Below are 288358 nucleotides of genomic sequence, written 5' to 3' on the forward strand. Positions count from 1 at the left end.
GTAGTATTTTTCAACTTTCCCTCTTCTGCAAGGTAGGCTTCCTTTTGCAGTCGTGTTCTGACTCAGATCTTACCTGGCTCCAGGCTCAAAACCTATTTCTACTCCCTAGCATTTGAGGCTCATTGAGGAGGCGCTGTGAACTGTTTGCGTGCTACTGTATGTTTCATTTTTTTTCCATTGGAACCTAATCAGATGTACAGCACTTTGGTCAATGTGGGTTGTTTTTAAATGTGCTATACAAATAAAATTGAATTGACTTGACTTGACTTGACTTACCCTACAGCTGACTTAGTTCAGATCTCCAGCCATGGTATAAGGGCAGGCAGAAGTTGGGAACACCAATATTTGGAGGACAAGACGGGCACTTTAAACTCCTCCAGCTGATGTTCACTGAAAGTAGCTCTCGATAGGAATTCAGTTTTACAAAGAACCTCTGAACAAGAAAATATTTTTGCATTGTAGTTCTATATATTTTCAATAACATAATCGATGAAGAATATGTTCTGATTTAGGATGGATGCAGATTGGTTTCAAGGGAAAGCATACATTTAACATATATTATTCAAAAATACATTTACCATTTCACAACATTTAAGTAAGTGTAGTACTGAGCAATGAATTACATTTTTTTGCCAGACAAATTTAAAAAAAATCATACATAACTACAAAGAAGAAATTATTATTTTATTCACAATGCAGAAATATTTTGCCCCTTTGACTATTTTACTGCTTAGCAACATTACCCCAGATCTTCTTTCCGTTGCACCCGAATGAAGTCCCCAGCAGAGCTAGAAAGATCCTAGTGAAAAGTAGCCAAGATTGCATAATTCTAATGTAAAATCCAAAGAGAAAGAATATCTAGATGATGTTCTCCAAACTGGGGAAATCCACTTTCAGGTCACTTGGCTTTTCATGCACAGTGTAATTATTTGAAGAAACTTTGTTTGCTGCATTGGTAAGCAAAATATTTTATTTTAGATTGATTAAGACTTTACTTTAGACTTTAGACTTTAGAGATACAGCGCGGAAACAGGGCCTTTCAGCCCGCCGAGTCCGTACAGACCAGCGATCGCCATGTACATTCTCACCATCCTACACAATAGGGACAATTTACAATTTTTTACCAAAGACAATTAACCTTCAAACCAGTACATATTTGGAGTGTGGGAGGAAATTGGAGCACCGGGAGAAAACCCACGCAGTCACAGGAAGAATGTACAAGCTCCGTACAGACAGCACCTGTAGTCAGGATCAAACCCACTGTAAGGCAACATCTCTACCACTGTGCCACTGTGCTGCCTGTTAAAGGACGCCAAAGTAAATAAATATTTTTGTAACACATGTAATGAGACAATTTTACAGCTGTGGAATGACAACACCTTTGACAGTTTTTTAAAATTTGTGCCACAGTGAGTAAAATGTACAGATAACCAGACAATGGATAAATGTCAAGGGCGTATTGTTGTGTGATACTAAAGAAACAATGAATGCTGTAACCAGAAAACCAAACAAACACTAGAAAAAACTCCGTGAGTCCAGCAGCATCTGTGGAGGTTAAAAAGTATGTTGACGTTATGGGTCGAGACCTTGCTTCAGGACTGAGAGAACACAGGAATGATTGCCAATGTGTAGCAGAATTGGGACAGAGGCTGGTAGGTGAATGATGCATTCAAATGGGGAGGGGATGATGGGCTGAAGGAACCATATGGGGTTGGGATGGAAGAGGAGAAGAAAGGGAGAAGAAAATTTGCTGGACTGCATGGAAGGAAGGCACTAGGAGTGTGGGTTACCTGAAATTGGAGAAGTCAATGTTCAAGTTGTAAGCTACACGAGAGGTATATGGGATGTTGTTCTTCCAATTTGCGTGAGTTCACTTTATAGCAATGGAGATGGCTGTGAACAGACAGTTCGGTGTGGGAGTGGGAAGGAAAGTTAAAATGACATGAAACTGGAACCTCGAGATGACCGCTGCGGACAGAGTGCTGGTGTTCTGCAAAATGTTGCCTAGTCTAGGCTTGGTTTCACCACTGCAGAGAAGACAGAACACCAAATGCAGTGGACCAGTAATTGGAAGAGGTACAAGTGAACAGGGCTATTTAGGTCCCTGGATGGTGGTGAGAGGGAAGGCAAAGGAATAGGTGTTACATCACCTTCAGTAGCAAAGGATGGGGAGGGGTTGGCAGAGAGGGATTAATTGACCTGTGTACATATTGTGGCAGTTTTCATGTTGATGGCTGAATATGAAAGTGCAATTATTTTATTGGAGTCCATGCAGTACCTGACTGACTAGTTCCCAGGAGACAAATGGAGGGATTTGTAATAAATATCATCTTTAAGTGCTGAAATCAGCATTTATCTGCAGAACAAGTTAAAATTTATAACACCCCATAGCACACTTGATGCCAACCATAAAATGTATTGCAGAGGAAATTTACCATTAACTTGTCAACCAAAAAAAAGAACTTTTGTGACTGGAAATTATTGCTGGTCTTTTTGTTTCATATTAATAATATGTAGGATGACGAATATTCTGCAGAGTATATATCAGTCTCGAGAAATTCGTTTCTGAAGCTGTAAATATATTTTTCTGGTCTCAACTCTCCAGTAATCAATATTTTCCTTTACTCTCAACTTTTTCAAAGGGAAATTGGGATTTTCTGTCAAAACATTCCAAGAATGCCATTCAGTCAGAATTTCACACTTGTCTCTGCATTGAAAGTAATGTGGAGTCATTGTAATTTTACTGCTGTCCTTGATAGCATTTTACTTTGCAAAAAAATCCCACAACAGATAATATATTAACAGGAAGCAAGCACTGAAAACGTTCAACAATTTTCTTGGATTGAAAACAAAAAGATACTAATTGAGAAAAAACGCTTTTTATCGTGTGTCAGATCTGAAAGCAATCTTCATAGATTTGCTGCATCGTCAAGGACTACTCTCACCCCAACTACAGATTGTTTACCCTCCTCCCATCTGGGAGGCGCTACAGGTCTCTCCGTTCCCGGACCTGCAGGTTCAGGAACAGCTTCTTTCCTGCAGTCGTTACCTTACTTAACTCTGCGCTTCAGTGATTGCTGCCATCCCCATCCCCCCCCCACCCCCCCTCGGGCACTCCTCCCATCAGTGACTGATCTCGCTCACCGGAAATTCCACTACCGCTACTGTGCATATATGTATATATTATATGTTTTACTATTCCATCACATGTACTCTGGTTAAGATGCTAACTGCATTTCGTTGTCTCTGTACTTGTACACTGCACAATGACAATAAAGTTTGTATTGTATTGTATGTATATTAGTTATCATTTGGAACAACTTAGGCATTGATTATGCTAAATGTGCTTCAATATTTCAGTATTATGTGGACAATATAAATATATGGCAAAAGGATGAATAGGGTCGCATCAAGGATAACGTGGTCTGTTCCCACCCTCTATGCTAGCATGTGTAATTGGTTCCTCCCTCCCTCCCTTACTTATATCGTGTGAACACTAAAGATGGACAGAGACAACAAAGTCTGAAGAAGGGTCTAGACCCAAAACGTCACCCATTCCTTCTCTCCCGAGATGCTACCTGACCTGCTGAGTTACTCCAGCATTTTGTGTCTACCTAAAGACATTAATACCCTGTACTTGAGGAAATCTACAACTTATAGTCCTCTCTTGTATGTTGTCTGTTGAGAACTTAATGAATCAATAGCTCAGGCCATTATTGTATCAATCAATTACTTAATACATCTGTGCAGATCAAATGAGTCTACTGATACTCCCTGTGCACTGGAAGGGAACATAGAACAGCACAGCACAGGAACGGATCAGCAAGAGAGATGAATGGGACCAAGCAGTCACAAATTAATCGAGGATTACTTGAGAATTTTGGAAACTACCCAATTTACCTCCCAGGTTTCCTACAGAATTATAGGCTGCAGGGTAAGGAAGGGACAAGCCTGAGAAGAAATTTAAACACAAAAGTGTGTATTTGTTGGTGAGGTGCAACTAAATTTGGAGCCAGCGTGCCCAACAATCATTTAAAAAACAAGAATACCATTTGTACTCACGCTGAACTGTTGTTGCTGCTTTATCTATTTCCTTGCTGCTGCATAACATCCAGTTCAGGAATTCAAGATGCATTTTGAAGTGCAACTGATTGTGAATGGTTGCTTTAATTTACTAAATGCCCACATTTATTTCATGTAGGATAAATACCTACCATTTTTTCTGATTTTTAAAAATTATTTTTCTTTATAATAACAGATGAAACTGATATGTTGTTCCATTTCTTGTTGCTAAAAATATTTCTGATCAAAATGCCCCAAAACTCACATGCCTTTTAAAACTAAACCCTGTTTGAAATCTTTGTATCAATGCATTACATAAATAACAGTTTGAAGAATATAAACCATAAAGAAATCACCTCAATAATGTTTTCTTCTTACATTTTATGTCTTTGCAATAACCATGGTAATTTTACAGGAATGAAATGAAAATTGTTACTGGGAATTGTTTTGTTTTACAATATGATAAACAAGTCAAATAGAAAAGGATTGAATTAGACTGGGTAGCCTGGTGAATTGGATGATTTTCATTTCAAGTGTCCAATGTGAAATAGGCTATTTTAAAATCAAATTCTTCCAGACCGTTGATTAAACAAGTCATACATTTTGCTAAGGCTATTTTATGTATTCAATTGTACCAGCAAATATTTCAAAATATTGATTATAGAGTCACAGAGTCAGACACTATAGAAATGAGCCCTTCGGCCCACTATATTAATGCCAACCATTTTGACCATTCCATATGCCTGTATTCTTCTACATCTTGCCGATGCCCTAAGTGCCTGTCCAAATCCCTCTTAAACATAGTTGTTTAGGTTTAGGTTTATTAATGGCACATGTACTAAGGTACAGTGAAAAGCTTTGCTTTGCATGCTATCCAATCAAATCAAGTAATCCTAAACATAAATATAATTAAGCCAAACTCAGATACAATAGGTAAAGGGAAAGATACAAAGTGCAAATGTAGTTCTCAGCATTGTAGCGCACCAATCCCAGAGACAAAGTTCTATGACTACAATGGGGTAGAGGTGAATCGAACAGTTCTCTAGTGTATGGAAGGTCCGTTCAGAAGCCCGATAACAGAGTAATTGTGTTTGATTCTGCTACCATTTCTGGCCTAGAAGATATAAACGACTTTCTGTGTAAAAAAAGTTATCGTCAGATCACCTTCCCTCTCACCTTAAACCCAGGCCTCTTGTTTTTTGATACCATGTGAAAAAGATTCTGACTACCCTGAGAGATTCTATCCTAACTATAATATTATTACCCTCGCAGGTTACCCCTCAGCCTCTTTCATTCCAGGAAAAATAGGGGACTTATTTTTGAAGCAGGATAGGGAGAACTGCACCTCAATAGGCTACAACCCAATGGCATGAACATTGAATCCTTCATTTACAACCAAATTCCCGATCTCCCCTTCTCATTCATCCCATTTTGGTGCACCCCCCACCTGTTCCCTCACTCCATGCACTCACTTTTCTCCCACTACTCCTGTCACTCTATTTCTTTCTCCACTTTCCACTCATCTCTCACCTCCCAATATTGTGTTCACCATTTTCATCTTATTCCCCCTTTCACCTACCTCTATCCTCTTCCATCATTATCCCTCTCCACAACTTTACAGCTCAGTTTTACTCTTCCTTCCTTATCTGGCACCCCTTTGTCACCATTTTGTTACTATCTCCACCATCTTTCAACTACCCCTCCTCACTTGCATCCATCTATCACTTGCCAGTGTTTGGCCCATGCCTTACCCTTAGCTCTCTTTACCAGCTTCCTCCCCTCCATTTCAGCAGGTTGAAGAAAGATCCCAACCTAGAGTGTCATCTGTTTATTTAGCTTCACAAATGCTGCCTGACCTGCTGAATTCCTCCAGCACTTTTTACTTGGGTAAAGAGGTAGTTCAATGAAAAATTGTTGCGAGTTGGAAGAGCTCAGGATGCTATGTAGCTCCATGTACTTGAGAACAATGAATGGTACTGAGGTTCAAACAATAAATTTCACACCGTCTGGAACTGTTTGGACTCCTTTTGGACCTATCATCTCTGACCCTATGCATTTCATTGTACCTTGTGACTGTTAGCTCCTGTCTATTTTGACATCACGAGAGCCATTAAAATCAAGTGACATATTTTTGGTATATTTTTTTTAATATGTCTTGCCACTAAGAATAAATACAATTATCCAGATAGTTAAATGCTAATAATCTACACATTTATTTATTATTAGATCTTTTAAACATATATTACCCATACTTCTACCAAAGTTTTCTTTACGTTTACAATTCTAAATCTTTATCTCCCCATAATGCTTAATCTATTCTTGCTTCAGCAGTGCAATGCTGTAGTAACTCCGATTTAAACCTTATAAATTATAACACTGTCTTCTGATCAGCTTACTTTTAGTACCACAATTCTACATCAGTGCTATTAATCTGTTCTGCGATGTCAATTAACTAAAAAAAATTGGTGCCTTGTGGTCGATATTGCCAAGTTTTTAGTTGTTGTACTCATGCAGGCAGTGAGAGGGTATTCCATCATGCCCTTGACTTGTAGATGGTGAGAGCGCTTTGTGGCGTTAGGAGCAGAGCCACTCACTACCGTTAATATTTAACCTGCTCTTGTAGTGACGATATTTATGTGGTCAGTTCTGTTGAGGTTCTGGTGTCCTACAGGATGTTAGTAATGAGGTGTCAGCAATAATAGTGCTAGAGAATGGTCGATTTGACTCCTTCTTGTTGAAGGTGGTCGTTTCCTGGCATGTTTGTGACACTATTGTAACTTGTGTAGGAAAGAAACTGCAGATGCTGGTTAAAATTGAAGGTAGACACAAAATGCTGGAGTAACTCAGCGGGTCTGGCAGCATCTCAGGAGAGATGAAGAAGTATCTCGACCCGAAGCGTCACCCATTCCTTCTCTCCCGAGATGCTGCCTGACCCGTTAAGTTACTCCAGCATTTTATGTCTACTATTGTAACTTGTCCCTGATTAGCCCACCCCCGTTGATTAGGTTTTGTTGCACGCTGGCATGGACTGGCTCACTTTCTGTGGACTTCCTGATGATATCAAATATTAAGCAAACATCACTGAACTTCCCCACCTCTGCCCCTAGCATGGAAGGAGGTTCAATTATAAGCAAAGCCTCAGTGATGTACCATTAATGTGAAATAAGGTTAGTGAAATAATAAGTCTTCGCAAAACCAGGGCAATTCAAAATAAGTAATTTCAAGACAGATGATCCAAAGACTTGGAATAATGTTCCAAATATCATAGATTCATATCCTAGTTTGAGATTTTGAATTCAGTTTAAACATCTGGCAATAAAAAGCTGATATCGACAAGCGGCTTCAAACCACTGTAGGATTGTCATAATAAACCCATTTGGTAGACCAAAGTTCTTTAGTAGTTGGGGGAGCTTAACATTTTAATCCATTCAGTCTATATGCGAGCAGAAAAACCTCTAAACAATCAGAGGCTCAGGCACCATCTGTGGAAAGAGACCCCATTTCAGGTTGCTACCCTGTACCAGTGTTACTGCACACGTTAGATTCAGAGGAATATAATGTTGATCATTTCCTATCTTTATAAATTACATAATCTCCCCTCACGCAAACCAACCTCCCTTCCATTGATTCCATCTACACTTAATGATGCCTTGATAAGGGCACCAGCATAATCAAGGACCAGTCTCACTCCAATCACTCCCTCTTAATCCCTCTTCCATCAGGCAAGAGGTACAGAAGTATACCTCCTGAAAAAGCACACCTCCAGATTCACGGACCGTTTCTTCCCAGCTGTAATCAGGCAACTGAATGGTCCTTTCACCAGCTGGATCTCCCATCCATCTCATTGGAGACATTCAAACTATCTCTAATCGGACTTTGTTGGAATTCATCTTGCACTAAACATTGTACCATTTATCCTGTACCGGTACACTGTGAACAGCTTAATTGTAATCGTGTGTAGTCTTTTTACTGACTGAATAGCACACAACAAAAGCCTTTCACTGTAGCTAAACTAAACTAAACTATCTACATTACAATAATCTCAATTATTGTAACAGAAATAAATTTTAATTTTGGATGCCTAAGGCTTCATAGTTGACCCAAAAATTATACAGCAATCTTAATTCCAGCAAAGATAGGTAAAATACATATTTATTGACCTAAATATTCTTCATTTCATTAAAACGCATATTGAGGAGGTGTTCTATGTGCAAACCTAACCAGTATGATGCAAATATTTCACCATGCACCAAGCCCAAGGCATCATGCTCTTCTTTGCAGAGCCTCCTGATCAGGGTTCATCTCTTGGTTATCATATGCTCCGAACACTGTAAATTTGTCTTAGTGGAAACTTTTAAACATATTTAACATTTTATGAGTATTTTGACATTGGGTCAACTTTGTTAAAGTGATTGTAGGATTTGCTTCAGCTGAGAAGGAACTCATTCTACTTGCCCAGTCCAATAGGACTGGTATTTCTCTAGATTGGTGGGAGGACAAGTGTAACATGCACACACCAAGTAATAAAAACATTATATAAGCTACTGTTAAGCCTTGGCTAGGATGCCAAGTGTGACCATTAAGCCTGTTATGTGATCTTGCTTGATAAGAAGAACATAAAAGCATAGTTTTTCTGATACAATGTACAAGAGGAGAAAAGTAAGCGAAAAAACCTAAAATTCAGGATAGAAACCAAGGCCTTTCTTCATGTCAGTTCATTGTAGATTGTTCATAGCCTTTACCAATTGGACAGGAACAACAATATCGTTTGACTCTTTTGCTTGTCGCAATCAGCATTACAGCATTCTGTAAATCAATGCTTACTATTCAGGCAGCTGTCACACCACATTCATTTTTTTTGGCACAATCCACATTGCCACCAATGTTTGACTTACAAGGCACGTCCCGGGTTGCCTCTTGATTAATCAAGGCTTTCCTCTGCAGCCATGAGAGCGATGAGAGCAATCATCTAGATCTTAGGCTGGAGAATGTCTCCTGATATGAAAAGCTGCAGACCATTCATGATCATATCCTTAGCACCACTACTCCCTTCTACTAATCTCACTTTCCCTGGAGTGCCTTAATTTACTTATTCAATTCTTGGAATAAACAAGACTTTCAGCGACTGGACTGTGATTTTACACTTCACAAAGAGCATTCCTGTACAAAGTCTGACTACACTGCAAATAGTTTTATTATCTTATAATTCTTATTTGTTCTCCAAAAATTGCCCTTACCAATACTAAGTTTTGTATTATTTCTTGAAGTTACTTTGGAGATAGGATGGCGCTGGTAGTTCTGCTATACTGTCTTCCTGAGAACTAGCTCTAACTCAATGACTAATGAAACATGGCCAATAATTGGCTTCAATAAGATAGCAACAATGATGCAATGTTTCCATGCTTCATTCATGACGAACAACAGGACTATTTTTTAAACTGTAGTCACAGATAGGGTTGAGAACCAATGTTAGAAGAAAGAGGAAAGGGAAGCTAGGATAAAATTAAAGGACAGGAAGTGAGAAGCAAATGGGGGAGAGAGGAACCAAGAACAGGAAACAAAGATGGGGCCTAATCCAAAATAATGCTCAGGAAGCTAAAAATATATAATAGTCAAAACCAAAGACTTAATGCATGAAACATTTGCAATAGGTGGATGGATTAACAACACAAATAGATGTAAAGCGTATGGTCTAAGTGGATTACAGAGGCATGGCTGAAGGGGGAACCAAAGGTGGGAACTGTGTTTCCAGGGAGCATTCGATTTTTAAGAAGAACTTTCAACTTTCTGAGTTACTCCAGCATTTTGTGAATAAATACCTTCGATCTGTACCAGCATCTGCAGTTATTTTCTTATATTTCAAGATAGGAAGATGAGATCGGATAGCATTACTTTTAAAGGGGAGGCCAACATAATAATAAAGGATATTAGCTCAGACTATTGTTTGTTTTCATATGTATAAATCTATCTATCTATCTATCTATCTATCTATCTATCTATCTATCTATCTATCTATCTATCTATCTATCTATCTATCTATCTATCTATCTATCTATCTATCTATCTATCTATCTATCTATCTATCTATCTATCTATCTATCTATCTATCTATCTATCTATCTATCTATCTATCTATCTATCTATCTATCTATCTATCTATCTATCTATCTATCTATCTATCTATCTATCTATCTATCTATCTATCTATCTATCTATCTATCTATCTATCTATCTATCTATCTATCTATCTATCTATCTATCTATCTATCTATCTATCTATCTATCTATCTATCTATCTATCTATCTATCTATCTATCTATCTATCTATCTATCTATCTATCTATCTATCTATCTATCTATCTATCTATCTATCTATCTATCTATCTATCTATCTATCTATCTATCTATCTATCTATCTATCTATCTATCTATCTATCTATCTATCTATCTATCTATCTATCTATCTATCTATCTATCTATCTATCTATCTATCTATCTATCTATCTATCTATCTATCTATCTATCTATCTATCTATCTATCTATCTATCTATCTATCTATCTATCTATCTATCTATCTATCTATCTATCTATCTATCTATCTATCTATCTATCTATCTATCTATCTATCTATCTATCTATCTATCTATCTATCTATCTATCTATCTATCTATCTATCTATCTATCTATCTATCTATCTATCTATCTATCTATCTATCTATCTATCTATCTATCTATCTATCTATCTATCTATCTATCTATCTATCTATCTATCTATCTATCTATCTATCTATCTATCTATCTATCTATCTATCTATCTATCTATCTATCTATCTATCTATCTATCTATCTATCTATCTATCTATCTATCTATCTATCTATCTATCTATCTATCTATCTATCTATCTATCTATCTATCTATCTATCTATCTATCTATCTATCTATCTATCTATCTATCTATCTATCTATCTATCTATCTATCTATCTATCTATCTATCTATCTATCTATCTATCTATCTATCTATCTATCTATCTATCTATCTATCTATCTATCTATCTATCTATCTATCTATCTATCTATCTATCTATCTATCTATCTATCTATCTATCTATCTATCTATCTATCTATCTATCTATCTATCTATCTATCTATCTATCTATCTATCTATCTATCTATCTATCTATCTATCTATCTATCTATCTATCTATCTATCTATCTATCTATCTATCTATCTATCTATCTATCTATCTATCTATCTATCTATCTATCTATCTATCTATCTATCTATCTATCTATCTATCTATCTATCTATCTATCTATCTATCTATCTATCTATCTATCTATCTATCTATCTATCTATCTATCTATCTATCTATCTATCTATCTATCTATCTATCTATCTATCTATCTATCTATCTATCTATCTATCTATCTATCTATCTATCTATCTATCTATCTATCTATCTATCTATCTATCTATCTATCTATCTATCTATCTATCTATCTATCTATCTATCTATCTATCTATCTATCTATCTATCTATCTATCTATCTATCTATCTATCTATCTATCTATCTATCTATCTATCTATCTATCTATCTATCTATCTATCTATCTATCTATCTATCTATCTATCTATCTATCTATCTATCTATCTATCTATCTATCTATCTATCTATCTATCTATCTATCTATCTATCTATCTATCTATCTATCTATCTATCTATCTATCTATCTATCTATCTATCTATCTATCTATCTATCTATCTATCTATCTATCTATCTATCTATCTATCTATCTATCTATCTATCTATCTATCTATCTATCTATCTATCTATCTATCTATCTATCTATCTATCTATCTATCTATCTATCTATCTATCTATCTATCTATCTATCTATCTATCTATCTATCTATCTATCTATCTATCTATCTATCTATCTATCTATCTATCTATCTATCTATCTATCTATCTATCTATCTATCTATCTATCTATCTATCTATCTATCTATCTATCTATCTATCTATCTATCTATCTATCTATCTATCTATCTATCTATCTATCTATCTATCTATCTATCTATCTATCTATCTATCTATCTATCTATCTATCTATCTATCTATCTATCTATCTATCTATCTATCTATCTATCTATCTATCTATCTATCTATCTATCTATCTATCTATCTATCTATCTATCTATCTATCTATCTATCTATCTATCTATCTATCTATCTATCTATCTATCTATCTATCTATCTATCTATCTATCTATCTATCTATCTATCTATCTATCTATCTATCTATCTATCTATCTATCTATCTATCTATCTATCTATCTATCTATCTATCTATCTATCTATCTATCTATCTATCTATCTATCTATCTATCTATCTATCTATCTATCTATCTATCTATCTATCTATCTATCTATCTATCTATCTATCTATCTATCTATCTATCTATCTATCTATCTATCTATCTATCTATCTATCTATCTATCTATCTATCTATCTATCTATCTATCTATCTATCTATCTATCTATCTATCTATCTATCTATCTATCTATCTATCTATCTATCTATCTATCTATCTATCTATCTATCTATCTATCTATCTATCTATCTATCTATCTATCTATCTATCTATCTATCTATCTATCTATCTATCTATCTATCTATCTATCTATCTATCTATCTATCTATCTATCTATCTATCTATCTATCTATCTATCTATCTATCTATCTATCTATCTATCTATCTATCTATCTATCTATCTATCTATCTATCTATCTATCTATCTATCTATCTATCTATCTATCTATCTATCTATCTATCTATCTATCTATCTATCTATCTATCTATCTATCTATCTATCTATCTATCTATCTATCTATCTATCTATCTATCTATCTATCTATCTATCTATCTATCTATCTATCTATCTATCTATCTATCTATCTATCTATCTATCTATCTATCTATCTATCTATCTATCTATCTATCTATCTATCTATCTATCTATCTATCTATCTATCTATCTATCTATCTATCTATCTATCTATCTATCTATCTATCTATCTATCTATCTATCTATCTATCTATCTATCTATCTATCTATCTATCTATCTATCTATCTATCTATCTATCTATCTATCTATCTATCTATCTATCTATCTATCTATCTATCTATCTATCTATCTATCTATCTATCTATCTATCTATCTATCTATCTATCTATCTATCTATCTATCTATCTATCTATCTATCTATCTATCTATCTATCTATCTATCTATCTATCTATCTATCTATCTATCTATCTATCTATCTATCTATCTATCTATCTATCTATCTATCTATCTATCTATCTATCTATCTATCTATCTATCTATCTATCTATCTATCTATCTATCTATCTATCTATCTATCTATCTATCTATCTATCTATCTATCTATCTATCTATCTATCTATCTATCTATCTATCTATCTATCTATCTATCTATCTATCTATCTATCTATCTATCTATCTATCTATCTATCTATCTAATCTATCTATCTATCTATCTATCTATCTATCTATCTATCTATCTATCTATCTATCTATCTATCTATCTATCTATCTATCTATCTATCTATCTATCTATCTATCTATCTATCTATCTATCTATCTATCTATCTATCTATCTATCTATCTATCTATCTATCTATCTATCTATCTATCTATCTATCTATCTATCTATCTATCTATCTATCTATCTATCTATCTATCTATCTATCTATCTATCTATCTATCTATCTATCTATCTATCTATCTACTATCTATCTATCTATCTATCTATCTATCTATCTATCTATCTATCTATCTATCTATCTATCTATCTATCTATCTATCTATCTATCTATCTATCTATCTATCTATCTATCTATCTATCTATCTATCTATCTATCTATCTATCTATCTATCTATCTATCTATCTATCTATCTATCTATCTATCTATCTATCTATCTATCTATCTATCTATCTATCTATCTATCTATCTATCTATCTATCTATCTATCTATCTATCTATCTATCTATCTATCTATCTATCTATCTATCTATCTATCTATCTATCTATCTATCTATCTATCTATCTATCTATCTATCTATCTATCTATCTATCTATCTATCTATCTATCTATCTATCTATCTATCTATCTATCTATCTATCTATCTATCTATCTATCTATCTATCTATCTATCTATCTATCTATCTATCTATCTATCTATCTATCTATCTATCTATCTATCTATCTATCTATCTATCTATCTATCTATCTATCTATCTATCTATCTATCTATCTATCTATCTATCTATCTATCTATCTATCTATCTATCTATCTATCTATCTATCTATCTATCTATCTATCTATCTATCTATCTATCTATCTATCTATCTATCTATCTATCTATCTATCTATCTATCTATCTAATCTATCTATCTATCTATCTATCTATCTATCTATCTATCTATCTATCTATCTATCTATCTATCTATCTATCTATCTATCTATCTATCTATCTATCTATCTATCTATCTATCTATCTATCTATCTATCTATCTATCTATCTATCTATCTATCTATCTATCTATCTATCTATCTATCTATCTATCTATCTATCTATCTATCTATCTATCTATCTATCTATCTATCTATCTATCTATCTATCTATCTATCTATCTATCTATCTATCTATCTATCTATCTATCTATCTATCTATCTATCTATCTATCTATCTATCTATCTATCTATCTATCTATCTATCTATCTATCTATCTATCTATCTATCTATCTATCTATCTATCTATCTATCTATCTATCTATCTATCTATCTATCTATCTATCTATCTATCTATCTATCTATCTATCTATCTATCTATCTATCTATCTATCTATCTATCTATCTATCTATCTATCTATCTATCTATCTATCTATCTATCTATCTATCTATCTATCTATCTATCTATCTATCTATCTATCTATCTATCTATCTATCTATCTATCTATCTATCTATCTATCTATCTATCTATCTATCTAATCTATCTATCTATCTATCTATCTATCTATCTATCTATCTATCTATCTATCTATCTATCTATCTATCTATCTATCTATCTATCTATCTATCTATCTATCTATCTATCTATCTATCTATCTATCTATCTATCTATCTATCTATCTATCTATCTATCTATCTATCTATCTATCTATCTATCTATCTATCTATCTATCTATCTATCTATCTATCTATCTATCTATCTATCTATCTATCTATCTATCTATCTATCTATCTATCTATCTATCTATCTATCTATCTATCTATCTATCTATCTATCTATCTATCTATCTATCTATCTATCTATCTATCTATCTATCTATCTATCTATCTATCTATCTATCTATCTATCTATCTATCTATCTATCTATCTATCTATCTATCTATCTATCTATCTATCTATCTATCTATCTATCTATCTATCTATCTATCTATCTATCTATCTATCTATCTATCTATCTATCTATCTATCTATCTATCTATCTATCTATCTATCTATCTATCTATCTATCTATCTATCTATCTATCTATCTATCTATCTATCTATCTATCTATCTATCTATCTATCTATCTATCTATCTATCTATCTATCTATCTATCTATCTATCTATCTATCTATCTATCTATCTATCTATCTATCTATCTATCTATCTATCTATCTATCTATCTATCTATCTATCTATCTATCTATCTATCTATCTATCTATCTATCTATCTATCTATCTATCTATCTATCTATCTATCTATCTATCTATCTATCTATCTATCTATCTATCTATCTATCTATCTATCTATCTATCTATCTATCTATCTATCTATCTATCTATCTATCTATCTATCTATCTATCTATCTATCTATCTATCTATCTATCTATCTATCTATCTATCTATCTATCTATCTATCTATCTATCTATCTATCTATCTATCTATCTATCTATCTATCTATCTATCTATCTATCTATCTATCTATCTATCTATCTATCTATCTATCTATCTATCTATCTATCTATCTATCTATCTATCTATCTATCTATCTATCTATCTATCTATCTATCTATCTATCTATCTATCTATCTATCTATCTATCTATCTATCTATCTATCTATCTATCTATCTATCTATCTATCTATCTATCTATCTATCTATCTATCTATCTATCTATCTATCTATCTATCTATCTATCTATCTATCTATCTATCTATCTATCTATCTATCTATCTATCTATCTATCTATCTATCTATCTATCTATCTATCTATCTATCTATCTATCTATCTATCTATCTATCTATCTATCTATCTATCTATCTTTAAAATTCACTTCTTGTTTATAAATATGCCTCCCCCTCCCCTCCCCCCTCCCTCCTCCCTTCCCTCCCCCCCACTCCCCTCCCGGTTACAATGGAAACCCTACGAGGGCGGGCCCAACGGGGAAAGAGGGGTACTGGGAAAAGGGGAGGTCCCCCTCCCTCCCCCCTCCCTACCTCCCTCCATCCTCTCTCCCTCCCCCTCCCCTCCCCTCCTCCCTCCCCCCTCCCTCCCCCTCCCCCCTCCCTCCCCCTCCCCTCCCCTCCACTCCTCCCTCCCTCCCCCTCCCCCTCCCCTCCCCCCTCCCCTCCCCTCCTCCCTCCCTCCCCTCCCCCTCCCCCCCTCCCTTCCTCCCTCCCTCCCCCTTCCCTCCCCCCACTCCCCTCCCGGTTACAATGGAAACCCTACGAGGACGGGCCCAACGGGCACACTTGTGCTAGTATACTATTAAAATTCACTTCTTGTTTATAAATATGTTTGTATCCTGGGTTTGTGTATATATCAGTGATTGCGGCAAAACTGTAAACCGTCGCGTCACGGTTTTTGCACCGCCTTGATCACCAACCTCCCGTCTGACCGGCCGCGATATTTTCATTTAATTTGGTCGCATGTTTTTTAAGTTACATAGGTTTTAAAGCGCTGCCCCCCTGATTTATCGAAGGTTTTACAGAAGGGGGGCGCTGCGGTGCGGATTTAGTCTTCAGCTTGTGACGGCTACATTGTTTCGAAAAGTTTCCAGAAAAGCACAGATTGTTTTAAAGTCACTTGACATACACAGATCAAAAGTTTCCAGAAAAGCACAGATTGTTTTAAAGTCACTTGACATACACAGATCAGGAGGACGAAAATGGGGGGTGTGGGGACGGGCCCAATGGGCCCGCTTTGAACGGGCACACTTGTTCTAGTCTATCTATCTATCTATCTATCTATATACTACTAAAACTCAGATCTTGTAGCGTTGTATATATATTCCACTGATGTCGGCTGAATACGGCAAAACGGTGAACCGTAGCGCCACGATTTTTGTACCGCCTTAATCACCACGCGGCCAATGCTGGAAAATGATTTTTTTATTTAATTCTGTCGCATATTTTTTAAGTTACACAGGTTTTAATGCAATGCCCCCCCCCTTATTGAGGTTTCGATAGAGGGCGCTGCGGTGAGGCAGTGCTCAGTACGCATGCGCGGAATCTCCTCACTCTGTGCTCAGCACGCATGCGCGGAATCTCCTCACTCGCAACAAAAAAATGGACGCCGTTAGCGGCGCCAGCCCGCGATCACCGGCTCACCTCTCCTCTCCCCCCCTGCTTCTCTCCTCTCTCCCACACCCGGGAGAACATCTCCCCGCTATCCCCCACCCCCGGGTCCATCCTCAACACCTCCCTCCCTCCACCACTACCTCACTGCCCAAGGGGAGGGTGTGGGGAGAGTAAGAGTGGGGCTGGGGGAGGAGAAAATGGGAGGTGTGGGGACGGGCCCAAAGGGCCCGCTTTGAACGGGCACACTTGTTCTAGTCTATCTATCTATCTATCTATCTATCTATCTATCTATCTATCTATCTATATACTACTAAAACTCAGATCTTGTGTTATATATATATATAACACTGATGTCGGCTGAATACGGCAATTCCGGCAAAACGGTGAACCGTAGCGCCACGATTTTTGTACCGCCTTAATCAGCATGCGGTTCGCTGCTGGAAAATGATATTTTTATTTAATTCGGACGCATATTTTTTAAGTTACAGAGGTTTAAAAGTGCTGCCCCCCCTGATTTATCGAAGTTTTGACAGAAGGGGGGCGCTGCGGTGCGGATTGTGATGTCACAATGCCCCTGTGAGATGGACTCGAGCTGACCCCCCTTCCCCCCCCCAGCGGTATTCAGCGTGTGACGTCACAATGCCCCTGTGCTACATTGTTGCGAAGAGCTGTCAAGTCAAGTCCATTTTATTTGTATAGCACATTTAAAAACAACCCACGTTGACCAAAGTGCTGTACATCTGATTAGGTACTAAGGAAAAAATGAAACATACAGTGGCACGCAAACAGTTCACAGCGCCTCCTCAATGAGCCTCAAACGCTAGGGAGTAGAAATAGGTTTTGAGCCTGGACTTAAAGGAGTCGATGGAGGGGGCAGTTCTGATGGGGAGAGGGATGCTCTTTCCACCCTCCCCCTCTCTCCCTCCCCCCTCCCCCCTTTCCCCCCCTCCCCCCCTTTCCGCCCTCCCCTTCCACCCTCCCCTCCCCCCTCCCTCCCCCTTCCCTCCCCCCACTCCCCTTCCCCCTTCCCCCTCCCTCCTCCCTCCACACCTCCCTCCTCCCCCCCTCCCCCTTCCCTCCCTCCCCTTCTCCCGGTTACAATGTAAACCCTACGAGGACGGGCACAATGGGGAAAGAGGGGTACTGGGAAAAGGGGAGGTCCCCCTCCCTCCGCCCTTCCCCTCCCCCCTCCCTCCCCCTCCCCCTCTCTCCCTCCCCCTCCCCCCTCTCTCCCTCCCCCCTTCCCCCCCTCCCCTTCCCCCCCTCCCCTCCCCTACCCCCTCCCTCCCCCTCCCCTCCTCCCTCCACACCTCTCTCTCTCCCCCTTCCCTCCCTCCCCTCCTCCCGGTTACAATGGAAACCCTACGAGGACGGGCCCAACGGGCACACTTGAGATGGGTGCTACAGTGAGAAGCACTATGTGACCGCGAATGTTTCAAAACAAGCACTTAAAAGCACTTATCTCTTTTTAAAGTATATTTTTTTATTGCAAGTCACTTAACATACACAGATCAGCATTGGGCCCATATGCTCGTGGGCCACCGGGGCAAGTGTTTCGAAAAAAGCACTGAGAGTGTGTATGGGGAGAGAGAGAATGGGGGGGGGGGTCTGTGAATGGGGACTGGGGACAACAGGGGTCGTTGCGGAGGGGGCTTGGTGGTGGGGGAAAGAGGGGTACTGGGAAAAGGGGAGGTCCCACTTCCCCCATCAACCCCTTCCTCCCCCTCCTTCCCACCTCCATCCCCACTCCCTCCCCCCCTCCCTCCCCCTCAATCCCAACCTCCATCACCACTCAGCCCCTAACTCCCCCCTCCCTCCTTCCCTCCATCCCACCCTCCCCCACTCCCTCCCCCCTCCCTCCACCATTCCATCCCTCTCCCCCTCCCCCCTCCTTCCACCATCCCTCCACCCCTCCCGGTTACAATGGAAACCCTACAGGGACGGGCCCAACGGGGAAAGAGGGGTACTGGGAAAAGGGGAGATCCCCCTCCCTCCCCCCTTCCCCCTCCCTCCCCCCTACCCCCCCTCCCCTCTCCCCCTCCCTCCCCCTACCCCTTCACTCCCCCCTTCCCCCCTCCCCTCCCTCCCCCCTCCTCCCTCCCTCCCCCTTCCCTCCCTCCCCTCCTCCCGGTTACAATGGAAACCCTACGAGGACGGGCCCAACGGGGAAAGAGGGGTACTGGGAAAAGGGGAGATCCCCCTCCCTCCCTCCCCCCTCACTCCCCCTTACCTCCCCCCTACCCCCCTCCCTCCCCTCTCCCTCCCTCCTCCCCCCTTCCCCCCCCTCCCTCCCCCTCCCCTCCCCTCCTCCCTCCACACCTCCCTCCTCCCTCCTCCCCCTCCCCTCCCTCCCCTCCTCCCGGTTACAATGGAAACCCTACGAGCACGGGCCCAATGGGGAAAGAGGGGTACTGGGAAAAGGGAAGGTCCCCCTCCCTCCCCCCTCACTCCCTTCTCCCTCCCCCCTCCCTCCCCCTCCCCTTCCCCCCTCCCTCCCCTTCCCCCCTCCCCTCCCTCCCCCTCCCCCCTACCCCCTTCCCTCCCCTCTCCCTCCCTCCCTTCCCCCCTCCCCTCCCCCCCTCCCTCCCCCTCCCCTCCCCCCTCCACACCTCCCTACTCCCTCCCTCCCCCTTCCCTACCCCCACTCCCCTCCCGGTTACAATGGAAACCCTACGAGGACGGGCCCAACGGGCCCACTCGGTCTAGTATACTATTAAAACTCAGATCTTGTGTTATGTAGATATATTAATATATATTTTTGGGAATGACCTGAACCGTACGTAACATCGATTGCGGAAAAAAGGCGAACCGTAGCGCCACGGTTTTTGCACCGCATCAATTGCCAATCTCGCGCTCGCTCGGCCGTGATATTTTCACTTAATTTGGTCGCGTATTTTTTAAGTTACAGAGGTTTTAAAGCGCTGCCCCCCCCCCTTTTCAGGGGGGCGCTGCGGTGCGGATTTAGTCTTCAGCGTGTGATGTCACAATGCCCCTGTGAGATGAGCTCGAGCTGACCCCCCTTCCCCCCCCTTCAGCGTGTGATGTCACAATGGACAAGCAGCTGCTATTGGGTGTCTACTCTTTACAAATTTACATCTTTTTATTTTTAACCTTTTTTTTCAAGGTCTTCAGCTTGTGACGTCTCACAATGCTTGTGTGAGATGGGTTCAACATTGTTGCGAAAAGCAGCTGATTGTTTTTTAAAGTTGTGTTTTTTATTGCAAGTCACTTAACATGGGGCCCCTATGCTCGTGGGCCACCGGGGCAAGTGTTTCGAAAAAAGAAAGGGGAGGTCCCCCTTCCCCCCTCAACCCCTTCCTCCCCACTCCATCCCCACTCCCTCCCCCCCTCCTCCCCAACTCCCTCCCCATCCCTCCCCACCTCCCTCACCCCTCGGGGACGGGCCCAACGGGGAAAGAGGGGTACTGGGAAAAGGGGAGGTACCCCTCCCTCCCCCCTTCCCCCCTCCCTCCCCCCTCCATCCCCGCCTCCCGGTTACAATGGAAACCCTACGAGGACGGGCCCAACGGGGAAAGAGGGGTACTGGGAAAATGGGAGGTCCCCCCCCTCCCCCTTCCCTCCCCCTCCCTCCCCCCTCCCTCCACCTCCCCCCCTTCCCCCCTTCACCCCTCCCCTCCCCCCCTTCCCTCCCCTCCTCCCTCCACACCTCCCTCCCTCCCCCCACCCTCCCCGCCTCCCGGTTACAATGGAAACCCTACGAGGACGGGCCCAACGGGGAAAGAGGGGTACTGGGAAAACGGGTGGTCCCCCTCCCTACCCCCCTCACTACCCCCTCCCTCCCCTCTCCCTCCCCCCCTTCCCCCCTCCCCCCTCCCCTCCCCCCTCCACACCTCCCTGCTCCCTTCCCTCCCCCCCACTCCCCTCCCGGTTACAATGGAAACCCTACGAGGACGGGCACAACGGGGAAAGAGGGGTACTGGGAAAAGGGGAGGTCCCCCTCCCTCCCCCTTCCCCATCCCCTCCCCCCTCCCTCCCCCCTCCCTCCCCCCCCTACTCCCCTCCCTCCCCTCTCCCTCCCCCCTTCCCCCCTCCCCCCCTCCCCCTCCCCCTCCCCTCCTCCCTCCACACCTCCCTCCTCCCCCTTCCCTCCCCCTTCCCTCCCTCCCCTCCTCCCGGTTACAATGTAAACCCTACGAGGACGGGCCCAACGGAGAAAGAGGGGTACTGGGAAAAGGGGAGGTCCCCCTCCCTCCGCCCTTCCCCTCCCCCTCCCTCCCCCCTCCCTCCCCCTCCCCCCTCTCCCTCCCCCCTCCCCCCCTTCCCCCCCCCCCTCCCCTCCCTCCCCCTCCGCTCCTCCCTCCACACCTCCCTCCCCCCTCCCTCCCCCTTCCCTCCCTCCCCTCCCGGTTACAATGGAAACCCTACGAGGACGTGCCCAACGGGGAAAGAGGGGTACTGGGAAAAGGGGAGGTCCCCCTCCCTCCCCCTTCCACCCTCCCTCCCTCCCCCCTTCCCCCACCCCTCCCCCTCTCCCCCCCCCCCGTGTGTGTGTGTGTATATATTAAATATACATACACTGAACAATTTTGTGTGTGAGTACATATATATATATACACACACATAAAAAATTGTTCAGTGTGTGCATATATAATATACAACATACACACATATATACACACACACACATATATATATATAATTATATAGATATGCACGCACACACTGAACATTTTTTGAAAAAAATAAATAAATAAAAATATATATATACACACACCCACACTGAACATTTTTTACTTATTCGTTATATTGTTTACAGAGCACATATTCTGTTGTGCTGCTGCAAGTAAGAATTTCATTGTTCTGTCCGGGACATATGACAATAAAACACTCTTGACTCTTCACACTAGAGAGCATACTGACAGGTTGCATCATGGTCTGGTTCAATAACTCAAAAGCCCAGGAACGAAGCAGGCTGCAGAAAGTGGTAGGAATTGCCCAATCCATCACGGCTGCTGACCTCCCCAAAATCGATGGGATCTACAAGAAGCGCTGCCTTAAAAAAAATCAGCCATTATCATCAAAGATCCACACTGCCCTGGCATGCTGTCATCTTGCTCCAACAATCGAGAAATAACGGTTCAGGAGTCTGGCAATTGTGACTTCCGGGTTCAAGAATAGCTTTTTTCCAGAAACTATCAGGCGCTTAAACACTGCACAACACTAGTCACTATCTCAGCAACTATGATCTTCCATGGGCTTTGTCTTGATTGTATTATTGATGTCAATTCACAATGTTATTGGCTGGCTACCTGGCATTACTGATTGATTATCAATTTATCGTATTGTTGATTATGGTACATATGTATTTGCGTGTTTTTGCAATACTGGGCCTGTAGAGATACAGCAAGTAAGAATTTAATTGATATTGACTCTTTAGAACTCAAGTGAGGAGATTGGTGGACCTGTGGAATTCTCAACCATGGAAGGCAATTGAGGCCAAATCATTAAATATATTCTAGAAGATGTTAGATATAGTAATAATGGCTAAAGAGATTGATGGAAATGGGAAGAAAGCAAGAAGTGGGCAGTAAATTTAGACGATCAATCATGACCAGATTGACTGCATTTGGTGCTTAGATTACAATAGTAGAAATATAGAAATTTGGAGCATGAGTAGATTCAGCCCTTTGAGCCTGGGCTGAATCTACTCATGCTCCAAATTTCTATATTTCTGCTATTGTAATCTAAGCATCAAATAAGTAGCAATGATGCCCATTCACAACGATCCTTCCAACCTTCCCAACATCTTGGACTTCTGGTATGATGAAGTCCTCTATTGCTGATGCCCCTGAAGTTACCACATGTTACAAGGTCATAAAATCATCAGGAAATGTGTATATGCAGACGTTGGATTCCTCCACGCAATCTACCATTTCCAACACGTTGTTGGTGAATGTATCAGTTCTCCATAGGTAGAAAGTATCTTTCAAATAGCAAATCTCATCAGCGTACAACTTTAAAACTCATTAAGACAAAGTAAAAATTGGATTATTGGACAACAGAAGAAAGTTCAAATGTAGAAACAAGGAACTGCAGATGCTGATTTACACAAAAAGACACAAAATGCTGGAGTAACTCAGCAGGTCAGGCAGCATCTCGGAAGAACATAGATAGGTGGCGTTTCAGGTCAGGACACTTCTTCAGGCTCAATGACTCGATTCAAGTTCTCCAGAGATGCTGCCTGACCCGCTGAGTTACTCCAGCACTTTGTGTCCTTTAGAAGAAAGTTCAACACAGCTTTTAACAAAGATTCATGTAAGGCAGACACCAGAACTATAAGCTGGAAAACAATTTATTTCAAGGATACGACATGGCAACTTCGGGAAATAAGCACAAAGGAACAATATAGCAATGGGAAATATTTAAAATGGTGATTACTGAGTCCAAGGGAGATATAACCCAAGAAAAGGTAGGAATGCATGGGCTAGTCATAACAGATTGTCAACAAAATTAAAAGAGAAGTAAGGGAACATTTTAAATTAAAGTCAAGGAAATCTCCAAGAATAAACAACAAAGAAAATGATAGCAAATGCAAAATATAATGCAAAATGCAAATAATAAAGCCAAATTTATATTTTTGAGTTAAATAAAAATAGTAGCTAAGTGTTCTATCAGTGTATGATTAATAGCAGAGATGAGGACAGCAATTAGGCTACTGAAATAAATAAATGATGAGCTCATAGAAGATTTCAATGGAATGAATGAAATACTAAATGACTACCATGCTTCAGTTTCACCAATCAGACTAAAATACCAGAAGAAGAAAAGATTTAGAAAAGATATGATGACATTTACAGACAGAAAAATAAATGAAGAGAGGAGAGACAGGACAAGGCCTGTTAGGTTATAGGTTTGTACAGGTGAGGGTGGGGCGGTGGTTGGACAAAGGTCAGAGGTGTAAAGACCAAAGGTGTGAGGCAAAAGGATTGAAGAGTTGCAAATTGTGCAGCTAGAGGAAGGATTGTAGGTGGAAGGGGAGGGGGAGAAAGTCCAAGTGGGGCAGAGAGAGAGGGGAGAGGAGAACAACAGAAGTAGGGGGGAGGGGGAGTTATGGGAGAAAAAGGAAGGGGTGGGGAGGAGGTTGTAGTTACCTAAAATTGGAGAATTCAATGTTATCCAAGCAGAATATGAGGTGCTGTTCCTTCAGCTTGCATATGTCCTTGCTCTGGCAATGGAGAAGGCCCAGGACAGGAAGGTCAATATGGGAATGGGAAGATGTGTTGAAATGATAGCAACTGGGAGATCCTGCAGGCCTTATAGACAATAGACAATAGGTGCAGGAGTATGCCATTCGGCCCTTCGAGCCAGCACCACCATTCAATGTGATCATGGCTGATCATTCTCAATCAGTACCCGTTCCTGCCTTCTCCCCATACCCCCTGACTCCGCTATCCTTAAGAGCTCTATCCAGCTCTCTCTTGAATGCATTCAGAGAATTGGCCTCCACTGCCTTCTGAGGCAGAGAATTCCACAGATTTACAACTCTCTGACTGAAAAAGTTTTTCCTCATCTCCGTTCTAAATGGCCTACCCCTTATTCTTAAACTGTGGCCCCTTGTTCTGGACTCCCCCTACATTGGGAACGTTGGCAGACTGAGTGCAAGTGTATGGCGAAAAGGCCACCGAGTCTACACTTGGTCTCACCGATGTACAGGAGGCCACATCCAGAACAGTCTAGATGCAGTACATGAGGTTAGAGGAGCATTTAACTTAAACAATGCATTAGGTGTCAGTTATGCATTCATCCCTTGCCTGTTCTCACCTTGGGAGTTTCAAGGTGCCCTTATTAACAAAAACATTAATTCTCCTGCATAAATTACAATGGTGTAAAACCTCACCAATCGGATGGTTTCTGTGTTCTTAAAGTGTCGATGGGTGTAATATTGTTCAATAAAATATCTTCGTCATTTCCAACTACATCTCTGAAGTGTGTAGGAAGGAACTGCAGATGCTGGTTAAACCAAAGATAGATTTAAAAAGCTGGAGTAACTCAGCGGGACGGGCAGCATCTCTGGGGAGAAGGAATGGGTGACGTTTCGGGTCAAAACCCTTCTACAGACTGGGACGGACATCTCTGAAGTGGTCTCCTGTTCTCGACCTACAGCCTGCAATTCATGCTGACAATAGTATCTGTTTGTCTGCTGCTTGTATTTTATGTATGAACAAAGAAGACTGGTTCAAGTTTGTATTAATGGCTGCTATCCCTATAACTCCTGATGAAAATTCACATTCAGCACCTAACACAAGTAATATTACAAATAGTAATATGTGTAATCTGACATGGTGCACAAAATAACGTGCACACAGTCAATGGCGCCCTGCAGCATGGAAAAGCCTTGTGCTCTGCTTGTTGGTGTCTTGCACAACAGAATGAAATACAATTAGCTCTCTTCGAAAGGAGTACTTCAGTGGTTTCACAGTAATGGACGGCAAACTGCAAGTTACTGCAAATATATGCAGCATCGACTCAAGAAAAAAGCCACAATGTATGCAAGTTCTTTGCCAACGGCACCTGGATCCCCACTGGCAATGCAGTCCCTACCTTGTTCTGAAGTTGTAAATCTGATAGCAAGAAGTGATAGATTTCTGTGATTAAGTTCTTATTGAAGTCTACAGATCTTAAATATTTTTCCTTAATTGTATTCAGGTAGAGTAAATGCTTCTTGCTTCTCCTTCTCCCTCTTGTAACCCTTTGCCCTACTCTGTGTTAACGCTGTTCAACTTTGCTCAGCAGTGGAGACCCAGGTTCGATCCTGACTACAGGTGCGGTTTGTGCAGTGTTTGTACATTCTCACCGTGACCACGTGGGTTTTCTCCGGGTGCTTTGGTTTCCACTCACATTCCAAAGACGTGCAAGTTTATTGGTTAATTTGCTTCTGAAAATTGCCTCTAGTGTGTAGGATGCAAAAGTGGGATCACATAGAACTAGTGGGCTGAAGGGCCTGTTTCCATGCTGTATCTCTAAACTATAATCTCTAAAATCTTTCACTCAAATTGTATTCCAAGGAGAATATCAACTCGTGCTCCTTTATTTGATTATAACTAAATCTGCAAGAATGATCTTTAGTTTGAGTCAGATCACTCCATGTAAATGCATGAGTGGAACAATGGAGAGTCCAGCAGAATCTTCCTCTGGTGCAGTGTCAATTATTGTATCCCTTGACACTTCATTATGATGGTGCTTTATAAATGCCAATTGCAACTGTTGTCATCTTTTATTACAGACTAAAAAGAAAAGGTTCCAATGTGGAGACAGCTTTTTGGAAAAACCTCATCCCCTGTCTACATTAAATACTAACATCAACCATCCTCATTGTCCATTGATGGGACTGGAGACAACTACAATGAATACTCATTTTGGCAAGTTCATTACTATGAGGAGATTTCTTTCCTGCACTGTTCATGAAGCAGTTTAGTGCACCACTGTGCACTAGCTCCAGGGGAGGGGAAAATTGGAACACAGATGCTGTTAACTTGGTAATAGATTAAGTCGAATAAAGGGCAAAATTAAATAAGGAGACATGGTAATTTGCTTCTGTTACAAGAATGTACATTTTACAAACATTATGTTAGCCGGGATGAATAAGCAATTTATGGAGCAAGGACGATTTGTATCCTTGGCAAACTGGTATTATGTAACGAGTTTCCAAAATGCATATAAGCTTTGGGAAATTGAATATTCAAAAATTAAAATTACAGTACATCAGTGCATTTTAAAATTTTATTGGCATTTATATTGAGATTTATTCATTAAACTAAAGAGAAAATAGGCTATGAAATATGCACTTGAACATCTTTTAATGTGTCCCTTTTAATATAAATATTGATTTTCTTCCTATGTTGGTGCGTTCCATAAATATTGCAGGAGAGTGTGGGAGAAGGCAAAGGGACATGGAAGTCGCTGGTGGAGAGATTACATATCAGGAGGGAAGTCCTATTCACCAAATAGACCTGCAGACCTGCCAGGGATATCATAAGGAGAGCCTGGCATGGAATGGCTACAGCTGTCCCCATTAGCTGTGCGAATCCCCATTCACTTCAGAAAAGCAGAAATAATTTTCCCTGTCCTCACAAGGAATGCTGGTGACCACTGAAACAGTTGTGGTGAGCTTTAAGATTCATACAGTCTTGGGCAAATACAACATGGAAGCCTTGCCTTGGACTCACCGTCCATGCCGACCATCAAACACCCATTTACATAAATCCTATCCTAATCCATTTTATTCTCCCCACATTCCTGTCAGCTCACCTGCACACCAGAGGCAATCTACAGTATCTGGATCAGGAGCTTGTTTGGCGATGTGTTATTATTAATGTAGGCTGTTCTGAGAGGGAATATGATGTTCTCTGGGTTTTCTTGGGTGATTATTAATGAACTATGATGGTGTAAAGCATGTCTTTATTAAGAGTGTTTACTCTGTTTGCACGTGATTTAGCATTCTCTTGATGCAGAGGGTTTCCCTTATAGCCCATGCATCCTCATCCTCTGCTCTGCTGGGAGACTACGGGTGTTCCTCATATTAATTTTGGGACTGTTTGGCTCATATTGTCACAGCTATTCGTGTTTAGGAAGGAACTGCAGATGCTGGTTTACACCCAATATAGACGCAAAATGCTGGAGTAACTCAGAGGGACAGGCAGCATCTCTGGAGAGAAGGAAAGATGTTTTGGATTAAGATCCATCTTCAGACTGACCAGTCTGTCTACTCAGCTATTCTTGGTGGTCTGGAAATTGGTACGATGAGCTAGAAAAATAGATGGTGGCCCGTGTACTCATTCAGAATCACCCGTCCCCTCAACCGCACTCTTCCACACCACCCACTCCAGGAAGTGCTGACCACCTAAAGAGAGGTAGTTCTGTCTCCCTGGTGAAAGTGTCAGGTGAGCTTCCGGGAAACATGGCAATCAGGAAATTCCTCTCAGAATTTACATCCACCAGCAGAATGAAGCGAATGGAAACCTTCACTGTTGAGTAAGAGGTACAGATTATTAATGGGAGCCATGATAGATACGAGTACATTCAAAGGCTGCCTGCCCCTGGCAATGCTGGCTAATCCCATTGGCAAAGATGCCACCTTTTCCTCACTGGATCAAATGAGCTGAAATCATTTCATTGGAGTGTGGGAGGAAATTGGAGGACCCGTAGTAAACCCATGCAGTCACAGGGAGAACGTACAAACTCCATACAGACAGCACCCGTAGTCAGGATCACTCCTGGGTCTTTGGCACTGTAAGGCAGCAGCTCTACTGCAACACCACTGTGCTGCCCATGATTCTCTCTCCACGGATACTGCCAGAGGTGAGTTTCCAGCAATTTCTATTTTTATTTCAGATTTTCAGCAACTGGAATACTTTGCCTTTGGACTGGAAGATTTACATTTGTTCAGATTTATTTTTCTTCGTTGCCTTTCAAGGATCAAAGCAGCTGGGTGCAAATACAGTTCCTTGGCATGAGTCTGTCTGATTTCATGCCCAGACCTGCTGTGTTCATGTCGAAACTCACAGTAATATGATGGGCTGATGTTAATCTTTCCCAGTTGGCAACAACAGAGTGGGGAATCAGTTAAGGTAGTTACATTTATTACCCCATTCCCCTTGCTTCCTTATTTTGACATTACTGCTTTTTGCAGTGGGCTGTTGATAACCATACCTTGGCAGGAGTCTCATAGTTTCCATGATGTAACATGTCTCCTGGGCCCAGTTCTGAGTGAGGACACACTGGGCCTCCAGGTGAACCTGTCAGGAAGCAACACGGCTCATTAAGAAAAGCTAATAACAGCTTTCCTTAGCAGGAACCCAAAGGAGCAGCAGTAGTCCTTCATATCCTCCCGATAGTCTCAAAACTACATCACTTAGTGTGTAAGAAGGAACTGCAGATGCTGGTTTAAACCGAAGATAGACACAAAAAGCTGGAGTAACTCAGCAGGACAGGCTGCATCCTTGGAGAGAAGGAATGGGTGACGTTTCGAGTCTTCAGTCTGAAAAAGGGTCTCGACCCGAAATGTCATCCATTCCTTATCTCCAGAGATACTGCCTGTCCCCTGTTACTCCAGCATTTTGTTTCTATCTTTGATTTAAACCAGCATCTGTAGTTCTTTGCTGCACAGCTTCACAGTGGGTGCAGGTTAATAGGCATGTTCAAGAGTACAGGGCCTGTTCTATTGACCATGACCATGTGGACCTCGTGCATGATGGATATTGCAGTGAGGAAGCTTGCATGATGCTGGTCTGGTATCCTATGTGGATTTGTACTTCTTTGACCGTCTTAGTACTGATCTAAAAAATAATTTAGCTTCATTTAGTGGACTCCGTATGGATTCTGCATATATTTATAGTAACTGCGTTGGAAATAATAGTTGTAAACAGCTGCACATATTGTTGCTTGCAATTGACATACTGTTTCTTGGAAATATTTCATTGTCAGTCAGTATATGCTTGATTGGACTTCACCGACTCTATCATACTCACCATGTACTCACTGACTTCTTACCCTAATCAATTATTACTTCCAGTTTGAGCCAGGCTTTTTTGGTGTGCTCTTCATGAGAGTTGAGTAATTAGTGTTTTTCATGGATCCTATCCTTTTGTTTGGGTAGCTGGTGTCAGCTGGAAGGAGTTGGAAGTGAGATATATGACCGATACAGTGTAAAATCCATTCACCTCTGTTCAACTTTACAAGACACTTCCCTCTTGTATTAGAAGATATTTGTTTCCATTTCTCATTGTAGTTCTAAAGAGACTTTTCTGAGCAGGATTTCAAACCAATATCGAACAAGGAATGGTATATTACTGCAAATCCATGCCATTTGGAACTAGATTAAAACTGCTCAAACGTGTTTGTCATTGTGCTGTTAAAACCAGCAAATCAAGGAGACTTTTAGGTTTGGTTGTATTGGAATCCAGGTTCTGGAGGTAGTCTATATCTTTCTGCTCTCCTTGATCTAGATTTGATATACTGAGTATGAAATGAAATAAATATTTTTTCTTAGTAACAGTAAGTCTCACCAGGTGGCAGCAAATATGCAGCTGCAAAAGCATTCCAAGTCAATATTCATTCTGCATTCTAATCCCTTCTGATCCCTTAATGACTGCACACTAACATGAGAGATTGAACACAAAGGTTGCCAAATTTGGTTACGAAATGAAAGGACTTGCATCAATGCGCATTTCTGTTTTTTGGGATGTACATGGCATATCAATACCAAGCAACTAGCAAAATGTGCAGGTTCAATATCCAGCAAAGATACTGCATTGCATACTTTTATTTAATGCATTTAATTTGAACTCTATTTCAAAATATTTAAAATTTGATGATATTTAGTGTCTGCTGAGGTTTCTGGGTACATTCCCGCTTGGTGATGTTAACACACAGTTAATGAGGTCATTGAGTGTGTTATGGCCATTTCACAGAATGCTGAGATAAATTGAAGCATAGAGATGGGACCTAAGTGGTTTGTTCATTTAGCACAAAATACAGGCATCAAAGAGGCAGGGTGGCATCACTTTAACTCTCACCACCTTGGCCAGAGACTTCATATGCACATGCATTGTTTTAGTTTTCCTGAAGGTTGCAGCTTCCCATGATTCTGCACTGTCATTCCGGTTAATCAGCCTGTTCTTTGCAGGGACAGGACGGGGGGTCGGGTGTGAGGGTGGGGAGGGGGGGGGGGGGGGGGGTGGCATTGATTTACAGCAAGGAGCTTCATCGGGTCAATTAATCCGAAGGGTCCTCGTCACATTGAATGTCCCATATCTGCGCCCACCGTCCCACCCCACCCCTCTATCACCACCTCCCACCCTATTCCACTACCACCATCTTCCCCACCATCTCTCATCTCTCATCTCCCACCCCACTACGTTCTCACATGCCTTCATGCAATGTATCTCAAAGACTTCCAGCATCTGCAGATTGTCACTTCCATTAGACATAAGGATGAATTGTATATCATCAAGGTAGCTCAATCAATCAATTCATTTAGCCTATTCTGCTTCGCACTTTATGCCACAATAAAACCTCCAGGTGATTATGAGGGAGAAAAAATGTTCCTTCCCAAAATAAAAAGGAAGTATGGAAAAGGAGGTGGAAGTGCTGTCACTGAAAATTCGTTCTTGATTGTTTGGCATCTGTCAAATAATTATCAATGTTAAATATGTTCATTATTATTTCCATATTTGCTATCTTATTGAATAGTTTCTAAAATAGGAATGTGATTCACTTGATTAGATTTTTGTCCAGGAAGTGGATTGATATCTAACCATTCAGCATCCTCTATCACACTCTCCCTGAACTCTGGAATTATCTACCACACTCTCTCTGCAGCTCTCAACTAATCTATTTTGTTTTCGTTATACTAATTTCCCCTCAAGCATAACAACCAGTCCCCATTTCCCTCCATCTGTTCAATCCTTAAATGAAATCCATGTTATGCTCAAAGTTATAATGTAATATTGTTTCTTTCACTTGTTAAATTCCGCTAACCTCTTTTTTCCTTGGTGTGCATTCATTTTTTCACCAGCGAGAAAAAAGTATGGAAATAGAAATTTAGATGCCAAACCAATGGCTACAGAAATTAGATTTGATTGTCGTATTTCCTTGCTTTCAGAGATTGTACAGAACAAAACAAAAGATTGCAGTTGGAATCTAAAGTTTAAATTGGAATGGGAGTATAGAAGATTTATATGTTTCCACTTGCTTTAGTGCTTAAAGAAACAATTTTGTGGCTTTCTGTATTTGTAATCAGCAATAGGAATTCACTGCAAGTCATCTCTCCAAGTCTCAAGTGGCAGGAAATGTGCTTTGGAGGCTGGGGATAGTGCTCTCAAAGCACCAGCCAGATATTTTGCAAAAGATCAAAGCCAGGCAATTATTATCTCCCTGAGAAATCACTTTAGAATTTAGGTTACTTCACTCTAGTTCCTCTTTAAAACTAACTAGATGAAGTATTACCAATGTAACAGGATTGCAAATAACTGGACGCTGCATTAGTATCAGGTGCATAAGCATATGAGCACATGTAGTTAATGAGTACACATGATATGTGGAAGTACATTACTGGCAAGTATATGAAACCTGAAGTCTAAAAATCATAAAATTCCAGTTGGCGTATTAAAGAAAATGGATCATTTTCCATGGTTGTGAAGCCACAGGTGGGATAAGGTATTTTAGTTCTGATATTGTTACATGAAATCTCAAAATTAATTTCTTTCATCATAAACATTCTAGAGAAATGTATGTGTAAGACTCACTGAAATATTCAAAGAACAGCTGAACCTCCAGATGGGAGAGTACATTTCCCATCTGCATACCTTAATTTCTGCAGTATTCTTATATTACTGACAAAGTCAGCCGTATTATAATTGTTCTTCTATTCGATAAGAATTCAAATCAAGTCGAATTTATTGTCATGTGCACAAATACAGTGAAATACAAAGACAATGAAAATCTTGCTTGCAGCAGCAGCACAGATACATAGACTGATAAAACACTTAAAAACATAAATTATACATAACTTATACATAAATTACTCATAAACTATATTATGTAGGCAGTCAAAAGAAAAAAGTACTGCAAAAACAAGGCATTGGTCTAAATGTACATTAATGACTTGGATGAAGGGATTAAAAGTACCATTAGCAAATTAGCAGATGATACAAAGCTGGGTGGTAGTGTGAACTGTGAGGAAGATGCTATGAGGTTGCAGGGTGACTTGGACAGGTTGTGTGAGTGGGCGGATGCATGGCAGATGCAGTTTAATGTGGATAAGTGTGATGTTATCCACTTTGGTGGTAAGGATAGGAAGGCAGAGTATTATCTGAATGGTGTCAAGTTAGGAACGGGGGACGTACAACGAGATCTGGGTGTCCTAGTGCATCAGTCACTGAAAGGAAGCATGCAGCTACAGCAGGCAGTGAAGAAAGCCAATGGAATGTTGGCCTTCATAACAAGAGGAGTTGAGTATAGGAGCAAAGAGGTCCTTCTGCAGTTGTACAGGGCACCTGGAATACTGTGTGCAGTTTTAGTCTCCAAATTTGAGGAAGGATATTCTTGCTATTGAGGGCGTGCAGCGTAGGTTTACTAGGTTAATTCCCGGAATGGCAGGACTTTCATATGTTGAAAGACTGGAGCGACTAGGCTTGTATACACTAGAATTTAGAAGGATGATAGGAAATCTTATCGAAACGTATAAGATTATTAAGGGGTTGGACACGTTAGGGACAGGAAACATGTTCCCAATGTTGGGGGAGTCCAGAACAAGGGGCCAACGTTTAAGAATAAGGGGTAGGCCATTTAGAACTGAGAGGAGGAAAAACTTTTTCAGTCAGAGAGTTGTGAATCTGTGGAATTCTCTGCCTCAGAAGGCAGTGGAGGCCAATTCTCTGAATGCATTCAAGAGAGAGCTAGATAGAGCTCTTAAGGACAGCGGAGTCAGGAGGTATGGGGAGAAGGCAGGAACAGGGTACTGATTGAGGATGATAAGCCATGATCACATTGAATGGCGGTGCTGGCTCGAAGGGCTGAATGGTCTCCTCCTGCACCTATTGTCTATTGTCTAACCACAATTAGAAAATAAAAGCCGATGGTAGTGCAAGGGGGGTCCGTAGTAATCCATTGCCGAGGTAGGATTAAGGGCCTGTCCCACTTAGGCGATTTTAAGGTGACTGCCGATGACTAGGCTGTCGCCGACGGTTCGCCGGGGTGGTGCGGGCATGATCGTTAGGAGTCTTCAAAGAATCGTAGTGGATCTTGTCGCGACGCTGAGAAATCATCCGGAGTGAAATTTCTCGGCGACAGCTGGCTTGTCGCCAGGTATCGTTGCTTATTGCGGGCGCTGTCACATGCTGTCCCCAGGATTGCTAGGTTGTCTTAGATGCATTTAGAAGGACATAATATTAAATTAAGTAAAGTCATTTGAAGATACCATAAAATACTTGTGTTTAACTAATTTATTTACCATCAGGACATTTGACAGGTAGATTGGAGGCGACAGTTTGACGGTCAGGTAAGCGTGGGAATTTTCGCGATGATTATGGCCATCAGCGATAACATTTAAAGTAGGCTCCCAAACCAGATATGCAACCCAGAAACCAGATATGCATCTCCCGTGCATTTTCAAAGAATGCCCACACACCTTTCTCAAAAATCCATTTAACCACGTTTAAAATTAAATTTCTTAATACTGCTATTAGTAAACTGGAAGTCAATCCAGTTTATGCCTTGTTACCGTGAAGCTTGGTTTTCAAGTAACCCGGGCAAGATGTTATATTTCAAAACTCTCAAGTACTTACCGACATGTCAGTGATTTCAGCGAAAATTAGGACGCCGGAGAAGCATTGATAGCGTGGGAATTTCGCGATGTTTCCGTAGATGGCGTAATCTCGGCCTGACTCGGAATTGTCGTGGTCATTGTCGTCGGGTAAAAGAAAATTTCGGCGATCTGCTACGACTTTGACAGTCGCCGGCAGTCGTCTAACAATCGCCTAAGTGGGACAGGCCCTTTAGGGTTGCTCAGTTTGGTTAAAAATCCTGTTGGTTGTCGAAAAGTAGCTGTTCTGGAATATAATGGTGTGCCGCTGCAGGCTTCTATACCTCTTGCCCGGTGGTAGCAGTGAGAAGAGCAGATGGCCCTGGTGGTTGGGACCCTTGATAATAGATGCAGGCTTCTTGAGGCAGCACCTCATATAGATAGCTTTGATGGTGGTGAGGGCTGTGCCCGCGGTGGGCTGAGTCTGCCACTCTCTGTAGCCTCTTGCATTCTTCTGCATTAGAATTGCCATATCAGGTCTTGGTGCAACCAATCAGCTTACTTTCTACAGTGCATCTGTAGAAAATTGCTGGAGTATTTGGTGATATGCCAAATCTATTTAAACTTCCGAGAAAGTAGAGGTGTGGGCACAACTTCTTTGTCATTACATCTATGTGCAAGGCTCACAACAGATCATTCAAGATGTTAATACCTACTAGGAATTTGAAACTGCTCTCTCTACTGTTGACCTATCAGTGTAAACTTCTACATTATTTTTCTGACTTCTCCTTTCTGAAATCAATGATTAGTTCTTTGGTTTTCTTGGCGTTGAGCAAGAGGTTATTTTCCCGGCATCACTCAATAGGTGTTCTATGTCTCCCCTGTATGCTGACTCATCACCACTCATTATTCATCCAATGATAGTTGGCAAATTTAGAGATAGCATTGGAGCTGCGCTTAACCACACAGTCATGGGTGTAACGAGAGAGCAAGCGAGAGCAGAGGGCCAAGCACGCAGGTTTGAGGTGCATCTGTGGTGATAGTTCTGAGGCAGAGAATTCCACACCTTCACCACTCTCTGACTGAAAAAGTTCTTCCTCATCTCCGTTCTAAATGGCCTACCCCTTATTCTTAAACTGTGGCCCCTTGTTCTGGACTCCCCCAACATTGGGAACATGTTTCCTGCCTCTAATGTGTCCAATCCCCTAATTATCTTATATGTTTCAATAAGATCCCCCCTCATCCTTCTAAATTCCAGTGTATACAAGCCTAATTGCTCCAGCCTTTCAACATACGACAGTCCCGCCATATCCTGTTAGTGGTGGATTCAGGCCAACCAGAGGTTCTATTTCCTGCACTTTAAGAGGCAATTTGATCAAGGCACTAGGTGAAGGAAGATGGGGAGAAACTGCTTATGTTGGTTGAGAAGTCTGGATGCAAGAACTAAGGTTGAACCTAGTTTTAGTATATCGATTAACTTCCCCTATAATCCTTTGGTCTTTGATTTTGCTGATATCCTTTGTATGATAGTGAGTGCATTGACCATGAAAGCCCATATATATAACTTCAACTACATTATCTTTATCATGTCTCTCCGTCTCATTGCCAAATATTCAAACAGGTCAATCACTATATAGATTAAAGAAAGCAATTATTTTAGGGCATTGTGCCAAATTGACAGGGACACTAACTAGAATTCAATGTTGAAAATTAGGACTATGTGACATAGGTCACCTGAACAGCAGAGGAATGTTGTCCGTGGTTGATGCAGATGGGCAAACCAGGCACCTGTGATAATGTTCATTGTTGCATGGCTTAAACAACAGTCCTCAATGGGACTGAAAGAGATTGTACAAAACAAAAGATACAGCAATTTTCTTTTGCCTCAAATTTTGTTTGCGCAATGCTTTTGTCTGCCATGTGATCCATTTTCTATGGAAACAACCATAATCAAGAATGAGGAACTTTGGTGGTGAAGGAAATGGGGAAACTCTTTTTCCGTGTTCCTCTGCTGCATATCACACAAAGCACTCCAGATTTACTAAGCAGTATTCAATGATAATGTAATGCAAGTTTTGACACTGCGTTCGGGCTCACTATTGGTGTTGTAGCGGTACATGGCGGTCTGCTCCTAAAGAAATAAGAACAGGCCACATGTACCATTACAACACCAATAATTAATAACAACACCAAGAAATAGGCCTTTAAGACATATGTCAATCTTGCTTAAGAAACAAGGAACCGCAGATGCTGGTTTACCAAAAAAGACTCAAATTGTTGGAGCAACTCAGCAGGCCAGGCTGCATCTCTGGAGAACACGGGTAGGTGACATTTCAGGTCAGGATCCTTCTTCAGACTGATGGTGGTGGGAAGGGGGAGAAAGCTGTAAGAGAGGAGGGGCAGGACAAAGCCTGGCAAGTGATAGCAGATCCCAGACTGGGAGGTTCGCTTTGTTTATCAGCTCTTCTTTAAGCCCCCTTCCACCATACCATCCTAGGGACAATTTACAATTTACATTTATACCAAGCCAATGAGCCTACAAACCTGTATGTCTTTGGAGTGTGGGGGTGTGGGAGGAAATCAAAGATCCACGCAGGTCACGGGGAGAACATACAACCTCAATACAGCCAGCACCCGTAGTCAGGATCGAACCCGCGTCTCTGGTGCTGTCAGAGCTGTAAGGCAGCAACTCTACCGCTACGCCACGTGCCGCCAGTTGATTTATGGTATGAATCAATTATATCAAAAATGACCTGGATCGATTTCAATTTGCCTATCATCAACAAACTGCAGATGCTATTTCACTGGCAATCCATTCCGCTGTTAACAGGGACATCTGGTTAACAGGAACACACACATCAAGCTGCTGTTCGTCGACTACAGCTCGGCGTTCAACAGTATCATCCAATGCAAACACATCACGAGGCGCAAGTTCTTGGCCTTTAAACCTCCCTTTGTAACTGGATCCTTGACCTCTTCATCAGCAGACCTCAATCAGTGCGGATCGGTAACACACCTCCTTAATGACTATCAAGGGCTAAATGGCCTACTCCTGCACCTATTGTCTATTGCCTATTGTCTATTGATACGGTTATCTATCTATATACTAAAACTCTTGTTTGTTTGTTTGTTTGTTCCTGAACTACAGCCAAAGCGGTACGTGATAGAGCAACACTTTTAGGTCCACCTTACTCACTGTCGTACCTTTGGTGCTGATGGAAGTAGTTTCATTGAAATTCGTGTTATGTTTTTAAAGTTATTCACATTTTAAAGTTTAAATCTATCTCCTATTGAGGGAGGGGGAGGGAGGGAGGGAGGGGGGAGGAGGGAGGATAAGGGGGGTTGAGGGGGATGGAGTGAGAAGGGAGGGCAAGGGGGGGAGGGTGGGGGAGGAGGGAAGGTGGGAGGGGGAAATGGAGGAGGGAGGGGGTAGGGGAAGGGGAAGGGGAGGGGGTGGAGGGAGGAGGGAGGGGGAGGGGGAGGGGGAGGAGGGAGGGGGAGGGAGGGGGGGGAGAGGGGGGGAAGGGAGGGGGAGGTGGAGAGGGGAGGGGGAGGAGAGGGTGCTGCACCAATGCAGGAGAGGTTTGGGCCCTATGGGTCCACTTGGTCTAGTATTTCTATCTAAACTTCAGCACGTTCTGTGCTACAAATGGCAAGTGAAAGACCAATTGGAATATGCAATCCCCTGATATAATACTGCAGTGTTAAGTGGCTTTGTGGATTAAGAGTCCCTTTGTGTGCCTGGTGCAGCAACATTTTAAATTATTCTTTATAAATATATTTATGTTTCAACCTTGCCCAGTGCACAGAGGAAACCTTTAATAAAAATCCTTTCAAGTTGGCATGCCTTTTATATATAGCAATCCATAATTCTACATATTGTAAGTATGGTTATATATTTAAATGATCTTGCAAGTATTAGTTCAAGTCAAGTTTTGACTAGTTCTCACTGTTTGAATTCTTATTTGAAAAGTATCACACAGGAGTAATTAAAATGCAATTGGATATTTGGGTATTTTGCTGAAAAGATTAAAATTTAATTCATTCAATTAAAATATAATAATATATATTACTTGCCAATTAACAATGGCATTGATTATCAAGGCATTTCAGGCATTTTGTTCAAAGGCAGCAATGTAAAATTGGTTCAAATAAACAGCAATAAATTTCAACCAAAATCTAGCCAAAGTATCAACAAGTTTCAAGTCATAATTTAAACCAATTCTTCAGAGAATACTACAAGTATTACATTAGAGAGATTTAAAAAGAACTTTATTTCCTTCTGATGTTTAAAAATAAAGATCAATGGAATATATTAATCACCAAATGATCCCTGCTGGGAGCAAACTTTGGACAAAACAAGACGGGCGTCAAGCAGGGATGTCTACTGTCACCTTTCCTGCTCCTCCTGGTAATTGACTGGATCATGATGGAAACAACTGACGGGAAAAGAAATGGAATTCAGTGGACAATGTGGGAACAGCTAGATGACCTTGACTTTGCAGACGACATAGCTCTGCTTTCACACACACAGATACAAATGCAGGAGAAGACGGACAGACTCTTACATGCTGCAACAAAACTTGGTCTTACACCCAATACAGCAAAGACGCAGGTGATGAAGATCCACTCCAAAACCAGCAACCCTATCCTCATTCACAGCACTGCCCTGGAGGAGGTAGAAACATTCACATACCTAGGCAGTGTTGTGGACACCACCGGAGGGGCAGATGCAGACATAAGCAGCAGGATCAATAAGGCTAGGGTGGAGTTTAACATGTTCAGGAAGATCTGGAGTTCAAAATACATCTCAATCAACACCAAAATATGCATATTTAATTCAAATGTGAAGCAGGTGATGCTGTATGGATCAGAGACATGGAAAACAACAAAACACACAACAAACAGGCTGCAAACATTCATTAACTCCTGCCTCAGGAGAATACTAAACATCTGGAGGAGGAACAAAGTAAACAATGTGGACCTGTGGAAAAGAACAAGCCAGGATCCCATTGACTTACAAATTTGAAAGAGAAAATGGAGTTGGATTGGACACACCCTCAGAAAACCTGCCACAAACATCACCCGGCAAGCCCTGAAATGGAACCCCCAAGGATAAAGGAAAAGAGGTCGCCCCAGGAACAGCTGGAGAAGAGGCAGAAATGTCTGGGAGTGGGCTCAACTGGGGAGATCTCGAAAGAACCGCCAACAACCAAGTGAGGTGAAGGACATTTGTCAATGGCCTATGCTCCCTAGAGGAGCAAAGGGCTTAAGAAGAAGAAGAAGCATACTGCTGCCAGTTTGCTTTTCCCACACAATAACATAATGGACACAACCAAGAGAGGTTCTATAACTACATTGTCTACCATTGTCTTTCTTTAAAAAGATCTAATCTCCTCAAAGGCTGAAGAGTCTTCATCTACCTACAATAACAAAGACTTGAAGTAGCCTAATTGAGGTCTCTAAAATAATTATAGGATTGCAGAGTTGTAGAGTCATACAATGTGGAAACAGTCCCTTTGAGCCAACTTGCCCATGCCAACCAACATGGCCCATCTACACTAGTCCTCACCTGCCTGCATTTCACCCATATCAATCTAAACCTATTCTATCCCTGTCCAAATAATTTTTAAACATTGTGATAGTACCTGCCTCAATGACCTCCTTTGGTAACTCATTCCATATACCTACTACCCTTTGTGTAGAAAGGTTGCCCCTCAGGTTACTATTCTATCTTTCCTTCCTCACCGTAAAGCTAATTCCTGGTAATAGGTCACTCCAGTTTAATTGATTGCGGAAGATCAGAGGTTTGGGTTTTATCAATGTAAGCATATAAATATGCTGAATGCTAGGCAGTGGAGAAATGGGATCCTGCATCCCCATCTGGCATGGTTCATGTTGATTCTGTGCTCCATCAGAAGGAGATGGACTAATTCCTGACAGGGGAAGATAAGACCATTTTAATATGGACCATAGAACATACAATAGTACAGCACAGGGATAGACCATTGAGCCCATATTGTCCATGCCGAAAATAATGCCAAAGTAAACTCATCTCATTAGCATGCACATGATACATATCCCTCAATTCTCTGCATATTCACGTGCCAATCTAAAAGCCTCTTAAATATCACTATTGCCTTTGTGTCCACCACCGCACTAGCAGTTCCAGGCATCCATCACCCCTCTGTGTAAAAAGAAAGATTGCCCCACACATCTCTATTAAACTTTGCCCCTCTCACCTCGAAGCTATGCCCTCTAGTCTTTGATATTTCCACCCTGAGCAAAACCTTCTGACTGTCAACTCAATGTATACCTCTCATAATTTTACATACCTGTCAGTTCATCCCTGAACCTCCAGTGTTCTAGAGAAAGCAATCCAAGCCTCCTAATAGTTAATACCCTCTAATCCAAGTATCTTACTGGTAAAGCTCCTCCACATCCTTCCTGTAATTGCGGTGACTAGAATTCAAATGTGGGTGAACCAAAGTCCTGCAAAGCTGCATCATGACTTTCTGACTCTTTTATTCAATGCCCCGACCAATGAAGACAAGCATACCATATGCCTTCTTTACCACTGTATCTACTTGTGTTGTCAATTTCAGAGAGCTATGGACTTGGAGCCCAAGATCCCTCTATATATCAATGATATTTAGGATCTTGTCACTAATGGGATTCTTACCCCCTTACATTCAATCTCCCAAGTGCAACACCTCACACTTCCTCAGATTAAACCCCAGCTCCTTTTTCTCGGCCCATTTCGGTGCTGATCAGTATCCTGCTGTTCACATTGATAGCTTTCCTCACAGTCTAGTCCTCAAGCAACCTTTGTTTTGTCTACAAACCTACGAACCAACCCATCTACATTCACATCCAAGACATTAATATATATCACAAACTCCAGAGGTCCCAGCCCAGATCCCTGCAAAACTCCACTGGTCACCTCCAGCCTGAATATTGCCCTTCCACTGTAACTATCAATAAGCCAGTTCAGCATCCACACAACAAAGTCACTGTGAATCCTCTGCTCCTTCATCCTTTGGATCAACTTACCATGGGAGTCTTTATCAAATGCCTTAACTAAAATCCACGTAGACACCATCCACTCACCTACCCTCATGGATCATCTTTGTCACCTCCTCAAAGCCCAGTTTTTGATTTAGTCTAGTTACTTAGACATGATCTGCCACTTACAAAGCCATGTTGATTGTTCCTTATTATCTCATTCCCTTACAAGTGAGAGTAAATCCCATCCGGAAAAACCTCCTGAAATAGCTGTTCTACCACTGACATGAGGCCCACTGGCCCAAAACTGCCTGGTTTCCCTCTCTTTCCCTTCCTAAACAAAGAACATTAGCTACTCTCCAATGCTCTGGGAGCTTGCCCTGTGGTTCCTGCAATTTCCTCTCTTGCCTCTCTTAATAAACTGAGATAGATCCCATCAGGGCCAAGGGATTTCTCCGCCTTAATGCTCTTCAAGACCTGCATTATCTCTTGCTTTTTAATCTCAAATTGCCCTTACATTTTAGCATTCGGCACACTAATCTCACCATCCTCCTTGTCTTTCTCCTCGGTGAATACAGATGTAAAGTACACATTTAGTACTTCACTTACATCCTTGAACTCCAGGCACAAATTCCTTCTTTTATCCTCAAGTGCACCTATTTTCTCCCCGGTTCTCCTTTTGTTTTTAATGCACATATAAAAGGCCCTGGATAATAGTGAATATTTAATTTATGTGATCACCAGAAAAGGTTGATTTTAATAGTAGTGAAGATAACAAAGTTGAGTTTAGTCTGAAGTTCTCCCCCTCTCTCTTTCCTGCTTAGAAACATAGAAAGTAGGTGCACGAGTAGGCCATTTGGCCCTTTGAGCCAGCACCATTCAATATGATCGCGGCTGATCATCCTAAATCAGTACCCTGTTCCTGCTTTTTCCCCATATCCCTTCATTCTGTTAGCCCTAAGAGCTAAATCTAACTCTCTCTTGAATACATCCAGTGAATTCTGTTTTCCTCTACTAAATTATTTTTGGCCTTTTGGTTTCTTCCATCTATCTAATCGACTCAGTGATAATGAGTGGCAAGGAAAACTGGCAGGGAACATAAAAACAGACTGCAAAAGCTTTTATAGATATGTCAAGAGAAAAAGATTAGTTAAGGCAAATGTAGGTCCCTTGCAGTCGGAAACAGGTGAATTGATCATAGGGAACAAGGAGATGGCAGACCAATTGAACAAATACTTTGGTTCTGTCTTCACTATGGAAGACATAAACCGTCTGCCGGAAATAGCGGGGGACCGGTGGTCTAATGAGATGGAGGAACAGAGGGAAATCCAGGTTAGTCGGGAAGTGGTGTTAGGTAAATTAAATGGATTAAAGGCAGATAAATCCCCAGGGCCAGATAGACTGCATCCCAGAGTGCTTAAGGAAGTAGCCTCAGAAATAGTGGATGCATTAATGATAATTTTTCAAAACTCTAGATTCTGGAGTAGTTCCTGAGGACTGGAGGGTAGCTAATGTAACCCCACTTTTTAAAAAGGGAGGGAGAGAGAAAACGGGGAATTATAGACCAGTTAGCCTAACATCGGCAGTGGGGGAAATGCTAGAGTCAGTTATTAAAGATGTGATAGCATCACATTTGGAAAGTGGTGAAATCATCGGACAAAGTCAGTATGGATTTACCAAAGGCAAATCATGTCTGACGAATCTTATAGAATTTTTCGAGGATGTAACTAGTAGAGTGGATAAGGGAGAACCAGTCGATGTGTTATATCTGGACTTACAGAAGGCCTTCGACAAGGTCCCACATAGGAGATTGGTGTACAAACTTAAAGCACACGGTATTGAGGGTTCAGTGTTGAGGTGGATAGAAAATTGGTTGGCGGACAGGAAGCAAAGAGTAGGAATAAACGGGTCCTTTTCGGAATGGCAGGCAGTGACTAGTGGGGTACCGCAAGGCTCAGTGCTGGGACCCCAGTTATTTACAGTGTATATTAATGATTTGGACGAAGGAATTGAATGCAACATCTCTAAGTTTGCGGATGACACGAAGCTGGGTGGCAGTGTTAGCTGCGAGGAGGATGCTAGGAGGCTGCAGAGTGACTTGGATAGATTAGGCGAGTGGGCAAATGCATGGCAGATGCAATATAATGTGGATAAATGTGAGGTTATCCACTTTGGCGGCAAGAACAGGAAAGCAGAGTATTACCTGAATGGTGACCGATTGGGAGAAGGGGAAATGCAACGTGACCTGGGTGTCATGGTGCACCAGTCATTGAAAGCAAGCATGCAGGTGCAGCAGGCAGTGAAGAAAGCGAATGGTATGTTGGCATTCATAGCAAGATGATTTGAGTTTAGGAGCAGGGAGGTTCTGCTGCAGTTGTACAGGGCCTTGGTGAGACTGCACCTGGAGTATTGTGTGCAGTTTTGGTCTCCTAACCTGAGGAAAGACGTTCTTGCCTTAGAGGGAGTACAGAGAAGGTTCACCAGATTGATCCCTGGGATGGCGGGACTTTCATATGAGGAAAGGCTGGATAGACTGGGCTTGTACTCGCTGGAATTTAGAAGACTGAGGGGGGATCTTATAGAAACATATAAAATTCTTAAGGGGTTGGAGAGGCTTGATGCGGGAAGATTGTTCCCGATGTTGGGGGAGTCCAGAACCAGGGGTCACAGCTTAAGGATAAGGGGGAAGTCTTTTAGGACCGAGATGAGAAAACATTTCTTCACACAGAGAGTGGTGAGTCTGTGGAATTCTCTGCCACAGATGGTAGTTGAGGCCAGTTCATTGGCTATATTTAAGAGGGAGTTAGATGTGGCCCTTTTTGCTAAAGGGATCAGGGGGTATGGAGAGAAGGCAGGTATGGGATACTGAGTTGGATGATCAGCCATGATCATATTGAATGGCGGTGCAGGCTCGAAGGGCCGAATGGCCTACTTCTGCACCTATTTTCTATGTTTCTATGTTTCTATATCCATGACACTTTCTCAGGTACGTGTAAGACTGGATGCATTGAAGTTTGGTGCTGCCACTGCAAGGCTTTATGGGGAAGGACCATCATCTAAAGTGGAGCAGCTGGCAGAGTTGCTGCCTCACAATGCCAGTGACCCAGGTTCAACCCTGACCTCCGGTGTTGGCTGGGTGGAGTTTGCCAGCACTCCTTGTGACCACATGGGTTTCCTCCTGTTGCTCTGGTTCCATTTGCATTACAAAGAATTGTGGGTTTGTAGGTTATTTGGCCTCTGAAAATTACCCCTACTGTTTAGAGGTATCACAAAATGCTGGAGTAACTCAGCGGGTCAGGCAGCATCTCTGGAGAGAAGGAATGGGTGACGTTTCGGGTTGAGACCCTTCTTCAGACTGAAGAAGGGTCTCGACCCGAAACGTCACACATTCCTTCTCTCCAGAGATGCTACCTGACCTGCTGAGTTATTCCAGCATTTTGTGATACCTTCAATACCTTAGATTGCATTCACTGTATATATTGTTATTAAAAGGTTTATTTTTTAATGCAAAATGTTTTATCCACAGTTCCCCTACCCACTTGGACAAGCCAACCCCAGTTTTCAGCACTTATTTTCCCCACCACAGGGCACATAGAAACATAGAAACATAGAAAATAGGTGCAGGAGTAGGCCATTCGGCCCTTCGAGCCTGCACCGCCATTCAATATGATCATGGCTGATCATCCAGCTCAGCCCCTGATCCCTTTAGCAAAAAGGGCCACATCTAACTCCCTCTTAAATATAGCCAATGAACTGGCCTCAACTACCTTCTGTGGCAGAGAATTCCACAGACTCACCACTCTCTGTGTGAAGAAATGTTTTCTCATCTCGGTCCTAAAAGACTTCCCCCTTATCCTTAAGCTGTGACCCCTGGTTCTGGACTCCCCCAACATCGGGAACAATCTTCCCGCATCTAGCCTCTCCAACCCCTTAAGAATTTTATATGTTTCTATAAGATCCCCCCTCAGTCTTCTAAATTCCAGCGAGTACAAGCCCAGTCTATCCAGTCTTTCCTCATATGCAAGTCCCGCCATCCCAGGGATTAATCTGGTGAACCTTCTCTGTACTCCCTCTAAGGCAAGAACGTCTTTCCTCAGGTTAGGAGACCAAAACTGCACACAATACTCCAGGTGCGGTCTCACCAAGGCCCTGTACAACTGCAGCAGAACCTCCCTGCTCCTAAACTCAAATCCTTTTGCTATGAATGCCAACATACCATTCGCTTTCTTCACTGCCTGCTGCACCTGCATGCTTGCTTTCAATGACTGGTGCACCATGACACCCAGGTCACGTTGCATCTCCCCTTCTCCCAATCGGTCACCATTCAGGTAATACTCTGCTTTCCTGTTCTTGCCGCCAAAGTGGATAACCTCACATTTATCCACATTATATTGCATCTGCCATGCATTTGCCCACTCGCCTAATCTATCCAAGTCACTCTGCAGCCTCCTAGCATCCTCCTCGCAGCTAACACTGCCACCCAGCTTCGTGTCATCCGCAAACTTAGAGATGTTGCATTCAATTCCCTCGTCCAAATCAATAATATACACTGTAAATAACTGGGGTCCCAGCATTGAGCCTTGCGGTACCCCACTAGTCACTGCCTGCCATTCCGAAAAGGACCCGTTTATTCCTACTCTTTGCTTCCTGTCCGCCAACCAATTTTCTATCCACCTCAACACTGAACCCTCAATACCGTGTGCTTTAAGTTTGTACACCAATCTCCTATGTGGGACCTTGTCGAAGGCCTTCTGAAAGTCCAGATATAACACATCGACTGGTTCTCCCTTATCCACTTTACTAGTTACATCCTCGAAAAATTCTATAAGATTCGTCAGACATGATTTGCCTTTGGTAAATCCATGCTGATTTTGTCTGATGATTTCACCACTTTCCAAATGTGATGCTATCACATCTTTAATAACTGACTCTAGCATTTTCCCCACTACCGATGTTAGGCTAACTGGTCTATAATTCCCCGTTTTCTCTCTCCCTCCCTTTTTAAAAAGTGGGGTTACATTAGCTACCCTCCAGTCCTCAGGAACTACTCCAGAATCTAAAGAGTTTTGAAAAATTATCACTAATGCATCCACTATTTCTGAGGCTACTTCCTTAAGCACTCTGGGATGCAGCCTACTTCTACCTCAATGCTCTGGAAGGCTGACGTTTTTCTGGCAGACCAAAGTGCTCTTTGACCGAGTTGTTGATCTCCCGGGAGCAGTTGACATTTGTCTTGGTCTGCATCTCTGAGAACAGCCCATAGATCAAAGAGACTTCTTGTCATGTAGTTGTTTGGGAAGAACTTCAACAAGTTAATACTGGACTCTTTTCCACACGTTTTTTGCAAATGCACAATCCCAAAGATGTGGATGACCACCTCGTCTTCAGCGTGGCCACTGTTAAGAGTGACACTCTGATTGTCCAGGAAGGAAGTGAAGGAGAGAGCCCTTCTGCCTGCCAGCCAACCAATGTTTGGTTCTGGTGGAGAGGCATTCTGCCAAATTGCTTTAACAGTATGTTCAGAAAACCAGCCCATGGGATTCACTGTGTTCTTCTCCTCCAGGACTTACAGGATTTTCCACGCTGATCACTATCTGATGGATATGGTCTTCAGTGTTTCCTTATGAACTCCTCACCCTGGATTCCTGACCTCCTCGATTCTTACAGGTCACGTCCTCTTCAGCTTCCCAACAACATGAATTGTCAATGGGAAGTTGCTGAAATTGTCAATGGGAATGAGAGGATCAATGATTCCAGGAGATTGTACATAGCTGCAAGACCATGGGGCTGTCATGGTAAGGATTTTGAATTTCACAATATAGTGACAAGGGCATAGATGGGGTGGAATTTGTCAAGTATGTTCAGGAATACTTCTTCAGACAATATCTAGGAGGCCCAGCAAGTGAGAGGGCAAAGATTGGTGTACTCCTAGGGGATTGGGCAGGGCAAGTAAGAGAAGTGTCAGCGAGTGAGCCCTTGGGGACCACGACCACAGTTAACAGGATAGGATTGGTCCTTAAGTTAAAGTTTTACCTTGGGTTCAACTTTGATCGTATTGGACAGGTGCTTGCATACGTAGATTGGATGAGGTTGTTTACGGGCAAAGGGGCATGTGGAAAGTGGGCTGCTTTTAACTGTGGAATAGTGAGAGTTCAAGGTGTGCATGTCCCTGTTCGAGTGAAAGGCAGGCAGGTAGAAGTAGTGAATCCTCGATGACGAGTGAAATTGAGGCTCTGGTTTAGGAAAAAAGAAGGAGGCATAGGTCAGGTGTAGGTTGGGATCAATTGCATTCCTGGAAGAGTATAGGAGATTGGGGAGCATACGTACGTAGGAAATCAAGAGGGCAACAAGGTGGGGATGAGATAGCTCTGGCAGATAAGATTAAGGAGAATCCAAAGGAGCAGATTCTGTACCAAGTTCTAGCCTTCCACCTGCTCCATTATTGCTTTGGATCCCATCCCCCTGCCAATCTAGTTTAAACCCCCCTGAGTGGCACTAATAAACCTGTTCACCAGGAAACGACACAACATACTGGAATAAGTCAGCGGGTCATGTAGCATCTCATAGAGAGAATCGGGCCACATAAATCAAAGTGTCATCTATGTGTAGAGCAGCAGGAGATGGGCAAGGTCCTCAATTAATATTTCTCCTCTCTTTATACTTTGGAGAAAGACATAAGGCTAGGGAACTTAAGAAAGTTAATGGAGAGGTCCTGTGGAGAGGCTGTGGAGTTAATGGAGCGGCATGGTAGCGCAGCGGTAGAGTTGCTGCTTTACAGCGAATGCAGCGCCGGAGACTCAGGTTCGATCCTGACTATGGGTGCTGCACTGTAAGGAGTTTGTACGTTCTCCCCGTGACCTGCGTGGGTTTTCTCCGAGATCTTCGGTTTCCTCCCACACTCCAAAGACGTACAGGTATGTAGGTTAATTGGCTGGGTAAATGTAAAAATTGTCCCTAGTGGGTGTAGGATAGTGTTAATGTGCGGGGATCACTGGGCGGCACGGACTTGGTGGGCCGAAAAGGCCTGTTTCCGGCTGTATATATATGATATGATATGATAAGGCCGGTCCTGAGCCGAACCATTACCTTTCAAAGTTCTCCAGAGATGCTGCCTGGCCCACTGAGTTACTTCTGCATTTTGTGTCTTTTTTTGTAAACCGGCATGTGCAGTTCCTTGCACATCCATCCTTTTTCTCCGTCTGTCAGACAGTACGTATTACAGTCAAAGAGGTGACGGATGTCCCAAAATGTACAAAGGTAGATAAATCTCCAAGGCCTGACGAGATATATCCAAGGACATTGCGGGAAGCTAGAGAAGAAATTGCAGGAGTCCTGGCCAAAGATACTAGAGGAACAAGATAGACCACTCGACCCTAAAAACAGTAATATGTCAGGGCGCCATTTTAGTAGGCAGAAACTTGCAGAAACATTTTGAAAGAAAAATAACAAAAATCTGTGAATTGATAGATGAGATATATTCTGCATTTTAATGGTATCATCACACATACTGTTCCCCCAAAACACATTACACTGCGAGAGGCATAGCGAACGGTGGGTTTTGCCTACTAAAATGGCGGACATTACGCTCCTTTACGTACTACACTTCAGTATAGGCGATTTCAACGGAGTGGTCCATCTTGTTCCTCTAGTATCTTTGGTCCTGGCTCAGATACATAAATCATCATTAGATAAGGGTGAGGTACCGGAAGACCGGTAGATGGCTACATTTGTGCCTCTATTAAAGAAGAGCTGCAAAGAAAAACATGAGAACTATAGGCCCGTAAGCCTAACATCTGTGGTAAGAAAGGTATTGGAGAGGATTCTGAGGGATAAGATATATTTTCATTTGCAAAGATGAGAGTTCATTTGGGATAGTCAGCATGGTTTTGTGCATGGAAAGTTGTGTCTCATGAATTTCATTGAACCTTGTGAAGAAGTAACCAAGAAGGTTGATGAGGGCAGGGCCATAGACATAGTCTTTATGGACCAGCAAGGCCTTTGATACGATTTTGCATGGTAGTCTGCTCAGAAAGGTTAGATTACCTGAGATCCAGAGCAAGTTAGCTAACTGGTTACAGAAATGGCTTCACGATAGAAAGTAGTGTGTGGTGATGGAAGGTTGTTTTTCAGATTGTAGGCCTCAGTGCCCATTGCTGTTTGTCATCTATATCAAAGCATTTGGATGAGAATGAACAAAACATGATTAGTATGTTTGCAGATGACATTTCCATAGGTGGTACAGCAGACCGTGAAGATGGTTATCAAGAATTTTAGCAGCTGAGGAAGTTGGCCAATGAAAGGGTAATGGAGTTTACTTCAGAAAAGTATGACATGTTAAGAGTGGGGGTGGGCGCCCTCTGTGTTTGCCGCCACAATGGGAACCCAACAGGTCCACGCATGCGCAGTTGGGGCTCGTTGACCTAATACTTACATAAGATGGCCGCCGGATCCACGCGTGCACAGTTGGAGGAGGGTTGCCGCTCGGAGGGGGGTGGGACCCGCCCGAGTGACGGGAGTGGCAGCCAATGAGGGGGGGAGGTGAGCTCTCCTGTTGCTGGCCGAAGCGCTGGCCGCCCGGCCTGGGGTGAGTGGCTCCCTATCACCTTTCCTCTTCCCCCTCACCCTTCCCTGGCCCCGGGGGAGTTTTAAGGGGGGTTGAGCGTCGTCTGTTGGGAGAGGGTTGCTGGGCCCGCAGGAGAGGTTTGGACCCAACGGGGTTTACCATCTCCCGCCCCCCACGTAGGCTCCTGCTGCTCCCCCCCCCCCCCCACGTGGGGGTCAATTGATTGGCTCCGACCTCCCGCTCGCCGGCCGATTGGTCGCTGTTCCGGGTGCCCACGTGGGGTGAGTGCCGATGCCGTTCGAGTGGGTGGTAATCAAATCGAATAAGATGGCTTATGGCATGTTGGCATTCATCAGTCAGGGAAATGACTGTAGAAGATAAACACAAAATACTGGAGTAACTCAGCGGGACAGGCAGCATCTCTGAAGAGAAGGAATGGGAGATGTTTTGGGTCTCGACCCATTCCTTCTCTCCAGAGATGCTACCTGTGCCACTGAGTTACTACAGCATTTTGTGTTTGATCTTTGGTGTAAACCAGCAATGTTTTCAAGAAAGAGTTAGATATAGCTCTTAGGGCTAACAGAATCAAGGGATATGGAGAGAAAGCAGGAACGGGGAACTGATTTAGGATGATCAACCATGATCATGGTGAATGGCAGAGCTGGCTCGAAGGGCTGAACGGCCTACTCCTGCACCTGTTTTCTATGTTTCTATGTTTCTATCTGCAGTTCTTTCCTACACAATGACTTTAGAATCTGGGTAGTTATGTTACAGTTGTAGAAGATGCCGATGAGTCCGCACTTGGGATATTGTGTTCAGTTTTGATCACCTTGCTACATGTAAGATAGCACTGGAAAAACTGCAGTGAAGATTTACGAGGATGTCATCAGGACATCCTTGGAGTGCAGGAGGTTGAGGGGTGATCTTATGGAGGTGTATAAAATCATGAGAGGAATAGATTGGGAATAGATTGATATTTTATCCACAGTAGGTGAATCAAGAACCAGAGGTCATGGGTTTAAGGTGTGAGGGGCAAGATTTAATAGGCACCTGAGTGGCAACTTTTTCACAGAGAATGGTGGGTATATAGAATGAGCTGCAGATGAAGTAGTTGAAGCAGCTACAAAAACAACATTTAAAAGAAGTTTAGATAGATATATAGATAGAAAAGATTGAGAAAGATATGTGCTAAAAGTGGGTAAAATTATTTTAATTGGGGCATCTTGGTCAGGATGACTGTTGGTCCGAAGGGCTAGTTTCCGACTGTATGACTCTAACTCTATAAGCCTTCCACTGACTGTTGTGTTGATATTCTGGTGCTAACACAGAGAAGAAAGTTAAACAAACTTGGCTTGTTAGTGTAAAGTGTACTGAAATAAAATCAAGTAATTTTAAATCATACTATTTGAACAGGGATTAAATAAACTCATTGAAATATTCTTCTGAATTCTAAAAAATCATAATGCCTTTGATGACAATTTTCCTCTTACAGTCAGGCTAATACAATTTGAAGTCATCTAATTTTTCACATTTTCACAATACTTGGAAGGAACTGCATTTAAGTGGCTAAGAATTACTAGCATTGGTCTCTGGGAACAAGCATTGATGAGAACTTACCACTTCAGTTTCAATTGGATGAAATGCCTATTACCTGCACTCCACAGAGATCTTCAGCTGGAGCTTATTTGGACCTGACAGAAATCTATTATGCATCAAGCTGTTAGAAAAATTGCACTTCATTTTAGCTGCAGTTTTTTCTATAGCTCTGCTCTCTCTCAGTAACAGACCACAGTTTGCAGCAATGCCAGTCAATCAACATAGGGAACTGCTTGACTTAAGTTTGATAAATATTTGAATGTCAGGCATGAAGATGCCTTTTGCATTTAGATATTATTGCTGAATTTTTCAATGATTTACAGCCTGCAATAAGTGAAAACATGCAACCGATAAAATATAATATATTGAAACCTAAATGGACTGGAAGTGAAACGTTACAAACTTGTATTAACTGGTTAATACAAATGGTTAACAGAACTGGTTAAAACATGTCATTAAGATGGAAGAAGCAGATTCAAAGAAAACCTACAATTAGATCACCACAAAAAACACTTTTGTTGGCATTGGCAGTAATCAGAGTCTTTGTCCCCAGAGTCAAAACAAACTGCTAAATGAATTCAGTGTGTTAAGCAACATCTATGGACACAGAGAGAATTTCAAAGTTTCAGGCCAAGGCTCTGTATCAGGACTGAGAATATGGAAGGTAAATAGCCTGTAGGTGGGAGTGAGAGGGGGTAAGACAGAGACTGGATGGTCAGACTAAGATCAAAGGTGGGTTTCTGGAGCCACACACATATGTTTAGTTTAGTTTAGTTTAGAGATACAGCGCGGAAACAGGCCCTTCGGCCCACCGAGTCTGTACCGACCAGCAATCCCCGCACATTAACACCATCCTGCACACACTAGGGACAATTTACACTTATACTAAGCCAATTAACCTACAAACCTGTACGTCTTTGGAGTGTGGGAGGAAACCGAAGATCTTGGAGAAAACCCATGTGGCCACGGGGAGAACGTACAAACTTTGTACAGACAGCATTGAGATCAAACTGAATTCTCAAGAATAAAGAAGTCCTTTGATATAAAAAACATAATGATAAACAGAAAGGTCTTCTGAAGATCTACCATCAACTGCACATTGAGTGAATGTTCTCACTTGCCGCTCAGTGTTTCTTGGGACATGCGAACTTGGGAAATTGGGAACTTTAACGGCTTTGTGCGTGCAGTCCATGAGTCTATCCTTTCGGGAAACCCTCAGTGGTAACATATTCCCACATCAGATATGCCTGTTCCTTGGGTGGAAGAAATAGTTCACACCCCTTCTTGTGGAACAGAGAGCTTTGGTGACCCAACCCTCGTGCAACTGTACACAGCAAAAGCTGTGATATATATATGCAACCAATATATAGATATATATAGATCTAGCACAGATAGAGCTTTATGTCAGTAGCTACAACCTGGAATGACCCAGACTAGGACACTGAGAGAGAGGTGACATAATGCAAGAACAGTTCAGGCACATGTATTTGAGGTCATAGAGGATCACAGACCTCAATGAGGATTAGTTTGTGAAGGTGTAGCTTGCTCGATATCACTCCACAGGCAGAGAGAGATACTGCCTGACCTGCTGAATTACTCTAGCATTTTGTGTCTATCTACGGTATAAACCAACATCTGCAGTTCCTTCCAACACATTTTTGTCTGCTCCACTGCAAAAAATCCTCAAGGTATGCCTACAGTACTTTGAAGAAGTTCTCCTCTCAGCGATGCTGCCTGACCTGCTGAGTTACTCTGGCATTTTGTGTCTATCACTCCTCTCAGGACTCTTTCTCAGCCACAATTGCCATTTTCACGAAGAGATCTATGGTGCTTCCAAGACTTACTGCACAACCAGGTCATCCACTAAAGGGGGAGATAGGTTTAAACTAACCTCTTTGGAAATAAGCTTTGTTTGCAGATAGGTTGAGGATGATGCAAGAAAGGCTCGCTGTTCATAGTGAGCTATGTCCTGAATAATCCGTGAGCATGTGGAGTGGTATACAACAGTCCGCCTACAATACAATACAAAACAATATATCTTTATTGTCATTGTACAGGGGTACAACGAGATTGGGAATGCGACTTCCATACGATGCAATAAATTAATTAGCTAATCAGCATAAATTTAGACAACACAGTGAAACAAAATTAGAAACAGTTTTAAAATAGAATAAAGTGCAAATAGATCTGTGCCGGTTCGCTGTGCGATGTGACCATCCGATTCAGCAGGACCGGCTCAGAGCAACTATGGCCCTGGGGATGAAGCTGTTCCTGAGTCTGGAGGTGCAGGCGTAGAAGGCCTTGTAGCGTCTGCCAGATGGTAGAAGTTCGAACAGACTGTTGCAGGGGTGTGAGGAGTCTTTGTGGATGCTGGTGGCTTTCCTGAGGCATCGTGTGTTGCATATGCCTTCCAAGGCTGGTAGCTGTGTTTCGATAATCTTCTGAGCTCTATAGACTACCCGCTGAAGAGCTCTCCTCTGCCTCCGTGCAGCTGAGGTACCACACAGGGTTGCCATGCGTTAGGATGCTCTCTATGGTGCAGCGGTAGAAGGTCGTCAGCAGCTGTTGGGGCAGACCAGACTTTTTCAGTGTTCTCAGGTAGAACAGTCGTTGCTGCGCCTTCTTGACCAGCGCAGCAGTCTTAGTGGACCATGTGAGATCCTCCGAAATGTGAGTGCCCAGAAACTTGAAGCTGGACACTCTCTCCACACTGTCCCCGTTGATAACGATTGGAGTGTATTCCCCATTATGTGACCTACGGAAGTTGATGATCAGCTCCTTGATCTTGGAGGTGTTTAGGAACAGGTTGTTATCTGAGCACCAGTCCGCCAGGTTCTGCACCTCCGCTCTGTAGTGTGTTTCATCACTGTTGGTGATCAGCCCGATCACCGTTGTGTCGTCTGCAAACTTGACAATGGTGTTGGTGTCGAATGCAGGAACACAGTCGTGTGTGAAGAGGGAGTAAAGCATGGGGCTCAAAACACAGCCCTGTGGTGTGCCGGTACTCAGGGTGATAGTGGAGGACAGGTGCGGGCCCATTCTCACTGCCTGCGGTCATTCCATCAAGAAATCCAGGATCCAGTCGCATAACGATGAGCTGAGGCCTAGCTGGTGGAGTATGCATGGATTTTGATTATAATTGGTCTTTTGACTACCATTGTTTAAAAACAATCAGTTTTAGTAAAAGGTGACTGGTGTGTGAGGAGGCTGAACTTTTGCTGAAGACATATTTTAGGCACTGTGCTATTGCAGATGTCATTTAAGGGAGTTTCACATTGAATAAATAGTATTAGGGCAAACGAAAAACCCGACAAATAATTGGGCATTCTTTTAAAGTTTAGGTTTGGCGAGAAAGCAAATTATATCTTTGTTATTTTTACATTAAGTTATGGAGAAAGTAGAAGTAGATTAAAATTAGCTGCTTTATACACAGCATTAAATTTGACCCTTGATGAGGACTTCTTCAGTTCAAAAGGAGACCCATCTTCTCAGATTACATAGGAAGAACAGTGAATCAAACATTTCTGGCATTGTTCATACCCTGCATAAATAAAAGACGTACTAAAATATCCAGTTAGCTTAACAAGTTCATTGTATACATTTTAGCTGTTGCATTTATATTAGCTCATAACACTGGACCAACAGTCTGCAGGGTGCAAAATTTATATCAGAACTTACAGCAGTTTTCAAAGCACCCCCACTTAGATCGTGAGAGCATCCCCAGCCTTAATTGGACCATGATATTCATGGGACATATAATATCTACCACCAGATCAAGATAAACTGAGGCAAAAATCACATCTTTGTTATAATGCTTTAACAACAAAGCCCTTTGAAGTCTACAATTTCATATACAACGATATTTAAAAATGTTGCCAGTTCATTTAGGCCTATTGTTTGTAGCTTCTAATCAATGCATTTTTTAAATCTCACTCTACATGCAGTAAGGAAAGGCAAGGCGATCTTTCAGTTCTTTTTCTTCTGATGCAATTCTCTTTAATAATCAGTTAGCACTAAATCCAAATTTAAGTAGTTCATCTAAGTTTGACATCACTTTGCTTAGCAACCACAAATGCTGTTTCCTTCCTCTTCCCAAAACATGACCTTTAGTTAATTCTTTCTAAGCTCCTTTAGCATCAGAGTTCTTTGTCCCCATGTACATGATTAAGATGCTACCTTAGCTTCTGTAACACCAATTTATTTTGTCAACTTTGCCAAGGTACTATGTGCTTTCCTGCTTCAGTACATCATTCTTACATGTGTTATTTAACTTTGTGATATTAACTTTAGTTTTATGGTGATATTTTTTCCAAAAAGGTTAATTAATGCTGTGATTTGTCGTTGATAATTCACGGAGAAGGCTTACTATGAAACTCCACACCACAGAATGTCAGTAAAGGCTAACATTTGCAACTTTAAACCTAACATGCTCATTTTGACCTAAAATACACTTCTTAGATGCTGCATTGGGACTTCGTTGGTCTTCGAGAATATACCTGTAAGATTGTAAGTTTGCATTTACACATTTCTAAAGTTAACTTTAAGGTACTCAGCAGAAATTAGTGATCAATGTGCAGAGGTTTTTCTCTTTTGTTCATTTTACAAAAGATTCAGCACTATTTATACTTAAATTTAATTGTGGGATGTTGTAAGCAACCCATTTTGCAACAGGGGATGTAGCTAAAAGAGGCACTGAAGGGCTTAAGCAAGGGTATATGGTCTGAAGAAGGGTCGCGATAAAAAAGGTCACCCATTCCTTCTTGCCAGAGATGCTGCCTGTCCCACTGAGTTACTCCAGCTTTTTGTGTCTATCTTCGGTGTACTTGGCAACATTTGTTCCAAATTTTGAGCATGACTTTTGCTGGCTGACAAACAAGAAAGTCTGTACAAAAGGCATGGGTTTATTTTACAATGGTAGAAGCAATAGGAATAGCTGTGTGATAAATATTTTGGTGCTTTGATCTCAGTTTATATATGTAAATTTGGATGAATGAATTGGGCATGACCATGTGAAATGGCATCAAAATCTGCAGAGGATATTAAATTGGAGGATATGCCACACTGTGAGGAAGAATGCAAGAGGCTGTGGCCAGCTTTGCGGAGTCTTTGGAGGAGTGGCTGATGTAATTCAGTACAGAGGTCATGTAGTACATTTTCGGGGAAGAGACCACTGAAAGCTGAATACCCATATGGGAAGGCACGAAACAGCAGTGCACTTGGCAAAATTATAGGTGGCTCACAAATCTTTTAAAAATTGAGTGATAGCTGATGAGGCAGATAGGTCCTGTTTTTGCATACAGAAGTAATGAATGTATGTCAAAGGTATGTTGACTTTTTATAGGGTATTGGGTAAACCACAATTTCATTATTGAGTTCAGGGTGCAGTTTATTGGAAAGACATTTGAAGCATGAAAATATTAAAGGAATGAAATCTATTAAAAAAAATCAATAATACTTGTCTGAATCGGAAATGATAAGATAATTTGAGGAATAAGGATTATTTTAAGAATGTAAACCCATTTTTAAAATCCAAGATAGTAAAAATTAAGATTGACTCCAGATTTTCACCCAGAGAATGAAAGAGGAGATAGAAGAACATATTATGGAAATTTATAGCATTAGTCAACCGGACATCAGAACATAAATTAAGGATTAATGAAAGAAACAGGAAAAAGTCATTGATATGTACAGTGCAATACAGTGTATCATTGCATTCTATATCTATTTAACGTGGCAGCTGGCTGAAACAAATTAAATCGCTTGAAGCCACAAGAGGAGTCACATTCCTAGAAATCATCATCTGATCTTCTGTACATCATTTTCTCATCCTCACAACATCTAGAATCAGTCTTATTTAAACCATCCTTAAGTCAATAGACAATAGACAATAGGTGCAGGAGTAGGCCATTCAGCCCTTCGAGCCAGCACCACCATTCAATGCGATCATGGCTGATCACTCTCAATCAGTACCCCGTTCCTGCCTTCTCCCCATACCCCCTCACTCCGCTATCCTTAAGAGCTCTATCCAGCTCTCTCTTGAAAGCATCCAACGAACTGGCCTCCACTGCCTTCTGAGGCAGAGAATTCCACACCTTCACCACTCTCTGACTGAAAAAGTTCATCCTCATCTCCGTTCTAAATGGCCTACCCCTTATTCTTAAACTGTGGCCCCTTGTTCTGGACTCCCCCAACATTGGGAACATGTTTCCTGCCTCTAATGTGTCCAATCCCCTAATTATCTTATATGTTTCAATAAGATCCCCCCTCATCCTTCTAAATTCCAGTGTATACAAGCCTAATTGCTCCAGCCTTTCAACATACGACAGTCCCGCCATTCCGGGAATTAACCTAGTGAACCTACGCTGCACGCCCGCTGAGGTAGCGATGAGCTAATGCACCATACAGTCCTCATAAGCAGTAAAAATTGCACCAGATAATATTTTGTTACTCTTATTTTGTTTTGTTTTCCTCTGTTATCAAATGTCCGTTCGCTCCTGAAACATTGCAACTTCAAAAGCCGTCTCTTAGAATGTACAATACTTTAGCCTAGAAATTAATCCGTGGTGTTCTCTTGGCATTATAACCACATTGTAGGTCAACTAATGCTGTTTATCAAAGTAACATAGAGAGCGGGAAACTCATCTGTGAGTTTCAGCCAACAACTTGGCTGGCTTTGTCTGTGTAGACAATAGACAATAGACAATAGGTGCAGGAGTAGGCCATTCAGCCCTTCGAGCCAGCACCGCCATTCAATGCGATCATGGCTGATTACTCTCAATCAGTACCCCGTTCCTGCCTTCACCCCATACCCCCTCACTCCGCTATCCTTAAGAGCTCTATCCAGCTCTCTCTTGAAAGCATCCAACGAACTGGCCTCCACTGCCTTCTGAGGCAGAGAATTCCACACCTTCACCACTCTCTGCTGACTTTGTTGGATTTTGTGCAATGTTCCCAGTTGATGCGTTGCAACTTCTTGCAGTTCTCAGCATGAAGCAATCTTTGCAGCCCTCTCTTGATGGGACAAACATCAATACAACAACACTCTTCCATCCATAGGGGAGTGTGCTATGGAATGAATGAGTGAATGAATGAATGAATGAATGAATGAATGAATGAATGAATGAATGAATGAATGAATGAATGAATGAATGAATGAATGAATGGTACGGTGGTGGAAGGGAGTTGGGCGAATGAGTGCTGCCTGGATGTTAGAAGTCACTGCAAAGGAGGCATGTAATGTGTGTAGGGGTTGGATAGGGGAGGTGGTAAAGCAGTGGGAGTATCCATGGGGACTCTCGATGGCTACAAACATGTTCTCTTAGCAGGAGGTAGCCAGAGGTATCTCTTTTGGAATACGAGTGTGGACTCCGAATGCCTGGACAATGAGGAATCCTGTAATGCAGGCAAGGGTCTGGGCCTGCTCTACCCTGTGGTTGAAGGAGAAGTAGATGAACTCTGGGTGATTCTCCCTCACCTGGCAATCAGCAGCAAACTGAATTGTGGCAGGATCAGGAGCAGGATCAGGAGACGAAGAAACTGAAAATGACTAGTAAAATCGACCTCCAACAGCAAATCAAGGCATGCATTTGAGTGCACATGTATTTGAAGTTGTACGACGTTGAAGTTGAGCACCAAGGCGCTCTACGAGGACAAAGAATGAAGTTTGAGTGTCGGCTCTTTCAATTTCACTGGGTTAGTAAAAGGTGGTTAATCTGCAGAGAAATAAGAAATGCTATTTTGGCAGTGTAGATAAATCTTGCATGTTGCTTCACTGGCAATGTCATTTGCGGGGATTTTACACTGGATAAAAATATCAAGGAGAGTAAAAATCCTGCCAAAAACAAGGAGAAGAATTTCCCAACAGGTACTGAGGCATCCAGTATGTGTGCAAAGTTCATTTACTTCTGTTCATCTGTTTTCAGTGGCCTAACTCCCTTCTACTTGGAGATACGTGAATTAATTTCTAGCCTTCTGAATCCTCCACTGTCACAATTGAAGTGGGGATTAATGTCAATAGTTCCAGCTGAGTAGTAAGCAGAAGCAACAGGCTAATTGACTTTTTTAATGGTGAAATTTCTATGAATATTCAATAAACCATATGTGCAGCGATAACGTGTCTGCAGGATGGAGATGAGAAAAACAGGTGCAGCTTCAAGGCTTATACAATTCAACTGAAAGAGGCTAGCGAATATTGTGGACAACCTTCAGGACAGAGGAAATAGATTAAGCGAAAAGAAGCCGGTGATTACAATTTGCCTGCACACATCTTAAGAGTATACACGAGCTAACATACTGAGTCAATTTTAATTAATCTACCTCATTGTGCCTATTCACAAAATGCTGGAGTAACTCAGCAGGTCAGGCAGCATCTCAGGAGAGAAGGAATGGGTGACGTTTCGGGTCGAGACCCTTCTTCAGACTGATGTCAGGGGGGCGGGACAAAGGAAGGATATAGGTGGAGACTGGAAGACAGTGGGAGATCTGGGATGGGGAGGGAAAGAGAGGGACAGAGGAACTATCTAAAGTTGGAGAAGTCAATGTTCATACCACTGGGCTGCAAGCTGCCCAGGCGAAATATGAGGTGCTGTTCCTCCAATTTCCGGTGGGCCTCACTATGGCACTGGAGGAGACCCATGACAGAAAGGTCAGACTGGGAATGGGAGGGGGAGTTGAAGTGCTCAGCCACCGGGAGATCAAGTTGGTTAAGGCGGACTGAGCGAAGGTGTTGGGCGAAGCGATCGCCGAGCCTGCGTTTGGTTTTGCCGATGTAAAGAAGTTGTGCCAGCGTGTATCACATTGGACGAACCTTACATCAGCAAAAGGAACTTCTTCAACTCCCTCTTCACAATGCAGTTAATTGGGAAACTCAAAAGCTACTTAAACTAAGACAAGAAGTGATTTTCAACTCGGTGATGAATTAGATGCGTTGCAGTCTTAGACACATACTGCAGGCGTGTCAGATTAATGATGGAAGGTGGATTGAAGACAGGTAGCTCTTTTTCAACGTACTGTCAAGATGGATTGACGAAAGTATATAAAACGAAGAGTGGCACAAACAGGGTAGACCGTCAGAACCTTTATCCCAGGGTGGAAGTGACACAGAGAGCAAAGCTTTAAGTTAAGAGGGGTAAAATGTAATGGAGATTTGTGGGGCAAGTTATTTACACAGAGAGTGGTGGAAGCCTGGAACATGCTGCTAGGGATGGTGGTGGAGGCAGATATGATAGTTGTGTTCAAGAGGCTTTTAGATAAACACATGAATATGCAGGGAATGTAGATATATGGATCATGCGCAGGCAGAGGGGATGAGATTATCTTCACATCATGTTTGACATGGGCATTGTGGGCCGAAGGGCCTGTTCCTGTGCTGTACCTGTCTGCATTCTGTTTTATGGGCTGAATGGCCTACTTTGCCTTAGGTTTTCTATGCTTCTAGGATGTTTTAACCCAGTAACAGAGCACAACCTGGATGTGCCATGTTCTGGTGTGCACGACTAGTCTCTGGGACGTCATTTGTTGTGGACAAAATGGTTACTGTAGCAATGAGATAGAGCTTAACATTGCTGGGGTTGTTGGAGTGGGTGATGGTGGCACAGACACAGGGAATGTTTAGTTAAGTTTATGGAAACAACATGGAAACAGGCCCTTTTGGCCCACCTAGTCCACATCGACCCTTGATCAGATGTTCACACTCGTTCTAAGTTATCCCACTTCCTCATCCATGTCTTGCACATTAAGAACAATTTTATTGAGGCCATTTAACTTATAGACCCAGACATCTTTATAATGTGAGAGGAAACCAGAGCACCTTGATGACACCCACACAGTCACAGGGAAAACATGCAAACTCCACATAGACAGTACCCGAGGTCAGGATCGAACTCGGATCTTTGACTCTGTGAGTAAGCACCTCTATAAACTGCACCACTGTGTTGGCCTTTGTGGAATGTGGAACAGTTGAAGCCAGCGATGTAACCTGGAATTTCAGTGTCACAAGATATTTGCAGTAAATTGAAGTAATTGCTTCCCTTTCTCTCTTGATGTTTGTAATGTAATGGAAATGAATTGGAAGATAGAAATATAGAAAAGAGGTGCAGGAGGAGACCATTTGTCCCTTTGAGAGGAGGAACTGAGGGAAATCCAGGTTAGTCGGGAAGTGGTGTTAGGTAAATTAAATGGATTAAAGGCAGATAAATCCCCAGGGCCAGATAGACTGCATCCCAGAGTGCTTAAGGAAGTAGCCTCAGAAATAGTGGACGCATTAGTGATAATTTTTCAAAACTCTTTAGATTCTGGAGTAGTTCCTGAGGACTGGAGGGTAGCTAATGTAACCCCACTTTTTAAAAAGGGAGGGAGAGTGAAAACGGGGAATTATAGACCAGTTAGCCTAACATCGGTAGTGGGGAAAATGCTAGAGTCAGTTATTAAAGATGTGATAGCATCACATTTGGAAAGTGGTGAAATCATCGGACAAAGTCAGCATGGATTTACAACAGGCAAATCATGTCTGACGAATCTTATGGAATTTTTCGAGGATGTAACTAGTAGAGTGGATAAGGGAGAACCAGTCGATGTGTTGTATCTGGACTTTCAGAAGGCCTTCGACAAGGTCCCACATAGGAGATTGGTGTACAAACTTAAAGCACATGGTATTGAGGGTTCAGTGTTGAGGTGGATAGAAAATTGGTTGGCGGACAGGAAGCAAAGAGTAGGAATAAACGGGTCCTTTTCGGAATGGCAGGCAGTGACTCGTGGGGTACCGCAAGGCTCAGTGCTGGGACTCCAGTTATTTACAGTGTATATTAATGATTTGGACGAGGGAATTGAATGCAACATCTCTATGTTTGCGGATGACACGAAGCTGGGTGGCAGTATTAGCAGCGAGGAGGATGCTAGGAGGCTGCAGAGTGACTTGGATAGATTAGGCGAGTGGGCAAATGCATGGCAGATGCAATATAATGTGGATAAATGTGGGGTTATCCACTTTGGCGGCAAGAACAGGAAAGCAGAGTATTACCTGAATGGTGACCGATTAGGAGAAGGGGAGATGCAACGTGACCTGGGTGTCATGGTGCACCAGTCATTGAAAGCAAGCGTGCAGGTGCAGCAGGCAGTGAAGAAAGCGAATGGTATGTTGGCATTCATAGCAAGAGGATTTGAGTTTAGGAGCAGGGAGGTTCTACTGCAGTTGTACAGGGCATTGGTGAGACCGCACCTGGAGTATTGTGTGCAGTTTTGGTCTCCTAATCTGAGGAAAGACGTTCTTGCCTTAGAGGGAGTACAGAGAAGGTTCACCAGATTGATCCCTGGGATGGCGGGACTTTCATATGAAGAAAGACTGGATAGACTAGGCTTGTACTCGCTGGAATTTAGAAGACTGAGGGGGGATCTTATAGAAACATATAAAATTCTTAAAGGGTTGGAGAGGCTAGATACGGGAAGATTGTTCCCGATGTTGTAGTCCAGAACCAGGGGTCACAGCTTAAGGATAAGGGGGAAGTCTTTTAGGACCGAGATGAGAAAACATTTCTTCACACAGAGAGTGGTGAGTCTGTGGAATTCTCTGCCACAGAAGGTAGTTGAGGCCAGTTCATTGGCTATATTTAAGAGGGAGTTAGATGTGGCCCTTGTGGCTAAAGGGATCAGGGGGTATGGAGAGAAGGCAGGTACAGGTTACTGAGCTGGATGATCAGCCATGATCATATTGAATGGCGGTGCAGGCTCGAAGGGCAGAAGGGCCGAATGGCCTACTCCTGCACCTATTTTCTATGTTTCTATGTTTCTATGAGACAGCACCGTAAGATCATCCATCCTGAGCCTGTGCAGCCTGAGGCAGACTTTCCCAGCAGTTTGGGGAAGGTTAGTAACTAAGTTGCAGCCCCAGTGGCTCAGGCATCTGCCAGCTCATGCTAATTAGTTCCTTTTCCCCATCATTTGATATTTCACTAAGGCAGCAGAGGGGAGGGCTTTGGGATTATTACCTAGGCCAACTATCAACATAGCAGGCCCATGCATTTTGAGAATATAATATCTCCTTCACCGTAGATTCATGTTAACTAAGCCTTCCATTAACTTGGCATCTGGTAAGTGTTGCTCCCATGGTATCGCAGTGGCTAAAATATCTCACAGATGTTGCACCAGATGGCCCCAGCTTCCCAATCACGTCTGCTAACCAATGACTTGCCTGAAAAGTGTTTATGTATTGAGGAAAGGATTGAGCTCAATGCGGTGCCATTCATTGTCGGATAAGGAGCGCATTTCTAAACAGAGTGGGAACTCTGACAAAGTAAATTGTAAGAGCTAAGCTTTACAAGCTGTGTATAACACTCTGCAGTTCAGCTGTTTATTTTCTCACATGAATGCAGATGAACTGCACTCACAATATTTCCTTTAGTGGCTTTATCGGTTCTTTCAAGCTTGTTTTTCTCTCCTTCCCCAAAGCAGGCGGTGACATATGCCCAGCTAAATGGTCTGGTGAATAAGGCACTTGGCTGCTACAATCGGGAATTACAAGAGTGTCATATTGAGCTTTGAAAATAATTCATTGTTATTCCCACTCACTTAAGAGCGTGCTGGGTGGGCCATGATGTCTGACATTGGCTTCCAATGTACAGGAAGCAACAACTATCATGCCATATTGGACCTCTTTTATGAAAAGGAATGATACAATCAGTATTTCTGCTACATTACCAATTTGCCAACCTTGTAAATATTCAAACTATTAATGAGCAGTTGGGTCATTTACATTTTATTAGTACATTTGGCGAATCATAAAACCATCTAAGTTATCACTATAGGACATCAAGAAGCAAGATGAAGAAATCTGACTATTACCTTCTTTATTGCTATACTTAATGAACATCCTTCTTTAGCTGATTCTGTGAACATCAGAGATCAAATAAAATAAAATCGCACTAAATCAAACAAGGCATCGTCTTGAATTCCTGTGGTTACTAAAATGAAGAAGGCAGTTAAAATATAGCAAATGGGATTCATTAAGGGAGTAACACACATGAGGCCAATTTTCTACTATTTTGCTTGTGCATAGGGCAAGAGTCCCCAAACCTGTGCAACATTTTCAGGGAGGAAGAAGAAGAAGGTGTTTTTCTAGAGTTCAACTACTTCTGAGTGCTCTAAGGCTGTTTACGCTGGGATTATAATTTGAGTTACAAGTGCCTCCAGGCAGCTTACCATAGGTGCAATGTGAGGCTATAAACTTATGGAGTGGTTGTCATGGATACTGATAAAGGTAAGGTCTAGGCACTACTGTTTTGTTCATTAGTTTGCTGGTCTGTCATGTCTGTCACTGCGATGAATTTTAAATGCGGGCTTCCTTCTCTTCCTTTCAAAAATGACAATAGGGTCTTCATCAAAACCAAGAAAGTGTAGACGCTGCAGGGGAACTGCAGAAACTGGAGGCCTGAAATAAAAACAGGGATTGTTGGAAACACTCAGCAGGTCAGGCAGCACCCATGGGGAAAAAGAAACAGAGTTAATGTTCCAGTTTGAAGATCGTTTATTAGAAATGGGAAAGGGAGAAAATTACAGCAGCCCCAATATAATGGATGTGGCCTCACTCCTGGTATTTCCTCTGGCCCACACTTTGTGATGCCAATCTGTTGCGTCCAGATATCAATGACATTTAAAATTGAACCCGTTATATGTGAGCCAGCGTAATGAGTGACATTCTAAGCCAATTATTTTGTAGTATAATCTTGAAAGTCTTCTGTTTGTTTGGATTTCTTGAGCTCGTGTTTCCTTGCGGCATTCTCACAACTTACATCAAAACTGGGAAAGAAGGAAAATCCTTAGTTTGTTCAGTACTTTGTGCTCTTATAAAACTACAAAAACAAATATGATTTGTCTTAGATGCAATGCAAAATAGAAGGCCGTGAATCAGTAAATTATTTTCCTTTAAAAATGTAAAATACAATTTAATAAAAGTTTGATTCACTGTTGTTATTTCACCTGACAACCCAAGATGGGTTTTGTCTAAGTTTTACATGTTCATTCAGCTGAGAATAGGGATGATAGTAAGTACCTTGGTGATACGTTTGCTTTATCTTCTGTACCTTTTTGTAGATGTTTCATTCTGCAGGTCTTTCAGGACCTGGTAGAAATGGTTAATGTTCTCTGAAATCCTTGCATCTGTATGTGTGGGAAAATCTTCAGATTAGATCCTTTGAAGTAATTAAAATTACCGTTTCTTTGAAACTTGCCTTAATCCGATAGTTCAGAAAACTGACCCCCTTTCTTAGGAGAAAGCTGAAGGATACAATTATTAAGAAAATGAAAAGATATCAGCAGGAGAATTAGAGATTTCAGGGCAGTCTAATTAAACCTCCCCTCATACATTTAGTGACAATTTTTTCCATCACAAAAAAATAAATCCCCTTTCGAGATTGGTTTGCAGAAAATGACCTAGTAAGAGGAAAGCACTGCTGTGGTTGCAACTTTGATGGCACCCAAGAAGAAAATCAGGCAGGGCAAATGGCAAGATGCACTTGAACCTAGCCAGTATTATATACCAATCTGGAAGGAACTGTTTGATCAATCTTTCTGCGATCTGATTAACACAAAGGGAACTGTGGAATTCTTTGCCACAGAAGGGTACAGGGCCTTGGTGAGACCGCACCTGGGGTATTGCGTACAGTTTTGGTCTCCTAATCTGAGGAAAGACATTCTAGCCTGAGAGGGAGTACAGAGAAGGTTCACCAGATTGATCCCTGGGATGGCAGGACTTTCATATGAAGAAAGACTGGATAGACTGGGCTTGTACTCGCTGGAATTTAGAAGACTGAGGGGGAATCTTATTGAAACATATAAAATTCTTAAGGGGTTGGAGAGGCTAGATGCGGGAAGATTGTTCCCAATGTTGGGGAAGTCCAGAACCAGGGGTCACAGTTTAAGGATAAGGGGGGAGTCTTTTAGGACCGAGATGAGAAAACATTTCTTCACACAGAGAGTGGTGAGTCTGTGGAATTCTCTGCCACAGAAGGTAGTTGAGGCCAGTTCATTGGCTATATTTAAGAGGGAGTTAGATGTGGCCCTTATGGCTAAAGGGATCAGGGGGTATGGAGAGAAGGCAGGTACAGGTTACTGAGCTGGATGATCAGCCATGATCATATTGAATGGCGGTGCAGGCTCGAAGGGCCGAATGGCCTACTCCTGCACCTATTTTCTATGTTTCTATGTTTCTAAGGCTGTGGAGGCCATCAATTGATATTTTCAAAGCAGAGATAAATAGATTCTTGATTAGTATGGGTGTCAGGGGTTATGGGGAGAAGGCCGGAGAATGGGAGAGTTAGATCAGTCATGACTGAATGGCAGAGCAGACTTCATGGGCCGAATGACCTAATTCTGCTCCTACCACTTATGAGCTGATGATCTTATGATCTTACGATAATTTAATTTAAGCTTAGAAGAGGCATCCTGCTTGAGATGGTAGCACTTTGGAAGTTACCCCACTCACAAGAGCTCTTAACAGGGTTATTAAAATGGGAGAAGATTTCCATTTGATCCCATTAATCAAAATCCACATTAGCTTCAGTGCACTACAATACCATTCTTTGGTTTATTTGGGACTATCTTTATTTATGTACTACATAAAATTCAGGTACATAGGCTGTATGGTTCAATGAAAATTAGATACTGGTATTATTTATAATCCTGAATATCTGTAATTCCTGTATGGATAGGAAGGGTTTAGAGGGATATGGACCAACTGCAGGGAAATGGGACTAGCTTAGATGGGATATCTTGGTTGGCATGGATGAGTTGCGCCGAAGGGCCTGTTTCTGTGTTGTTGACTCTGTGTTGTTGACTCTATGATTCTCTATAATTCTCTGTGATTCCTGAATGTGGCATTGTGATCAGTATTTGCATTGTCAAAGGTTTCACATTATGTTACAACTATTTTACTGTGTATTTTATCAAATATTATCCAGACTATGCACTGCATTCTTATAAATCATATCAGATACTTGACAAAATGTTTTCCCTTGCCAGTTTACCTGAGTAATTGCAATTTTGAATACCCTAAGCGATGATTTAAAAATGCTTTCTTAAAAACAAATTAAATTACTTATTGATCGAATTCTTTGAGGAAATGACAGAGGATTGATGAGAGCAGTGAATTTCATGTAGTCTACAAGGATTTTAGAAAGACATTGCAAGCTGGTCAAAAAAAGTAAAAGCACATTGGATCCAAAGGAGAAAGTAAATTGAATCTGAAATTGACTCAGTGGCAAGAAGCAGAGGGTTGATGTATTTTTTTGACCAAAAGTTTATTGCTAATAAGATTAATCAAAGTTCCGTACTTGGCCCTTGGCTTTTTGTAATATATTAATGCTTTGGACAAATATTGGAGGCATGATAAATAAGTGTATACATGATCAAATAATTGGCAGTAAGGAGGAAAACTTTAGACCATAGAAGAAGCAAGAAGTCTGGACAGTAGGTCAATAAGAAAGGGAAATGAAGTTTGATGCAGAGAAATGTGAGGCAGTGGTTTTGTGGATGTGCAACAAGGCAAGGAAATATCCAATGAAATGGGATGATATTGAGTGATATTGAGACTTGTTAAGTACATGCACAGATTCTTTTTAAAAAAAAATTTATTTTTTATTTTTTATTTTTTATTTTTTATTTTTTCAGAACTTTTTAGAAAACAAGCCCTCCCACCCTTCCCCCCACCCCCCCTTATACTAACCCCAAATAAGAAAAAAGAAGAAAAGAAAGAAAGATTGAAGATTGCCTGGGTGTTGGGGGTCCTGCACACGCCCCATGGAATTCCAAACAGAATAAACTGTATATATATGTACATCTCTTCCAAAAGGACCATTGAGAATATGAACAATTCTTCTATATATATAGGCCCATCTTTTGTAAATAAGGACGCCAGATATTTAAAAAAGTATCATATTTGTTCCTTAAATTATAAGTAATTTTTTCAAGTGGGATACAGTTAGAAATTTCATTATTCCAAGGGTCCATACTTAAATAGGAATCTGATTTCCAAGTAACTGCGATAGTTTTTTTGGCTACTGCTAATGCAATTTTTATAAATTCTTTCTGATATTTATTCATTTTAAGTTGTGGTCTTATTCCTTCAACATCACCCAATAACAAAAATCTTGGGTTGTTTGGAAGTTGTATTCCGATAATCTGTTCTAGAAAACTTCTTAAGTTTGTCCAAAAAGGTTGTATTTTTGAACAGGACCAAGTAGAATGAAAAAAAGTAACAATTTCTTGATTGCACCGAAAACATTGGTCAGATAAGCTTGAATTTATTCTCTTTAATTTTTGTGGTGTGATATATAATTGATGCAGAAAGTTATATTGTACTAGTCTAAACCGAACATTTATTGTATTTTTCATACTGTCAAGGCATAGTTTTGACCAATTTGTTCCATCAATATTAATATTCAAATCCGTTTCCCATTTTCGCCTTGATATATGAATTCCTTGTTTAGGGGCCTTTTTTTGAATTAGATTATATATAATAGAAGTAAAAATTTTAATTTGTCCTTTTTGAATTAGGTTTTCAATTTCCTTAGATTTCGGCAATAATCCAGTTTATCTTTTAAATAAGCTCTTAATTGAAAGTAACAGAAAAGAGAATTATTTGATATATGATATTTATTTTTCAATTGTTCAAATGACATCAATATACCTTTTTCAAAGCAATCACCTATATATCTAATCCCTTTTTGATGCCACCTATATAGAAGCTGGTTATCCATTGTAAAAGGTATCAATCTATTTTGAATCAAAGTAGTCTTTGCTAATAAAGATTTTTTTGTTTCATCCTCAAAATTTACCTTATTCCATAATCCGATCAGGTGTTTTAATAATGGAGATTCTTTCAGTCCCCGACAGATTCTTAAAGAATGTGGGTTTTGTCAATAAAGTGAGGAGAATGGGATATTTTATTTTACGAGCTGAGACATAGAATATATGAGCAAGGAACGTGAGGATGAAAGCAAGTGGAATAACTGTTACAAGGAAAATGTCATCAGGTATTTTCATCAGGAACCTTTGGGTCTCAGACATATGTCAGAGACGATGGGTTTGTCCCAAGGAAACCTCACTCCACCAATATCGCCAAATATGGTCGTGGTCTCATCTGATGCCAGTCATCTATCGATCATCATTTGGGGGCAGCACATTCGCACAGCGGTAGAGTTGCTGCCTGACAGCCTCAGAGACCTGAGTTCGATCCTGACTATGGGTGCTGTCTGTACGGACTTTGTACGTTCTCCCCATGACCTGTGTGAGTTTTCTCCGGGTGCTCCGGTTTCCTCCCACATGCCAAAGACATACAGGTTTGCAGGTTAACTGGCTTCAATAAAATTGTAAATTGTCTCTACTGTATAGGATAGTGTCAGTGTAAGGGGATTGTTGGTTGGCGCGGACTCGGTGGGCCAAAGGGCTTGATTTCTCGCTGTATCTCTAAACTAAAAAAAAATCATCCTTGTATAAAATAGTTTGGAATACCATGTAACCTGATTGCTGGCAAGCTTCTAATTTGAAATCCCCTGCATTGAATTCAGGCTTATTATATCGGCCTCTTTGGAGTTTTAATCATCAAAGCGTAGAAGCTTATGGACCTCGAGAGTCAAGTGTATTTAATTGCCATATGCACCAAGACTAGAAGATTGAAATCCTTACTTACTGCAATAATTGACCTAACGCAGGTAAGTGGAATTAGTATTTTTGGGTGAGCTGGGCAGTCTGGATGTGGTGGGCCGAAGGGACTCTTTCTTTGCTATTTGACTATGTGACTCTACTACATTTACATCAATCCCATTATATTCTTCCAAAAGTCACACCTCTAAATTCTATGACTCACCTGCTCACTAGGGCCAATATATAATGGCCCATTAGAGTGCACATCTTTGCAGTGGTAGAGAGTGGGAGATTGCATCTACCAAATTAGCCAATGTACCAGAAATACAGCGCAGATCTGATAACCTTAAGGTTCAGACAGAAACAAAATATACTATTTATGTTACAGTGTTAATAGATGGCTCCCTGAATATCCAAACAGCGAGAATATTAATTGACAAAATTGACATGTCGTGAACTGTGTTGCATCACCCCCACTACAACATGTTTTTGGTATCTACCCCTCTCTGTGTAAGAAAGTTCCCTTGCAAATTGTCTTTAAACTTTCTCCCTCTCACCTTGAATCAATGCCCTCTAGTATTTGACATCTCCATCCTGGGCTAAAATAAGACTCTGATTATTTACCTATCTATGCCTCGCATAATTTTATACACGTCTAACAGGTCGTCCCACAGTCTGTGACACACCTGAGAAAACAATCCAAGTTTAAAAGTTTGGTCCTATCCAACTGGGAACAAACCTTGCCTTTTCAGGCAGTTCCCTGTCCATGACTTCATCATCCGGCCGCGAGAGGATTACCTTCTCTCCCTTGGGCTCTTTTTGATTAACAATGTGTTGCTGTTGTTTTGCACTGTCCTTCAACATTTTAAGCTGGTTACATATTGGGTCATTTTAGCTCTGCATGTCCCTGGTTCACTGCAATCTATAATCACTCTGTAAGGGAGTCACATTGCTCACTTTGTCAGTATACATAGGGGCTGAGAACTAATGTGCAGTATGGGGTCACTCACAATCTTATCAGGATTGCTGGCAGTAAATCAACCCATGTCGATCCTGTCTCTGCAATGCCCTTAGGTAATGCGGCTTTGATTGTCCAGTTCATTCTCTCTACCATTCCTGAGCTCTGGGGGTAGTAGGGTATGGGGAATCTTTGCAGGACCACTAGCAGTTTGCACATTTCCTTCACTTCCCTTGTATAATATGCTCCCTAATCTGAATCAATCTGTGCTCGAGTTCCCCTCCTGGGGAGTATTTCCTGAGCTGGACTGCACCGTGCTGTCTGTGCAGTTTCTTGTTGGGCGGCACGGTAGCGCAGCGGTAGAGTTGCTGCTTTACAGCGAATGCAGCGCCGGAGACTCAGGTTCGATCCTGACTACGGGTGCTGCACTGTAAGGAGTTTGTACGTTCTCCCCGTGACCTGCGTGGGTTTTCTCCGAGATCTTCGGTTTCCTCCCACACTCCAAAGACGTACAGGTATGTAGGTTAATTGGCTGGGTAAATGCAAAAATTGTCCCTAGTGGGTGTAGGATAGTGTTAATGTACGGGGATCACTGGGCGGCACGGACTTGGTGGGCCGAAAAGGCCTGTTTCCGGCTGTATATATATGATATGATGATATGATATGATGAAAACCTCTACCCACTGGGTGAAGTGATCCATGATCACTAAGCAGTAGCTTTTCCCCTTGATCTTTAGCAGGGGTCCATGAAGTCCATCTAGATGTTTTCCCAGGGCCCTTGAACCACAGCTGGTTTTCTGGCAACACTTTTATGCCTCTGCCCTGGTCACAACTGCTGAAAGAAGTTCTCTACATCTCTGCCCATCCTTATCCACCTCCAGGCCTGCCAGTGGTTTGCGTTCAGGCTGTGTCTTCCCTCATGCATCACCCCACGATATCGCTTCAGCAGTCTCTGCCTCATCCACGCTGGGACTACAGCTACTCCTGATTCCCAGTGAGACCAGTCACCATCTGCTCCCTCCTTCCCTCTCTCTTTTCTCCACTTCTCCCATGCCTCCAAAAGTCCATACAATTTCATTATATTGGCTTTACAGTTTCTTTCTCTCTACGCTAGTGATTTCTGTTGCCTCCTGTTCTTCTGCCCTTGCAGGGGCAACATCTCGTGCAGCCACATTGTGACTTCTCTTTCCTCTTCTCCCGTCAAACTTTTGTGGGATAGGAGAATCCTCCAGCAACAATAGGTTGAGTAAGTAAGAAAACCTCCTGGTGGGCAGAGCTTAGTCCTTCCTTCGGCAATATTAGGAAGACTTGATTGCCTGCTCCCTGGTATTCCATATTGTAGTTTAGTTTAGTTTCGTTTATTATTGTCACCTGTACCAAGGTACAGTTAATAGCTTTTGTTAGCATGCTATCAGGTCGAAGAAAAGACTGATGTTATATATACCAGATCCATGGCAGGCTCATCAGTTTTACAAACCACTGACAGTAAGCAGAGGGTGATGGTGCAAGGTTGTTTTTTTGCACTGGCAGTCTGTTACTAGAGATGTGCTACAGGGATTGGTGCTGGGCCCATTGGTGTTCATAATTTATTTAAACAACTTGGATGAGAATGTACGAGGCATGGTTATTAAGTTTGCAGATTACACTAACATCGGTGGTATCATAGACAGTGAAGAAGGATATCAACAATTGCAAAGGGATCTCGATCAACTGGGTAAGTTGGCTGAAGAATGGCAAATATAGTTAAATTCAGGTAAGTCCAAGGTATTGCAAGTTTGAAAGTTAAACTAGGTAGGAATTTCTCGGTGAAGGTAGGGCCTTGTGGAGTTTAATAGAACAGAGGGATTCAGGAGGACAGATACATGGTTCTCTGAAAGCAGCATCATAGGTGGCCAGGGTATTGAAGAATGCACTTGTCATGCTGGCTTTCATCAGGGCATCAATTACAGAAGTTGAGACATTATGTTGCAAATGTCCAGGACAGTGGCAAGGTCACGCTTGAAGTATTGTGTTCAGTTTTGGTAATCTTGCTATAGGAAAGATGCCATTTAGCTGGAAAATTTGCAAAAAAAATTTGCAAGAATGTTGTCAAGTCTCAAGGGCCTGAATTATAGGGAGAGATTTATAGTGTAGGACGATATTCCTTGGAGCATACGAGACTTATAGGGTGACTTATAGAGTGGTTCACTATCATGAGGGGCATAGATGAGGTCCATGCGCAATTGTGAGCAATTATGGGCACCATATCTGATATACGTTGTATGTTAATGATTTGGACGAGGGGATTGAATCTTTGTGGCAAAGTTTGCGGATGATATGAAAATAGGTGGAGGGACAGATAGTGTAGAGAAAGCAGGGACTCTGCAGAAGGACCTGGACAGGTTGGGAAAGTCAGCAGAGAAGTGGCAGATGGAATATAGTGTAGCAAAGTGTGGAGTCATGCATTTTGGTAGTAGGAATAAAGGCGTAGACTATTTTCTAAATAGGTTGAGAATCCAGAAATCGGAGGTGCAAAGGGACTTGGAGGTGCTGGTATAAGATTCCAAAAAAATTAATCTGCTAGTCGAATCAGTAGTAAAGAAAACAAACTCAATGCTAGCATTTATTTCAAGAGGGCTTGTATACAAAAACAGGAATGTAATGCTGAGGCGCTGGTAAGGCCACATTTGGGATATTGTGAGCAATTTTGGGCACCATATCGGAGGAAGGATATGCTGGCTCTGGAGAGGGACCAGAGGTGGTTTACAAGAATGATCCCAGGAATGAGTAGGTTGACCTATGATGAGCATTTGTCGGAATTGGGCCTGTCCTCGCTGGAGTTTAGACGAATGAGGGGGGACCTCATTGAAATGTACAGAATAGTGAAAGGCTTGGATAGAGTGGATGTGGAAACAATATTTCCACTGGTGGGAGAGTCTAGTACGAGAGGTCATAGCCTCAGAATTAAAGGACATTCTTTTGGGAAGGAGATGAGGAGGAATTTCTTTGGTCAGAGTGTGGTGAATCTGTGGAATTCTTTGCTACAGATGGCATGGCAGATGCAGTTTAATGTGGATAAGTGTGAGGTTATCCACTTTGGTGGTAAGAATAGGAAGGCAGAGTATTATCTGAATGGTGTCAAGTTAGGAAAAGGGGACGTACAACGAGATCTGGGTGTCCTAGTGCATCAGTCACTGAAAGGAAGCATGCAGGTACAGCAGGCAGTGAAGAAAGTCAATGGAATGTTGGCCTTCATAACAAGAGGAGTTGAGTATAGGAGCAAAGAGGTCCTTCTGCAGTTGTACAGGTCCTAGTGAGACCGCACCTGGAGTACTGTGTGCAGTTTTGGTCTCCAAATTTGAGGAAGGATATTCTTGCTATTGAGGGCGTGCAGCGTAGGTATACTAGGTTAATTCACGGAATGGCGGGACTGTCATATGTTGAAAGACTGGAGTGACTAGGCTTGTATACACTGGAATTTAGAAGGATGAGAGGAGATCTTATCGAAACGTATAAGATTATTAAGGGGTTGGACACGTTAGAGGCAGGAAACATGTTCCCAATGTTGGGGGAGTCCAGGACAAGGGGCTACAGTTTAAGAATAAGGGGTAGGCCATTTAGAACGGAGATGAGGAAAAACTTTTTCAGTCAGAGAGTTGTGAATCTGTGGAATTCTCTGCCTCAGAAGGCAGTGGAGGCCAATTCTCTGAATGCATTCAAGAGAGAGCTAGATGGAGCTCTTAAGGATAGCGGAGTCAGGGGGTATGGGGAGAAGGCAGGAACGGGATACTGATTGAGAATGATCAGCCATTGAATGGCGGTGCTGGCTCGAAGGGCCGAATGGCTTCCTCCTGCACCTATTGTCTATTGTCTATTGTCTAGAAGGCTGTGGAGGCAAAGTCAGTGGATATATTTAAGGCAGAGCTAGATAGATGCTTGATTAGTACGGGTGCCAGAGGTTATGGGGAGAAGGCAGGAAAAAGGGGTTAGGAGGGAGAGATAGAACTGCTATGATTGATTGGCAGAGTAGACTTGATGGGCCAAATCTACTAATTCTGCTCCTATTCCTTATGACCTTGGTTGCCCTGTGCAGCAACCATAAAAGCTCTATAGGAAAATGTCACAGTGTAAGTCCTTCAGCCATTACATAGTAATACAATATTAATATTGCATGTCAATAAAATAAACCTGACCTGTGCTTTCATTGGTAACCTATGAACAATGTTATATATTTGCAAGTGTTATGAATAAGGTAAGTATTTGGAGAAAAAATAATGACTGGACTTGCTTGGAATTTTAAAACAGTTAGCATAATATATTCAGAATTATTGATATTGTGCTCATATTTCATTTTTGGAGGACAGGAACTGGTAAAACAATATTATCTATCTGTTATGTGCCGATCTGAATTTCTCTTGCACTGACTTCAGTAGAAATGCAAATGAGATTAAGCCAGTGTGAGTCGTTCACCTGCAACCCACAGTTTTCCGCACCCACCCCAAATGGAAATGACACCATTTGACTGATAATAATCAAAATGTCATTCTGTACATTAAAATAAATGGGAAGGCATCGCAGCAATTTGAATACCTAATGGTGCCTTGGTCTCCCGTTGGGAATGGTTAAAGAAATATTTGTGTCAAACCTGAATGTCTGGTTCAGATCACAAAGTGATGCCACTGTCATGGGCCTTATGCCAAAGTAATCTACGTTTACCATTATAAAAGAAAATTGCTCACTTAAGAGAGCGTCTACAAATGAATCTATAAAAACATATCCAGATTCATGTTAATTGTCAAAAAGTGGGAATGGTGGTAACTCCCACCATTGACGGCTTGGTAGCATTTAAATATGACTCATATCTGAGTGTTATTTTTGTCAGCTGTTGTTACTTGCAGATGGAAATTTTAATGTGCATTTGATGGAATTTCAATCGCAATCTCAATTACTACTGAAGCATTTTCTTTCTTCTTGTCATTCCAAAAGCATTCAAAATTCAGGAGGAAAATGGAGGGAAATTGCAAGATAAAAAGCAAAATATTGGGCACATTGGAACCAAAAGCAAAAATATTTGGCTCATTGAGAGGGTGAAGAAGTGATTCTGGGCCCTTCATTGGGATTAGAATATTTAACCAGAGGTCTAATATTCAACCTGAAGATTTATAGGCAGATTTCATGAATCGCATATTATACACATTAAAGAAGCTAGCCGCCCTAGTGATTAATTCAATAAATGTGAACTAAAGCACCAACTATATTGAAGATACAAGCAACAGACTTTACTTCATTAAAAAGGACTAATCAATGGCTATGTGATGTGATTTAATAGAGTTTATAACAGGCACTTAAAAAAAAAAGATTGAATGTTTATTTGCAAACATCACTCGAACTAAAGACAACAGTAAAGGAGGCTTGACTTTGAAAGAGTTAAATCATAAATTTCAGTTTACACTCTCTGCTGCAGTAGTTGACACTTCCATTTACTGTGTGTTTAACCTGGTTTCTCAGAGGTGAGATTTCAGTATTATTACACCGTGGATTTATGTCTATAGAGGATTACATTGAAAATAGCAACTCAATTCATAAGACCTTTACCAATCATAGGGTGAACTTATACTTTCTCCCAGAAAAAAAAAATGTGACCTTAACCTTTGGTGACAGAATTTTCAAACATTGCACATCACATATAGGAATGGTGAAGGGGGAGGATGGTGAGGAGAAAAATGCTGCTAATTTTAGCTGCCAAAATGAACTGTATACGATTGTTTGACATTTCTCAGCTATCTTTCTGCAGTGCACATATTATATTGCAATTGATGTTTGTATTGGTTTTACTCTGAACGGGAGAACAATTAGAGACCAGCAGCCGGGGCAGGGTGCTGATGTGACGGGTCATGAGTTCACAGTATTGATTCTTCATTCATTGAATTCATTATCAGAATGCAGTGTTGAGTGAGGCAAGGAGGTTGCTCACAGAAGGAACAATTAGCAGCATGAAGTGACTCGGAGATGCATGCCAACACATCATAATGGATGCATACTGTGGTTTTAACAAGTTATTCGATAGAGTCGCCTATAAATTTATGCAACAACCTGGATCAAAACCAGTTTTAGAGAAAAATAATTGTTGCCTCCTAGTTCCCTCCTGGGATAAATAAAGTTATATTCTATCATATCGTATCATATCGTATTTAGGGGGAAATGGTATACAACAGCGTGTCATTTATGTAGGTTATGTAGGTTATACAGGTATGTAGGTTAATTGACTGGGTAAATGTAAAAATTGTCCCTAGTGTGTGTAGGATAGTGTTAATAGTGTTAGTGTACGGGGATCGCTGGGCGGCGCGGACTTGGTGGGCCGAAAAGGCCTGTTTCCGCGCTGTATCTGAAATATGAAATTTTGGTCCAACATTTATATCTATTAACAGTTGCTGCACAATAATTGTTTTAATTCTTTGTTGCTTTTTAACCAGGCATTGTGCATACTGTTTATCAATTCCTCGAAATGAGGTAGGAAAGAAGTGCAGATGCTGGTTTAAATCGAAGATAGACCCAAAATGCTGGAGTAACTCAGCGGGACAGGCAACATCTCCGGAGAGAAGGAATGGGTGACGTGTCGGGTCGAGACCCTTCTTGTGTGTTTTCTTATTGTTACTTCATCGTTTTCCCATTTTCTATTTATACAGACAAGCTATTTGAAATTTAATTTGTGCTCGTCACCAAATTCTTTGTAATGTATCCTGAAACTATTGTCACTGTAGAGAAACTATCGTTAAAAATAAGCAATATATGCTGGAATATTCTGCAGTATGAAACCATATTATGATGGTGTGCGGATACCCAAAGTAGAAAGGAAATTGAGAAGAATAGACACGTGAGGTACTCCGTCCAAATTAGACGAATTGATAAATTATAAATAGCATCAAAAGAATTGAAGTTCCCCTTGAAGTCTCTCCCTGTAAATCGATGGAATGATTGAAATACAGATCCAAGACACAGTGTTCACGCTTGCTGCTAGTCACAGCTATCCCCAAAACAATCTCCCTTAAAACATCACTTTTGTAGGAAATGTTTGTGGTACCTCTTCAAAATATTAGCTAGTGACTAGTTGATCTTTGCACTATAGGATGCACTGTTTTAATATAGAACTTGCCTGAAAATTTGCCTTTCTCTTAATGCAATGTAAGCTATTTTACCCACAAACTCTATTTCTTTGTTAGTTTAAATTACCAGCTACACTTCTTTACTTTAGTGGGTGGTGAGAGAAGATACTGAGGCATCAATAACTCATCACAATATGAAATTTCAAGTGCAGATATTGATAGGAGATCTTGCAATAACAACCATAAGAAAGAAAATGGATGTCAAAGAAAACAATGAATTGCTGTTAGAAAAGGTGGAGGAAAGGTGGCTGTACATTAAAATCTTTAGTTTAGTTCAGAGATACAGTGTGGAAACAGGCTCTTTGGCCCAACAAGTCCACACCCACCAGCTATCACCTGCACACTAGCATTATCCTACACACTAGGGTCATTTTTTTGTATCTCGGTACACGTGAAAATAATAAAGTAAACTATATATCCAGAACCAGGGGCCACAGTTTAAGAATAAGGGGTAGGCCATTTAGAACAGAGATGAGGAAAAACTTTTTCAGTCAGAGAGTTGTGAATCTGTGGAATTCTCTGCCTCAGAGGGCAGTGGAGGCCAATTCTCTGAATACATTCAAGAGGGAGCTAGATAGAGCTCTTAAGGATAGCGGAGTCAGGGGGTATGGGGAGAAAGCAGGAACGGGGTACTGATTGAGAATGATCAGCCATGATCACATTGAATGGCGGTGCTGGCTCGAAGGGCCGAATGGCCTACTCCTGCACCTATTGTCTATTGTCTATTGTCTATATCTGTTCAGCCAGAATATCCAAAGTGTGGTATACACAGTGATGGTCCTTGAGGCAGCACACCCCTTATTGAAGATTCTCATTATGTGCATGATAAAAAGGTAAGAAAATGTAAAAAAACAGGAGGAGGCCTTTGATTCCTTGTCCATTCTCTGCCATTCAATGTCAGGGATCCTTTTTTCAACTTAGTTCTCCTTGGTTCTGGATTGGAGTTAAGAGTCAACAAATGGCAGATGTCTCTTGTTGCCCCAGATGCTAGTCTTTGAAATGCCGCTGTGGTTCAGATAAGAAATGTCACTTATTTCTCAGGGTGCCATCATGACACAGCAGATTTAACCTCTCCTAGACTACAACCTTGACGTGGTGGAGAGGCTTGTGTACTCCAGTGATCCTGTGAGCTATGCCGGATGGGGTTTTATATCCCTGGCAGGTTCAACCAAACCGGACAGGTCAAGGGTGAGGAGACAGACGAAGCAGTCCCTGGTCCTCCAAGTTGGGGGTGGGGCTACCCCACCCTGGAAAAAAGTGTGAGTTATAGAAACTTTGACGAATGAAAACCAATTTACACGCCTGGTTGAAGAAGGTGCCCCAGCGACAGGGAACATGACGCTTCCCAGCCAAACCTGCAAGGGCATTGGGAAGCTGACACACCTTCTGATGCCAAAGAAATCCATCCTTGTGGGGACATGGAACATCCGAACCATGTTCCAGGCTGGCAAGGCTGCCACTGTTGCCAACAAAATGGTGCGCCACGATCTCTCAGTCCTGGGCTTGGCAGAACCAAGATGGACACAGTCAGGGGAGATCAAAATTGCCAGAGGGCAGTCCATTATCTACGCCGGACATGAAGATGAGGGAGTGAAGACAAAGTAAGCAATGTGGACCTGTGGAAAAGAACAAGCCAGGATTCCATTGACTTACAAATCAGAAGGAGAAAATGGAGTTGGATTGGACACACCCTCAGAACACTTGCCACAAACATCACCCGGCAAGCCCTGAAATGGAACCCCCAAGGAAAAAGGAAAAGAGGTCGCCCCAGGAACAGCTGGAGAAAAGGTGGCCAGGCAGAAATGTCTGGGAGTGGGCTCAACTGGGGAGATCTCGAAAGAACTGCCAACAACCGAGTGAGGTGGAGGACATTTGTCAATGGCCTATGCTCTCTAAAGGAGCAAAGGGCTTAAGAAGAAGAGGAAGCAGATCCTTTTTTTAACTTAGTTCTGTTTGGTTCTGGATTGGAGTTAAGAGTCAAGAATTGGCAGATGTCTCTCTCTTGTTGCCCCAGATGCCGGTCTTTGAAATGCCGCTGTGGTTCAGACAAGAAATGTCACTTATTTCTCAGGGTGCCATGATGGCACAGCAGATAGTGCTTTTGCTTCACATCTCCAGGGACATGCGTTTAATCCAGACCTCAGCTGCTGTCTGTGTGGAGTTTACACCTTCTCCTAGCCACCATGTGTGGTTCTATTGGATGGTCTTGTTTCCTCCCGGGTACGTATAAATTCCCCATTTGTTGATGGTTTGTGGGAGACATTAAGTTGCTGAGCCTTTGAACAAAAGGACTGGGGGAAATGGACTGGTGGGCTTGCCCTGCTGGGGCTAACGTGTGCTGAATGACCTCCTTCTGTGTCATACTAAGTAACAACAAACCAAATTTATTAAAATTGAAGCGCTGCAGTCACGTACGCAGGTAAGGTTGGCTGTGCTCTGTTTTAAGGTTGCAGCTATTGCTGCTGCAGTTGGAAGACTATTCTTGACCTCTGTAATAAAGTGAGATGATCTCACGCAATGATCCTTAGCTGAAGTTGAAGTTAGAGAATCACAGTGCCCTGAAATGGGGGGACTATGTGTAAACACTGCTGTAATTTCTGCATGGTGAAATCAAAATGTATAAAAATGGCCATTATTAAAATCTGACAATATGCACTTTAACCACATGTGATTTTTTTTCTATTACAAATCTCAAATTGTGGAGTACAGAGGCAAATCAATAAATGATGGGTCTTTGTCCCGAACGTTATGGGGGGCACTGTAACTGTGGACTGCTGAAACTCTCTGGTTGACGTCCTTCTGATCCTTTTACATTTGGTACAGGTTCTGTGCATCCTTTCTTTATTCACCATGCTGCTTGTGTCTTAAAGTGACTTTCTTTAGCTCTGGATTTTAAAAGACTAATGAATTATCGCAAGACAAGTCCTGCAGAATATTCAGACATCAGCCAAATAAAATAAAGTACCAAGAATTTTCAGCCTAAGGTGAGAGGAAGGTGTTTTAAAGAAGATCTGAAAGGTTATTTTTGCACAGTAAGTATTTGTTCCTTGGAACATCTTGCCAGAGGAGGTGCTGGAGGCAGAAATAATTCTTAAATTCAAGCAGCATTTAGACAAATACTTAAGTAGTCAAGGCATGCAAGGATTCAGTTTTAATGCAGGAGAATAGGATTGGTGTATGAGTAAATATTTTAGACTGGGAAGGCCAAAAGGCCTGTTTCTGTGCTGTACTACTCTATGTCTCTGATTCTATGTTCAATTGCACAAGCAGCCAGAAGGTTTGCTTTGGCATCTTCTAACCCAGCAGTATGAAATATGATTTCTCCAACTTCAAATAACCCTTGCTCTCCCTCTCTCTCCATTCCTCCCCCACCCTAGCTCTGACTAGTTTCACTGTCCACCCGATTAATTTTACGGTTTGTTGCCTCATCGTCACCTTCCCCTCAGCTAACAATGAACCATTTTACATTTCCTTGAACATTGTCTGCTTTGATCCGTTGTTTTCACACCATACCCTTCCATATCTCTAGTTTCCCTCTCCCCTGACTTTCAGTCTGAAGAAGGGTCTGAAGAAGGATCTTGACCCAAAACGTCACCCATCCCTTCTCTCCAGAGCTGCTGCCTGTTCCGCTGAGTTACTCCAGCATTTTGTGTCTATCCCGAAGATAACCTCTGGTACTTCATGACCCCCTAATAGTGTATTACTGGAGAGTAATAGGGCGGCTTGGTGGCGCAGCAGTAGAGCTACTGCCTTACAGCTCCAGAGACCCGGATTGGATCCTGACTATGGGTGCTGTCTGTATGGAGTTTGTACGTTCTCCCCCTGACCTGCATGGGTTTTCTCCGAGATCTTTGGTTTCCTCCCACACCCCAAAGACATGCAGATTAATTGGCTTGGTATGAATGTAAAATTGTCCCTAGTGTGTGTAGGGTAGTGCTAATGTGTGGTGATCGCTAGTCAGCGCGGACTCAGTGGGCTGAAGGGCATGTTTCCGCACTGTATCTCTAAACTAAACTAAACTACAAAAAGTCCTTCATTCCCTTCTGGAATATGATCACTGTGAATAAGATATTGGCTGGGCAGTGGAGGTTGAGAATGGCAGTACTGATACCAATCAGAGTTGTAAATCGATGCATTATTATAATATTAAGTATCACAAAGACCCCCATCGACTATGTACCTATACTTTGCGCTGCCTTGGGAAAGCAGCCAACATAATCAAAGACTATTTTCACCCCAGTCATTCACCTCTTCTTCCCTTTTCTGTCAGGCAGAAGATATAACAACCTGAAAACATGGACCACCAGATTCATTAAAAGCTTAGTCCCCCACTGTTATCAGACTATTGAACTGTCCTCTCATAAGTTAAGGGTGTTGTTCCAGTCTCCCATCCTACCTCATTGTGGCCTTCGCTTTTTTTTTTCACATCTGCACTTTCTCTGTAATGCCACAACACTAATATTGTATTCTGCGCTCTCATATTTTTCTCGTTGCACTATTGTTGTACTTCTATAATGGCTTGATTGTACTTATGTAGAGTGTGATTTGTTTGGATAGTGAGTCAAACAAAGTTTTTCACCATATCTTGGTACACATGACAATAACAAACTGATACCAATACAAATACCAATATGACTGGTTCATGTTCAGTCCATACACATGAATCCCTTTGGTACTTTTCTGTTGAAATTACCTGTATATCTTAAACCCTATATTTAATTTTTATAATCCTGCACCGTGCCAAATTACACCAAGTGTCCAGTGGTACACGGAACACACATGGTTGGTTAGTTAAAGGTTAAAATATAAACTTTAATTTCCCAATGGCAGGCATTACTCAAAGAAGTGTGTAAAAGCCCCAAATTGTAGTTTAAATTTATGCAATTAATCCACCGCTATGATTTCCCTTGAGTTTTGCTGGAAACTCACTGATAATTTTGTATGCATATGGTTAGGGTGATGACAGGAAGTTTAAGTTTTTTTTGTTTCTGAATGTGCTTCTTGAAAATTACACACGTTGCATCTGCATTTATGCATTGCACGTCTGCATTTATGCATTGCACGTCTGCATTTATACACTAATATGTTTTTGACTGCTTTTGATATATTTTGCTGCAGCATGGTTTTCTACTTGTGCTTTTGAATTATTGGTGCACAAGGACATTTTCATTGCCTTTGCTTCATGATGATGGCAGTCACAATAATTCCTCCAATCTTAGCTATATAAAGCAATCATCGATGGTGACTATCTCAATCTTAATCAAATTGTCATGTAAGAACAATGGTTAGAATTAAGACTAAGAAGTGACAGTAAAGTGATTATTGCTTGAACTGGTAGAGCTGCTGCCTCACAGTGTCAGAGACCTGACCTTGGGTGCTGTCTGTGTGGAGTTCACACGTTCACACTTCCAACTTCGAACCATAGCTAAAATTAAACCTTTCCTCCAATTCGACGACACAGAAAAAATCATTCACGCTTTCATTTCCTCCCGCCTAGACTACTGCAACTCCCTATACACTGGGATCAGCCAATCTTCCCTGTCCCGCCTGCAACTGGTCCAAAACGCTGCAGCGAGACTCCTGACGGGTACCCGTAAAAGGGACCACATCACCCCAATTCTGGCCTCTCTCCACTGGCTCCCTGTACGGTACAGAATCAACTTCAAGCTCCTCCTATTCAAGTATAAAGCCCTAAATGGACACTCCCCCCCCACATCAAAAATCTTCTAACCCCCCTCTCTAACTCCAGGTCCCTCAGGTCGGCCGACTTGGGGCTACTCACTATCCCGCGGTCTAGGCTTAAGCTCAGGGGTGACCGCGCTTTTGCGGTTGCAGCTCCTAGACTGTGGAACAGCATCCCTCTCCCCATCAGAACTGCCCCCTCCATCAACTCCTTTAAGTCCAGGCTCAAAACCTATTTCTACTCCCTAGCGTTTGAGGCTCATTGAGGAGGCGCTGTGAACTGTTTGCGTGCTACTGTATGTTTCATTTAAAAAATAAATAAAAAATTCCATTGGAACCTAATCAGATGTACAGCACTTTGGTCAACGTGGGTTGTTTTTAAATGTGCTATACAAATAAAATTGACTTGACTTGACTTGACCCTGTGACCATGTGGGTTTCCTCCAAGTGCACCAGCTTCCTCCCACATCCCAAAGATGTGCGAGTTTGCAGGTTAATGGGCCTCTGTAAATTGCTCCTGGTGTGTGGGGAGTGGATGAGAAGGTGGGATAATTTGAAGGTGGGAACTAGTGTAAATGGGTGATCAATGGGCGGCATGGACGTTGTGAGCCAAAGGGCCTGTTTCCATGCTGTATCTCTAAGCATTCCCCATAGAGAACAAGCATAAGACCTGAACCGTGTTAAGGACACATACGACAATTTGGGCTGATCAAGAACATAGAATGATTACTCTCAATGAACAGACATGTACTTGCGCAGCCAAAGATATGAAATGATAATAGCCACCACCTAATATCCTCAACATTGTTGAAACCAATTTATTTGATGGCAGTTGTAAATGCCAATGCCAATAACACAGCAAAGAACACAGAGATATTACCCTGGTCACATCCACTGACATTTTCATGGGAAGAAGTGGAAGAGGAAGAGAAAGTGGAAGTGGAAAAGGGAGAAGATGTGGAAGATTCCTCATGCATATCCGAGTCATTAACATACATCACAAGCAACCAGTTACATGGCACTGATCCCTGACATACACCACTGGCCACACATTTCTGATCAGAAAATCATCTTATTACCAAGCCAATTTTGGATCCAATTATCCAACGTCTTGGATCCCATGTACCTTAAACGTATGGACCAGCCTTCCATGCGAGATCTTATCAAATATTTTTCTAAAGTCCATATAGACAATACCTACCTCCCTGTTTTATCAACCTTTTTAGTTACCCCCATCAAAAAAAAACTAAATCTGATTACTAAAGCAGGATTTCCTCTGCTGATTGCTACACTAACTATCCCTTATCGGGCTCTGCCTATATCAAAAGTACACACGTCTTTTCCTTAGAAATGTTCTCCAATAATTTCCCACCGCTGACATAATGCACCCCCACCTATAGTTACCTGGCTTATCCCTGCTGCCTTCTTGAATAGAGAAACAACATTAGTTACTTCCAGTCTTCTTGCATCTCACCTGTAGCTTACAAAGATGGAGACATCACCATCAGGACTCCAGCTATCTTCTTCCTTGCATCCCATTGTAACCTGGGCTAGATCTCATCTGACCCATGGAGATTTAACAATCCTAATGCATTGTATGACATTTAATATATCCCCCTTCTTAATGCTGACATGTTCCAGATTATCCAACCTTGAAGACACAATCTTCCAAGTCCTTCTCCTTGGTGAATATACGTACAGGTGTTCATTTAGGACTTGCCCACATTGCCTTGTTTCATTAATAGATTACCCCAATGTCCCTCAGGTGATCCACTCTTTCCTTGGCTACACTCTTGCCAGTGATATATGCATTGCTCCTTGTTTCTACTGATGTTTTTGAACAGTAGGTTTTCCTAGCCACACTCCTCACTATCCATTACAACTTTAGCAGACAATCGCTACGATCCCCATTGCTTTTACTGTTCCAATTAAACCATTCTGGGGGGGAGGGGATGTAGTGGAGGAGGGGAGTGGAGGGGGGAGTGGGGTTGGGTGGGGAGGGGAGGAGGGGAGTGGAGGAGGGGAGTGGGGTTGGGTGGGAAGGGGATGGGGCGTGGGGGTGGGGGTGGGGGAGCGGAGTGGTGGTGGGGGAGGGGAGTGGGGCGGAGGGAGGAGGGAGGGGGGAGAGGGGAGGGGGGAGAGGGGAGGATGAGGGAGGGGAGGAGTGGGTGCTGCACCAACGCAGGAGAGGTTTGAGCCCTACTTGGTCTAGTAAAATCTAAAAAGCAGAGCTTTAAAAAAGAAAGATCTTCTAAAAAAGGTAAGGTAGTGCATCCGTGGCTAACAAGGGAAATCAAGGATAGTATTAAAACAAAAGATGAAGCATATAAATTAGCCAGAAAAAGTATCATACCAGAGGACTGGGAGAAATTCAGAGTCCAGCAGAGGAGGACAAAGGGCTTAATTAGGAAAGGGAAAATAGATTATGAGAGAAGACTGGCAGCGAACATAAAAACTGACTGCAAAAGCTTTTATAGATATGTGAAGAGAAAAAGACTAGTTAAGACAAATGTAGGTCCCTTGCAGTCGGAAACAGGTGAATTGATCATAGGGAACAAGGAGATGGCAGACCAATTGAACAAATACTTTGGTTCTGTCTTCACTAAGGAAGACATAAACCGTCTGCCGGAAATAGCAGGGGACCGGGGGTCTAACGAGATGGAGGAACTGAGGGTAATCCAGGTTAGTCGGGAAGTGGTGTTAGGTAAATTAAATGGATTAAAGGCCGATAAATCCCCAGGGCCAGATAGGCTGCATCCCAGAGTGCTTAAGGAAGTAGCCTCAGAAATAGTGGATGCATTAGTGATAATTTTTCAAAACTCTTTAGATTCTGGAGTAGTTCCTGAGGATTGGAGGGTAGCGAATGTAACCCCACTTTTTAAAAAGGGAGGGAGAGAGAAAACGTGGAATTATAGACCAGTTAGCCTAACATCGGTAGTGGGGGAAATGCTAGAGTCAGTTATTAAAGATGTGATAGCATCACATTTGGAAAGTAGTGAAATCATCGGACAATGTCAGCATGGATTTATGAAAGGCAAATCATGCCTGACGAATCTTATAGAATTTTTCGAGGATGTAACTAGTATAGTGGATGAGGGAGAACCAGTCGATGTGTTATATCTGGACTTTCAGAAAGCCTTCGACAAGGTCCCACATAGGAGATTGGGGTACAAACTTAAAGCACACGTTATTGGGGGTTCAGTGTTGAGGTGGATAGAGAATTGGTTGGCGGACAGGAAGCAAAGAGTAGGAATAAACGGGTCATTTTCGGAATGGCAGGCAGTGACTAGTGGGGTACCGCAAGGCTCAGTGCTGGGACCCCAGTTATTTACAATATATATTAATGATTTGGACGAGGGAATTGAATGCAATATCTCTAAGTTTGCGGATGACACGAAGCTGGGTGGCAGTGTTAGCTGCGAGGAGGATGCTAGGAGGCTGCAGAGTGACTTGGATAGATTAGGAGAGTGGGCAAATGCATGGCAGATGCAATATAATGTGGATAAATGTGAGGTTATCCACTTTGGCGGCAAGAACAGGAAAGCAGAGTATTACCTGAATGGTGGCCAATTAGGAAAAGAGGAGATGCAACGTGACCTGGGTGTCATGGTGCACCAGTCATTGAAAGCAAGCGTGCAGGTGCAGCAGGCAGTGAAGAAAGCGAATGGTATGTTAGCATTCATAGCAAGAGGATTTGAGTATAGGAGCAGGGAGGTTCTGCTGCAGTTGTACAGGGCCTTGGTGAGACCGCACCTGGAGTATTGTGTACAGTTTTGGTCTCCTAATCTGAGGAAAGACATTCTAGCCTTAGAGGGAGTACAGAGAAGGTTCACCAGATTGATCCCTGGGATGGCAGGACTTTCATATGAAGAAAGACTGGATAGACTAGGCTTATACTCGCTGGAATTTAGAAGACTGAGGGGGGATCTTATTGAAACATATAAAATTCTTAAGGGGTTGGAGAGGCTAGATGCAGGAAGATTGTTCCCGATGTTGGGGTAGTCCAGAACCAGGGGTCACAGCTTAAGGATAAGGGGGAAGTCTTTTAGGACCGAGATGAGAAAACATTTCTTCACACAGAGAGTGGTGAGTCTGTGGAATTCTCTGCCACAGAAGGTAGTTGAGGCCAGTTCATTGGCTATATTTAAGAGGGAGTTAGATGTGGCCCTTGTGGCTAAAGGGATCAGGGGGTATGGAGAGAAGGCAGGTACAGGTTACTGAGCTGGGTGATCAGCCATGATCATATTGAATGGCGGTGCAGGCTCGAAGGGCCAAATGGCCTACTCCTGCACCTATTTTCTATGTTTCTATGTTTCTAAAGAACTTTATGGAATATATTTGGCTCCTATTAATTGTATTTCCTTCAAAATGAAATGTGGATGCTGTTTTGCACTATGACATTCCTTAGTATGAATTCAATAATTAGTTTTACTTTTCCCTTTATGTCACCTCACCAGGCAGTAGTACTAGGTTGGAGAAATTGCGTAGAACAGCAGGTTAGAATGGTAAAGAAAATTGCCTTATTAAATATCTGCATTGAGATCCCGGCACTAATTTTTACTGCATCATCTTATCCAACATATGGGCTTGACTATTGGCCTCTATGGGAGGTTTGGGCCTAGTTATATTCTGCCCATATGAAAGTCATTGTCAGTTCACTTACATAGTTGAGTTTTCTTTGTCCCCTTCACTAAAGCACCCACCATTCATATTACAGGCATCAGTAAACCAAGGCTAACTGAAAGCCAAAATTTCAGTCACCATTTTTATTTGCCATGATATTGTATATTTGTACATTTTATTCTTTTTAATCATTCGTGTGCAATATTTTTATTTAGTTTCAGAGATACAGCATGGAAACCATGCAGTCCGTGCTGACTATTGATCATCCATTCACACTAGTTCTATGTTATTCTACTTTCTCATCCACTCCCTACATGCGATGGGCAATTTAAAGAGGCCGATTAACCTACAAACCTGCACATCTTTGGGATGTGGGAAGAAACCAGAGCCCCCAAAGGAAACCCAGCTGGTCACAGAGAGAACGTGCAAACTCGACTCAAACAGCGCCCGAGGTCAGGATCAAACCGGGGTCTCTGGAGCTGTGAGGCAGCAGCTCTACCAGCTGTGCCATGCATGATAATATGTGTATTGCTTGAATGCATATGAAGCCAACCAATACGTAAAGATTCCAGCACCATTTGGATTCAACTACTAAGAATTTTGGACCACCACACCATGTAAGTCCCCAAATCACCTTTGTATTAAATGAAAAATAATCAAGGATACTATTCTGTAATCCATTGCTATGTACTTAAAAAAAAAACTAGAATAATACATTAGATTCCCAAACCCCAAAAGGCAAAATACTTTAAAGCCAGTGGATTGCTTTTGAAATGTGGTTACTGTTGTAATGTGAGAAGTGCATCTACCAAGTTGTGCAAAGTGGGTTAAAATTGTAATAACATTCATATGAGAGAAGCATAAACTGCATTTTACAGCCTTATTCATGACCTTGCATAGTTCACTGTGTTTTAAAACCAATAAAAATGTTTAAAGTATCGTAACTGTACATACATCAATCTCTAAACATTAAGGAGTTTGATGGTCAGATAAACTGCTTCTTGTCGATCTTGGCCAGTACACCAGTGAAGTTGCCTCATCTTCTCTGAATAATACATGAGGACCTTATAAGTGCAGAAGGCAGCATAAATTGGAATTTAATGTTTCACCAGACAATTAATCTTTAGTTGTTTGAGATAATTATTTTAAACTTGCATTTATAAAGAATGTTTCACAATGTTATGTTGCCCAAATACTTCCCAGTCAATGGGATCTAGGATAGTTGCTGCTGTAAGGTAGATAAATACAAGAATCAATTTGCACACAACATGCTTCTATAGACAGTTGTAGGTTAGTGTTTGGGTAATAATTTGTTTTGTGTTGTTGATTGAGAAATACATTTTGAGAAAATAACAAGGGTCAACTCTTCTACTCTTGTTTAATCCATCTGATAGAGATTAAATGTCTCTCCAAAACCCAATACCTCCAAGATTTGTCCTGGATGTTTCTGGTCAATTCTTTAGACTTAAGACTTCAGAGATACAGCGTGCAAACAAGCCTTACCAAGGCCTTACACCGAGTCCCTACTGACCAGCAATCACCCCATACAACAGCACTATCCTACACACGAGGGACAATTTACAATTTACAGAGTCCAGTCAACCGACAAACCTTTATATCTCTGTAGGAGGAATGTGGGAGGAAACCAGAGCACCCAGAGGGAGATTGTTCAAAGTACAAATAGAGAGCACCCATAGTCAGGATCGAACCCAAGTCTCTGGGACTGTAAGGTAGCAACTCTACTGCTGCACCACTGTGCTGCCCTTATTCTTTGGAGTGAGATTTCAGAACATAACCCACAGAATAGTTGATAAGTTGCAACTGACTGAGACCAATATTGAAGGATAAATTTTAACCAGGAGCCCAGGAACCTCCCGCTAATGACCTGAATCTCTGGAATATTAATCACTGACAAAAGAAGGTCTCAATTCAGTAAAGTTATTCAGAGGATAATACCCCTGCTCTTATATCAGTCTGCTCCTACTACATTGAATGTTTTCGTCCAGCATTGAAAGCAAATATATCATTTTCATGTGCTGCTTTTCAATGCTTCTTTATTTGTGAAGGTATTTCTGTTAAAATAGCAGAACATGTTCATTCATTGCTTTGAAGTTTTTATTTGGTGAGGGTTTAAGCCACCAATGGTTCTATTAAGTGGTGGCAAATTAATAGAGTTGTTTCATGAGTTATTTGGAAGATATTTTCTCCAATTGGTATTTTCTTTATTAGTTGTGAATGGGAACAGAGACCGCACCTGGAGTATTGTGTGCAGTTTTGGTCTCCTAACCTGAGGAAAGACGTTCTTGCCTTAGAGGGAGTACAGAGAAGGTTCACCAGATTGATCCCTGGGATGGCGGGACTTACATATGAGGAAAGACTGGATAGACTGGGCTTGTACTCGCTGGAATTTAGAAGACTGAGGGGGGATCTTATAGAAACATATAAAATTCTTAAGGGGTTGGAGAGGCTAGATGTGGGAAGATTGTTCCCGATGTTGGGGGAGTCCAGAACCAGGGGTCACAGCTTAAGGATAAGGGGGAAGTCTTTTGGGACCGAGATGAGAAAACATTTCTTCACACAGAGAGTGGTGAGTCTGTGGAATTCTCTGCCACAGAAGGTAGTTGAGGCCAGTTCATTGGCTATATTTAAGAGGGAGTTAGATGTGGCCCTTTTTGCTAAAGGGATCAGGGGGTATGGAGAGAAGGCAGGTACAGGCTACTGAGCTGAATGATCAGCCATGATCATATTGAATGGCGGTGCAGGCTCGAAGGGCCGAATGGCCTACTCCTGCACCTATTTTCTATGTTTCTATGTTTCTATGTTTACTCAGTCAGAATGCGGCCTCAGGCATATATTTAACAGTGCGTTGGCATTTGGAGCAACAAATTTACTTAAGATTACAGTTAACGGAGAATTATAATGGAAATTAATTCATGGTCAGGATGATTTTGACACATTAGCTTTTTAATGTCTACATTTTATTACATGGTTAATAAAAAGCCATTCTGTCAACACTTAGAAATCTATTCCAATAAAAAGAACATCTCATTAATAGCAGCCTTTTTCCTATCTCACCCTTTTCGGAAAAACCTTCCGTTGTGTGATGTGTATTATGTTTTTGACATATATACAAAGAGGTAACTAGACAATTATGCCTTTGATGTTGCTTAAGAGTACACCTCAATCATGAAACAGTACTTTTATTTTTTTCTTCCCTCACAAAAGTGGAATATGGTGCATTTCCTTCCGATGTAAGAGCTGTTTCTCTGTGCCTCATTAATATTTAAATCTCATGAACCTTCTTTATTGCAATTCTGAAACTGTAATAGAGGTTAGCCTGAATAGAGACACTGCAAACTGCAGACCTCAAATGACTGCCGCATTCTGATTCACCCAGTCACATAATTTGACAGAAATGTCAGGAATGGAAAGGTTCAAGCAAGTTTGAAGCCAGCCGACAACTGAAGTAGTTGAAGTAGTTTATGTATTTTGTTCATCTTTGACTGCTGTGCAAATGAATAATGTTTGGACGGGCACGGTTCTCCAATCTTTTCAACTAATTGCTATGCAATAGGTAAGTATGTATGTAGAAGATGGCGCAGCAAGCAGCACCATTATACTAATATCTGTAGTTTGTAATATAAAAGCTGTTATCTTGCAATAGCAGGACTTGACGGGTGCCAATTAGTTAAGACTCAGCTTGGTATCCCCTTTGATGCTGTGTTGCCACCAGCCCAGGCACTCTATCCAGAGTGTCCTGGATTTTACAATGTCGGATACCAAAGCTTTTACCGTATTGTGAGTGTGGACACTAAAAAAAGATACAGAACTAAGTAATATATTCCCTTCAGGAAACACGCCTTCCCTCCCCTCCACCCCAGGGCCGTCTTAACGCATGGGCCTGATGGGCACTTGCCCGGGGGCCCACGAGCATAGGGGCCCCATGCTGATCTGTGTATGTTAAGTGACTTGCAATAAATAAATACTACTTTAAAAATGTAGGTTCAATAAGTGCTTTTTTTGCAACATTTTCGGTCACTAAGTGCTTCTCACAGCGATCTGTAAGTGCTTTTCGCAACAATGTAGCAACCCTAAGTCCATCGCTAAGTGCTTTTCGGTAAGTGCTTTTTGCCGGCACGACAGGGGGGGGCTGGTAGGGAAAGGGGGGTGGGGGAAAGTAACGGTAGGGGCCCCAGTACACTGCTTTGCCCGGGGGCCCATAATGCTGTAAAAGCGGCCCTGCTCCACCCCCCTCACCAACTGGTTGATGGATCCCCGCTCAATATCTCCTCTATACCCAACAGGTCTGCCCTCACCCACCTCCCACAGACATATGGGGTAGACTTTCCATTGCTCTTACCTTTCACCCCCCCCCCCCCCCCTCCAGCCTCCGTATCCAGCACATTGCTCTTCGACATTTCTGCCAGCAACAATGTGATCCCATCACTAGTTTCGTCTTTCCCTCCTCACCCCTGTTTGATTATTGCAGGGACCACTCTCACCGTGACTCCCTGGTTAATTCTTCCCTCCCCATCCTTCCCACACTCTCCCAAGGAGGTGAATCACCAGCACCTCTTCCAATCTCTTCTGTTGGATTCAGTGTTCTAAATGTGACCATATGTGGTATAGGCAACTGCTTTGTCACACACTAACCTGTCTATACTCGGCGTCCACCTCCGTGAGGCCAAACGCAAACTAGAAGGAAGAGCATCTCATATTCCACCTGGGTAGTCCATGAACCAAATGGTACGATCATTGAATTCTCCAGTTTCAGATAACCTGCACCCCCTCTGTCCTTTTCCCTCTCCTCCTATCTATGCCGGTCCTTTCACACACCCACTGCTTCCCACAATACCCACCAGCCCCCTACCACCCTGCCTCTGTCCCCCTACCACCACCTAATCCATCTGCACATCATCCATAGACTATTCCCACTGGATCTCTCTTCTGACTCCCCCTCTGCTCACCTCCCTTCCATCTGTTGTTCCCATCAGCCACCATCCCTCCTATTCAGTTCCACTCTTCACCTTTCTTTGCTATCATGGTAGAGAATCTGTAACTTTTGATCTCCACTTACCACTTCTCTCTACACCCTTTCCTCCCCCCCACACAAGACTGTTATCTGCCATTTGTTCCCTCCTCATCTGTATCCACCTATCACTTGTTAGCTCTTGCCCCTCCCTTCTTCCCCCCCTTTACACTTCCCCTCTATTTTTTCAGTCTAAATGAAGGATCACAACTCGAAACGTTAACTGCTCTTTTTCCCTCCACAGATAATACCTGTCATGTTGAGTTCCTCCAGCAACTTTATTTTTTTGCAATTTCATTCCCCCTCACTGATAAAGCATAATAAGAGATATAGATTGCTAAAGATAACTTTCTGCATCAATCATTTGTGCCAGTGTCTTTATCCAGTATACTTATTTATAGTTGAGCTTAGTTTATGTTAATTTAAATCACTGACTGCAAATTGTGTACATGGAGATGGCACTACAGAAAATCCAGCTCCCAATCAGAATGCCTATTTGCAGGCCAATTGAACGTCACTTAGTTGGCTTATTGCAATTTGTGATGAATATTTATTTCATATATATAGATAATATGGGATTCTGAAAAGTATGCTGAAATGAATTCCAGAAAACTTTTATAATATCCGTCCTGATGCAGGGTCTTGAGCCAAAATGTCGACAATTCCTATCCCCTCCATAGATGCTGCTCGACACCCACTGAGTTCCTCCACAAGTTTATTTTTTGCTCTGGATCCCTGTATCTAGAGTTTCTCGTCTTCATAATATCAACCTTTTTAATTGTCTGTAAAACCGCTGTAGAGTATAACACAACATCTTTATTGGGATTGTTAGGGTGAAATAATACACATAAAGCATGCCAATAATCTGATCTTTAATTATAAAGATACTGAATATTTAAATTTGTATGGTTACACAATAAATTATTTGCTTTGAATTTCTCACCCTATGGTTTTTGTGCAACCTTCACTTGTGCAACAGATCATCCCATTAAATTAACAAACTAAGTTTGGCAGTTCAAACTTCAAAAGTTTCCAAAGAACTCAAACATAATAAAACTGACAGTTTATTAAATTAAGGTAAAAAACTTTTTATTCGTATTCTTTTATTTTTGTGTTCGAAGTAAAAGCAACGTTGGAAAAGGTTATGGCTCAACTCAAAAGTCAGAGTTTATTCAGCTGAATATTTTATTACCCTTTCTCTTATGGCACAGTGGAAAACTTTCTTTTGAATAATGTCAATGCATTCTAACTTTTGAAAATGAAGTTTATTTAACTGCACATATTAATAGGGATCATTAACATATTGTCAAAAATCTTAAAGCACTTCCACACAACAAACTCAACTTCACAGGTCACTCTGTCCCGAGAGACACGCCTCTCTTCATTGGTCTCTCACTCCATACTAAGGCCATAGTTATGTTGCACAAGTTGTAAATTTGGTGCAAAGTGACACCATTTTATACAATAGGTTCTGTTGTGGCCAGAGATACTTCAACTGGCTCAGCTTGGTAGAACATGCTTTAAATAATCAGCAGGCGAAGCAGCATCTATTGAACGCAAAATAAAATTAATATTTCTGGTCAAATATGTTTTCCCACAGACATTAGAGTCATTGAGTTATAGAGCATGGAAATAGACCATTTGGCCCAAGTCATCCAAGCCGACCAATACATCCTATCTCAGCTAGTCCATTTACTCGTATTTGACCCATATTCCTTGAAATCTTTCCTATCCATGTACCTGTCCAAACATTTTTAAAATGTTGTTATTGCACCTGCCCCAAGAACTTCCTCTGGCACCTCATTACATATACTCACCACCCTCAGTATGAAAAAGCCGCCCCTCAGATTCTTCTTAAATATTGCCCTCTCATCTTAAACCTATTCCCTCTTGTTCTTAATTCCCATGCATGGGTAAAAAAACTGCGCATTTACTCTATCAATTCTCTATGATAATCTCTTAACCTCCTGCGTCAAGGAACATAGTCCTAGCCTGCCCAACCTCTCCCTATAGCTCAGGTTCTTGAATCCTGGCATCCTCATCAACCTTCTCTGCACCTTTTCCAGCTTAATGGGATCTTTCCTACAGCAGAGTAACCAAAGCTGAACACGATATTCCAAGTGCGGCCTCATCAATATTTTGCTTATTTGTATCATAACATCCCAAATTCTACACTCAATTCCCTGATTGATAAACTCCAATGCATTAAAAGCCTTTGTCACCACCCTATCTACACATGGCACCAACTTCAGTGAACTAGGTACTTGTCCGTTTAGATTCTCTGCTCTACAACACTTCCCAAAGCCATACCATTCACTGTAAATATATATAGCCTGGTTTGACTTTCCAAAATGCAACACCTATTCCTCAGCCCACTTGCACAGCTGATCAACATCCCACTATAATTCTTGATAACCATCTTCAATGTCCATGATATCACTTATTTTAGTGTCACCTACAAACTTACTAATTATAATCATGGATACAGATGATAAACAGCAGTGGGAATCTCTGAGGCACGCCACGAGTCCCAGCCTCCTGTCCAAAAAACACCACCATACTCTGCTTCATACCGTAAGTCCAGTTTGCTAGCTGTCCCTGGCTGCCATGTGATCAAACTTTCCAGAGCAGCCTACCATGTGGAACCTTATCAAATGCCTCGTTGAAGTCCCCTTTGACTCCCTACCAAGCTCATTGAAGATACAACTAAAAATGCATACCAACACCTCGACTTCCTCAAGAGAGTAAGAACGTTCAGTATGTCTCCAACAATTCTTACCAACTTCAACAGATTCACCATGGAAAGCTTACTATCAAGATACATCAGAGCTTGGTTTGACAACAGCTCTGCTCAAGACCACAATAAATTGCTGGTTGTTGTCCAATACACAGACCCAACCATCCCTACCAACCATCTACACCATGGGCTGCCTTAGGAAACCGGCATCCCTTAACCACTGTCCTGTCGGGCAGAAGATACAAAAGCTTGATAGCACATACCACCAGAAGCTAGGGTGTAGTTCCAGTCTTCCAATCCAGATCTTGGTCCTTTTCACTCTAGCTGCAATGCTAGGTTGCTGTAAAACCATATTTTACACTCAGCTAATTTTCTCTTTGCACTACTGTTATACCTGTGTTTGGCTTGATTGTGCTCATGGATAGTATGCTTTGATTTGACTGGATAGCACACAAACAACATCTTTGCACTGTATCTCTGTACACTTGACAATAATAAACTAACACCAATACCAATGATGTGTAGGCATGTGTGTGTATGTAAATAGGGATGTTCGTGCATGTATGGGACTGAGTGTGATTGAATAGAGGAATTAATGTATGCTATGTGTATGCATGTGTGTACATCTACGTGAATAGAGGGGGTATGTATGTAAAGGCATCTACATGAACATTGTACAGCACAGGAACAGGCCCTTCAGACCACAATGTCCGTGCCAAACATGATGCCAGGTTAAACTAATCTCTGCCTGCACGTGACCTATATCTTTCCAATCCCGGCATATCCATGAGCCTTCCAAAAGCCTCTCAAATGCCATCTGTATGAATAGAAGGCTGTGTGTGTGTGTGTGTGTTTGTCTAAACAGAGGTGGTGATTATAGTGATTATAGTGGCCGTAGCGTTGCTGCCTTACGAAGTTTGTACGTTATCCTCGTGACCTGCATGGGTTTCCCCCGGGTGCTCCTGTTTCCTCCCACACTCCAGCGATGTACAGATTTGTAAAAAAAATTGTAAATTGTCCCTAGTGTGTAGGATGGTGTTAGTGTAAGGGAATTGCTGGTCAGTGCAGACATGGTGGACCATAGGGCGAGTTTCCACACTATCTCTAAACTTTAAAAAAACCAAACAGGTCACGTGAATGGCTTCCTTCACTGGACTCTTGGCTTCCTTGGTGCAGAAGCCAGCGTTCCAAGCTTGAGCCTCTCCCATCAGTATTCCAGGTAAGAAATGTAGAGCTCTGACCTCCCCTCCTGTACCACAGCACCATGGTTGTGATTAAGTGCATTGTTGCCATTAGGCTGTCATGTGGCGTGTGCTTTTAGACCTGCTGTGTTGCTGAGTGGCAGACTGTTAGCAGCTGAATGAAATTCACACTGCATCCATTGGGACCATGCTGGGTGCTATATAAGGAAACATCCGTGCCAAAATAGTGTTCACACTGTCGAACGCTGGTAGGGGAAAAATGTTGCAGAAATTTAACTCTCCAAAAACAGAGCAAACTCTTTTCTGAGCAAATGAACATTGTAGGAGCCATTTTGCGTTTATTAGTTATTTTAGTATATTATTATATTACTTTGTATCCTGCTGTATTTTTGAACACTAAGAAGTTAATACTATGCTTGCCTATGGGCTGGGTGGGGCCAGAGAGCTTCCAGCTGCGACGTATTTGTTCAGTACACAGAAAGAAATGGCTGATAGAAGTTCAGCCAAAATAAGGTGCTGATATAAATCAGCTGAAGAGCCTACTGATAGAAGATCAGTAAGAAATCTGTGCTGGAAATAAGACCTGGCAGTTCGTATAAGTCACGTAGTTTATGGTAGGACATTGGATTTTTACCAAGCTAATCAATACCAAGTCGATGACAAGAGATATGCCAATGTGTGTTATATTGCAACTTCAAATAAATGACTAACTAATTCAAATGTCGTGGAGATCTCTGTTGTTGATTGTTTGCGTGTAAGAAAATATCGTTCCACCTATCCTACGTCAACGGAAGCTTTAGAGCTTGATAAGAACGATGAGAAGCTGGCCATAATAAACATTTCTTCTCAGGCTGTGATTTTAGATGCCTTTCATATCTGTGGTTCTCCTGTTTTCTTTTTCAGCGTTAGTCCATCCTTTTGGAGACTGCTCCTGTGGTCCCACTGTAGTGATGCCAGGATATAGTGGAATTGCTCTGATTGGGTTCTGCTTGACTATGGGAGATCCAGCCAGAAGCTGGCCAGTGCATTGGCATTAGCCAGTGGAGCTGTTGCCTCAAAGTGCCAGAGATTTGGGTTCAATCCTGATCTCAAGTCCCATCCGTGTGGAGTTGGAATTTTCACCCATGTAACCACCTGGGTTTTCTCCAGATACTCTGGTTTCCTTTAACATCAAAGACTCGAGGGTCAGTAAGTTAATTGGCCACTGTGTAGGTGAGTGGTAAAATCTGGAGGGGGCTGATGAAATTATGGGGGCGGGGGGGGGGGGGGGTAGAAAGATGGGTTTATTATAGATATAAATAGCCGGTTAATGGGCAGACTCAGTGGGCAAAAAGAGCCTGTCTCAATGCTCTATTACTCTGAACACACTTCCCATAATAAAAGACCCTGTAATGAGGCACTATAAGCCACAATACATCTAGGCCATGGCATTTAATTAGCCTGGTGGGCTTGTGCCAGTAACTAGGTACAAAATTATATAAATGAGTGATTCTGTCAATGAATCCTTCATGGTTTGCTTGCCCTGAGGGAATTTATCCCCACAGTTAAAGAGGAATCATGCTAGTATATGTCCAATGGTGACGAAGTTCATACAGTTTAAATCATCAAATTCATTCTCAATTTTGCCTCTTGACTTTACTTTTATCTACAATGTTGTGTGTTATGGAGGGGGGTAAGCTATATTGTTCAAAATGCTCCGCAGTTTGAGGAGCATCCTCCCCTCCAAGACCACCTCCCATGAATCCAACTCCACCCCCAGGACGGAGCCAGCCTTCCTGATGAGCTTGTTACTCCTGTTGCCGTCCGCGGCCTTCGCCCTGCTTTCCCAGCACACGACAGCGAAGAAGACGGCACTGGCCACCACCGATTGATAGAACATCTGCAGCATCTTACTGTAGATGTTGAAGGAACGGAGCCTTCTCAAAAAAGTACAGGCAGCTCTGTCCCTTCTTGTACAGGGACTCAGCATTCCTGGACCTGTCCAGTTTACTGTCCAGGTAAACTCCAAGGTATTTGCACTCTTCGGTAAACTGCACATCTACACCATTGATGGAGACAGGGGACAGGGGTGTTCCTCTCCTCCTAAAATCCACCACTAATTACAGTCTTGTCGGTGTTGCGCTGCAGGTGATTCAGCCCACACCACTCAACAAAGTCGTTGACTACACCTCTGTATTCAGCTTCCCTCCCCTCACTGATGCAGCCCACAATTGCAGAGTCATCCAAAAACTTCTGCAGGTGGCAGGAGTCCGACTTATATCTGATGTCCGAGGTGTAGATGGTGAACAGTAAGGGAGAGAGGACCGTCCCCTGTGGGGCCCCTGCGTTGCTCACCACCATGTCCGAGACACAGTTCTGTAGCCTGACATATTGTGGTCGTCCAGTCAAGTAGTTGGTGATCCAGGACAATGGAGCATCCACCTGCATCTTTGTCAGATTACTCCCTAGCAGTGCAGGCATTAAAAGCACTGGAGAACTAAAGAAACATGACTCTCATAGTGCTTCCTGGCTTATCCAGGTGAGTATAGGAATGATGGAGCAGGTGGATGATGGCGTCCTCAACCCCCATCCATGTTTGGTAAGCAAACTGCAGGGGGTCCAGGTAGGGTTTAACCAGGGATCACAGGTGAGTGAGCACCAGCCTCTCCGGGGACTTCATGATGTGTGAAGTCAGTGCCACCCATCCCTTATATTGTTCTGTAGTCATTGAATGAGCTGGGATGCATCTATTGTACAGAAACCAGGCAGGATGTTTTCCACATCACAGGAACCCACTTCAGGCTCGGGCTCAGGTTGAAGATATGCTGGAATGCTCCACACAACTGGATGGCACACTCCTTGAGAACCGTAGGGCTGACACCATCGGGACCCATGGCTTTACCTGGGCGAAGTCTGCTCAGCTCTTTCCTCACCCACTCAGCCTTGATGGTCAGGCACGACAAAGAAAGATCAGAGGAAGTAAACCGGGGGGGATTGAGGGGGAGAGTCTGTCGGGGAGTAGGGAGGGTGGGTGGGTGGGCAGAGGCCCCATCATCAAATCTGTAAAAAAAAAAAAGCTTTAGCTCGTTTCACAATGAATATAGGCTTATACACGCTTGAATTTAGAAGACTGAGGGGGGATCTTATTGAAACATATAAAATTCTTAAGGGGTTGGAGAGGCTAGATGCGGGAAGATTGTTCCCGATGTTGGGAAGTCCAGAACCAGGGGTCACAGCTTAAGGATAAGGGGGAAGTCTTTTAGGACCGAGATGAGAAAACATTTCTTCACACAGAGTGGTGAGTCTGTGGAATTCTCTGCCACAGAAGGTAGTTGAGGCCAGTTCATTGGCTATATTTAAGAGGGAGTTAGATGTGGCCCTTATGGCTAATGGGATCAGGGGGTATGGAGAGAAGGCAGGTACAGGTTACTGAGCCTCCTCCTGCACCTATTTTCTATGTAATATGGAATGAGGTGCCAGAGGACATGGTTTTGACAGGTACAACAACAGCATTTTAAAGACATTTGGAAAGGTGCATGGAAAGGAAAGATTTAGAGGGATATGGGTTAAATGCAGGCAAATGGGACGAGCTGAGATGGGGCATTTTGGTCGGCAGAGATGCATTGGGCAAAGGATCTGCTTCTATGATTCTATGACAGCCAATAATACAAATCAGTCCAAACTGGAATTGATCTGAAGAAGTTAAATTCACATAAAGCTGAAGGGGCACAAATTGCTCCAAACAATTTCACTTTTACATGACCTCAGACTTATTTCACACTGAAATTGGTTGTTAATTATTTGTATAATACATAAATATTCTTTTCATTTCTATTCTTTATATTTAGCAATTTAAAGTATCTATTTAAAATGAAATGGTTTCACTGAATAAATATGCAATAAAATGCAAAATAGCTCTTCACCTTACCGTGCTCCCCATCGCCAGTGCTCTAAGTCACCTTCCAGCCATGGTCCATTGGCTGCTTTGATGATAATTATTATGATTGACGTTACTAAATGTCACCTTGTTAGAGGATAAACACAAAGCTGTCAACATCCGTCATGTTTTACAGTGTTTGTTGGATGAATGAATCCATCTTAATGGACTGACAATCAAGATGATTGCAAGAGACAATGACCATCATAAACGAAAGCTAGGTTTCGACATTACGATCTTCTTTGCATAATAACAAACTCATTTAAGGTATAATTTTATTTGAGCTATACTCAAAAATCAATAGCAGCATTATTCCTTAAAAGCTAAACCAATGCAGGGCATTCGATGAGGCTTTACATTAAAGCCATTGGAGATAAATGACATCCCAATAAATTGAACTGATACAGTAATCTATGTTTGTTTTTGTTTAAGACTTACTCATGTGTAATCTCCACATATATTTTAGAAAATCAAGCTGACTACACATCAACACAATGCACCACAACTTTATTAGGCAATAGCTCTGCCCAGCACTGAAGAAGGGTCCCGAAATGTCACCCATTCCTTCTCTCCAGAGATGCCCCCTGTCCCGCTGAGTTACTCCAGCATTTAGAGTCTACCTTCGATTTAAATCAGCAGTGGCAGTTCTTTCCTACACAAGAAAGTGCAAGAGTTGTGGATGTAGCCCAGCCATCACAAAAACCAGCTTCAACTCTTCCTATCCTATCCCCCCCCCCCCCCCCCAACCTCCATCACTGTCCCACTATTGACTCCATCTACATTTCACGCTGCCTCAAGAAAACAAGAAAGTAAGTAACATTATCAAGGATAATATTCACCTCAATCATTCCCTTTTCTCCTTTCAGGTAGATTTGAAAGGCTTCCTGCAGTAGTGAGTGTGATATTTCAAAAAAGAAGGGAGGGAGAAAACAAAGAACTACAAAGAACAAAGAACCAATGATCTTATATCTGAGTTGTGAAAATACTAGAGTCTATATATGCAAAAACAGCATGGAAAACGTCAACAAAATTATATAGAAGTCAGAATCGGTTTGTGAAAGGGAAATCATGTTCAACAATCTACTGGAGTTTTCTGAGGACATAACAGGTGGAATAGATGAGGGAGAACATGGATGTGGTATATTTGGATTTGCAGTAGGCCTTTGATAAAGTCCCACATATCGGTTTAGTGTGAAGTGTTAGAGCATGTGGCCTTGTGGATAATATACTGACATGAATTAAAAATTGGTTGACAGACAGGAAAGAGAAAGTAGCAATAAATGATTTTAATTGAAAGTCATGAGCGTGGTATCATAGGATCACCAATTCACAATATATATCAATGTTTTGGATGGGAGGTAGACACAAAATGATGGAGTAACTCAACGGGTCAGGCAGCATCTTGGGAGAGAAGGAATGGGTGACATTGCGGATCGAGACCCTACTTCAGACAGGAAAGATGGGAGAATGGATGGGAGAATTGAATGTAACAGCATGAAAGAGGGTTGACTTGTGAGTTGATCGAAGGACGCAAATAGGATTCAGCTCGGTATAGACAAATTCAATAAATTGGCAAATGCATGATGGATGCAGTATAATATGAATAGATGTAAGTTGACTTTTTTTGTTAGGAAAAGACAGAATATTAGTGAAACTGTGGTAGTCTGGTAAATGTTAGTGGACAAAGGATGTGAGTGTTTTTCTACACCAGTCACTGAAAGATGGAATATTAGTCTTCTTTACAATTTATTTTGAGTTTAGGAACCATGTGTTTTACTACAAATGTACTAGCACCTGGTAGGACCACTCCTGGAATATTGTGTGCTAGTTTGTTTTCCTTACACAAGCAGCTAACTACTTGCTGTAGAGAGAGTACAACACAAGTTCACCAGATGGATGCCTGTCATAGTCCCTGCTATAAGAGATAGGGTTGAATAGGCCTGTAGTCTCCAGAGTTCAGAAGAATGATCTCATCAAACAATAAAAAGTTCTGATGGAGTTTGGCAAGCTGTGGACAGCGGGGATGGTGCCATTTCCCTTGGCAGGGGAATCAAGGAACACAATCTTGGATATGGAGTAAATCATTCAGGACGGAGATGAGGAGAAATGTATGCACCTTATTGGCAGTAGCCTGTGGAATTCTCTACCACAGAAGGCTGTGGAGGACTGGAAAAATAATTTTCTAGCCACAAAAGGCACCATAGGATACGGATCAAAACTGACAAAATAGTATGAAACCAGAATACCTCTCATGAGGGTATTGAATGGTAAAACAGAGTGGCCCACTCTTGCTCTCGTTCCTCTATGTTTCCATGAATTACAGAATATGGTATCACCATGCAATCCAAAGTTGCTGAATTTAATTTCCACCAAAACAACATTTTCCAACCACAAAATGCAACTTGCAAAGGTCTGATATTTTAAGGGCCTGCCCCAGTTACACGATTTTTAAGGCGACTGCCGGTGACTGTCAAAGTCGTAGCAGATCGCCAAAATTTTCTTTTACCCTACGACAATGACTACGACAATGCCGAGTCCGTTCGATACAAGTTTCTTTTTTTGTGAAACTAGCACCTGGCTAAGAGATTACACCGTATTCGGAAACATCGCAAAATTCTCACGCTTAACCATCAATCTGCCACCTCCAATCTACCTGTCAAATGTCGTGACGGTAAATAAATTGGTTAAACAATACTATCTTCTGGTATCTTCAAATGCCTTTTCTTAATTTAATATTATGTGCTTCTAAATGCATCTGCGACAACCTAGCAAACCTGGGGACAGCAGCCACAGCACCCGCAATAAGCTACGATATCTGGCGACAAGCCAGCTGTCGCCGAGTAATTTCTATCTGGAATTTTTTTCCGCGACGTGCCGAGATCCGCTACGATTCATTGAAGACTCCTCACGATCATGCCCGCGACACCCCGGCAAACGTTTGGCGACAGCCTGCAGTCGTTTGCCGGCAGTCGCCTTAAAATCGCCTAAGTGGAACAGGCCCTTTATGGATTCCAGTGTGTCCTGAGGTGGAGCTTAGATAGCATTGAAATTTTGATCATTTATGTCTGTGGTATCATGACACAAGAACATTGAACAAGGGTGCTTACTATAATGGGAGCAACCAGTAAGAGATTTGGACTGCTTCAGTAAGTTCCCATCTCTCTGTTTTGTTCTTGCTGACTGGTTTGATGATTCTGACTTCTGCACTTGATTGAAATTGTTTGTCATTTCCTCAGTTCATCACCTCTTGCTTCAGTTTCTGCCTCTCTACACTTTCAGCTTAATCTCATGTGGAGAAAAATGATGCATTACGGCTCTCTCACAGTTAAACCTGTAGCAAAATGTGGAGCAGATGCAGAAAGCGAGCTAAACAATAACTAATGGTAAAATTAATGTAGGAATACTAGTTTCTTGAAGACTTATTTTAACATCCATACGAACTGTTCTGTTACCCCATTGGAAGCAAGATGGTACCATTACTTTAATAGCTGTTTGATTCCTTATAGTCCATAAAGTTTACAATATTTATGGTGAATTAAGGACCATTAATTCTGCCAATATTTCTTGTGCATTCAATAATCTTGCCAGTATGTTTCACTATTGAACTAGTTTAGAGATATAGTGTGGAAACAGACACTTCGGTAAACCAAGTCCACGTTGACCATTGATCACCCATACGCCAATTCTATGTTGTCCCACCTTTGCATCCTACAAACTTGGGGCAATTTACAGAAGATGATTAACCTAGAAACCTGTGGTGCAGATGTTTTACAAAGTAAATACAGTGTCATCTGCAGTGGTTGTAAAATCACACAGAGATACTGTATCTTCTTTGAAATGATGTACAGGTACAGATACATCTGTAAGTAGCTTGGACTATGTACAGTCACATGATGCGTCCTTGTTTCTCAACTAAAGCTTTAGGAATGAAGTTTGAATGTTGGCTACCAATGCATCTGTGGCTGCAATGGGGTAGAACTCCATGGTTCTCTGAGATACCATCCCCACAGTCATTCACACAATGCCTTCTGTGCCCAGTGACCAGCTCAATCCTTTCATCTTTTAAGCCACATGCACTATCTTTGTCTGCAGTCAAAAGGCAAAGCCACTATACATTCAGTGGCCCTTTCTACAATGTAATTACTCATACTCCCTCCCAACTTTTGATTACATGTGCCGAAGTTATAACTGTCTGCTACTCAAATATCTGTGGACTGACATTTGAGCTTCTGAACAACCTCTGCAGACAAGGTATGTTTTATTTTCCATGGAGGTAGAAAGTAAGTATACAGAACACTTTTGAGCCAATTCTTGCAAATAATATTGATTTCTTCCAAACCTTCATACCTTCAAGTATTCAAGGCGTGCATGCTTTCAGCATCATCTTGCACCACAGAGAGATCATTGGCCAAACATCTCCACCCTGTCATGTCATGTCAGCAATCCCTACAGCTTGTTATACATTCCCAAGCTGCCTTTATTGCCTGCCTGTGCTTGAGCCATCATGTGCTTTTGTTTCGCAGCGAAGCAGTGTTGCATACTTCAACCTCTCATGTACTTGCACTTTAATTCTCAGCTTCATGTGCCGATTGAAGACTAACACAACCTTTAGCTACATTTCTTGGTCAAAGTTGGTGACAGGTCCTTTCGAAATCAAATCCTACAGTCAAAAAGTAAACCCAATTGATTGCTCTGACGTGTAGGGTTTTCTGTGCACTGGCCGGCAGGGACTTGCACTGATGAGAGACCCAATGCTGCAGCTCTCTGTCATTCTTGCCCCTTCTCTTGCCATTCTCTGCTGTTTTGAAGATGTGGAACAGAGGAGCAACAGTTTGAAAGTAAGAGAATTGCTTTTCACCCAACCTTTCCCACGTATTGCCAATGCATTGTGGATTCAAATAGTTTTGTCACCAATCGTAAAAGGTGCCAAGGAAGGTGGCCCTGGAATATGCTGCAATTGTATAAGTTCTTTCAATTACAATTGCAAGGCATTGGTTCTTTGATCAAGTTGTTTAGTTTGATTTTAACAGCAAGGATCTCTCACTGCATTTGATGCTGTCATAACATCCTCTGACTAAGTGACATTTACAAAAGCATGCTGCATAAACATAAATTGGGGTCAGTGTCAGAATACGATCATGAAAGCTACTGGATTAATGCAAGAGACTCAATGGTTCACTATTGTCCTGTTAGGAAGAGAAACGGCTGTACCTTCAGATCACTCTCTCTCAAATAACAGAGAGGTTAAGTACTTGTTCTATGAATGCACCTCAGGGATAGAAGACTTCTGTTGGTCTGTTGACTGGTTCTGTCAGATAAAGAGGAAAATGAGACGTATCAATGCTGATTGCCTGAGATGATTTGCCTACTTAACTATCAGTTTAGAAAGCAAAGGATTTAAAGCAAAGGGTTTAAAGGCGGCACGGTAGCGCAGCGGTAGAGTTGCTGCTTTACAGCGAATGCAGCGCCGGAGACTCAGGTTCGATCCTGACTACGGGTGCTGCACTGTAAGGAGTTTGTACGTTCTCCCCGTGACCTGCGTGGGTTTTCTCCGAGATCTTCGGTTTCCTCCCACACTCCAAAGACGTACAGGTATGTAGGTTAATTGGCTGGGTAAATGTAAAAATTGTCCCTAGTGGGTGTAGGATAGTGTTAATGTGCGGGGATCACTGGGCGGCACGGACTTGGTGGGCCGAAAAGGCCTGTTTCCGGCTGTATATATATGATATGATATGATATGATATGATATGAGAACCGGATTAAAAGACATATTTATTCAAATAACCAAAATTAAAATTTATTAAAAATGTCATTCAAAGCCGACTTTCCGAAAACAGATTTTACAGCCAACTAGTTTTAATGATTGATAATATATTAATTTCAGATTCTTCCAAGTTGTGAGAATAATTGGGTTTGGCATTTAAAGAGGTTTTTTTTTGTGGTAGTGCTGAAACACCACAAACCATTTCCTCGGGTACTTTTGGGAAGGACATCAAGGCAATTGAAGAAGCCTGAAAAGGTTTTGTTTAGTTCAGAGACACAGGCCCTTTGGCCCACCGAGTCCACGCCGACCAGTGGTCCCTGCACACTAACACTGTCCTACGCACACCAGGGACAATTTACAATTATACCAAACCAATTACCCTACACACCTGAATGTCATAAGGTCATGTTCATAAGTGATAGGAGCAGAATCAGGTCATTTGGCCCATCAAGTCTACTCCGCCAATCAATTAAGGCTGATCTATCTCTCCCTCCTAACCCCATTCTCCTGTCTTCTCCCCATAACCCCTGACACCCGTACTAATCACGAATCCATCTATTTCTGCTTTAAAAATATTTTAAAATACGTCTTTGGAGTGTGGGAGGAAACCAGAGATCCTGGAGAAAACCCATGCAGTTCACGGGGAGAAGGTACAATCTCTGTACAGACAAGCACACGTAGTCAGGATCAAACCCAGGTCTCTGGTGCTGTAAGGCAGTAACTCTACCACTGCCCCACCATGCCATCTTTTTTTCACAAGGCACAGGGGGGATGGGGAAAGGGGGGGAGGGGGACAAAAAAGTGGCTTAAGGAAAATTAGACTGCAGCTAAACACATGATTGTTTCATGATTTATTGCAGTATTAGACATGGGTAGTGATCCTTTTTGATCACTTGATTCAAGTCTCTTGGTCTTAGGCATGTCCTTGTACATCCATAAGTTTACTTATCCCAACAAAACAGAGTTCATCTGATCTGTTGGTTTGTGACTTTGGCTAATGCCCTTTCTCCTTTTAGCAATAATGATTCCTTGTATGGAGATTGTATTATTGGTTTTACTTAGGCATTAATCGTGATGTGATATTTAAAATCTTTAAAGCATCCAGCCATCTTATCAAATAAATCTCGGAACATTTGGGTAAGTCTGTATGCTTCCAAATAATAGGTAGACACAAAACGCTAGAGTAACTCAGCGGGACAGGCAGTATCTCTGGAGAGAAGGAATGGGTGACATTTCGGGTCGAGACCCTTCTTCAGTCTGATTTCAATTTAAACCACATCTGCAGTTCTTTCCTACATATGATTCTAAATAATGATCCCTTTTCAATCAGCACATTACTTTCAACTTTAGTTTTTGTTTCTCTCGTCTTCTCTTTTACTCAGTAGAATTATAGTTATATGTAGCCTCTCAGACCCATGAAAACAACTTCTGTTTCTCTGATTTTGAAGGAATAATTAGCTTCCTTCCTTCTGTGATCATTCCAAATTCTTGAACTATACCTCCTCCATGCATGGCTTGTATGATATTATTTTATTTCGCCAGTTTCTGTTGGATAGCCATATAATTGCAGGCTTCCAGGGAAAACTTTGTTGTAAACAAAATGGTATGATGATGGTATGATCCAGTACAAACTTTAGGCTTATGAGGGTGGACATTTCCTTTCCTTTTTCTGATCGTTAGAACATAGAACATAGAACAGTGCAGCACAGGAACAGGTCCTTCAGTCCACAATGATGACCATGAAGCCAAGTTATACTGATCTCATCTGCCTGTAAATGATCCACATCTCCCTATTCCCTGCACTTCCACATGCCTATCCAAAAACCTCTTTGACACCACTATTGTATCTGCCTTCACACCCACCCCAGGCAATGCATTCCACACTCCTACCACTCTCTGTGTAAAAAACATTCCCACGCTCATCTTATAGCTATGTCTTCTAGTATTGGACATTTTGACCCTGAAAAAAGGTTCTGACTGTCTACCCAGCATATGCCTCACATCATTTTATGGACTTCTATGAAGTCTTCCCTCAACCGCTGACATTCCAGGGAAAACAATCCATGTCTATCCAACATCTCCCTGTAACTGAATCTACTTAATTCTGTCAGTGGGTCCAGTTAAGAGTAGTGTGGGTTTCATTTAGCTAACAATTAGCACATCCAGTTGCTCCATGATGGCCCTGCAGATGTCTGTGTTGCTGCACAACCCCCAGCTATTCACATTCCATCCTGATCTAAAATGTTTGCATTTTCTCCCTGTAACCCCAAGGATATCCTCCCGCATCCCAAGAATGAGTTTCTAGGCTAAATGGGAACCATCGATTGTTTCTTGTGTAGGTGGGTGGCAGGAACATCATTCGAGGAGAGTTGATGGGCATCTGAGAAAGAAAGAAATGGAGGACGAGGACAGATACAAATGGAGATACAAATGCTGTAAGAGATGTCATAGCCTTGATGGACTGAATGGACTCCCATCTCATGAAAGAATGGTTGAAAACTATGAAATGTATCAGTCTTTAACGGGTTCCTCTCTTCCATCATAGATGAAGCCCTCCCATGGGTCTCCTCCGTATCTCGCAACACTGCCCTTGCTCCCCTTCCTCCCAGTCGCAACGGGGACAGAGTCCCTCCAATCCTCACCTTTCACCCCATCAGCCGTCGCATACAGCGCATAATCCTCCGACATTTTCGCCACTTCCAATGGGATCCCACCACTAGCCACATCTTCTCATCTCCACCCTTTTCCGTTTTCCGCAGAGACCGTTCCCTCTGCAACTCCTTGGTTAATTTGTCTCTTCCCACCCAAACCACCCCCTCCCCAGTTACCTTCCCCTGCAACCACAGGAGATGCAACACCTGTCCCGATACTTTCTCCCTTGACTCCGTCCAAGGACCCTGACAGTCCTTTCAGGTGAGCCAGAGGTTCACTTGCATCTCCTCCAACCTCATCTACTGTATCCGCTGTTCCAAGTGTGGACTCCTATATATCGGCGAGGCCAAGCGCAAACTCGGCAATCGTTTCGCTGAACATCTTTGCTCAGTCCGCCTGGGCCTATGCGATCTTCCGCTTGCTAAACACTTTACTCCCCTTCCCATTCCCATACTGATCTGTCTGTCCTAGGCTACCTCCACTGTCAGAGTGAGGCAAATGCAAATTGGAGGAACAGCGGGATCATCGTCTGCTTTGATCTGTCCTTTTCACACCTTACATGCTCTATGTACCCTTCCACATCTCGAGTTTCCCTCTCCTCTGATTCTCAGTCTGGAGAAGGGTTGTGACCTAAAACGTCACCCATTCTTTCTCTCCAAAGATGCTGAGATTGCTGAATTACTCCAGTATTTTGTGTCTATCTTCGGTGTAAATCAGCATCTGCAGTTCCTTCCTACGCAGTCCAACACCTACTGTGCCCTTGTGCTCCCTGCCATCTTCCAATCTAGTTTTAATTCTCATGTTTTGATCTGTTCACCGACGGCTCTCTGTTTTATCTGTATGTTGTATGGAGTTGCAATACTTTCCCCAATGGTTGGATTTGTACAGGATCTGTAATTTTATCTCACTGCTGGGCATGATGTATTCTGATTGCAAATTTGTGTACTTGCCCACATCCAAGTGCTTAACTTTTCTGCCGGCCTTTCATTTTTTGGTTGTTTACTGATTAAAGTCGCCTACATTGTTTCATTCATTGTTTTTTATCTCTCTATATCATCATCTATATCTCTCGTTTACCTTTTCCCTAACCAGTCTGAAGAAGGGTCTCGACCCGAAACGTCTCCCATTCCTACTCTCCAGTATGTGCTGGAGAGTTACTCCAGCTTTTTGTGTCTATCTTCGGATTAAACCAGCATCTGCAGTTCCTTCCTACACACAAAGTCGCCAACACATTTGCTCCACAGTGCTGATTGAAGTCTTCTGAACAAGTAGTACCCTGCACCAATTAAAGACTTCTGCATATCAGATCCACCATTCGACTGAAATCTTTTACAACCTGTTTCACCAACCTCTCATAGATTCCATTAAATCTCCATTTGCTGGTTTGTATTTCTTGGCATGTTCAGAAATCACCAGTGATTTGATCCGTCTTTTTGTTCTGGCTCAGCTGATTCTGCCCAGACTGTGTGTTTGTAAGTGCTCAAAGGCAGATAGGCTCATGGATTTGCAGGGAATGGAGGAATATGGATCACTTGCAGGCAGATGCGATCAGTTCATGATGGAAATCATGTTCGGCACAAACATTGTAGGGCCCGTTCCTGTGTTGTACTGTTGCACTGTTTGTTGTTCTATGTTCTATGTGTGTATCGAATGCTAAAGATCACATTGGATATTTATTTACATTCTCACTAACTTTCCAACTATCAAAAGGATTTAATCCTTTCTCGCCTTTCCACGGAAGGATATTGCTGACCTTTTTTTTCTGATCTCTTCCGCCCATCAGAAAATTATTGAACGTCAGCTTGCATTTTAGTTTAATTTGTCTGAATGCCTCTTTAGCATCTTTGGCTTTCCATCATGAGCTGACTTTATGGCCATATTTTACACACAATCACCACAAGCTACTGCTGACTTTATATTCATTCAGTGCTCGTACCTCATGTGTAATGTAGATTTATTTTTCTTTTACTCTTTAACTATTGTCACCCTGTAACAGCTTGTTTGTTTTTCAGAGCACTGATTGATGAGAGTTTCAGACTAAGGCCTGTGGCTCAGCAATGTGTGTATGCATCAGCCTCTGACTGAATGAAACAATAGAAACGCAGTTTCTGCACTCTATACTCAGTACATACAGTGCACCTTGAAGCATACGCGTACAAAATGGTCATAGAATCATGGAGTCACACCATAGAAGCAGGCCCTTCGGCTTGCAGGGTCCGTGCCGACCCTCAATCATCCATTTATGGAAACACGAGGAACTGCAGAGTCTGGAACCTTGAGCAAAACACAAAGTGCAGGAAGCATTCAGTGGGTCAGGCAGCATCTGTGGAGGATAAACACAACATGTTTGAGTAACTCAGCGGGACAGGCAGCATCTCTGGAAAGAGTGGACGTTTTGGTCTATTTGCAGCTAGGAATATCCACAGTAAGTGGCCTCCCCTTTACCCCCAGCCCCAGTTCATTGGCTCCTAGCTCCATGGGTCGGCTAGTTCTCCCTTTGGTCAGAGGCTGGGTGTTCAGGTGCTCCTTCACATCCAGTTGAAATTAGATCAATGCGCACCAGTCTGTAACTTCAGAGCAGCGACCTCTACCCGTTTATGGGAACGTTTCAAATAATCTGGCCTTGGTGCATTAATACTTAATGGAGTGGGGATAAAATCAGATTAAGTCCATTTGCTCAATGCTGATACTTTGACTTCCCCAACCATCTTCTTCCTCCTGGTCAATTAGCTTCTGTAAACTCGAACAGGATAGTCTGCGTGGACTCTGTGGGAAAATTAGCATGTTTCCACGCTGCATTTATAAATGAAACTAAACTAAATCTACTCCCTCAGCTGGTAGAAGGAGAAGGGTAAAAAGTGAGGCTAAACCTCTGAAGGATCTTATGTTGGAAAGTCAGAGTAAAGAGCGCTGCTCCTATCCTGCACTGGTGGAAAAGAATACCTAAGAATATTTGCATTTAGCAGACCCTGAGACCTGCAAGCAATTGGCACCAGGTTCCCAATAGGTACCTGTGCAAGTCAGCTTGAGTAAGGAGCTGACCGTTCTCCGATCCAGGGTTTGCCTCAAATTCTGATGAAAGCTCTTTGACCTGACGTTAACTCTGTTTCTCTCTCAATAGAGGCTACCTGACCTGCTCAGTGCTTCCAGCACCTTCTGCTTTTATCTGTGGAATTCTCTGCCTCAGAAGGCAGTGGAGGCCAATTCTCTGAATGCATTCAAGAGAGAGCTAGATAGAGCTCTTTAGGATAGCGGAGTCAGGGGGTATGGGGAGAAGGCAGGAACGGGGTACTGATTGGGAATGATCAGCCATGGTCACATTGAATGGTGGTGCTGGCTCGAAGGGCCAAATGGCCTCCTCCTGCACCTATTGTCTATTGTTTATTTCGCTCCAAGGTCCCTCATGCCAAAATAATTTCCATGTGTCACCAGCAACTCCAAAGGAAGCCAAAGGTTTCCAGTTGTACTTGTGGATCATGTTAAACCTGCCCCATCGGACGGTTTGAAATGCCACCGGTATTTTAAAGTATCCTGGATGAGATTCTCTCTTTGATCAATATCACAAAATAGATTATCTGTTCACTCATTTTATTTCATGTTGATTTTGATGTACTTGGCACTTAATATGACCAGTCACGGTGCAGCACCAATCAATAAGGCAGAACAAAAGGCTGCATTAAATATTAAAACAACTGGAGTATAAGTTGACAGTTGCAAGACTAATTCAGCATAAAGAGTGGTTTGAAAACCTTGACTGGATTTTCTACAGGGGAATCTGGCAGGATTTCATATTAACCATTGATATCAACAGAAATATTTAGCTTGCCCTTTGGGCTTGTAATGTACTTCCATATATGTGCATATTGTACTTTGATTGATCAAGGATATCATGTGATTATAGATACTTTGTAACAGGAGTAATAACTCAAACAAGTTAAAGTATGGAATGGGAGAAGTGAAATGTACATAACACATAGAAGGAAAGTGGTCAACTTAGTTCATAAACCATTCATTTCTTTGATAGAGCAAAACACAAAAGTGCTATCATTACTCAGCAGGTCAGGCAGCATGGTGGAGGGAATAGGTAGGGGACCCTTCTTCAGACTTTGTGTTTTGCTTAAGATTCCAGCATCTGCAGTTCCTGAGTCTCAAAATCTATGATAGCTTTTTGTGCCAACTTGTACATTCTACAGAAAATACTGCAGATTAGCAATGGCAATGCAATAAAACTGCATGGGAGGGTGATACATTAAAACAAATCCCTGTGTTTTTCACCCTGACACCAGTTTCAGTGAAGCAGTGGCAGTCTCAAGCCTCAGTACTCTTTGGTGTGATAATGGTTGTTTTCATCAGCTGAGGAGTATCTTGGGAACTTAGGTGTGCAGCCCTCTCAACAGCCCGCACCTCCTCAAGCATGTACCAGTATGATCTTCATATGGGAAGGGCGCAAAACAGTCCTGGTTAATGGCTGTGGTGTGATTTGCAAGATCTCCAGCTGTTTCTGCAACATAGGAATCAAGTTTAGATTAATAGCTGGTAGTTCAGTGGGTCTAATGGCGCATTCATCGAATTAATAGTTCCTAATGATGAGAAAAACTTGCAAGCATGGAGGTGTTGTTAGGGTCACTGCTATCTTGGAATAAACAAAAGTAGTGAAAAACCTCAACGTACTCAATAAGCCTATTCTAGAAACAAAGAAAACAATTTACCAAGCAACAGCTGATGCTGGAAATCTGAAATAAAAATTTTAAATGCGGAATGAACTCAGCAGGTCAGAACTATAGAAAGAAACACAATCAAAGATTCTGGTTAGAGCAGCTTCTATTTTCATTGTAATAGAGAAATCTTGATGAGAAGTGAAGGCCATAGCAAATTAAGTTGAAAAGCATTCTGTCTGGAGGTGGTGTAGGCCTTTTTGGTCACCATATCGAATAGGTATGAAGGTAAAGATTCCTGTTGTAGTATTAAAAGCTATAAGGTGAATATTTACATGAAATCACGTTTGAAATCTGTCCTTTAATATAGAACATAGAACTGTATCACAATTTCTATGCCAAACATGATGCCAAGTTTAACCGATCTCATCTGTCTGTACATGATCCACATCCCTCTATTCCCTGCACTTCCATATACTGTGTCTAAAAGCATCTTAAACGCCACTATAGTATCTGCCTCCACCACTACCCCAGGCAATGCATTCCAGGCCCCCACTACTCTCTGTGTAAAAATACGTGCGTCACATAACCCCATTAAACTTTGCCCTTCTCACTGTATATTTATGTTGGAGATTTCCACCCTGGCCACCCTGGGTTCTGACTGTCTACCTTATCCATGCCTCTCATAATTGATATGCCTCTATCAAGTCTCCGCTCAACCTCTGACATTCCAGCGAAAACAACCCAGGTCGATCCAACCTGGCCCTGATCTGTTCCTTATACAATGAAAGCCTGCTCGAGGAATAACATCAATGTAGTATCACTTGCAGATGATGTAGACCATTAAAAACAGTATGAATATTTGAAAATTTGTTTGGAGTTAGAGAGAAGAATACAGAGAGGAAGTTACAGAGTTACAGAATCCACTCCTCAGCCTCGGCCTAAGAAGAACTTCTCCCCAGAGCCTTCTTCCTGCGACTGAAGACTTGATCATAGGAACTCATTGGTATGCTCTCCTAGTTTGTAAGAATTGTACGTGTTTTGGAAATCTTTTTAAAATTATCATCTCTGTTGGAACCTACTTCTGAGAATTAAATGTGCATCATTTAAAATATTAAACTGTGTTTAATGCAATTTGTTAGCTAGAAGTATCTCCTCCTTGGTTGAGAGGAGGGAACCCATCACGCAGAATAGTAATTATTGGCAGCTAAACCCCTTCAGGGCGACTTAGCGGTGCAGTGGTGGAGTTACTGCCTTAGACCACCAGAGACCCGGGTTCGAACCTCTGTATGGAGTTTGTATGTTTTCCCTGTGACTACGTGGGTTTTCTCTGGATGCTCCAGTTTCCTCCCACACTCCAAAGATGTACAGGTTTGTAGGTTAATTGGCTTTGGTAAAATTGTAAATTCTTCCTAGCGTGTAGGATAGTGCTAGTGTAATGGGATCGCTGGTCGACGTGGACTCAGTGGGCCGAAGAGCCTGTTTCCATGCTGTATCTCAACAGTCTAAAGTCGGAAGTGTAAAAGAGACTAAGGTATTTAAGTAAATTAACCTTTGAGATATAGGTTGATTCACTATTATCTCCCTAAAGTGTGGCTACGAGTAGATACCAGTAACAGAGAGAGCTTGAGGTCTTGATTTAGGCTTAGTACTCTAGAAGGGACACACTGAATACCATCTCATAACATCACAGGATCTTTATGTTGAGCTGTCTAGAGCAAAAACAGCTACAAAATTAGATTTGTCTGAATTGTATTAAACCATCAAAATGCATTAAAGACTCTTTTCACACAATGATTTATGGCGTTAAATCATTTCCAAAGCTCTTCTAAACCACAGTTCAGAAATACTTATAAGAAACAAATCATTGCTTGTGCAATCAAGAAGATATTCAAGTTGTGGCACATGCTGAAGAAAACTATCGTTAAATTCTGACAGAGTACTGAAAAAAAACACACACACAGGAGGAAGATGAAATTAATGTGAAACTATTGCACTTTTGCCCAACATGAAGAGATTTATCTTGACTTCTAAGCGGATGCACATAGTTTTGAAGCTTAAAAATCGAGACAAACCATTACAAAAGCACTAAAGCTGGGAATGTACTGAACTGAGGTTATTCTTGGAAATGATACAATCTTATGCACATTTTTTTGCAGCAGTTTATAACTTTAATCTTGCCTCTTCATTGTTTATGGAAGAAGGGTATTTTTTGTGAACCTGGCACAAAGAGAAGCATATATAATGATTTGTGCAAGTAGCAGCTGGATGGTAAAGCATTCTTCGTCCATTATAACATTACCTTTGAACAGAGATATGTGTGTGATGCTTCAGGCCATTGGTCAAGCCGTTTGTCAACAATGTGAAGTCAGGAAAAGGCTTTCAGATCTTAAATGTTATTTCTCTTTTCACAAATGCTGCCTTAGCTGTTGAGTGCTTCAAGCATTTTCTGTTTTAGTTTTGCTTTCCAGCATCTGCAGTTTTTGTTTGATTTCTAAAACCCATTACTATTGCATCCCCCACTTTGACAGTAAGCCGACTAAATTAACTCCAAGTCAAGCATAGGCTCCAGCATCATATTTGGTGTCAAAAGTCCCTTCATTTCCTTTGAGAAACTGATCATGAACTATTATTGGGAATTTTGTGCTCAAATCTACTCTGCTTTTCAGGCAGTCCCGAAGCGTCAAAGATTAATTTGCTTCCACTCTGATGCTCTGGGTTGTGAGGTGGCTCATGAGGCTACTATGGGAATTGCAGACTCAACCAGAAAAGAGGCAGGAAATACCCGATGGGACGGGCTTGTGGGTAGTTAGTGAAGTAGCGTATACCTTCTGCTGTTCACGCTTGCCTTCCAAGTGCTTCTGACATATTAGTTGCCATCTGAAATGCTCCTTCTCCGCTTTGGACAGTCATGGAGTAGCGATTCCCAATAGTCAATGCAGAGCTGGTACCTTTCTCAGGGAAGATAGACACAAAAAGCTAAAGTAACTCAGCGAGACAGGCATCTCTGGAGAGAAGGAATGGGTGACGTTTCAGGTGAGGACCCTTCTTCAGAAAGGAGAACTCCCGCTGAGTTACTCCAGCTTTTTGTGTCTATCTTCGGTTTAAACCAGCATCTGCAGTTCCTTCTTACACCTTTCTTAGGGAGTTTGGAGAAATATACTATATCAGTTATGCTGTCTACAGCGGCACAACAATCGCATCCATGCCAATACTTTGATGGAAAATGCAGTGGTGTGTGGTCTTCCCTCTAGTCTGCCCCATGAGTGCCTGAGCATATGATATTGTGATGTCTTGAGAGGTCGGGAGCTTTTCTCTTGAAGGTTGGGAGGTGTGGGTGCCGGAAATGAAGACAGAAAAGTTCTTGTTTTCAAACTTAAATTCCATATATTTAGTCTTTTCCAAAAACAGGTAAACTTAATCAAAACTGTAGCTTGCTGCCTTCTTACAAAATATAACTCAAACACTGCTTCTCTCTCTCGCTGCTCCAGTCGTTGTCTCTCTCTTTAAATATACTGCTTCCCTTCCCTTTTAGCTCTCTCACTGAGGCAATCAGCTCATCTGGTTCAGCTGGGCAGCAATCAGTGTCAGCAGCAATCAGCAGCAATCAGTGTCAGCAGCAATCAGTGTCAGCAGCAATCAGTGTCAGCAGCAATCAGTGTCAGCAGCAATCAGTGTCAGCAGGGCAGGCAGCCCTGCTGACTATGGGTTTTGTAGTCTTTTGCTGGCAGCCATGATGGTTTGTAGTCCTTGTTGCATCCACCAGGAGGAAATGTATCTCCCCTCTATGACTCTACCTCTCATGATATCACAATATGAAAACTTTATTTATACCCTGACTCAAGTGAGTTATGGATTTCTAGAAGAGATCCAAATATTGCAGAAAGATTGGTGGTAAACCTTGCTTGTAAGCATACTCTTCATGGGTGGTTAGGTTTGGGAAAACGGGGAGATGAAGTGTTAAGATAATTAACAAAACCAACCCTCACACGATCTATTGAAGTTAAAGTCGATTAGGCATGATATTATCTGCTGTGTTAAATAATAATAATAATAATAATAATAATAATAATAATAATAATAATAATAATAATAATAATAATAATAATAATAATAATAATAATAATAATAATAATAATAATAATAATAATAATAATAATAATAATAATAATAATAATAATAATAATAATAATAATAATAATAAATTCCTTTATTCGTCCCACACTGGGGAAATTTACAGTGTTGCAACAAAGGATATCAGCTACATTATGTATTGGATACACTGTGGCAGAAGACAATTGGGGAGCTGGAGTACGACTGTTGGGGGAGTCCAGTACCAGGGGACACAGTCTAAGAATAACGGGGAAGCCATTTAAAACAGAGGTGAGAAGAAACTTTTTCACCCAGAGTTGTGAATTTGTGGAATTCTCTGCTACAGAAGGCAGTGGAGGCCAATTCACTGGATGAATTTAGAAGATAGTTAGATAGAGCTCTAGGGACTAGTGGAATCAAGGGATATGGGGAGAAGGCAGGCACAGGTTACTGATTGTAGATAATCAGCCATGATCACAATGAATGGCGGTGCTGGCTCAAAGGGCTAAATGGCCTCCTCCTGCATCTATTTTCTAATGTAATACCTGTCAGAAACATAGGTCAACACCCGTGTAGCAAGTGCATGATCACCATATGCATGAAGAAATCACTTCAATGAACATACATTAAATTTTGTGTAAAGTAACAGGAACATCTCCAAGTTCTTCTCTATAATAGTTTTCAGTGGATGGATGCCCAAGGGAACAACTACCTTAGATGAGCCAGAGAGTTTTTACATGTCATGGTCTAACACAGGAAGCATTCTCTGACAGTGGATCAAGGTTATGCTTGTGGCAATTTACCGATTTTGTGAGATGGAATTTCATCAAACCTAAGATACCCTCATATCATTCCACATCAAATAGAATGGCTGAACAATCTGTCAGAATAGTCAAGGAAACTTTAAGTAAGCAAATTATTCAAGGATTTTCTTCCTGCAACATCAAACGTTTCCAAATACACAGGACTAGATGTTAGAAATCCAAAGTGCCAAATGTCAATTTGCTCCCGGTGGTGATGGGAGGCTTATGCACTCACCTATGCTAATCCGATGTTGAGAAAGGCTAGGCAGACACGTCATTGGGGTTATCAAGTGGGCACCTACTTTCATCGACGTTTCACTGATTGGACCCACGACGTCTCCAGTAGGCTCAGCAGTGCATTCTGGCGTCCCAGAACCACCCCCCTCTACATCTGCCTAGCCGGCTTATTTGGGAGACCAGATTGGGTCTTTCCTCTTCAGCCAGAGCCACTGGCTACTCCGCTCTGCCACCTGTGATGTTTCCTTGATAGCCTGGCGTAGGGCTTGTCCGCTGATCCCCAGGTCCTTCATCAGTCTTACGGTAGATGTTGCCACAAATCCTCAACATCCAACTTCTACCGGGCAGATCTTTGCTCTCCAGCCCCGCTGTTCTGCCTCCGGTGCAAGGTCTGTGTAGCGCAGTTTCTTTCTTTCGAAGGCTTCCTGCACAGCATCCTCCCAAGGGACTGTGAGCTCCACAAAATACACCATGCGCTGAGAGTTGGACCAGAGGACAAGATCAGGCCTCAAGTTGGTGATGGCTATCTCTGGTGGAACTGTAAACCGCTGGTCTACATCCACCAGCATCTGCCAGTCCCGGGCTGCCTCCAGCTGTCCAAACCTTGTCCTTGGTGGAATTTTCCATTGCTTTTGTTCCCCCTCCCGAACAAAGGCAATTGGCATAACTGGGTTGGTTGTTCTGGGCGGCAGGGCATTGTTGGTTGTTCCTTTGCTTTCCAGAGTCGCTGCCAGGCATTTGAGCACTTGATTATGTCTCCAGGTGTACCGTCCTTGGGAGAGGCTTACTTTACACCCAGTGAGGATGTGCTTAAGCGTGGCTGGTGTTGAACACAGGGGGCATGATGGATCTTCGCCCAGCCATTGGTTGAGATTTTTTGGGCTAGGAAGGACATCATAGGTTGCCCGAATGAGGAAGCTTATCCTGCTCGCCTCCATCTCCCACATGTCCTTCCAGCTGATCTTCCGCTTTTCCACACTCCCCCATCTCATCCACTGGCCCTGTTTAGCTTGCGACACAGCCTTGGCACACCTACTCGACTCCTCCTGTCGGCGGACTTCGGCCGTGACCAACTTCCGGCGCTCCAGTGAGGATGCCTTGTTCCAGCAAGGTCGCTTTTCGCCAAGCCCCAAGCCACTTCGTCCGTGTTGGACTTGCTCAATCATGTCGCCTTGGTGGAGAGCAGATTTTGCCTGCTGTGTCGCATTCTTAGCCGTCCACTTCCTTCCTGTTGCCAGGGTTGGGGCAGCAGCTCGGATGACAGTGTCCCTCGATTCTGCCAGGGTCATCTCTAGTCTGACTTTAGTGCACTTGAACTCCTCTGTGAGGCTAGAGAGAGGCAGCTGAAGTACCCCCTGACTGTACAGGCCTACGTTGCTCAGGCATCGAGGAACACCTAACCACTTTCTCACAAAAGAGCTGATTGTTCTTTCCATCTTCTCAACTCTTGTGAGGGTGATGTCATACATGGTTAGTGGCCACATAAGGCGAGGTAGTAACCCAAACTGCAGGCACCAGATTTTCAGCTTTCCAGGCAACATGGATCGGTCGATGTTCGCTAGGCCTTTGATGATTTCTTGCCTCAGCTCATTTGCTTGATCAGTGTCCTTCAGTTTAGAGTCATACCATCTCCCCAGACTTTTGATTGGCTTCTCTGACACAGTTGGGATAGGTTCTTGATCAATGAAAAACCTTTGATCCGTCAGTCTGCCTTTGATTATAGAAATGCTTCTTGATTTGGATGGCTTGAATTTCATTCTAACCCCAGTGATGTTCTCTTGAAGCTTCCCTAAAAGGCGCCTGGTGCAAGGTGCTGTTGTTGTTATGATTGTCATGTCATCCATGTAGGCCCTGATGGGTGGTAGACGGACTCCAGACTTCAACTGCTCACCTCCCACCACCCACTTGGAGGCCCTTATGATGACTTCCATAGCCATTGTAAAAATCAATGGGGAGATGGTACACCCTGCCATTATGCCAATCTCCATGCAGTGCCATGTGGTGGTAAAGTCTGGCATGGTGAAACAGAGCTGCAGATCTTGAAAATAAGCCTCGACAAGGCTTGCGATAGTCTCTGGTATCCTGAAGAAGTCAAAGGATGCCCAGAGGAAACTGCGAGGGACAGTTCCGAACGCATTGGCAAGGTCAAGGAAAACGACATGCAGATCTCTCTTCTCTTTTCTTGCAGTCTGGATTTGGTGCTAAATCATGCTGGTATGTTTGAGACATCCAGAGAACCCTGGGATGCCTGCTTTTTGGACTGTTGTATCCACATGGTTGTTTCTCTCTAAATAGCTAGTCATCCTCTGAGCTATGATGCTGAAGAAGATCTTACCCTCTACATTGAGGAGACTGATAGGGCGGAATTGGCTGATATCTGTGGATTCCTTCTCTTTCGGAATCAGGACTCCACCTGCCCTGCGCCAGGCTTTGTGTATGATTCTCTTCTCCCAAGCCACTCTCATTAGCCTCCACAGGAAGCGAAGAACATCAGGAGCACCCTTGTAGAGTCGATACGGAACCCCATTTGGCCCTGGGGCTGAAGATGCTCTTGCCCGCTTTACTGTCTGTTGCACCTCCCTCCACTTTGGAGGACTAATGTCCATCTGGTGCTCTGGTTGTTCAATTGGTGGAATGTCCGATGGAATAGCTGTCTTCAGGTGTCTTTTGTCATCAGCATGTATTCTTTTCAGGTGCTCGTCTAGCTCCTGCCTTGATGTTTTCAGGTTTCCTCCCTTTTCTTTGATGAAAAGTGATTTTACGAACTTATAGGGGTCCTTGAAGAAGCGTGATCTCGTTCGTTCTTTCTTTTTTCGTGACTTCCGCAGGTATTCTGCTCGTCTCAGGGTTGCTAAACGGCTTTTGATGTTTCCCTGGAGAATGTTGATGCCCTCCTTCTCACTATCAGAAGCCTTCCTCCACTGCTTCTTGAGCTGCCTTCTCTCCCGGATTAGGCATTCCATCTCCTTTTGCCGTCTGGACTTGCTTTCCAAAGCTGGTGCCCTTTCCTTTTCCTCCCTTACTCCATATCGCTCTGCTCCATAGCCATAGATAATGTCTCCCATCTTATCAAGCTTTCTTTCGACTGTACCCCTTACACCCTGTAGGATATTGGTCAGGTCTGCATTTATGGTCTCCCATTCTTTCTTCTCCGAGGCTCCAGGCCATTTCATGCGGGGTTTTCTTCCGCTGATCTTTTTTTCCATTGCTGGTTTTCTTGGCTGGATGGGCTCCATATTTTCCTCTGTCTGCATAACTGTGCTTGAGTTTCCTTCATCAGGGGGGCTGATGTCCTGCGAACTTTGGTGAGACTCCAGTCGCTGGACTTCATTCGACTGACTTGATTGACTTCTCAGGAAGTACTTATCAATACGAGGTCCCTGTTTTCCCTCCCTCAAGCACCCTTTCTTTCCTTGATGTATTTTCAAGCCCTTTGAAGATGTTATTTTCATCCAGCCGCAGGGGCAGACCTGAAGCCTCTTCTCGGATGCTGATTGTGCGCATGTTTCTTGGTGAGTGCATGTATTGTTCATGGTCTTTTACGTTCCTAGGTCTATGGCCGTATTGTCCGTCAATGAGTCTTCTTCCGCCCCCACTCTCGCAGACTCTAGGGGTATTCTTTCTTTAATTCTTTTCGTAGCAATAGGCGGGTGAATCCAAAATACTGATTAGTATTGGATCCTGCTGATAATGGTTGCTGAATCTCCTATTAAAGTATAGAACCATTCCACATAGTACAACAGGGCTTAACTTCTCATGTAAAGGAAATCGAGAATGAATTGAGCTTAATTGACAGGGTCTTATTGACTGAGTCTTATTGACAGGGTAGAACAGAAACAAAATGGTCTGAAATATTATTCTGTGTCAGGTTTCGAAAGGTAAAGACTTTGGGTCAATGACCATGCTAGTTTTGAATCCTCTTGACAAAATGGAAGAGGTAAATGGGATGCTGGAACAGTTGTTGACGTTTGTGGTTCCAAATGGTGTTTCATTGAGATTGCTGATGAAGTCAGGCGTGCACACATTAATTATGCAGCTGCAGTGAAGGGTGCAGATGAATTGGATTGTGCTTCATCCATGCAAGTGTGTTCCCAGCACCACAATCACTAACAGTACCTGCTGTAACAGTCTTGACTGGCATGGCACTGGCAATGAAATCTATTCAAATGGCAGGGTGGCCCAAGATGATGAGCCTGTTGACCAGTCGAGCTCGGCTACAAAAACGATTCTTCTGAAGGCTGAGGTGGAGAATGCATTAAGTCTGTGAGAAGATCTGCTAAAAGTTTGCCAACTTGTACCGTGACTGAATCTGGTGATTTGACCGTGCAGGAGCAAGTGTGCAGCAGAGAAAGAGTGCAGGAGCTGGAAGCCGAGAGTTAAGGGCAAGAATGTGCCTTGGAGAGGGAGCAGGAGCAGAGAGTGGGGAAAGGAACAGGGGTCTGAGATTATTATTGTGTAGCTGCTAACCTGACACTACCGCCATCAGTGAGCGAAATTTGTTTCTGAGAGAATGCTGCTCAGTAATGGCGATGGGAGTACGTTCTCCAGGTTCACGAACAAGGAAGAATCAGAAAGTTTGAAGTGCAAAGACTGGAGATCTGGAGGAAAGACCGGCGTAGGACTGAGAGAGGGAAGATGAAAGAGTGACAGAAGGGGACGAGGCCTGGAGTCATGAGGGAGGAGGGAGCCAGATGACAGAGTACAAAATAGAGGGCAGAGGGTGAAATAATCGGAAACAGTGAATTTGAGAGAAGCGGACACTGAAAGCGATGAGCTTCCCTGATAGGAGATAAAGGTAACGAGGTAGGATGGGGGGAATGTAGACAAGACACTGAGCAAAATCACACGTTGTGAATATGTGTGTGAGTACATATTTGTTAGTTATTCATTAGTTTAAATTGATTAGAGAAGATCAAGGTAGAGGCGGGGAATGGTGTAAGATGAGATAATAAAAGGAAAATCAACATTAGTATAATGAATGAGCTACATTATGTCATATGCCCCAGTTAAAAATGATTGCAACATCAATGTATGAGCAGAATAAATGAGTTGTATGCAGCAAAAAAAAAACATTAAAGTGAAATGTTTTCTGTACCATAATAATTATGATGAAGAATAAAGGCATAAGGACAAAACAATGCTGCTCATGATGTAATATTATCCTATGATGTTCATGAAGATTTTTATAATCACACAACGCGACCTTTGTTACATATTCCAAACAGTTAAGCTTTGACTGGTGAAACAGAGGTGTTGGTGACTGAATATGATTCTCTATAATATCAAGCCATAATTCGAGGGTTAAAGAAGATAAGAAAATTCAGAATGACACATCAAAAATATAAATCCACCACACGTCCATTGCATTTTATATTTGTTTGTAACAGGCTCTACAACCAGGTAGAAGCCTTTGGTGAGGCTCCTTATCAAAACACATGATGCGGACAGTAACAGTGGTGCAGTTGGTAAAGCTGCCATCTCATAGCACCAGAGACCTTGGTTCAATCCTGACCTTGGGATAGTCTGTGTGGAGTTTGTATATCCTCCCTGTAACTGCATGGATTTCCTCTGGGTGCTCCAGTTTCCTCCCACATGTCAAAGATGTGTGGGTTTGTAGGGTATTTGTGTCTGTAAATGGCCCCTTATGTGTAGGGATTACTTAGAACTAATGTGAATGGGTGATTGATGGTTAGCATGGACTCCATTTGCTGAAGTACTATTTCCATGTGTATCTTTAAAACAAAAAAATAAAACACATGAAGATGGAGTAAACAAGACCTCTTGAACAAGCCTAACAGGAAGTGGATATAGTGGGTCTTTATTCAGCACAGAGATGCAGATAAAACTTGTTAGTATCTTGGAAAATCTTTTGGAAGAACCTTTGCACAATGTACATTGAGGTTATGCTGATGATTGAATACAACTTTTAGAGTTATAATTGCACAGATACAAGACAATTCCACAAATCAATGCACAAGATTAATTTGAAGCCGTTTCCATTTTCCACATCCCACACTCCATCCGCTGATTAGATTTATTTAGTAGCTCAACAGTTCATTGTGGACATCAGAATTTGTGCATGGAACTGATGTGCTACAATCCGCTACACTGCTGAGAACTATACTCTGCACTTTGTATCTTCTCCTTTGCTCCATCTATTGTACTTGAGTTTGACCATTACTATGTACAGTATATCTGATCTGTTTGAATCTCGCATGCAAAGCAAAGCTTTTCACTGTACCTTGTTATAAGTGACAATAATAAACCTAAATCGAAACCCAAAAAGGCTGGTATTCAGGTACAGCAAATAATTAGGAAAACTAACAGAATGTTCTCATTTATTGTGATAGGAACTGAATGCAAAAGTGTGGAGGTTATGTTTCAGTTACATTGAGCAATAGAGAGACCACATATAAAATACTGTGACAGCATTGGACTCCTTACTTGAAAACAAAATGTTCACCAGCTGATATTGGGGTGGATCAGTTGCCTTCTGAGGTCAGTTGGCTTCATGGACAGGCTAAGCATGTACCTATTAGACTTTAGAAGAGTGGTGGACGTGACTGGACATACATGATTCTGAAGGGTATTGGTAGGATAGATGTGGATAGGATGTTTCTTTGTGGGAGAATCACTATGGCATTTCTTGATTAGTACAGGTGTCAGAAGTTATGGGGAGAAGGCAGGTGAATGGGGATCGGAAGGAGAGATAGATCAGACATGATTGAATGAATGGCGGAGTAGACTTGATGGGCTGAATGGCCTAATTCTGCTCCTATCACATGATATGATGATCTTTAAAGCAGAGATAAGATTTTTTTTCTCAGAGGACTGTGAGTTTTTGGAACTCTCTTCCTCAAAGAACAGTGGAAGCAGTCATAGAATATTTTTCAGGAATGAAATGAAGGATGAAACATTGTCCATGGGTACTTAGAAAATGTGACTATAATCAGACCAGCCACGATCTTGCTAAACATCAGGGCTTAAGGTGCAGAGCAGTCTACTCGTGCTCTTTTTGCTTGTTTTTCATATGTTAGATTAATTGGAATCCCGTCATTAGCAAGCACCATTACCTCTTCCCATTGCCTCCAATGGAACTGCATGTGCTCCCAAGGAAAAAGGAGTCTATCCAATTCACACCTTGCAACAAGGCTTCCATTTCATTGTCGGAAAACCTTGGTGCATGCTTTATTGCAAGCCAGTGCTTGCTCAAGCAATCAAAGCACAGAATTGGCTTTGATATGATTCCCAACAATTCTGTAACCATGTCACACATCTCCATTGAGCTGATGTGCTTCAAATAGTGCCAGCCACTTGTTTTGCTGCAACAATCCAAACACCCATTTCTGTTTTTATGCATTTTAACCCCCAATAGCAGCAACAAACATACAGTTTCTTTCTAGCTGTTATCAGGCAACTGAATCATCCTATCACAACCAGAGAGCAGTGCTGAACTATCTCATTGGTGACCCTCGGACTATCCTTGATCAGACTTGCTGGCTTTACCTTGCACTAAATGTTATTCTCTTATCATGTAATGTAAGAAAATAACTGCAGATGCTGGTACAAATCGAAGGTATTTATTCATAAAATGCTGGAGTAACTCAGCAGGTCAGGCAGCATTTCAGGAGAGAAGGAATGGGTGACGTTTCGGGTCGAGACCCTTCTTCAGACTGATGTCAGGGGGGTGGGACAAAGGAAGGATATAGGTGGAGACAGGAAGATAGAGGGAAAGCTGGGAAGGGGGAGGGGAAGAGAGAGACAGAGGAACTATCTAAAGTTGGAGAAGTTGATGTTCATACTGTTGGGCTGCAAGCTGCTCAAGCGAAATATGAGGTGCTGTTCCTCCAATTTCCGGTGGGCCTCACTATGGCATTGGTGAGGCATACCAAAATTGGAGGAACAGCACCTCATACACTGTAAATGACTCGATTGTAATCATGTTTTGTCTTTCTGCTGACTGGCTAGCACACAACAAAAGCTGTTCACTGTACCTCGGCACACGTGACAATAAATAAATTGATCTGAACTGAACTGAAATTGATGAAGGGCTATGGATTCTATAATTCAATTATTATAACACATTAGATTTGGGTTTTGGTCTGTTATTGTCACGTGTACCGAGGTACAAAGAAAAGCTTTGTTTTGCATGTATTTCTTATCAAATCAGATAATACTATACATAAATACAATCTGAAAGCTATGCACTTTCACAATTTTGTGCATGGTGGGATGAATGGCATATTTCTGCACTATATGTCTCAATGACTATGAATTAATATGATACGTGAGGCTCTTAGAAGATGCAAAGCACAACCCCTAACTGAGTAAGTACACAATACAATCAACCCAAACTCAAATATAATAGGTAGAGCAAAGAGTTTAGAATATAGAATTCAGCATAGTAACACAACAGTTCCAGTTCCAGAGACAAAGTCTGATGTGTCTATGGACTAGAGGTGAATCGAACTGTACTCTAGCTTATGGCAGGACTGTTCAGAAGCCGAAAACAGAGGGCAAGAAGCTGTTCCTGAGTCTGATGCTGCAAACTTTCAAGCTTCTATATCTTCTGCTTGATGGGATTGGTGCGAAGAAGGAATGACCAGGCTAGAACAAGTGTATGATTATGTTGGCTGATTTTCTGAGGCAGCGTGGAGTGTAGATGGGGTCAATGATGAGTAGACTGATTTGTGTGATACATCCCCAATTTTGCAATTTCTTGCAGACTTGGGCAGATCTGTTCCCAAACCAAGCTGTGATATCAACAATGAATATTTTAAAGTTCCCTATAATACCTGCTAATCTTTGATTTGATGGTCAAGTGACTTCACATTTACTTCTGTTTCTCTATCAAACACTGATTAAAAACTGAAGTGTCAATCACCGAGCAAGGCAAAATGAAAACGACATTCTGTGCCACTAGCACATGTGGTTAATCTGCCATCTATCTCCCTTCTAAAAACTGGGAAACTCACCCAATGTTACTTTAATTCCCGCGGACACATAACACTGCCACCTCTTCAGCTAGGGTTTGCAATTATTGGAGCTCAGATGTAGCATTCCTCAAGCTTGTCAGGTAAAAGCAATGTTAAAGAAGAAGTAACCAATTCAATTGTGCCAGCTAAAAAGTCACTGGGATTGCTTTGGGAAAACCCAAAGGTCTAGCTGTCACAATGATGAATGAGCTTTGTGGTTGCTGTAAGTCCAACGCATGAATATGCTTCTTGTGCAAAATAAACCTTGCATAGCAACCATAAAATTATGAATATTAGAGGCCATAAGAAAGAGAATGTAGAATATCGGCAGTACTTACTCTGCGAGGGGCTGTGTTTTGCATCTTCTGAGAGGCTCACTCATCAGATTAGTTCATCGTCATTGAAACATAAAATGCAAAAATATGCCATTCGTCCCACCATGCCCCTTCCCACTGATCATTTTCAGACTCTCAGAATAGCTTCAGATGAGGTACTTTGATGACATCCTTTAGCTTGTTCAGTTTAGTTTAGATTACCATTGTCACGTGTACCAGGTTTTTGTGTGTGTGCTATCCAGTCAAAGAAAAGACTATGATTATAATGCACAGTCCACAGTGCACAGATAAGGATAAGGGTCCAACATTTAGTGTAAGATAAAGTCTGATAAGGTCCAATTAAAGATAGTTCAAAGGTCTCCATTGATGTAGATGATAGCTCAGGACTGCTCACTTGTTGGTGATAGGATGGTTCAGTTGCCTGACAACAGCTGGGAAGAAACTATCCCTGAATCTGGAGGTATGCGTTTTCAAACTTCTGCACCTCTTGTCCGATGGGAAAGTGGAGAAGAGGGAGTGACTTGGGTGAGAATGACCCTTGATTATGATGGTGATCTTGTCGAGGCAGTATGAAGTGTAGATGGTCAGTGGAAGGGATGTTGGATTGTGTGATGGTCTGGGCTATGTCCACAATTCTCTGTAATTTCTTGTGGTCTTGGATGCAGCTTTTACCAAACCATGTTGTGCCATGTAATGCGTCCCAGTAAAATGCTTTCTATGACGTATCTGTAGTTTAGTTTAGTTTAGTTTATTGTCACGTGTACCGAGGTACAGTGAAAAGCTTTTTGTCGCGTGCTAACCAGTCAGCAGAAACACAATACATGATTACAATCGATCCATTTACAGTGTATTGATACATAGTGCAAGGTAAAGCCAGCAGTCAGATCAACGATAGTCCAAGGGTCATCAAAGAGGTAGATAGTAGTTCAGCACTGCTCTCTGGTTGTGGTAGGATGATTCAGTTGCCTGATAGGAGCTGGGAAGAAGCTGTCCTCGAATCTGGTGGTGTGCGTTTTCACCTTTCTTTTTTTAGATTTAGAGATACAGCGCGGAAACAGGCCCTTTGGCCCACCGAGTCCGCGCCGCCCAGCGATCCCCGCACATTAACACTATCCTACACACACTCGGGACAATTTTTATATTTACCCAGTCAATTAACCTACAAACCTGTGCATCTTTGGAGTGTGGGAGGAAACCGAAGATCTCGGAGAAAACCCACGCAGGTCACAGGGAGAACGTACAAGCTCCGTACAGACAGCGCCCGTAGTCAGGATCGAACCTGAGTCTCCGGCGCTGCATTCGCTGTAAGGCTGTAACTTTACCGCTGCGCCACCGTGCCGCCCGATGGGAAAGGGGAGACGAACTGTAGAAGTTGGTGAGGGTTGTTGAGGACATGCCCAACCTTCTAAGCCTTCTGAGGCTTTTCTTTGAGAAAAGCAGCAGTGCATTGATTGTAAGACATTAGCTTTTAACAGAGATCAATAGAGCAGCATTAGACGGGCAAGGGAAATATGTAAAAATGTAGTAATGAAGGTAAAAGGTAGGTATGCTCATCCAAACAAGAATAATTTGTTGAAATAATTTGAGGATAATGTTGAAAATAAAAATAAAGCTGCGGATTCTGGAAATCTGAAATAAAAACAAAACTGCTGGTCAGGCAGCAACTGTGGACAGAGCACATAGTTGACATTTCATGTTTGAGCCATTTTGTTAGAACTGCAAAAGAGGGAAAACAAATTAGTTTTCAGTAGCAGAGAACAAAGGAAATATTCATTATAGTTTGAAACCAGACAGGTTATTAGTTTAGTTTAGAGATACAGTGTGGAAACAGGCCCTTCAGCCCACCGGCTACACGATCACCCCATACGCTATTTCTATCCTACACACGAGGGACAATCTACAGAAACCATATGACCTGCAAACCTACACGCTATGGGATGTGGGAGGAAACTGTAGCACCTGGAGAAAATCCTCGTGATGACAGGGAGCATGTACAGACTTCCTGCAGACAGCAGCCATAGTCAGGATCGAACCCGGGTCTCTGGCGCTGCAAGGCAGCCTCTCCACCACTGTGCCTCTGTGCTGCCCCAGCATTACTGTGCTGCCCTTTATGTTGCAATTTAAAGTACATTTTGCTTCTTTGTCTACGTTATGTGTTGATAATAGCCGGAATATGGGACATACCCCAGAAAGACAAGCTAAATCTGAGCCCCTATCACAGGCGGTGTCTGGCAGAATTAGCCAGTGACTGTACGAGTGAGACATCTGTTACTTTCATCCTTGGGTAGAATTGTAGTTTATTGGGAGACACAAGATATGTCAGAGAGTTAAATTCACTCTTCACAAAGCAGAGGTCAGTTGGAAAAGAACTATGATATTTTGGAATGGACCCTTTCTCCAAAAAGGTGTCTGGAACTGGGCACCAAGGTACTAAGGAGAAAGTTTTAATTTGGATAATTTGGTGACTGTGAAGGTATGTAGGAGAAAAACAAGGAGGTACAGCCTCTCTTATTACTCCATAAAGGACCAGGAGCAAAGGGATGCTCATTTGTTACATTCTGTGCTTATCCGAGCAGATGCAACAGAGAGAAGACACATGGAAAAATGGGGTGAAGGCACAATAGTACTGGTCTACCAACACCATCACCACAGTAAAGAAGGCACAGCAGAGACTCCACTTCCTGAGGATCCTCAGGAAAACCAACCTGCAGGAGAAGCTCATGTTGTCCTTCTATCGCTGCTCCATCGAGAGTGTGCTGGCATACTGTATAACCACATGGTATGCCAGCTGCTCAGAAAAGGACAGGAAGGCCCTTCAGAGGGTCATCACGACGGCCCAGAAGATCATCGGCTGCTCACTGCCCTCCCTGGAGCACCTGTTCAGCCTACGCTGCCTCAGTAGAGCAAGCAAAATAATAAAAGATCCATCCCACCCCGGCCACCGTCTGTTTGTTCATCTGCCCTCTGGTCGACGTTTCAGGTCGATCAAATCCCGAACAAACAGACTTAAGAACAGTTTTTACCCCAGGGCCATACGAGAACTGAACACTACCTTTGCACTAGGCAACACCGTTAAAAAATCTTGTACTTAATATAATTGTATTTATGTATTTATTTGTTTTTGCATTTATTGCATATATGTTTGTACGCACCGTCAGGATTGGCTATTTTTTAATTTCGTTGTACTCGTTGCAATAAATGAATATTATTATTATTATTATTATTATAATAAAGTTAGCTATGTGAATGATGGGCTTGTAACTTATGTTTATGGATGGTTTGTAGGTAAAAAAGGAAATCAATCAGGGAAACATCCATAAAATGCTAGAATCACTCAGCAGATCAGGCATCATCTGTAAAGAGAGGGCTTTTAAGCCTGAACCATGACTGTTTTACTTTCCAGCATTATATAAATTCATTTCAGATTTCCGCAAGCTGCATGTTATGTTTTTCTCGAGAAAAGATTCAGTGGACAATATTAAGATAAAAGCTGGAAAGAAATTGCAAGTAATATGTTGGTTTTTAACTACAAATGATTTTTCAGTGGGGAACCATGCTGACAAGTTAATTTCTCACCCAGAGGAAAATAATCTTGGTTTAGGCTTGTATACACTGGAATTTAGAGGGATGCGAGGAGATCTTATCGAAACGTATAAGATTATTAAGGGGTTGGACACGTTAGAGGCAGGAAACATGTTCCCAATGTTGGGGGAGTCCAGAACAAGGGGCCACAGTTTAAGAATAAGGGGTAGGCCATTTAGAACTGAGATGAGGAAAAACTTTTTCAGTCAGGGAGTTGTGTATCTGTGGAATTCTCTGCCTCAGAAGGCAGTGGAGGCCAATTCTCTGAATGCATTCAAGAGAGAGCTGGATAGAGCTCTTAAGGATAGCGGAGTCAGGGGGTATGGGGAGAAGGCAGGAACGGGATACTGATTGAGAATGATCAGCCATGATCACATTGAATGGCGGTGCTGGCTCGAAGGGCCGAATGGCCTCCTCCTGCACCTATTGTCTATTGTCTATTGTCTATTTCACAGTCCTTTTAGCTCCCTTCCAATTAGCACTGAACCTGCTCCCATCAGGTAATGCCATATTCCTGGTACAAGTGACGAGGAAGCTCAAAAAAGATAGACACAAAACGCTGGAGTAACTCAGCGGGACAGGCAGCATCTCTGGAGAGAAGGAATGGGTGACGTTTCCATTCAAGACCCTTCTGCGGAGCCTCATCTATGGCTCCAACGCTCAGTTATCCTGGATTTTCCAGCTCTGAAGAAAGTTACCTTGGCCTTCCTTTTTTCGCATATTGCCAGAATTGTTCTCTATTTCCAAATTACTGCATCTTTTTAAAATCTCAGTACAAACCGCAGTTGCATGTTATTTTTACAAGAAAAAAGCCATAGCGTCTTGCAAATGCAGCTAATATATACTGCAGTAAAACACATACAGTATTTACTCACCACTTCCATGTAGAATTATTTCAAAGTACTTTACATTAATTCGTGTTGATATATGAATATTGCTTGATGTGCATCTGGACACTGTTGTATTAGTGCAGCAGATGCCAAATTATCAGTGGGACACCATTTCAGGTGGTTCATTCCACAGATGCTCTATATTTTTTTGTGCGGTTGTCATCTGTATCACATTTGTTCTGACTGCTGTTCCTAATTACTCCTTCTTCTTTGTGTAGTATGGTATCATTACTCACTACATTTCCTTTCTGATATCCATTCCTGCACTGTATCAGCTTCGGAGTGTTAATTTGTATTGAGAGCTCTATTTAAGATACGTCACATTTAACCTCCATGCCTAAAAGAAATACAGTAGTAAAAATACCACCAGGCCATCTGTATCTGTTTCAAGTTTTCTTTTCCTTCAGGGTATTTGGTGTGAACAAGTTGGTAAATTAAATAATGAAAACAGTTTGTGCATTTTAAAACGACATCGTTTATCATCAATTTTAACCCGTAGTTTGAATGCAGTGCAGGATGCAGCTGTGGAAGTCAAATTGGGTTCTGCGTGTCCCAATTCAGAACAAGATGTTCTGCAGAAATTCTACTCTCTTGGCTTGGTTAGGCACCATACATCAAGGCCACGTTGTCTTTTGTAATCCTCAGTGTTTCTTGGAGATAAAAGAAAAGGGAAAACATTAGCCAGAGAAAGATCGGAATGCTACAAGTTTACCCTTCGAAAATACACCTAAAAGACTTCACGCAGAGGGTGGTCGGTATATGGCAGTCTGAAGAAGGCCCTGAAACGTCACCTATTCCTTTTCTCCAGAGATGCTTCCTGACCCGTCGAGTTACTCAAGAATTTTGTGTCAATCTTCGGTGTATGGAAGGAAGTTGCCAGAGGAGGTAGTTGAGGCAGGTACAATAACAACATTTAAAAGACTTTTGGACAAGTGGATGGATAGGAAAGGTTCAGAGGGATATCATGCAGTCACATTCAGAACATACGAACTCCATACAGGCACTAGCCGAGGTCAGGATCGAACCCGGGTCTCTGGCGCTATGAGCAGCTCCACCAGCAGTGTCACTGTGCAGTCTCCAGGATCTAGTGGCCCAGCACGATTACACAATAGACAATAGACAATAGGTGCAGGAGGAGGCCATTCGGCCCTTCGAGCCAGCACCGCCATTCAATGTGATCATGGCTGATCATTCTCAATCAGTATCCCGTTCCTGCCTTCTCCCTGTACTCCCTGACTCCACTATCCTTAAGAGCTCTATCTAGCTCTCTCTTGAATGCATTCAGAGAATTAGCCCCCACTGCCTTCTGAGGCACAGAATTCCACAGATTCACAACTCTCTGACTGAAAAAGCTTTTCCTCATCTCCGTTCTAAATGGCCTACCCCTTATTCTTAAACTGTGGCCCCTGGTTCTGGACTCCCCCAACATTGGGAACATGTTTCCTGCCTTTAACGTGTCCAACTCCTTAATAATCTTATATGTTTCGATAAGATCCCCTCTCATCCTTCTAAATTCCAGTGTTGCTCCTTTGAACTGATACTGGGTCAGTGTGGGTGTGAGGAAGAGGTCTAGCCTGAGCAGTGGGTCAGACTTAACGTGATCTGGGACAATTTTCTGCCAAATGCCATTGCAGATAAAAGCAACAAAAATAAATCTTGGCTCACCTCTTGCCTTCATCATATACTGCAGTTTAATTCTGGATGGGTGCAGTTATTTCCTCAAAAGCACTCCGGCACGTTTTGAGGGAACGCAAATGAGGGAAGTATATCATGTGATGTATTTCCCGTCACCTGTCCCGATGTAACACTGGTGTCCCAGCCTCCTGTGTTACTCAAGAATGTCAGGGGATTTGAAGGGCCCATTCCGGCACAGTGATGAATTATAGAGCCATCAAATACATTCAAATGTATTCATCTAAATGCAAATTAAGAATTTTCTATTCCATTTGAAATTATAGCTCCAATTTCCTGCATCCTACGGGAAAAGTACTAGCTGGAGTGGATGAAGAGAGCAGAGTGCTGATGGAGAGGAAGGAAGGCAGCTCTGGGTATATCGAATTCCTGACATGCTCCCATATCTCTTCCCATGCAATATCGAACAATAGACAATAGACAATAGGTGCAGGAGTAGGCCATTCGGCCCTTCGAGCCAGCACCACCATTCAATGTGATTATGGCTACCTTGTCTAAATTGATGCATTCATGCTGATGGAGAGGAAGGAAGGCAGCTCTGGATATATCAAATCCCTGACATGCTCCCGTATCTCTTCCCATGCAATATCTTCCCTTGTCTAAATTGATGCATCAGTTGGCTCCTCATTCAGGTGACACAATGGTGCAGTAGGTGGTGCTGCTGCTTCAAACTGCAATGGGCCTTGATGGCCCTGCTACAGCTTGGACTGTGAAAATGGCACCAAACCTGGTGACGCTTGTATATGGACTCAGTGGGCCATTTCTTTGCATTCGGTACTTAATCGGGGATGGTGCATAAGCATGTCAATAATCTTACTGGTCTGTCTGCAAAAGAATAAATTTCACTGCATCTTGGGTACACGTGATAATAAGTTGAACCATTGAACCATTGACATTTCCAGTGAGCTGGGTTCTGTCTTGACCTCCAGCACCGCTGACTGTGTGGAGTTTGCACATTTTCCATCTGTATTGGTACGGCTTTGCCCCAGATGCTCCAGCTTTCTCTTACATCCCAAAAAGGGGACTGGGTGCTAGGTTAATGTAAATTACTCCTAGCGCCTGGGTGGATGACAGGAGGATCAGGGTGAGTTGGTGGACATGCCAAAGAAAATGGGTTGCAGGAATACAAGTTGGAGATTGGCAATGAAAGCTGGCATATAGCCAAATTCGCCTTCTCTATCCATAAAAGAAAATAAGCAGGTAGATAATATAAATGAGAATGCTGAAACCCCCCAATGATATTTTAAGTGACAGCTCAATGTTGCTATATTTCTAAGCAGCCAGTTGATGCAGGATCTGGGTCCTCAGGTGCAGTAAGTTACATTTCATGAGAGCTATATAGTCCTTCATTAACAGAACCTGAAATGGGGTTTTCCAAGGAGACCAGGTGCAGTATTTGCTCTCGCTGGCAGTCTGTTTGTCCTTTGTCCTTTTTGTTTGTGTGTTGGTGGTGGGGTGTTTTGTTTTGGTTGTGTATGTGGGGGTGGGGGTGGGGGTGGGGGGGGGGGGGTGGTGAGGGTGGGTGGGTGTGTGGGGGGGGGAAATCTTTCTTTTTTTTTAGGTCTCTTCCGCAGGGCCTTCCATCACCCGGCGCGGCTCGGCCGCGGGACTGAACAGCGCCCGGTGCGGCTCGGCCGCAGGGCCTTCCATCGCCCGGTGCGGCACGGCTGCGGGACACCATTCTGCTTTAGTTAAACATTTTGTTCAAGATGGCCGCGCCGTTGTGTTTGGCTGCCTGTCACTGTATGTTGTTTCTTTTTTTTTTCTTTCCTAATCAGATGTGCAGCACTTTGGTCAACGTGGGTTGTTTTTAAATGTGCTATACAAATAAAATTGACTTGACTTGACTTGACTTCCTTAGGTATCAGGAAAAGATGTGCTCCTCTGGGCCCATCACTTGGGCCTCCCCTGCTCAGGCCCCTGACAATATGTAGAAGTAGAACAATATAGTAAAGGAACAGAGTCTGAAGAAGGGTCTCGACCCGAAACGTCACCCATTCCTTCTCTCCAGAGACGCTGTCTGTCCCGCATTTTGTGTCTGCCTTTTGATCATGATCATGATGCCAAACGAACTAATCCCACCTGACTGTACATGGCTGCTTCCCTCTATTGTCAGCCTGTTCATGTTTTTGTCTAATTGCCCCTTAATCATTGCAATCCTGTCTGCTTCTACCAGCTCTCCTAGCAACGCCTTTCAGGCATCTGTTTCTCTCTCTGCCAAAAAAACCTGCTTTACAAATCTTCTTTTAAACATTCCCCCCAAACCTTAAAACTATTTTCCTCTCATATTTGACGTTTCAATCCTTGGAAAAAGAGCCTGACTACTTACTCTATCTTTGTCTCTCATAGTTATATATACTTCTATCAGGTCACTCCTCATTATTCAATGTGATCATGGCTGGTCATCCACAATGAGTACCCCATTCCTGCCTTCTCCCTATACCCCTTGATTCTGCTAGCCCCAAGAGCTCTATCTAACTCTCTTTTGAATACATCCAGTGAATCAGCCTCCACTGCCTTCTGAGGCAGAGAATTCCACAAATTCACAACTCAGTGTGAAAAAGTTTTTTCCTCATCTCAGTTCCAAAGGGCCTACCCCTTATTCTTAAACTCTGGCCCCTGGTTCTAGACTCCTCCAACGTTGGGAACATGTCTCCTGCATCTAGCGTGTCCAATCCCTTAATAATTTTATATGTTTCTATAAGATCCCCTCTCATCCATCTAAATTCCATTGAACACAAGCCCAGTCGCTCCATTCTTTCGTCATATGACATTCCCTCCATCCCGGGAATTAACCTCGTGAACCTCAAGAATGTCCTTCCTCAAATTAGGATAAGAACAGCATTGACTCTAATGACTAGCTGGATTCTCCTTTCCTTTTGTCCACTTCCAGCCACACTGCTGTGTTGTCCGACGACCATTGTCCTATGATCATGGAGAGCAGCTGATGTCTGTTCATTAATTCCTCATTGTGCAGCTGCCCTTCTGAATGCTCATAAATATATCGTATCATCCTCTGGGTTTTGTTATTTTTATTATCTTGACATCTTTGCCTGAGGCCTTGGTATGAGAGTGAGAAATGTGCCGTCAGAAACTTTTAAATGGTCATTTCTCTTTGCTCACTCCTCATTTAGATCTTATGTTCTGAGCTAGCAGTATGTTGTTGAGAACAAGAGTACTTTGAAATTTAATCCAATTGTAAGTGACACAATAGATAAGGGAGAATTGTTGCTGTGCATCCAAATGATCTTGGGAGGATGAACAAAAATATTCATCATTTTGACAAGAAGTGTATCATCACAGTGGAATGTAATAGTTGTACAACGCTGCCAAAAGTTTGGTAATCCCCAAAAATGGTAGCGCAGTTAAACCATTGATATTGCTTCTGATTTAGGGAGTATGTTTTGTGCTAGGTGGTATGAATATTATTCGGTAACCATAGGGTTCATTGGTTGGAAACCTCAGTAGGGGCCAGTCCTGTGGCACCTTTAAATGTGACATGGATACTTCAGTGCTCTGGAACCCGGTCTGACCTGCGAGCCATTGAAGAATGAGATATGGGCACCAGGGTTTTCTGTACTGTGAGCCTTGCTGGAGGATGTAGTAAGATGGAGGAGATGCTCTGCCCACAGGAGTTCAGAAAGCTCCATATACAAACTGTCCAGAAATACTGGGAGCCATTGCCAGAGTCAACGCCCGAAGACCTGGATTTAGTGACCAGATGGAGCAGATTCAATTATCTTACTGGGTGATCAAACAGTGAAACCATATCACATCATTGGCCTCATACACTGCTCATTCATCATTCTACTACTCCCCCACCCCTCCCCCAACCCCATCCACTGCCACGTAATGACAATCTCTAACTAGACCCATACCTAGCTTTCATGGTCTTAACCAAACTTTCACACAATTGGCAGAGTTATTGTGCCACAAGTCGTAATTTGTAAACAATGACCGCCGGTTGTTTAGATGTGACACACTCATGGATGGTGCGGGGAATCTCACTTGTCACTGCTTGTCAGTTCCATCCGAACCCCTGCACAAATAAAGGAAGAAGCCTGTGATATCTCACACTACTCACCCACTACCACCATCAAGTATCTCCTAGCCAAAGGATTGCACATTGACATCAATCAGCCCTCTTGTTTTCATAACATTTCTAACACTATAAATATATAGTGTATACATGTTATCCACATATAACACAATGACTATTATAACAGCATTTCAAAGACACTTGGACAGGTACATGGATAGGAAAATGGCTGGTTAGCACGTAACAAAAGCTTTTCACTGTACCTCGGTACACATGATAATAAACTAAACTGAACTGAAACTGAACTGAACTTAACTGAAAGGCTTAGGCTGAAAATGAGGAACTTATGCTGAAATGCAGGCAATTGGGACCATCGTAGATGTGGCATCCTGATCTGCATAAAGGAGTTGGGACAACAGACTATTCACATGCTATTTGATTCCATGACTCTATAGTTCTAATGCACAGAACAAGAGTGGAAGAAAGTTATCCTCAACCACAGGACATAGAAACATCGAAACATAGAAACATAGAAAATAGAAACATGGAAACATAGAAACATAGAAACATAGAAAATAGGTACATGAGTAGGCCGTTCGGCCCTTCGAGCCAGCACCGCCATTCAATATGATCATGGCTGATCATCAAAAATCAGTACCCCATTCCTGCTTTCTCCCCATACCCCCTGATTCCTTTAGCCCTAAGAGCTATATCTAACTCCCTCTTGAAAACAGCCAGTGAATTGGCCTCCACTGCCTTCTGTGGCAGAGAATTTCACAGATTCACAACTCTCTCCACAGCTTAAAAAGAACAGACACATCACCCAAATACATTGTAAAATCCTCTGAATACACTTTCCACTCTCTCTAAACATCAGTGAAACAGTGGGGGAAAAGAGCATGACTTGAAACCTTGATGGATGCAGAGCTCTCCATTGTTCGAGTGCCCATTGTTAGAGACTGGTGGTGGGATGAGAATAAATCAATGCACGGCCATTTCCGTTTCTCCTTCCCACACCCCATTTCCCTCTCAACAACATCCTCTATTTTCTACATGTGTGATGGTATAAGTTGCCTCTCTGTTTTTCCTTCAGAGCCCAGACCACAATCCCATTCATATGTCTTTCTCATAGAACCTATGAACATGGAGCATAGAACAATAAAACACAGAAACAGGACCTTTGGCCCACAATGTCCATGCCGAACATGATGGCAAATTAAAATAATCTCCTCTGTCTATATATTATCTCCCCATTCCCAGCATATCCACGTGCCTCTTGAATGCTGCTATCGCACCTGCCTCTACCATCACAATACAATACAATACAATACAATACAATACAATACAATACAATACAATACAATACAATACAATATATCTTTATTGTCATTGTACAGGGGTACAACGATATTGGGAATACGCCTCCTATACGATGCAATAAATAAATTAGCTAGCCGGTATTAATTTAAACAACCCAATGAAACAAATTAGAACAGTTTTAAAACAGAATAAAGTGCAAGTAGATCTGTGCCGGTTCACTGTGCGATGTGACCATCCGGCTCAGCAGGCCAATATATTTCATAGCAGCTATGGCCCTGGGGATGAAGCTGTTCCTGAGTCTGGAGGTGCACCCAAACTTTCAGATCATCACAGTTTGTAAAATGGCTAGAGAATTATGGAAGAGCAAGTAGACAATCAAAATGAAAAATTGCTGCTCCTCAAATTAATCCCTGTAAACACAGCTTCAAAATGTAGATTCCTCAGAATTTAGAGGGTAGCTTAGATGCAGGATCTGCATCTGAAGATCACCAGTGAAGTAGCTTATTGCCAAAGGCAGTGGAGTGGGTAATACAGCACCAGCCTCCCAGAGGGCAACATCATGAACGTTTCCTGCAGGAGAGGATTTTGATCAGGACATCAATGGATAAATCTTCCTTACAAACTGGTGCTGAAGCATAGTTAAATGCCTGATGCATTGGGAGGTCCATCAGAAAGTCTGTGTGAGCTTTAATGCAGGAATAATGAGACTGGATCCTTGATTCCACCTCCTTGAACACACATGTATATTGAAATACAATGCATTATCTGCTGCCTCAGCTTCCAGCACAAAACAAAATTCAACCTGGGAAATGGAAGCTCAGAATTATGCACTCAAGCTCAGCTGCGGCCAACATTGTCTGGATACCTTATTTAAAAGGAGACATTTTGGAAAATTAAATCCATTCCCTTGAAGTTAACTACATTCTGCATGTCTACACAGCGGGTTTGTTATTTTTTACTTTTGGCTGCTGCATTAAGAGTAACTGCTAAATATGATTTCAGATTTGTTTATCACCTACTTTCCTTGAAGGCCCCAAATCATTTACCCATTTCACACGTGGGTGTTTTCTATCAGTTTGCTTAAAAGACCGAAACTTGGGTAAAGTCTGCAGAATGCAGTGTATCAGTGTAGATCAGTGCATGTTCCTTTAACATAGTGACCTCACCACTACTAACCACTCCCCATTGTCTCTGGTATAATTGTAACTTCCCCACCTCCAGCTCGCTCTCTAGTGCCAGTGATGACCACGGACAGCTAGGGCATAATGTATGTGTAGTGTCATTAATAAACTTATATAGTAAAAGACTCTGCCTACGAGTGGCATCCTTTTACATGGTGTCAGATCGGTAGACTTGCGTCTCCTGTTTATCGGTTTTTAGTTTATCATTTGTTTCTCCCAATTGTGTCCCCTCCTTCCACTTTGCCATGTCTTCCTCGTGTCGTCGTCCGGACACGCTCGTTTTCGATGAGGACATAGTGCACCGCTGGACTGTCTTCCAGCGGGACTACGAACACTATATAGCGATTGCCTATCCTGATGCAACTGCTGCGATAAAAGCTCACCTGCTCCTCAACCTGGCTGGTCCGGAGGCAATGGAACGCTATGCGTCGTTCCAATTCGTCCCTCCGGAGGACCGCAACGACCCGGTATGTCTCATGGCTAAGTTCACTGCCCTGTGCGATATACCCACCAATAACATTATCGAACGTTTCAAATTTTTCTCGCGGCGTCAGACTCCAGGGGAGCACGTTGACGCCTTCATTGCATCTTTACGACATATGGCTCGGCGGTGCCGCCTTCAAACGATTACACCCGACGAGATGATCAGGGACGTCCTGGTCAACGGTCTCCTAAACTCTAAGCTGCGGGATGAGCTCCTGATGAAGCCTGACCTGTCGCTGACGGACGCCATACATGCCGCACGCATGGCCTCTGCTGTTGGCTCAGTATCTCGGCCGGCGCCCCAGGACATAAATTTCACCGGCCGCCGGCGATTGAATGACCCGCAGACCCGGGTCGCCCCCTCCGCGCCCGCTATGGTCACCCCTCGCAGATGCCCAAACTGCAACTTCTCGTCACACAGGTATAACGTTTGCCCAGCGCAGGGCAAAACTTGTAATTCCTGCGGGAAGCAGAACCATTTTTCTGCAGCTTGTCGTTCTCGTGGGAGACCTGTCCCTGCTCCTAGAGGGAGTCTAAACAACCTTGCCAACGATGATAGCGAAACCGGTTCCCGGAACCAACATGAGGTACTCCATGGCTCAGATACGACTTCCTCCCATGGAGACTCTCTGGTGTTTTCGCTCTTGGGAGCACCTGCATTGATAACGGATCCATCCGTGCATGTTACAGTCAATGGACACTCCTTCCCTGCCAAGGTCGATACTGGGGCGTTTGCAAATGTTATGTCTGTGCGCCTCTTCGAGCAGATAAGTTCGGGGGAGAGGGTTACTCCTGACAACTCCCGCCTCCATGCCTATGGGGGAGGCGTTCTGATTGCCGTGGGAAAGGCAACGGTTATCTGTACTGTTCTGGAGACCTCTCGGCCCCTCACGTTCCTCCTGCTAGCATCTGAAAACGTCACCCTGCTGGGCGCCCGTGCATGCCAGGACTTTGGTTTGGTCTCATTTCACCGCGACATCCACCTGGTGCAGGCCCCCATGGACCCCCTGATCGAGTACCCTGACCGATTTGATGACGTCCTGGGGAAGCTGCCCTGTGCCTACAAGATCGTTGTGGACCCGGGGGTCGACCCAGTGGTCAGACCGGCCCACCGTGTGTCTTTTGCTATGAAGGGCCGCGTGGAGTCCACACTACGTGGCATGGTGGACATGGGCATCCTCAAGGAGGTGAGTGCCCCCACCCAGTGGGTCTCCACCATGGTGGTCGCTGCCAAGAAGGACGCGAGCGAGATCAGGATCTGCATCAACCCCAAGGACCTGAACCTGGCTATTAAACGCCCGCACTACCCCATGCGGACGGTGGAGGACGTCGCGGCACAGGTCGGTCCAGCCACGGTTTTCTCGGTCCTGGATGCCAAGAGCTCCTTTTGGCAGATACCGCTGGATGCACGTTCCTCCTTCCTGACCACCTTCAGCACACCGTTCGGCAGGTTCCGTTTCCTCCGCATGCCTTTTGGGATCAACTCGGCAAGCGAGGTTTTTCAGCGTACGATGGAGCAGCTGTTTGCTGGGTTGCCGTGCGCCATCATCGTGGATGACATCTTGGTGTACGGGAGGGACGTCGCTGAGCATGACCGACACCTCCGCCAGGTCCTGGACAAGGCTCGTGAGATCAACCTCAAGCTTAATCGAAGGAAGTGTCGGTTCCGCGTTGAGGAAGTCACCTACGTCGGCCACGTTTTCACGGCGGGTGGCCTGAAGCCAGACCCCGCGAAGACGGCGGCGATCACCGAAATGCCCGCTCCCACTGACGTGCCCGGCCTGCAGCGCTTCCTGGGCATGGTCAACTACTTGGGTAAGTTCATACCCGACCTCAGCGAACTGAGTGCCCCCCTGAGGGAGCTGACCAAGAAGGACAATGCCTGGGTCTGGCTCCCGCACCACCAATCGGCCTTCGTGGCCCTGAGGTCCAGACTCGCACGGACCCCGACTTTGCAGTTTTTCGACCTGAACAGGCCAATTGTCCTCACCTGCGATGCATCTCGGTTCGGCCTTGGTGCTGCCTGCCTGCAGCTCTACGACGACCGACAGCTGCCCGTCTCCTATGCCTCTCGCACAATGACCCCTGCTGAACAGCGCTACGCGCAGATTGAAAAGGAGCTCCTTGCCGTGGTGTTCGCGTGCTCCAAATTCAGAGACTACGTTCTGGGAAAAACTTTCACCATCGAAACAGACCACCAGCCGCTGGTCTCTATTTTAAACAAGCCCATCCACGCAGCCTCGTCCCGCTTGCAGCGAATGATGCTGCAGCTGCAGCGTTTTACATTCGAAATCGTGTACCGCAAAGGCAAGGAGATGTTCGTGGCAGACACTTTGTCCCGTGCCCCACTACCTTCCATTTCCCGCCATCCGTACGAATCGGCTGACCTGATGGTGTTGAACGTCAACATCGTTCCATCTTGGCAGATGCAGTCCCTGGTCACACACACTGCCGCTGATCCGAACCTTCAACAGCTTAAGGGCGTCATCCGCCGTGGCTGGCCTGAACGACGGTCTTCCCTGCCGGCTGGTGCCGTGCCCTACTTCCTGGTTCGGGATGAACTGGTGCTGCACGCGGGCGTGGTGGTGAAGGGTCACAAGGTTGTGGTGCCGGCTGCGCTGCGAGATCACTACTTCCACACTGCCCACAACGGACACCCAGGGGTGGAGGCCACGTTATCCCAGGCCCAAGCACAGTTTTACTGGCCTGGCATGGTCAAGGAGATCCGGGACAGGGTCTCCGCCTGCGCTGCCTGCAACAGCCTATTACCTCATCAGCAGCGCCAGCCTCTCCTGCAGCAGCCGGCTCCCGAGTTGCCATGGATGGCTGTTGCCGCCGATATTTTCGAGTGGCGTGGCAAACACTACCTGGTCTTGGTGGACTCCTACTCCAGCTGGTTCGAGGTGGACCTGCTGCCGTCCCTCACGTCTGCTGCCGTCATCGGGAAGCTTCGCCGCCACTTCTCTACCTTTGGTTCCCCGGCATCTCTCCAGTCCGACAACGGCAGCCAGTTTACCAGCGCCGAGTTTGCTGTTTTCGCAAATCGGTGGAACTTCCGCCACATCACCAGCAGCCCCGAGTACCCGCAAAGCAATGGACTTGCAGAGCGCGCTGTCCGCAGCGCTAAGGAACTGATGGAACGTTGCCGGCTTGACAGTTCGGACTTGTACCTTGCCCTCCTCAACCTCCGCAACATCTCCCGGGACCCCGCGCTCGGTTCCCCTGCCCAGCGCCTCATGTCCCGCACCACTAGACCCCCTATCCCCGTCTCCCAGCAATCCCTGCAACCCACGGCTCGGAGCCCTGCCGCTGTCAGGGAGCGCATCACTGAAAAGCAGCTCATTCAGAAGCGCTCCTTTGACAGGTCGTCCCGTCCCCTTCCACCTTTGTTCGCTGGCCAGGTTGTCCGGATGGAGTCGACCTCCGGTCACCACCGGCTGGCCGTGGTCGTCGGCAATGCTGACTCTCCACGGTCGTACCTGGTCAACTACGAGGGCACCGTGTACCGTCGTACCCGCCAGCACCTGATGCTGGTAAACGAGCCTGCACCGCCTCCCGCGATCCCGTATTCACCTCCCGTCCAGTCCGCGGTGCCTGATGTGCCTCCTGCTCCGGTACATCCGCAGTCGCCCCAGCCACCTTCCCCTCCCTCGCCTGCGCGTGCATCGCTTCCCAGTCCTCCTCCTTACCCTGGTTCCCCAGCCTCTGTACCCGCACCCGTTCATGCTGCTCCTTCGACCGGAGGGGATGGTGGGTTGCGCACCCGCTCTGGGAGAGTGGTCAGGCCGCCTGTCCGGTACGGTGTGTACGAGTAGTCTGCTTGTAGTTTGAGCCTAGCGCATGAGCCGTGGTCACTTTGTTTCCAAGAGGAAGGATGTAGATCAGTGCATGTTCCTTTAACATAGTGACCTCACCACTACTAACCACTCCCCATTGTCTCTGGTATAATTGTAACTTCCCCACCTCCAGCTCGCTCTCTAGTGCCAGTGATGACCACGGACAGCTAGGGCATAATGTATGTGTAGTGTCATTAATAAACTTATATAGTAAAAGACTCTGCCTACGAGTGGCATCCTTTTACAATCAGCTCTCAGACAAGTCAGCAATTATTTACGGCAGATAAAGCAATTACTGTTTGAACTGGTCAAGATGAGCATGCCTTGTAAAGGTATCGACTGAGTCGGCTCAAAAGATATTGAGCCAAAATATATTGGCCTGCATCCATTGTCAATGCACATCCATGTGTTTTACAATTTTGAGATTAAAATCAATTTCTCCAAGCCCGAGAGAGATCGTAGCTTTTTTATAAAAAGAGGGAGGTGCTACTTTTGAATAGACAAGACTGCAAAGCCTTAAATCACTTGATCTGCTAAATTGCAAGGAGCAGTTTGGCAGCCGCATTGAGTTAATAATATGCTGCCTTTCCCTGTCGTTGCAGTTAATAGTTATTGTTTATTGAAAACAGATCAACATATATTCAGAGAAATTTATATTCTAGTAGTTTAGTATATGTTGACCTTAGATCCAATTTCCTGTTGAAGCTCTCTCTGATAAGATTCCTGCTGTGAGAGTGCAAAGGACTGACGGGATTTTAAATTCCAAGAGAATTTATTGTCCAAAAGGAGAAATTTGAAAAGTATGTGTTAGGAAGGAGACTTGAGTGAACACAGCTAGAAATTGAGGAATGAGCTCCCAGCAAGGGATTGCCTGCTGCCATGTGAACAGGTCAGAAAGTAAAGCGGAAACTGGCTGCAAGTTTTGGAAATCAGCATGGTACCAAAAGATGCTGAAATTGCAGAGTAAGTCAACCGACACCTGAAACGGAAAATCTGCAAGTGAGTTTCAACGCATTAAACCTAAATCATTAGAAAGTAGGGAACTTTGCAGATTTCTACACCTAGCAGGGAAGGTATCAGGGCCGTCTTAACGCATGGGCCTGATGGGCACTTGCCCGGGGCCCCACGAGCATAGGGACCCCATGCTGATCTGTGTATGTTAAGTGACTTGCAATAAATAAATACTACTTTAAAAACGTAGGTTCAATAAGTGCTTTTTTCGCAACATTTTCGGTCCCTAAGTGTTTTTTTCGCAACATTTTCCATCCCTAAGTGCTTCTCACAGCGATCTGTTTCGCAACAATTAGCTCCCTAAGTGCTTTGCTTTTCCATCCCTAAGTACTTCTCACAGCGATCTGTAAGTACTTTTCGCAACAATGTAGCACCCTAAGTCCATCGCTAAGTGCTTTTCGGTAAGTGCTTTTTGCCGGCACGACAGGGGGGGGGGCTGGTAGGGAAAGGGGGGTGGGGGAGAGTAACGGTGGGGGCGACGGGGAGGGTGGGAGGAGGAGAGAATGGGGGTTGGAGGAGGCAGAGTGGGACTGGGGAGGGGGACAGCAAAGGTGGGGGTTGGTGGTGGGGGGGAGAGAGAGTGGGGGAAATGGGGGTGCTGGGGAAAGGGGGGTGGCGGAGAGTAACAGTTGGTCTGGGGGGGAGAGAATGGGGGGGTCTGAGAATGGGCACTGGGGAGGGGGACAACAGGGGTCGTGAAATTGTGTTTAGGATTTTTCTTCAGAGCCCCACTCATGCACTCCATTCCCCCCTTAATCCCCCTTAAAACTCCCCCAGACCTGTGCTGCATTAACTTAAATTGGTTTCAGGGTTTTTTTTTAAGAGCCCCACTCACCCACTCCATCCACACCCCCTCAACTCCACTTATCATCCCACCCCCCCACAACCCACCTTATCCTCTTCTCACCACTCCATCCCCCCAGCCCCCTTATCCCCCCCTCTCTTCCACCCAGCATGTTTTTAATGTTTCAACACCGATTTTGTTGGAAGTGCCAATAAAATAAATATATGTTTAATTTTATCGACCATTTACATTTTTATTCCTGTGAGTAGTTGTCGTAGGGGCCCCAGTACACTGCTTTGCAAGGGGCCCATAATGCTGTAAAGACGGCCCTGGAAGGTACATGCCCTTGGTATAGACAGCAGGGATTACTTTTAAGATGACGATATTGGTCCAGGAGATTTCACTTGAATGAAAAAGACCTTTGAAAAGTTAGAGGAGGGAGTGACTTTAAAAGGTTGAACTCCTGGAACATGATCGTGACCTTTAGTGCATGTTTTCATCGAGCAGATACCTGTAGCTCTGGCTCTTGTTCCTGATGTACTAGCCTTGCAAAACCCTACTGAAGACTTGCGTTTAAGATTGCAGTCAATCCCCCATGACATTAACAGAGACTGATCATCATATATCAATCAGGATGGTTTTTGCAATCCATTGGTTAATAAGAGAAGATAGACACAAAATGTTGGAGTAACTCAGCGGGTCAGGCAGCTTCTCTGGAGGGGAGAAATGGGTTGAGACCCTTCTTCAGACTGATGTCAGGGGAGAGAGAGATACATAGATAAGGAAGTGTAAGGTCCTTATAAGAAGACAAGACAAAGGAAATGTAGATTAAGGAAAATGTAGAATAAATCATTGTTCGCTGGGAGGACGGTGACAAGAAGCAAACAGATAAAATTTAGACAGAGACAGTAAGACTGGTCGGAGAACATATATGTATATGTACCCATTAAAGTTTTTTTCTCTCGTTTATTATATTGTTTACAGTGTACTATGGTTACATATTCTGTTGTGCTGCAGCAAATAAGAATTCCATTCATCTATCTGGGACATATGACAATAAAACACTCTTGACCCTTGACTGTTGTATTCCAATCAGTTCAACAACCTCTCATTCCAGCTCCATTTTATAATATTCAGCTATTCAGGGTGGCACAATGGAGCAAGGGCTGGTAAGGCTCTTGCCTCACAGTGCTGGAGACCTGGGTTCGATCCTGACTATGGGTGCTGTCGAGGTGGAGTTTGCATGTTCTCCCTATGAATGCATGGGTTTCCTCTGAGTGCTCCGATCTCCTCCCACATTCCAAAGACATGCAAGTTTGTAGGTTAATTAGCCTCTGTAAGGTACCCCTAGTATGCAGGATGCAAACATGGTGTAGCGACCATAGAGAGTGGTCCTGGTCGTCGAACCCTCAGATTGGCCGGAAAGGTCACGTGTGGGCAGGACCGTAGGGATTGGTCCAGAGAGCGACATCGCTGATTGGACAGCGATGTCATGTGCGCTTTTGGCGCCCAAAAAGAGTAGTTCAGAGAAGTCTTCGAAGAAGACAGTGAGTTTTTGATGGTTGTCCGTTACCTTGTTGTTTAACCTTTGTATTTGAATATTGCTGTCGCAATAAACTTCTTCTACAACGAACAAGTTTCCGGACTCGCCATATTGGTGACCCCGACGTGATCTGGACGATCACCGACCATGCAGGAACACGACGCCCCGTTGTTGGATGCTGCGCCTGGCACACCGGAGTTAAGCGCAGTAAGCGTTCACCTTCCGTCGTTTTGGACACATCAACCGCAATCTTGGTTTGTCTACACCGAAACCCAGTTTCATTTAAGGAACATATCGGCCGACGCGACGAAGTATTACTATCTCATCAGCGCTCTATCACCGGAGACGACCACACGCGTGATGCGGTTCATCATTAATCCGCCTGCGGAAAACAAGTACGAGGCAATGAAGACATTGTTACTACGAACCTTCGGGTTCCATAGGCACGATCGCGCTAAAAAACTTCTGCACCTACCAGATCTCGGAGATCGACTGCCGTCCGTTCTCATGGCCGAGATGATGATGCTAGCCGGTGAACATACGGATTGCCTCATGTTCGAGCAGGCATTCCGAGAGAAGCTTCCCGAAGATGTCAGACTTCTGCTCACGGATTGTTCTTTTAAGGACCCCGAAGCATATGCAGAGAAAGCAGATGCGCTCATAGCGGCTAAATCGAAGGGAAGCGGTTCGATCAACAAGGTCTCGACATCAGTGACCACGCCACAGCGACATCAAGATGGTGCCGCGTCTCCCGCCAGTTCTCCAAAAGCCCGCCAAAAAGATCCGCACAAGCGCGACTGGTGCTATTATCACCTACGATGGGGTAGAGAATCCTGCAACTGCCGCTCACCTTGTACTTTCGCGGGAAATGCCTCGGCCGATCGTACATAGGGGCAGTTGTGATTGGCCAGAACCGACGCCTCTACGTCCGAGATCGATTCACGGACACAGAATTTTTGGTGGACACGGGAGCCATTGTCAGTATAGTGCCGCCGACCGACCTCGAAACCAGATCGGGTAAGACAGGTCCCACCCTCATCGCGGTTAATGGCAGCCCCATTCGCACGTTCGGTACATGGAAGATGTCCCTTGTGTTAGGCCTCCGCACGTACGAATGGCCATTCATCGTAGCAGACGTCAGACAAGCGATCCTAGGCGCAGATTTTCTCTGGGCCTTTTCACTGGTCCCTGATGTTCGCGGTAACGGCCTCCGACCCTCCGCCAGCGAGGAGCCCGTCGCTCCGACAATCGCCTCCCCGCTCAGCCCTACTGTCCAGGCCGTTGTCGCGGCCCCTGACTCGTATGCTGAGGTCCTGGCGGAGTTTCCAGAGCTGCTCATCCAGCGTTTTGACGCCCTTTCGGCCAAGCATGGCGTGGTCCACCACATTCGCACCGAGGGGCCTCCCGTTTTCGCTCGGGCCAGGAGACTACCGCCAGACAAACTGGTGGTGGCGCGGGCGGAATTCAGGAAAATGGAGGAAATGGGCATTGTCCGTCAGTCCGACAGCCCGTGGGCCTCGCCGTTGCATATGGTCTCCAAAGCATCTGGGGGGTGGAGACCATGTGGCGATTATCGGCGTCTCAATGCTGTCACCACGGCTGATCGCTACCCCATACCGCACCTGCAGGACTTTTCGTCTGGGCAGGAAGGAGCGGTGGTTTTCTCCAAGATCGATTTGGTGCGTGGATACCACCAAATTCCTGTGCGGCCGGAGGACATACAGAAAACTGTCACGATCACTCCGTTCGGGTTGTTCGAATGGTTGTGCATGCCTTTTGGTTTAACGAACGCGGCACAGGCTTTCCAGCGACTGATGGACCGTGTGGGTCGGGGTTTACCCTTTGTGTTTATTTATTTAGACGACATCCTGGTCGCCAGCCCCTCAGTGCAGGAACACCAGGTCCACTTGCGGACTGTGTTCCAGAGGCTCCAAGACCACGGGCTCATTATCCAACCCTCCAAGTGTCAATTCGGCCTCCCTTCTCTTGATTTTCTAGGGCACAGAATCACCCCTGCCGGCGCCACCCCTTTGCCCGAGAAGGTGGAGGCTATCCGGGCATTTCCCAGGCCCACCACAGTAAAAGGACTACAGGAGTTCGTAGGTATGGTTAACTTCTACCATAGGTTCGTTCCGGCAGCTGCGCGGGTCATGCGCCCGCTCTTCCAGTGCCTTGCGGGAAAACCGGTAGAGTTGATACGGTCCCCGGTCGCAGAGTCGGCTTTTACAGCAGCTAAGGCAGCCTTGGCAGACGCCACCATGTTGGTCCACCTGAGCCCCTCCGCCCCCACGGCCCTGACGGTTGACGCCTCTGACGTGGCGGTGGGGGGGGGGGGGGGTCTTGGAGCAGCAGGTCGGTGGCCGTTGGCAGCCCTTGGCGTTTTTCAGCCGGCAACTAAATTCGGCTGAGCTGAAGTATAGCGCATTTGACCGAGAGCTTCTGGCCCTCTATTTAGCTGTTCGTCATTTCAGGTATTTCCTTGAGGGCCGCCCATTCGTGGCCTTTACGGACCACAAACCATTAACATTTGCATTTTTCAAATTGTCTGACCCATGGTCGGCCCGCCAGCAGCGGCACCTGACTGCCATCTCCGAATTTACCACCGATGTCCGTCATGTCGCGGGTAAGCTTAATGCCGTTGCTGACGCCCTGTCTAGACCTGCTTGTTCCCCCATTTCGGCAGTGGACTGCGAGGTGGATCCCCAGGAGCTTGCGGAGGCACAGCTTCTAGCGGATACCGCCTCGGCATACCAGTCCACCACTTCGGGGTTGAAGTTGGCTCAGGTAGCTTGCGGGTCGGAAGGCACAAAAGTCTGGTGTGATGTTTCCCTTCCCCGTCCCAGGCCGGTAGTGCCGCCCTCCCTTCAGCGCCGGGTTTTCGATGCCATTCACGGGCTGGCGCACCCGTCCATCCGCTCCACCCCTGCTTTAGTAGCAGCTCGGTTTGTCTGGCATGGCCTACGTAAAAAGGTAGCGGGTTGGGCACGTTCCTGCGTTCCCTGCCAGACCACTAAAGTCCAGCGCCATGTCCAGCCCCCCGTACAGGAGTTTGAGGTCCCAGCAGTTCGTTTTTTCCACATTCACGTGGATTTAGTCGGGCCCTTACCTTCCTCCCGGGGCTACACCCATCTCCTCACGTTGGTGGATCGGTTCACCCGGTGGCCAGAGGCTTTCCCATTGTCTGATATCTCGGCAGCCTCTTGTGCCAGGACTTTGGCCCTACATTGGGTAGCACGTTTCGGGGTCCCGGCAGTTATTACCACTGACAGGGGGCCGCAGTTCACTTCGTCCCTCTGGGCCGCGCTCGCAGAGCTGTACGGTTCCAAGTTACAACCCACTACTGCATACCACCCCCAGGCAAATGGACTTGTAGAGAGGTTCCACCGTCAACTTAAAGCGTCCCTCAGTGCGAGGCTTGAAGGCCCGGACTGGGTGGACCAACTCCCCTGGGTCCTTCTGGGCATCCGGACTGCTCCTAAGCAAGATCTCGGTACTTCGTCCGCGGAGCTAGTATATGGCTCGCCACTTAGAATACCCGGAGATTTGCTTCCGGACCCCCTCGACCAGCTGCCTCCAGTCCCATCAGTTTTAGCTTCGCTCCGGGCACGGGTGGGTTCCCTGGCCCCAGTTCCGACTTCACGTCATGGGTGTCCCAGGGTACACGAACCACTTTCCCTGAAGGACTGTGAGTTTGTGTTTTTGCGAAAAGATTCCCATCGTGCCCCGCTGCAGAAGGTCTACGAAGGGCCGTTCCGGGTTTTGCGTAAGGGGACGGCTACCTTCACCTTAGACGTGGGCGGCAGGAGTGAGCTCGTCTCGGTGTCCAGGCTGAAACCTGCACACTTGGATCCGGACCAACCAGTCCTGGTCGGCCAACCACCTAGGAGAGGCCGGCCTCCAGCAGTCCCGATCAGTCCAGAACCCCCCGCTCAGGCTGTTCCACCAAGCACGGAATCCCAGGCTCCTGTGGTTCAGGCTGCTCCTCTCCTTACTCGTTCGGGTCGCGAAATCTGGCTCCCTACTAGGTTCCGTACCTTGGGTTCTGGGGGGGGGGGGTCATGTAGCGACCATAGAGAGTGGTCCTGGTCGTCGAACCCTCAGATTGGCCGGAAAGGTCACGTGTGGGCGCGACCGTAGGGATTGGTCCAGAGAGCGACATCGCTGATTGGACAGCGATGTCATGTGCGCTTTTGGCGCCCAAAAAGAGTAGTTCAGAGAAGTCTTCGAAGAAGACAGTGAGTTTTTGATGGTTGTCCGTTACCTTGTTGTTTAACCTTTGTATTCGAATATTGCTGTCGCAATAAACTTCTTCTACAACGAACAAGTTTCCGGACTCGCCATAATGGGATTAAAATGGAACTAGTGTATGGGCAACGGGATGAATTGAATGGCCTGTTTCCACCCTGTATCTCTAAAACGAAACAATTCATGCTTAAAACTGTGCCAGTTTTGGAAAGAATGAATTCAGATATAGTGACTCTTATAAAATCGGTGAATGGTACATCTTATAAGTACAGGGCCAAGATCCCTCTAAACCTGTCCTATCCATGTACCTGTCTAATTGCTTAAACATTGTGATTGTCCCTGCCTCAATTACCTCCTCCAGCAGCTCGTTCCATACACCCACCACCCTTTAGGTGAAAAAAATACAAATTTGCTGAGTTACGGGGACAAAAGTTACAAAGTTACAAAAGTTGCAAATTTTGATATTGAGTTTTGATATTAATACTAGCACAAGTGTGCCCGTTGGGCCCGTCCTCGTAGGGTTTCCATTGTAACCGGGAGGGGAGTGGGGGACAGGGAAGGGGGAGGGAGGGAGGAGGGGAGGGGGAGGGAGGAGGGGAGGGGAGGGGGGAGGTAGGGGAGGGGGGAGGGGGGAAGGGGGGATGGGGGAAGGGGGGGACGGGGGAGGGAGGTGGGGGGGAAGGGGAGGGAGGGGGAGGGTGGGAGGGGGAGGGGAGGGGGGAGGGGAGGGGGGAGGGAGAGAGGAGGGAGGGGGGTGGGAGGGAGGGGGGAAGGGGGGAGGGGGGAAGGGGGGAGGGGGAGGGGTGAAGGGGGGAGGGAGGGGGACCTCCCCTTTTCCCAGTACCCCTCTTTCCCCGTTGGGCCCGTCCTCGTAGGGTTTCCATTGTAACCGGGAGGAGGGGAGGGAGGGAAGGGGGAGGGAGGAGGGAGGGGGAGGGGGGGAGGGGATGGGGGAAGGGGGAGGGAGGGAGGGGGTGAGGGAGGGGGACCTCCCCTTTTCCCAGTACCCCTCTTTCCCCGTTGGGCCCGTCCTCGTAGGGTTTCCATTGTAACCTGGAGGAGGGGAGGGATGGAAGGGGGAGGGAGGGAGGAGGGAGGTGTTGATGGAGATGGGGAGGGGGAGGTGAGGGAGGGGAGGGGGGAAGGGGGGGAGGGGGGAGGGAGAGGGGAGGGAGGGAGGTAGGGGGGGAGGGAGGGGGACCTCCCCTTTTCCCAGTACCCCTCTTTCCCCGTTGGGCCCGTCCTCGTAGGGTTTCCATTGTAACCGGGAGGGGAGTGGGGGGGAGGGAAGGGAGGAGGGAGGTGTGGAGGGGGAGGGGAGGGGGAGGGAGGGGGGGGGGAGGGGAGGGGGAGGGGGAGGGAGGGGGGAGGGGAGGGGAGGGGGATGGGGGAAGGGGGGAGGTGGGAGGGAGAGGGGAGGGGGGAGGGAGAGGGGAGGGGGGAGGGAGAGGGGAGGGAGTGGGTAGGGGGGAGGGGGAGGGAGTGGGACCACCCGTTTTCCCAGTACCCCTCTTTCCCCGTTGGGCCCGTCCTCGTAGGGTTTCCATTGTAACCGGAGGGGAGTGGGGGTGAGGGAAGGGGGAGGGAGGGAGGAGGGAGGTGTGGAGGGGGGAGGGAGGGGGGGAGGGGAGGGGGGGAGGGGGAAGGGGGAGGGAGAGGGGAGGGAGGGGGGTAGGGGGAGGGGGGAAAGGGGAGGGAGGGGGACCTCCCCTTTTCCCAGTAGCCCTCTTTCCCCGTTGGGCCCGTCCTCGTAGGGTTTCCATTGTAACCGGGAGGGGAGTGGGGGGGAGGGAAGGGAGGAGGGAGGTGTGGAGGGGGGAGGGGAGGGGGAGGGAGGGGGGGAGGGGAGGGGGGAAGGGGGGGAGGGGGCAAGGGGTGGAGGGGGGAAGGGGGGGAGGGGGGAAGGGGGGAGGGGAGGGAGGGGAGGGAGGTGGACCTCCCCTTTTCCCAGTACCCCTCTTTCCCCATTGGGCTCGTCCCCGTAGGGTTTCCATTGTAACTGGGAGGCGGGGAGGGAGGGGGGAGGGAGGGAGGAGTGGAGGGGGATGGAGGGGGGGAGGGGAGGGGAGGGGGGAAGGGGTGGGAAACACTTGCCCCGGTGGCCCACGAGCATAGGGGCCCCATGCTGATCTGTGTATGTTAAGTGACTTGCAATAAAAAACACAACTTTAAAAAACAATCAGCTGTCTTTCGCAACAATGTAGCACCCATCTCACACAAGCATTGTGACGTCACAAGCTGAAGACCTTGGAAAAAAAAGGTTAAAAATAAAAAGATGTAAATTGGTAAAGAGTAGACACCCAATAGCAGCTGCTTGTCTATTGTGACATCACACGCTGAATACCGCGGGGGGGGAAGGGGGGTCAGCTCGAGCTCATCTCACAGGGGCATTGTGACATCACACGCTGAAGACTAAATCTGCACCACAACGCCCCCCTGAAAGGGGGGGGGGGCAGCGCTTTAAAACCTCTGTAACTTAAAAAACACGTGACCAAATTAAATGAAAATATCACGGCCGAGCGAGCGCGAGATTGGCGATTGAGGCGGTGTGAAAACCGTCGCGCTACGGTTCGCCGTTTTGCCGCAATCGCTGTTATCTATATACCAGGCCAAACCCCCAAAAAATACATACACATACAAGATCTGAGTTTTAATAGTATACTAGAACAAGTGTGCCCGTTCAAAGCGGGCCCGTTGGGCCCGTGCCCACACCCAGGGAGTGGTGGAGGGAGGGAGGTGTTGAGGATGGAGGGGGGGAGGGTGATGAGAGATGGGGCGGTATTTGTGGAGGGGGGAGAGAGTGAGGGGGGAGGGGGCCCGGGGGGGGGGGGGGGGGGGGATAGCGGGGAGATGTTCTCCCGGGTGTGGGAGAGAGGAGAGAAGCAAGGGGAGAGAGGAGAGGTGAGCCGGTGATCGCGGGCTGGCGCCGCTAACGGCGTCCATTGTTTTGGTGTGAGTGAGGAGATGCCGCGCATGCGTGCTGAGTACAGAGTGAGGAGATTCCGCGCATGCGTACTGAGCACTGCCGGACCGCAGCGCCCCCCTTCTGTCAAAACTTCGATAAATGAGGGGGGGCAGCACTTTTAGACCTCTGTAACTTAAAAAATATGCGTCCGAATTAAATAAAAATATCATTTAAGGCGGTACAAAAATCGTGGCGCTACGGTTCACCGTTTTGCCGGAATTGCCGTATTCAGCCGACATCAGTGGAATATATATACAAAGCTACAAGATCTGAGTTTTAGTAGTATATAGATAGATAATGACAAATCTTAAAACAGGATAACAACCACATTTTATTTTTGGGCTGAACAATGTAACTGAGCTATTACACTGGGTGAAATAGTCATCTTGCACTACAGAAACTCTCCTGACCCAATATGGCAATTTGTTCCTAAATATAGATGGGACAAAAGATGAAGATAGTGCAGGGAGCTTGATGCATTTTGTAAACAACATTTGTCTCAAGTAAAGAAGTTTTATTTGAAATGTTTCCATCCTGACAAAAGCTTTCCATCTGCAATATGACCTTGTCTTTATTCTTTGACTAACTTTAATTTTGTATTCAAAAGGTATTTTCCACTGCAAAATATAAAATGGGCCCCGTTTCCAACGAACCAAGATTTATTTTTGTATTGGACTTAATGATCTGGATTTATTTAATTACATTTAGTTTTACCTCCTGGTTCAAAACATGATCATTAATTAATTAATTTAATGTAGGAGCTGCTTCTTCTTATCTATTTTCATTACCACATGACTGCCACATACTTTGCGCATGATCCATCACTTTAATTCTTCACTGAAACATGAATCATGCCAAAAGTAACAATTAGTCATTTAAAATGAAAACATGACATGAATTGCAAGGGCTTCCGTTTGAAAATGTTAGGATTCATTTTAACTCCATCTTTGAAAAGTATTGCTGAGAAGAACAGAGATTTTATGCACATTTATTTTATAAAATGAATGATTGCACTGCCACTGATGTGATATTTCTTGCCAAGGTCAAGGTAAATTAAAACCAGTGCAATTTGTGATTGATTTTTTTGTGATGGCTTGCAAGATTGCACAAATCAAACATTGATTTCAATGATCCCCAGGATTTCAAGGAAACTAAGTTAAGAATGCATTGGAGACACAATAAACTGTGAGCACTGCGATCCTGAGGAACAAACAAAGCGGAGGTGGATCTCAGTGAGTCTGACGACATTTTGGGGCCTTCTTCAGACTCGGACTCGGACTGCTGAATGGACCCAACCTGAAATGTAGTTTGTCCAGTCAAGAGTAAAGTCAAGAGGGTTTACACTGTAAACAATATAATAAATGAGAAAGGTTCAGTGTGTGTGTGTGTGTGTACATATATTATATATGTATATGAGAGTATGTGTATATACATACATACATACATACATACATACATACATACATACATACATACATACATACATACATACATACATACATACATACATACATACATAAATATATACATATGTGCACATAAAAAACAAACACATATTCTCTCCACTGATGTTGAGATCCTCTTGGAAGGTATATTACTGTAGACCACTGCTACATCACCATCAAGTACCCTTCCTGCTACATCCTTTGTCCTCATATTGGTCAATCTGATCCTCCGCTGGTGCTGCTCCGACCGGCTGAACAATCGTGATTGAATTGTGAGGCACCCAAGAAGAGAGTGATACGTCAGTAGTCTGAGAAGGCTGTGGGTCTACTTTAGGACTGCCTTGAGTCATGAACAGTTACATAGGTCAAGACCACTTCATCCAGCCCTAATGAGAATATCTCAGCTTTCACCGGTTTCAGCAAGAAACTTGTGGATAACTTTGTTCCAACAAAGTGGCTGATGCCACCATTATTGGCTGGATCAGTAATGATGATGAGATGGAGTACAGGGAAGAGGTCCTGAGCCACGCCAACCTTGCTCTTACTCCCAACGACGAAAGAGTTGGTTAGCATGGAACAGTGCAGCACAGAAACAGAACCATCAGCCCACATGTCTGTGCAAATCCTGATGACGTTAATTCCCTCTATCTGCACATGATCCATATCCCTCCTTACCCTGCATTTCCATGTATCTATCCAAAAGCCTGTTTTTTTATTGCCACTATTATTTCTGCTTCCACCACCATCCCTGGCACAGCGTTCCAGACACCCATGATTCTCAAAACCTGCCCTGCATGTCTCATTTCTAATTACCCTCTTTAAACTTCAAGCTATGCTCTCTAGTCTTGTCTCACTGTCTACCGTATCTATTTCCCTCTTAATTTTATAAATTGTAGTCAAGTTAACACATGGCAAATCCCTGCACAGGTGGGTTGTCCTAGAGGAACAGATAGTGTTAAATCTTTATTTGACATTCTTAATAACTAAAGTGATATTAACAAATGTGCCCATAGCCTATCTATGGGTGGGAATGATATTTTACTGCAGATGAGATTTTAAATGCCATTGACGGTTTTAAGAAAAGGACACCGCAGTTGGCTCTAGATAGGATTCGATAAATGGACATCAATGTATTAACTAGATTGTATTCTTCCTGGATTTGATGTGACATACTTCGAGCTTGTAACAAGACCAATTGCCTGCAGCTCGGTGGCAGCTGGAAAATCCATTGCAAAGCATTTGTTAGTTTGTATAGTCAGTACATACACTGAGGATAGATGACCTGTTCTTGGCCAAGATCACTTCTAAAGTATGACTTTTTGGAAATCAAACCACAAAACTGTCACTTGCCAGACACTCCCACTCTACGACCACATCTTGACCCAGACACTCCTACTCTACGACCACATCTTGGCCCAGACACTCCTACTCTACGACCACATCTTGACCCAGACACTCCTACTCTACGACCACACCTTGACCCAGACACTCCTACTCTACGACCACATCTTGACCCAGACACTCCTACTCTACGACCACATCTTGACCCAGACACTCCTACTCTACGACCACATCTTGACCCAGACACTCCTACTCTACGACCACATCTTGACCCAGACACAACTTTCGATAGCTCCTCTGTCCCTCCCTTCCCCTCCTCCTTCCCAGATCTCCCTCTATCTTCCTGTCTCCACCTATATCCTTCCTTTGTCCCGCCCCCCTGACATCAGTCTGAAGAAGGGTCTCGACCCGAAACGTCACCCATTCCTCTCTCCCGAGATGCTGCCTGACCTGCTGAGTTACTCCAGCATTTTGTGAATAAACCCACTTCACTTCATTGAATCACTGTGGGTTCACTCTCAGGTGAGTTGGTGGTCATTGAGACAGCACTTGACAGGAAATGGGGAAGTGTGGTCTGTAACTGCACCTCCTCCCACCCTGCCTCTTGCAAAGATGCCATTACCTCCTCTCAATTTCTCCTCCTCCGCCATATTTTGCTCCCAGCCTGAGGCTCTCCACTGTAGGACGTCTGTGATGTCCTCTTTCTTTAGTAAACATGGTTTCCCCCCTGCTGTCTGAGATGGACCCCTCACTTGTGTCTTTTTTATGTCACGTAGTTCTGCTCTCGCTTCCCCCTCTCCCCAGGAAGAGTTCCCTGGTCGCCTTGCATCCCACCAGACTCTGCATCCATCATGTCATTCTCTGACATTTAAGCCACCTCCAATGCGATCCCACCACCTATCACATCTTCCCATTCCCATCCCTTTCCACTTTTCATAGAAACCACACCCTCTTCAACATCTTGGTTCACTCATCCTTACTCATCCACACCAACCCAGGTACTTTCCCCTTCAACCACAGATGTAAACCTGTCCCTATACCTCCTCACTCACATCAATCCAGGGAACCCAGCTGCCCTTCCAGGTTCACATGCATTTCCTCTGACTTCATCTCTGCATTCAGTGCTTCCTATGTGATGTCCTGTACATCGGCAAGACCAAGGGTAGACTAGTTTAGTTTAGTTTAGTTTAGTTTAGAGATACACCGCGGAAACAGACCCTTCGGTCCACCGAGCATGCCAACCAGCATTAACACTGTCTTACACAAACTAGGGACAATTTACACTGAAACCAAGCCAATTAACCTACAAACCTGTATGTCTTTGGAGTGTGGGAGGAAACCGAAGATCTCGGAGAAAAACCCACGCAAGTCACGGGGAGAACATACAAACTCTGTACAGACGGCGCCCGTAGTCGGGATCGACCCCGGGTCTCCAGGGCTGTGAGCGCTGTAAGGCAGCAACTCTACCGTTGCGCCACCGTGCTGCCCCAAGTGACGAGGTGACGATTTTGCCGAATACTTGCGCTCAGTCAACCTTGGTTGCACAAGGTCTTCCGGATCTCCCGGTTGCTAACCATTTTAACTCCGCTTCCCATTCAAATACTGATCTTTCTGTCTTGGACCGCTTTCATTGCCAACCTGAGGCCACGCGGAAAACTGGAGGAGCAGCACCTCATATTACATTTGGGTCGCTAACAATTCAATAGTATGAACATGAATTCTCTGATATTAGGTAACTAACCTAGAAACAATACCCACCCCCCTACCCCTCCTTTTTCGCCCCTCTCTTCCCTGTGCCCCACCTGCGGATGCACTAACTTCTCCCACAATCCTGCCCCCTTTTCCCCTTCCTCTTGTCCCTTTTACTTGTATCCATTCCTCTGGCTTTCAATATATGATTAACTCAATTGTCTTGTTAGAAACCATGTAAGTATAAAGTAGGGGAGCTACGAGAAAGTTATGGGAGAGGCTATTAATACCTGTCAGAGAGTCATAGAGTGATGCAGTGTGGAAACAGGCCCTTTGGCCCTACTTGCCCACACCGGCCAACATTGTCCCAGCTACACTAGTCTCACCTGCCTGTGTTTGGTCCATATCCCTCCAAACCTGTCCTATCCATGTACCTGTCTAACTGTTTCTTAAACATTGGGATTGTCTCAGCCTCAACTACCTCCCCTGGCAGCTAAAGATCATAGAAAATATAGAGTTAGCTGGAATGTTTGAGAAAGGTATTAAGCCCTGCTGATCTACAGAAATTCTTTCAGAAGATGATTAAACTTGAATGAAAGAGAGACAGTGCAAACATGACTTTATAATAGAATTTTGATTTTCATGTTCAGGTGGAATTCAGTAGAATTCAATAGAATTCCACTGAGTAATGATAAACCAGATTGCTGAAACGTTATTTGGAATCTAAAATGAAATGCAAAAATGTTAACATGGATAACTCTAAAGAAACCCATTTTGAAAGAGAAACAATTAACAGATTCTAACAGTAAGGGTTTAAAGACTTAATGATGGTTCTGAACCTGTAAAATTAAAAAAAGGTGAATAAATGAATGAAATAGTGAAGTCACAGTGAAATTCTTTGCTTGCATACCCAAGGTATGCAAATCGTCACCACGTGAAGGGTTCTGACAAAGACACAAAGCATTCTGGGCCAGTTCCATCTTCCTGTACTCCATCTCATCATTGTATGAAATCTGGCCCACTGAACAAACTCATAAATGGAGTTACAGCAGAATTAGGTGGCACATTATGGCTTGTGTAGATTATATCGTATGAGGCTAAGAATGCATCCTTGGGGGGTACTGATGTTGTGAAATACCATGGAGGATTTTTGTTGCCTTTCCTCTTTGATTGTAGTCTACAGGTAGGAAAATCTGGGATCCAGTTGCAGAAGGGGTGTTAACACCTAGGTCCTGGAGATTAGAGATGAGTTTGGTTGGGATTATGGTGTTGAAGGCAGATCTATAGTAAAAAAAGAGGAGTCTAACATTATCCAAATAGTCTAGGGATGAGTATCGGGCCAGGGAGATGGTATCTGCCATGGATCTGTTGCGATGGTGAGTGAATTGCAGTAGATGAAGGCTGTCTGGGAGGCTGGAGTTAATGTACGTTCAGACCAGCCTCATGAAGCACTTCATGATGATGGATGTCAGAGCCACTTAACGGTAGTCATTGAGGCACACCACCTTGGCTTTCCTTTGGCAGTGAAGAAATTAGTTCTGCATGATTCCGACTACAAGTTCTGGATTTCTAAAGAGGTTGGTAGCAAGCAATGATAGCTTGCTGTTTTAGACCTCCTACCTTCCAGAGGTAATTCATTAAAAGAAATTCATGGGAATTAAATTTTTAATTAACGGAAAGCTTGGTCAAAACTTGTGCAGGTTTCGAACACTGCAATGTTGATCAACTATGTACTTACTTGCTACCCTCTATGATACAGCATTTGTGTGTCTGTTGTAGATGCCCCAATTGCAGCACAAACAACAAGAACACAACACCTGAAACTATGGTCATGCAAGGTCACAGTGGTCCAGATTCACAGACAGTTTCTTCTCAGCTGTTATCAGGCAACTGAATCTTCCTACCACAACCAGAGACCAGTGCTGGACTGCTATCTACCGCATTGGTGACCCTCGGACTATCCTTGATCAGATTTTGCTGGCTTTACCTTGCACTAAACGTTATTCCCCTATCATACACTGTAAATGTCTCAATTGTAATGATGTATTGTCTTCACGCTGACTGGATCAGACACAGCAAAAGCTTTCACTGTACCTCGGTACACGTAACAATAAACTAAACTGAACTGAACTGGAAACTCAGACTGCACTCATCATGTGTACAAAGGGCCTGTAAGGGATTCTCAATAGTCCACTATACAGTCCTCTTATAGATCACAAACGATTAATGAGACCATGACTCCCTTAACAAAGCAACATTCATCTGCTTACCTGTACCAACACATTTGATGTTCCTGTCACTACATCTGTTTCTTTGGACTGTCTTTTCCACAGATTGGTCCTGATCTGGGTGAAGTAAATACATTTTAATTATCTGTGCATTTTTAATCATTTAACCTTGGGCCCTATATTCCCAAGTTTGCAGCAATTTCAAACATTGTTGTTGGGATTCATTTTACCTATTTCTTTTAGAGTCCCAAATAGTAGAAGTATTCATGCACATTCTACCTTATGAAACAGAGCTAACTGAAAGGAGTGTCATCACCAGGGTCTATGTATAAGTTGCCACATAAATGTAACATTACCGTGTTGCATTGCAATGGGCTTGGTAGTTTTCTCCAACCTCAAAAGGGCATTTGCTTTGTGGAAATTTGTAAAAGGAGTAAAATGAAAGGGCAGCATGATTTGCAAGCTTGCGAAAATGATGGTCCGCAAAGATATCTAATTTTACGCTGCCATATTGAGTAATTATCAGCTTTCGGTGTTTTAGCCAATTAGTGCAGTCCCCTCATGATAGTGGAGCCATCTGTCCATTTCTTGTTGGCATGAGACCCGATCACTTTGAAGCCTCGTTTAAAACCCTCAGGCAACTCATGAAGACCAAGTCATCGGCCAGTTCCCATGTCATGAAATTGACCTCAAGCTTGGCTCGGACATCCAGTGGAAGAACTAGGGTGCAGCGACAATTCCCACTCAGTTGGTACTCTTTCATCAAGCTGCCGTCAGACAGCAAATGTTGAAAATTACCACCTACACATCTGCTGACATTGGACCAGCTTGTGGATGTTGTTTTTAAAAGTAAAAATGTTTGAATTGGCTTGAGGATTCCTGAGATATATTTACTTTCATTCAGCATTGGAAGCAAAAGCAGAAATTGTCAGGCACTCCTAATGCATGTGAAATTGTATCACATTCAGCAGTGCAATGTATGTGTGGGTTCTTATTCTAAAAGTATGCTGTGCCAGGAATATATTGAATCATTAAGAAGCATGGAAATATGTTAAGACACTTGCATCTACTTTCTTTCAGTCTCACGGGCATTTGTTTAATGTAGGTCATGAAGGTACCTGTGACATGCTGTTGTTCTCTTTGTTATTTATGTGATTAACAGATTTAGCCTCTGAAAAGAGTATCAAAGTCTCCTTGATCTGTCCAGGAAGAAATATGTCTGTGCAGTTGCATTCTTTTCTTGACTTGGGGAAGGTGTCACTATATTGACTATATTTCGGAGAATTGCACAATGTGTGGTCCTCATTCTCCGTTGGATTAACCTTAAGAAAACACTCACAATCAAAATTCTTCAATATTTCTTTATTTATCAGTTCCAGGAATTAAGCGATTCACATCTACATTTATGTATTCTTCTTAAACAAAATATCTCCATGGTGCATGCCATTTCCAAATGTCAGGTTTATTATTTGAAACATTTTCTCTGCATGGCTTGAGTGATAAGCCCTGCAGTTTGCCCACGTCTCAGCTGGTGCTCTTAACATAAGCTGATTTACACAATCATTTTCTGAATCTTCTTTACACTGGTATCTCTGCAGGACTATAATATGTGTGGAATCATTCTATAGTTTAGCAAGAAGTTAGCTAATTGAGATCCCTTGTTATTAAACTTGAGCATCCTTTTAACAGTTGTTTCTTCAGCGTATCTCACAATTCCCACCAATTTCTCCAGGATTGCAAGAATTTTTTTCCAAATGTTGGTGGAGTCCAGAACCAGGGGCCACGGTTTAGACAATAGACAATAGACAATAGGTGCAGGAGGAGGCCATTCGGCCCTTCGAGCCAGCACCGCCATTCAATGTGATCATGGCTGATCATTCTCAATCAGTACCCCGTTCCTGCCTTCTCCCCATACCCCCTGACTCCGTTATCCTTAAGAGCTCTATCCAGCTCTCTCTTAAATGCATTCAGAGAATTGGCCTCCACTGCCTTCTGAGGCAGAGAATTCCACAGATTCACAACTCTCTGACTGAAAAAGTTTTTCCTCATCTCCGTTCTAAATGGCCTACCCCTTATTCTTAAACTGTGGCCCCTTGTTCTGGACTCCCCCAACATTGGGAACATGTTTCCTGCCTCTAACGTGTCCAACCCCTTAATAATCTTATACGTTTCGATAAGATCTCCTCTCATCCTTCTAAATTCCAGTGTATACAAGCCTAGTCGCTCCAGTCTTTCAACATATGATAGTCCCGCCATTCCGGGAATTAACCTAGTAAGCCTAGGTTAGTATTTAGGACTGAGTTGAGGAAAAACCTTTTCACCCAGAGTCTGTGGAATTCTCTGCCACTGAAGGCAGTGGAGGCCAATTCACTGGATGTTTTCAAGAGAGAGTTAGATATAGCACTTAGGACTAACGGAATAAAAACAGGAATGGGGTACTGATTTTGGATGATCAGGCATGATCATATTGAATGGCGATGCTGGCTCAAAGAGCCGAATGGCCTACTCCTGGACCTATTTTCTATATTCTATGTTTTTATGTCTCTATACTATATGCTTCCGGATGATGTGGTGAAGGAAGCTTATATTTAATACCATTTTGTTTCATGAAGTACTCTATCACAAAGAAAAATTATCTGAGTTTAATTCTATTGTAAGCTATGACATGGAAAAATAATGGATCTCAGTTCTTGTATAATATGCTCTCCTTTATAGTACAGGCTCCAACATGTTCCTCATCAATCTACTTTGTTACTATTTATGAATATTGAGTTATTAATCCCTATATTACAAGGGAAAGGTTTTCCTTGGGGACCTCCAAATTCATGAGCATGTCTTCACTGGCTTAGCTCTACGATCTTGGCAGACGCTACACTTGTCTACCAGTTCTCTATGTTCTTTATCCAACTCAATGAATAACCAGAACCTTCATTAATTATCTTTGTGATTATAATACATGCTCAGTATGAAATCTATCTTCCCCAAAGAACCAAGGTGACAAATTCCTGTAGCTATTTCACACAACATTGGTCTGTCATCAGTCAATATTATTAGTTATTGTATGATGCCATGTGTTTGTCGGGGCATTAATTAGTCTGATTCAGTCCATGCCTTTTTCATAGACTTTCTTTAAGAATAATACCATTTTATAACTTCTCTTATTTCCATTGCTGCAATCAGAGAATCATCTTCTACTATTTTCAGTGGAAAAATAGTCTCCTCATGCACTGTGTTTGAATTCCCAAATGATAAACTTGGCAATATATCAAAATCGCATTTTGCTTTGAAGTTCTATATTTGATCTCATAATCATTCAGGGAAAAGAGAAGGGTCTAACGTTTGCATTCTAGAAGTCGTCAATGCCAATATTACTGACCTAAGATCAGGATTTGCAAACTGTAAGCAAAGTACAAAATCTGGCTGATAGGAATTGCTGTAAAGCTTTCACTCCAAACCTAATTCCATATGGATCTTTCTCAATTTATGCTTCGTTTCTCTGGCTCTTCGTCAGCCTTTGTGTTTTAAATGTAAATTATTTTGTCTTCATTATCTGAAGCATTACATGCGATCTTCAACATATGTACTGTAATGTAAAACTAATATGCTGTTCATTTTTTGTTTTGCCACAATTCAATCTTTTCGCCCTTCTTCAGTAACTAATGCAATGATGTAAGTATGATTGTAAAACCTGTCAAAAATTATAGGATGTTCCTGTAACATACGGTCCTGCAATGTTTTAAAGATTTTTGCCTTAACTATTTTTTTTTGACTGGTTCCAATTAATTTCCCTTTTTTTTAGATCGGGATAAACTATTTTTTTTTCCCTGTATGAATGCACCATTGCTTCATTTTTATGTTGTGATTTCACGGCCTGCTGAGCACTTCTGTTATTGGAAAGATTTTCTTCTGTTGTTCTTGTGGCTATTGGTACATCATTTTGTTTGTATAGACACTGATAAACATGATCTACACATACAGTACCTTGTACATGGTAGCATCAGAGATGATTTCTAACAAGAAGCTATTTTTTGTTCAGCCCCCATTGTTTGTGATTAGTCAAACATCGGTAATCCTCCATAAGTGCATTCAATTGACCATATAGTTTGGTAAAAACTTTGAGTCCTGCTAGTTCTGCACATAGATCCTGTGTGAAGCAAATAATGGATGGTGATCTTCCACAGCACATATTAAAAAACATCTGTTTTAGAAACTATTGTTGTTAGAGCCATACTGAATTGTACAGTATTCACTAGAACACTATTCCATTCTAATTTGTCTTTCTTTCTCCACTTGGTTCTTTAATTTATATTAGGCATTATGAGGCTTATGGCTTGATATGACAATGAGCATTGTAACATTTCACCAGTGAAGGTTTTTTGAATATTTTTGCATCCTTTATGAATAGTATTTTTAATCATCCTTTCTGATCACCCCACTCCAGTCTGGCTGCAAACTTCTGAGACAATCTTTGTCCATCAATGTTGATCAATTCGTATAATCGTCTCCAACTACAGGTGTGTTCTATTTGTTTTGATGCAATGAGCACGTTCATCTGTCCAAAGTCTCCAATACCTCCCTTGACTATACTTTTCAAATTCACTTCACTCTTCATCAGTGGTGCTCAGCTGAACTTACTCATGGATATGTCCTGACAAAAGATTGAACAATCTGCTACCATATCAATGCGCCATTCAATGCACTGACCAACCCTCGGTCTCAAAGTTGTTCTGCTTTCTGCCAAAGTCACTGAAGGTATGTGTCCTCTCTGAGCACAGTTTTCCATTGTTGTTCTCACTGGCCACTACAGTGCAGTTTAATAATATTTTAATTCATGCTTTCCATTGTTTCTGCCTGCTCCTGCCTTACCAAACCAAATAGCTCAATGTTATCAATGTTATCAATGTTATCTCTTGTCCAATGTTATCAATGTTATCAATGTTATCTCTTGTCCAGTCCCTTCCTGCCTGCATCCAAAACACCTCACGCTCTTTAACACTTCAATAACTTTCAATTACTAGGACCCCATTCCCGCTTCATTACCATGGATGTCCAGTCCCCTTACACCTCCATTCCCCAACAAGAAGGTCTCTGAGACCCCCAGTTCTTCCTTGAACAGACACCCAATCAGTTCCTCTCTACTAATGAGGGTCTGGAGAAGGGTCTCGACCCGAAACGTCACCCATTCCTTCTCTCCCGAGATGCTGCCCAACCTGCTGAGTTACTCCAGCACTTTGTGAATAAATACCTGTCTACTAATACTTTCCTCTGCTTTGGTGGAACTTGTCCTCACTCTAAACAGCTTATCTTTTGTCTCCTTCCATTTTCCTCAAGTTAAAGGTGTAGCCATGGGCACTCACATGGGCCCCAGCTATGACTGCCTTTTTGTTGATTCCCTTGAACAATCCTTTCAAATGTACACTGGCACCGCCCCCCAACTCTTTCTCCACTACATCAACGACTGTAACCGGGCTGCCTCCTGTACTAATGGAAAACTCCTCGATTTTATCATCTTCACCACTAACCTCCGACCAATCTCTGAGGAATTCAATTGCTCCTGTTGCGTTTGCAATTTTTCTCAACATTAAACATTGTTAACTTTCTGATAATTTTCTAATGATTTTCTAAAGTTACCTAACTTAACATTTTGGTCTCATCCCGGTCACTCCACTCCCCGCTCCCAATGAGGCAGCTAATATAGAAGTTTGAAAACACATACCTCCAGACTCAGGAACGGTTGCTTCTCAGCTTTTTATCAGGCAACTGGACGGTCCTCTCATCAGCTAGAGTGCAGTCCTGACTTCCCATCTACCTCATTGGAGACATTTTAATCGAACAGGAAAAGTACCATTAGCAAATTTGCAGATGATACAAAGCTGGGTGGTAGTGTGAACTGTGAGGAAGATGCTATGAGGTTGCAGAGTGACTTGGACAGGTTGTGTGAGTGGGCGGATGCATGGCAGATGCAGTTTAATGTGGATAAGTGTGAGGTTATCCACTTTGGTAGTAAGAATAGGAAGGCGGATTATTATCTGAATGGTGTCAAGTTAGGAAAAGGGGATGTACAACGAGATCTGGGTGTCCTAGTGCATCAGTCACTGAAAGGAAGCATGCAGGTACAGCAGGCAGTGAAGAAAGCCAATGGAATGTTGGCCTTCATAACAAGAGGAGTTGAGTATAGGAGCAAAGAGGTCCTTCTGCAGTTGTACAGGGCCCTAGTGAGACCGCACCTGGAGTACTGTGTGCAGTTTTGGTCTCCAAATTTGAGGAAGGATATTCTTGCTATTGAGGGCGTGCAGCGTAGGTTTACTAGGTTAATTCCCGGAATGGCGGGACTGTCATATGTTGAAAAACTGGAGCGACTAGGCTTGTATACACTGGAATTTAGAAGGATGAGAGGAGATCTTATTGAAACGTATAAGATTATTAAGTGGTTGGACACGTTAGAGGCAGGAAACATGTTCCCAATGTTGGGGGAGTCCAGAACAAGGGGCCACACTTTAAGAATAAGGGGTAGGTCATTTAGAACTGAGATGAGAAAAACCTTTTTCAGTCAGAGAGTTGTGAATCTGTGGAATTCTCTGCCTCAGAAGGCAGTGGAGGCCAATTCTCTGAATGCATTCAAGAGAGAGCTAGATAGAGGTCTTAAGGATAGCGGAGTCAGGGGGTACGGGGAGAAGGCAGGAACTCCTGCACCTATTGTCTATTGTCTATTGACTTTATCAAACTTCAATTTTATATCTTTTAACTACTTGTTGTACCTTTGTCCTTTATCTTTGCACTGTGGACAGCTTAATTGGATTCATGTATAGTCCTTGTATTTTTAACTGTAGAGGACGCAAACAAAAGCTATTCTCAGTACACGTGATGATAATTGAGCAAACTGAAACTAATTTACAGTGAACAAAATACCTTCCTCTACTCGGGGAGCATTGTTGAGTGCAGGTGCAATTTTAGTAACACCATCAAGTTCCACAATGTTCTTTGCTTTAAAAAAAACATTTAATATTTTCTATGCAGAAACTAAAAGTCTTGCACATTTAATAATTTTCGAGCAAGGCATCCAAAGTGTCCAGCTTAATCAGAACAGCTACTTTGTCTGCATTTTTTTTATGCAGTTCCCACCAAAATCATATCTAAAGTTTTACTTTGCATTGGTGTCTTTTTAGTTTAATAACTACAAAGACTGACTCATTTAATCAACCACAATGTCTTTCTCAGAGAAATTCTCTTATTATTGGCCGCATTGTTAATTCTTTTATCCTATTGCACACATACCTAACATTGTTTCACAATCCATACCATATAAGTGTTGCCTTCATCAATGCAAATATTGTTTCAATCTTTGTCCAGAATATTCACAGAGAATCCTTTCAATCCAGACTGTTTCATCTTCTCATGCCGAAGGCTGGCCAGTATACAGTATGTGTACGGCACACAGGTTTGATGCATTTTGTAAACTGTGTGGGTTCTTAATACAACTGCATGTGAATGCCATGAATATGAGAATCATTAGGTGAGATGGAGAACTAATTACTCATGTGTCTTGTTTATTCCACTCTACCTATCTGGTGCAAATGTCAAATGCATACATCACGCATTTACTTGCACTAAAAGGAATTAACCACCAAAAAGAGGAAAAAATAGTGTAGATATAAATACGAACTTTTTCATGGGATTTCCCCAGCTCCTACCGTGTAACTGAATCCATTGTGAGATGGGTATTCTTTTTGCTCTCTTTGCCAGCTTTCTCCCCCTTTCCACTTAAGGAAATGTTTTTTTTTGTGGGAAATTTAGGCCGCACAGAAAAACATCCTTCATCGGTACAAACATTTACAAAAGATTATATCCCAAAGCCTAGATAGTTAATTTTCTAAGAAAATTTCACAACGCATCAATGTAGTTTTCTAGAGAAGATGCGCTGATCAAATGCAAAACATATTTAAATGATAGGATATTTTCTAATTCTCATTAATTTTATTTGATGAATTCTCTCTTACTAGTTTCTTTTAGCAGTAATTAACTCCACTTAAAAGAAATCAGTTGTCATTCCCCACAGACAGAACAGAGTTCCCATTTGTAGACTATGAGTTAATAGAAACAATTAAAGCTATATTTTTTTCACCAGCGACTATTACAATTCAAAGTCAGAACTTTTATCTGTGTAATTCCCAGAGTCAATTGCTATTCTACTGTGCAGCAATTATATGGGGTAGAAAATAGTTTGAAAGCTGATAAGGTCTTTAGGTATTCCAAGGGTAAACTGGAATCTGAGACATTTTATTGGGGGTTTAATAATAATAAGATTGCATAAGCTTTTGGGAATGCAATGTTTTACAGAATCCATTTTGTCTAATCTGTACAGATGTAAGTGTTGCTCTTCAGCAATTCAGTTTTCATTAAGCTACCTTTATAATTTTCAGTAGCTTAAGTCAGCACTTAAGTTTGAATAGAATATCTGTTACAAGGAACTAACCTAACCTCTGATATATTCTCCCCTTGTAAATTACTCATTTTGAATATATTTCATTAAGAAAAAAAAATATGATGTGATTGATATGGAAAAGTATGCAGTACCAATTGAGTAAATGTTATTCTGGTTGATTAACACGAATAACCAGTTAATTTCCAAGCCGTTAGAAAAATCCTCACTAATCACAACATATCGCTTTTGTTATTTTCTTCACACGCGGAAAATGAACCATTAAGTCAATATATATGCAGAGTAACACAAAAATCTGGTAGTTACTTTAAGCAACCAAATGAAATTTGTTCAAATATGTGCAATCTATCATTCCATTAAAAAGATTATTTGGATTCAAACTAGAAAAGAAAAATAGTAAAGCTTGGAGAAAATAAAATCTATCAATTTGATCTAACTTTCACCCCTTGTCCTTTATTTGCACTTAATTCAGTTCATGCAGTCTCTTGAGAGAAGCAACCAGAAAGAATATCTTGAGTCTGATCTTACTGCGCCTGGTCTACTGACTGCCATTGCCCAAGTTTTCCTGATCTCATGCTTTCTTGATACAGATGCATAGGTAGAATCACATTGCCACTTTCGACCCTGGAGGCACCAGGTAAGGATTAGTGAAACCTTGGCAAAGACTGGTTACCCCTTCTGGCAGCTCATTCCATATGCCCACCATAATCTGTGTGAGAAAGATCCCCTCAGGTTCCTATCAAATCTTTCTTCTCTCATCCTAAACCTATATCCTCTGTCTCTTGATTCCCCTAGAAGACTGTGCATCTACCCTATCTTTTCCCCTCATGATTTTGATCTATTCCCCTCATGATCACCTCTATCAGTCTGAAGAAGGGTCTCGACCCGAAACATCGCACATTGCTTCTCTCCTGAGATGCTGCCTGACCTGCTGAGTTACTCCAGCATTTTGTGAATAAATACCTTCGATTTGTACCAGCATCTGCAGTTATTTTCTTACACCTCTATAACCCCTCATCTACCCTGCCCAACCCCCTATAGATCAGGCCCCCAAGTCCTGGCAACATCCTCATAAATCTTCCCTGCTCTCGTTCCAGTTTAACATTCCTTCTGTAACAAGGTGACCAAAGCTGAACATAATACTCCAAATGCAGCTTCGCCAAGTTTAATACAACTGCAACATACCATCCCAACTTTTATACTCAATACCCTAACTGATGAAGGCCAATGTGCCACCACCCTATCTACCTGCGATGCCACTTTCAAGGAACTATGTACCTGCACTCCGAGATCCCGCTGCTCTACATCACTCCCCAGACCCCTGCCTTTCACTGTGAAGGTCCTGTCCGGGGTTGAAATATGAATGCAGTACAGCCCATCATGCAAATCAGCCACTCTTCCCGTTGACTTCATCTTTACTCCATGCTGCCTCGGAAAAACAAGCAACATAATCAAGGACTCTGATCCCAGTCATTTTTTCTTCTCCCATTCTGCCATCTGCCAGGTGATACAAAAGCCTACAAGCACATACCACAAGATTCAAGGACAATTTCTTCCCAGCTGTTATCAGATTTATGAACAGATTGCTCATGCTAAAGATGAATTTCCCATCTTCAATCTACTTTGTTGCGGCCATTGCACTGTTTTAAATCTTCACTTTCTCGGTAGCTGCAACATTATATTCTGCAATCTGTTTATTTTCTCCCCTGACCTACCTGATATCACATTATTTGCCTTGGCGGCAGCACTCTTCACTCCCAGGTAAGATTCTTCACTGCATCTTGGAATATATGACAATAATAAACTAATGTAAATACCATGGAGAACATGGAGTCATGGAGAACACAGCTTATTTTACTCCACATGCTAATTGATCCCCTTTGTCTAACTGTAGCTTTTAAAACTTTAATTTCATTCTTGTTAATTTAGTCCAGCCCTGACTCCACATCTATAAAAGGCCATTAATGATGTAACTTTAATTGCCTTGTGCAATTGAGAAACTATTCCATATTTCAGCAGCTCAAAAAAAAACTTTCTGAACACCAGTTTCTTTTGATGCTTGCTAATTTTGTATTTATATCCTTTAACTTTAAGTAATTTGCTGGCATAGACATTATCATCTTGGTTATTGCTTTAATTTCTTAAATCATGCCCACTCAATCTCCTTTCCTCCATTGAAAGTTGATTAAACTCATGAAATATTTCTTCCCAATGCAGACCATTTTGCTCCACAATGATCCTATTTGCTTAGCTTTTATGCACACATTCATAATTTTACATTCTAAAAGTTCTGCATGATTAGAATGGCCTCTTTCAATGTGAATCATGGTAGTGTATTATTGTATAAGATAATGAGTTTCCAATAAAACTAATCGTGAATTGTTGACCCTATTTGAATTTCCGCTGTGCTTGGTTCCAAAAGTGAAATGCAGAAGCCTGAGGATTTTAATTTGCCTCACTACCTGGTACCAAGTTAATCTCAGCTGAGGTAAATACAAGTTCCCTTGAACCACTCGGTAGAAAATCGATAACATTCCTACTTCTGACTGATGTTCAGTAGCTCCTGATAGAAATGTCTTCATTTGAGTGAGGACAGAATGAGGCCTGGCTGTAAAGTTTCTGAATGAAAAATAAATGAATACCCGCATCTACTATGTTAAAAACCGGCTGCAGGCAAGTATGCAGCAATTGCCAAGCTCTGGGAGTCCAATATTCATGGAACTCTATCTCAGCGGGAGTCAAAATCGTAATCGGGGCGAGAAATGAACAGAACTATTAAACCTGTTTCCTTTCAATAACGTTATGATACCACCTTTAGGATGAGAATATTTTCAATGCTTTTAACAATTTTATTGATTTTTTTTCCAAAATGCATGATGCACAGGGGAGAAGGAAGGCAGAAAGAGAAATGATTTATTTATTATCTGGCCCTGTTAATCTTTTACATTTCAGAAATAAAAATGTTAAAATAAATTGTTGGTGAACATGCAAGCCAATTCATTGAGCCGCCAGCAGGTATTTGTTGGCGGATAAGATTAGGTTATCGTCTGCATGTCTGGCTCCTGGCTCAATTCACAGCAGTGCCAATTTGAACAAAGCGTTTTACAACAAGAGCCATGACAGCCATTTGAACCACTGTTAGAGCAGCCAGTTGGTGATTCCCACTGTAGTTCTGGATGCTGAGGCTCTTCTAATGGCATAACCCTATATATTTTGGCCCTATCACGGCTCCCTGTAGTTATGTGGGCAGAGGAGAGGAGAGGAGAGGGCATGTAATAAGTGCCGAGGGATTGCCTCTTGGTTTCAGCCACCGCAGTGAGAAGCATCGGCAAGGCTCAATAAGAGAAGCCGCATGCCTGCATGTATCACAACTTGGACAAGATTCCATCTTGGGCTAATATCTACCAAGTCCCATAAGCACCCTGCAAGTGGCAAACACTAACATTTCCATCGAGAAATCCAAATCATTTTTCCTTGACATTCAAAGGCATTTCAATTGGCAAATCCACTAGTACAGTATCTTCCGTGTGGAAGTTACCATTGATGAGAAACTTAATTGGATGAGACACAAAATTATTGTGGCTATATCAGCAGGTGACGAAGATTATTCTGTGGCAAAATATTCATTGAAAAGCATTTCAAACAACCATTAGTCAAGACTGTGATGGAATTTTGTTTATTCGATTGGGTGCTGCCCTAACAAAACTCAAGGTGTTGATATCATCCAAACCAAAGCAGCCCATCTGAGTAGCTGGTCCATTAAGCACCTCAAACTCAATGCCAAATTCCCCTCTCAATCAGCGGGGTATTCTGCAGCAGAGTGTACCATTATACATACTACAAGGCTGTAGGTTGCCACAGCATCTTCAACCATACCAGTGAACCAGTCGCTCAAACAGTATCACACAAGGTTGAAATTGTAAGGATTACCGCCAAGTCACAAACTATTCTGACATGGAAGGATATTTGCACTTCTACTTACATATAGCTTAATTGTATTATCCGATTTTATTGGATTGCACACAAACAACAGATATTCACTGCTTCTCAGTGCACATGGTAATAATAAGTCAATACCAATACTGTTCGACCAAAATCCCAGGACTCCATTCCTAACAGCAATGTGAGAATTCATTCACTACAAGTACTACAGCCAATCAAGGAACTGTCTTTCTACCAATTTCTTCAGGGTCTTCTGAGACGATGGGCAAACATTGCACTGTTGGCCCCATTCTCCTGTGGCTGCAGCCAGGCTGATGGAATATTATTCCCTTAGAGTGGGGCTGGCTGCAGATGGCTTTTAAAGATGAGCCTGTGCAGCTCTGGGTCAAGGTGATCGACATTCAGTCTGAACTGTCCTGGCATGAGCAGTAGTAGGTTTAGGTCAGCCTCCTGACAGGCAAGAGCAAGGTCTCAGCTGATGGCACAGAGTGAGATTATAAACACGTCAATCGGTCAAGTTGTGCTCTGGGAAACACTGCCACTCCCCCAAGAGCTCTTAAGGATAGCGGAGTGAGGGGATATGGGGAGAAGGCAGGAACGGGATACTGATTGAGAGTGATCAGCCATGATCGCATTGAATGGCGGTGCTGGCTCGAAGGGCTGAATGGCCTATTCCTGCACCTATTGTCTATCGTCTATTGTCTATTGTCTAAGAGGGTTTGTCCCGTAGGAAGCTGGCACATGGACAATTCTTATACCCTGCCCTAGTTCATGCCCAGTCACACAACGCATTCAAACTAACCTTTAGACTGCAGTGGGTTGATGGCCACAACTATTTGATCAAACGATAGGAATCCTCCTTGGTTCCCTGCTTGATCAAGAATTAAGAGTGTTTTAACGTCATATGTCTCAAAACGGAACAATGAAATTCTTGCTTTCAGCAGCACAACAGATATGTAAACACAATACAATGTAAACACCATAATACAAGCGTCAGGGCGGCACACAGTGGCATAGTGGTAGAGCCACTGCCTCACAGTGCCAGTGACCCTGGTTCAATCCTAACCTCAGGGTGCCCTCAGTGTTTTTATAGGTTCCCCCTGTGACTGCCTGGGTTGCAGTTCTTGACCCTCTGTCCAAAGGAAAATGCTATACATTGGGCCATAGTGCGGGAAGAGGGAAAATAAGAGACTCATATTTACACCAGATGCAACTTGTAAATGAGAAGTAATCTTGTGATGTGGAGAGATGGGAAGTGAGAAGATGGATATAATGATCGGGTGTTCACCACTTACCCATCTTTTCACCTGCACCTCCTCCAACCTCATCTATTGCATCCGCTGCTCTAGATGTTACCTTCTTTACATCGGCGAAACCAAACGCAGGCTCGGCGATCGTTTCGCTCAACACCTTCGCTCAGTCTGCCTTAACCAACCTGATCTCTCGGTGGCTGAGCACTTCAACTCCCCCTCCCACTCCCAGTTTGACCTTTCTGTCATGGGCCTCCTCCAGTGCCATAGTGAGGCCCACCGGAAATTGGCAGCTTGCAGCCCAGCGTATGAACATTGACTCCTCCAACTTTAGATAGTTCCTCTGTCCCTCTCTTCCCCTCCCCCTTCCCAGTTCTCCTGTCTCCACCTACATCCCCCATGTCATCAGTCTGAAGTAGGGTCTGGACCCGAAACGTCACCCATTCCTTCTCTCCCGAGATGCTGCCTGACCTGCTGAGTTACTCCAGCATTTTGTGAATAAATACTTTCGATTTGTACCAGCATCTGCAGTTATTTTCTTACCCATCTTTTCACTTCCCACTTCCTCACATCACACAATCTCTTTGCAGGTTGCAAATGGTGTCAATATGAATCTCCTATTTCTCATCACACCAGGATCCTTGGTCCTTTTCTGCACTGAGCTTTGTGTGGTCTAATGTGACAGTCGTTCCCATAATGACCAACATGAGCTGGGCTTGCATCCTGTCCTGCTACTGCGAGTGATGACCGCATGACTTTTTATCTGAGAAGACAGATGGAACTGAGTGTGTTGCAATGGGCATGGATGATGCCTGAATCGCTGGGTATGTGTGGAAGCTGAGATGTGTGCGTGGGACTTACAGTGGTGGAAAGTATGTGAGGATGCGGCAAGACAGCTGAAGGTAAGATTTGTAATTGGAATAAGTGCAGATTGCACAGAGGTAAGTGAGGTGACCAATGCAATTGTTGAGAGAAGGAATTTGAAGATTTTCTACCATTTGCCATAGATATGCACCAATTGCTGGAAAGATAACAGCAGAATGTAATTGATTTAATTATCCTGAGTCTCAGCTCCAGAGCAATGGGGTGTATAAGTAATTTCCACTGCTGAAAATAACCAAGTGTGAAAACCTACCTGCGACTGTTGTGTACGGAAACAAGGAGATAAGCATAGCCACAAAAAGCTGGGGTAACTCAGCTTTCGGGTCGAAACGTCACCTATTCATTTTCTCCAGAGATGCTGTCTAACCGACTGACGTACTCCAGCTTTTTGTATCTATCTACAGTTTAAACAGGCATCTGCAGTATGTTGCTATGCCCCAGGTGACAAAACCCAATGTACAGAAAGCTCAGATAATGATCCTCAATCATTAGCTGGTTGGTGTGTTCAGTCTGCAGATATTGTCATCTGTATGTCCTGGTAAACCTGGAATCCTACATTTTTTGGCTCTTTGAAATTATGAAATACTGGGATGATTTTTCAGCTTCAGTCAGGGTTCAGAGCTGAAGATGGTGGATGCACACATTCAAAGTTCCTTTCAGTGGTCAGGTCCCCAATCCAAAAGTGCCAGTTCTATACCCCACTTTGAAGTGGAAAGTGCATCTACTTGCATTTCAGGCAATTAATTTTAAGACTCAAAATAGTCAACACCCAAACCTATCTAGATAAATAAATATTACAGTGGTATCTTCAGAACCATAAATGTGGTAAATAATACAAAAATAATGTATTTTAAGAAATCCTTTGCTATTCAGCATTTGATAGCTTTCATTCTATGTTATAGTCATATAGCATGGAGTGAGGCCCTTCGGCCCAATTTAAGCACACCGACCAACATGATCCACCTATACGAGTCCCACCTGCCTGCATTGGCCTGTATCCTTCTAAACCTATCCTATCAATGTACCTGTCCAAATGTTTTTTAAATGTTGTGATAGTACCTGCCTCAACTACCTCCTCTGGCAACTTGTTCCATATACCTAGCACCCTTTGTGTAAAAAAAATGTGCTCCTATTTAATCTCCCCCCCCCCCCCCCCCCACCCCAACCTCACCTTAAACCTAAGACCTCTCATTCTTGATTCCTCTACTCTTTGAAAAAGACTCTGTGCATTCACCCTATCTATTCCTCTCGTGATCATACACACTGTTATTGTATCATAAGAAGGACAAGCCCATGGCAAATGCTTTCTCAGGCATTTACTTTACTGAGCATTGATGAAATCTGGGGTCAAAACACAATGTTAATGTGAGCTACGAAGCACAGGAGAGCACTGATCAGTAACCCAGCAGGAAGCCAGTACATGCTTGAGAGAGTACGCTCTGTCACAGCTCTGTATATCTGTACAACTATTCTGTCAGTACAAAGGAGCATTACTTAGCCGTCATGCACATTGGCAGAAGTTGGCCACAATATTAATTCTCTTCTTGAGTTCTGGTGCAAAGTTGTAAAGATACCCAACATGTAATTTGTGAAATATTTTGCAATGTTAACGATGCTGTATCAGTACAAATTGGTATTTATTTAATTTAATCCATTTTGATACTGAGACCTAAAAGGAGGTAATCGGGCAGAAGGCCAAATGTTCATTTAAAGAATACATTTTAAAGGGTATTATTTGGAGGAAAGAGAGATCCTATGGGAAAGAGGCTTCGGGAAACAATTCCAGAGATTCCAGGTGGTGCAGCGGTAGAGTTGCTGCCTTGCAACGCTTGCAGCACTGGAGACCCGGGTTCAATCCTGACTACGGGTGCTGTCTGTATGGAGTTTGTACGTTCTCCCCGTGACCGCGTGGGTTTTCTCCGAGATCTTCGGTTTCCTCCCACACTCCAAAGGCGTACAAGTTTGTAGGTTGATTGGCTTGATATAAGTGTAAATTGTCCCTAGTGTGTGCAGGGTAGCGTAAATGTGCGGGGATCACTGGTCGGCGTGGACTCGGTGGGCCGAAGGGCGTGTTTCCGCGCTGTATCTCTAAACTAAACTAAACTTCAGTTAAAGGAGTGGGGGTTAATGGTGGAACCAATAAATTTGCAAAGAACCAAGAGGCTAGAGTTAGAATAACACAGATATTTTGAAGGGTTGTAGGACTGGATGAGATTACAGTGATAGTGAGAGGGGCAACCAAGTAAGCATTTGGAACCAAAGATGGGAATTCCAAACTCAACTTCTGTCCACATCAGAAGCTCAGGTCAGTAATCCCGGGGGAATGGTACTTGGCAGCAGAGTTCTAGAATGCCTCACCTTTAAAGGAGGAGTTCACCGTGAAGGAGGCTGGTCAGGAAAGTAATGTAATAGTCAGGTAGTCACAAAAGCTGGAGTAACTCAGCGGGTCAGGCAGCATCTTGGGAGAGAAGGAATTGGTGACGTTTCGGGTCGAGACCCTTCTTCAGACTGACCCGCTGAGTTACTCCAGCATTTTGTGTCTACCTTCGATTTAAACCAGCATCTGCAGTTTTTTTTCCTACACATATTGTAATAGTCAGGTCTGGGGATTTAAAACTGATGGGTGTTGCTTTCAGTAGGAGCTGAGCTGAGAAAGAGGTGCAATTGAATAATTTCATGAAGGTGTAATTAGGCAGCACTGGCGAGAATATAGGTAAACAGCCTGAAGCTGTTTACATAACACCAAGCTCGTAAAAATGTCTGGTTAAGTTTCTAGCAGTTACGTTGAATTCATAGCTTTCCTTGCTGCATTGCAGATATATCATCACTGTGGACTAGTTTACTGCTGCCAGTTATAGCTGTTGTGTGCTTTCCTGTTTCAAATATATTCTAATGCAATTATATGGCTGTCATATGTTAGATGGTTATTCCCCACAACATGATAACAGATGGCTTAGAAAAGCATGTATGAATGATGTACATTTAATAAAACTAGCATTGTATTATCCTGCAAGCAGAAGTTGAACCTTCATTATAATTAGTAGCCTTTAGAACTATTCAAAAACGCATAACAGAATTGCCGTGGGCAATGTCAATTCAGAATCAGAAAAGCATTATCCATTATGTACCAGATACATCATCAACATACTGTATGTCATATTTGTTACAATTTACAATACTTTCAAAATGTAATACCACATTGGAGTTTGGCCCAAAAGAACACCATCTCCTGGCGGATAATTTACACATTTGTTTTTTAAATTTATATCTTGTGATAAAATTGAACCCCAGCAAATTGCAGACATAAAATTTGAAAGAGGTAGTAATTATCACATCATTTCTGAAATACCATAAATATAAAGTTGTAGATCAGTATATGATGTCTGAGGGTTCCATTCAAGCAGTAGCCCATTGCATTTGCAGGTTTATATAAAGGAAAGAAGGATTCATGTTCTCATTTACTTAAAATTTTAGAATCAAAACCAATAAATTAAGTTCTACTCCATTTTGTTCTCCTTAAAGTTTTGAATGATCGCTTTTGTATAGATATTAATACAATATTGCTTCAGAAGAGCTATCTAAAGGGAATTAAACCTAATTTCTCTTTTTGAAATGACATGGCAGCTTTGCCACTAATTATTTTGGCATCTTATTTTCTTTCACCAGTTGACAAAATCCATCATTTAGTAAAACTGTCGGGAGCTCTTCAAAGATGTGTTTAGTTTTTATCTGGCATTGATTTATATTGCATTTGTTCTGTTAGATTGTCAGTTGATTATCCTGTCAAATCAACACTTTTGCGGCTTTATTGCCTCATTCTTGGAACCGAGTAGGGAATTTGATCTTTCTAAAAGAATTCTTAGTCTATCGGCTTACAATGTTTCTTCTATTTATGAATTCATGCAGAACTAAAATTAGAACTAAAATTCCATAAGTTCTTTTGCTCTTCAATCTTTGCAAGTAAACAGAATTAAGTAAAGATTAACGAAAAGTTTAAAAAAAATAATAATTACAGACGAGGGGCTGCATATGCTGGTTTACATAAAGGGACACAAAGTCCTGGAGTAACTCAGAGGGTCAGGCAGCATCTCTGGAGAACATGGATAGGTGAAGTTTTGGGTTGTGACCCTTCTCCATTTAAAGAGGAGAGATGTACATAGGCATTATTCTTCTGTGCTCGTAGAATGCAGCAGACAAAGAATTGTGGTCAGGCCTGAGTTGTCTCCAATGTCCTGAAAAGCCTGAGTCTTGTTATATGATCAGAAGATGAGAGGGTCCATGATGTGCCGTTCTCTATGTCATCATTTTATCATGCTGTAAGCCCAGATTTGGTACAATGCTCTTGCCTCCTAATTGATAGATTGTGGGTTTAAGGTCCTACTCAGGAGGCTTGAGCACCACATCTTGTCTGATGCTCTGCTATTGTACAGAGGGAGGGCCATCATTTAAATGGGATGTCAAACTGTCCATCCTCTTCCCTGGCACTAGATTGAAGAGGAAGAAAGTTCACTCCAGTGTCCTGATCCTTGAATAACATGTATAAACAGCTTATTTGGCCACCATCATATTGCTGTTGGTGGGACCCTGCTATGTGCATAGCTGGCAGTCAAATTTTTAAAGATACAATGAAAATATTTCTCTGGATGAAAAACATTTTACACATCCCGGGAGCAAACAGATGCGAAGCAAATGAAAATGTTGCTTTCATTAGCAACACGCATCACGGAGCTTCTAGTATTTAACTATTTATTTATTTTGGGCAACAATGTTAAAAAAAAAAAGCTTTTCACAAAAAAGGCATTGTATTGTGGAGATTTCATACATTATTTGCACAGCTGTGGATTCAGTACCCCCCATCAGGGTACAGTTTCACTTTCCCAAATCAGATCATTACCCTTCATTAAGTTCTCTTTCAATGTCAGTTAAATATCTTGAGCACAGTGACCTTGTTTTTAACAATGTTGATCACTAAGAGCAGAAATAGCGATGACGCATGCCTCAAGCCATGGGAAGGCAACATGCTTTATTGATAGCTCATTGGAACATTAGCCTTTGCAGTTGTTATTTTTGTTATGAAGAAATATGTTCTATAGGAGTAAAGAGGTTCTCATAGGAGTAAAGAAGTTCTTATAGGAGTAAAGAGGTTCTTCTGCAGTTGTGTAGGGCCCTGGTAAGACCACATCTGGAATATTGTGTACAGTTTTGGTCTCCTAATTTGAGGAAGGACATCCTTGTAATTGAGGCAGTGCAGCGTAGGTTCATGAGATTGTTCCCCGGGATGGCGGGACTGTCATATGAGGAAAGATTGAAAAGACTAGGCTTGTATTCACTGGAGTTTAGAAGGATGAGAGGGGATCTTATAGAGACATGTAAAATTATAAAAGGACTGGACAAGCTAGATGCAGGAAAAAAAATCCCAATGTTAGGCAAGTCCAGAACCAGGGCCCACAGTCTTAGAATAAAGGGGAGGCCATTTAAAACTGAGGTGAGAAGAAACTTTTTCACCCAGAGAGTTGTGAATTTGTGGAATTCTCTGCCACAGAGGGCAGTGGAAGCCAAACCGCTGGATGGATTTAAGGGAGAGTTAGATAGAGTTCCAGGGGCTACTGGAATCAAGGGATATGGGGAGAAGGCAGGCACGGGTTATTGATTGTGGACGATCAGCCATGATCACAATGAATGGCGGTGCTGGCTCAAAGGGCCGAATGGCTTCCTCCTGCACCTATTTTCTATGTTTCTCTGTTTGTATGTTTCTATGTTCCTATTTAAATATGTTCCCACATTCGTTATCTATGTGAATTAAATATGAACATCTTTGGTTTAGTCTTCTACTCCCCGTAAAGAATCTCTTCTATGCCCTTTCCATCTTAATGACATCCTTTCCATTTTTGGGTGACCAGGACCGCAAATAATTTCATTACGATTATTCCTCACAAAAAAAAATCCAAAAGCAAAAGCAATTTGGTAATTTATTTCTCACTGATGGATTTCCAGTGGTATTGCTTATGAAAATTCAGGAGCCTGCAACAGCTGTGATGTTCAATTGCATTTTACATATTGCAAATAAATTTGTCCTCCTTGATGACATCGTAACTTCCTAGATCGTCTCATTTGGATTTCCATTTGCCAGTAAACATTCGTCACAAATATTGTACAACATGGCAGCATTCGAAAAATGCATGGAGATTAGAGTGGAGCCTTAAACAGAAACTACTGCCTTTTGACTTAGGTAGAATCTGACATGGGCGGAAACCAGTAAGGAATCATTTTACATCTTTATGGTATCAGGATAATCCCTCAATGGCAGCAAAATGAAGGAACTAGTTATTGACTTCAGAAGTATGGTGGAGTAAATGCTTCAATCAGCCTCAATGGTGCCGAAGTGATAATGATTTAAAGATTCAAGTTCCTTTGCATTAATATTGAAGGCATACCAATGCCTCTTCTTCTTTAGGAGACTGTGGAAATCTGGATTATCTCAATTCACTTGTACAATGTTTTGCAGATGCACCATAGAAGGTACACTGCCGGATTGCATGGGTCATACCATAGCTAATGAGATTCTTGGTTCCCTAACATTTCTGGAATATTACATGTGTTTTTTCTGTGAAAAAAACAAGATTTTCATTTAATTACTCTTCCATTTCTCTCTTCCTCGTTACAAACTATTCTGTTTCCAACCATCAGGGACTTACACCTGTTTTCCTTGTCTTTTTCTTTTTCACATATTTGCAGAAGGTTTTATACTTTTCCATTTTACTGTTCCCTGAAAATTTATTTAATTTATTTGTCTTTCTTTGCTCCCAAAGCTCAGAATTGTCACATATTTTGGTAACCAGATAGAACTCCTCTTAGATCGAATATTTAACATATTTTAATAACGATGGTTGGATCACTTTAACTTTTTGTATTTTTCATTAAGTGGGAACAGGTAACAGTTGTAATTCCTGCATATGTCTTTTTTTAAAATTTGCCTACCCACTATCATGTTTTTAATGAAGCTATCTAATCTATCTAATCTATCATGGCATACTCACTTCTAAACCTTCATATGTACAGGAAAGAACTGCAGATGCTGGTTTACACCGAAGATAGACACAAAGATAGTATCTTGGGATAGAAGCTTTTGCCTAAAGAGGGGTCTTGACCTGAAATATCACCCATTCCTTCTATCCAGAGAGGCTGCCTGTCCCGCTGAGTTACTCCAGCATTTTGCATCCATCTTCAGTCTAAATCTTCATAGTTTCCTTTGTTTATATTTAGACCCTAATTTCAGATTGAACTATTTTACTTTCCATCTCAATGAAGAATTATATCCTGCAATGGTTACTCTTCTCTAATGGACTGCACATGACGTAATCAGTAACAAATACTTTCTTATTGCACAATACCCAATGTAAGCAGTTTCCTAGTTGGTTTCTCATCATACTGGTACAAAACGCCATCACATTTACACTCCAAGAATGCTTCCTTCTAGGAATAATTGCAGATTTGTTTATAATTTCAGAAATGCTGGAGTAACTCAACGGGTCAGTCAGCGTCCTTGGAGAACATGGATAGGTGATATTTTGGGTCAGGACCCTTCTTCAAACTGATAGAATATAGAACATAGTACAGCACAGGAACACACCTTTCACCCCATAATGTCTTTGCTGAACATGATGCCGTTAAACCAACCATTATCTGCCTACACATGTTCCACATGCCTCCATTTCCTGCATATACACGGGTCTATCTAAAAGCCTCTTAAATGCCATTATCTGCCTCCACTACCAACCGTGGCAGCAAATTCCAGGCACCTATTACCCTCAGTGCAAAAAACTGTCCCACGCATCCTCTTTAAACATTCTTTCGAAACATTCAATCTATTCTTTGACATTTCCATCAAATATATGGATGAACGTCACTCATGTTTATCGTAGTGCTCTAGGGAAATGCTTCATTATTTTCTTGTTTGACTCCATCTTCTGCACTATGACCATTGATTTAAAGGGTACTCAACAGCTCCCAACTTTGTTTCTTGGGCCCTGCTGCATCTTAGCACTACCCAGACTGTTTCCACAGCTTCATTTTCTGAGCCATTAACCTTTCTCACTGCAGCACTGACCTCACCCTGTATTAATAATCCCACCCCACCTTCTTTCCCCTTTTGTCTGTCCTTCTTTAGTATTGAATATCCTTGGAAATTTACTTCCCGCCATTCGTCACCCTGCAGCTATGTCTCTATAATGACAATCATATTGGATTTGGCTGCACTTAATCCATCCACTTTGTTACATGTTGAGATTTATCTTTTCAACCTTATTAAATATCATAATATTTTATTTTTGCATTATAGACTTATCTTTCCTCCCATTGATCCTGCATATGAGTTCCCCCTCCCCCTGTGCTCCTGGCCAGCCTCCCTCATTCCCCCAAAATTCTTGTCAGGAAATCACTTTAACATTAAATTAAACCCATTGAAACAAATCAGTAATAGTTAGTCACCCTCTAATCTACCCTGAGTTACAGGCTAAAAAGTGAGGGGTATCGGGACATTATGAAAGATTACCAAACCTGTTTGTTGCTCACTAGTCATGAATTGTGCACGGCTGCTGGAGGAGACCATTAAGGAAGGGGAAGAAACTGCCAAAATGAAGTATTATCTCCCTGAAGTCACACTATTTATCATAGTTGCTGATAACTCGAAATGTCAGCATCAGTAATTGAAGGAGCCCTTGACTGCCACTTCACTCAGTGAAGCGCAGTCACTATATATTGCTTAATTGAGTGTATTAGATTAACTTGAATTCTTCTACAAATGTTTTTTGTTTTCTGCGCTTGGCTGGTAGTCATCTCTTTGTGCCTTGATACTCCCCACTCCTTTGCACCTGGACTGTACAATGCACACAAATTCTGAATTCATGAATAATTTATCTTGCATCTCCCACATTTGGAGCCATGAAATATTATTCAACTTAAGCATATTATTTAATTACTAAATAACTCAGTAACTGAACACGTTATGGTGGCTTCTGAAGCAGATGGTGCACAATTTCTCTCTTCAACGCAATTTATTGTTATCTTATGAAATGAGGCATGGTAACTTAAAACAAAATGACAAGCATTATTTTCAGAATGCTTTTTAAAAATATCTACGCCATAACAAATCAGAATTTTTGGTGAATTGTGACATTCCAGAATCCAATCAACAGCAATTGTCAATTGGTTTCCCACGTATAATAGTAAAGATTTATCTTTAAAAATTAACTTGTCGCTGAGACAACGTGAAATCCTCACAGCAAAATCTTCAATGCATTTATTAGATGGATCACAGCACCTGATTTGGGGTTTGTTTACATGTGTGACCAACATCAGGTGGGCTTTGGATGGGAGATTTGCTCTTCAACCCAAAGATGCCAACAGGAAACATGATTGATTTTGTGATCAGGACCGATTAGACTTTTAGTGGTGATGGAGCTCCAAATATTCAGCTTGGAAGGGTAAATACTGAAAGTGGGCTCCAACTCTAAAAGGTAAAACTGCCTTTTTGGAGGCAGCATGTGGAAACGGCAATGCTGGAGCAGCAGGCACAAAACTAACAGCTCAGAAACATTTCACCACTTCATCTCCATTTGTGCGAGGTACCAAGGAGATAGAGGCAGGAAGGGAGTTCTGCTTCATGATGACATTAAATGGTGTCAAATGGTGGCTGATGCAGCTATTAAATCAGCACGCATAATGAAAGGTAGCTAAGTAGACCAGTACCAGTAGAATCATATATTTGTGCAATAACACTCTCCATGTGCCTTGGCAATTCCTCACCACTGCTGGACCATCCACTCCTCCACTCTTTACTGGACAAGCCGTAGATTGCCATTACTCTCATTCATGCACTCCATATCTGCCTCTATCTATAAAATTAGCATTTTTACATTGTTTTATTTGGCCAATGGGTATTTGGCGCAGTGACTTTTGGCATAGTGGCGCAGCCGAAAGAGTTTAGTTAAGTTTAGTTTAGAGATATAGTGCGGAAACAGGCCCATCGGTCGACCCAACGAGTCTGCGCCGCTGCGCCGCCGTGCCACCGTGCCACCGAGCTGCTGCCTCTGTGCTAGAAACCCGGTTTTAATCCTGACCTCGGCTGCTGTCTGTGTGGAGTTTGTACGTTCTCCCTGTGACCACGTGGGTTTCCTCCAAGTGTTCCGTTTTCTTCCCACATCCCAAAGACGTGCAAGTTTGTATGTTAATTGTTCATTGTACATTGTCCCTAGTGTGTAGAGATTGGATGCAAAAATGGGATAACATAGAACTAGTGTGAATGGTGTCTATTGGTCGGCGTGGATTTGGCGAGTCGTAGGATCTGTTTCCTTGCTGTATCTTTCAGTCTTCTCTGTGGATTGTCACCTTGTCGTGGTGGAGAAGCTTGTGTGGTCCTGAGATCCTGAGAGCGATGCCATCTGGACCTATGCTCCTGGTAGGGTCACCCATGGCGGCAAGGTCGAGGGGGAGGTCCCTGACAAATAGCAATCCAACCAAGACCTCAACGGTGGAACAGGCAGAGGATGATGGCTGACTTTAGTGGAGCGTCACAGCGGTTGGGAAGGCGGATGAAGGCTGCAGGAGAAAAGGGTTCCCGGTCGTCTTGAACTCCATGCCACTGGATTCTTACCCAGATCTGTCATGGACCATGCGGTGGCTGTCTGTGCACGTTAAACAAAGTCACGCACAGGCGTCCTATAGAGGACATTCATATTCGCTTCGAGTGACCGCCGATAATGATGATGATCTTTCAGTCCATCAATGCTGCTAATATGCCCTGTTTCAACGTGAGGCACAGATGCTACAATGACATCAGAACAGAGTCATTGAGTTATACAGCACAGAAACGGGCCCTTTGGTTCACCATGTCCTCACCAATCGTTTTGCCCATTTACACATTCCAATTGCCTACATTAGAGCCATAACTATGTGCCTTGCCCAGTCTGGGACTAACCCACAATGCCAGCCTAGCAGGACAAGGGGAGCTGAAGAGGCTGTTTCCATGCTGTTTTGCTCAATGACTGTATGAATCTATGAGCTCTATCACTTTAGTTAAGTTACTGTCTCAATGCCACTTAAATGTAATGATTATATCTGATTCCCCCAATTGGTCTGGCAACAATTTACAAATATCAACCACTTACGTTGCAAAAAAAAAAATTCCCTCAAATTCCCTTGAAATTTTTTTTCTCTCACCTCTCTCACCCTATGCTCTCCTGTTTTTGATAACACCTAGCATGGAAAAGTACCCCATCAATGCCTCTCATAATCTTATATACTTCCATCAAGTCCCCCCCCAGCCTCCTTCACTGGTGAAACAAGTTGAACTTACCCAATTGCTCCCCATCACTGAAGTTCTCCAATCCAGACAACATCCTGGTGAATCTCCTCTTCACTCTCTCCAGCACAATCATATCCTTTCTATAATGTGCTGACCAGAACTGCATACAATATTCCAAGTACGATCTAACCAGTGTTTTTTTAATGTTGTACAATAATATCCCAACTCTGAAATTCAATGTCCTGATCTATGAAGCCAGATGTCTTTTTATCATGCTGTTTACTTGTGCTGCCACTTTAGGGAACTATGGATTTAACCTGTACTTCTCTCTTTACCAATACTCTTTGGCATCCTATCATTTGATGAATGTGTCCTACCCATATTTGACTTTCCAAAACGCATCAGCTTGCATTGGTTGCGATTCAATTTTACAATCTGACGTTCCACTCAACTATCCAACTGAAAAAATATCCTGCTGTAGTCTAAGAAAACCTTCCTTAATATCACCATCTGCAAATTTACATTCCTCCGACATTTGCATGCAATGCATTAATATATATCACAAACAGCAAAGGTCCTATCACCAATCCTTGGAGTACACCACTAATCAACAACTTCTAATTAAAAAAAGCATCCTTCCGCCAGTGCTCTCTGTCAAGCCAACTTTTGATCCAGTTGGCCTGCTTGCTTTAGATACCGTGTGGCTTATCCTTTCGGACCAACCTACCATTTGGGACCTTATCAAATGCCATATGGACAACAATTACTGCCCTGCCCTCAGAAATCCCCTTGGTTATTCCCCAACTTAAAGAGACTGGATTGCCCCCCTCACTAAACCATGCTGACTATCTTTCCAAATGTACATCAATCCTGTCCCTCTGAATTTTCTCCAATTATTTCACTACCACTTACATAGGGTTCACAACCTGGCTTATCCTTGCTGCCCTTTGTAAAAAAAAAGAATAGCCTTGGCTATATCCAGAGAATAGTAAACCAATGACAATTATTGCTGTGTGATGGCTTTGTTCGAAAAGCCTAGCCTCCTGGTGTGCTGTGCTTCAGTGAATTGTCGTGGACACCTGCACACTACATGTAAGCCTCCTTAGTCTTGGACTCCCTGCAGCTGCAGCTCAATATAATGCCCCCTGCGTCTTTTGCTCCCGTTGAAATAATGGCTAAAAGGATCTTCATCTCCAAAGGTGCTGTCAAAACCTCCAAACTTCCCATTAGCAGTCCAGACATTCAAAAAAAAATCCTGAAAGCAAGAAACTGCAGAAAAATCTGAACAAGATATTTAGTTTTGTGTAGTTTAGAGATACAATATGGAAACAGGCCCTTCAGCTTACTGAGTCCACCCCGACCATGATTACCCATCCACATTAGCTCTACGGGTGACGTTTCGGGCCCACCCTGTCTGAAGAAGAGTCTTGACCCGAAATGCTGTCAATGACAATTAACAATTCAAGATCCCCTGTTTGCCTTGTGCTTTCCTGCGCTTTCCAAAAACCTTTCTTGAGCTGTCACCCTGAACTCACAGTTTACTCTGAATTCTGTGCCATTTCAGTTGCTGCCCACGTGAACTCTACTTGTTAACAGAACATAACATTGTACAGCACAGAAACATGTCCTTAACCCACAATATCCATGCTGAACATGATGCCATGTTAAATTAATCTCTTCTGCCTGCACATGATCCATATCCTTCCATTCACTGCATATCTTAAATGCCTCCACCATATCTGCTTCCACCAGCTTCCCAGCAGCATGTTCCAGGCATCCATAATAGTCCCTGTGCAACAGAGTCCTTTAAACATTGTTCCTCTCACCTTAAAGCTATGCCCTCTATTTGCTGACATTTCCACCCTTGGTAAAAAGATTCTGACTGTTCATGAAGTTTATCTTATGTTGTCACTTATCTCCCATTAAATTGTTGTTCAACCGATTTGCTTGCCAGTCATGGGCAAGTAGATGTTGTAAAAAGTTCCCCTCTTCACCAGGTGCAGTAAGTCCTGCCTTTCAGATGTGCCTTACCCTTCTCAAAAATACCTCATCTATCCTTCCAAACCATTGCCCAATTTCCCACTTCCCTTTCCTCTTTGTTATCCTTGAGCACGCTTGCCTGGAAATACATCCTAGTTATTCGCACCAATCCCATTATGTAATAACATCATTGCACTTTAATCCACTTCTGAAGTTCACTGCTTCAGAGAATAATAAGCCGGACGTTGCATCGGGTAAATTTCTTCGTAACAGCTTGGAGCGAACTTGCAGACAAAAGGGTCGTCTCAAATCTGTATTTCTTGTTCCCTCCGCTTAATTCAATGCTTGAATTTGTATAATCTTGTTGACTCCATGCTGTAGCAACACCATGCCTTTTACACAATCATAAATGGCACCCCTTTCTATATTCCATCTCCCAAAACTTGTAGTTGCATTGACAATGAAAGAGTTTGTGCCACAATCATTTATCTGCAAAGCTGACAAGGATGTACAGATGGTGCCAACATTACATTGAGGGTTTGAACGCAGAAGTACGAATATAAAATGTTATATTGTATATCTTTCAATATATATTAATCTCTTGCAGGGGAGGGGGGTGTGGGGAGACTGACAGATGCCCGGGTTGAGGGAGGGGAGGCGGATGGGGTGAGGTGGGGGTAGTGGGCGTGTTGGGTGAGTGGAGGAGGGGAGGGGGGGAGTGTGGGTGTGGAGGAGGGGAGAGGGAATGGGGGAGTGGGGGGGAGAGGAGAGGAGTGGGAATAGGGGGTAGAGGGAGGGGAGTGGGGGGAGTGGGGGTGGAGGGAGGGGAGTGGGGGTGGAGGGAAGGGGTGGGGGAGTGGGGTTGTGAGGGTGGGGGAGGGGGAGGGGGGAGGGGGATGGAGTGGGTGAGTGGGAGGGAAGGAGGGGGGATGGAGTGGGTAAGGGGGGATGGAGTGAGGGGAAGGGGGGGATTGAGTGGGGGGGGTGGGATGTGGAAGGGGGGAGTGGGGGAGGGGAGGGTGCTACACCAGTGCAGGAGAGCTTTGGGCCCAACAGATGGCCGCCGCATCCACGCGTGTGCGGTTGGGGGAGGTTGCCAATTTGTGGTCAGCTCCGACCTCATGCTCGATGCCTGATTGGTCCGGGTGCCCATGTGTGGGGAGTGCCGACATTCCCTGCTCTGATTGGTCGCCGGCAAGTCCTGATTTGCTCCTGCTGTTCACCCCCATGTGGAGTCCATTGATTGGCTATGACCTCCCGCTCCACACCCGATTGGCCGGGGTCCCCACGGCGGGTCGAATGATTGGCTCCGACCTCCCGCTCGACGCCTGATTGGTCCGGGTCCCACGTGGGGGGAGCGGTTTCTTCTCGCTCAAAGCAACTGCTGTCGCAGTCGAGGTGACGCTGCTGCTGAATGAGGGCACAGTCTCGAGAATCTCCAAGAGAGGATTTTAACCATAAAAAGCAAAAACATTCCAGGTAGGATTTATTCTATTTTTAAGGAAAAAACGCCATTTATTTCAAAGAACAAACGTGATTTTCCCACGTCACGATGGGAACCCAACGAGGAATGGGCACCGATTTGGATGGAAAAAATGGGCAGCGCTTCCTATTCACCATCGCTGCCGATCACCGTCGCCGCCATTCCCTTCCAGCCAATCAGCGCTGTACGCACGGGACACAAGTAAGTGGCTTTCGCCACCAACGGGTCCACGGATCGTTCGGGTTGCTGTGCGCACGGTTGTTGCTCGGCGCCTCCGCAGTTGGGGCCTGTTTATGTTGAGAGGGGATGGAGTGGGTGAGTGGGGAGAGTTGGGGTGGGGGGGAGGTGAGGGGGATGGTGGAGGGGGATGGGGGGAGTAGACGGGGAGGGGGAGTGGGGGAGGAAGTTGAGGGGGAGGGGCGGGGTGGGGGGGAGTGGGGGGGAAGTGGAGGGGGTTGGGGAGGGGAGGGGGGAGTAGGGGTGGGGATGGAAGTGGGGGCGGGGTTTGAGTGGGGGAGGGGAGTGGGGTTGGGGGAGGGGAGTGGGGGTGGGGGAGGGGAGGGGGTAGTGGGGGTAGGGGGAGGGGAGGGGAGGGGTGAGTAAGGGTAGAGGGAGGGGATGAGGGAGTGAGAGTCGGGTAGGGGGGATGGAGTGTGTGAGTGGGGGGGAGGAGAGGGGGATAAGGGGGATTGAGTGGGGGGGGTGAGGGTCCTAGACCAATGCAGGCTTTGGGTCCACAGCTCGCTCTGGCTGCAGTTCTGGCGCCACAGGGCTGAGGTGAGTGGCACCCTCTCCCCTTCACTGTCCCCCCTCGCCTGCCCATGGCCCCGGGAGACACTTCCCACCCGGCCGCCCATTTTTGGAAAAGACCTCGGATCCATCTCAGCTTCCTTATTTCACACAGCATATTTATTTCATTGAGATTCTTTAATTTTTTTAAGCAATTTATTTTAAAGAAGAAACGCGATTTTTCGCAAGTCACAATGGAAACCCTACAAGGAATGGCCCCAACTTCCAATTCCAAGTGGAATAGCCCACTTTTCCTAGTAAATATCATAAAATCGGTCAAAGTGAAACGTGAAACAATGTAACCTGCCAAAACACATGCCAAAACGTGCCCTACAAAGTTCATTTCAGTACCTGACACTTTGGAATCAAAGAATGGTGTTCGCACTTCTAGACACCCTCCGTGGTAAACAGTCATCAGCTGCTCATAGAATATAGAACAAGGAATAGTACAACACAAGAACAGGCCCTTTGGCCCATAATGTCTCTGCCATTCCAAAGATGTACAGGTATGTAGGTTAATTGGCTGGGTAAATGTAAAAATTGTCCCTAGTGGGTGTAGGATAGTGTTAATGTGCGGGGATCGCTGGGCGGCGCGGACTTGGAGGGCCGAAAAGGCCTGTTTCCGGCTGTATATATATGATATGATATGATATGATACATGATGTCAAGACTATCTCTTATCTACCTGCACATAATCCATATCCCTCCATTCCTTGCATATCACTATGACTATCCAAAAGGCTCTTAAATGCCACTATTGTATTTGCTTCAACCTCCAGCCCTGGCAACTCATTCTAGGCACTCAGCCCCCTCTGTATAAAAAAGAAAGTTTCCCAGCATATCTCCTTTGTCCTCTACTGTTTGATTTTCCAACCTGGGGAAAAAGGTTCTGACCATCCACCATATCTATGCCCCTCCTAATGTTCTAATATTTTAATCAGGTCTCCCCAGGTGTGGTGCCTCTGGCAGTTCCAGAGAAATCAATTCGAGTCTGTGCAACCTCTCCCTGTAGCTAACCCCCTAATCCAGGCATCATTCTGCACCCTTTCCAAAGCCTCCACCTCCTTCGTGTAATGGGGCAACCAGAACTGCATGCAATACTTCAAATGCGGCATAACCAAAGTCCGATAAAGCTGTTTCATCACTTCCTGATTCTTATACCCAATCCCCTGACCAATGAAGGCACGCTTACCATATAACTTCTTTACCACTCTATCTTCTTGTGCTGTCACTTCCAGGGAGTTATGGACTTGGACGCCAAGACCCCTCTGTACATCATTGCCATTAAAGGTCATGCCATTAATTGTATATTTTACATTTCACCTCCCGAAGTGCACCACCTCACATTTGCTCGGATTAAACTTCATCAGCCATTTCTCTGCCCATTTCTGTAGCTGATCTATATCCTGTTGTAAGCCTTGGCAGCCTTCCTCACAGTCTGCACCCCCAGCAATTTTGGTGTCATCTGCAAATTTACTAACCGACCCGTCTACATTTACCTCCAAGTAATTTACTGTATAAATATAAATGTAACAAACAGCAGAGGTCCTAGCTCAGATCCTTGCGTAATTCCACTGGATGCAGATCTCCAGCGTAAATATTGTCCTTCTATCACAACCCTTTGTCTTGTATCAGCACCAAGTCACAGTTTGCTGGACATGCATTCTGGTTGCTTTGGAGGAGGAAGAGGCTGCAGCAGAGAGGAAGAGACACTAGGGCTGATAAAGTGTCACACAGCCCCCTGTTAATAAAATAAATGACAAGAGTGTGGATGGAGATGGTTGTTGGGGGGGGGGGTTGGATCTGGAAGGAGACCCATCAGCACTAACATTTGAGGAGTCTGACTGGATGCAGCTGGAGTTACTTCCTCCAGGAATGAGGATCCCCACACATTGTGGGAAGTGGCGGCGCCGTTTGTCTTTTGTGTTTTTGTTGTTTTTTGTCTGTTTTTTGTAGTGTTTAGATGTGATGTAGTGTTTTTTGTGGTTGTGTACTATGTGTGAGGGGGGGTTGGAACTGTAAAATTGTCTCTTCTGAACGGAGACCCGACCTTTTTTTCTCGGTCGTGTCTCCGTTCCCGCTGCGGCCTACCATCGGCCAAACACCTGGAGCTGGTGGCCTCCACCTAGGACCACCTGGGGCTCTGGTTCACCGAGCCCGTGGACCGGACTTACCATCTACGGAGCTGGCTGCCTTCAGAGGCTGTGGTGGCGCTGCGAGTGTGGCTGCGACTCGCCTTCGGAGGCTCCGGAGGCTTCGGCCGCGGGCCGCGGGCCGCGTGGATATCAGAAGCTCGCAGGCCCCTGGGTGGGGGGCGACATCAGGAGCTCCGGCAGCGGCAGCGTCTTCGTCTGCCCCGAATCACGGGGCATGGGTTGGCCTGCTGCGGACCTTTCACCGTCCTGCACGGCCTGAAATAGGCCGCGGGATTTTCTCCGTCCGGCGGGGGCTTCAATTCGGGAACCCCGACCACCCCGATGTGGCAACTTCAAACAGCCTGACCGCGGGAGACGGCAGGGAAGAAAAAAGACATTCTGGCCTTCCATCACAGTGTGGAGGTGACTGGAGGAGACTCACTGTGATGAATGTTTCTTTTTTTTGTTTTGTGTTGGTTTGTGAATGTGTGTTATTGCTTATTTATATTGCTCTTATTGTTGGACTGTGGGTAACGGAATTTCATCCAAAAGACTTGTTTGGATGACACTAAAGGCCATTCTGATTCTGATTCTGATTCTGATTCTGATTCTGATTCTAATTCTGATCCTGATTTTGAATCTGATTCTGATTCTATTTGGAGCACTGTTGGAAGAAATATAATGATCTCAACAAATGGCGTCTTTTGCATATGAACTCGGTGCGCTATTCTGTGCAGCCGGAGTGATTGTGCTTAAGTACAGGTATAGAGTGCTGAGCTGCATGCAAAAAATGTGTTTCATTGTACCTGGTACACATGACATTAAAGAGACCATTGATCTCACCAGATTGGTCGGAGAGATTTGCACCAGTGCAAAGACTGCTTGCTTATTTGAAAATACGTGCACAGCTTATGAGTGACGCTCACTACTATTTTGTCTTTGCCTGTTTCTACCTATCAGAATGACACCATTCAGACAAGGGGGGAGATAGAGGAGCAAGAGGAAGAGGAGAGGGGGAAATAAAGATGACATTGACCTTAGGTCTACGTTACACATCCAATAGTACAGTATGTTCGAAGAGATTTGGCATGTCATGGTGGCACAGCTGTAGAGTTGCTGCCTTACAGCACCAGGGACCCTGTTTCGATCCTGACTATGGGTGCTGTCTGTACGGAGTTTGTACGTTCACCCTGTGACTGCATGGGTTTTCTCCAGGTGCTCCGGTTTACTCCCACACTCCAAAGATGCACAATTTTGATGGTTAATTGGCTTCTGTAAAATTGTAAATTGTGCCTAGTGTGTAGGATAGTGCTAATGTACAAGGATTGCTGGTCGGCGCAGACGCAGGGGGCTGAAAGGCCTGTTTCCACGCTGTACGTAGAAAGTCGAAAGGCAAAAGTCTAAAAATTGGCACCATGAGTGATGAACAAATTGATCAGAAGGTCATCCAGCTACTAGTGGCATGTAGTCTGGCATGAAGTGTATGGAACCTTGTACAGAGCTCACCAGGGATAAAGGATCACTTACTGTACTGCCTGAGATAACTCAGATGAAGAAGGGTCCCAACCCTGGAACATTGTCCATCCATTTCCCTCCACAGATGCTACTCATCCGGTTGAGTTCCTGAAGCAGTTGTTTTTACTCAAGATTCCAACATCTGCAGTCCCTTGTGTCTCTATTGTCGGCCAGTGAACCGCACGTCAGTGCTAGGGATATTACTGGTGGAGGTTCTTCAGAACAGGATCTACTAGCATCTGGACAAACATAGACGTAGGAGGGATATTTAGCATGGCTTTACGATATATCCATTTTGTGTTACGGAAAAGTAAAGCACGTAGTGCTTGAGTAACCCAGCTGGTCAGGCAGCATCATGCTGATTCCAGCATCTGTAGTTCCTTGTGTCTTGTGAGATGGAAATATGGATCTAACAGGACTACCTATACTCAGTCCATTTTCAAGTAGGTTCAAATGTTCACTAAATTTACAGAGCCATGTAAGTAATGAAGTGGAATACTCTGAAAAAAATATCAGGATGTAGAATTTAGTTCTAGCCTGAATGGGTAGTGTATTGTCTTCATGCAAATCTAAAAATAGCCCTTGAATACATCGAGCTTCATTATAAAGTCTGATAATTTAATTTCATTGTTAATAGGTTACCTGGAAATCTTAGCTCTGCATTAAAGAATTATTATTTTTTTCCAATTTAAAGTCATTTTGAAGTGTGCCATGTTTATAAATAAAGTAATCAATCATGAAAAGAGGAAAATATTTTTTTGTATGGATTCTGAAGCTATCACATCAACAGTTATCTCTGTAATGCGCAAAATGTTTCACTCAGTGATGTGCACAAGAAAAATGTTGTAATTTAACAATAGACATATTGTTTTCCTTTCACACTTAAAAGCAATTTTAATCTAGCCAGTCAGCGGCATTATTAACATGAGAAGAATTGGGGTTAGTGATAATAAGTTGCACAATCATGATAATAAGTTGCACAATCATTAGCAGAAATTTGAATATAATTTTAGTTTTAGAGTTTTTAGTTTAGAGATACAGCACCGAAACTGGTCCTTCGGCCCACGAAGTCTGCATCATCCAGCAATCCCCGCACATTAACACAAGTCTACACACACTAGGGATAATTTACACTTATACCAAGTATAGAAACACAAGCCAATTAACCTACAAACCTGTACGTCTTTGGAATGTGGGAGGAAACCGAAGGTCTTGGAGAAAGGCCGCACTGTCACGGGAAGAACGTACAAACTCTGTACAGACAGCACCCGTAGTCGATCAAACCCGGGTCTCTGGCACTGCAAGTGCTGTAAGGCAACAACTCTACCAGTGCGCCACTGTGCTGCCCATTATTATATTCATGTGTAAAATCAGTTTATTCAATAATATTAAGAAACCAAAGTAAAAACCAAAAATTCTACTTTGAATTCATCTATGAAACTAGTATCCACCTTCTTTCTGTTAACCAAATATGAAGCAAACTTGTTAAAGGAAATTGACATTGCATATTTTACATAGAATGTCAATACATTTAGAAATCTGGGAATGCAACTATAACATCAAATCATAGAATAGCAGAACAAAAAGCAAATCATTAGGTCTCCTTCAGTGTTCTTCTTTTCATAGGTCACCAGGAACTATTTTACTCTCCTGTAAATGATCAAGTGTCACTTCATGTTCTGTTTAGGATATCTTTCTAATTTTACTTTTTAAAGTAATCGATAGCTATCTTTCAATATTAATGTCAGGAGCAGTGAATTTAACTATACACATTCTTTTTTTTTGTTCTAATCTATTCTTTAAATCTTTAAATTAATATCTTAAATCTGTGTTTTATAACCCTTCATAATCTTGAAGACCGAACAGCTTTTTCTAAACTCTCATTTGGAACTATTATATAACCGTGTAAATATAATCATGCCTTTCTTTATATAAATCTTTTATTTGCAAATATTTAACCACATCAGAAAACATAAATAATAGGAATTGCTGTTGAATTTCTTTCATTGAATGTTGATCCATACCTCCCCGTTTGCTGCTAACAGCAAAGTTATTTTGTCCATACATGACCTTTTCCAGGAACTTTTTCTTGACTGCCTTAATTCATTTTGGACAGAAGTTAAAAAAAATATATCCGCTCCTTAGATTTTTTATATAGCAATATGAGTAATGTGGTATTTCATTCATTGGGGAAAGCACAAGCACTAAATGATTGATTAAGCAAATGTGTTAATGAGTTTTCCAAGATATTTCCCATGAGTTTTATCAAATGTGCTTTTTGCCCACGAGCTGCATGATTACAGTACATACTCTTCTATCTTGCTTCTGACCAAACTTCTTTTAGTTTAACTGTTGCATGCCTTGATTTTCTAGTTCAGTTAATAAATAAGGGACAGGTATGGTAAAATCACTGGTCAGACGCCGGTTTCAGAAAGGAATAAAAAAGCTTATTGTTATTTTCTCACTGATTTTTAATGTTTCATTTAGTTTAGTTTAGAGATACAGCTCAGAAACAGGCCCTTCGGCCCGCCGAGTCCGCACTGAACAGTGATCCCAGCATATTAACACCATCGCTGCTCCCACCCTCTGGAACTCACTACCCCAAACCGTCAGTGACTCCTCCTCACTCACCACATTCAAAACATCACTGAAGTCTCATCTGTTCAGCACTGCCTTCAATCACTGACCGTTACCTCTCCTTCTTTTTCCTTTTCTCTTCGTTAACTCATTTATCTACTTATTTTCTTTTATATCTTAGTAAACCTTGTAAAGCGTCTTTGAGTGTTAGTAAAGCGCTATATAAATGTAATGTATTATTATTATTATTATTATTATTATTATTATTATTATTATCCTCAACACACTAGGGACAATTTACATTTATACCAAGCCAATTAACCTACAAACCTGTGCGTCTTTGCAGTGTGGGAGGAAACCGAAGATCTCGGAGAAAACCCACACGATCACGGGGAGAACGTACAAATTCCGTACAGACAGCATCCGTAGTCGGGATCGAACCCAGATCTCTGGCGCTGTAAGCGCTGTAAGGCAGCAACTCTAACGCTGCACCATTGTTGTATTCAACTGGAATGTTATATAAAGACTGAATTTTTAGTGAACTAATTAATAACTTTCATAATAATATATGAATATTTTTTTATTATTGGATATATATTTTTTGAAAACTGTTTTTCATAGATTGCCTTTTCTCATAAAGCTGGGTATTTATGCCACTATGGCGAGTCCGAAACTTGTTGGTTGTAGAAGAAGTTTATTGCAGCCGCAATATTCGAATACAGAGTTAAACAACAAGGTAAAGGACAACCATCACAAACTTACTGTCTTCCTTGAAGACTTCGCCGAACTAACTATATCGGGCGCCAAACGCGCACATGACATCGCTGGCCAATCAGCGATGTCGCTCCCTGGACCAATCCCCATGGTCGCGTTCCCACGTGACCTCGCTGGCCAATCCGAGGGTTCGACGACCTGGACCATTCTCTATGGTCGTTACATGACCCCCCCCAGAACCCGAGGTGCGGAACCTAACAGGGAGCCGGATTTCGCGACCATAACGAGTACGGAGAGGGACAGCCTGAACCACAGGAGCCGGAGGTTCCGGACTTGGCGGAACAGCCGGGACGGGAGGTTCTGGAGGAACTACCGGAACGGGGGGTCCTGGAGGAACTGCCGGAACGGGGGGTCCTGGAGGAACTGTCGGAACGGGGGGTCCTGGACTGAGCGGAACTAACGGAGGTCGGCCTCTCCTAGGGGTTTGACCGACCAGGACTGGTTGATCCGGATCCAAATGGGCAGGTTTGAGCCGGGACACCGAGACGAGCTCACTCTTGCCGCACATGTCTAAGGTGAAGGTAGCCGTTCCCTTACGCAAAACCCGGAACGGCCCTTGATAGACCCTCTGCAACGGGGCGCGATGGGCATCTTTACGCAAAAAAACAAACTCACAGTCCTTCAGGGAAGACGGTTCATGTACCATGGGACACCCATGACGTGACGTCGGAACTGGAGCCAGGGAGCCCACCCGTTCCCGGAGAGATGCTAACACTGATGGGACTGTAGGCAGCTGGTCTGAAGGGTCAGGAAACAGATCTCCGGGTACTCGAAGTGTCGAGCCATATACTAGCTCTGCGGACGACGCACCGAGATCTAGCTTAGGAGCAGTCCGGATGCCCAAAAGAACCCAAGGGAGTTGGTCTACCCAGTCTGGGCCTTCAAGCCTTGCACTGAGGGACGCCTTAAGTTGGCGGTGGAACCTTTCTACGAGTCCATTTGCCTGGGGGTGATAAGCAGTCGTGGGTTGTAACTTGGACCCGTACAGTTCTGCCAGCGTGGCCAGGGACGAAGTGAACTGTGGCCCTCTGTCAGTGGTAATAACTGCCGGGACCCCGAAACGAGCTACCCAATGAAGGGCCAAAGCCCTAGCACAAGACGCGGACGAAATATCAAACAATGGGAAAGCCTCTGGCCACCAGGTGAACCGATCCACCACCGTGAGGAGGTGGGTGTAGCCCCGGGAGGAAGGTAAAGGCCCGACCAAATCCACGTGGATGTGGAAAAAACGAACAGCCGGGACCTCGAAATCCTGTACGGGGGGCTGGACGTGGCGCTGGACTTAAGCGGTCTGACAGGGCACGCAGGAACGTGCCCACCCCGCTACCTGTTTCCGCAGGCCATGCCAGACAAACCTCGCTGCTACCAAGGCAGAGGTGGAGCGGATAGACGGGTGCGCCAGCCCATGAATGGCATCGAAAACCCGGCGCTGAAGGGAGGGCGGTACTACCGGCCTGGGACGGGGAAGAGAAACATCGCACCAGACTTTCGTGCCCTCCGACCCACAAGCTACCTGGGCCAACTTCAATCCCGAAGTGGTGGACCGGTAAGCCGAAACGGTATCCGCTAGGAGCTGTGCCTCCGCAAGCTCCTGGGGATCCACTTCGCAGTCCACCGCCGAAATAGGGGGAAAAGCAGGTCTAGACAGGGCGTCAGCAACGGCATTAAGCTTACCCGCGACATGACGGACATCGGTGGTAAATTCGGAGATAGCAGTCAGATGCCGCTGCTGGCGGGCCGACCATGGGTCAGACAATTTCAAAAAAGCAAATGTTAATGGCTTGTGGTCCGTAAATGCCACAAATGGGCGGCCCTCGAGGAAGTACCTGAAATGACGAACAGCTAAATAGAGAGCCAGAAGCTCTCGGTCAAATGCGCTATACTTCAGCTCGGCCGAATTTAGTTGCCGGCTGAAAAACGCTAAAGGCTGCCAACGGCCACCGACCTGCTGCTCCAGAACCCCGCCCACCGCCACGTCAGAGGCGTCAACCGTCAGGGCCGTGGGGGCGGAGGGGCTCGGATGGACCAACATGGTGGCGTCTGCCAAGGCTGCCTTAGCTGCTGTAAAAGCCGACTCAGCGGTCGGGGACCACAACAACTCTACCGGATTCCCTGCAAGGCATTGGAAGAGTGGGCGCATGACTCGCGCAGCTGCCGGAACGAACCTATGGTAGAAATTAACCATGCCTACGAACTCCTGTAGCCCTTTTACTGTGGTGGGCCTAGGAAATGCCCGGATAGCCTCCACCTTTTCGGGCAAAGGGGAGGCGCCGGCAGGGGTAATTCTGTGCCCTAGAAAATCAAGAGCAGGAAGGCCAAATTGACATTTGGAGGGTTGGATTATGAGCCCGTGGTCTTGGAGCCGCTGGAACACGGTCCGCAAATGGGCCTGGTGTTCCTGCACGGAGGGGCTGGCGACCAGGATGTCGTCTAAATAAATAAACAAAAACGGTAAACCCCGGCCCACGCGGTCCATCAGTCGCTGGAAAGCCTGTGCCGCGTTCTTTAAACCGAAAAGCATACGCAACCACTCAAACAACCCGAACGGAGTAATTGTTGCAGTTTTCTGTATGTCCTCCGGTCGCACCGGAATCTGATGGTATCCTCGCACCAAATCGATTTTGGAAAACACCACCGCTCCTTCCAGCCCAGATGAAAAATCCTGTAGGTGCGGTATGGGGTAGCGATCAGCCGTGGTGACAGCATTGAGACGCCGATAATCGCCACATGGTCTCCACCCCCCAGATGCCTTGGAGACCATGTGTAACGGCGAGGCCCACGGGCTGTCAGACTGACGGACAATTCCCATTTCCTCCATTTTCCTGAACTCCGCCCTTGCCACCACCAGTTTGTCTGGCGGTAGTCTCCTGGCCCGAGCGAAAACGGGAGGGCCTTCGGTGCGGATGTGATGGACCACACCGTGCTTAGCCGAAGGCGTGTCAAAACGTTGGACGAGCAGCTCCGGAAACTCTGCCAGAATCGCAGCATACGAGTCGGGGGCCGCGACGACGGCCTGGACAGTAGGGCTGGGCGAGGAGGCGATTGTCGGAGCGACGTGCTCATCTTCGGCGGAGGGTCGGAGGTCGTTACCGCGGACATCAGGAACCAGTGAAAAAGCCCAGAGAAAATCTGCGCCCAGGATCGCTTGTTTGACGTCGGCTATGATGAATGGCCATTCGTACGTGCGGAGGCCTAACACAAGGGACATCTTCCGTGTACCGAAAGTGCGAATTGGGCTGCCATTAACCGCGATGAGGGTGGGACCTGTCTTACCCGATCTGGTTTCGAGGTCGGTCGGCGGCACTATGCTGACGATGGCTCCCGTGTCTACCAAAAATTCTGTGTCCGTGAATCGATCATGGACATAGAGGCGCCGGTTCTGGCCAATCGTAACTGCCCCTATGTACGATCGGCCGAGGCATTTCCCGCGAAGGTACAAGGCAAACGGCAGTTGCGGGATTCGTTACCCCATCGTAGGTGATAATAGCACCAGCCGTGCTTGTGCGGATCTTTTTGGCGGGCTTTCGGAGAATTGGCGGGAGACGTGGCGCCATCTTGCCGTCGCTGTGGCGTGGTCACTGATGTCGAGACTTTGTTGATCGAACCACTTGCCTTGTTTTTTGCCGCTATGAGCGCGTCCGCTTTCGCTGCATATGCTTCGGGGTCCTTAAAAGAACAATCCGTGAGCAGCAGTCGGACATCCTCGGGAAGTTTCTCGCGGAATGCCTGTTCGAACATAGGGCAATCCGTATGCTCACCGGCTAGCATCATCATTTCGGCCATGAGGACGGAAGGCAGTTGGTCTCCAAGATCTGGTAGGTGCAGAAGTTTTGCCGCACCACCATGCTTATTAAACCCGAAGGTTCGCAGTAATACTTTCTTCATGGCCTCGTACTTGTTTTCCGCAGGTGGATTCACGATGAACCGCATCACGCGCTTGGTTGTGTCCGGCGATAGAGCGCTGACGAGGTAGTAGTACATCGTGGATTCGTCCGACACCTTCTTTATATGAAATTGAGCCTTGGTGTGGATAAACCAAGCTTGCGGTGCGTGCGTCCAAAACAACGGAAGATGAACGCTTCCGGCGCTTGACTCCGGTGTGCCCGGCTCGGTCATCGTCAACGAGGCGTCGGGTTCCTGCTCAGTCGGTGATCGTCCAGATCACGTCGGGGTCACCAATATGGCGAGTCCGAAACTTGTTGGTTGTAGAAGAAGTTTATTGCAGCCGCAATATTCGAATACAGAGTTAAACAACAAGGTAAAGGACAACCATCACAAACTTACTGTCTTCCTTGAAGACTTCGCCGAACTAACTAAATCGGGCGCCAAACGCACACATGACATCGCTGGCCAATCAGCGATGTCGCTCCCTGGACCAATCTCCATGGTCGCGTTCCCACGTGACCTCGCTGGCCAATCCGAGGGTTCGACGACCTGGACCATTCTCTATGGTCGCTACACCACGATAAATTTACAATAATAGTTCTTGCAAACCATCTACTGAAGTCTTAACTTGTCACCAGGATTTAATGATTTAGCTGTTTGCAAATTAATGAGATACCTGCATAAGATGTTAAATTAGAAATACTCTGCCTTTAATTATTAGATGATTAAATCACACTCTACAAATAAAAAATTTACGGAATTGCACTTCCAATCAATATTTTAATTAAGTCATTCATCTTATCCACCGAGAATTGAGTATTTCCCATTGGTCAACAGCATCTTCTTTGAGATTCCCTAATCTATCCAGCCCCAAAGATCAAAGACGTCCTGTCAGAATTACGAGAGCATGGTATCCCCAACCCTAAAACAAAACCCTTCTGGAAAGTTGGTACCCTCAAGCTCAGACACAACGCAACTGGCCACAACTTGTGAGTGGAAGGGTAAACCAGGAAGAATTTGTTCTCTTCAGGGCATCTAAACTGCTGGAGGAACCAATACATTTGCTTATGATGTTGTACCTTAGAAACATTGTATTCCACCAAGCTAAGCAGCAAGAGTCTGAAGAAGGGTCTCGACCCAAAACGTCATCCATTCCTTCTCTCCAGAGATCACTCCAGAATTTTGTTTCTATCTTCAGCTCGAGTTCTTTGTTTGGTAGGTTGTAAATCCGGTGCAATGTCAGCAAGGCAATGTAACCAAAAGACGTCTGTTTCCATGGCGATTTTAATGTTCCCCTGCCAAATCTACTGTATGTATGTTGTTTCATTGACAAAAGTAATTCAGGGTTGACGTTGATCAATTTAAAATAAGCACACCAATATTAACAACAAGTCAGTTAAGCCACTTTGAGCCTCTTTCCCCAATCAAATCAATAGGCTTCAGCACATCTCCAATTGAACCGCATGTAATTTTGCAGAGAATGTCTGGTTATTTCTTTTTCTGCACCATGGGCATTATTGCACATGATTTTATACAATAAAAGGCACAGAAAATTTCAGACATCAAGTCACAGAGTCACAGCCTCTTCAGCCCAACTTGTGGGGGCGTGGCTGTGTTCTGCAGCTGCGGCTCACCGGCAGTCTCTCCGTTTTTTTTTGTGTTTTTTTGTCATTGTCGTTGTTAAATGTACGTTTTGTTTTATTTTTAATTCTGTGTATGTGGGGGGGTGGTGGGGGGGTTGGGGGAAACCTTTTTTTCAATCTCCTCCTCAACGGAGATACGACCTTTACCGTGTCGTATCTCCGTTCGCGCTACGGCCTAACAACGTGGAGTCGGCGGCCTCCAGCTGGGATCGACCTCGAAGACTCCGGTCGCAGGGCCTGGACTTACCATCTCGGAGGCTTCGGCCGTGGGCCCTGCAGACCGCAACATCGGGAGTTCGCAGGTCCCTGGCTGGCGACCGGCTTTTGGGAGCTCCAGCCGTAGCAGCTTCGACCGCCCCGAAGCGCGAGGTACGTTCAACCCGCCCGCAGGCCCTTCATCGCCCTGCGTGGCCTGGCCGCGGCACTTTACATCGCCCGGTGGGGGCTCAGGACTCTCATCGCCCTGCGTGGCTCGGCCGCAGCACTTTACATCGCCTGGTGGGGGCTCAGGACTTTCATCGCCCTGCGTGGCTCGGCCCTGGGACTTTACATCGCCCGGTGGGGGCTTCAAGGGGTTGGGAGCCTCGACTGCCTCGTGGCGCCACGGGAGAAGAATGAGGAGGAGATAAGACTTTGCCTTCCATCACAGTGAGGGTATGCCTAGAGCAATCACTGTGATGGCTGTTTGTGTAAAAAATTGTATCTGTGTGTCTTGTGCTTTTTGATGTCTGCTGCCGGACCCTGACGTGAGAGGACGCTGGCGTTGAGTATTCGCCGCTTTTCCGTCAGGATAGTTTGTCTGTTTGTCTCTATGTTAATTGTATTTGTAAAGCGCTTTGAGCATGTGATAAGGCGCTATATAAAATAAATATATTATTATTATTATTATTATTATCTTGCACCCTTTCCACTTTCTAGTTTTGTACCCTTTCTAGAAAAAATGGTATTCTGCTAAGACTACACAAAACAGATGCAGTAATTCATTTCGGAAAGACAGCAGCACAATTAAAATAAAAGACAGACTGAAGCAAGGCCAGTTGATCAAAACCAAAAGAGCTAAGTCGCAGGATCTGTGAGGGAGTGAGGGGTCCCTACAATAAGTCGGACATTTAGTATTGGATTAAAGCAATTGTGAGTTCTGTTCAGAAGGTTAAGGGCCTGTCGCCAAACTTACCCTACGACAATGACCACGACAATGCCGAGTCAGGTCGCTACAAGTTACTTTTTTTAATGAAACTAGCACCTGGCTAAGATTACACCGTCTTCGGAAACAGCGCGAAATTCCCATGCTTACCTGACCGTCAAACTGTCGCCTCCAATCTACCTGTCAAATGTCCTGACGGTAAATAAATTGGTTAAACAAAACTATCTTCTGGTATCTTCAAATGCCTTTTCTTAATTTAATATTATGTGCTTCTAAATGCACCTGCGACAACCTAGCAAACTTGGAGACAGCATGCGACAGCGCCCGCAATAAGCTACGATACCAGGCGACAAGCCAGCTGTCGCCAAGAAATTTCTATCTGGAATTTTTTTCCGTGACGCGTCGAGATCTCTATGATTCATTGAAGACTCCTCACGATCATGCCTGCGACATCCCGGCGAAAGTTTGGCAACAGCCTAGTCGCCGGCAGTCGCCTTAAAATCGCCTAAGTGGGACAGGCCCTTTAGTTCTCCCCATGACTGTTTTATAGCTGAAATACACATGGAATTGATCTCAACTAACTCAGTCTTTGAACTCCCACTGATACTGGCATGTTATCCAATGGTCTGGACTCCATCAAGAAGCACGAGAAACTGGTGTCTCCTCCAATTCCAATTCATTTCTGAAGAATCCTCACAAATTATGAAGGACAATAACGCCATTAGTTTGCAAAACCTCCCACTCCATTGCCATTCACCGTTCCAAATGAGAGAAACCAAGCCTAGGGTAATTACATCAACTCCCTGACGCACAGTTTGCAGTGCAAGTTGATGGGAATGCATTCCTATTAAAAGTGGCTTCATAAAATCTAAATAGGTCTCCTTTGAAAATTAAGGAAGAAAATTAAAATAATAATGCATGCATGCCAATAATGACGTCCAATTTTAAGGAATAAACTTTAATCTATTTCCAAATCATCACCATTTAGCCTTTCCTTTTTTTATGTGTCTTCATGTGCCCTCCTATATCAACTCACACAATGGTCAATGGTTCAATCTGCCTCTTCCACAGCGTTACATGCAGCAGATCCTGCACTTCCATTGCTTTTATGACACTGAACACGTTTAAGTATATAGGTACTTAGCTTTCACCCAGAGAACTCAACATTGAGAACTGGCTGCTTACAAAAGATGTGACAAGAGGTCATCTCTCTGCTGCCGTATGGCATTGCAGATCAACTCAGACTATACCTACTGCAGATTTTGTCTCAGCTCTGGAACCATGCTGAGGGGACCTAGTGGTGGGATGTCACTTATTTGCCAATGGATGCTAAAATGCATCTGGTTGATCAGCTTGTGTTTGGAGATTGAAATCATTCACACACTGAAGTTGCCTGGAGTGGAGCTTCCCATTTAAAGGTGGATTGAATCAGCATTAACTTTCATTTCTGTCAATGTAAAGATCTACCTTGTGATATTTTGCACCCCTGCACAAATAAATGCTCAGCTTGCATAGGATAGGATCAAAGAATGAAAAAATGTGAAACCCCTGGCATCACTCAGTAGGGTTATAATGTTAAAATCATTTGTGTTTTATCCAACAGTGCGTGAGAGGCCTCCAGCAATAATGATCTCTAATCCATCTTGAAGTAGATGTAAGGATGACAATCTTTTTCTTTCCCTATGTTTGACGGTTTTCTCAGCACATATGTAGGTTAAAGTAGAGGCCGAGTTAGAGTTCTTCTGACTGCTCCATGGGCACTTGTTCAACCTGACCACCACCCTATCCTCGCCCACGAGGAATTTGCAGGAGATTGCTCGGCAATGTGAAAATGGTGGGGACCAGCCTCCCATTTCACCGTCCTCTTATCCTGCATTTTCTGTGTCTGCAAGCAGAGCATTCACACGATGCATTAGAGAGCAAAATATCTCACTTTTTTGGGCATTTTGTACAACTAATTTCTTTGTTATTCTGTCTCATGCAAGATCAACTGCTGACGTACCAATTAAAGCTACGAAACTGCTGACTTTTAGACTTCTTCCAAATGCGTTCTCTGTCACCCTGAATCCATCACTGTGGTTCATCGAAGACTTTTGAAACACACGGATTCAATTTATTAAAGTTCTACTTGTTGAATGACTTTGCAAATCAAGACGTACAATGTGGACTGACAGTTTTTCACTGATCCCTGTGCAAATGATTTCCCATTGATTCATATGGAGTCTCTTATCGCTCTTTTCTATTTAGTGATGTGCATATATGTTTTTTCTTTTCATCCCCTTGACAATCTGTCCAATTTCCCAGACTATTTCATTATCAACTTTTCCTTCAAATGTACTGGTTTACTTTTGCTATATCTCCTAACCTTCCCCACCTCAACCTCCATTTTTTTGATCTACATGTTAAGAATCTAATGTCAACAAGGACAACATTATTAACGATGCATTATATAGTCCCATTTCTCTGCACACTTTTGTAAATTCTCCCACAGCTCTGGGCAAAATAAAGGAAAAGTACAATGGTTGAGAAGGAACTACAGATGCTGGATTATGCCGAAGATAGACACAAAATGATGGAGTAACTCAGCAGGTCAGGCAGTATATCTGGAGTAAACAAATAGGTGAGGTTTTGGTGTTGGAACCTTTCCTCAGACAGAAGAACCCTTCACCTCCACCGAAAAGTCACCTATTCTTTTTCTCCAGAGATGCTGCCTGACATGCTGAGTAACTCCAGCATTTTGTTTCTATCAAAGGTATGATGAGTTTCCTTAAGAACTATGTGGCACATTTGGGGGCAGGAACTTGGTGGCTGTAATATGGCAGTGGCAATGCTTGCACAGGGAGTAGCAAGCAACATTGTCTCTATGCCTAGGCCTCTCATGCTGCCTCCTTTCTCAGGAAATCACATGGATCGATTTCCTGATGCACAATGACTCCAGGGAACTGTCATTATGCGGACAGAATCTCAAGAGAGTACTTGCATTGTAATGATTTTAATGCCAATTAAAGGCTGGATAATATTTGGTTGGTTTCTTTTTTCTTGTCAGATACGGTAAGTATTGTAATTCCTGTTGGATAAAAAGCACCAGACTCCAATTATTGGTTCTTTTGCTATATTCGATTCCCTGTCCTCAGAAACAAGCTGATTTATGTTCACAACTTCCTATTTCACCCAGAATAAATCTGCTGCTTCATTCAGCTTTCAGTTCAGCAACACAGGGCCTGAGTTATGTGGGAAAAGGTTGGGAAGGCTAAGACTTCATTCCTTGTAGCTCAGGAGGATGGTGTAATCTTACAGTTGTGTTTAAAATCATGAGGGGAATAGATAGGGTGCATGCACATCTTTCTCCCAGGCTTGAGAATCACAAATTGAAGGGCACAGGTTTAATGAGAGAGGGGAAAGATTTAATAGGACCCTGAGGGGTAACTTGTTTACAGAGAGGGTGGTGGGTATGGAACAATGCGCCTGGGGAAGTAGTTGAGGTGGGTACAATAACAACATTTAAAAGACATTTGGACAGGTGCATGATTAGGAAAGGTATAGAGAGATATGGGCCAAGTGGGACTGGCTTAGATGGGACATCTTGGTCTGCATGGACAAGTTGGGGCCAAACAACCTCTTTCCATGTTGTATGACTGTTCAACTCTCACACCTTTGAGTCATGGTGTCATATAACTTGGCAAAAGACCCATCAACCCATTGACTCTGTGCCAGCCATTAAGCATTTACTCATACTAATCTTTTAGTAATCCTATTATATTGGTGTGGCGGCGCCTAACGGCTGCGGCTCGCTGGCAGTCTGTTCGTCTTTTTTCCTTTTTTTTGTTGTGTGTCGGTGTTGGGATGGTTTTTGTTTTTGTTTTTTGGCTGTGTATGTGTGGGGGGTGTGGGGGGGGTGGGGTGGGGGGTGGTGGGGTGGGGTGGGGGAAACCTTTCCTTTTTAGGTCTCTTCCTCACGGAGCGGGGCGCGGCTCGGCTGCGGTGCCTTCCATCGCCCGCGGGGCCTTCCATCACCCGGTGCGGCTTGGCCGCTGGACTTTACATCGCTGGTGTGGCTCGGCCGCGGGACCTAACATCGCCCGGCGTGGCCGCGGGACGGTTCAGCGCCAGGTGCGGCTCGGCCGCGGGGCCTTCCATGGCCCGGCGTGGCTCGGCCGCGGGACTTTACATCGCTGGTGCGGCTCGGCCGCGGGACCTAACATCGCCCGGCGCGGCGTGGCCGCGGGACCTAACATCGCCCGGCACGGCTCGGCCGCGGGACTTAGCAGCGCACGGTACAGCCACGGGGCCTTCCATCGCCCGGCTCGGTCACGGGACGTTTCAGCACCCATTACGGCTCGGCCACGGTGCCTTCAATCGCCCGGCTCGGCCGCGGGACTTTTCAGCGCCCGGTGCGGCTCGGCTGCGGGGACTTCCATCCCCTTGCAGGGACTGTGCGGGTCGGTCGGGGACGAGCTGTCTGTCCGTGGGCGTGGGGAAGAGAGTGGAAGTTTTGTTGCCTCCATCACAGTGAGGGGGTGTTTGGAGTCACTGTGATGGATGTTTGTGTTGGGGTCATGTGTCTTGTGTTCTTTTTTTTTTGTGTGACTGCTGGAAATGTAATTTCGTTCGGTACCTCGGTACCGAATGACAAATAAAGCTCTGTATTCTCTGTATATATTCCCCGTATCCCCTCGACTATCCCAGGTGCTGCCACTCACTTGGATTCCAGAGGAAATTTACAGATGAACCATCCTTTTTCCCCAGAGATGCTGCCTGACCCACCGAGTTACTCCAGCACTTTGTGCCTATCTTTGGTGTAAACCAGCATCTGCAGTTCCTATCTACATATTTTGGCTAATCACCCTAGCATCCCCCATGTCTTTGGGATGGGAGGAAATCCATGTTGTCCCACAAAGAATGTGCAAGCTCCATGCAGACAGCACTGGGGGTCAGGATTCAATGTGGGTTTCTGGAGCTGTGAAACAGCAGCTCTAGCATTATGCCATTGTGCTATTCCTTGATTTTTAATTTGGCAACATGGTTTTTTTAATTAGTCCATCTATTGAAGTTCTCTCTTCAGGCCCTTAGACAGTGGAATTAATTTTCCTCAAAACTTTTTTTTAGTCTTCCCTCTCCTTCCTTGTTTAAAACCTTCCTAAAACAGTCCCACTCACCCAAGCTATACACCTTCTTTGAGTCATGGTCAATTTTTATCTGATTATGTTTCTGAGGGTGCAGTCTAATTTTGTGAGGTAAAACATTATCAGTAATTTAAGAGGTAAATGTACAAAATATTTTTTTTCCATTTGCTGCATGCGGTTCTAAAACTTAATCTTAAACTCTCACTGGAAAGCTTATCTCCTTTCAATACATCCACCTTTCATAAAGTGCTCCTTAAAGGGCCTGTCCCACTTAGGCGATTTTTTAGCCGGACTGCCGGCGACTGTCAAAGTCGTAGCAGATCGCCAAAATTTTCTTTTACACAACGACAATGACCACGACAATGCCGAGTCAGGTTGAGATTACACCATCTTCGGAAACATCGCGAAAGTTCCACGCTGTCAATGCTTTTAATTTTCGCTGAAATCACTGAAAAGTCAGTAAGTACCTGAGAGTTTTGAAATATAACATCTTGCCCTGGTTACTTGAAAACCAAGCTTCACGGTAACAAGGCATAAACTGGATTGACTTCCAGTTTACTAATAGCAGTATTAAGAAATTTAATTTTAAAAGTGGTTAAATGGATTTTTGGACGGAGTGTGGGCATTCTTTGAAAATGTACGGGAGATGCATATCTGGTTTCTGGGTTGCATATCTGGGTTGGGTGCTTACTTTAAATGTAATCGCTGTTGGCCATAAACATCGCGAAAATTCCCACGCTTACCTGACCGTCAAACTGCAATCTGCCTGTCAAATGTCCTGACGGTAAATAAATTGGTTAAACACAAGTATTTTATGGTATCTTGAAATGACTTTACTTATTTTAATATTATGTGCTTCTAAATGCATCTAAGAGAACCTAGCAAACCTGGTGACAGCGCCCGCAATAAGCAACGATACCTGGCGACAAGCCAGCTGTCGCCGAGAAATTTCACTCCAGTTGATCTCTCAGCGATGCGCTGAGATCCACTACGATTCTTGGAAGACTCCTCACGATCATGCCCGCAACACCCCAGCGAACTGTCAGTGACAGCCTAGTCGCCGGCAGTCGCCTTAAAATGACCTAAGTTGGACAGGCCCTTAACAGTGCTCAGTAGTTGTACTTCTAATAGTTATGCATATATAGTGCTCCAATTATTCCTGTTTTTTAAACTTTAACTTGCATCAATGAACACTCACCCAATTGCTTAAATCTTGTTTCTCCAGTATCTCAGCAAAATATATTTTTTAGTTTAGTTTAGAGATACAGCGCGGAAACAGGCCCTTCGGCCCACTGACCAGTAATCCTCATACACCAGCACTATCCAACACACACTAGGGACAATATTTTGACATTTCTCCCAAGCCAATTAACCTACATACCTGCACGTCTTTGGAATGTGTGAGGTAAACCATAGATCTCACGGGGTGAATGTACAAACTCCGTACAGACAACACCCGTAGTCGGGCTCAAACCCAGGTCTCTGGTGCTGTAAGTGCTGTAAGGCAGCAACTCTACTGCCTTTAAAAGGAAGCTGACACCACCCACAGAGAAACTCCACTCAGGCAACACCCAAGGTCAGGATTGAACTGGGATCCCTGGAGCTGAGATGCAATAGCACTAACCGTTGTGCCACCATATTGTTGAAGATCTGACTCTTATAGAACCCTGCTTTCTTCTGAAACCTGCCCATGCAAATCATGGTTCCTTATATCTTATATTTGCAAAATCATACCTGTTGCTCCCTCATATCATGATGATATGTTTGCAAAATCCTGTCAGGGGCACTCATCTGTGTTCTCACATCACACTCTATATTATTTATGTTCTTGCATGCTTTTTAGGTAAGTGGGAACATTTGAGCAGGAGCTATAATATATAAAGCGTAGGTTAAAATATTACAAATATTAAGTTGTCAGACTGGAAGCAATTTCAGATTATTGAATAGTTTGCTCATTTGCTAAACTATTTCTCTCTGGCTTCTCCACTCAATTACCTCCTACCATCTGACCTCAAACTGCATTAAATAGTTGACAATTTGAGCAATAGGTTGCATCGGCTAAGAGGCAATTCTGCCGCTGATCCACAGTGTAAATTGGAATGGAAGAACGCAAGCACTGGAAATGATGTAGGTAGAAACCCAGCAAGTGAGTGCTTCCATCTTTGAGTCAAAAGGCACCTTATTTAAAAACTTACCACGCAAACTGACGATAAAAAATAGATAATTAAGATACAACTACCTTCCCAATAGTGTCCGAAGGAACCTCTGCATTTGATTCATATTTGTTGCTCAACCTCAACATTCATTGTCTCAGTCAGGCCTAGGTTCCTCTAGCCCAGTTGCCAATGTCTGCCCACCTGTCTGCCAATGTCAGCCACAAAACAAAGGCCTCGCCGTTGCATTCCTCCAACAACAAAGGTTGACGGATGACAAATATAGATGTACATTGTGAATAAGCAGAGGTTCAGTTGCTTTGAACTTCTGCTGTAAGTGGGTGACAATTAAAGTATGGGGAAATGGATCATAGAGCAGGACACAAGGGTCTCAACCCGAATAGTCACCCATTCCTTCTCTCCAGAGATGCTACCTGACCCGCTGAGTTACTCCAGCATTTTGTGTCAAAATATAGTAGGACAATCATTTTAAGGTTTATTAAAATGAACATGGTTTAAGGAAGTGAATTATTTCTGTCTCAAGTTGAGGGATATTACATATCTGCAATGCATAAAGATGGGTTTTATTTTGCATTTGTGAAATATAAACATAAGATGGAGAAGTTTTACCATGAGGAAATTAAGACTTTACAAATACAGGTATATGCTTGATAGAATTCAAATACACCATCCTTGCACAGTAAACCATAATGAGACCATCAGTCTGAAGAAGGGTCTCGACCCGAAACGTCACCCATTCCTTCTCTCCCGAGATGCTGCCTGACCTGCTGAGTTACTCCAGCATTTTGTGAATAAACCATAATGAAAGACTGCTTTTATATATATATAAATATATATATATATATGTGTGTGTTCCCGAAATACAGCCAAAACGGTACACGATAGCGCAACAATTTTAGGGGCACCTTACTCACCATTCGCATGTGGTGTGCAGTATCAAGTTTTGTTATATTTTAGAAGTAATTTACTTTATAAACTTTAATAACTTTATAGCGCAGTGCGCTCCCACTTAATGTGCCCGCCAGCCGCGCCTGCGCAGCTGGGGGAGGGTTGCTGGACCCGGTATCCATGTGTGCGCAATTGGGGAGGGTTGCCGGGCCTGGCGGTAGCGCACCTGCGCAGCAGTGCCGGGAGGACCGGCGCCCGTCCCAGTGCCCGTCCCGGCATGCCCCGCGCCTCACCTTCCTCCCGTGGAAGAACGAACAAGGGGCAGTGCCTTGTGGCCACTCTTCTGCTGCTGGCTGCTGTGATGGCCGCCAGGGGCCGAGGTGAGTGGCCCACTCTCCCCTTTCCTCCCCCCTCGCCCACCCCCTGTCACAGCTGTCACAATGGGAACCCAACGAGTCCACGGGTCGTGTTTCCCTCAAATTGTTGCGCTATCATGTAGTGTTTTGGCTGCTTTCTGACCAACCAATTGTTCAAGTGCGTTTGATTGCACCATGCGCCTTAATTAAGTTCAACAAAGAAACTGACAAGTTACTAAAGAACCTTTATTAACAATGGGTCGTCTAGTCTATATATTACTAAAATACTCTGTTTGTTTGTTATGAGGCTCGATGTTTGTATATATGTATGTATATATATATATATATATATATATATATATATACATACATATATATATATATATATTAGGATGTTTGTGCTGTGTTTTTGTGCACCGTCACATCACAGAGCTACAATTATAGCCCCACCTTACTCACCTTTGTCCTGTTTCATTCAAATTGGTCTTATATTTTTAAAGTTAGAGACATTTTAAAGTTTGAAAATTACCTTTCAAACCAATTTCTTGCAATCTTCAGCATGTGACGTCACAATGGGACCCGCACGAGTGCCGGCCAATGAGGGAGGGGGGGCTTGACTTTAACAAATGCTCTCCCCTCCCTCCCTGAGGACCAGCGGGAGAACCTCTGCCAGTCCGGGGCTGCCTCGCGCCTGACCTTCCTCCCATGGTGCGGCAGAGGGTTTAACAAGATGGCCGTCGTCGTCGCCGCCTTTCATCATCGCCGCCGTTCGTCGTTGTCGCCTTTCGTCATCGCCACCGTTCGTCGTCACCGCTGTCCGCCGTCGCCGTTCACCGCCATTCACTGTCGCTGCCGTTCCCCGCCACTGATGTCACAAAGCGCCTGACATGCTGTTACTCCAGCACTACATGTCCTTGTGCGTATTAACCAGCATCTGCAGTTCTTTATTTCTACGAGCATCTCTTGGATGTGGTTTGGATCACAAACCTCCTTACAAAAATGTGTACTGAACATTTTAAATTGTTCTGAAATTAATTGAATTTCATTCTGAATTCAAAGTTTTATTTTTTCTTTGCCACTCAAATTGAAAATACCAGGTCACTGACCTATTATTAAAAGAGGAATTAGACGCCTGACAGTTCTTCAGAAATTATTGTTTTTGATCAAATTTGAAAAGATGGCACAGCATATTTGGGTCTTGATCCCCTGTGCAAATAGATTTTGTAATTTAAATACACTGCTTATAATAATGCCTATTTTTTGTGACATCAGTAAACGGGGATCCATGGTTTGTATCACAATAAAAATAAATGGTGAATAGTGGTTGACCCAAGGGTGTCCTTCTGTTGATTTATGTAGTTGAAGACAGTTATTCTTGCTCTTTGTCTTGCTGTTCAGTCATGTTCCTGGCCAAGTTAATGATCTGATTTCAATTCCTTGATCTTTCACCTACAGCTAATAATCTCCTAGGAGTGACAATAGAATGCTTTCTGGAAGTTGATGTAAATAACATGAATAGAAATTTCCCTGAACATGACTTCAAATTCCTCTTCACAAAAGTCGATCAGGTTCACCTAGAATGACCTAGTCGTCACAAATCCATGCTGACTGCCTTGATGATCTGAAAATGCTCAAGTTGTTAATTTGCCTGAAGTCAGTAAAGCCCAAGAGCAAATTCAATCACAGAACCTTTTCTCATTAGGTTATCAGCAAAATTTGCATCATTCAGATCATTAATTATTTCACTTTAATTGTCCCACAAAATCGGCTTTTGCAGCTTGTGAAATAACTTGCTCCGTTAATTCTGGTGTTTTTATGGAAGTGCAGAAGAGGAGGAACAGCAATAATAGGGATTACGCAGTGGCACAACTGGTAGAGCTGCTGCTTCACGGCACCAGAGACCCTGCTTCGATCCTGACCTTGGGTGCTGTCTGTGTAGAGTTTGCACGTTCGCCCTGTGACCATGCGGGTTTCCTCTGGGTGCTCCGGTTTCCTCCCACATACCAAAGACGTGTGGATTTGTAGGTTAATTGGCCTTTGTAAATTGCCCCCTGGTGTGTAAGGAGTGGATGAGAAAGTGGGATAACATAGAACGAATGTTTCAAGGCTTTCAAGATTTCAAGGTCAGTTTATTGTCACATGTACCAGTTAATGTACAGTGAAATTTGAGTTACCATACCGCCATACGAAGTGAGAAGCAACAAGGCACACAGCCACATAAAATAAAAGTTAACATAAACATCTACCACAGCGGCTCCCCGCATTCGGGGCAGGAACGGGGTACTGATTGAGAATGATCAGCCATGATTACAATGAATGGTGGTGATGGCTCGAAGGGCCGAATGGCCTACTCCTGCACCTATTGTCTATTGTCTACTGTCTATTCCTCACTGTGTTGCAATGTAATAAAGTCCAATCTTCTCCATCTTTGTTCTCCCATGGTCGGGCCTGTCGAACCATCCGCATCAAATCCCGTGCATTCGGCGATTTGGACCCCTCGCGTCGGGGTGATCGAAACTCACTTGTCGGGACGGTTGAAACTCTCTGTGGCTTGGAGCTCCCAAATCGGTCTCTAACCAGGGGCTGCGGGCTCCACGATGTGAAAGTCCACAGCCCCGCAGTTGGAGCTCTCCACAGTCGATCCCTGGCAAAGGGGATCGCAAGCTCCACCATGGTAAGTCCGCGCCATGCCCTCGGTTGAAGCGCCGGGTCGGTCTCCAGGAAAGGCCGCACCACTCCACAATGTTAGGCCGCAGTGGGGACGGAGATACGATACAGAAAAAAATCACATCTCCGTCGAGGTAAGAGATTGAAAAAAAGTTTCCCCCAAGCTTCCCCCCCCACCCCCCACATAAAGCAAACCAAGGAACACTAAAACATACTCTTTAACACGTACTTAAAATAGCAAAAACAGGAGAAAGGACAGAAAGACTCTTGGTGAGGCAGCCACTTGCTGGTACTACCCGGTGAACAGGTGATCGATGATCGGAATGGATTGGTGGACCGAAGGGCCTGTTTCCATGCTGTATCATTCAATCAATCAATAGTTGACCCACTTGGAATAGTTAGCAAACATTAGATAGACTAGAGGCAAGGCTGGCTTCACACCATAATTCATCAGCACGTTATCAAGGCCATATTAACTTTATGTTTCCTATGAGCTTAGCTATTTCTTCATTTTCCTGCAGTCCTGACCTCCCATCTATCTCATTGGAGACCTTCGAACTACCTTTAATTGGACTTTACTGGACTTTATCTTGCACTAAAGCCAATACTCTTTATCCTGTATCTATACATTGGCTTGATTGTAATCATGTATAGGCTTTATGCTGACTGGATAGTGTGCAACTCTGTACATTTAACAATACTATACTAAATTAAACTAAACTAAACTAAAACTAAGATAAACTAAACTAAACTGTACTAAACCAAATTAAATTAAACTAAGCTACACTACACTAAACTAATTTTATACAGAGAAAATTAAAATGGATGAAAATTGCCTTCTGTGGCGAGGACCAAGATCTGACTACCTTGGATCATGTATCAGTTTTTCTGTTTTAAATTGGTTGTAAATGTGTCACCCTTGGATTTTGCTTCATTCTCAGAGTTCTGAAAGAGATTGTGACATTGACAGTGATATTTCAAGACTCACTAGAGATATTTCAAGAATCACTAGCACGTGTTATTGATTGGGGACGATCAGCCATGATCACAATAAATGGCGGTGCTGGCTCGAAGGGTCGAATGGCCTCCTTCGGCACCTATTTTCCTATGTTTCTATGTTTCTATGTTTCTCATAAATCCCTGCATAAGAGAATGTTCATGATGTCTCGTCAATCTTCCACAAATTATTTAATTATTAGTATTTAATTACTAGTATTCAGGCTCAGAAACGTCAGGATTGCGGAGCTGTGATCTGAATTGTCAGAGATCGGGTAAGTTTAGCTCTGTTCAGAATTCATGTATCCTGTGCTGTGGTTTCACTAGATTAGATCTCACTTATAGATGTAATATGAGTTCCTATACACTGAATAGAACTAGTTCTGGTCTCCGGGGGGAGATTGATAGAGATAAATATACCGGGTCGAAAGGTTGCAGATTGTGGTGGAACGCAGTCCTGTGTTGCAATAATCTGTCATATCTGTTTTTGAATCCCACCAATTTAACACAATGATAGTACCATATGATATGATGGAGGGTGTTCTCATTGTAAACATAATAATGTAAGAAATAGGGAGTTGCTCTCCTATTCATCAAGATTGGGGCTGATCTTCAACCCAGTTCCATTTTCTTGCACAGTCCCTATATGCTTTGATTCCATCAATATCCAGAACTCTATTGATCTTTGTTTTGAAGTAAATCAATGAGTGAGCTGCCACATCCTCAAGGACACAGAATTCCAAAGACTCAAGACCTGATTGAGGAAATGTCTCTTCAGTTCAAGCCTAGGCAGCCCATCCCTTATTCTGAGATTGTGTCGCTGGATTTTAAGAGTCTGGTGTCAAGAGTCAAGAGCATTTTATCGTCATACGTCCTGAAACAGAACTGTGAAATTCTTGCAGCAAATTCTTACAACCGATATGTGAAGTTGGAATATAGACACAAAATGCTGGAGTAACTCATTGGGTCAGGCAGCATCTCTGAAGAAAAGGATTAGGTGATGTTTTAGGTCAAGATCCTTCTTCAGAAACGTCACCTATCCCTTTTCTCCAGTGATGCTCCCTGACCCGCTAAGTTACTCCAGCATTTTGTGTCTATCTTCAGTGTAAACCAGTATCTGCAGTTCCTTCCTACACAGATATGTAAACATTGTACTCTGTGGACACTTATAATAAACAACAAAAAAAGAGCTCCGAGGAAAAAAAACTTCAGCCAGTGGAATAAAATCCCTCCAGACTGCCGAGCCCTGGAAGAATTATGTAAGTTCTCCTCTCATTCCTCTAAACTCCAGGGAATACAGCCCCAGTCCAATCAATCTCTCATCAACGAGGGTGGGCAGGGAAGCTGCCTTCCTTGGAATCATCCTTGTGAATCTTCACTGCACTCCCTGATTGATGTGGATCCATTTTTAGGTAAACAGACCAAATCCATACCCAAACCTCCAAATGCAATCTCACCAAGGATCTGTACAATTGCAGCAAGATTTCCTCACTCCATGATTCATATTTCTTGTAAAGCCGGAGGGATGGATATGGGTGGAAGGGGACGGAGGGGAGGGGAAAGGTGGGGATATAAGGGAAATTGGGGACTCAGCAATAGGATATGAGAAAGTGTGAATGGTGGAGTGAGGCACTCTTACTGCAGTTGGATAGACTCTAGGTGAGATTGCAAATGGCAAACCTAATTACTTGTTTCACTGACATGTTGGCTTTCAGTGACTTATTTTCAAGCACTCCTAGGTCCCTTTGAATATTAACACTATGCAATCTCCTATCATTTAACAAATTCTTCCCTTTTCTATTTTGTGCACCTTTCCACATTATATTGCATATGCCGTGTAGTTGCCCATTCACTCAGCTGGTCCATATTCCTCAAACGCTCTCAAACTTCTTTATCCTACTTACAGTATCACCTGCAGCAAAACTTAAAGTGGTGGAGAGACTCTGTGACTCTATGACTCTTCTTAAATCTTAAAAATCCAAAATTAATTAATCTCAAAAATCTACAAAAAGTTTTTTAAAAAACCATGAAATTGGGAGACATGAGTTCTAGTAATCTGTTAATTCATCTTTTAGTTTAGTTTAGTTTAGAGATACAGCATGAAAACAGGACCTTCGGCACACTGAGTCCATACCGACCAACAATCACCCATACACTAAATCTATCCTACACAATAGGGATATTTTTTTTATATGGAAGCCGATTAACCCACAAACCTGTACGTCTTTGGAATATGGGAGGAAACCGGAAAACCCGGAGAAAACCCACGCAGTTACAGGGAGAATGTACAATCTCCGTACAGAAAGCACTCATAGTCAGGATCAAACCCGGATCTCTGGCACTGTAAGGCAGCCAATCTACTGCTGTGCCACTGTGCTGTACCTGTCCTGAAAACTTACACAAACCTCCAAATGAGCCTTTTGGGACTTGGATCTCCACCAATTTCACACAATGATAATACCAGCTAGAAAAAGTCATGATATTTCAGTGTGATCGTGTTCTCCTACACTCACAGCTGAAGAGTTCAGTTTAGTCCGCCAAGCTTATCCACTGGCCTGCGTCTAAAATGTTCGGATTGATTTTTCCATTTATTTTTACCAGATCAATAAAGCTACTCTAACTCTGGCAGTGCACACCATCTCAAGCAACTGCTTGCAAATTGCAAAAAAATAGTCAGCTGAAAAAATGCATATAAGAAAGCAAGATGCCATCAGTATTCAATCTTGACAGATTTCCATCCAGACAAAAAAAAATCCTTTTATTCCAGTAAATAGTATTTGTTATCTGTAAATTAAAGAATCACTGCTTTCAGACAAGCATCAGTAATATGATTTAAAACATTTCTGAATTGATGCTTCAGAATGCTTGCTTTTCTGTAACATAGAGTTAAGTAGTTAGGGACCTAATCCTATTTAATGCCAGTGTCAATTTTGCCTTTGAAACTCAGAGTTTGAAGTGAATCTCGAGATTTTATTTGAAAATGTAATGGGAATGATACTGAAATAGAAAAGTGGTCCAAATGTTAATTAATCCATCAGTTGTGGCAAAGGAGCCTGGTTATTTGCCAAAAACAGAGCATTAAACAATTTCTTCATTCATTTGAAGTAACAGATGAAGAATTGTCAGAAGATAGACACAAAAAGCCAGAGTAACTCAGCGGGACAGGCAGCGTCTCTGGAAAGACGGAATGGGTGACTTTTCGGGATGAGACCCTTCTTCAGACTGAAAGTCACGGGAAAGGGAAACGAGAGATATAGACGATGATGTAGAATTAAAGATATGCAAAAAGGGAATGATGATAAAGGAAACAGGCCATTATTAACTGTTTGTAGGGTGAGAGCGAGAAGCTCGTGCAAAATTGGATGGGCGAGGGATAGAGAGAGAGGGAATGCAGGGATTACTTGAAGTTGGAGAAATCAATATTCATACCGCTGGGTTGTTAGCTGCCAAAGCGAAATATGAGATGCTGTTCCTCCAATTTGCATTTAGCCTCACTCTGACAATGGTGGAGGCCGAGGACAGAAAGGTCAGTGTAGGAATGGGAAGGAGAGTTAAAGTTAAGCAACCGGGAGATCAGGTAGGTCCAGGTGGACTGAGTGAAGGTGTTCAGCAAACAGATCGCCCAGTCTACGTCACCCATTCCTTCTCTCCAGAGATGCTGCCTGTCCCGCTGAGTTACTGCAGCCTTTTGTGTCTACCTTTGGTTTAAACCAGCATCTGCAGCTCCTTCCTACACGATGAAGAAATGGCACTGGATCAAGTACTGTGATTTCCTGATAGACACATCAGTGACCCGTCCTCAAGCCTCTTCTTTCCCCTACTACCTGATTTATTTTTGTTATCCTCTTTCCAAATTCATTGGCAATTCCCAACAATGTGTAAATCTTTCCTCAGATTTCATTCAATCAACATAAAGATAAGTCAAATACGTCAAAGCGACTGTGGAAATAGTGCATTTTGCACCCTCATCCTTTTCAAATCCTCCACAGTACTTGACATAAACGAAAATGGCGGCGCTGCCCTAGCAGCTGCGGCTTACCTGCGGTCCGTTTGTCTTTGTGTTTTGTTGTTTTTTTTTGTCTTGTGTAGATGTGATGTCGTGTTTTTGTGTTTGTGTACTATGTGTGGGTGTGGGGGGAGGAGGGGAACTGTAAATTTGTAATACGTGTCCCTTCCGAACGGAGACCCGACCTTAGTTTTCTGGGTCGGGTCACCGTACCTGCTGCGGCCTACCACCGGCCAAACTCCTGGAGCTGGCGGCCTCCAGGGCTCTGGTTCGCAGAGCCACGGACCGGACTTACCATCAGCGGAGCCGGTCGTCCTCGGAGGTTGCGGAAGCGGCTGCGACTCGCCTTCGGCTCGGGCCGCGTGGATGCCGACATCGGGAGCTCCGGCAGCGGCAGCGGCAGCATGTTCGCCCGCCCCGGATCGCGGGGCTTGGGTCGGCCCGCCGCGGACATTTAACCATCCGGCGCGGCCTGCAACCACAACAGCCTGACCGCGGGAGAAGATGGCAGGGGAAGGGAAAAGACATTGTGGCCTTCCATCACAGTGAGGAGAGGACTGGAGGAGACTCACTGTGATGGATGTTTCTTTTTTTGTGTGTTGGTTGGGGTTGTGTAATTTGCCTATTTTAATGCTTTTATTGCGTAATTTGCCTATTTTAATGCTTTTATTGTGTAATTTGCCTATTTTAATGCTTTTATTGTTGGACTGTGGGTGACTGAATTTCGTCCAAAAAACTTGTTTTTTGGATGACAAATAAAGATATCTTGAATCTTGAATCTTGAATAATCCACTGCTCATCACCACTGGGATGTTTCAACTTAATCACCATCAGTAATTGCTTCTCCTTGCCACTCTTGAAACTGGTTTTTGAACCTATCTCAGTCCTTCAGCTGAGGCTACTGCATGGTTGTTCAGGCTCCAGGCTTGTCGGTTGTAGGCAATGTACAGAGGCCAATTAAACCTAAAAGAATGAACTCAAGCAGCACTGGACCAAGTTGGCTCAGCTACATACATGTGCCATTGGATACAGATGTCTGGACTGGCTGACTGATAGTCAGTTGCAAGGAAGCCATTTGTAGAATCATGACTACCGTCTACTTGAAAGAGAGGAGCCAACTTATGCTCTGTGGATTGAACTCATGGAGGGCTGCCATGACATCTTGTTAACAGCTTTTATTAACAATGGTCGCTGGATTCAGGGTGGGCGCAGTCAACCTTTCTGCAGTGTGTAGAATTTGCAAAATATACTGCAGTTACTAAAGAAGACTAGTTTCACAACACCTCCCAAATAGTCATCCACTGCCACCAATATGTGCAGCAAGGGAACATCAACAAATGTGAATCACTCTACAAGTGAGACAACATGTTGAGTTAAAAACGTTTCTTAGCTCCTTCGTCATCACTGGTCTAAAGTTTGGAACTCCTTTCGCATCAGTTTTGAGGAAATACATTCAGCTGAAAAGCTGCATGACTTAAAGAAGGCAGTTCATCATCCCTTTCGCATAAAAAAACAATACATGAGCCATTAAATGTCTTGTGCCATTATATCAATTTCTTAAGGCTTTATTCTTGGAATTGACCCAAAAGCAACTGTGACTACTTGACCATGGACCCTAAAGCCTTTCTGGAACTCTACGGATTAATACCTTCCACCTTTACACCCTATGCACCAACGTGTTCAATGGATGCATCTTACAATCAAGAGTGCCTTCACTTCTGCATTCACTGTGGCTTGTACCAGTCTTCAAAGTCCAAGGAATGGCTTCCACCACCATTTGCAGGCAATGACTACCTCCTCTTTAGAAAGGGAGTCAGCTATCTTCAAATGGAGCAACTCACTTATGAAATTTGATGATTTGCCTCAGTCCTTCAAAAAAACCCATCATGTAATCATGATATTGAGCTAGCAGAATGAATGTTGTGCTTTCAGCAGGGCATCAAATTGAGATGGGTTAATCACATATCTAGTTCCCATGGTATTTTTTGCAACACCATCCCATTTAGGTCCAATATCTCTAACATTGCAGCCTTAGATTTGGTGTTAAACTCTCTCAGGTGGGACTTGAGCCTATTACATTCAAGGGAAAATGATACGTCATAATCATTTGTTAAAATTTGAAGATGTCGGAGCTTCAGCCCTCAGTGAATGATGCATCTTTGCCAAGGATCTGAACCTAATTGAGTCAAATGTTGTTTATCTAGAATTTACTTGTTGAAGTTATTCACATCAACAAGATCCTTTTGTCTCTCATTTGTCATTGTAATAAATAATTCAAAACCAGGCAGGTTTGATTAATTACTAAGAGTATCGGTGAATGAAAATATATAGCAATCACTGCAACATGGAGGCCTTGAAAGGGGTGGTAGAAGGCAACATTTTAACAGTTGAAGTCCTGTTGCATTGTTTGAAATAAACAAGGAAGTCTCAATGTGTCATGGCCAAAAATATTTTCTCACCAACAGTAGAGAATAAAAGAGTAGATCGTTAACTCCTTTACCTTCCCAAAGCAGTCTTAATCCAGAATTAACATTTTATTAACCTACATAAAATTGCAAAATAAAGTAATTGTTGTTGGTGCACTTTGCAATCGATGAAGGGCTCTAAAGCAACGTATTTACTTATTATTTTTCTTATTGTGAGAGGTTTAATCAGCCATAAAGTTGTTCTTGCATTCATAACAAATTCCTGCACCTAATAGATATGCATCCGCTGTATCTCATCAACAAATGACATTTATTGAATTGTACTTTCAACCTGAAACCTATTGATTTTGTCGTCAAACCATTTACTGCAATAGGAACAATCATTACTTTTAACTAAAAGTGTACATGTTACAAATCAATAAGAGTTCCTCGGAGCTTTGGGTTATGTTCCATTCTATAACAATGCAGTTTGACTGGAAAACACTATTTTTCCATTAGATCAGTGGGCTTCCTGGGCATATATAATTAGCACTAAAAAAATATTTAAATGGCCTTTCCTTGCAGTCTGTTTGATCCGAAAAGGGAGCAATTAGTGTCTTATAAAATCCAATATTAATTGTTATGCATGCAATATGTATTACATATAACATGGAGCAGATGGGATGTTCTGATATCCTGAGTGAAATACATTGTTTCAACTACACTAGTAGCAGTGTTAGTAACTGTAAAAATAATAACTATCCATTAACTGTAAGGAAAAACACATTTTCAATGTAGAACAGAACCTGAGCATTATTATCAATCCCATCACCACCAACCTCTGTAAATTGACCCCAGTGTGCAGGGAGTGGATGCAAAAATGGGATATCGTAGAACTAGTGTGCACAGGTGATCGATGTTTAGCATGGATACGGTAGGCCGAAGGGCCTGTTTCCATGCTGTACTTTTCAATCAACCAATCAATTGTATCTCAGTCTTGCTAGAGTGACTGAAATTTGTCAGAATATATCATTCAGCCAAATCTCAAGCACATCAACATTAAAGGACAATGAAACTACTCACAGATATTTCAGTACAGAGACTGTTTCTCAAACATTTAAAGCAGTTATAAGGTCATAAGTGATAGGAGTAGAATTAGGCCATTCAGCCCATCAAGTCTACTTTGCCACTCAATCATGGCTGATCTATCTCTCCCTCCTAACCCCATTCTCCTGCCTTCTCTCCATAACCTCTGACACCTGTACCAACCAATTATTTTAAAAGTGAATGATATTTTGACTGCACCTATTTGTTTTTTTGTTGAAACAACTGGAATAAACCTTATCCTCTGCACCAACACTCCAGTTGTTCTCACTGCTGTGAGCTGTGATGGCCTTTTCCCTGGTCCATTGGTTGCATGGATCAGCCTCCCTGAAGGTGTCCCAGTGAGAACATGCTTGCAACACACAGGTTGATGTGGTACAAGGCCCGCTGACCCTCACAACATGGCTGCTGCATCCCCACCCTCGCTGCAGTTGATCCCGCATGGCTACAGAGAGGCTGGCAACTGGATTGAGCACCGTCCAGCTCATTATACAAAATCCATTTTGTATATGTTCTATAAACACTTCGTCTGGTAATTTGTTTGAAGACATTTCTTTCATATGATAATTGCCAACAAGTCAATTCAATTAATTTGAGTGGAAAGGCTGTGCGCCTGTCTGATTTACTAATCATGTAGATTAATGGTCTGAAAATAGTGCATAGTATGCATCTGAATTGCAGATGTGGATTCCAATGGGCAGTCTTCTCCTTTGGGACTGCAGTCCAAAAATTACCTTTAAACACAAATTTCCATTCTATCCCCTTTCACTTTATCAATCCTTTCCATTCCTCGTTTTCCAACTGTTGTTTTCTTTTATTTATACTTATTCTAAGATTAAATATTTCATTTGTGAGCTCATAAGATCCTGTCCATTTGAGGCAGTGACCCCCACTAAAGGTTTAGTCATTTAACTAACACAAACTGTTGATAAAAGGATTTATTCAGCCATTTAGGATTCAGATATATAAGAATTAACATTGCAATAATTTGATCTGCTGGATTCTTACTTTTGAGTCATTTTCGGAAATGAAGCTGGAGCCCTGTTCTAAGTTCCAAATACATAGTCTGACATTTTGGTATCGTACATCAGGGAATATTGTACTGCAGTCTGTTTGACCGATATAATAACCAAAGGCTATGTTTGTTCTTTCATAAAAGATCCGACCAGGCATTTTTGAGAACGAGCCAAGGAATGTCCCAGTGAACATTTATCCCTCTTCTGTCATCACTTAAACTCATCATCTCATCATTAAATCTGTGCTCTTTGTGTTATGATGCTGTGCACATTTCTAACATTAAAACACCAGCTATGCGTCACAAAAAGTATTTATTTTCTTCTAAACTGCATGGAGATGTCTGCAATCAAGAAAGCATCTCTATATATGCACAAAATGCTGGGGTAACTCAGCAGGTCAGGCAGCATCTCGGGAGAGAAGGAATGGGTGACGTTTCGGGTCGAGACCCTTCTTCAGATATAGGCAAGTATTTCTCTGCTTCATTTCTGATTTAAGATCAACTTCTGAAGCATGTTCACCTTCATATTTATTGAAGTTTTCATTTTTACTTTTCATTCTGGAATAGCATTTTTGTAACTTGATTATAATTTCCTATTTTTCTAATCTTAATATAATTTTCTATAATCCATAATTTTCTAATGCCATCAAATGAAATGATATTTTAACTTTGCTGGTTAACTGATTTGATTTTAAATAACAATGCATCTAAACAGTATGCATTTAATTTGTTTCCCTTGCCATTTAGCCTGGACACTATTTTAACTTTGAATGGTATTTAATTCAATTTATCATTTCCATTTGGCCATTTTAATTTCAAAAGTGGCTTTCCTAAAATAACCAATGGTAATGTTCTTAATAGTTGCTATGCATGTCTTGTGATTAAGAGGGTTCATGTCTTCTGGGTTCATCTTTGTAAATATTTTCCACCATACCAAAACAATGATAATTATTGGGGTGGGAGCTGCTTTATGTCCTTGTTGTCCACCCTGGGTAGTTGTACAGTACTGGCAAAATTTGCAGCAAAGCGTCAACTACAGTTCTCTGAAGCACCAATTGCCACTTTCGATTGTTGTAGTTGACATACGAAAGAAAGAAAGTATGGTAATTATTGATCACATATATTTGTTGGCCTGTCTTAGCTCATCATCTGGAATTCTGAAAGGCTCTTTCCCCCATTCAATATTAATGTAGAATTTTACATAATTGCCAGATACATTTTTCATGATCAATATTTAGCATACATCCACTGTTCTTTACCAAAGCACCACCATCTTATAAAACTCTGCTTCTCCCAAGAGTATTATGTTTATATGGAATGAAGAAATATGTGATTCAGAGAAAAGTATGTTCCACATTCAGATAAAGGCCACACAGTCGATCTTATCTTTTGAGCACTTAACATACTCATATCAAATTCCTTTGTCAGCTATTTTAATGGAGGCAGTGGCCTGCTTTAAATAAACAGGTTAACATCTCCATTAAAAAAGCAGAGAGAAGATTGATACATGCAAGTCAAGTATTTGCAGGATAACACTGCCTGCAGAAATGTTCAGGCTTATCTCACCACGTAACAGGAACGTTAGACATAACAATGAGGCTGACTCATCTGTCACTATACCAGGTGTTTCAGAAATAAAGGGGTCAGGCTCCAGGTAAGTGGGAATGCACAGATGCAATCTGTTCCATCTATCACGTGCAAAATAAGATGCAACGTGACTTGAAATAAAGGTACGATTTTTTTTAAAGAATATTGTTCACATTTAAAGCATTAGTCACCATAGATAAACAATGACTAATTTTAAATTAAGCAATATTACTTCTCTAAAATAAAATGCCACGCTCCAAAGTCACAGTCCTTTCATTAGGTGTATCAGATATAAGAATATAAGACATTGAACAATACAGCACAGGAACAGGATCTTTGGCCCACAATATCTGTGCCAAACACGATGCCAAGGTAAACTAATCTCGTATGTCTGCACATGATCCACATCCTTCCATTCCCTGCGTGTCCATGCGCCAATCTGAAATCATACCTGCCTCCATCATCACCTCTGGCAGCTGATTCCAGGCTCCCACATACTTTGTGTAAAAAAAACTTGCTCTGCACATTTCCATTAAACTTTGTCTTATTTGCATTAGTAAGCATAATGGTTTTATACAGTTCAGAAAGCCTGAACATTGTAGCAGTGAGCCTAAAATCTTGATTACCCACCGCATAACTTTTTTTTTAAATCACTCATCAGAGAGCAGCAAATATCATTGGTGCCTAGCTTTTAATGTTAAAGCTTGATGTGTTTCTGGACTCTGCCAGCCATTGCAGATGAGCTAATTAGAAGTTGACATGTTTGGTTAAACCATTTTACTTTAGCAGCTGATTTGTCACAGATGACACTATGATGAGGAATCCTGCAATGTTTGAAAGTGATGCTTACGACACAAATCCATGCAAAATTGAAATTGTGTGTGAATGCTCACTGAGTGTGCACAGTCTTTAGTATTAAAGGAAAGTGTTTCTGCAAAAATAACTTCCAGGAGGTAACATGTTTGTCTTCTGTGAGCTCTACTGCTGAGACAGACATGAATAGCAATGTTGTTGTTATTTCCCCTGCTCTCTTAAGCAGGTGGGGACCACAGAATGGAGTAATGAAAGGTTAAATGTGTAAGAAGGAACTGCAGATGCTGGTTTACACCAAAGATGGACACAAAATGCAGGGGTAACTCAGCGGGACAGGCAGCATCTGAAAAAGGGTTTCGACCTGAAACATCACCTGTTCCTTCTCTCCAGAGATGCTGCCAGACCTGCTGAGCTACTCCAGAATTTTGTGTCTATCTTCAATGAGAGGTTTGAAGATGTCTGTGAATCCTCAGCCAACTGGTCTGCACAGGACCTGAGGATGTGGCCAGGAACTCCATCCAAGGCACTTGCTCTTTGTGGGTTAACTTTCAGGAAGGCCTTTCGTACATCTCCCACAGTAACGGGTTGTTCAGGCACACCCGAGACTGGCCAGGCAAGTGACATTCCTCCACCGACCTTCTGTTCAAAGCAGGTGTAGAATGCATTGAGTTCATCCGGGAAGGACTCATTAATTTTAAATTAAGGAGTATAACTCATCCACATTAAAATTATGTACTCCAAAATTATAGTCCATTCAGTGTATGTATCAGAAATTTGGACTAGTAAGAGTAAAGGTTTTAAACAGTTCAGAGAGCCTGCACATTTGGCAGTCAGCCTAAAACCTTAGTTGTCCATCCTATATAGTAAGTTAAAAAAAGCTACTCAGCAGACAGCAAAGATTATCATTGCTGCCTAGCTTTTAATATTAGGCTTAGCATCTTGCTGCCAGCCATTGCAGATGAGCTAATTAGAAGTTGACATGTTTGGTTAAAGCAGACTTAAATCCAGGTTTTTTGAGCCACTGATTTGGTGCAGATGACACGATGAAGAGAAATCCTGAAATGTTTGAAAGTGATGCTTATGACACAAATCCATGTGACAGGGGAATTGTGTGTGAATGCTCACTGAATGAGCACAGTCTTTAGCATTAAAAGAAAGAGTTTCTGCAAAAATAACTACCAGAAGGTAACACTTTTATCTTCTGTGAGCTCCACTGCAGAGACAGACATGAATAGCAATGTTGTTGTTATTTCCCCAGCTCTCTTCATAAAGTCCATAGCACAGTTATCTACCAAAGCCTGCTGCGTTTTTGTTTTATATAGTATTTTCACTAGGTTCTGCTGCTGTCATTAGAGTCTGATTGAGCAAAAAGGACCAGTCAATTACCTTTATAGTCAAGCAACAACACAATGGATCAGGCTGGGAATCCGAATTAGTAAGCTTTCACACGTAGGATTTTCAATCCTGCTGAGGCTGGGTGATACTGTGGGCCCCACAAGAGAACATAGAGCTTCTTGGAGCAGGTGAACCTTTCCCAATCATAAACCCAGCATCCATCCCCATGAGAAAGCCAGAGGGCTGTCCCTTCCTGTCCTTGATGTTGTAGAGCATGCAGACAGAACCTTTACTTTTCAGTTTAGTTTAGTTTAGTTTAGAGATACAGCACGGAAACAGGCTCTTCAGCCCACCAAGTCCGCACTGACCAATGATCCTCGCACATTAACACTATCCTCCACGAGGGACAATTTTTACATTTAGACCAAGCCAATTAACTGACAAACCTGTGTGTCTTTAGAGTGTGGGAGGAAACAGAAGTTCTCAGAGAAAACCCACGCAGGTCACGGAGAGAAAGTACAAACTCCATGCACAGAAGCACCCGTGGCCTGGATTGAACCTGGGTCTCTGGCTCTGTAAGTACTACCACTGCGCCACCGTACCGCCCTTTTGATTTTCATACTGTCCAAAATTGCCAGTGAAGTATGTTTGAAGGTTAGTTATTGTTGTAAAATAAGTACGCTCGGCAGCTAATTTATATTCAGCCTGGTCCCAAACAGGTGCTGAACCGAATGACAAAATAATTTGTTTTCAATGGTGTTGATTACAAATTTACTTCTTTGCTTCGTCTTAAGTTGTCTCTCCACATTGAACACGGCTTGCTTCTACTTCCGTTCTGTAGTGGCCAATGAGGATCAGCCAGTGTTTGATAGGATATGTGGGTGGGAAACGATGCGCTCCTTCTACCATTTCCCATGAGCCTTTGTGTGCCCTTGACAAAGAGATTAAAGTTCTCAGTGTCATCCCAAATTCCCCTTCTCCGGTATGGCCCAGGATTCCCAAAAGTTGAGTCATTGAGTGATACAGCATGGAAACGTGACCTTTGACCCAACTTGCCCACTCCCGCCAACATGTCGCAGCTACACTAGTCTCACCTGCCCATGTTTTGCCTTTATCCCTCCAAACCGGTCCTATCAATGTACCTGTCCAATGTACATTTCTTAAATGTTGGCAGCATCCCTGCCTCAACTATCCCCTCTGGCAGCTTGGTCCATACACACACCACCCTTTGTGTGAAAAAGTTACCCCTCAGATTCCTATTAAATCTTTTCCCCTTCACCTTAAACCTATGTCCTCTTGTCCCCGATTCGCCTACTCTGGGCAAGAGACACTGTGCATCTACCCAACCTAGTTAGCGAAGATATTAAAATTGTTCAAGGCTTTGTGGACATCCTTGAGATGATTTTCTATTCTCCCATTGATCCTTTGCTATGTCAAAGTTTGGAGTAGAGTGACTGCTTTGGGATTCTGGCGCCAGGCGTGCAAATCATGATATGACAACATGTAACAGTAGTTCAGAATGAAAGTCATTTGCTAGTTAGTAGTAGAATAGAAAAATCCCCAGAACAATTGTGTGAATGGCTCCACACCACTCCACAAACTATAAGGCAATCAGTCCTGAGCTGATTCCCTTGTGTCACATTTAGGGAGTGGCTGTTGGAATCTTTCCAAATGCAACTGCCTAGTTAGACAAACCTGGACAATCATTACATCATGAGGGATGACATAATTTAACATGATTATAACATAATCATAACATGATTATTGATTAGTAAGGGTGTCAGGGGTTATGGGGTGAAGGCAGGAGAATGGGGTTGAGAGGGTAAGATAGTTCAGCCATGATAGACTTGATGGGCCAAATGGCCTTATTCTGCTCCTAGAATTTATGAACTATAACTTGTTCTGGAATAAATGCATACTTCAACCAGTTGCTTCCACAGGCAGTGAACGTTCCAAGCCATATCTTTAATCCGGTGATCATGATCTTTTGTGGCAATAGAAATAACCTATTTGTGAATCATACTAATTAAACTGGTTATCTATATAAATTAGGCTAATTAAAAAATTAAATCTTTGCAAAAATCGGAGAATGTAATTGTCACACAATATGGGATAATGTATTCACAAAGTATGTTAATTCACAAAGCCAATTAAGGCACACAATGTTAACTTTCTTCCCATTCAATTACTGCCAAGAGGAAAATTGCACATTGGGTAATGAAGTTCCACTCAGTGGTTTTAATAATCCATCTAAAATGTATCACCTGGTTTTAACATGGGAACCTGCTTCAAATGAACAAAAAGATTTTAAGGATGGATCCCACCTAAGGTTTAATCATCTGAACCAATTTTATTTATACTACTGGAAAATGATGGTGGGTCTCTCCCAGGATGAAGGAATCATGTGTGCTTCCTAGAAACATGCACTCACCGTGAGGAAATTCCTCCGATGATCCGTATAACCTAAACTATGAGGTAGGGAAGAGATTCCAGTTGATAATAAGGTTCAGATTCTTTCAGGAGCCTTTATGGTAGTAGACATAGAGGAGACAGTAAATGGCAGTCTGCACTGTTAGGCTAAGATGTCACCTGTCAGACACAGAAATCAAAGTGGATGCATTTATTTCTTCAGAATTGTAGTGCTTCTAATGGGGCAGTGATCGGCAAATTGGGAAACATGTCCAACAAGAGCAGCAGCTCTTAGAACAGCTCCTGTGGCAAAGCAGTTAAGGGTTAACATGATCATGTCCTCCATGGAAAGAGTGGTCCAGGAAGACGAGGGTGGTCAAAGTTTCCAGTTCTGGGCTGTTACACATATTAACGATAGTGGCTTGAAAATCTGAGCTTGTACAAGTATTGTCCATCAGAGAGGTTGAGGTAAGATGTCTGTTTCTGTCTCTTCCCTGAAGGACAACCCACCCATAATGATGTTTCCAGGGCAGTGTTGCTGGTGATATTGTTACGGAAGCATTCATTAAATCAATATGTCAACAGCTAAACAGGACGGAAAAACTCCTTATTTGTTTAAGCATACTCTGTAGACTTTGGAAGATGTCAGAGCAGACTACGATCATGTCTGTAGCTACTCAGTCCAGAATACCAACATCACCAAAATGATATAATTGAGTATTGAGATGAGCATCAGACTAGTTCAAATGAAATGGCTTCACCCACAGTCACAATGCAGTGCTTTGAGTTACAATTTATATCAGTAAAGGTGGAAATGGGCAATGAACAAACAACGATATGATGCCCAGAATAATTTAGACATAGTAATATTTATCACTTAGGGCAGTGCTTAGTCCAATATCATGATTTCACCAAGAAATGTTGACTAAGGCAATTCACATTGGGTAAAAATAAGTTTTGCGCAATTAGCATTTAGAAAAAAAGGTGCCACACAATAAAAAATCCAGCATTTCCTTGTTCTCTACCAGAATTTCTTCCATGTGCTGCTTCTAAGGGACAGAGATTCGGGAACATAAAGCATTTCTGACACAAGGAGGTGAATTCCTGATGAGGTTCTTAAGATTCCGTCCTTGTAAATAGAACAGAAATGTCATTCAAAAAACCTGAGAAATACTGTATAAACTCCACGTAAATTCGGAGATGTAGAGAGATGTTTTAAAACGTTATGAACTGAGGTGGCCCCAAGTATCTAAATAGAAACAAGGCAGCCTGAGAATTTTTTGAAAGGATATGCTACACCCTGATCCTGAAAAGATGATAGCTTTTCTTTGGAGCTGAAAGAGTTTTCCTTTGTGTCATTGCTGTCAAGGGCAACAAACTCTTCAGTAAACACAACGTGAAACAATTCTAGGAGGGAATTTACGTGAAATTTATACAGTATTTCTCAGGTTTTTTGAGTGACATTTCTGTTCTATTTACAAGGACGGAATCTTAAGAACCTCATCAGGAATTCACCTCCTTGTGTCAGAAATGCTTTATGTTCCCGAATCTATGTACGACATATACATTCCAATCTCTCCCTCCTCCATCTGCCAGGTGAATGTTGGCCTCTATGATTGCTCCTGTGATTAGCCCAGTGATAAATTGCAGATTTTTACACTTCCCAGTTTCCCCAGCGGTATAATTAGTCTCTGTCTAGCAGAGAAATTTACAGCCATAATCCGTTATGAGCCAGTGAATGGATAAAGGGAACAATTGGAGGAATGGACCTGGAATGTATGACCTGAAGGAGCCGTATTCATCCAGAAATAATGAATCAGGCCAGTGGTATCGGCGCCTCGTTGTAGAGTGAAAAAACGTCTGTAGTAACTCAGCCCACTGAATCAGCCTGAGGAGGGTGCCAATGACACCTATTCATGTTCTCCAGAGATCCTGACCCGCTGAATTACATCAGCACTTTGGAGGCCAACATTCACCTGGCAGATGGAGGAGGGAGAGATTGGAATGTATATGTCGTACATGGATTCGGGAACATAAAGCATTTCTGACACAAGGAGCTGAATTCCTGATGAGGTTCTTAAGATTCCGTCCTTGTAAATAGAACAGAAATGTCATTCAAAAAACCTGAGAAATACTGTATAAACTCCACGTAAATTCCCTCCTACATTACTGTATTCTTTTGTCTATTAACCATCATCTGCAGTTCTTTGTTTCAAATACATGCGATGATAGTACCTTACTCGGCTATAGCAGACGCTCGGTGATAACGGACACCACTCCCTCCGCTATGGTCCGTTATAATGAAGGTTTACTGTAAACAGATCATGACTGCAGATGATGGTTAATAGACATAAGGACACAAAGTGCTGGAGTAATTCAGTGGATCGGGATCTCTGGGGAACATGGATAGATGACGTCGGGACCCTTTCTCAGACTGATGAAGAGGCCGACTGCACAGAGCGATGGGAGAAGCAGGCGGTGGTGGTTGAGTAGGGACCACCGACAGCAAGAAATAGCAGCATGTGAGAGGGGAGGGAGCCCCATTGTGGCCGAGCGTGTACATTTGGTGTCGGCGGCCTGAAGAAAGCACTGACCCCAGGGGCCACAACATGAGTGGCAACAGTCGTGTCACCAGACCATGCGGTGGTGAAGGAAATTGCTTATTCTGCTTGTATAACAACTAGCCGGTTCTACAGCAAGGTTGTCCATCTACAATACTGCTGATTTTCTCTCTTTTTCACTTTTTCTCTCTGCACAGACACAACTTGATGTCTGCAGTATTTCCAGCCATCCTGTTCAGCAACAAGAGAACGAGACAATAAGAATAGGAGGAGACCACCAGGCCCTTCAAGCCTGCCCCATAATTCAATACAGTAGTGGCTGGTCTATGCTGACCTCAGCTGCGCTTCTGTGCCGACTCTGACTTGCTTTTCACAGCTAGAACGTGCCCCTTCATTCTTTTCTCCATCACCATCTCGCCACCTCACCACCAGGTGGCGCAGAGGTAGAGTTGCTAACTGACAGCGCTTGCAGCGCAAGAGACCCGGGCTCGATCCCGACTACGGGTGCTGTCTGTACAGAGTGTGTATGTTCCCCCTGTGACCTCGTGAGTTTTCTCCGAGATCGTCGGTTTCCTCCCGCACTCCAAAGACGTACAGGTTTGTAGGTTAATTGGCTTGGCTTAAGAGTAAATTGTCCCTAGTGTGTATAGTGTTAGTGTCCTGGGATTGCTGGTCAGTGCGGACTTGTGGGCCAAAGGGCCTGTTTCCGTGTTGTATCTCTAAACTAAACTAAACGAAACCACCTACCCTCATTAATGTGTTCACCAAAAATCTATGTAAACACTGAGATCACCCAGGAAATCCTAGCCACACCCTAATAGACATATCTCCTTTGTCATATCCATCCCCCCACCATCCACCCTTTTCCGAAATTTACAACCAACTTTTTTGGTGTCTTTTAAAATTTCCCATTTCTGATAATGGGCCTTTGACCTAAAAATTGAACTACACTTCACCTTCCACAGATGCTGTCTGAATCTTTCGAGCATCTTCTCTTCTTATTTTAGGTATCCAGCGTCAGCAGATTTTAAAAAAAAGTTACCATTTGAATGTATCTTCAGTTCTGTTGCATCCTGCAGGGTGCAACTGTGACCCATTTTACACAGCTTAGCACAGCGTTGCTAGTGGTAATCTCGTCTCTGGGCAGCTGTGCCACACGGATCGGTCACAGTGCCTCGTTTCTCACTTCATAATCAGCAAGCTGCCAACAGGGAGTTCCTCCTGTGCGGGCAGATCTGCTCGCTCATGCAAATGTGGGGCATTCTGGAGAAGGGCGACCTGTCCCCATTGATTTATCTGAGCGGGCCCTGCTTTCAACCTGCTGACATCTCGCTGGGAGAGCAAAATCGACCCCAGAGTTGTTTAAACTGACCTTATATCATAAGATCAATTTTTGGAGCTTTCTAAACATAATAAATAATTAAAAAACTGAAGTCTTCCCGGGAGGTTTCACATTTCTGTCAAATCAAGGTTGGCACTTTTATATGAGTGACTCCTGACTCATGAATACTGAACTGACAAACTTATTTGTCAAATTCTCGCTGCAAAAGTTGCTCATTTGAGACTAGCTGCTGACAATCCGCGCTCCGGAATTCTTCACACTTCGCATCGCTGTCAGACCGAGCTGGGTGTCTGTTATTCCCTTCCTGCCAGCTGTGCCATCATATCACATGCTTCCCAGTCTCACGACTGAATCTAGACCTGTTTGAAATAATTGCAAGCTCAATCTGTGATACTTTGTGTGGTGTGCTATTTGCTAGATTCGAAAAAAAACCTGTTTAAAATCTAAAATAAATTTAAAATGTAAATAGGCAATGTAAATAGACACAAAATGCTGGAGTAACTAAGCCGGACAGGCAGCATCTCTGGAAAGAAGGAATGAGTGATGTTTCGGGTCGAGACCCTTCTTCACCCATTCTTGACCCAAAACGTCACCCATTCCTTCTCTCCAGAGATGCTGCCTGTCCCGTTGAGTTACTCCAGCATTTCGTGCCTATCCTCGGTATAAATCAGCATCTGCTGTTCCTTCCTACACATTCCTGGTAATGTAATACTGTCAATAAAATGTACGCCAAATTAATTTAATTACATTTGAAATACAGCACAGATCTGAGCCTATAGTACAGGACGGGACTAATAAATGTTGCTTTCAGATTGTCACTTCTTTATAATTGTTTTGTGTGACTATCTATCTGTTCTCTGGGTTGGTATGGAGTTAATAGTAAATTTCAGAGGCAGCCCATGAAAAGCTGTCGAATAATTGAATGCACTTTCTTCGAGTTCCTCATGTGTTAAATGTATCAATCTGTACATTCTGCAATGGACTTTGCTGAAGGTTAAGAAACCTACTGATCGCACATATTTTATACAACCAGTTAACATAACCTGTATTTATTTCCAGATAGTTCCCCAAAATCCCCTTCAAACTTTCCGATAAACAGCTAAATGTCTAACGTCTTCCTCTTTTGATAAATGTTTATTGACCTGAAATTTAACCCCTGTTTCTATGACCTGCCGAGTGCCTCTAGCATTTCCCATCAGTATTTCTTGATGTTTACACTTCACCCAAATGCCCTGCTCCCATGTCACTTTATTCTCCTTTCTTTCAGCCATCCACAGTTAAATATTGACTTAGTCTCGGCTTCAATCAGCAGCACCGATTGTGCATTCCAGGGTCTCCCAACGCTCTGTGTAAAAAGTCAATCCCACTGCTCCCTTCTTAATTTATTCCAATTAATCTTAAATGCACATCCCTCAGTTTAAACACCTCAACCACTGGAAACATCAGATCAAATGTCCCTGCTCATCAGGAAAGGAGTAAGCACAGAAGCTTAGTTTCTTTACCTCAACCTTTGTTTTACATATATTTCGCCAAATCCTCCATTTGTTCCTTCCTCAAGCCATTTGGTTTGAATTTTATTATTTCTATTTTAACCTTGCACAACTCTTTTTTTGCTATTTGGTCTCAGTATTTCATTTTCCAAGGTCTGAGTGAAATAATTCTGTATTTACCCATTTTCAGTATTTTTCATTCCTTCCCAATGAGATGTAACCGAACCTTACACAATAGCTTTCTTTAACTGATACCAATGGCCTGTAAAGTCCTCCTGTTATCACCACCACACATAAGCTTCCTAATCTTCCTGCCCTTCCCTGATCACATGCACGAACAAGGAGTAACCTGGTGGAATGACAGTGTCTGATAATTCTGCATTTGACTTCCAGCATGTTCCTGACTTCCGGGTAGTAGCATATTGGCCTGGATAGAAACATAGGAACATAGAAAATAGGTGCAGGAGTAGGCCATTCGGCCCTTCATGCCTGATCATCCAAAATCAGTACCCCATTCCTGCTTTCTCCCCACATCCCTTGATTCCATGAGCTATATCTTTATCTAACTCTCTCTTGAAAACATCCAGTGAATTGGCCTCCAGTGCCTTCTGTGGCAGAGAATTCCACAGATTCACAACTCTCTGGGTGAAACAGTTTTTCCTCATCTCAGTCCTAAATGGTCTACCCCTTATTCTTAAACTGTGACTCCTGGTCCTGGACTCCCCCAACATCAGGAACATTTTTCCTGCATCTAGCCTATCCAATCTATTAAGAATTGTATATGTTTCCATAAATTTCCCTCTCATCCTTTGAAATTCCAGTGAATATAAGCCCAGTCGATCCATTCTTTAGCCCAGTCGCTCCATTCCATTAGATTTAGATTTAGAGATACAGCGCGGAAACAGGCCCTTCGGCCCACCGAGTCCATGCTGCCCAGCGATCCCCGCACATTAACACTATCCTACACCCACTAGGGACAATTTTTTATACACATTTACCCAGTCAATTAACCTACAAACCTGTACGTCTTTGGAGTGTGGGAGGAAACCGAAGATCTCGGAGAAAACCCACGCAGGTCACGGGGAGAACGTACAACCTCCGTACAGACAGCGCCCATAGTCAGGGTCGAACCTGAATCTCCGGCGCTGCATTCGCTGTAAGGCAGCAACTCTACCGCTGCGCCACCGTGCCGCAGCGGTAATTCATTAGTGGATCACACTGCCAGATACACGGTTGTGGATTCATCAGCTTTCCATCAGAACTTTACATCCCGATAGGAAACCAACACTATTTTTCTGCAGATCGAAACAAAGTGCTGGACTTTGTGCATATCTTCGGTATAAACCAGCATCTGCAGTTCCTTTTTACACTATTTTTCTGCAATTTTGTGCCGTGATTGCAACACAGTCAGAATTTTCTGAAACTCATCCCTTGATTAATTAGGGCTTTGGGCATAAGCCAAATCATAAACAGAAGTATAACTAAGTGAAAAATCAAAAAAATGTGCAAATCATGAAAATCCAAAGTAAAAATGGAAATAGTTGAAAAGATTTAGCAGGTCAGGTCAGGTCTTTGTTCTGAAATGTTAGTTCTGTTTCTCTTCCCACAGATGTGGCCTCACCTGCTGAGTATTTCCATTATTTTCTGTTTGGTCGTCAACCTGATTAATATTATCCCAATTTCTGTTTCCTATTTTACATGACAAATATTTGAAAATAATATTTTTATTCCCTACTTTTCATTACTGTGTTGCATTTATAAAGTTTGTGAACGAAGGCCTGCAATTAAATTTGAAAACATTAATAAAACAGAAGCTAGCTGACCTGCCATTAAAAAAAGCATAAAAACATGAAAGGCTATTAGCATATAATAAACAGGTCATTGAGTGCTAGACATAAATCCAGCAATTGACAAAGTAGGGATTACATACATTACATACCACATACTATTTTTTCTTCGTACCCTTTGCTGAAGGTCTGTTACATTTATACTTAGCTCTTGGTGAGCTAAAAGTTTAGAAAGATTATTTTCCCCAGATTTTCCATTATATTGCTTTGGTGTCATTTATTAGGAGACCCACTGAATAAATTGGAGCCTTCGCAGTTTTTTTAAAATGCCTTTTTCTAAAGGACTGCTGATGCATGCTCATTAATCTAACACACATCTGAATAATTCAATGTGCTTCCAGCAGCTTGTGCTGTATTTACCATGTAGTGCCAGAAATGGTTAGGGTATCTTGTAACAGTGGCACCTGTAATGGTGCCTCCTTGCCACAGGTTTTATAATGGTACTGGTCTGTGCCATAGTAAGGTTAGTGTTTAAATACGATATCTATTTGAAGGAAACATGCAACCAAACAAGCCAGACACTTTAATTCTCCTTCCCATTCCTACACAGACCTTGCTGACCTAGGTCTTCTCCATTGTCAGAGTGAGGCTAAACACAAATTGGAGGAACAGCATCACATGTTTTGCTTGGGCAGCTGACAGCCCAGTGGTATCAATATTGATTTATCTCACTTCAGATAGCACCTGCATTCCCTCTATCTCTATCCTTCCTCCCACCCAAGTCGCACTAGCTTCTCGTTTTCGCCCTACAAAACAGCTAACAATGGCCTGTTTCCTTTATCATCGTTACTTTTTTGCATATCTTTCATTCATTGTTCTTTATCTCTCCACATCACCGTCTAAATCTCTTGTTTCCCTTATCCCTAACCAGTCTGAAGAAGGGTCACGACCCGAAAAGTCACCTATTCCTTCTCTCCAGAGATGCTGCCTGGCCCGCGAAGTTACTCCAGCTTTTTGTGTCTATCTTTGGTTTGTAAGTTATCTTCTGAATTATTTTATTATTACAGATAAACTTTTCTGGTTTATTCCTTAAATCTATTGAAAAAACCCCATAACTTTAGTAACATATTTGCATGAATACTTAGCATATTGTGTAGACATCTGCATTGCTTGCCTGCAGTATGTATGAACTCTGGGATTGGTAACTGGCCAATTAACATAATAACCTCATTATAAATTAATTACTACATTTATAGCAACTGATGATTACAGATAATTATTTATTTCACTTCATATACTTAACATTGACAAATTTAATTTTAGCAGCCAAATTTCATCAGTTGCCTCTTCTGATTAACAATTGCCAGCAGTAATAATTAAACTGTACTCACAGCAGCCTTGAAATGCCTTTGTATTGGTTTGCAATTTGCAATAAATAAGTTGCTGTTTTATCTGTGTTCTATTTTGTGATCATTTGCCACCTGTTCTTAAACAATTAAGGAGATAAATAAACATTGGGTAGTATTTCTATTCTTTGACAAAAAATACAGAGGTATGGAGTTGCACAGAACAGAAACCAAGCCTGGAGCACCCATCAGACACCCATTTACACTAATCCTACAGTGATCCTTGTTTATTATAGACAATAGACAATAGACAACAGGTGCAGGAGGAGGCCATTTGGCCCTTCGAGCCAGCACCGCCATTCAATGTGATCATGGCTGATCATTCTCAATCAGTACCCCATTCCTGCCTTCTCCCCATACTCCCCTTATCCCCACATTTCCATTAACTCCTGAGGGTCACAGAGTTATACGGTATGAAAACAGGCCTTTTGACCCAACTAGCCCATGCCAACCAGCATGTCCCATCTACACTAGTCCCACCTGCCTGCGTTTGGCCCATATCCCTCTAAACCTATCCTATCCATGTACCTGTCTAAATGTTTCTTAAATGTCGTGATAGTACTTCCTCAACTACCCTTGCTGGCAATTTGTTTTAAACACCTACCACCCTTTGTGTAAAAACGGTGCCCCTCAGGTTCCCATTAAATATTTCCTCCCTTCATCTTAAACGTATATCCTCTGGTACCTGATTTGCTTACTCTGGGTAAAAGACTCCATGTATTAGTTTACTCTGGGTAAAAGACTCTGTATGCAGCATTGAAAGATTTTCCCTATAACCCAGGCCCAGGAGTCCTGGCAACACCGTAAATATTTTCCACACCCTTTCCAGCTTAACAACATCTTTCCTATAACAGGGTGACCAAAACAGAACACAATACTTCAAATGTGGCCTCACTAATATCTTGTACAACTGTAACTAACTTCCAAACTTTCTGAAGAAGATTCCTTCTCTCCAGAGATGCTGCCTGACCCGCTGAGTTACTCCAGCATTTTGTGTCTACCTTCGATTTAAACCAGCATCTGCAGTTCTTTCCTACTCCTAACTTTTGTACTCAGTGCTTTGACTGATGAAGGCCAATGTGTCGAAAGTCTCCTTGACCACCCTATCTGCTTGTGATGCCACTTTTCTTCTCGATTCTATCACTCACCAACACAATAGGGGCAATATAGATCTGAAAAGGCAAAACTGAATTCAACTCAATGATGGGGTCACAATGACCCCTTGCACATTTCAAGATTCAATTAATGCCAAAACAGGCATGAAGCAGCAAGAACAAGCCCCTCAAGGTGTAGAAACGTGAACTGCAGATGCTGGTTTACAAAAAATAAAGACCGAAGTGCTGGAGTAATTCAGCAGGTCATGCAGCATCCCCAGAGAACATGACTAGGTGACATTTGGGTCAGGACCCTTCTTCAGACTAATTTAGTGTGGGGGGTTGAGGTGGTGGGGGGAGAAAACTAGTAAAGTGGAAGGGCAGGACAAAATTTGTCAGGTAACAGGCAGATGGTTGGACAAAGACCAGAGATGGAAAAAGGCATGGGACAAAAGGATTTAAGAGTTACGAATTGTGAAGTCAGAGGAAGGAATGTAGGTAGAGGGAGGAATATTTATCTATGCCTCTCAGAACATGAATAATTATAGTCAGTGCTTAAAGGTGTAATTATTACATTATATATTGAGAGTTGCAATTCTGACTTTTTAATCTCCTCAAGGCAATGCCTCGCATACTGCAATAGATTAACCGCGACACGATGGCGCAGTGGTAGAGTTAGAGCGCCAGAGACCCGGGTTCGATCCATACTACGAGTGCTGTCTTACGGAGATTCTATGTTCTCCTCGTGACCGTGTGGGTTTTCTTCGAGATCATTGGTTTCCTCCCAGACTCCAAAGACGGACAGGTTTGTAGGTTAATTGGCTTGGTAGAAGTGTAAATTGTCCCTAGCGTGATGTTAAATGTGCAGGGATCGCTGGTCGGCGCGGACTCGGTGGGCCGAAGGGCCTGTTTCCGCGCTGTGTCTCGAAACTAAACTAAACTAAACCAACAATCTCTATCAACAAGGTGCCCCGTCTTGCACTTAGAACTGCTTTCAACCTTACACCAGACATCAATAATTCACGGGTTGCAAGGTGTTCAACAGTGGCATGCATAGCATTCACATATTTTGCAAGACACCCACAAATACACTTTCCTCCCTTTTGCAAAAGGAGTTGATATGTATTCAGCATCAGCAGCTGCAGTAGCAGAACAGCAGGGGATAAATCAGGAACTAATTTGGATTTGTAGGAAAGGGATTGCATTAAACATGGGAACATTTTAATTACACTGCTACCTCACTTAGCACACAGTCTGTACCTCCCTGAACATGACTGGTTACAGAGTCAGTGCTAATGGTGTCATGATTGCATTCTATATTGAGATTTGCAATACCGACTGCATTGCTACACAAGGGGTGCCAAGAATACAGTGGGAACCTTGACACTCCTCTCCAACACCCCTCGCAATGACTGGCTGTATGGCTCAGTGTGGAGAGGCTGCTTGAGAAGGCCACGGCAACCAATAGTCAATAGTCAATTTTATTTGTCACATAAACATAAATGTGCAGTGAAATGAAAGATTACCCACAGTCCAACAATAAGAGCAATAAAAATAAGCAATAACATACACAATCAGAAACCAACACCAAACAAAAAGAAACATCCATCACAGTGAGTCTCCTCCAGTCACCTTCTCACTGTGATGGAAGGCCAGAATGTCTTTTCTCTTCCCCTGCCATCTTCTCTCGCGGCCAGGCTGTTGAAGTTGCCACGTCCCAGGCCGCGCCGGACGGTGAAAGGTCCGCAGCGGGCCGACCCAAGCCCCGCGATCTCGGGATGCATTCTAGCCAGTACAGTAAGTTCAAGCTATCCTTGTTCCACAGGCTTAAAGAGTGACCAGATCCTACAGTATCTTTCTTCACCTTCTCTTGGATGTGATAAAAGCTGCTGTCTCCCTCCCTGTTTGCCTCCACGCTTCTCCCCAAACACACTTATTCCTCTGTAGTCAGTGCCCAGCAATGACCTGCCCTCACTCTGCTGGGTAGGGTGCAGACCCGTGCCCCTTATATTTGTGCTAATGGACCACAACACTTGCCCAGCCCACCTAACATCAGGGTAAGAGTCGGAACAAGTTTCTATTGATGCCCAGCACGCAACCCAAGTAGATATCTTTAATAAAGTATAAGCGGGCAGTACTGATGTGTGTATGTGCTCCGGGATCAGGAACAATACAATGAAGAGTGTGCCACAGGGATTTGTGTATCATAGAATCATATAGCTAATGCTAAGCAAGATGCCCCATCTAAGCCAATCCCATTTGCCTGTTTTTGGCCCATAAACCTTTCCTATCCATGTAATTGTCCAAATGTCTTTAAAATGTTGTTATATCATGTCAGTTGGATAAATACAACTGGAAAGGCCAGCCTTGAGGGCAAGTTCATAAAGTATTTTTGGAATGTCCCTAAATGTAAATATTGGCAATGGCAACGGTATCAGGACAAAGGTGTCTGACGTGGACTAGAATAATAAATAAAAGGTTAAAATGGTAGATCAACAAAGGTATATTGCAATAAAAAGGAAAAATGAATCTCCTTCCAAGGCTAATCAAAGACGTTAAAATTGAAATAAAATATTTACAATGTTGAGAAAAGTATAACTGGAACAGTTATTCATTCGTATAAGTGGACATAATTTTTTTTTATTCGCATCTCCGATTATTCTTGAGAAGGTGATGGTGAGCTGGCTTCTTTGAAATGCTGCTGGTATCACAAAATGCTGGAGTAACAGCGGGTCAGGCAGCATCTCAGGAGAGAAGGAATGGGTGATGTTTCGGGTCGAGACCCTTCTTCAGACTGATGAAATGTTGCTGTCTGCATGTTGAACAATCTCCCAAACTAATGTTAGGACAGGAATTCCAGGATTTTGCAACACTGCTGATGAAGGATTCATAATGTATTCCAGAGGAGGATTATATATTCCAAAGAGTGGAACCTGTTGGTTCTCGTCCAATGCCCTTACTGCCTTTGTCCTTTCAGACTGAAATCAGAATGTCATTATGTAGTTCCCTAACTGGCAGATAGAAAAGAATCTCTGATTTGCCTACTTCTTTTATCCTATTCCTACTGCTGGTCAGCCTTCCCACAAGTTCACAAGTTATAGGAGTAGAATTAGGCCATTCGGCCCATCGAGTCCACTCCACCATTCAATCATGGCTGATCTGTCTCCAAATCCCATTCTTCTGCCATCTCCCCATAACCCTTGACACTGTTCTAATCAAGAATTCGTCTATGTCTGCCTTAAAAATATCCACTGACGGCCTCCACAGCTCTCTGCGGCAATGTTCCACAGATTTACTACCCTCTGACTAAAGAAGTTCCTCCTCACCTCCTTTCTAAAAGAGTGCCCTTTAATTCTGAGGCTATGACCTCTGGTCTTAGGCTCTCCCACCAGTGGAAACATCCACTCTATCTATGCCTTTCATTATTCTGTAAGTTTCAATGAGCCCCCCCCCCCCCCCCCCTCTCCAACCTTCTAAACTCCAGCGAGTAGAGGCCCAGTGCTGTCAAATGCTCATCACATGAAAACACACTCAATCCTGGAATCATTCTTGTAAACCTCCTCTGGACCCTCTCCAGAGCCAGCACGTCCTTCCTCAGATATCCTACTGATATCCTTCTGCTTCTCCACGGAGAATCCAGCATCATTTTCCAGCAGTCCAATGTCCACTCTTGCCTCTCTTTTACTCTTTATACATCTGAAGAAACTAATGGTATCCTCTTTTATATTATTGGCAAGCTTACGATCAGATTTCATCTTTTCCCCCCTTAATTGAGTTTTTTTTTGCCTTATGTTGGTTTTTATGCTTCCCAATCCTCTAACATTTTGCTAATCTTTGCAATATTATATGTCTTTTTTATACTCTCCTCACATTCTCATCAATTCCCCGCAGATTCTGTTGCTAAGCTTCACACTAAGCCTATTTACAAACACAATTAACCTACCAATCCACATGTCCTTGGGATGTGGGACGAAACCAGGCCTCTTGGTAGAAACTCATGCAGTCACAGGGAGAACGTGCAAACTCCACACACCCAAGCTTGGTATTGAACCTGGGACTCTGTGAGGAAGTAACTCTACAAGCAGCACCACTGTGTTGTCCAATTTGATGATCCTTTATCTCAACCTCCCCAGCTGTTACCAAGGCTGAACTTCATTGTGAATGTGCAACTGACAATGGCAAAATCTGACAACTGCTTTTCAAAATACTTTTAGCTCCATCTGCGTGCTCCAGACAGCCAAAGTATGGCTTTAAGACACCAATGATTTGCTCAATGTTGTTCAACATAAGCTGCACTTTCCTGTATGTTGAGTGGAGACAGATGCCATGAGGATGTCCATTACGCCCAGGTAACTATTCTTTGGCATGGAGGTTCAGATTTGGTTTACACAAGGTGGATGAGCCCCAAGCATTCCCCCGCCTTTGAACATTGATTGTCATAAGGTCATAAGGAATAGGAGTAGAATTAGGCCATTCGGCCCTCAAGTCTACTCCGCCATTCAATCATGACTGATCTATCTATCCTTCCTAACCCCATTCTCCAGCATTCTCCCAGTAACCTCAGACACCAGTACTATTCAAGAATCTATCTATCTCTGACTTAAAAATATCCACTGACTTGGCCTCCACAGCCATTTATGGCAAAGAATTACATAGATTTACCACCCTCTGACTAAAGAAATTTCTCCTCATCTTCCTAAAAGAACGTCCTTTAATTCTTTTTTTTTTTTAAGATAAATTTTTTATTGGAGATAGGTACATCTTTACAGTCATACATTTTTAAATTGATAATATTGTCAATTATTATTATATTGTCTCCAATACCTTTTGCCCCCTTTTTTTTTTTAAACTAGATAGAACTAAAGAAATAGATGAAGTAAAGAAAGAAAAGAGAGAGAAGCAAAATAAAAACAAAAACAAAAACAAATTATAAAGATAAGGAAAAAGTTAGTTAAAGAAGAATGGAAAAATTTATTAAAATAACAAAAACTTCATTCGAGATATATACGTACATTTCAAAGTATAGCATTTCATCCATTCTTTAGTCCGAGTGCTAGTCAGGTTCCCCCGCCTTTGAACATTGATTGTCATAAGGTCATAAGGAATAGGAGTAGAATTAGGCCATTCGGCCCTCAAGTCTACTCCGCCATTCAATCATGACTGATCTATCTATCCTTCCTAACCCCATTCTCCAGCATTCTCCCAGTAACCTCAGACACCAGTACTATTCAAGAATCTATCTATCTCTGACTTAAAAATATCCACTGACTTGGCCTCCACAGCCATTTATGGCAAAGAATTACATAGATTTACCACCCTCTGACTAAAGAAATTTCTCCTCATCTTCCTAAAAGAACGTCCTTTAATTCTGAGGCTATGGTCTAGACTCTAGTGGAAACATCCTCTCCACATCCACTCTATCCAAGCCTTTCACTATTCTGTATGTTTCAATAGACAATAGACAATAGGTGCAGGAGGAGGCCATTCGGCCCTTCGAGCCAGCACCGCCATTCAATGTGATCATGGCTGATCATTCTCAATCAGTACCCCGTTCCTGCCTTCTCCCCATACCCCAGTGCCGACAAACGCTCATCACAGGTTAACCTACTCATTTCTGGGATCATTCTTTGTAAACCTCCTCTGGACCCTCTCCAGAGCCAGCACATCCTTCCTCAGATATGGTGCCCAAAATTGCTTATAATATTCCAAATGCGGCCTTACCAGCACCTTATAGAGCCTCAACATTACATCCCTGATTTTGTATACAAGACCTCTTGAAATAAATGCTAGAATTGAGTTCACATTCTGGCATTGGCATTTTGGAAACAGTTGTAGATGAGATATAGATATTTAAGGAGGTAAAACCTCTTGCATTTCTTGTACATTTTCTGATTTTCATCAGGCATGCTCGAGTCAAATGTGGAGCAGTTGATGTCTTGTACCATTAAAGGAAATCATTTCGCATCTTACTGTCTTTTCAAATTCCACAACTGCACCCTTTTATCTTCTCCTCTTCAGCTCCTGGACTGGTTATTATTTCCACCCATCCATTATCTCCAATAGAGCCTCCAATATCCCTAAAATAATAATAATAATAATAATATTCATTTATTGTCATTGCAACGAGTACAACGAAATTAAAAAATAGCCAATCCTGACGGTGCGTACAAACATATATGCAATAAATGCAAAAACAAATAAATACATAAATACAATTATATTAAGTACAAGATTTTTTAACGGTGTTGCCTAGTGCAAAGGTAGTGTTCAGTTCTCATATGGCCCTGGGGTAAAAACTGTTCTTAAGTCTGTTTGTTCGGGATTTGATCGACCTGAAACGTCGACCAGAGGGCAGATGAACAAACAGACGGTGGCCGGGGTGGGATGGATCTTTTATTATTTTGCCTGCTCTACTGAGGCAGCGTAGGCTGAACAGGTGCTCCAGGGAGGGCAGTGAGCAGCCGATGATCTCCTGGGCCGTCGTGATGACCCTCTGAAGGGCCTTCCTGTCCTTTTCTGAGCAGCTGGCATACCATGTGGTTATACAGTATGCCAGCACACTCTCGATGGAGCTGTGGTTGTGACACAGGTTGAAAAGTTATGCCATATGTTACAGCACCATCAAGGAAATGGCTGAAGACCATGGTGAACTTCACTGCACTTGACAATCCAATCCTCAGTCTACTCTATGGTTTCATGTGTGGTCACAGCATGTGAGTACCTTCTTTGAGAGATGGAGTTTTAGTTTAGTTTAGAGATACAGCGCAGAAACAAGCCCTTTGGCCCACCGAGTCCGCCGACCAGTGATCCCAGCACACTAACACTATCCTAAACACACTAGGAACAATTTACGTTTATACCAAGACAATAAACCAACAAACATGTACGTCTTTAGAGCGTGGGAAGAAACGGAGGATCTTGGAGAAAACCCATGTGGTCACGGGGTGAAAGTAAAAGCCCCGTACATTCAGCACCTGTAGTCGGGATTGAACCCGGGTCTCTGGCGCTGTAAGGGCTCTAAGGCAGCAACTCTACTGCTGCACCACTGTGCCGCGCCGTGCCAAGTTACCCACATATTGCTGCTCACTTGGGAATTGCTCCTCACTTGATGCTCTTCTCCTACTTTTAACTGGCCTTGCTCTGTGACCCATCCAGTCCTCTGCTTTATCACCTGCCACATTTTCAGCAGCAAGAGGTTTAGGCTCAATTTCAAATGTACCCTCAGCCACAGCGCCCTCTTGAAACATTGCATGCTGTAATGTTGTCCAAGTGTCAAACGACGCAAATCTCCATAGTCAAGCCTTCTACTCAACAATGATCCATTAGCCAGCAAATTTGTATTGATCCCTTTAAAAACAGTGCAGGTGGGGCAAAGTGAACGGTGGGTTTAGGAAGAGTTCTTCCCACTGCTTAATGTGGGTTATTTGAACTCATTGTCATGCTGGTAACAATAAATCTGCCTTGGACAATGATTGATGTCAAAATCGGCCTCCTCCACATACTTCCTGGTTGGGTCAGATGTCAAATCTATACACACACATCATAAATCTCTACCTCAATACACACAGCACCCAAACAGTTGGCAAAGTGGAGCCCTATTTCATGTTTCAAGCTTTCATAGAATGCATCTGGAATCCTTTATTTTGAACTAAAATAAATTACATAAATTCTTTCTGAATCCAAAAATGTCAGGTAACAGAATAATAAAGAAGGTGCATTATATACAACGAATATTGATAATATTCTAGAATAGTTTGCAACATTTATTAAATACACCTTAATACAATCTTCATATTCCTATCAATAATGGACATGTCCAATATTGTCAAACACGGATTCATCCATCTGATACCAAATGAAAAGTATCATGCTGGTCTTTAATGCAGGAGCAGGGATCCAAGTCATTTTTCTTTTGAAAATTTTTATTAAACATTCTACAGTAGTCATTTATTCTTGCATCATCTGTCATTTGTATATGGATTTACAAAACGCTAACTAAGCAATAAGCTTTTTTTGTTGTTGCGTGAAGGACTTTGGGGGGGTTTGCACTAGTATTGGGGGTAATAATTTATTGATTTTTTACCTGTATTATATGTAATCTATGAGTATGGCATTTGAAGGAATTTAATTTCTCTGGTGTCAGTACAGATGACAATTAAACACACTTGATTCTTAAAGCGTGTACATCCAAAGGGGTGCAAAGGTTTGTTAATGAACACAGGCAAACCAGCGATTGAAAATATCAGTGTTCAATGACGAGCCATCGAGTTGCTGCTTAAGAGAGATAAGAACCTATTTATTCTAGGCTTAAGATTCTATTTAGATTGTTTCTGATATATAAAAAAAACAATGTAAATTGTACAAAGCTATGGGAGAGTACAGGTGCCAAGCCTCTGACAGCATGTAACACAAAGAAACACAAATTACATATTGGAATAAGCTGTTGCAGCAGCAGCAAACAAAGACAAAGCAAAGGTGTAGTTATGTTAAAGCAGCAATTACTTTTGCAATTAGTACACCGCACTGTCCCCGGTGCTAATTATCAGTTGCTTGAGAAACGAATCACAGTGTGTACATAAAATCACTTACATTGCAAAAACTCTGTAATGAAATTAGTGCATCTGAAACGGAAATTAAACCAAAAGGTAAATTCTATTTACTTTGTCTGACGTTTTTTGTATTTTTGCACAGAAAATTTTGGCAGAATTTGATTTCACCAAGTTAATGTGACTTACAAATAAGAAGAGGAATTCATTTTTAATTTATATTAAACCAAGTGGACCCGTTGGGCCCATTCCTCGTAGAGGGGGAACAGGGAAGGGGAGAGGGTGTCGTCAATGAGTGAGCCCTGGACTCAAAGCCTCTCCTTTATTGGTGTAGCACCCTCAACCCCCCATACTCAATCCCCCTTATCCCCCCTCCTCCCCCCACTGACCCACTCCATCCCCCTTACCCCATCTCCACTTGTCCCTTCCCTGCCCCCACCCCCACAGCCCTGCCTCCACCCCCATTCCCCCCTCCACACCCCTATTCCCCCCTCCCCTCGCCTGACCCCCACCTCCCTCCCCTCCCCCACCCCCACTCTCCCCTCCTCCCCACCCCCACTCTCCCCTGTCCCCCTTCCCCCCACCCACACTGTTCCCCCCACCCCCACATTTTAGCTTTAAAAATGTAGCTTCAATTTGAATGAGAGTTGTTAGAGATTATGCCCAGGATAATGGTGAGTAACGTGGTACAAATATTGTGGCGCCATGGTGTACCGTTTTAGCTACGCGAAGCACCAAAGTTATGGTGTGCACAAACACACATACACACGGACAGATAGGCAGATAGACAGATAGACAGATAGACAGATAGACAGGTAGACAGATAGACAGATAGACAGATAGACAGATAGACAGATAGACAGATAGACAGATAGATAGATAGATAGATAGATAGATAGATAGATAGATAGATAGATAGATAGATAGATAGATAGATAGATAGATAGATAGATAGATAGATAGATAGATAGATAGATAGATAGATAGATAGATAGATAGATAGATAGATAGATAGATAGATAGATAGATAGATAGATAGATAGATAGATAGATAGATAGATAGATAGATAGATAGATAGATAGATAGATAGATAGATAACACAATCTTCCAATGAACAACTCGCCAGGTAAAGAAATCCGGTCTTAGTTATATTCTCAGTACATTTTCTGTTTAAGTCAGGCGATTCCAAACAAGGAGCATTGTGGCTCATTACCATAACATCCAAGAAAGTCCTGATGGGCTTTACTCAAAAAGAGGCATCATCTTTGGATTGCCTTCTTACCATTCTTAAGAAATTAAGCATGCACAAAACAGACTAACAGGTGGTTGAAAATATTATATGTCAAGCGAATAAATCTAACTTGTATTTTACTGAAGTGCACAGTTTCATTTTCTGTTCAGTGAAGTAACTAGATAATAGAGTAGTTTTTGCGAGTCGTATTCTGCTTTCGATATTCAGTTCCATTGAAATTAATGGAGACACATTTAGAAAATGGGTGCACTAAATTACATGCCTACAATGCACATGATAGCGAATGTTAAGCCTTCACATGGACAAGTAAACACTTCCAACAGTTGTTTCATACGTGCTGTAGTACCTCATACTTAGGCAGAAGATAGACACAAAATGCTGGAGTAACTCAACAGCACAGGCAGCATCTCTGGGGAGAAGGAATGGGTGACGTTTCAGTTCGAGACCCTTCCTCAGTCTCAAGAAGGGTCTCAACCTGAAAAGTCACCCATTCCTTCTTCCCAGAGATGCTGCCTATCCTGCTGAGTTACTCCAGCATTTTATGTCTTTCAGTGTAAACCAGTGACAGCAGTTCCTTCCGACTCATACTTAGACAGGTAAGAAAATAAATTGGATCTCCTTGTATGATAATTTTAGGTCCAAAACAAATCATCCAACATTGCCAGACTCTACATAATGGGCCTAAAATCACTAGATGTCACTTGGTTAAATTAAAGATCAGATGCTCCTGTCATCTGTCTAAGGAAAACATTTAAACCCTCATCAACACTTAATGTCGGCTTAAGCAACCCTTGGTATTTGGTCAACTCTGAATTGGACGCACTTTGCTTAGACATTTATGTTTTGCTGTAGTCTCATCAACAAAGTTTGTTGAAAAAGGTAATTTTGTCTTTTAATTATCTTCTTGTGGACTCAAAGAAAACAAGAGTGCCCCTTTGAAGACCAATGCCAGTTTATGATCTCCTCCCCATATTCCATCCCCTTCTTTCTCAGGGGGCCACAATCAACATCTCACCAGGCCCAAACTGGCAGCGAGCCAAGCAGTGACTCTTGCTGTTTGCAGCAGCCTTGCATTATGTTAACGAGGCCCAATATATGACCACACACATGAATAATATATACAGTGCATTTTAATGTCACATCCAATCACAATCAGCAACACTATAAGAGGCACAGCAAGAGGAACTGTGCATAACTGTCATTTGAGTTTGCAATGAACTGTGAATGTTGAAAGAATTTTGTCAGTGCCAACTACATTGTATTGCCAATTCTTCAGCTATAAAAGTAGCATTCTCTCAGAATCTACTACACAGTAGCTGTGCTGATATCAGAATTGATGTTACTGACTAACTATTAAAATCATACTTCTTTCACAGTTACCAACAATGTTACAAACACTTTATTGGTATATTGAACATATGCAATTAAAATAATGCTACAACAAATTTGTTTGGAGCAGGATTGCTAAGTTGCAGATGATAGTGCACCTGGGCCATTATAGTTGGAGATACAGTCATTTGTTTGGAGCAGGATTGCTAAATTGCAGGTGATAGTGCACCTGAGCCATTATAGTTGGAGATATGGTAATTTCATTGTATTCTGCAACTAAGAATTCAGCTTTTTATTGGCAGTTTAGTGTTGGTGCAAAACAATTTCCACTCTGCAGTAGCATTTTGCTGAACCAGGCTCGGAAATCAAGTATTGTGGGATTCCTAGGAGTAGGAACTCTCACACCACTTTGTTTTCACACTGTATGAATTGCAAATCCAATGACATTTCAAACAGTTTTCAAATTCTTGATTTATTGACCGGGATCTTTGTGAACTTAGCTGACTTTGATTATGTCTCCGGTTTGTACGCAGAATGCAAATGCACACTCAGCAAGCATGCCCACACTGATGAAAATTTAATTTGTGCATGGAGGGTGTGCTTGATAGAAATGTCAATTATACATAGAATTCAATGGTTTCAATGATTGCTTTATTATCAGGTGTACCCAGGTGCAGTGGAATACCTCTTTTACATACAACTCAGTAAAACTATCCCCATTTATGAACACAATCTCCCAGTTAGAACATAGTGTACAGAACAACCCTGGAGAGGAGGAATGGGTGACATTTCGGGTCATAGAAACATAGAAAATTGGCACATGAGTAGGCCATTCGGCCCTTCGAGCCAGCACCGCCATTCAATATGATCATGGCTGATCATCCAAAATCAGCATCCCGTTCTGGCTTTTTCCCCATATCCCCTGATTCCCTTAGCCCTAAGAGCTAAATCTAACTCTCTCTTTAAATTCTCGCATGAGACTTCTTGACCTGAACCATCACCCATTCCTTCTCTTCAGAGATGCTGCCTGACTCACTGAGTTACTCCAGCTTTTTGTGTCTGTCTTTGGTTTAAGCTAGCATCTGCTGTACAGAACAACTCAATGAGTCTATATGCAAGTGGCACCATTTTACAGTCCCAGCTGAAACTGGCCACAAAGGTCCATTGCTGCCATCCCCACCATTTTGGTTGTCCTGTGAACTGTTGGCCCTCTCCTTGTGTGGCCTTCTTCAGCCCTAGTTCCCCAGGGAGGGGGGTGCCTCCCACAGCTGACCTTGAGGGTGCAGAAGGTGAGACACCCCGCTTCTTCTTACCGGTGCTTACCGGGCCGTTTGTCCAGGGACCTCCGTCATCTCCCTCTATCCTCCTGTCGGTGGCTTCCCTCTCCGGGCAGCTTCCTGGATCAGCAGTGAGTGAGCCAGGCTTGTTGTCGGGATGTGTCACGGCTGGTGGGGGCCCTATGTCCAGCATCTGCCACCCTCTCCCTCCATCCTCTCTCCGGGTGGATTTCGAGTTCCGAGCGGGCAAACCAGGCTTGTTGTTGGGATGCAGCCGTGGCTCGGCGGGATTCCGTTCGCCAATTCCAAAATGCAAACACAGAAATAGGCCCTTCCATATAACCAACCTACATCTGTAATCCACATGAGCAATGAGGCATACCCCCATCACCACCCTGATTTAACATCACCAATATCACCTGCTCCTTTCTCCTGTGTTCATCCTGTTTCACTTCAGTGCAGGCAGGGCTGTTTTTATAGCATTATGGGCCCCCGGGCAAAGCAGTGTACTGGGGCCCCTACCGTTACTCTCCCCCACCCCCCTTTCCCTACCAGCCCCCCCCCCTTGTCGTGCTGGCGAAAAGCACTTACCGAAAAGCACTTAGCGATGGACTTAGGGTGCTACATTGTTGCGAAAAGCACTTACAGATCGCTGTGAGAAGCACTTAGTGACCGAAAATGTTGCGAAAAAAGCACTTATTGAACCTACATTTTTAAAGTAGTATTTATTTATTGCAAGTCACTTAACATACACAGCATGGGGCCCCTATGCTCGTGGGCCCCCGGGCAAGTGCCCATCAGGCCCATGCGTTAAGACGGCCCTGAGTGCAGGTGCCATCAACTGTTACTTGGTTGAGCAAATTCCACTTTCTATAATGCATCGTGGATTTATTGTATTCATCACCCATTGTATTGGACACCCCTGCTGGTGGAACCATTTCTTTCACAACTGCCCAACAAACCTCTTGATACTCTAAAAGAACTACCAGCTAATCCTTTTCTCAACATAACTGACCAAGCCTACTCAATCTTTTCTAACATCATGGTGCTGTGCAGTTTATGGAAATAGTGATAAAATAAGATTTTTGCAGTTTACCAGTTTTTCACCGTGTGCTTCCATTTTATATTTTGTGTGTGTGTGTCATCCAACCATGAGAGCTGGATAGAGCTCTTAAGGATAGCGGAATGAGGGGGTATGGGGAGAAGGCAGGAACGGGGTACTGATTGAGAGTGATCAGCCATGATCGCATTGAATGGCGGTGCTGGCTCGAAGGGCTGAATGGCCTACTCCTGCACCTATTGTCTATTGTCTATTGACTATTGAGAGTTGATCAACAGAATTCCAGCAACCATTTGAAGTTATCTTTAGGATGCCACACCACTTCCCCTGAATTTGGCTGAGGATTAACATTCAAAGAACAGTTTAAAAAGTACAATGGCACAACAAAACAATATCTGTGGCATCTCCACCTTTTCAAGGTCAATCGGTCAGTGGTTTCCTTGCAAATGATGTAACTTGTTTTGCATCGAATGTCAGTATATGGCAATACATTGTTTGAAGGCATTTCTTCCTTCACCACATCATTCTTAGTTGCCAGAAATGATTTTTTTTTAAAGCTGCACATTGTCATCTGGTTCAGTCAATGACTGTGATGTATGGCATCTAAAGTGATCTCGATACATTTTCTTTAAGTTACTATGTGTAAGAAGGAACTTCAGATACTGGTTTAAACCAAAGATAGACACAAATAGCTGGAGTAACTCAGCGGGACAGGCAGCATTGCTGGAGATAAGGAATCCTTCTCTCCAGAGATGCTGCCTGTCCCATTGAGTTACTCCAGCATTTTGTGTCTATGTTCTTTAAGTCACTATTGTGCAAGTAAACCACAATTGAGTAAGTGAGAGCAATAACAATTTCATCCAATAACCTCTTGTACAAATAAAGGATCACCAAATTCAAGATAGTGATTGTGAGCTCTGTAATCCTGTGTTTCCTTTCACTTGACCGGTTTGCAATACACAGTTGTGCTAAACTCTGATTTCAGCAAATTGCAATGCCAATTGCACATCTGCCCATCAATAACTCAGTCGATGTCTCCCATGCTGTCTGTGGTGATTTCAGGTGATGAAAGAAGATACAAGCAACTTTTGTCTCCTTTCATCTTTCTCCACCTACTTTTTATTGTCTGACCTGGCACTACTATCGAACTTGTGTAAGAAGGAACTGCAGATGCTGGTTTAAACCATAGACACAAAAAGCTGGAGAAACTCAGCGGGACAGGCAACATCTCTGGAGAGAAGGAATGGGTGACGTTTCGGGTCGAGACCCTTAGAAGGGTACCGAAACGTCACCCATTCCTTCTCTCCAGAGATGCTGCCTGTCCCGCTGAGTTACTCCAGCTTTTTGTGTCTATCTTCTATCAAACTTGTTCACGTTGGGCAATAAGGAGCTGGGTTTGATTGTCAGAGGAATTTGGCAAATTCAGCACCAGTGATATTGCTTCCATTGTTTGTCCCAAGTAATTCCACAACACCATGTGTAGTCAAGATCGTTCTTAACTTTGAAACTGTAGCTTGAGATGTAGAAGTATCCACCTACCACAATCATGATCAATCTCTCCATGAACCCAGGAATGATTGGGTTAATAAGTGATGAGTGTTTGAAGGCACTGGGCTTGTACTCATTGGAATTTAGAAGGATGAGGGGGTCCTCATTGAAACTTACCGAATACCGAAAGGCCTGGATAGAGTGAATGTGGAGTGGATGGTTTCACAAACGTGAGAGTCTAGGACAGAGGCCATAGCCTCAAAATATAAGGACATACCTTTAGAAAGGAGATGAGGAGGAATTTCTTGAGTCAGAGGAAGGTGAATCTGTGGAATTCTTTGGCTGGGGAGGATATTTTTAAGGTGAGGGCATAAACTGAAGAATGCATTCATAATTGATTAGTAAGGGTGTCAGGGGCTACGGGGAGAAGGCAGTCGAATGGGGTTGAGAGGGAAAGATAGATCAGCCATGATTGAATGGTGGAGAAGGCTTGATGGGGGGAATGGTCTAATTCTGCTCCTAGAACTTATGAACATGAACGGACCTGCAAATTTTATTTGTACTTTCAACCTAGATTACTTCAGCCAGGGTCAGGTTACATGAAGCGTAAATGCGGATTCATATTCTGCTCTTGCCATGGCTGCTGAACTTTTACTGTATCTTCCTGGCCAGTGCACAAAATATCCGTCTACATGCTTGACATGCTGCAGCAGCATTTGACATCTTTGGCAGATCTTCAACCTCAAACTTTATTTCTCTGCACTACCCTCACTTCCTTGATCCCCTTGATATCTAGTAATCTCTCTTTTGAATCAACATAGTGACTCAGTCTCTGCAGACCTGCTGGTCAGGGAAGTGCAATGATTCATCACAGAGTAAAGAAACTTCATTTCCTTTTGCTCTAAGTGGTCTAATTCTAATTTTGTGACTGCATAGCCTGGGGAAACATTATCCCTGTATCAACTCTAAAGACTTTGTACATTTCAGTGATATCACAATAATTCTTCTAAACTCCAAACAATAAAGACCTAACCTACTCAATCTTTCCTATAATTTCTGAGGAACCAATTTGGTCAATCTTCACTGCACTATAGCAAGTCCAATCATAAAGTAGGCAAAGAGAGCAAAATTGCGTGCAATGTTGCAGGTGTGGTCTCAGAAAGGCCTTGTACATCATTATATAATGATAAATGAGAGGTTTTGAGTATTACAAATAAGAATAATTATTCCTACACTCAAATCCTCTCATTTATCATGAGAAGATTTGGGTATAGGAATTAAAAGAACATCTTTATTCTTACTCTCAAATCCTCTCATAATAAATGCCAACAAACTAATTTGGTTTCCCAATTGCCTATTGCAGCTGTATGTTGGTATTCAGTGACTTGCATTGAAAAAAAATTCAGCATTTCTGCCTTCTTTACCAATGCGGATTACTTCCCATTTGTCCATATTGTACTCCATCAGCCACCCTGTTCATTCACTTAAGGTAGACACAAAATGCTGGAGTAACTCAGCGGGACAGACAGCATCTCTGGAGAGAAGGAATGGATAAAGTTTCTGGTCAAGGCCCTTCTTCAGACCCAAGAAGAAGGGTTTCGACCCAAAACGTCACCCATTCCTTTGCTCCAGAAATGCTGCCTGTCCCACTGAGATAGTCCAGCATTTTGTGTCTATCTTCGGTGTAAACCAGCATCTGCAGTTCCTCCCTACACTGCACAATCACTTAACAGATGCTTGTTTTCTTTCTTGTTCCAGTCTGACAGAGCGGGGTCACATTTGCTATTGTGTAATCTGTCACATATTTGAGACACGCTGCGAATGTGGTCGAGGTTCGGAAGAGATGTGAAGTGACATGGTTTGTGAAATTTTGGTTCAATGCATGGGAGGAATGAGAGTGGGGCATACATTCTTCTGCCTTAGTTTAAATTAGTTTATCATTTGGAATGGAATGGATTGGAATACTTTATTGGCACATGTGACAAGCCACAGTGAAATTCTTTGCTTGCATTCCCATGCAAATAGCAGCCACTTACGGTGCTGACAAAGTTACAAAATGCGCCGAGTCCTCCTTTGTTCCCCCCCCCCCCACCTCATGGCAGTCCCCATTGTTCATTGTTCTTCCACCTCCCACACGGTGAACCCCCCACGCGGGGTCCATTGTTCTTCACCTCCTGGCGGTCCCCCCAAGCCGGGTCCCCATTGTTCATTGTTCTTCCGCCTCCCTCACGGTGAACCCCCCATGACGGGTCCATTGTTCTTCCCCTCCCCCCCTCACGGCGGTTCCCCCATGCTCTCATCGACCACTGACTGCGGGTCGACCCGCGATGCTTCTCCGCCGCCACGAGGCTTCACCGCTGCCGAGGCCCCATCGCCACCATGGTCCCTTACCAATGACTACATAGTCTTTGCACAATGCGTGCAAACAACAAGTGAAAATCTGATCCATCGTGCTGCAACTATTTCACCTTCTTCTGTATTTGTGCCATTTGACATTTGTGTCGCCATCAATCACTAGAGGGAGCCGAACCACAGAATCACTGTTTTTCTTAAAGTCATTTTTAGGAGATTATGCAAAAGTGGTTTTAACACTCAGTTCTGGTTCATCCTTGTAATTTTTCACACCTTCTCAAATTCACACATTGGCAGTGTAATGGCAGAGCACAGTGGAAGTCTGATCCCTATATGTCTATACATCCCATCTGTTAAAAAGTACTTAACTCTCTGTAAGCAATGACAAGGGAAAGCTAATAGCACATTAAAGTTTATTGCCAACCACCATCTTTTGAAAAAAAATCACCTGATTGTTGATGTTAACAGCCAAGTTTGCCAATGCTGTGTTTTGATTGATAACCTGAAGAAGGAAGGAAGTCCATGGTGCATGCGTCCGACAGTAGGTGAGATGATGTGCCCACAAACCTGCCAACGTTTAACAACATGGGTATGTCCCCTTGTGCTCAATGTCACTAGAGGGCACCTTCATCACTAGACACGTATCCTGGGTGGCCGCATAGCCTGGCACTCAATATCACAACGAGGATGAGCCAGGATGAATAAGTCACCAGAATAGAAATGTCTGCCCCCGCAGGAATCTTTCTAAAGGAGCTGTTTTCAAATATTTAGAGTCATGGAATCATTCAGCACCAGGCCCTTCGGCCCAACATCGATGCCAACCAGGTTTTACAGCTGACCTAGCTAGTCCTATTTGCCTGCATTTGGCCCATATTCCTCCAAAGCTTTCCTAATCATCTACCTGTCTAAATGTCATTTTAAACCGCCATTATACCCGCTTCCACCACTTTCTCTGGCAGCTTATTCCATATACCACCCTGTGTGTATAGTAATTGCCTCCCAGGCCTCAGAGTATTAAGGTAAGAAAGCACGGAAACTGGCCTTTGTCCCAACATGTCCACACTGATCAATATACCGATATATGCTAGTCCCATTTGCCCACATTTCTTTACAAACCTTTCTGAAACTAAAACTGAACACTATCTGCCAAACGTGGCCTCACCAACATCTTGGGCAATTGTAACATAACATCCCAACTTCTATACTCAATACCCTGACTGATGAAGACAAATGTACCAAAAGCTTTCTTGGCCATCCTATATTTCTGTGATGCCACTTTCAGGGAACTATGTATCTGACCTCCCAGATACCTCTGCTCTCCAGCACTCCCCAGGGCCCTGCCATTCACTTTAGCGCCATCTGCAAACGTAGTAATCATGCCTTGTACATTCTGATCCAAATCATGGATATGAACCACAAACAGAAATAGGACAGTATTGATGCCTAATGCACATAACTAATCCCAGGTCCCTGGTCCAAAAAAACAACCTTCCACCACCGTGTAAAAACAAAGAACTGCAGATGCCGGTTTATACCAAAGATAGACACAATTTGTTGAAGTGACTCAGTGGATGGAGGTGGAAGATAGACACAAAGTGCTGGAGTACTCAGCGGGACAGGCAGCATCTCTGGAGGAAAAGGTCAAGTGAAATCCGGGTCGGGGTCCTTCTTCTAAAGAAATGTCACAATTCTTTTTCTGGCAGAGATGCTGCCTGACCCGTTGGACTTACTCCAGCACTTTGTGTCTATCTTCCACCATCATCCTCTGCTTCCTTCTATCAAGTCAATTCTCTATTCAATTGATTAGCTCTTCCTGGGTCCCAGCGATCTGACCTTCCCGAGCAGCCTACCATGCGGAAACCTTATCAAATGCTTTGCTGAAGTCCAAATAGACTACGTCAATGGCTTCGCCCTCATCAACCTTTTTGGTTACTTCTTCAAAAACCTCTATCACCTTCATAACACCTGATCTTCCACGTAGAAAACCATGCTGACTATCCCTCATCAGCTCCTCTATCCAAATACATATAGGCCGTAACCTGCAGAATCCTCTCCAATAACTTCCCTACCAAGAGATGTTAGGCTCCATTCTCTATAGTTCCCAGGCTTTTCCTTGCAGCCCTTCATAAATAGAAGCTCATTAGCCACCCTACAGTCTTCCGACACCTCATCCGTATCAAACAATGATTCATAGATCTCAGCCAGGGCACCTGCAATTTTTTTTCTCCAGGTTTCTACAGTGTCATTGGATATATCTGATTAGGCCCGTATGATTTATCCCTCTTCATTTGCCCTGGGAAATCCAGTACCTCCTCGACCATAATACGGACTGCTTTCAAGACATCGCCATTAACTGTCCTAAGTTCCCCAGTCTTCATGTCTTTCTCTGCGGTAAAAAAATAGGAGAAATACAAATTGAGGACCTTTCCCATCTCCTGTGGCTCCACATAGAGATCACCACTTTGGTCTTGGGGGGATCTATTCTCTCTCTAGTTACCCTCTTTCCCTTAATGTACTTATAAAATTGCTATGGATTGTTCTTAATATTATTGGCCAAAGCTATCTCCTACCCCCTTTTTGCCCTCCTGATTTCCTTCTTAAATATACTTCCATTAAGTCCTTCGGAATGCATTTGATCCCAGCTGCCTACACCTGTCCCATCACTCCTTCTTTTTCCTGACCATAGCCTCGATTTCTCTCATCATCCAGGATTCCTTACTCCCCTCTACCTTGCCTTTTACTCTAACTGGAACCTGAAAGCCCTGATCTCGTCAGAACATTTTTAAAAGCATCCTACTTCCCAGATGTTCCTTTGCCTGCAAACAACCTACTCCAATCAACTTTAGCAAGTTCCTACCTAATACCTGTTATATTGTTACAATTGAAACTGGGTTGTAACATGCAAATTAAGTGCATGACATGCTGTGATCTAGATAGCGCGAACAGTTGCAGAATGAGAAGTCTGTAGAAGCCATTTTAATAGATGGAACTATTAAAAGAAAACTACAACACAAAGTTCTGTCTCTGATCTTTATCTTGAAGATAGACTCAAGGCAACACAACACATAACAATACCATCAAAGTTGACCTTGCCTCAATTCAGGATTTTAACGTGGTCCTGCCCTGTCTTTATCCATAACGACGTGAAAGCTAACATGACACTGGGCATTGGTCCCAAAAGGCTTGCCTACGGACACTTCAGTCACTTGCCCTTCAAATTTCATAACAGAAGATCAAGCTTTGCCTTTTCCCTTGTAGGGCCCTCTACATATTGCCTGAGGAAACCTTTCTGAACAGATTTGACAAACTACACCCTGTCTAAGCCTTTTTCTACTCTGACAGTCCCAGTGTATATTGGGAAAGTAAAAATCTCCGACTATGGCAATCCCAGTCTGACTATCTGGGGGCCGGTAGTACACTCCCAACAAAGTGATGACCCCCCTTTGATTTATCAGGACCACCGATATAGCTTCACATAATGAACCATCAGTAATGCCATCTCGGACTACTGCTATGACATTCTCCTTAATCAAAAAACGATACACCTCCTCTTTTACCCCCAGCTCTATCTTGCCTGTAGCACCTATACCCTGGATTATTAAACTGTCAGTCTTGCCCCTCTCATACATAGGCTTCCAAAATGCCTATGACATCCCAGTTGCACATACCCCCAATCCACGCTCTGAGTTCAGCTGCCTTGCCTGTCCGACCTTTCGCATTAAAATAAACTCCAGCACTTTGTGTCTATCTTCCAACATTCCTTCCTCATTCCCTCCTGCCTTACCTGTCCACTGAACATTCTTTGGTCCCCTTCCATAAAGACCTTCCAGCCTCTCACCTTCCTCATGCCTGCATTGGATTCCTCCCCGCTGCCAATTTAAACATAGCTTAAACATACACAAGTAACAGTAGCCAACCTCGATATTGGTTCCCCTCCAGTTCAGGTGCAACCCATCCCCATGGGTCACCTTTACCCCAGATGAGAGCCTAAAGGGCCTGTCCCAATTACGTGAATTTTAAGGCGACTGTCAAAGTCGTAGCAGATCGCCAAAATTTTCGTTTACTCTACGACCATGACCACAACAATGCCAAGTCAGGTCGATGCAAGTTACTTTTTTTGTGAAACTAGTACCTGGCTAAGAGATTACACCGTCTTCGGAAACATCGCAAAATTCCCACGCTTACCTGACCGTCAAACTGTCACGTCCAATCTACCTGTCAAATGTCCTGACGGTAAATAAATTGGTTAAACAAAACTATCTACTGGTATCTTCAAATGCCTTTTCTTAATTTAATATTATGTGCTTCTAAATGCATCTGCGACAACCTAGCAAACCTGGGGACAGCATGCGACAGCGCCCGCAATAAGCTACGATACCTGGCGACAAGCCAGCTGTCGCCGAGAAATTTCTATCTGGAAAATTTTTCCGTGACGCACTGAGATCCGCTACGATTCATTGAAGACTCCTCACGATCATGCCCGCGCGCGACACCCCGGCAAACGTTCGGCGACAGCCTAGTCACTGGCAGTCGCCTTAAAATCGCCTAAGTGGGACAGACCCTTAATGGTCCAAAAATCCAAATCCCTGCACCAATGCCTCAGCAAGGAATTCTGTCCTATCTTTCTCTTCTTACCCTCACCAGCACATGGCATTGGGCGATATCCAGAGCTCACGAGCCTGGAAGTCCTGCTTTTTAACCTTTTGCCAAACTTTCTTCATTCATTTCACAGAATCTCATCACTTGCCCTACCCATGTCGTTTGTGCCAACATGCACAATGAATTCTGGCTGTTCACCTTCCCCTTGAGAATGTTGTGCAGCAACTCCAAGACATCCTGGATCCTGGCACCAGCGTGACAACACCATACCCTGGAGTCTTGATTGCTGCCACAGAATCTCCTGTCTGTCCCCCGAACCAATGAGTCTTCGACTATTATGGCTCTACCTGACATTACCCTTCCCCACTGTGCCCAGAGCCAGGCTCGTTGCCACAGACCTGCCTCCTACTGCTGTTCACCCCTGATGGGTCATCCTCCTCAATAATAAACAAAAGGGTAGACCTGCTTTGAAGGGTAATGACCACAGGGATCACCTGCACTCTCCGTCCACTCCCTTTCCTCATGGTCACCCAAAAACTCTCTTCCAGTACTTTAAGCATGACTACCTCGCTGCAACTCTGATCTATCAAGCTCTCATTCTCCTGAACATTCCAGCCGCAGCTCCAGTTCCCCAATGTAGTCTGTCAGGAGCTGCATCGGGACACAGTTCCCACAGGGAGAGCCATTCGGGGTCACCAGCAGTTTCTCTGACATCCCACATCCTGCAGGAGGAACATTGCACCATCCTACCTGCCATCTCCACTGCAGTAAAAACCAAGAGGAGAAAAAAAAACACAACAATCACACACAAGAAACATCAGATAGTGCCCTTACCTCCTGTCATCCAAATATGCCAAAGTAAGGACTGTAGGAGTAGAATTAGGCCATTCGGCTCATCAAGTCTACTCCGCCATTCAATCATGGCTGATCTATCTCTCCCTCCTAATCCCAGGTACAGCCATCAGGGACACCAATAATTTATCTGACATCCCACATCCTGCAGGAGGAACATAAGTAAAGAGCAGAAGTAATGAACAAACTGCTGGATGAACTGAACGGGTGAGGCAATATCTGAGGAGGGAAATGGACAGATAATGATTTGGGTTAGGGTTGTTCTTCAAGACTGGAGTAGAGGGAGATAGCTAGTTGAAAACGATGAGGGGTAGGCGTGGGACAAGTGCTGCTAAAGGAGAGTGAACGGCAGATGAGTCAGGTTGGGGAGAAGGGGTTGGGTTGGGGAGGAGTGGGGTGTGGAAGAGGGTGAGATCAGCCATGCTTCAGTGTAAGGGAGTGGGGGGAGGGAGGATGTATGGGGGGAGGTTGGGGAGTTGAAAGGGGAGAATGTTTGTAGAAGTTATCTAAAATCGGAGAATTCAATGTTAATACCGTTTGGTTGTAAGCTACCTGGAGGTGCTGTTCCTTCAGTTTGCATGGGGCCTTACTTTGGCAATGGGCAATAGGGGAGGCTGAGGACAGAAGGTTCAGTAGGGGAATGGGAAGGGGAGTTAAAATGGTAAGCAGCCGGAAGATCCTGCCGGCCTTAACAGACCAAGGGCTCCATATCTGAGGAAGGATGCACTGGCTCTGGAGAGGGTCCAGAGGACGTTAGCAAGAATGATCCCAGGAATGAGTAGGTTAACCGATGATGAGCGTTTGTTGGCACTGGGCCTGTACTTGCTGGAGTTTAGAAGAATGAGGGGGTACCTCATTGAAACCTACAGAATAGTGAAAGGCTTGGACAGAGTGGATATGGAGAGGATGTTTCCACTAGAATTTAGGTCATAGCCTCAGAATTAAAGGACGTTCTTTTAGGAAGGAGAAGAGGTGAAATTTCTTTAGTCAGAGGGTGGTGAATCTGTGGAATTCTTTGTCACAGAAGGCTGTGGAGCCCAGGTCAGTGGGTATTTTTAAGGCAGAGATAGATAGATTCTTGATTAGTACGAGTGTCAGGGGTTATGGGAAGAAGGCAGGAGAATGGGGTTAGGAGCGAGAGATAGACCAGCCATGATTGAATGGTGGGAGTAGACTTGATGGGTCGAATGGCCTAATTCTACTCCTATCACTTATGACATGACTTATGACCAAGCATAAGTGTTCGGCGAAGCAGTCATCAAGTCTACGTTTGGTGCCGCCGATGTACAGGTACCCAAATCGGGACACCGGATGCAGCAGATGAGGTTGGAGGATTCAGCAGATGAGGTTGGTTGGCGCATGGAAGGACTGCTAATGTCATTGGACGGTGGCGATGATGGAGGATAGGGACAGATGGAAATCAGGGTAAGATTGAAAATTGATTACATTAGCCATAATTTGAAATCAATGGAGCCAGACAGCAAGTCTGACATTTCCCTCAGTCTGTGGGAATTTACCTAAGATCCATTATCTTCACCACAGCCCAGAGAACTCTTGTCCCCACTGCAATGTGCAGCTGATGACATTTTGCTTGGTCTCTCCAAGTTCTGGAACACAATTTCAGCAATGATTTAGCTGCAGCATTTCAGTTTCTCGGTCAAGACATTGTGGTTTCAAGCCCCACTCTACCCACTTGAATACAGCACCAGGCTGGGACAACAAACAGTCTGCCTCGGGCAATAATCTGCTTTTGGAGTTGCTATTGTTCAGATAAGATGTCATACAGAGTCTTTGCTCGATCTCGTTAGATCCTGTAATAGTTTTAGGAGGAAAACACAGAGTTCTCGGTAGATCTGGCCAACATTTATTCCTCACAATTATGAACAGTTTACCTGCTCATGACTCATTGATGATTGTGCAACTGCAAATTGACTGTTGGATCTCCTACTTTAAATTAATGAGGGCATTTCATAATGCACCTCAAGAGCTGCCGAGGCTGTGAAAAGCACTGAATAAAATACATCTTTTCAAAATTTCTTTAAGCCTGAAAAGAAAACGAAAGAATTCCGTGTCTCTATCACACATTTTGCACTTCACCTTCAGTAAGTTAGCTCTGTGACTATAACAGCATGATAGTCTGGACCCAGTGCTCCTCAGCTAATCTGCAGTCCTTCCAGCTAGTCACCGCATGGATGAGGAGAAAAGGCCAAGGATTTTTGTATTCCAGGCATCAAGGGAGAAGATTTTAAGACTCTCTTCATAGATTTTCAAGAGGAGCCAAAATAAAATCCTATTAAGGATTTCAGATAGAGCGCCTTGGAGACATTTTATTGGAAACCAATTAGATTAAGCAGGTCAAACAAAGCTTAGCTTGCTGATGATGCTTTAAAAGTAATTGAACAGATTCCAAAGTACAATGTAATAAAGTTCATACAATTCCTTTTCCAATCTTGTGGACAGAGGTGTTTTATTAGTTTTTGACTTTTTGTGAAGCAATAAATCTGGTATTTCAATTTTCAAATGTTTCTGGATGGGGGGATTCCTTGACATTGTTGGCTGCTGGCTTTCAGAAGATATCATCACGCACAAATTACTGTCACCACAGGAAATAATTTCAGCTCAGAAGCACACTCTGAGTGGGAGGAAGGACTGCTTTGAATTGGCCGAATGAGTTTTTGAATGATCTGAGGATACCACCAGGACTCCTTTAAAATTGTTTTCCAGATTTCTTGTCGGAGTTTCAGGGACCATAGGAGCATGTAAACTCAGAAACAGGAGCAGAGGCGGCTCATATTGAGTCTAGGGGTGGCCCAGGCTCCAACATTCAATAAGTTCATGGTTACTCCTTAACCTTCACTCCACTTTCTTGCTAATCCCTATATTCGGATCCCTGATTCTTCTGACAGGATATTTCTTGATAGGGTGTGTGCCTTTACCAGTCAGTGCAGAATAAAGGTCACTGAACTGAGATGAGGAGAAATTATTCACTGTAGGTTGTGACTCTTTGGAATTCTCTGGCCAAGGACTCTGGATATTTAATTGCTGCAGACTTGCGATTTTCTGATTCTAATTTCTCCTTGTTCCCTTCCTTGTTCAATCCCTCTTCAAATAACAATCCCTGTAATTTTTTTTAGACAAGGAGATCAAAAATATGTGTTCTTACCGGAGGCCTGTACAATTGCAGCAAGACTTAGTCTGTCAATCACTCCCTTTGCATTAAAAACAAATATAACATATTCCACTCTAAGTCTAATTCTGATTGACTTGCATGTTATCTCTGGGCATTTGTACACCAGCGCACACAGATGCCTTGGAACACCAGTGTTTAATATCTGATGCCTTTGAACACCACCATTTAAAAAAAACATTCTGTTTTCTTGTTTTCATATCAAAGTGATTAATATCTCATGTTCCCAGATTATACTGTCAGCTTTCTGAAACCATTCCAGGGAAATTAGTTAGAAGGGTCCCGACATGAAACCTCGCATATGCATGTTCTCCAGAGACGCTGCCTGACCCACTGAGTTATTCCAGCACTTTGTGTTTTACAACATCTGCAACTCCATGTGTCTCAAAGCTAGTTCTATCATAGCATAGACAAGACATGAACAAAGGTTCCGTACAGTACACTGAGAATCCACATGGACCAAATATTCTCTTACAATCTACAAATATTTAATCCGGATATTGTTTATTTCTTATTAGGAGGTGCAAACAGTAACCTGCGGCGATGAAATTGCATCACTTGGGCAGAGAGCTGCCAAGGTTCTTGCAATGATTTAAACCAAAGCAAAACAAAAAGCCTGCAACTGCTGACAATCAGAAACAAACAAAACACCAGAAGCACTCGGTAACTCAGTCGACATCTCTGGAAACACTAACGCTTCAGTGTTTAACTGAAATGAAATCTTAGATTCAGTCACCACTAGTCAGACAGATGGGGAATGGAATGAGCAAGGCATAAAAGTGAGAACTATTTTGAAAAAAATAAACATATATTAAACTGAATACGACCAAGCAACAAATATAATCTCTGCCGCAATTCCAGCCTTTAGTTTCCAGTGTTGGACACATTTATTGGGAACTGTGCTTCAGTGTCACTTCTAGTTTGAAAAAAATAATTTCTGAATGGGATTGCAATTAGTCTCCGTTTTTCACTCAAAGTCTTATCGTTTCTCCATATGTGCTGCTGGCAACACTTGTCCCTCACTGCTGCTGCTGAATGAATCACAGAGCCGTGTCCAGGGGGTCCGAGAGGAAGCTGAGGCCAGACGGACCTTCCTCCCAGACTGAAGAAAACGTGTGCTTTTTGGGTGTCTTGTAAACGGAAAACAAATCAGTCTGATTGCAGAGAAATCCAGTAACTATCCAGAGTTATAAAGCAAAAAGAGCCACTCCAAGCAGAAAAAAACAGGAAATTCTGCATTTATTCCTAGCTGGCAATCTGCTTTTTCATGTGAAGGGATACATTTCAGTTTTTTGGATTGAATTCCAATAAGTATTAAGTCAGAAGATAGACACAAAATGCTGGAGTAACTCAGCGGGTCAGGCAGCATCTCTGGAGAAAAGGAGAAGGTTCTCCAGAGATGCTGCCTGACCCGCTGATTTACTTCAGCATTCTGTGTCCATCTCCAGTGCAAACCAGCATCTGCAGTTCCTTCCGAAGCATTAAAGCAAAATGATATCTACATAATTACAAATTAGTCTATTTGGAAACAGTTGATATGACTTGAGTCTTTGATAATTAATGAAAATGATATGTTCTCAAGGGAGATGAGGTGACCAGGTGAACTGAACTCAGGATTATCTAGCAACTGCAACTCTCAAATCTCAGGGTAGAGTTATATAAATGTTTCCCAATTTACAGCTGATTTGCATTCGTCCATTCAGAAAGATCTTAAAGTTGTCCATTATAACATTAATTTGTGCTTAAGCAATCCTGATATTTCAATTCCATTGCTCTGTCCAAGAGTTTATTCCATACATTGATCACCTTTCATGTGTGTAAAAAATACTTGACAATGATATGGATCTAACACGGGAAGAAAGAGGGAAATACGTCTAGAATCATATCATATCATATCATATATATACAGCCGGAAACAGGCCTTTTCGGCCCTCCAAGTCCGTGCCGCCCAGCGATCCCCGTACATTAACACTATCCTACACCCACTAGGGACAATTTTTACATTTACCCAGCCAATTAACCTACATACCTGTACGTCTTTGGAGTGTGGGAGGAAACCGAAGATCTCGGAGAAAACCCACGCAGGTCACGGGGAGAACGTACAAACTCCTTACAGTACAGCACCCGTAGTCAGGATCGAACCTGAGTCTCCGGCGCTGCATTCGCTGTAAAGCAGCAACTCTACCGCTGCGCTACCGTGCCGCCCGATCATATATATAATCATAGTCACTGATATGTGGCAGCTGGGGAAGGAGAAAGACCCTGATGGTGGGTGTGGATGGAAGTATCAGTCAAGGTAGCGAAAATACAGTTGCTTCCAACATTGCATTTGCTCTCTGCTTTTCCTGTGACCCTGCCCCCTTAGGAATAGAACTTCTTTCTTTACTGTAGTTTGCCTGTTGCTACAGTTACAAAAGCTAAACGTTCCTGAAACAAAAACAAATGATATCTCATGTCATATTTATGGTAACATCACTTTCAAGACTATCATAGTGAAGGAAATTATATCCATACATGCCCATGAAACTCAAACAAATCTCCTACTTTGGCATCAATTTTTTCAAAAGTTCAAGGATTTATGCAAGATAACATTATTTTTCAATACGCTGAATCGACTATGAGAAAATGACAAACTTTCCTCACATTGAACAGGTCAGGAGTAATAGAAAACAGAAAATGCTGAAAATACTAGTAAATCAGGCATCATCTGTGGAGAGTTAACGTTTTAGATCAATGATCTTTCATCAGAACTGAGAAGAGTTAGAAATCAAATAAGCTGTAAGTGACAGTGAAGGAGGAAGGGAGGAGATCAATGACAAAAGTGGTAGTGGTGGTGACTGGTGAGACCGGCAATGTTAGTTTATTTAAGATTTGTCAGATAAGATATGACTAAGAATAGTGAGAAAAATTACTGCAAAACATTTCAGGTGCTGGAAGTCAGAAATGAAAAAAGAAAGCTGAAAAAGTTAAGGGCCTGTCCCACTTAGGTGATTTTAAGGCGACTGCCGGCGACTAGGCTGTCGCCGATAGTTCGCCGGGGTGTCTCGGGCATGATCATGAGGAGTCTGAGAAAGTGATGTTACCATGAGTGAAATTTCTCGGTGACAGCTGGCTTGTCGCCAGGTATCGTTGCTTATTGCAGGCTCTGTCGCATGCTGTCCCCAGGTTTGCTAGGTTCTCTTAGATGCATTTAGAAGCACATAATATTGAAATAAGTAAAGTCATTTGAAGATACCATAAAATACTTGTGTTTAACCAATTTATTTACCGTCAGGACATTTGGCAGGTAGCTTGGAGGCGACAGTTTGACGGTCAGGTAAGCGTGGGAATTTTCGCGATGTTTATGGCCATCAGCGATTACATTTAAAGTAGGCTCCCAACCCAGATATGCAACCCAGAAACCAGATATGCATCTCCCGTACATTTTCAAAGAATGCCCACAGTCCACACAAAAATCCATTTAACCACATTTAAAATAAAATTTCTTAATGCTGCTATTAGTAAACTGGAAGTAAATCCCGTTTATGCCTTGTTACCGTGAAGCTTGGTTTTCAAGTAAGCCGGGCAAGATGTTATATTTCAGAACTCTCAAGTACTTACCGACTTGTCAGTGATTTCAGCGAAAATTAGGACGCCGGAGAAGCATTGACAGCGTGGGAATTTTCGCGATGTTTCCGAAGACGGTGTCATCTCGACCTGACTCGGCATTGTCGTGGTCATTGTCGTAGGGTAAAAGAAAATTTTGGCGATCTGCTACGCCTTTGACAGTCGCCGGCAGTCGCCTACAAAATCGCCTAAGTGGGACAGGCCCTTTAAGCAGGTCAGGCCGCACCTTTGGAGTGTGAATAATGGTCTGGTATTGTTATTAGTATCGGTTAATTATCGTGATGTGCGTCGAGACACAGCAAAATGCTTTTGTTTGTGTGCTATTCAATTAAATCAAATAATTCTATACAAAAGTACCATGAAGGAATACACACTAGTACACCAGGCAATGCAAAGAGAAAAATAGAATGCAAAATATAGTTGTACAACATTATAGCGTTACAGTTACAGAACAAAAGTCCAGCGTCCACAATCAAAGTAGATTGGAAGATAGGGAATACCCCTAGCTTGTAAGAGGACCATTCAGTACTCTGATCACTGACGAGAAGTAGCTGCTCCTGAGTTTGTTGGTACATGCATTCAGACTTTTGATGGGAGATGGAAGAAGGAGTGACTGGGATGGAAAAGGTCCTTTGGTTATATTGAAAAAAGACACACAGTGCTTGAGTAACTCAATGGGTGAGGCAGCATCTCTGGAAAACATGGATAAGTGACCCTTCGATTCCAAAGAGATCCAATCTGAAACATCACCTATCCATGTTCTCCAGAGATGCAGCCTGCCTCGCTGAGTTACTCCAGTACTTTGGTTTTTTTTTGTAAACTAGCATCTGCAGTTCCTTGTATCCACATCCTTGATTAGTGTAGGAAAATAACTGCAGACGCTGGTACAAATCGAAGGTATTTATTCACAAAATGCTGGAGTAACTCAGCAGGTCAGGCAGCATCTCGGGAGAGAAGGAATGGGTGACGTTTCGGGTCGAGACCCTTCTTCAGACTGATGTCAGGGGGGCTGGACAAAGGAAGGATATAGGTGGAGACAGGAAGTTAGAGGGAGATCTGGGAAGGGGGAGGGGAAGAGAGGGACAGAGGAACTATCTAAAGTTGGAGAAGTCAATGTTCATACCACTGGGCTGCAAGCTGCCCAAGTGAAATATGAGGTGCTGTTCCTCAAATTTCCGGTGGGCCTCACTATGGCACTGGAGGACGTCCATGACAGAAAGGTCAGACTGGGAGTGGGAGGGGGAGTTGAAGTGCTCAGCCACCGGGAGATCAGGTTGGTTAAGGCAGACTGAGTGAAGGTGTTGAGTGAAACGATCGCTGAGCCTGCGTTTGGTTTCGCCGATGTAAATAAGTTGACATCTAGAGCTGCAAATACAATAGATGAGGTTGGAGGAGGTGCAGGTGAACCTCTGCCTCACCTGGAAAGACTGTTTGGGTCCTTGGATGGAGTTGAGGGGGAGGTAAAGGGACAGGTGTTGCATCTCCTGCGGCTGCAGGGGAAAGTGCCCCAGGATGGGGTGGTTTGGGTAGGAAGGGACGAGTGGACCAGGGAGTTACGGAGGGAACGGTCTCTGCAGAACGCAGAAAGGGGAGGGGATGGGAAGATGTGGCCAGTAGTGGGGTCCCGTTGGAGGTGACGGAAATATTGGAGGATGATTTGTTGGAGACGCTGGCTGATGGGGTGGAAGGTGAGAACGAGGGGGATGCTGTCCTTGTTACGAATGGGGGAGGGGGAGCAAGAGTGGAGCTGCGGGATATAGAAGAGGCCCTAGTGAGAGCCTTATCTATAATGGAAGAGGGGAAGCCCCGTCTCCCGAAGAATGAGGACATCTCTGATGCCCTAGTGTGAAACACCTCATCCCGGGCGCAGATGCGGCGTAGATGGAGGAATTGGGAGATGGGGATATTCTTTTTGCAGGAGACAGGGTGGGAAGAAGTGTAGTCTAGATAGCTGTGCGAGTCAGTGGGTTTATAGTAGATGTCAGTCACTAGTCTGTCTCCTGTGATGGAGATGGTGAGGTCCAGAAACGGTAGGGAGATGTCAGAGATAGTCCAAGTATATTTAAGAGCAGGATGGAAATTGGTAGTGAAGTGTATGAAGTCAATGAGTTCTGCATGGGTACAAGAGGTAGCACCAATGCAGTCGTCGATGTAGCGGAGGTAGAGTTTGGGGATGGGGCCAGTGTATGCCCGGAACAGGGATTGTTCGACGTACCCGACAAAGAGGCAGGCGTAGCTAGGGCCCATGCGAGTGCCCATAGCTACGCCTCTGGTTTGGAGGAAGTGGGAGGAGTCAAAGGAGAAGTTGTTAAGGGTAAGAACCAACTCTGCTAGGCGGAGGAGTTTGTTGGTAGATGGGGATTGGCTGGTTCTACGGTCGAGGAAGAAACGGAGGGCTTCAAGACCATCCTTGTGGGGGATGGAAGTGTAGAGTGACTGGACATCCATGGTAAAGATGAGGGAGAGGGGGCCTGGAAACCGGAAGTTATCGAGGAGACGGAGAGCATGTGAGGTGTCTTTGATTATGTTAGTTACTCTCCCAGGACAGCGTGAAGTGAAGATGGAGTCGATGGTGAGGAATTTGGTCTGTGTGACGGACTGTGCTACTACATCTGTAGTTCTGCACTTCTGTGCGGTCTTGGGCAGAGCTGTTCCCAAAGCAAGCTGTGATGCAACCCAATAGTTTGCTTTCTACAGTGTAGAAATTGGTAACAGTTGTTGGAGGCAAGCCGAACTTCCTTTGTTTCCTGAAGAGGCAGAGGCTTTGGTGTGTTTTTTTGGCCAAATAAGTTTACGGGTTGATGACATTTCATCATAACTGCCCAGTTCTGATGCAAAATGGAAAGGCATTGAATCCAGAGCCACTTTGAACTACATCCCCCTCCTTTAACCCCCACCACCCTCTCCCCTGTTCACCACCTATACTCACACCGATTTATTTCCCCCACCTCCGCTTCTAACTACATTCCTTCCTCTAGCTTCACAATTTGCAACTCTCCAATCCTTTTGAATCACACCTTCTGCCATTTCATCTCTGGCCTTTGTCCATCCACCTGCCCATCAACCCTGCCCCCCCTCATCCCCTCCCCTCATCTGTGTCCACCTCTTACCTGCCAGGCTTTTTTCAGTCCATCTTCTCCTCCTGCTATCTTTCCCCTCCTTACAATGTCTGAAAGTGTCCCAGCCCGAAATGTTACCTATTCATATTGTCCAAAGTTGCTGCCTGACCCGCTGAGTTATTCCTGCACTTTGTGCCTTTTTCATAGTTCTAGGAGCAAAATGGGGCCATTCGGCCCATCAAGTCTATTCCGCCGTTCACTCATGGCTGATCTATCTTTCCCTCTCAACCCCATTTTCCTGCCTTCTCCCCGTAACCCCTGACACCCTTACTAATCAATTTTGAATAGATTCTTCAGTTTACACTACATGTATGTCCTGTTGTGTCCAGCTACATAACTAGAAGCAGCTGCAACTCTGACGCACCACTTAAAGTATTAAGAAGAGCAAATTAAGGTTTATGTACAATGTCTACAACTCTGCCCTCATCAACCTTTTTGGTAACATCTTCAAAAATCAGATTCGGGACGTTTCAGCACCTGGTACGGCTCGGCCGTGGGGACATCCATCGCCCGGCTCGGTCGCGGGGCCTTCAATCGCCCGGCTCGGCCGCGGGACTTTTTAGCGCCCGGTGCGGCTCGGCCGCGGGGACTTCCATCCCCTTGCGGGGACTGTGCGGGTCAGTCGGGGACGAGCTGTCTGTCCGTGGGCGTTGGGAAGAGAGTGGAAGTTTTGTTGCCTCCATCACAGTGAGGGGGTGTTTGGAGTCTCTGTGATGGATGTTTGTGTTGGGGTCGTGTGTCTTGTGTTCTTTTTTTTTTGTGTGTGACTGCAATGTAATTTCGTTCGGTACCTCGGTACCGAATGACAAATAAAGCTCTGTATTCTCTGTATTCATGAGACACAATCTCCCACGTACAAAACCGTGCTGACTATCCCCAATCAGCCATGTCCATCCAAATGTCTATCTTATCTCTCAGAATACTCTCCCATAAATTTCCGACCAAAATGTTAGACTCATTGATCTATAGTTCCCAGGGTTTTCCTTGCAGCTCTTGTTAAATAGAGGCATAACATTTGCCACCCTCCAGTCTGCTGGCACATCAACTGTATTTAATAGTGACTCATAAATCTGAGCTAGGGCACCTGCAGTTTCCTCTCTAGCTTCCCACAGTGTCCTCAAAAATATCTGGTCAGGCCCGGGATATTTGTCTACCTTCATATGCGAAAGGACCTTCAGTACCTCCTTATCCATAATGCTGACTGCCCTCAAGATACTTCCATTGACTGCCCCAAGTTCCCCGGTCTTTATGTCTTCCACCAACGTAAAAACAGAGGAGAAATACTCATTGACAACCTCGCCCATCATAACGCTCCAAACAGAGTTGACCACTTTAGACAATAGACAATAGACAATAGGTGCAGGAGTAGGCCATTCAGCCCTTCGAGCCAGCACCGCCATTCAATGCGATCATGGCTGATCACTCTCAATCAGTACCCCGTTCCTGCCTTCTCCCCATACCCCCTCACTCGGCTATCCTTAAGAGCTCTATCCAGCTCTCTCTTGAAAGCATCCAACGAACTGGCCTCCACTGCCTTCTGAGGCAGAGAATTCCACACCTTCACCACTCTCTGACTGAAAAAGTTCTTCCTCATCTCCGTTCAAATGGCCTACCCCTTATTCTTAAACTGTGGCCCCTTGTTCTGGACTCCCCCAACATTGGGAACATGTTTCCTGCCTCTAATGTGTCCAATCCCCTAATTATCTTATATGTTTCAATAAGATCCCCCCTCATCCTTCTAAATTCCAGTGTATACAAGCCCAATCGCTCCAGCCTTTCAACATAATTCCTGAGGGGTCCTATTTTCTCTCTGGTTACCTTCTTTACGTACTTATAAATCTCTTTAGGTTATCCCTAATATTATCTACCAGAGCTATCCCCTGCTCCACTTTTGCCCTCCTGATTTATTGTCTCGCATGCTTCTCAGTTCCTGAAACACCTCCAGGGATCCACTTGATCCCAGCTGCCTACATCTGCCCCATGTCTCCTTCTTATACTTGGCCAGAGCCTCAATTTCTCTCATCGTCCAAGTTTCCTTGCATTGACCCGCCTTGCCCTTCACTATAACAGGAACATGCATACCCTGAATTCTTCTAACCACGCTTTTAAAAACATCCAACTTTCCTGGCATTCCTTTTCCTGCAAACATCTTGCTCCAATTAACTAGAATAAATTCCTGTCCAATACCTTCAAAGTTGGCCTTGTCCCAATTTAGAATTTTAACTCACAGACCGGCCCTGTCTTTATCCATAAATATCTTAAAGCCAATAGAACAGTGGTCGCTCATCCACGAATACGTCATCCAGAAGACAAGCACATAGTGCTGGAGTAACTTAGCGGGTCAAGCAGCATCTTTGTAGAAAATGGATGGATGACGTATAGGGTCGGGGCCCGTGTTCTGACTGAAATTAGAGCAAAGGGAACTGGAGGTAAGGAAAGGCCAGAACAAAGCAGGGCCAACAACAGATGACCAAGGGTGGGTGGAGCCCATCATGGCCCATTGCTGGCTGGGGAAGAGGGGATACAAGGATGCGAACAGTGGAACTAGTTCCTCCAACTGCTCCTCCCAGTTTCCTAAGACTAGATCAAGCTAGATAAAGATGAAGAAGTAGCCCTCTTTTGTGTAGTGCCCTCGGCATATTGCCTGAGCAAACTTTCCTCAACACATTTGACAAATCTTGCCCAATACAAACCTTTTGCACTAAGACAGTCCACCGAGTATTCAATGGAGAACTTAAAGGTCAATGCAGCAGCAGGACAAATTTATGGGATCTGTTGCAATTCAGAAAGTACAAAGAATTAATTTGAGAGTAAACTTCAGAATAAGAATTAAAACGAAAAACTCAAGAGTTTAACAATAGGAAACTCCAAATCTCAAAAATACATTGCAATTAAGGAAACTTTTAATAGTATGATTATTTTTTTTTAGATTTAGAGAAACAGCGCGGAAGCAGGCCCTTCGGCCCACCAAGTCTGCGCCGCCCAGCGATCCCCACACATTTACACTATCCTACACACACTAGGGACAATTTTTACATTTACCCAGTCAATTAACCTACATACCTGTACATCTTTGGAGTGTGGGAGGAAACCGAAGATCTCGGAGAAAACCCACGCAGGTCACAGGGAGAACGTACAAACTCCGTACAGACGGCGCCCGTAGTCAGGATCGAACCTGAGTCTCCGGCGCTGCATTCGCTGTAAGGCAGCAACTCTACCGCTGCGCCACCGTGCCGCCCGTATGGTGATTGATTAAAAAATATATATCAATGTAGAATTTAGGGAGAGAGAGAGTTTTGAGATACAGCTTTAAAACAAGCTCTTTGGCCTGCTGAGTCCATGCCGAACCATCCATCACTTGGACTCAGGTTCGACGTTATCCCACTTTTGCATCCTAAACACGGGGGGGGCAATTTACAGAATAATAATAATAATAATAATGCATTACATTTATATAGCGCTTTTCTAAACACTCAAAGACACTTTACAGGGATTACTAAAACATAGAAAATAAAATAAATAGATAAATAAGTAAACGAACAGAAAAGGAAAAAGAAGGTGAGGTGACGGTCAGTGGTTGAAGGCAGTGCTGAACAAGTGAGACTTCAGTGATCTTTTGAATGTGGTGAGTGAGGAGGAGTCTCTGACGGTTTGGGGTAGTGAGTTCCAGAGTGTGGGAGCAGCGATGGAGAAAGCCCTGTCCCCCCAGGATCTGAGTTTGGTCCGGATGGGGGGGGACAGGAGGTTTGCAGCAGCAGAGCGGAGGGTACGGGTTGGAGTGTGTCTGTGGAGGAGGTCAATCAGGTAGGATGGGGCCAGGTTATGGAGGGCTTTGTAGGTCATGAGGAGGATTTTGTACTGGATTCTCTGGGGGATGGGGAGCCAGTGGAGCTTGTAAAGGACGGGGGTGATATGGTCACGGATCGGGGAGTGGGTGAGTAGACGGGCAGCGGAGTTCTGGATGTATTGAAGCCAATTAACCTACAAACCTGCACACCTTGGAATGTGGGAAGAAAAAAGAGCACCCGGAAAAACCCCACACTGTCACAAGGAGAAGGTACAAACAATGCACAAATGGCCCGGGATCGAACCTGGGTCTTTGGCTTTGTGAGGCAACAGCTCTACTGCTGCACCACCGTGCCATCTTTTAAATATAAAATATATGATATGAATAAGCCTTCAACTTAGACTGCATTATACCACAGAGTAAAATGTATCCATTTTATCCATTTAAAAGAACTTTATCCACCCTATTGCTCAGAGGCACAATAGGATGAGACGACAAAACCTATGCTAACCTTGTTTTTCAGCAAGAAAGCATGACTTTTACCTGGTTCCTTTTCATTGTTTGCCTTCTCATCTTTGCACTTTTGTTCTTTCCTGCTCTGCCTCTGTTCTTGTCAAAACACGTTTGGTGCTAAATCAGATATCACAGGAAAACAAGCAGGGGGACCATGGGGTGCAATGAACTCGCACCCATTAAAGCTATGCACTAAATCTGTGCTGCCTGCCAGGAATCATGATTTCAGCATCCAACTATTGATAACTGTGCTGTTTAGTAGCTTAAGGAGTCAACAGGGGATCTACTTTTATGACTGACCAGCATCAGGCGAAATGCTTAAAGCCAGCTCGCAACTCTGCTACTTATGTTGTAAGTGATTGAAGTTGGGGAAAAGCATGACACAACATCAATGAAGAAAGATACAACACTGAAGGCATTAGTAGAGCAAATGAAGATGTTCATTATCAGCAGGGGATCTACCTAACTCATGGGGAAAGTTCAGTCAGAGAAGACAAGTACGGAGGTTAAAGTCAGAGATCATGCCCCAAGGACTGAGATACCATGCTGCAAAATGTTCAATGTTCGGCTATGGGTGGAAAAGGTTACAATGCTTTGAGCCTTGAGAATGATCAGCCATGATCACATTGAATGGCGGTGCTGGCTCGAAGGGCCGAATGGCCTCCTCCTGCACCTATTGTCTATTGACTCAAAGCACAGCACCCCATACTGCCGCACTCCCATCCCCACTCTAACCTCCCATCCACCAAACATCACACCAGTAACAAGTAGGGTCCAGACATAATGTTCACCTGCTCCACCACCACCACCACACACACATTCACCACTATTCCAAATCTCAATCACATTTCATAAGTTTGACACTTTTCCAGCTATTCAACCATGATCACCCTGACAAACTCATTAATACATCTCCCTCCCTCTCTCCTCTCTCTTTCTTCCTCTCTCTCTCTCTCTGTCCATCTCTCTCTTCCTCTCTCCCTATCTTCCTCTCTCCCTCTGCAGTAAAACATTGGTGCTAAGTGAAATAGGGTTTTGCCCAAGGCCTAATATAATTTTCCATTCTGTGCAGAAGTAGTCAGTTACTCCATTCATACATTTGTTGACTTTAAACATCATAAACTGCCACTGTGTTGTCTCCCATTGAACCCCAAATAAAAACAATGCGATGCCCATAGGTTGCAGTAGAAGCTTGGACTTCTATCTGGGCCTGAGACCAGCATCAAATAATAAATCTATTTCACTTTTCCTTGCCAGTTCTAATTCAGAGAACTGCACAGTCTCCTGCCCAGAGTAGGTGAATCGAGGACCAGAGGACATAGGTTTATGGTGAAGCGGAAAAGTTTTATTAGGAACCTGAGGGATAACCTTTTCTTACAAACGGTGGTGGGTGTATGGAACATGCTGCCAGAGGAGGTAGTTGAGGCTGGGACTATCCCAACATTTAAAAAAGTTAGACAGGTACATGGATAGGACAGGTTTGGAGGGATATGGGCCAAACACGGGCAGGTGGGATTAGTGTAGTTGGGACATGTTGGTCAGTATGGGCAAGTTGGGCCGAAGGGCCTGTTTCCCTCTATCACTCTATGACTCATGTACTTAACCTCCCTCAGAGCCTTCATGCTGCGAAATATGCATCAGGACAATGATCACCCTCTTCAGAGTAAATCACTCACTTTCACAGTGCATCATTACAAAACACAGCCTACAATTCTCAAGTTCCAAAATTCTAACTTTAGTCCTTTCTTTAAAGGAGGTTCAGGTCCACCACCAATTTTCTGGCAACTGATGGTCCGACAAGGGGGGAGTCCAGAACCAGGGGCCACAGTTTAAGAATAAGGGGTAGGCCATTTAGAACTGAGATGAGGAAAAACTTTTTCAGTCAGAGAGTTGTGAATCTGTGGAATTCTCTGCCTCAGAAGGCAGTGGAGGCAAATTCTCTGAATGCATTCAAGAGAGAGCTGGATAGAGCTCTTAAGGATAGCAGAGTCAGGGGGTATGGGGAGAAGGCAGGAACGGGGTACTGATTGAGAATGATCAGCCATGATCACATTGAATGGCGGTGCTGGCTCGAAGGGCCGAATGGCCTCCTCCTGCACCTATTGTCTATTGTCTATTGTCACCTCTTTTAATTCAGACAAAATTACAAAAGTGCACTTAAAATCCCCCCCCTGGAAGTCCCCCCGAAGATGTGGTGCTGAGGTCAGGTGTGGCAGCCAAACCACAACTTCATCAGGATTTCCCCGCCCAAACCTTCAATCGGTGGGTTGAATTTGCCCCATGCGGCCGGGGCCCTGGAACTCCGGCCTGGCCAGAGCCAGCGGATCTGTTCCCATAGCTGACTTCCAATGCCAAAGTTGCAGGCCGGTATCTCGGTGCCCCAGCGGCCTAGGCGGACTGTTCCAGTACCGTTCAACTCCTGTTGGAGGCCACGACTTCTGTTGGTCCGGCAAAATGGATAATCCGGCAAGGCTCTGGAACAAAGGGTGCCGGAAAATCGTTGGTGGACCTGAATTTGGTTTTCACCTGATAGCATCCGCCTCACAATTGAACAAGAGCAGATGGTGAAGGGAGAGACCAGACAGTGAAGGGAGAGACCAGACAGTGGAAGTCAAGTCAAGGTAAGTCAATTTTATTTGTATAGCACATTTAAAAACAACCCACGTTGACCAAAGTGCTGTACATCAGTTCAGGTACTTAGAACAAACACACAAACATAACAGCACATACATAAACAGTTCACAGCGCCCCCTCAGAGGGCCTCAAATGCTAGGGAGTAGAAATGGGTTTTGAGCCTGGACTTAAAGGAGTCGATGGAGGGGGCATCGATGGGGAGAGGGATGCTGTTCCACAGTCTAGGAGCTGCAACCGCAAAAGCGCGGTCACCCCTGAGCTTAAGCCTACACCGCGGGATAGTGAGTAGCCCCAAGTCGGCCGAACTGAGGGACCTGGAGATAGAGTGTGGTGTTAGATGATTTTTGATATAGGGGGGGGGGGGGGGCAAGCCCGTTTGGGGCTTTGTATGTGAATAGGAGGAGCTTGAAGTTGATTTTGTACTGTACTGGGAGCCAGTGGAGAGAGGCCAGAATCGAGGTGATGTGGTCCCTTTTACGGGTACCCATCAGTCGTCTCGCTGCAGCATTTTGGACCAATTGCAGGCGGGACAGGGATGATTGGCTGATCCCAGTGTAAAGGGAGTTGCAGTAGTCTAGGCGGGAGGAAATGAATGCGTGGATGATTTTTTCAATGTCGTCAAATTGGAAGAATGGTTTGATTTTAGCTATGGTATGAAGCTGGAAGAAGCTGGCTTTTACCACAACGTTGACTTGCTTGTCAAACTTGAATGCAGAGTCAAATATCACGCCAAGGTTTTTAACATGCACTTTGACTAGGGAGGATAGTCTTCCAAGGCTGCCTGTTATTGTTTTGATGGAGTTGGGGGGGCCGAATAGGATGACCTCAGACTTGCTCTCGTTTAGTTGAAGGAAGTTCTGTGCCATGCAACATTTTATGTCCTCAAGGCAGTGCAAGAGGCTGATTAAATTTGACCGGTTGTTGGGTTTCAGGGGGAGATAAAGCTGTGTGTCATCCGCATAGCAGTGGAAAGAAATGCCGTGCCTTTGAAAGCAAGAGAATCCTCTGCATTTTGCGTATCTGGATGGAGACTGCACCTTAGCAACTGTCACTAAACATGATGTTTCTGCATCAGCAACAATAGGTGCTGTTAGACGTCCTAGCTCCATTCTAGACACTGTTCAGAAATCGTAGGAATCTGCCTCCAGCACGATTGACTGGACATCGCAGCTTCATTAATGATGTTTTCATCCATGGAGCATCAGATGTGATAAACACAAGGGCACTTGGTCCCAACCAAGAGTTTGTGCACCTTAAATTGGATGATGGATATCCTACCTTGACTGCTCAGTGCCCCCACCCACCCTCGATTTGAAACATTGTTAATATGGAAGTAGGAAAGTTCAGGGAAGTTTGGAAAGAGATAATGGTGAGATTGGGGATAAAAGTAGTGAATTTTTTTGAAAACATTTCCGTCCTACTTTGCTTTTTCCATTCCTCCCAAGCCCTCACCCTCATAAACATTCTTACACAGGCAGAGACGTAATGTGGGTCAAAGGCAAGGCTCTCATAAGGTGCTGAAACCAAGGTGACATGAGTCAAGCATCACATCTCATAGACTGCAAATCTGAGCAGATAGTTGGCACTGCTGAAGCAATTGCTATCACACTCGAGAAATTCTAACAAGAGGGAGCAAATGTAATGGTTATTGCACAACCTTATATACATAATATTGGTAGCATGCTAAATTTCATTTCTCAGATTAACGTTTAAATTAGCAACCTTGCATTCCCAAGCTACTTTCCCCCGATTGCAACGTGATATATTTAAGTTAAATTGAAAGTCAGTACATACACACCAGATTTGGACCTGCCACCATTATTTATAGATTTAGTCACCTCACTTCACCATTCCTTCAGCACCCACTTTCAAAAGTATCAGAGAAAACAAAGAAACAGGAGTCTAGTGAAAATTGGCAGAGAGATCAATCACTAGTGCAGATGGAGGTTGACTGATTTATGGATACCTAAGGCAGAAGGGGAGAAGTAGGCAATGCAGGAAGTGGAGATGTAAGATCAGCTGGAAAAGGTTCAGAAGGTCAATGGTGATTCTTGCTCCTATTTCTTGTGCTTCCATTTCTGTAGAGTAATATGCTTCCTGGTGTAGACTGGTAACTGATAATTAACAATACTTTCTGACCAGACAACTATAGTTGTGGATGCAAGAATTTTTAAAAAGAAAGCAGCCTACACCACAAGTCTATTTTCCAAAGTAAAATTGTTTCCGGCAAAACAACATTTGACTCCTATTATTGTTAAATATAGGGAAGCAAGACTAAGGTTATGTCAGAAAAGTTTCAAACTTAATGTAATTTAAACCATTTAGCTAGTCATCAACCTCAGCCAAGCAATAGAACAGACGGGATATCTAGTGAAAAATAAAAGCATCTCAGCATGCTGTAACTTTTAAACAAACTCTTGCCTGTTCTCACTAAATTAAATAAAGTATCCCGTTTAATTTCATATGATCCAATATTCACTTTACTATCAAGGTCTTGTTTTAATATGTTTACATTATTTGTTCCATTACATAGAACATCGAAATGTCAACTAGAGTGAGTCTGTGATATTGCTTTCAAAGTTTTCACATTGAGTCATTTCAAGTAACAAAATTAATTATAGAATTCACTGGTGTAACTCAGTCACACTTGTGACAAATTGTTCCAGTTTGTTAATGAAAATAATTTTACAGAAACCAAATCTGCATTTTTTCAAAATGGAATGAAAACAAACTGGGGACACTGAAGAAATGAGTATGAGAACCAACTCTTCGTGTTCCTTCGAGATCAAGTTTTGTTTGTTAGTTCAGACTTAGATGTGGATGGCCCAGTCTGAAGAAAGGTCTCGACCAGAAACGTCACCCATTTCTTCTCTCCAGAGATGCTGCCTGCCCCGCTGAGTTACTCCAGCTTTTTGTGTCTATCTTCCATTCATATATAACACTGAATGCAACATACAGATTAATATATTAAGTTTCAAATTCAAAAAAGGTTCTTCTTAATTTAAAAGGTTGCTGTTTTGATATTCTAATCCACTTCTCGAGACCCCAAGATTTCTTGAAGGGTGGGATTCTGGAAATCAAATCATTAATTTTTAACCCTGCAAAAGTGATAAAATATTAATGTTCAAATATTAACCTGCTGAGCTACTCCAGCACTTTGTGAATAAATACCTTCGATTTGTACCAGCATCTGCAGTTATTTTCTTACACTAATGTTCAGAGGAGTGATATCAATGGCAGTAGTTCCACTTTTCCTGATAAATAATATTTTAAGGCATTTATGTAACCCACAATGCAAAAAGATCATCAGCCATTGAACTGACAAAAGTTTAAAGAGCTGCTTGCAATGGTTGTGCCTTCACTTAACCTATCTCACAACCAGTTCTTTTAGAAGTGGCACAGTGACAGGGCTATTAGCACCAGCCAGATTTACAGCACAATAGATATGTATCTATTGGGCCACATGGGATATTTCAGTGAATATTGGCATTGTGCTAAAATAAGTTATCCAGGATGCTGTCATGAGCAAGGGTGTATGTCTGCAGGCTGAATATTTCTATTAGGAAAACACCATGACTGCTAATAATTTAATTGAAAACAAACAATCGGTAAGAGATCTTAATTTTTTTTAATTGAAATCATTTTACACAATGGCAATTTCACTGCCAATTGCATTTTTGACTCTTGACACAATGGTTTATGTAATCACTCCAATTTATGTTAAAAATCAAATAACAAAAAATCTCCCTCTCTGACAACCTATTTATAAATGGTTTTGTGGGACCTTTCTTTTCTGTAATTATAGGTAGAGTGTCGGAGGATTTCAACTTTAATAGCATTTTTTACAGCAACAAAACATCTGTTGGATTACCTGTCAATTAACCACTAATAATTTCATGAAAAGCTTTCAGTAATCACACTGAGATCATTCATCTTTGAGTAAAGCTATCATTATACCTCAATGGCAAAGGCACCCTGGCAACATGACAGGCCAGTATTTCCTCCCAAATACTCATTATTTTCTATTTATATCATATCTCATCAATGCTTTTAAAAAAAATGATCATCTTTCTGCTTGAAATTAAAATTTGTTAAGAGGTACTTCCTCAATCCAAGTGCTTAGAGAATGTGCAAAAAGACAATGTTAAAACCAACATCTCCTCATACAATTACAACTCTGAAAATGACACGTTATTTGTGAGATTTGCATTGCGTGGAGTGAACCAGTTAGTGCATTGTTTATATATTCTCAGTTCTGCAATTGGATTGGAGAGGTGGGGTTCCACTATCAATGGGGAGGGCGGTTAAATTTGCAAGCTCTGTGGTCTCATCTAACGCTATGTGTGAAAATCATAATGGGAACTGAACCAACTGGCTAAGAGAAGCACTGACTCTAGTGGGGCAGCGGTGCCCATTCCACTTTGGTTGGGAATTCCTCCCTGGCCAAACACGATGTTCCCATTGCACAGCTACCTGCGAGAAAAATTGTTTCTATGCAGGAATCTTAAAATATGATTGATAATAGGTTCTTGATGTTGGAGGAACTTTGCTGTAGAAGACTGCCTTCCCAAGGGCAGGGGCCCGA

This window comes from Rhinoraja longicauda, chromosome 7, assembly GCF_053455715.1.
Source record: "Rhinoraja longicauda isolate Sanriku21f chromosome 7, sRhiLon1.1, whole genome shotgun sequence".
Taxonomy (NCBI): domain Eukaryota; kingdom Metazoa; phylum Chordata; class Chondrichthyes; order Rajiformes; family Arhynchobatidae; genus Rhinoraja; species Rhinoraja longicauda.